Here is a 288,358-nt window from a genome sequence, read left to right as displayed (position 1 = left end):
CATGTACCCACGAAAAACTTGTACATGAATGTTTATAGCAACATTATTCATAATAGCCAAAAAATGGAAATAACCCAAATGTTTATTAACTGATGAATGGATAAACAAAAGCAGTGTATCTATACAGTGTAGTATTATCCTGCCACAAAAGGAATGAAGTACTGATACACGCTACAACATGCATGAACCTTGAAAACATTATGCTAAGTGAAAAAAGCCAGTCACAAAAGAACACATATTGCATGATTCCATTTACATGAAATGTCCAGAATAGGCAAATTCATACGGACAGAAAATATATTAGTGGTTGCCAAGGGCTGGGGACGAGAGTAGGGTGAGGGAGTAGAAAGTAAGTATTAACAGGTATAGGATTTCTTTTGGGGTTGATAATCTTCTAAAACTGATGGTGGTAATGGTTGCACCACTATGTGAATATACTGAAAACCATTGAATTGCACGTTTAAATGGGTGAATTGTATGGCATGTGAATTATGACTCAATAAAGCCATTAAAATAGAAAGAAACTTCCAAGGGTTTCCCAACCCACACGACCTTTCTTTCTCTCCTCATTCACTCACCTCTATCATGTTCTCTTCTTTCTACCACTTTCCTGGCCTTTGTTTGTGTGGTTCCTACTTAAAATGTTCCACCCTAAATTATCTGAAGGTGATCTCCTTCTCATTATTTAGTCTCAATTCAAACGAATCCTCCTCAGAGACATTTTTCTTGACCATCCCAACTAAAGCAGACTCCCCCTCTTCAAACGGTGTCTTTTAAATTCTGTCAAGGAACACAAAATTGTTTAAGTTATTCAGATAGAGGTTACAGTGCCTCAGATATTCAGCTGATGCGTGTCAGGCAGCCCCTCAAAATCAGGTAACTTTCTGAGCTGAAGCAGGATTGGAGTTTTTATAGGGCAAGGAGAAGAGAGGGGTCTACGGCTATGGTATTGTCCGAAGTTGCAATTTTCTTTATCTGTAACTGCTACGAAACTTTGCAGTTGAAAGGGGGTGGGATATGTTGGAGTTTTCATGCCTCTTTCTCATGATTGTTGGTGCCATCTTATTTCAGTAGCTGTTGAAACATTTCCTTTGAGAGCTATCTTCGTAAGCCCTGTGGGTCATCTAACGCTAGCTAAGGTTCAGGGGGAAGGCAGATAGAAAGGGGGGGGGGGGGGGCGGGGGGGAGGGGAAGGAAAGGACAGCAGAGAGAGAAAAAACGAAAGGAGGTAAAGATTGAAACAAGGAAAACCACAGTCCGTTTTAATTTTTACACCACTTCATAACACTTCTAAGTACCCAAAATTGTCTTAGTTGCTTGCATGTTTATTGCAAAAATTAATAAACAGAAACCTCATTTATAACGGAGTTGAGAGGCCAGAAGGGAGGGCTCTCGTGCCCCACGTGGGAGCAGAGACCAACAGGAACAGGAAAGACTTCCTCTTCTTAACCAGCAAGAAGCTCAGCCAATGAGAGACTGTCACAGCTCAGCCAATGAAAAGCCAGTACACCTCGGATTCTCAATTCCTCCAATGGACTCTTTGCTTACAATAGCCCTCCCAACTACCTCTTCTCCCCTATAAAAGAGTTTCTCCTCCCCTTGCTGCTTGGGACTTGCTGGGGGCTTGCCGTGGTTGCAGACCATGAGTTGGAATTCTTTGCTGATCCCAAATAAACCCATGTTTGCTGGAGAAATAACTGTCTATTTGTTTAAGGTCAACATTTTTTTCTGTCTCACCTACTGCTAGGATGTTTCTGTCTTATTTGTCCATAGTAGATGCTTAATAAATATTTGATGGCTGACTGACCAAATACCACATGGCCATGAAAAATCTAAGATGAAAGCATGAGCAAATTGATTGTAAGTTTAGAATTCTCCCATTTCTCATGACTACAACTAAGCTCTAAGGCAGCTATGTGCCTAGTCTCTATCACCAGGTTGTTTATTAAAATTATAAATTCTACTGGTTGGCTGATGGCACAGCAGTTAAGTTCGCATGCTCCGCTCGGCAGCCCAGGTTTGCCAGTTAGGATCCCAGGTGCAGACCTACCCACCACTTATCAAGCCATGCTGTGGCAGGCATCCCACTTATAAAGTAGAGGAAGATGGGCACAGATGTTAGCTCAGGGCCAATCTTCCTCAGCAAAATAAATAAAGAGAGAGGAGGAGTGGTGGCAGATGTTAGCTCAGGGCTAATCTTCCCCCAAAAATAAATAAAATAAAATAATAAATTCTTGGGCCACACCTCCATTGACTGATCTGTCTGTGCTTTTAACTACACATCTGTCTGCCTAGAGAAACAAATATAAAAAACAGATAAGAACAAAGTCTTCGTGACAGTCTGGGTAGTGCTTCCAGTGCATTGAATTAGACGCTAGGATCGTTGATTGTATAGGAGAAAACAGAACAAACCTACAGCAACTTTGTCAGGAGGTTTCAAGCTTTTTATTCAAGCTTGCTTTTCTTCTTCTCAGATGCTGCTGTGGAGTCATCGTGCTTAGTTACTTCCGCAACAGCTAGCGGTCAGAATTAGAGGCAAAGAATTTAAGTGCTGGAAGGGACTTCAGGCAATACTTAGCTTGTTTCCTTCTTATCAGATGTTTCCTTCTTATCATCTATATACAAAATATCGAGATTTCACCCTCCATGAACACTTTGCCACTCAAAGCATTTCCCATAGACCAGCATGGTCGGCGTTACCTAGAAGCTTGCTGACACAACTCCAGACCCCATTCCAGAGCTACAGAATTTGCAATTTCACAGGACCCTCAAGTGATCTGTGTGCAGTCTGAGAAGCCCTGCAGCAGTTTCTGGATATAAGGAACCAGGACCTACATTCTCCATTAGCACTTACCTGCCAGACTGGAGCAATGGAACAAGAATTCACAGGTGAAATGTTTCCCCAAGTGGCCCCTGTAGAATTCAGGGACCTGTGTGTTAGGAAAACGAAGAGAAGCCCAAAGGTTAAAACTCAAAAGTAATTCCAAAACTTTGAATATGATTTGGTTTCTAGATAACATTAAGACATTATTTTTAACCTTGTTAGGTATTCTAATGGTATTATGGTTGTGCTGTATACATAAATAAATAGTCCCTATCTGTTAATGATGTACCATAATAAGTACTTATGGATGAATTTATTTGATACCTTGGATTTGCTTTAAAAGGCGGCAGCAAAAAAAAAGACAAAGAAACAAATTGGGATAATGATGATAATTTTTGGAACTGGGTGATGAATACATAGAGATTCATTACACTACTCTCTCTACTTTTGTGTATGTTTAAAAGTTTCGTAATAAATTTTTTTTTTAAGTATTCTCAAGTTAGCGATAATTATCAGTTCCAAGAGGCATTTGTGGGAAAGTGTAGTCAGGAATGGTTTTTTTTTGTTTTGTTTTGTTTTGTTTTTTTTTGCTCCAAAGTGAAGGTTGAAGGGGACTGGGCAAGAAGTAAGGTATGGGCCAGATGCCTTGCGTACATTCCTTCATTTAATCTCCCCGTCACAACGCTGTGAGGTTAACCCACTTTAACCAAGTGATTGAGTTTAGCATCACCAACCATGGGACAAACTGGTATTGTATGCCCCCTGGTGGAATGTGTGCAGAAGTACACATCGTCATTGTGGTCCTCTTGCTGAAATGTTTAACCTGAATCTAAACAGGAGGCAGCAGTCAAATGCTGAACATGGACATTCTACCTGACAACCAGCCTGGAATCTTCAAAACGGTCAATATCATGAAAGACAAAAACTTTTTGGAGCCACGTGTATGGCTTTAAATTAAAGAAGACTAAAGAGATAAGACATCTAAATGCAATGGGTGAACTTTGCATCCTAGATTTAAAAAAAAAAGACTGGAGAAGCCTGTTTGTGGGAACAATTAGAAACTTTGAATATGGACAATGTATTAGACAATTTTTTTGAAAAAATAGTACACATATGGAGTGTGACTTAAAAAACCACCACCGCCACCTTATGAGAGAAGTGATAACCCTCTTCTAGAAACTGGGAAACTGAGGTTCAGAGAGGTAAAGGGATCTGACCAAGAATCCACAGCTGGCAAATGGCAGCACCAAAATGGTGAGCATCAACCTCCAGAGCATGAAGTCCTGCCTGGTGGGTGCTTCTTCCTCCGCAGCATCCCCAAGAGGTAAGAGATAGGACTGTGATCTACAGTGTCTCCAAAGGCATCACAGTGGCTAAGGGTGGTAAAGAGGCACCACTCATCGTTGTCATGGCACCAGCAGTAATTCATTCAATCAAAATTTCATTGCTATGTGACAATGATGAGCAAAAACAAGCAGTCCCTGGACTCAAGTTGCTTACAGCCTAGTGAAGAAGACAGACATTAATCAAATGTTGGAACCACTCAAAGTAGTATATAATAACAAAAGCAGATAAGAGCAGTGAAGAAAAGGAAGCTGGCTGAAGCAGAGGGTCAGCAGGAGACTTCTATGAGTTGTGCTTTGAGAAATGAGTAGAAGTTAATGATACAGACAGAGGGAAGAGTGTGAGAAAAAGGCCTTTGGCAAGAGGGAGCAGGACCTTGCAGTAAGAAAGCCCCGAGAGCTAGCAGGTGCACAGTACAAGATGAGACTGGAGGACAGCAGGCAGGCCCAGACTGTGTAGGACCTTGAAGACCTTGCTAGGGATTTTGCTCAATTTTAAAAACAATGGAAAGTTATTAAGGGTTTAAGCAGGTGAGAAAATCAGATTGCAAGTTCAAAAAAAAAAAAAAGAAAAGAAAAACACTTCAGCTGCGATGTTGAGAGGACGGCTGGGCAGAACAGATGTTGTTAGACCAGTTAGGAGACCTCCAAGTGAATGGGAGAAAGCAGTGGATGTGCACGTCTGACGTTCAGAAGTCTAGACTAGAGATGTACATTTTGGAGTCATCAATTTATGATTGCTGATATAGATAAGATGGCCTCATAAATGGAGGATTTAGCCAATGGAAACCTCTGGGATTCGATGGTTCTTAAAGAGAAGGCAGCAGTTGATGCAGAAACATTGGAAGGGAACAGTGGGGGGTGTTGAGTGAGGAACCTCAGGGAGAAGTGGGCTGAGGGAGAGCCTTAGTGTCATTCTCACTGCTTCTAGAAGCACTGCATTCCCACCAGCAGTAGTGTCACATTTACTCATGTTGGAGGATGGCTCACGCTCTTCTCCACCTGGTGGGCACTACCACTCCAGGCAGGCCTCTGCCGGCAGCCTCCGCATCTGCTGCCATTGCTTCATGGCAAAGCACTCTGCCCCTGGGCTTCTCTCCTGGTGTCCTACAAATTATGCCATAATTTATGTATTTATTAAGCAATTAACTTATTTATTAACCAATCTCTTAGTGATGGGCAAAATTTATGAGCAAAAAATATGGTATAAGCAGACTATGGAATGCTATATAGCAGGAGACAGAGAGAGAAATTTCTGTGTGCATATATGGAAAGCTCCCCACTTCCCGATACATAAATAATGTTAAAGAAAAAAGCCAAGTCCAAAGCTGTGATTTCATGCTGTCTTTTGTATTAAGGGGGAATATAAATCTGTATTCAAATTTGCGGTGTATATGCCTAGAGAAACGGTGGAAGCATACACGAGACACTAAAAACAGTGACCCCATAGGGCATAAGGCAGGTTGGATTGGAGATGAGGAATAAAGACAAAAGAAGGACTTTTACTATATGAGTCTTCGTTCATACTTAAAATTTTCTGAACCTTGTGATTATATTACTATTCAAAAAATTAAACTAACAAATCTGAAAAAATGTTGTTTTTCCATGTGTTTCATGAGTTGCATATTTCATATTTTTAATGAAACTGATTTTGCCTAGTGTAATATTTTTATAACTAATTTTTTAGATAATCGTAGATTCACAGGCAGTTGTAAGAAATAACACAGAGGGACAGTGTACGCTTCACCCAGTTCCCCCTCCCACAGTGAGAACATCTTGCAAAGTTACAGTACAACAGTACGACCAGGATATTAACATTGATACAGTCATGATACAAACAATTTCCATCACCACTGTGTGCTGCTTTTTAAATCTTGAAGATGCGTGATCTATTAAATAAAACAACATGTTTTACAACTCAGTTTGTCTAGTATAGTCTCACATTTAAAAAAAAAAAAAGCCTGGAAGGAAATCCTGCAAAATGGGAATAGTGGCCGTCTCTGGGCATGAGGGTTACAGGTGGTTTAACTTTTTCTCTTTTCCTTCTTAGTTTCATGGTTGTTTTTTTTTTTCTTTCTTTTGAGGTGAAATTCACATAACATACAATTAACCACTTAAAACTGTACGGTTCAGTGGCCTTTATGTATCCACAATGTTGTGCAACCACCTCTCTTTAGTTTCAAAGCTTTTTCATTGTCCCCTAAGAATACATCATAGGGGCTGCTCCTGTGGCCGAGTGGTTAAGTTCACGCACTTGGCTTCAACAGCCTGGGGTTCGCTGGATCAGATCCTGGGCGCTGACCTATGCACCGTTCATCAGGCCATGCTGTGGTGGCATCCCACATAGAAGAACTAGGATGACTTATAACTAGGATGTACAACTATGTACTGGGGTTTGGGGAGGAAAAAAAAGGGGGGAATATTGGCAACAGATGTTAGTCAGGGCCAATCTTCCTCACCAAAAAAAGCATTAAAAAAAGAAATGACAGAGTGCTGCTCGGAGCCCGCCAGCCACGGTCTCGGGCGCCAGCTACGCCGCTGCCGCTGTCACTATGGCCCATTACAAAGCCGCCGACTCGAAGCGCGAGCAGTTCCGGAGGTATTTGGAGAAGTCGGGGGTGCTGGACACGCTGACCAAGGTATTGGTAGCCTTATATGAAGAACCAGAGAAACCTAATAGTGCTTTGGATTTTTTAAAGCATCACTTAGGAGCTGCTACCCCAGAAAATCCAGAAATAGAGCTGCTTCTCCTAGAATTGGCAGAAATGAAAGAGAAATATGAAGCTATTGTAGAAGAAAATAAAAAACTGAAAACAAAGCTTGCTCAATATGAACCACCTCAGGAGGAGAAGCGTGCTGAATAGGATTCTTCTCAGTTGAAAAGACACTGAAAAATGGTTTTGTATGACTTGAATAGTTTGTATAGTATATAATCTTTTCTGAACAGATGCTATAGAACTCTTTTAATATGTTAAAATCACCTATCACACTTTAACTGTTATAAACACACAGACTTAGAATCACCAATAAAAACTCAAATAACTTTCTTTGGGTCTTAAAAGCAAGAGAATCCAAAGTGAATCCTGAAAAACTCGAAACACAGCCATCTAATTCATTACCTTCAAAGACATTCTGTTTATTCGTCTGACTAGGAATAATGGTACTGGTTGTATTTTAGCCAAGGAAGTTTAGCACGGAGCTATTCCTTGGTTTAGTTCAGGATATAAGCACAGATACAGTCATTCTTTAAAATGAAGATGACACTGTTGTTTATATTCTCTGTAGGCAGCTGGAGAGATCTGTGTGACATAAGATGCTTTTGCACGGGTTCCCAGGAATCTTCTGCTCTTGTTTATATAATGCGGAACAAATAACTCTTCTTTGCCACCACTTTGCCTTAGATAACCGTGTGGGTGCCAGTGTGAACTCTGACACCACGTTTCCTTCTATGCAATCATGCCCTGTCTGATAATGTTGCCTTGCTTTGCTCTGTGCTTCAGTGGGTCCTAGCTGCACATTGGCCTTTCTGTGTTTTCAATTTGCTATAATAGCAGTCACCCTGATTGTAACTTATGTAACTGTCCCCTTGCCGTAGTTGCTTAGTTGAGGACAGAACAGAGGCAATATAAAATTCTGGGTTCACGCACGAGCTGGGAGGAGGAGGGGGAATGAGCCATATATTGTGGAAAATTATAGTTTGCGGGTATAATTATATAGTGCTTTTTCCCCTCAAAGTATTTTTCTAACCTTGAATTCATTTTATCTTCATTATCCCTGTGAAGTAGGTAGGGCAAGTATGAGGGGAGGTTGGGTGCTGAATTTTTAGGCCAAAGACTGATATTAATACAAATTATTTACTACCTGTAGAACCTTGGGCACATCAGTTAACTGCTCTGAGATTCACTTTCCTCATCTGTTAAATGAGAAGAATAACATCTGTGCTGCCTACCTCACAGGGTTGTTGTGAGGGTCAAATGGAATGTATGTGAAAGATGTGTAAATGGTAAAGCACTATATTCTTGTTTGTTAGTCCTTTTTCCTTTCTTTTGGAAGACCTACAGAAAGATGTTTTATTGACCACTTATTTTCCTTATTGATTGACTCACATTATTAAGGAGTAGTCCTATTTCCTGTATTCTATTGCTACTGTTAGAGAACTTGTCTTTATTTTTTGGTCAAAACACACAGAGAAAACAAAACAATCCAGTGAAAGCTGCTTTAACTAGCAAAAGCCTCAGCACCTGCTGGAAACTGTGACCAAGCCAACTATACGGGCATTTTAATCAGTCATGCTGGCAGGAATGTGGCAGGGGTCTGTGCCTCTTCTGGTCCCAAGTTTGTTTGGGGGGGGAGGGGGCTGATACTGTTGAAAGAACATTCACTTGAATGGTTTATCATTTAGCAATTTGAGTGGCTCACACATGGACTGCAGTGGGCCGAGTGCTGGGTGTTAGAAAGATAATGAGCTGTAGTTCTAAGACATGTCTATAAGCAATTACAAGGTGGGATAAGATGTGCTAAGAACTATAAGAAGAATACAACGTGACCCCATGGGGGTGGAAGAAAAAAAAAAAAGAAATGACATTAAAATAATAATAATAATAATAATATTTTTTAAAAGGCCTAGTGATGGTCGTTTAATAAGAAAACAAGAATATGCCATATCCATTAAGTAATCATTCCCTAACCCTCCTCCCCCCATCCTCTGACAATCTCTAATCTGCTTTCTGTCTCTATAGATTTCCCTATTCTGGATATTCCATACGGAAGGAATCATACATTATGTGACCTTTTGCGTCTGGGTTCTTAGCATAATATTTCCAGGGTTCATTCAAGCTGTAGCATTTATCAATGTCTCATTCCTTTTTATGGCTAAATAATATTCCATTATATGTATATATCACAGTTTGTTTCTCTCTTCATCCATTGATGAACATTTGGGTTGTTTCCACCTTTTGGCTATTGTAAAAACTGCTGCCAAGCCTATCAATGAACAAGATTTTGTTTGGATTCCCGTTTTCAATCACTTTGGATATAAACCCAGAAGTAAAATTGCTAGTATTTCTATGTCTATCTTTTTGAGGAATCAACAAACTGTTTTCCACAGCTGCTAGACCATTTTATAGTCCCACCAGCAACGTACGAGGGTTCCTATTTCTCCACAGCCTTGCCAACATTTGTTACTTTAGCATTTGTTTGTTGTCTTATTACAGTCGTCTTAGTGTATGTGAAATGATGTCTTGCTGTGGTTTTGATTTGCATTTCCCCAATGACCAATGATGTCAAACATCTTTCCATGAGCTTGTTGGCCACTACATATCTTTTTTGGAGAAATGTCTAATCAAGTAAGTGCTGTTTTCAATTGTATCATTGATGATGTATTTTAAAACAAAGGGGTTAAATTTTATATTATTGTTTCTGAATAGAATTTTCTCTTATTACTTATGAAAATTAAAATTTCAAAATGGTATCTCATTGCATTAGTTAAGGTAATGGTAGCTGCTGTAATAAACAAATCTGCAGCTGTCTGATGGCTCCAACACAATTAAAGTTTCTTTCTTACTCAAAGCCCAACATGTTCAGTAACTGCCTCTTCTCCAGGTAGAAGCATATTCCTTCCATTATGTGGCTCTGCCATCGTTTGTTCGTTTTTTTAATTATTTTATTGAGGTCATAATGGTTTATAACATTGTGTAATTTCAGGTGTACATTATTACCAGTTTTTGTATAGACTGCATTGTCCTCACCACCTATAGTCTAATTTTGATCCATCACCATACATATGTGCCCCTTTACTGCTTTCACCAACTCTCTTTCAACCACCCCTCTCCCCTCTGGTAACCACTAATCTGTTCTCTTTATCCATGTGTTTGTTTATCTTCTACATATGAGTGAAATAATGTGGTGTTTGTCTTTCTCTGTCTGGCTTATTTTGTTTAACATCATACTCTCAAGGTCCATCCATGTTGTTGCAAATGGGACGATTTTGTCTTTTTTTATGCCTGAGTAGTATTCCATTTTATGTATATACCACAGAATCTTTATCCATTCATCAGTTGATGAGCACTTGGGTTGCTTCCGCATCTTGGCTATTGTGAATAATGCTGCAATGAACACAGGGGTGCATAAATTTCTTTGAATCATTGATTTCAAGTTCTTTGGATAAATACAAGAAATACCCAGTAGTAGGATAGCTGGATTGCATGGTATTTCTATTTTTAATTTTTTGAGAAATCTCCATACTGTTTTCCACAGTGGCCACACCAGTTTGCATTCCCACCAGCAGTGTATCAGGGTTCCCTTTTCTCCACATCCTCTCCAACATTTGCTATTTTTTGTCTTGGTAATTATAGCCATCCTTACTGGTGTAACGTGATATCTCATTGTAGTTTTGATTTGCATTTCCCTAATAATTAGTGATGTTGACCATCTTTTCATGTGCCTGTTTGCCATCTGTATATCTTCTTTGGAAAAATGTCTGTTCACATCTTCTGCCCATTTTTTGATTGGGTTGTTTTGTTGTTGTTGTTGTTGTTGAGTTGTATGAGTTCTTCATATATTTTGGAAATTAACTTTGTCAGATAAATGATTTGCAAATATTTTCTCCCAGCTGGTGGGTTGTATTTTTGTTTTGTTGATGGCTTCCTTTGTAGTGCAGAAAATTTTTAGTCTGATGTAGTCCCGTTTGTTTATTTTCTTCTTTTCTTTCCCTTACTTGAATAGACACGGTATACAAAAAGATGCTACTAAGACCAATGTTAAAGAGTGTATTGCCTATATTTTCTTCTAGAAGTTTTATGGTTTCAGCTCTTACCTTCAAGTCTTTAATCCATTTTGAGTTAATTTTTGTGTAAGGTGTAAGATAATGGTCTACTTTCATTCTTTTGCATGACTGTCCAGTTTTCCCAACACCATTTAGTGAAGAGAATTTCCTTTCTCTATTGTATATTCTTAGCTCCTTTGTCAAAGATTAGTTGTCCATAGACGTGTGGTTTTATTCCTGGGCTTTCAATTCTGTTCCTTTGATCTGTGTGTCTGTTGTTGTACCAGTACCATGCTATTTTGACTACTATAGCTTTGTAGTATATGTTGAAGTCAGGGATTGTGATGCCTCCAGCTTTGTTCTTTTTTCTCAGGATTGCTTTGACTATTTGGGGTCTCTTGTTGTTCCATATAAATTTTAGAATTCTTTGTTCTATTTCTGTGAAGAATGTCATTGGGACTCTGACTCAGATTGCATTGAATCTGTAGATTCACTAGGTAATATGGACATGTTAACTATGTTTATTCTTCCAATCCATGAGCATGAGTATCTTTCCATTTCTTTATGTCTCCTTCGATTTCTTTGAATAATGTCTTAAAGTTTTCAGTGTTTAGATCTTTCACCTCCTTGGTTAATTTTATTCCTAGATATTTTACCCTTTTTGTTGCAGTTGTAAATGGGATTTATTCTTGACTTCTCTTCTCTGGTGGTTCATTGTTAGTGTATAGAAATGCAACTGATTTTTGTAAGTTGATTTTGTACCCTGCAACTTTGCTGTAGTTGTAGATTATTTCTAATAGTTTTCTGGTAGATTCTTTAGGGTTTTCTATATATAGAATCATGTCACCCACAAACAGTGAGAGTTTCACTTCTTCCTTTCCAATTTGGATAACTTTTATTTCTTTTTCTTGCCTAATTGCTCTGGTGTGGTTCTGCCATCTTCAACTCAAGGCTTCTAAGGAGGGGTTGGGCTGGTGGCATACTGGTTAAGTTTGTGCACTCCACTTGGGCAGCCCCAAGTTTGCCAGTTCAGATCCCAGGTGCAGACCTATGCACTGTTCATCAAGCCATGCTATGGCAGGCATCCCACATACAAAATAGAGCAAGATTGGCACAGATGTCAGCTCAGTGCCAATCTTCCTGAGCAAAAAGAGGAGGATTGGCAGCGGATGTTGGCTCAGGGTTAATCTTCCTCAAAAAATAATAATAATAATTAAAAATAAGGAGGCACTGGTTCCATTTGCAAAAGGATTATCAAAGCAGTGCCGAGGGCCCAGTGAGGCTGGAGATCTTGCTACAATGGCACCAACTTACCTTACTTTTAAGTATAGAAATGGAAAAAGCTCAGTTCAGGATTAGATTAATCTCAGGTAGAGACTTTGCATGGTAGATGGTGTAGAAAGATAAGGAAGCTAGGAAGTTGAAGTGGCTGGCAAGAATCCTGGTGAGTATTGCACCACGGGGTATACATTGGAAATAAATGGAAGAGTAACAATGCAAGGGAGTTAATGAACTTAGGAAGAAGGTGTGGAGAGATTAGAGAGATGAATAATGTCAAGGAGGAAATTTGTCAGAGAGTTGGAGGGTGAGGAGGTTGTAGTGAGTAAATTATACATCAGGGCTTAAGATTCCTAAAATGTCTGGTTCAGAATGATGATAAAGAACAAAGGTGTGGCTGTGGGAGTGGGTGGCCATAATGGGCCCCAAGAAGGGCAAGAGACCTTGATGTTAGGGAGTGGGTTGGGTCATCCACAGAAATGTTGAACTTTCCCACATGTCAAGCCCCTAAGTAAACAAAGAAGACTGCATAGAAAGGGTATAAAGTAGTATAGCCTATGTTTTAAAAGAGGATAGTTATTGCATGACTCTGAGAGAGTAGAAATCCTGAAAGGCCAATAATTTAGAGTCTAGACTATGTAATAATAGTAAAAAAAGGCAATTTCAAACTGGCTGTAGGAGTGGCAGTGTGTCAGGGTGAACGACCAAATTATAGTTAAGGCAAAGAGGTGAAGGAACTATTCTGAAGAGTGGGAATGGCAGGGAATTTCATCTGCCATGGAACAAGGATTCCACGGGGAAAGAATGGAAGGAGGAAGCGTTAGGTTGGAGGGAGCTAAGAGAAGTGTGGAAATTTCTATAACAAGATCACAAATACATTACGTAAAAATGTTTGGGTTTCAAAACACCTAGTTATGCCAAATCAAATCTACCAAACGCATTTGCAGATTCAGAGGTAAACTTTCAAGAAACTAAGAGAATCTCCCAAGGAGCACAAATAAAGAGAGGACTGAAAATGAGAACTAGGACCATAAGAGTATGCTTATGTTAACACTGTCTCAGTGACCAAGGGGTTTGGATTTTAACACCAGGAGAGGAGGCCCCCGGCCCACAAAAGGCAGGAAATTGGAATGTAGACTCTGCCTGAAGTCAGGACCCTCAAAATGCTAAGCTTGAATGAAAGGGTGGATTAAAAAGAAGTCTTCCTTGGTCTGGGCTCTGGGAAGGAAAAACTCCCCCATGACAATTTGTAACCACAGGCACTCCTTCACGTGGGTTTGGTGTTCAAATGCATTCCAGTCGAATGGTCTGGGACCTCAAGTTGAAAAATTCATATGAAAAATGGTCCTAGTGCAGGAGTTTTAATATTGGACAAGGGGAGGATGGGTATTGAGGAATATCTCGCAGTCTGCTGTATCAGTCCCTAATTTTGTTTCAGAGAAATATGATTATGTTTTTTTCACTATAGCCAAGCGGGTGGGTGTGAAGTGATTTTGATTTGTATTTTCTTATTGGCTAATGGTGTTGAGCAACTTTTCAAGTCTTTATTGATCATTTCCTTGCATCTCTTTGAAAGTAAACTTTCTAAACGCCTTTGTCTCTGAGTCTTCCTTCTACACTAGTAATATCTTCAGTTAAACTTAGTGTCTCCTTGTTTTGGTTCACTTAACAAGAAGATAAAAAGTAATGGCAATACATTAGTCTTTATGTTTTCTCATTCATTTATTCACTCATCAAATACGGACTGAGCGCCTCTTATGTGCCACAGGCTGTTCTGGGACCTAAGTATATAGAAGGAAACAAAACAAACAATAAAACTTTGTCCTCGAAGAGCTCACATTTTCTTGGCTTTTTAAATTTTTTCCAGTTTTTTTTTTTGAGATATATAATTAACATCCAGCACTGTATATAAGTTTAAGGTGTACAGCATAATAAATTGACTTACATCTATTGTGAAATGATTACCATAATAAGTTTAGTTAACACCTATCATCTCACACAGACATCAAAAAAAAGTGGTTTTCTTCCTTGTGAGGAGAATTCTTCGGATCTATTCTTTTTTTTTATTGGATAAAAAGAAAATATAAAATAAAATTTATCTTAACCATTTTTAAGTGAACAGTTCAGTAGTGTTAAGTATATTCACATTGTTGTGAAATGAATCTTTAGAATTTTTTCATAAATATGAAACTCTATATCTGCTAAACAGTCCTTTTTTCCCCCTCTCCCCAGCCCCTGGTAACCACCATTCTCCTTTGTTTCTATGAATGTGACCACTTTATATACCTCAGATAAGTACATGCCTCAGATGGTATTTGTCATTTTGTGAGTGGCTTATTTCACTTAACATAATATCCTCAAGTTTCATCCATGTTACAGTATTTCCTTCCTTTTTAAAGTTGAATAGTATTCCATTATATGTATACACCACACTTTGTTTATCCATTCACCCATCTATGGACATTTGCATTGCTTCCATCTCTTGGCTTTTGTGAATAATGTTGCTATGAACATGAGTGTGCAAACACCTCTTTCAGATCCTGCTTTTAATTCTTTTGAATATATACCCAGTAGTATTGCTGGAACACGTGGCAGTTCAATTTTTAATTTTTTCAGGAACTGCTATGCTGCTTTCCATAGTGGCTGCACTGTTTTAACTCTCACCAACAGTGCACAAGGTCTCCAATTTCATCACATCCTCTCCAAAACTTATTTTTTGTTTTTTATAATAGCCATCCTAACAGGTATGAAGTGATACCTCTTTGTGGTTTTGATTTGCATTTCTCTGATGATTAGTGATACTGAGCATCTTTTCATATGCTTGTTGGCCATTTGTATATCTCCTTTGGAGAAATATTTATTCGAGTCCTTTTTTTTTTTTTCCTGAGGAAGATTCACCCTGAACTAACATTTGTGCCAATCTCCCTCTATTTTGTATGCGGGTTGCTGCCAAAGCATGGCCACCAATGAGTGGTGTAGGTCCATGCCCAGGAACCAAATCCAGGCCACCGAAGAGGAGGATGCTGAACTAAACCACTGGGCCATGGGGCTGGCCCCTCAAGTCCTTTTTAAAATAGAGTTGTTTGATTTTTTGTTGTTGTTGAGTTGTAGGAGTTTGTTATATATTCTGGATAGTAACCCTTTATCAGATATACAATTTGCAAATATTTTCTCCCATTCCATAGGTTTGTTGTTGCCTTTTTACCTTGCTGTGTTCTTTGATGCACAAAAGTTTTTAAGTTTGATGTAGTCCAATTAGTCTATTTTTTCTTTTGCTACCTGTGCTTTTGGCGTCATATCCAAGAAATCATTGCCAAAGCCAATGTCATGAAGCTTTTCTCTCATGTTTTCTTCTAGTTGTTTCATAGTTTTGGGTCTTATGTTTAGGTCTTTAATCCATTTTGAGTTAACTTTTGTACATGGCATAAGGTAAGGGTTCAATTTCATTCCTTTTACATGTGAGTATCAGTTTTCCCAACACCATCTGTTGAAGAGACTGTCCTTTCCCAGTTGAGTGGTCTTGGCACCCTTGTCAAAAATCACTTGACCATATATATGAGTGTTTACTTCTGGGCTCTCTATGATATTCCATTGGTCTACTTCTGCCTTTATGCCAGTACCATCCTATTATTACCATGGCTTTGTAAAATGTTTTGAAATTAGGAAGTGTAAGTCCTCCAACTTTGTTCTTTTTCAAAACTGGCTTGGCTATTTGGAGTTCCCTGAAATCCCATATATATTTTAGAACAATTTTTTTTTCTCTATTTCTCCAAAAAATGCCATTGAGATTTTGGTAGGGATTGTGTTGAATCTGTAGATACCCTTGGGTAGTATGAACATTTTAACAATATTGAGTCTTCCAACCCATGAGTGCCAGATGTCTTTCCATTTACTTGTGTTGTCTTTAACTTCTTTCAGAAATGTTTTGTAGTTTTCACTGCACAAGTCTTTTGCTTCCTTGGTTAGGTTTATTCCCAAGTATTTTATTCTTTTTGACGCTATTGTAAATAGAATTGTCTCCTTAATTTCCTTTTCATATTGCTCATTGTTACCGTATAGAAACATAACTGATTTTTGTGTGCTGTTTTGTATCCTGCAACTTTGCTGAATTACTAGTTCTATTAGTTTTTTGTGTGTGTGGAATCTTTAGAGCTTTCTACATATAAGACGTCATCTAACAACAGAGATAATTTCACTTCTTCCTTTCTAATCTGTATGCCTTTTATCTCTTTTTCTTGCCTATTTGCTCTGGCCAGGACTTCCAATACTATGTTGAATAGAATTGGTGAGAGTGGGCATCCTTGAAAAAGCTTTCAGTCTTTCACCACTGAGTATGATGTTAACTATGGGATTTTCATAGACAGCCTTTATTACATTGAGGTAAACTTCCTTCTATTCCTAGTTTGAGTGTTTTTATTGTGAAAAGACATTGAATATCATCATAAGCTTTGCCTGCATCAATTGAGATGATCATATTGTTTTTGTCCTTTATTCTGGTATTATGGTGTATTACATTGACAGATTTTTCATTTGTTGAACGATTCTTTCATTCCAGGAATAAATCCCATTTGGTCATAGTATATAATCCCTTTAACGTGCTGTTGAATTCAGATTGCTAATGTGCATCTTCTCTGTACTGCTGCAATTTTAGCATATGTGCTGCCAAAGCAAGAACTCCCTGTGGCTTTATCTTTTAAATGGGGCATAATGTACTTTGAATTCCATAATGTACTTTGCATGTCTTATCAAATGAGTAAATGTCTCAAGGAACAAGAATTCTTTTCTATGTTTGAAATATTGACAGAAATTGAGACACACCTGTCATTATTTTCTTCGTGGAACTGGCATCACCCTCTACCTAAAATACCTCAACTGGAACGTCAGAGCAACTGCTTCTTTGGAAGGTGCTGTGCAACTACTTGACCCATGAGGAGCACCCAAATTTGCCGGTTCTATGACACCATATGAAACTCGTTTGTAACTACACCCAAATTGTTTAACATATACGAGACTAAGAATAAGATGTACCTGGAATTCAATTCTTCTCCAACGGATTCAATAATTCAACCTTTAGGGTACTTAAAATATAGCCCCTCCTGCGCAGCGATGCGCAGAGTGTCCGGCCCGTAGCGGTGGATTCACTTTTCCGGCTGACTAGAGATCCGGACATAAATGCCAGGCACTGGGGACTGTGAAGAATACGACTTTTTGGGGAAAAGCAGCGGGGACCATACTTTTGGAAAAGTTTGGAGCACGCTTTTGGGAAGCTACAGGGAATTTCTGCTTCTGTTTTACAACTTATCTCGGACTTGCAGGCACTGGCCCAGAGCTGGGAAAAGGTTAACAAGCGTTTATAATACCCAGGGACGATTTGTCTCCTTCCTGGAAGGCTCCCGCCAGATGCAGCCCAATTAGGGAGCAAAGGAGAGGGAGACTCTCTCGATGAGGCCCCGGTCCGGGAAAGAGGCTGCAAGACCAAACAAAAAAAAAAAACCCCGAGAAAAACCAGGACCCTCTTAAAGGTCCAGACCCTCGCCACCAGCTCCGGTTTGCGCCTGCGCCCTGAGCGGCGCAGCCTTGCTTCTCAAAAGCGCATGCGTCTTGAACTGCGCGGCACCCGCACTCGCATTTGCGCCGGCGCAGCCGTGCGTCGCCCAGGCTGTTGGGAATTGATGGCTGTTAGGGAGTAGGTAGAGATGCTTGGCGGCGCCGTTTCTGTGGCAGTCGCCAGTTACCCGGTAGGCGGTGCTCAGGCCTAGGAAGAAAGGTGAATGCACAGCTGAGCGCCCGCCCTTGTCTCTGACCTTTGTACACATTTGTTTGTTTTATCCCCAGACGCTCAGACGCCACCATCTCCAGCCGCCGCCATCCGTGAAGCAGCTGAAAATTGTCTCTCGGGGAATTTTAGTCTTGTTTGGAAGCAGCCCCGGCCAGGCAGTCCTCTTTTATTTAGAAACACCCAGGACGTGATGGACACCTCAGAAATGTCATCCCTCCTTTGACTTCCATAGGAAGCTGAATTATAAAATTGAATAATAGTTACTTTGAAGAAAGGAAAGAAAAAAGGAAAAATTCACACACATGTGTACATGTACACAAAATAATCTCGAGGATGGAACCAGCAACTGCTGTGATGACCTCAGTGGGGGAGAGACTGGGTGGCTGAAGGATGGGCATGGGGAGTGTTCTTTTTTGGGGTTGTTTTTTTTTTTTTTGTGGAGGTTTTTTGCGTGGTTTGGAATTTGGTCAATGTGCGTGTATTATTTTTTAAATGTTCATTTGACTCCTTTATCAAGACGTAGATAGGAAGAAAATGTGGAAATTTAAAAAGTCTAAGTAGAATCCAGTAACACTGGGTAAAATTGGGTGTACGTGTGAAGATCAAACGTCTTGTGTAAACCACGAAGTCTTCCTGTTTATTTCTGGACGGAGATGTTTGGGGGTTGCGGCAGAAGGGTACAGGAAAAGAGGAGCTAGGCATTTTCGGAAAATTATGACAGTGGTGGCATACAGGAAGCAAGTCTTTATCATCTCAATCATTGTATATTCACTTTGGATTAGCTGAAGAAAACCGAACGGTAAATTTTAGTGTGAGCTCACTGAAGTCAAACGTGGATTGGAAGGGGACATTTGATGTTTATTTTTGTAAAGGAAATTAATTGGGTGTGACTGGCAGGGTTGAGACCTGAAGTTCCTCTTCTAGATAAGGAAAACTTCCCGTAGTGAGGAATCTCCAGACTGTTTATGGTAAATTCCTGTCTCCAGCCTTGCAAGATAATTTTAGACTCTCTCTAGAGGAAGTAGTGAGGAAAAAAGTAGGCAACTGTGCCCAAGAGGATTTGCAGACAAAAATCTCATACTGAAAGAAGATTCTGGACACTTCTCAGTCCCTAGGTCAACTGAATCAGTTCAACTTCATTCTCCAATCAGTGGTTAATGGATGTAGACAACTGTAGGAATTTGAGATGGGTTGGGAATCCAAAAAGTTGAAAGTGTGAAGTCAAAGGCCAGAAGTTTATAATGTTGCTTCTGAGTTTGCCTTGTTTGTAAATAGGAAGCCAGAAGTTGAGCTCCCAAATAAAATATTTCAGGAATAGTGTTTCTTAAATAACTCCGAAAGTCACTACATCAACAAAGGAATAAATGGAACCTAGTGGGTAATGCTTCAATCAGACAGAGTAATGAGCAGTTCTTGGAGATAGAAATTCCCCATAGAGGAGAAAAAACACATCAGAGAAGAACATACTTAATAAAATTTATTTAAGAAAACAATAATTTATGCCCTTGGCAAAATAAAGGATCTTGTTAATATAAATGTTTCTTAGAAAACATATGAAAAGATAATATAATATATATATCAATAAATCAATATCAACATTACAGCAAAAGTAATGATTCTATAACAATAAGTGAGGATATTTCTGGCCCTTAGTGGTATTTCTGGAGGGTCCTCTGATTTCTCCCTTTTTTAGTACAGATGTGCCCTCATTTTAAGAAAAGCTGATACATACATATCTAAATTTAAAAAATTGATCAATTAAAGGATATTTTCACGTCACGAAATAATTGTTTCCCCAAAAAATCAACAAAAAGGCTTCTGTAAGGGATCCTTAAAATTAGCAAATTTTCTTAACACATTTAGAATATAATTAACCAAATACATGTGTCTCCAACTTCTTTTGTTATAGCTCTATTGCGTAAAGTGAGGTATACCCGAAGTAAGGCAGTAACAGGGTTGGGCTTCAGATCTGGCTGGGGAGAATGTGTTCTTATAGTATGAGGAAGCGGTTGGGGCACAAGTTCTCTCAATCTTTTGTTTCTCTCACCCTGAGCTCTTAATTGTCTTATCTCTACTGCTTTCTGGTAAACTTTGTTCACCTGGTACTCTCAAGAGAAAAAGAAGAAGTCATGTGGGAGGGGAGCAAATTATGACTTAGTGGGTCACTCCAGCAGAGCAGAGCGAGGAGAGAATCTGGGATTCAGAGTGTGCATGTGTGTATAGTTGGGGGAAAGCAGGAGCAATCCTGAACCCTTGACGAAAAGTGTTTTTGAGCCGCCTCTCCCGGTAGGGGTGCCTGACTGCCTGAAGAGCAGCAGGGCCCGGTGCAGCCCTCCCCGGATGGGACATAGACTCAGGAGAATGGACTCGGGCCTATTTGTCACACTCCTCCTGGCTCCCTTCAGCACAGTGGTAGTGCTGCTCACAGAACTCCTGGATCCGGCTACAGGCCTCCAGCATCATCACTTTGGGGACTGTGATTACCACGCGGAAGAAATTCAAGTACTCGAAGCACTGCAAAAATAAGAGCCAGTTATTCTCAGAGCAATTGAATCTCATCCTGGACCACCCTAAAATGGCCTGGGCCCTAATCGACGAGAAGCAGAGAAGCCATGTACTCAGGGCTATCAATTTACTCAGTTCCCATCACTGGGGTGCTAAGCCGGTAACTGAGTCAATTCATCTTAAAAGGAACTTGTGGGACAAGCTTGATTTCCTCTCACCTAGAATGTCTGGCCACCACTTTTCTTCCTGGTATGGATAGGATAAGGATGGGGGAGAAGTAAATTTTAAGTAGAGGCCGTGAGACACATCTGTTTGAATCTTATCAAATGAGAATACACTTTGTTGGGGGAGAAAAAAATCAGGCTAAAGACTAGCTCAGGGAGAGCTCCTGAGGCTCTAGAAACTGTTGAGAATGTTGTGAGGGAGACACAAGCACTCACCGTGCCCGGGAGGCAGTGGACGGATTGCTCAGCAACTAAGCGTTCTGTGAACTCCACATCATTCTCAAATTCTGGGAAATGTTCCATCTCAATTCCAACCTATACCAGTAACAGGGAGAGGCGGACTTATCAGGAGGGAAAACAGGCCAACTCTGTATGCTAGAAATTAAGGTAGGGAATGCTCTAAATGATATCTTGGAACTCTACCACTGACAACTAAGAGGTCTAGCACTTAGGAACTCATGAAATTTTTCATAGGGAAGAGAGGACATATTTACATTAATATTGTAGTTTATTGAAGAGTTCCCTTCTGAATGCTGATAAATGAAAGCTGGAAATAGAATGCCAGTGTTTCTCCAAAAACAACTGTTAGCCTTATGGGCCAGGCAAGTCTTTATTGCATAGAACTATCCCACCTGTTGCAAGATACTTAGCATCTGTGGCCCACAAAATGCCAATAGCGCCCCCTAGTGATTCTGAAAACAAAATTCCCTTACGTTCCCGAACACTCCTAGGGAACCAGTATCACTCCCAGTTGAGAACTACAGTGGTATGGAAAGCCTCTATTTATGTCTTATATCTTCTCTGTATCTACTTATAAAATGATTCTCTGTATTGAGGAATTGTTATTTTAAGACTTTTTTTGTGAGGTTAAATCACATCAGTGGGACAATTCAGAAGAAGGCAATCCCTACACTGACTGGCTCAGAAGCCTACCTAGCTGTTTTTGGAAGCCCTGCAGACTGGTTTCCCTTTGCCCTAGAACAAGTGCCTGCCATCCACCATGTACTCACCATGAGGTACATGGCCCCAGAAGGGCGGACTGGCCGGAGTCCAGGGATGGCAGCCAGCGCACCATAGCAGAGATCCGCATTGGACTGCAAGAGAAGGCAGAGAGACGTCAAGGACCAAAATTTAAGTGAAAGAAAAACAAACTCCTAAAAGTAGAGCCCACATTTAAGGTGAAGAACCTAAGTTTGCTCTGCTGGCATAAGGAGTCAACAAGAAAAAGCCCTGTTACTTGAGGCTTTGCGCCAGGAGCAGAGTGAATTGCCAGAAATGACAGAAATGCATGGGTAGATACTCCTTCTGCTTGATTTGGAAGCCCCATAATGGAACATTGCTCTGGAAATGAGGACTCGTTATTCCTCACCCCGCTGGTAACATTCCTTGACTCCCAAAGTCCAAGTAGAAGGCCACAGGCTGCCCTTACCTTGAGTAAGCTTAGAGTGTTGTGGTAGAACTCTTGAGGGGTGCGACGCAGGATATTTTTCAGAGCTCCCTGGACAATGGTGCAGGGTCCCAGGATCCGCTGACTCAGCTTCACCAGCCCATCTCGGATCTAAAAGCCCCCCAGCAAACACATTATTTACCCTTTCTGAAGCATCTCAGTTTTGGGGATTCTTGTTCTGACCATTCTTTCTATCAAGTTTTTTTTTTTAAGATTTTTTTTTTAATTTTTCCTTTCTCTCCCCAAATCCCCCCAGTACATAGTTGTGTATTTTAGTTGTGGGTCCTTGTAGTTGTGGCATGTGGGATGCCACCTCAACATGGCCCGATGAGCAGTGCCATGTCCGCGCCCAGGATCCGAACTGGTGAAACCCTGGGCCGCCTAAGTGGAGTCCACAAACTTAACCATTCGACCATGGGGCCGGCCCTCAAGTTTTTAATCTTTGGGGAAATGATGGTGCCTAGTGGCATTCTTTGATCAGACCACCGGGGTTTGTAGCCCAACTCTGTCACATAGCTGCTGTGTGACTCTGGGAAAATTATGCAGCTTCTCTGTGCCTCATTTTTCTCAACTGTAAAATGGAGATAATATTAGTACTGGCCTTATTGGGTTGTTGAGAGGATTAAATTAAAATAAGTTATATAAAACACTGGGACATCGTAAACCTACAAACAATATCAGGTGTCATTACTGCTATTGTTTCCTTTTTTTGTGTTCCTAAAATTGGAGGCAGATGGAACTTGTTCACAGAGCCACGTACAGAAAAACTGAGCTTCGGAGAGCAATAACTAGTCCTGTCTTTAACCAGCATCTTTCCAGTTACCCAGAACTATAGGGCCAAGAATAAAGAGAGAAAAAAACTCACCTCCTCATTACTGTGCATGCGCAGTAAACACGTATAGCCCAAATTATGCATTCGATTTCACAACATTACTCTTACCTCGTTGCCAAAAATGTCTCTTCGGTCATGGATGAGGATCCAGCCCAACCTCCAGCCGGGAACCAGCCAGCGCTTGGCTAACCCTCCACAGGACAGGATGGGAACGTTGCTGCTGAGAGTGGCCAAAGGCTCAAATTTGGAATCTGAAAACACCTGAGGGGAAGAGGTGCTTGTCATAGTTGTCTTCTTGCTTCCCCTCCTCCAAATTCTATGCCTGCCACCCTCCTCCTTCTATCACTAGGGACAGGGCCTCGGATTTCCGGGTTCACGGCTACCTTGAAGCATGATTGGGATCCCAAGAGGCTCCAAAGGGGACTGTCTAAAGATATTGAGCCAGATGTCTGGTCTGGATTAAAGGAAGCCTAAAACGAGGAAACTGACTGGGAAATAGCCCCGTAATAGGTACAACCTCTAGGGAATGAGTGACTGTTGGAGTTATCGATTTAAAAAGAAAATATGGGTCCACAACCCCTTTTCTGAAATTCCTGGGCCCAGATATGTTGCAGAATGCAGAATCGTTTGGATTTTAGAAAAGTTATGTGGCACATATAACATATATTATGTAACACCCCCAGAGCAGTCTGGGACAGCACTCCTAATCAAACATATTAACATTTCTGCCCCTTTCCCTACACTTTTGACAAATACAGAGAGAGAGATCCATAAATGGGATCAATAAAAATCTACAAGTATCTTTATATCAGGTCAAGTCAGGTTTTTCCACCAAGCGAATTCCAAAAATCTTCAGATTTTCATAGCTTTTTGGATTCCAGGAAACTGGCTAAGGGGTGGTAGATCTAAGTATTTGTTAAGAGGGCTGGGGTGCTGATTTTCTATACTGAAATGATTAGGAGTATCTTCTGAGTATTCTAGATGCCCCTATTCCGAAGATCCCATGAAATAATTTGTAATTGAGATTATCATAGTGATATATCCTGCCCAAAACTCACCATGTCTCCATAGATCTCATCAGCTATGATGGGGACACACTGCCTTGCGGCCACTGAAAATAGGAGAAGCATGCTGAAATCATTTTGAATGTGAATTGCCTTAGCACTTAATATTCACCTGGACTTATTTTACTTTGCGTTTCATGTTTGTGTGTTTCATCTTCCTCTTTAAGAACTATAAATTCTTCTTATACTCTGCCAGGGTACAGAGCCTAAACTTGCCATTTAATTAACTAGGTATTTCTAACCATCTCTTCCACATAGGGGAGTGGTGAAGAGGCAAGTGTTGCCTTTTTCTCCTTCTTTTAGGCAAATCCTACAATTCCAGCGGTGCACTATTCATTAGAGACCCCAGTGGAGCTCCCACAACTCCATCCTAGGCTTGGAACTTAGTGAAGGACTCTTTCTCATTACAGGAAAGAGTTAAAGGGTTCCATCCCCAGCTCCTCCCTTGTCAAATGAAGTCTGCTGGACTCACCTGCCAGAATTTTCTGGAGATGACTTTTACTGAACACTGACCCACAGGGGTTTGATGGATTGTTGACAATGAGACAAGCTGTCTTTTCATCAACCAGAGATTCTACTTGTTTCAGGTCAATTTCCCAAGACTTCTCTGGCTGGGGAGGAAGAAAGGGTGAGACTAAGATGATTCTGGAAAATTTGGGGGGAATACTCACTCAAAGGTGTTACGTAAATAATAAAATGTGTCTGTGGCCTCAACCATGCACTTCGAGATCTTTCTCTGCTAAGGTAGTGGTCATATGTTTTCATGAAGTAATAACTGAGCACTTCAGTCTAAGATTAAAAAGTCATTTACCAATAAATTGTAGCATTTGACCTCAATTCCCATGGATTCAGCCAAAGTCCTGTAGAGAGCAAACCCGGGTCTCGGAACTAGGATGTTTTGCCCTGGGTTGGCCAACACAGCTAAACAAAGTTCAATAGCCTGACTGCAGCCACTTGTCAGAATGACATCCTGTGAAGAAAATGAAAATTTCATTTTGTTAGGGGTTCCCACAGCAATGGGAGAAAAGAGATTGTCAGAAGGGTGAGTGGCAGGGGGACGGCCTGGCTGCATAGTGATTAAGTTCGCGGGCTGCCCTTCTGAGGCCCAGGGCTCGCATGCCCAGACCCAGGCACGGACCCAGCACCCCTCATCAAGCCACGCTGTGGCGGCATCCCAGATAAAACAGAGGAAGACTGGCACAGCTGTGAGCTCAGGGCCAATCTTCCTCACAAAAAACAACAAAAAAAGAAGAGCGAGTGGGGAGCAATAATAAACTTACAAGTTCTAAGTAAATCAGTAGCGACTGTACTAAGCCAAAACTTAAAGAAATTCATATGTTTATGTGTGTCCTGTATCTAAATGTTGTTGAAAATGTTGACCACTTAAAAGAAATAAATCACTTATAAAAGGACAGTTTGGCTGTGACTGAGCAGACTTCCATGCGAGATCGTTATGACCTTGGACTTTTCCACCTGGTTATTTATTTACTTTTGACCTGAGATTTGAAGCCTGACTCTTCTGTAAAATACAAAGAGCACCTCTTACGTTAAGAAATGTTGACCCCACACAGTGGACAAAATAAGGAAGGGTTGCATTTCAACTTGGTACTGCCCGTGAATTCTATATGCCACAGTACCTCAATCCTCCCACCTGAGTGACCGCAAGGTGAATGGACGAGGCTACAAATTTTGAAAAGATCCTAGTGGTAAAATATAAAATGTTAATTATTTGGTGTTTGTGACATTGTTTTTCAATGATCTTTTGCAGAAAATCAACTATAGGGTGACCTCTGAGTCTTGAGCCTCCTTGAGATAAGACTGCATAAATTGTATGCAGTGGCGTTATTATACTGTAATAACATTAAATATAATCACTGATTAGTGGCCTCACTCTATAAGAAGGCCTCAAATTGCTAAAGGGAAGTTACCCACAGCTTTTGTTCCCCCTGAAACCCTTATTCCTTGTGGAACAGAAGCAAGGAAAAAGGTATAGTTTGCCCAATATTGCTTCAGAGCTGGTACCTTGCCTAAGGCTCACCTTAGCTTCCAGAGGTGCCTCGGGATGATGGTAATAAGAAGCGATCTCCTCCCGACTGGACAGGTAGCCTGAAAGAAAAGAGCAGAAGGAAGAAGGTGGAAATTTTCATCCCGCAACTGACAGCTGAGCTCTAGAGTCAACATGGCTTCACGCTACCTTCCCCGCCTGCTCAGATCCCCGCCACTGTAGATAAGGAGATTAACTTTATATTTATATTTCACAATTTTGTAATAAGCACAAATGTGTAAATAATAAGAAAAGCCCCCCCAAACTATAAAATGCTCTGCGCCATCTTGGTTACTATGATTATGTTTTATTTTCTGTAAAATACAGGATTTTGAATATTCCTAAATCCCTTCCAGGGACTATATTTTTTGGAAAGTTGTAATCAATGTATTCAACACATTGGGTCCATTTTAATATTTTTACGTTATATACCCATTAGTGTTTTGGTACAGTTTTTTTTCTTTCTAAGAAAGAAATTACATTCTTGTACAATATTTCCAAATGTTGGCTGACAAGCTTGAAGTATAGAGAGTATCATGCAAATTATCGTGTTTAGCAAGATTGCTTTCCAAAAAGATTGTCTTCAGTTAGAAAGGCCAGATGCAATATTTCATAATGTTTAACTTAATAGGTAGAGATGGGTCTCAAGGTTATATAAATCAGCACTTATTGAATTATTAATAAGAAAGAGCATTTTCGTAGATACATATTATTATTATCTGTATTTCCTTCGGCATGAAATGTTCATATCCTTTGGATATTTGTCAAATGGAGACTGGGTTTTGGTTTTTCAGGTTGAACCAGTTCCCTGATCCTTTGGATATAAAAGTCATTGTACAATTGTTTTATAATCTAATCTTTGGTCTTATTTTGTTTAATTGTTTTTTGTATGAAACTTTGTAAAATATAAACAATCTAAAAAAATCATGTCTCTGAGACCTCTTTGGAGTTTTTTTAAAATTCTATTTTGCATGAAACTGGATTTTTATTCTGCTTTAGGAATATGTTTCTATGTGCACATATACACAGGGGAAAAAATATGCAACACCAAAACAAGGTGAAAGATTCACTTATTTTACCAAAATGTTTAGGTTAGAAATATTTAATAGATGGAGAGTATTAAACCGAAATAAGAATAATTTCTTTCTGTCAGAAACAACCTTCTTTTCTATTCAATAGGACAGCCCATTCTTTGTTATTCTTGTTTTGTTTTGTTTACTTTTTAAATCTGAAACAATTATAACTACATTTGAATGTGACCTGGACCATAATTAAAATAAGCCTTGAACATGTAGAGACGGAGAAATAAAGCCAAGGACCTATTTATATAGCTCAATAAGTAAATTAATTTAGGATCTAGAGGGCTCAGTAAACAAGTAGCTGCAGCCAAACTCAAGGCCTTGGTATTAGAATTAGTGATAATAGGATAGAAGCATTATTTGAGAAAAAGTATATGATGGGAGCCTAGAAGGGAGGTGCCAGTAGGCCAAAGGAAGCCAGGAAAGAGGTTGGACCTTGATGGCTTATGTTTAAGTATCCTGAGACCCCTTGCCCCAAACCCAAATGGCCATTTGCCTTAGCCTCTCCTTAGGAACTAGGCATCAGGAAAGCAAGGAGAATTGCTAGCAATTCATTCCTACTGGAAGAGCACTAAAGATCTGGAAGCCACCAGATAGAGTCTCAGGAGGAGCTTACCAATGGTGGGGGCATAGCCATTATACTTCCCCGAGTCCACGGCATCTTTCAGTGCTTGGGTAACTTCAGGATCTGTAGACAGGTTTCCAAACACAGTAGGGTCCCCTTTTCATGGGAGGAAATAAAAGAGCCACCAAGAGGTTACTCTTCCATGCCCAGTGCTCAGACTCACCCTCCACTCCCATCTTCTCCAACCAGCCTGTGAGGATGGGGATGAGGGGAACAACGACTGCCCCTCGGTCCAGTGTCCCCAACTCACCAATTGACAGAGCAATCATGGTTTTGTTTGGGTTTGGTTTCACCTTCATGTTGTCCACGATGGCCCGGATGGGATTGAAAGTTTTGTTGGACATGTCTGAGGGCCTCACGGACCATCTGGCCTTCCTGCCTTTCATTTTTCCTGGTGCAGAGCTTCTCCCACTGATGTTGACATGCATGTCCAGAACTGAGGGCGAGTTACCGCTGCCTGTCATCTGAATCACGTATGGGTCCATCACAAGCGAAGCCTATGGGGAAAAGAAAGAAGTTTCTGTGACACTAAGAACAGACCACCATCCTGAGGGGCTATATTTGGACCTAAACATCAGGGTGATTTCACTGGATGTCTCTTTCCAAAATTCTTTCTTTGTTTTGCTGCTTTCTCATGCAAAGTAGCTTTGTTGTGAACAAGGGGAGTTTTAAGACTTTTCACTGAAATGGAAAATAAAGCAAGAATGCATTCTACAATGTTATCAGAGCATTCCATTGAATACTTATCTCCTGTGAGATTTGCTATATGCAACTGTAATCCCCGTAAAAGTTTAACTAAACGCTCAGTGAAACCAAGGGGAAAGGACATGAATATCCTTTAAAAGTCAGAACTTCTATGCTCCCTCCTTTCCTTGCAGAGCCTGTCCAAGAGAGTCCCCCTAACACTTCAACAGACTGTGTCTTGCATTCTGCAAAGAAGAACCAGGAAGAACCACTCCACGTTATTAGAAATTTAGTGTTAATATTATCATTAGTAAAAATAAAGCCCCATCCCATAAGCATCTTACTGCCCTGTGGAAAAAGAAGTCAGTACAACACAAAGAGAAAAGCATACACCCCAGCCACCACCATTAGCTGAGTCTTAAGTCTTTACCTTCCAAGTAAAGAAGAAGCAGTCTGCAGGTAGCTGAGCGGGAAGCTCTCTCAGTTCTTTGGCAAGTTACAGTGACAGTGGAATCAGATGCAATTCCTGGCTCCTGAAATACTTCCCATAAATGGGCGTTGGGCTTGAAACTTTTATGCTATTGGTTAGAGTGAGAAGTGGGCAGCAAGTCCTCCTTTTTCCTCCCCTCCCTATTTTTTTTGCTGCTTCTCACCTCTAACCCTACTCCCACCCCCACTGCCAAATCAGGAATTTGTCCTCACTTCAAACATCTGGAATTCTCTGTGTTAACTCTTTCTGGGAACTTCGTGAGATGTGTGAGAGGGCTTTCAGAGGGGTAGTTATGATTATAATTGGTAATTTTTATTAAATCTTTTTGTTACAAAATGAGCTTTTAAAATTTTAACAGTACAGAAATGTGTAAAGTAAAAAGTGAGAGTTCTCCCTTGTACCTTGCTGTCTGTACACTCCATTCTGACTCCCAGAAGCAGGCAGTGGTAGTGATTTGGCCATTTCTATCTATTCGTCAAGATAGGTGATAGATAGATAGATACATACATACATACATATATAACTTACTTCCTTCACCTTGGACTCCTTTCCTTGTCAGTCCACAAAGTTCTACTCCAGTCGGAGCAAACAGGGCAATTGAAGTAAGTTAAGGCTCACTCAACAAAAACCTTAAAAGTCCGGGATCTCTAAGGCAACCAAAACCTGTGCAATTTCATCCTTATACTATGAATTCTCCTTCATTTACCTGCTATGGAGCTATTGGAAGATTAAGAGGCCAGGTGAGAACTAAAAGAAACTTTGCTAAGCAAGCACAGCAGAGAGCTCAGCATCCCATGAGTCTATGAAAAATGCCACCCACTCAAGGGTTAAGAGAAGCCTCGGTGACCCCATGGCTCTGATCTTATCTGTTTATTTACTGAGAGACAAAGTTCTTTCTTCTCCATTTACTTTTAGGTAATTCGAGTCTCCAGTGGGATTGAATAACCTTTGATTTTTCTGGACCTTCTATCTCTCAGTGCTTTGAAGGATTTAGTTAATGCATTCTCTTCCCCACTCCAGTGAAGCAAACATTCACCACCTCATCTTGCAAGTGGAGAAGCAAAAGTGCCAGGCAAGAGCAGAAAGCCAGCGAGGTCTAAGAAAATGTAGGTTCTGAAGCTGGAAGCCCTGAACCCCCTAGATAGATAACCTGGGCTGCTGTGTTTCAAAAGGCAGAATACACAGCCGTGTCTGTCCAACATCCAAAACCACAGGAGAGGAAAGGCTTGAGTCAGCTCTGCTAGTGGGCACCCTATGGCAGAAGGCAAACTGCTTGTTTGCTAGACTAAATGCAGTTAAACATTATGTAGATAGGAATATCCTTCACAGGCTGGACAGGACTGCCCTTGTGTACTTGTCAACAGAGTGAGAACATGGAATTGTTTCCAAAACACATAGATCTTGTCAAGAGAGAAGACCACTTTTTTCGAAATACTTTTATTCCACCACCCCCCGTTTAAAATATAGTAATATGTGCTGGAGAAAATCAGGAAAAATGAAAAGCATTTATAATTCCATCACCACTCTTAGACATTAGTCTTATTTTTCTACTGCAAAGTTGGGATTTTGTTCTATATATATATATATATATATATATATATTGTTTTTTAATTTAGATAAAATTCACATAATGTAAAATTCACCGTTTTCACAATTTCAAAGTGTAAGATTCAGTGATTTTTAGTTCACTCACAATATTGTGCAACCATCAACACCATCTAATTTCAAAACATTTTCTTGGCTCCAGAGAGAAGCTCCATACACATTAGATAGCCACTCCCATCCTCCCAACCCCTGGCAACCACTAATCTAATTTCTGTCCCTATGGATTTGCCAATTCCTGACATTTCATATAAATGGAATCATTCAATATGTGGCCTTTGGGGTCTGACTTTTTTCACCTAGCAAATGTTTTCAAGGTTCCTTCATATTGTAGCCTTATCAGTATTTCATTCTTTTTTATGGCTGAATAATACTCCACTATATGGATATACCACATTTATTTATCTATTCACCAGCTGATGGACATTTGAGTTGTTTCCACTTTTTGACTATTATGAACAATGCTGCTATTAACATTTGTATACAAATTTTTGTATGAACATAGATTTTCAATTCTCTTGGGTATATACCTTGGAGGAGAGTCATTGGGCCATCATATAGATAGTTTCTGCATTGTGAATTTTAAAATTATTTCATGAATATTTTCCTGTGTTATGAAAAACATTCCATCATAGAGAAGTATCAGAATTTATTAAATAATTTTCCTCTTGTTGGACATGATATAGAATCTAGTTTTTATCACTGTAAGGACATCCTTTTACATAAATATTGGTTCCTATTTTTTGTCATTTCTTTAAGATAAGCTTTTCTATACATTGACTTATGGCATCGAAGAAAATAAACATTTTTCTTTTACTTTTTTAGTAATTAAAGTATAATATATCATCATATAGTAAATTCAAATTTAGATATTTATAAACTAAACCTTGAACATCTTCTTTCCCCATAATCCCACTCCATAGAGATAGCCACTTTAGCCATTTCTTGTTTATCTTTCCAAGTGTTTCCTATGTCTACACAATACTTACATAGCTGGTTTTGGAGTTGTTCAAAAATATATACTGTATGTTTCTTCTACAGCTGCACTCTCCCTTATTGTAGTCACTAGTCATAAGTGGCTATTGAGTACTTGAAATGTGGTTTGTCTGAATTGCGATGTGTTGTGGTGTAAAATACACATGAGGTCTTGAAGACATAGAAATAATGTAAAATATCTCAGCAGTAATTTCATATTGATTACGTGCTTAAATAATATTTTGGATAGATCGGGTGAAATAAAGTATAGTATTGAAATTAATTTCATCTATTTCTTTTTACACTTGAAAATATTTCTACTAGAAAATTTGAAATCAATACATGGTTTGCATTCTGCTTCTATTGGACAATGCTGTTCTATAGCTTGCTTTTAAAAAAATCTTAATTAAATGTGTTTTCCTACATAGAGATCGACAATCTGTTTTAATGGGTACATAATGTTAACCATTTCACTCTTATTGGACGTGGGGCAGCTTCCAATTTTTTTTTTTCTATTACAAATAAAGCATATTGAAAACGCCTGTTCTTTATGATTGGGAATTTTTATGAGTAGCGTGTAATTTGTCGGATAGTTTCCTGGAAGCAGAATCACATTTCAAATCCTGATAGACCTGCGAAATCAGTCAACTGATGGACTCTCGGAAGAAGAGACAACACAAATATGTCTTATTTTGACAACCTCTTGAGTTCAGACTACTTGCCAAGACAACATATTTTGCTTGACGGGTGACACAGGGAATCACCAAGTGTTACAGCAGGGGTTCTCCAGGTGGACGGAATCTCAGAGGTTAAGACCCTTCCTGTTGATCTTGGTCTTTGCAAGAGTTAAGTCAACCAAGGGTGGGATTTTCTTGATGTTAGAAGCTATTGCGACTGATTTCTACCACTCAAGGTTTAGGCATTCAAGGATCTCAACTCCATATGAGCCTCAGGTTCAAGCCCCCCTCCCACACACCCTTGATGTCCTGTCCCCACCTGAGCGTTAGAACAGGAGCCTTAGGTTGCTCAGATAATCCCCTCGAGGGTAGCAGCAGTGTCCGCCCACCTTTGTCTCGAGTTTTCAGTCCTTATTGTTTGGCCCCTGGAGAATTCTGTTTTTATCTTTGGAACTGTGAGGCATTTGGTTATATTTTATCCAACATTTCTAGATATTTTTGTAACTCGAAGTTTTCCAGGTCATCCTAACCTCAATATTGCCGGAAACGGAAGTCTCTCTCCTTATTAATTTGAAACGTCACCTTTACGTTGTACCAAATTCCTGTATCTTCCTGAACCTTTTATGGAATATTTTATTCTAGAAGGAACATTTTTACAGTTCCTGATACACATTGCCAGCTTGCTTTCAGAAAGACCAATTACCTTCCTGTCGGTAATTGTTTGCAAACCCTGACAATTATTTTCTAGAAAAATCTTTGCCAAATTGATAGGAAAAAAAATGGTATTAAAAAGTTGGTGTCATTTCCGTTCCTTTTTATTTTAGTGAGAGTGGTCATTTTTCATATATTTATTAGCTCTTCTCATTTTGTGAATTACCTGTTCACGTCCCTCACCTGTCTCGCGGTGGGGGGTGGGGGTGGGGGTGGGGAGGGGGTCTCGTCTTTTTCTTGGGTGAGACCTGGGCCTAGCATGTAACTGCAGGGCAGCAAAACAGCTGCTCTGAGATCACTGGCCCAGCCTCTTCTGTCTCAACTCAGCTGGCTCGCACTCAGGTTTACAGGTCAAAGAACAGCCAGCAGCACAGGATTTTGGAGGATGGTCCTGCAAATAGCGCAGCTGACGCAAAACCTTCAGGGCTGAGGGAGTGTGAAGGGGGCAGGAGCTGCCGTATCGCAAGGTCATCCCCATGGACACAGCTTCATTCGGTAGCTGACAGCTGAATCTAGATCAGAAGGAAAAACAGACAAAGCAAACAAGTTTCGTTAATTCCCCTCTTTTGTAGCTCATGTTTTCTCCCAGTGGAAAGCTGGTGGTTGGGGGGCGACAAATGAGAGGACCCAGCTCTGCCTAGGAAGCCTTCCTGTGCCACCAGGTAAACTTCACTGGGCAGCCAGGGCCCAATAAACTGTAGAAATACTCACAAAAACCTACGCCAACCAACCATAGGTAATACTTTCCTTTAAAAATCAAACAGCTTTCAATGACCTTTTTCTTCTTAAGTTTAAAACTATTGTGTTTGCCATAGAAAAGTTTTTTTTTTTTTTTTTTTTATCATGGTTAAAATAAACACGTAACGTGGGGCTGGCCCAGTGGCGTAGCGATTAAGTTCACATGCTCTGCTTCGGCGGCCTGGGGTTCACCAGTTCAGATCCCGGGCCTGGACCTGCCCACTATTTATCAAGCCATGCTGCGGCAGGCGTCCCACATATAAAATAGGGGAAGGTGGGCACAGATGTCAGCTTAGGGCCAGTCTTCCTCAAAAAAAAAAAATTTAAATAAAACTCTGTTAAAAAAAAATGTAGCATTAAATTTACCATCTTAATCCTTTTTAAGTGTTTAGTTCAGTCGTGTTAAGTATATTCACACTGTTGTGCAACACATCTCTAGGACTTTTTGATCTTGCAAAACCGAAACTCTATACCAGTTAAACACTAATGCCCGCCACACCCCCACGCCGCCTCCCCAGCCCTTGGCAACCACCTTTCTACTTTCAACCTTTCTACTTTGTGATGGAAAACCATATTTTAAATAGTTCCACCACCCAGAGATAAGCACTGTTAACCATATTACCCCCTATAAACATCTTGAAATACATGTTTTTTTAGGTGTACATTCATGGGTTTTATATATCAGAATTCTGTATGCTATGAGTCTCATTTTAAAGGATATTGAACGTTTTCCTAAGACTGTAAAAGTTTTTGTAAACTTGCTTTTTTACTTTTTTCTGGTGAGGAAGATTGGCCCTGAGCTAACATCTTTGCCAATCTTCCTCTATTTTGTATGTGGGACGCCTCCATAGCATGGCTTGATGAATGGTGTGTAGATGTGCACCAGGAATCCCAACCCACAAACCCCAGGCCACTGAAGTGACACACAAACTTAACCACTACACTGCCAAGCCAGCCCCTAGACTTGCTTTTTTCTTTTAATATCATATATTTTATTATATTACTTTCTGTCTATATTCCTGGCAGGCTATATTGGCTTTCTGGTTTGTTTTTGTTTTTTTTTTAAAGATTGGCCCCTGAGCTAACAACTGTTGCCAATCTTTTTTTTTTTTTTTTTCTGTTTTATCTCCCCAAAGCCCCCCGGTACATAACATAGTTGTATATTTTAGTTGTGGGTCCTTCTAGTTGTGGCATATGGGATGCCTCCTCAGCATGGCTTGATGAGTGGTACCATGTCCGCACCCAGGATCCAAACTGGCAAACCCTGGGCCACCAAAGTGGAGCGCGTGAACTTAACCACTCGGCCACGGGGCCGGCCCCTAAACTTACTTTTTAATGATCACCTAAAACCCTAGGCCCTTCATTTCTATACACCTGTTTCCCACACCCTCCTTTCTCTCCCCATGCAGAGTGGCATGACAGCTCACGCTCGCTGGGTGTCCACCACATACCCTTTGACACACTCTCCCTGAGTCAGCTCATAGACCTCACGTCAGTCCCAGGAGCAGGGCCTGTTTCATCCCTGCTTTACAGATGTAAGGTAGTGAGTGGTGAGTTGGAGTTCCTGTCTCTCCATCTGGCTCCAGATCCCACTACACAGGTCTGCCTCACTTTAGAGGATAAAGCAAGTTGGGAAGTATAGTCCTTTCTTCCCTAAATAGAAAAAAAATTAAAGTAGGAAAAAAAACCTTTTAGAGCCAGCTGGAGATAACTTTAAGAAAATAATGAATTAACTATGTGGATTAAGCATGGGCTATTCACCTGCCTTTTATTACTCGTGTCCTTGTTAGTTACTTTGTGTCTTTTCATCCTGAACCATTATCGATGATCGCTCATCTATCGGGTACAGAGGAATGCATGTTTTAATCCCCCTGGTGGACCGTAAGCTCCCTGAGGAAATGCAAGGTAGGGAGCCTTCCTTATACTTCTGCACGTCCTCCTTTAAGTCTGGCATGGTGCTTTATACAAACCGTCCTCAATACTTGTTCACCAGCTGGCAATGAATAGTCCATAAACCAGAGGGAGAGAAATGGTAGAAGGAGGGGCAGATGAGGGGAACCAAAGCATTTGCTTAGTTAGCGAAGATCGGGGGAGGACACTGCGAGTGATTAGAAGGCTGCACTGGACTTGGATGATTTGTAATGCCATCGTACATTTAGAGAGAGAGCTTTGTGCTTCATTCCCATGTAATTTCTACCAAAACAAAAACCCCACAAACCTGTGAGCTAGATAGAGACAAGGCTGTCAGAATAGAGAGGTGATCTTGATTGAGCTTTTTACATTTTAATTAAACTTCTTATTTTAGAATAGTTTTAGATTGACAGAAAAGTTGCAAAGATGACACAGAGAGTCCCCACATACCCTCACCCAGTTTTCCCCTAGTTTTGACATCTTATGATACCATGGAACATTCTTAGTCATGACTAAGAAATAAACATTGGCCCATTCACATTAACTCAACTCCATATTTTATTTGAATTTCACTAGCTTTTCCACTAACATACCTTTTCCTGTTCCAGGATCCCATCCAGGATATCACATTACATTTAGTGATGGTGTCTCCTGAATCTAATCTGATCTGTGACAGTTTCTCAGACTTGCCTTATTTTTCATAGCTTTGGCAGTTTTGATGAAGAATGTTCCTCAATTGGATTTGTCTGACATGTTTCTCCTGGTTAGAGGGGAAGACCCCTTGAACTTTTAATGTTATAGCCATCCACTTCATGTCAGGGCTCTAAAGGTAGACAAGGAAATAAAATTTTCATATGTTTGCTAACTGAAATGCCTGCTGGCCACTTTCATCTAGCAAATAACAGCATCCTATTTGTTTGTGCTTCGCGCAACCATATAGGCTACTAACTTGTTTATTTTTCTTTAGTCAGAACTTAGCGTTCCTTCATTTGTGCTTGGCTAGACCCTCAATTCCACTGCAATTCTTAGCATCCATCAAGAAAGAGTATCATTTGTACTTACAGAGGAACCACAAAGCAGATAAGCCTAGATTCTTGGAAATAATTCTCTGTTCTTGCCATTCTGATGTTCAGAATAATCTAAACCATGCTTCAATCTATCAGTCTATCTCTAGACCACAATTTCTCATTATTATTGTAATAATATATTATTGACTGTATTTTTTTAATTGAGATGCAATTCATACCATAAAATTCCTCCCTTCCAAATATACAATCATTGGTTTTTAGTATATTCACAAGGTTGTGTAATTATCACCACTAACTAATTCCACAACATTGTCCTCACTCCAAAAAGAAACCCTGTACTTACTGGCAGTCACTTCCCACTTCCTCCTCTCCCCATGCCCCAGCTTGCCCCTGGCAACCACTAATCTACTTTTTTTTTTTTTTTTTAAGATTTTATTTTTTCCTTTTTCTCCGCGAAGCCCCCCAGTACATAGTTGTATATTCTTCATTGTGGGTCCTTCTAGTTGTAGCATGTGGGACGCTGCCTCAGCGTGGTTTGATGAGCAGTGCCATGTCCGTGCCCAGGATTTGAACCAACGAAACACTGGGCCGCCTGCAGCGGAGCGCACAGACTTAACCACTCGGCCACGGGGCCAGCCCCACTAATCTACTTTTTATCTCTATGGATTTGCCTATTCTGGACATTTCCTATAAATGGAATCGTACACCAGGTGTTCTTTTGCATCTGACTTCTTTCACTTAGCATAACGTCCTAAAGTTTCCTCCATGTTGTAGCATGTATCAACACTTCATTCCTTGTGCAGCTGAGTAATATTTCATTGTATGGATACAACACATTTTATTTCCCCATTCATCAGCTGATGAACATTGAGGTTGTCCTTAGTTGATTGTGGTTTGTTGCATGTTTGGTTTTTTTTTTTTGACTGAGGAAGATTAACCTTGAGCTAACATCTGTTGCCAATCCTCCTCTATTTTATATGTGGGCCGCTGCCACAGCACAGCTGATGAGTGGTATTGGTCTGCACTCAGGATCTGAACCCATGAACCTGGGCCACCAAAGTGGAGGGTACCGAACTTAACCACTAGGCCACGGGGCTGGCCCCAGTGGATTGTGTTTTGATAGCTGCTCAATATTTACTAATTGAACCAGTTCATGGCATCATACCTTGTCTTCCTAATTCTTAATTCCCATCAGGGAACTAGAGTCTAGTGACAGAGATAGACATCAAGCAAATCTTTATACAAATAGATATTTAAAGTCCCATTAGGATAAGTGCCACAGAGAAGAAGTACAAGGAAATTAGCTTGAGTAAGGATAGAGGGTGAAGGAGCCTTCCCTGAGGAAGTTGCATTTAAGTTGAATTGGGAAGATAAGGATTTAGCCAGAAGGGAGGGAGAGAGATTACAAACTGTGAAAATAGCACGCTGAAAGCCTTGATGGGCTAGGGGCTTGCAAGAAAGTGGTGGGGCACTGTGAGTAAGAGGGGAGTAGTAGACAATGAGGCTGGAGTAAGGAAGAGAGGTCTGGCCAGATTATGCTATGGATAAGGTGATCAGGAGCTGTGGCAGCATCTTCTCACCAATGGACAAGTTTTAAACTGTCTTTCAACTCACCATGGCATTTAGAATCCTTCAAGCCGCCCAAAATTAGGCAATTTTTCTTCTAGTCATGTGAGGAGCAATTCTGGTCCTTAATCTTGTTCTTGCACAGGGGTAACATATTCTGGATATTTTGCTATCCACTGGTATGCTGGATATCTTCCCTTTACCTCTTCAGATTCACTCTTTGCCCTTCGCACCCTTCTCTGTGCCCCAGGAGGCTGACCTCAGTGGACCCCATCCATGGGCTCTTTTGGTCATTGTGGGTCACTGGCAGGAGATTTGAATGAGGTGCACAAGGTTGGGTATCCTCTGGCTTCCTTCTGGTTGGGTTGCATCTTCTGAAGACCATAGCTACTATCAGGAGGCCATCTCCACACAGCTGCCCTCTCTGGGTTCTCGCCATCACTTCTCCCCCTTGCCCCTTCAGGTCTGTAGTGGGGACAGCTTCCCTATTGGTTTCTCTAATCCATACTCACAGCTTTTGTGGCAGACTGCCATCCCAAAAAATGGCTGCAACAGTACTCCCATTCCACATGCTCTTCAGCAATGTGGCTTTGCTATTTCTCCATTGGCAGGTGGGGTCTATTTCTCCATCCTCCTGAATCTAGGCATACTCTTGACTGCTCTGATCAATGGAAGTTGGGGAAAATGTGCTGCACCAGTTCTGGAGATAGTCCTTAACTGGTCTAACAAGTTTCTACTTCCTGCTGTTGGGAACCTGAGCCTCCATGTAAGAAATTCAGCTTACTCTCTTGGAGAGAGAAATCACCCAGGGAAGTACTGAGGTGCCATGCAGGTAACCGAGGAAGCCATCTTGGATGTCTAGCCCATCTGAGCCTTCAGATGACACCACACCAAGATCACTATGGCTGCAGGATAAATCGCAAGTGAGATCCACCCAACTATTCCCAGTCAACCCTCAGAACCACAAAAGATCCAAAATAAATTATTTTATGCCAGAACACCTTTGCATGTGATTCCTTTATTAAACTCTCTGCAAACTGCCTAGTTTGTGTGCACCATCTCTTTCCTGCTGGGACCACATAGACCACAATCAAAAGTGTCTGGCAACAGAAATCCCACCTCTAACTTCTAACCTGGATCACAGAATCCTGTGGGTGATACAGATTGGATTAATCCTGGAAAGCCATCAGCTTGAAGTCACCCTGCATACATGTGGCTCTATCTATCTTGTTTTAAACACAGGACCTCAGCCACCCACTTCAGGACTTTTCACGAGCTGCTTTCAAGAGCAGATATTGCAGAACGGGGCATTCTGCTACACAATGAATTATTCATATTCTCAAGAAAGCATCAATGTTTCCTTTTCCAAGCAAAACAAAATGGGTTTTTGTAGCTTCCTCAAGGGTCTTATAATTCATTGGCCAACCCTTGCATTTTATTTCTTGTCCTTCCTGGAAAAATTTCACAGGTGGTGGTGCTCAAAGCAGAGCTCACCATCTCTTGTAAAGGTCTAACTAGTTCTGTAAATAAGAAGAGGAGATAGATATAGATATAGATATAGATATAGATATAGATATAATGTGTATATAAAGAGAAAGAGTGAGAAATGGAAAGAGAGAGATGCTCTTCACATCAAGTCTGAACTCTAAGAAGTCAACTAAAGGGATAAGTTTAAATAATGATGTGAATTACATAACCTTTCTCTCTCTTGCTGACCTTTAATGGGATCCCTGGGCCTAGGAGACCCCTCCTCTAGCTTTTCATTCAGGCCTACATTTCTCCCTGCAGTGAGAGCTCGGAGCCGCAAGACAGGACTTTGCATGAGGAAGAGCATGTCCTGGTAGCACAGCACAAATTTATGCATCCCTTGTCCTGTGCGTTAGTGGGTAATACAGCTTTCCAGGCAAGGTAGGTGCTGAGCTTGGCTTCTGTGCAGCAGAAAGTCCTGAGTAGATCTCCATGGGTCTGCTGTTATGAAGAATTCTATCCGCCAAGAAGAACAGAATTTTCCAAAGGTTAAAGGATTTGCTGCTCATTCCCCAGCGAGGCCTCAAGGCCACCCCTTCACTATTCTGCCTGGAAACAAGTGCCAGAGATGATGCAACTTAGCAAACTTTATCCGAATTTGCTGTTGGGCTCCACGGAAGGGAGAGCACCATCGATGGGGGCCAAACCAACAGTGAATTACCCAAGCCTGGGAACATCAAGTTCCCGCAAGACCATGGGCTAAACAAAGATGCGACGCAATGGAGTGTAGTGTTTGAGAAGAGCGCTATGGGGTTCATATCTCTCTCAGTGGAAGGACTGGGAGAGAGAATAAAAAAGAACAAGACAGGACAATAGGATTTGGATTTGAACCAAGTCAGGCCTGGAGAGGTGGGGCACTGTGCCTACTTGTCACTTAAAGCTCTTCCACAGCAAGAGTTCTGCAATCGAGTTTCATTCATAAACTCATTCATCAATGTTTATGAGCCTGGCTCTGTTCTAAGTGCTGGGGGTACAGCCATAAAAGAAACAAACCAAGTCCCTATTTTCATGGAACTCCTTTGGAGGAAAAGAAGCAACGAGCAAAGACACATATGTTAGGAGACATCAGTGTCATAAAGAAAAGTAAAGCTGGGGGGCTGGCCCCGTGGCCGAGTGGTTAAGTTCGCGCGCTCCGCTGCAGGCGGCCCAGTGTTTCGTTGGTTCGAATCCTGGGCGTGGACATGGCACTGCTCATTAAACCACGCTGAGGCAGCATCCCACATGCCACAACTAAAAGGACCCACAACAAAGAATATACAACTATGTACTGAGGGGCTTTGGGGAGAAAAAGGAAAAAAATAAAATCTTAGAAAAAAAGAAAAGAAAAGTAAAGCCGGGTATGAGATTGGAAGGGGTGGTATTTTGTGTGTGACCATTAGAACAGCCACCCCTGAGGTAGTGATGTTTGATGGGAGATGGGAATGAAGGGAGAGAATGAGTCCTGCAGATGATGGGGAGAACAAGTGTTCCAGGCAGAGAGAAGGGCAATGTCAAAGGCATTGAGGTGGAACTGCACTTGGCATGTTCAGGGCATAGCCAGGCGAATGGGCTGAAGTGAGCAAAGTGGAAGATGGCAAGAGATGGAGTAAGGTAATAGTACCAACTACATGGGGTTGCCGTGAGATTTGGTAAATTAACACACATAAGGCACTTAACACAACACGGGGCACTTTCTAAATGTTGGACAAATGTTAGCTGTTATTCTTGCTGGTTCAGGAAGCTCTTGTCTTTTGTACCCTTTGGTCTTGTGCTCCAGAACTGTGTGCACACGTGAGCGCACCTATTGGGTGAAATATCTCGCAAAGAAACTGTCCAAATGAGTCAGTGAGTGGCTTCAAGTACACTAATAACATTTTCTGTTCAACTTTGTATTTGGGGATAACATTAGATACAGAATATAGGAAAGTTGTAAAGACAGTACAGAGGTTTCTGTACACCCTTCACGCAGCTTCTGCTAATGTTAATATCTTACATAACCATATTACAACTATCAAAACTAAGAAATTAACATTTGTGCATCACTTAACAATACTATAGATTTCATTCAGATTTCGCCACTTTTTCCATTAACGTTGTATTTCTGTTCCAGGATCCCATCTAGGGTATCACCTTGCATTTAGCACTAACAATGTTTTTAAATTACGATTTTATGAAATAATTGTGGTCTTTGACTTCTAAAATATGTAAATGCAAAAAGAAACAGGGCTAGACCATGTTTAAGTTGCGAACCTCCCTATGTTCCCCACCTCCCTTCCTGCCTTATTTTCTCCATCTCACTGATTCTATCTGACATGCTCTCACATTACATCAAATCTGAGATGTCACTGATTGAAAGATGTATCATCATTTTATATACAAAAGAAAAAATGCCAGCAATTATAATCGCAAAATGCTATCAGTTGTAAGATGTATCCCAATTTCTGAGGTATTAACACAGAAAAAATGTCTTGAAATCTATAAAATATGGTATGCATTTTACATGCTCTACTTATTGTCTATTTGCCTCATTAGAATGTTGATTCCACAAAAGCAACATTTTTGTCTTTTTTCTTCCCTGACATATCCCTGGTGCCTAGCATATAGTAGGTCTCAAAAAATATTTGTTAAATGAACAAGTGAATAATAATATAATAACAGCTAATATTTATTGAGCATTTGTGTCAGGTGCCGTTCAAAACTCTTTACTCTTCTAATTGTGTTGAATATTTTATCAGAATGGGTATTTGTTATAAATGAGCAATAACCCAGAGAGTGATACTTTTCAATACTTAGCCTAACTAGAACATAGAATTAAGCAACTGAAAGAAGGAAAAAAAAGAGTATCTAAGTATTATCTTTAACAATGAACTGAGAATTAAATAATAATAATAACTTTATCCATTAACAAATATTGATCGAGCATCTCTATATTCTCAGTACTCTTGCAAGTTCGAAATACTTTATAAATGTTAATTCATTTAATCCTCACAGCAACAACATGAGGTAGGTACTATTATAAGCTTTAAAAATGAGGAAACCCGGGCACAGAAAGGTTAAGGAACTTGCCCAAGGTCACACAGCTATGAAATGTCAGAGCCAAAACTCAGGTCAAGGCAGCCTACTCTAGTGTCTGTATTCTTAGCCACCAGGCTACACAGCCTTACAGCCACTAAAACATCCTGTCCTGTGTCAATGGTACTTAAGTGGTAGTTAAGAAATTAATAAAACAATAAAAATCATTAACTTTTGTGACCAAAGTGACCCCCGTACCCCCTGGTTAATGAAGCCATCCCGTTTTCTGGCTGACCATTATCAGGCAGCAAAAGGAAAGCAGAGCCAACCTGCTCTGGTTGGGTTTTGTTCTACTGACGTTTGTTGAGTGTCCTTGATGTGACAGGCACTGTCCTAGGTGTTGGGGAATGACAGATAAGACACAGGCTGATAAACTGAGGTCTGTAGGAGGTTCAGAATGAGCCCAGAGGAAGAGAGGGGGCTCTGTCAACCCTTGAGCTGAAACCTGAAGGAGCAGGCAGTTTCTCAGGTGGCTGGGCAAAGGAAGGCTGGACCCACTGCCCCGTAAACCTCCTGCCCTCCAGAACCGAGGCTGGATGGGTGTGTTCCTGCTCTTGACAGAATGATTTTTGGTCGCCTGGAACAAGAGATCAGTCCTTGGTCCCTCTCTCCACCACAGCAAATATTGAGAAATGTCAGGCTTCATGACTTCAGTGTTGCATCTTATTGCGTGTGCCACGGTATGGACCTATTCTCCTGCCCCTGACACCCAAAATGAGAATCAGGTGGCCGAGGCAGGGCTAAATCCTAGTAAATGAGAGTGGGGATCAACTAGGGGCTGCCAGGGCACGCAGAAAGTGAGGAAAGAAGTGAGGAAGAATGACCGGAGACTGATCCTGCGAAGTTCCCTGCACACAAGGGCACAGGGCGTGTGGAGATGGTGACGGGAATATTGCCTGACGCCAGATCAATAATCCATAACTAAAGGCCTTGTAAATGCCAGCTGTGCTGGCGTCTCCCAGGAACCCCTGTCTCCTTTCTTTAAATTAATTCATTAATTAGTTAAAGTACACGCACATGTACGTATATCAGTGTTTTCTCAGATTTTCTATATGATCCATCTATCAAAATGACCAATAAATCTGCTCATGAAAGTTACTGATTTTTACTGCTCTATTGATTTTTTGACTACCACTAAGCTCCCACTTCGATGTCAATGAGCCCCAACATGAAAATTATTAACTGTAATGCTTATGTGTCTTGCAAATATTTGATCAACGTGTTCCAGGCTTGTGCTTTTGCCAAAGTGTGGACTCTGGGAAAGTGTATATATCTCTGCTTCATTTCTTGTTTGTGCATTTCTGAGGGCAGGGGCCATATTTGTTTTACTTGTTTTATAAAGTTTTAGGCAGTCCCACGCACAAGGGAGTACTTAATCTGATTTAATCAAGAGGTAGATGTCTATTTCCAAGAGGAGGTTAAAACATGAGCACATTTACACATCTCAATTTTTTTTAAACTCATAAGACAAACATGATTTACAAGTGCCCAAATAAATCAGACCAAAATATACATCCTAACTAATAGAAATGACAATTTGGGCAAGTTAATATATTTTGGCTTTTTGGCATTGAGTGACAGTTCTCAACTGGGACCCACAACTTGAGTCTGATGTAGGCAGAGTCAGAAGAAAATTCCGGCACAGCAGTAGAACTCCAATTTCCAAGTGCCCTTTATGCATCTTCAAGTCACGTCCCTCTCTTTAAAAACAAAAAATGTTTTTTGTCATGCTTGTGCTTTCCCTCCTGTGCAAAATATGGAAGGATTAAGGTGTAAAGTGACAAAACAGAAAATAAAAATGATAGCTAACACTTACCTAGAACTTACTATATGTCAGTTCCCATTGTAGATATTTTACACATATTAACTCATTTAATTCTTACAACTACCCTATGAAGTCAGTTCCATTATCACACACATTTTCAAGGGAGGAAAACTTTCCATTTTGCTGGAAGAAACTTAGGTCCAGAAAGATTACCTATCTTACTCAAATTCCAAATCTATCAGGTAGTGGATCGCGGATTCAAATCTAGGTAGCCTGGCTCCTGAATCTACCTTAACCACTAACATATACCAGAAAGTGCCCTTCAAGAATCTGCCAGTCACCTTTGTCTTTAACATGAGTAGTTTTGACCTAGGTGCCTAGTAAATGGTACGATAACTCTCAGACTTCTTAAAAGCCACAGCAAAACCACAGGCTGAAAAAGGAAACAGCAACCAAAATTCCAAAGTATTTCAAACTTCCTCTAAGTTATTGGATGTGTTGGTGTATAAGTCATGTGCACTTTGGTAACATGATAGCTAAGAATGGAAGCTCCCAAAAGCCTGGGAACCTCTGATGATACTCAAGCTATCTCTCCAGCTTTTTCCAAGCCTCTGGTTCTTACAGTTGCCTCCTCCATATTTGACATCTCGGGGGTAACAAACTCAACATGTGGCTATTATTCAGACCGGTTAGCACTAGCTGCCACAGCTATCTCTTGTCTCAGTGGCTTAATGCAATTAATGTTGATTTATCCATCACATAAAGTTTAAAGCACACGTTCATGATTCTCTTGGAAAGCTTTCTTCCAAGCAGTGATTCAGGGATCCAGCCTGTTTCCAGGCTGTGGTTCTGCCATTTTCAATGCATAGCCTCAATGATGCCCTGCTTTAGGGGGAGTGGAGGAAGAGAAGACAAAGCAAGTGAATGTAGAGAAGGCACAACCATTCTTAATGGTCTCAAACTGGAAGTGGCACATATCGTTTTCTCTTATATTCTATTGGCAAGAACTAGTTATATGGCCTTACCTAGGTACAAAGGGGCTGGGAAAAGTAGTTTGCAAAGGGCCCAAGAGGAGCATCCTACTAGTGTGTGCCACAGTGACCAAAACTATGTCCATTATGTTCTCCCCTGAAACTGGGTTTTCCCCGATGATTCACTTAGTCACTGAATAATATCCCCATTTGGGTCAGTTATCTATTAATGCAAAACAAATTACCTCAAAACTTAGAGGCTTAAAACAATGACAAACATTTCTTATCTCTCACTGAGATACTATTACTCAGACCAATTAGCACTAGCTGCTATAACAATCTGAGATTTATTATCTTAGTTTCTGTGGGTCAGGAATTCAGAAGCAGCTTAGCTGGGTGCATATGGCTTTTGGTCTCTCACAAAGTTGCACTCAAGGTGTCCTCTGGGACTTCAGTCATCTGAAGTTTGACTGAGGTGGGAAGATCCACTTCCAAGATGATTCACTCACATGGCTGTTGGCAGGAAGCTTCAATTCCTTGGCTGCTGGCAGAAGACCTAAATCCTTCTTCATGTAGACTTCTCCAGAGGGATGCTTGAGTGTCCTTACAATATGGCAGCTGGGTTCTCCAAGAGTGAGTGATCCAAGAGAAAGAGCAAGGCAGAACCCAGTGTCTTTTTTTTACCTAGCCTTATAAGCCACCCTGTCATTTTCACAGTACCCTTTTGGCTACATAGATCAGCTCTATTCAATAAGGGAAGGCATTAACACGAGGAGGCAAAAGTCATTGTGGGCAGTCGTGGATTATGGCTACCTCACCATTCATCAGGTTATATAAGCCAGATACCTAAGGTCATCCTTAACCCGTCTATCTCCCTCACCCTTGTATCTGTCATTGATATCTATTTCTTCTTTTCAATTCTATCAGTTTTGCTTCATATATTTTGAGGTTCTATTGTTAGCTGAGTATATACTTACAGTTTTTATATCTCCTTGACACTTTCATGATTATGAAATGTCCCTTTTTGTCTCTAGTAATATTTTTGTCTTAAAATCTGTTTTCTGACATTAGTTTAGCCACTTCAGCTCATGCAAACTTATTCCTTGCATATACATTTTTTTCACATTCTTTTACTTTCAACCCATTTGTGTCTTTGAATCTAAAATATCTCTCTAGTAGTTAGCATATAATTGGATCTTATTTTTTATTCAGTCTGACAGTCTCTGCCTTTTGATGGAAATGATTAATCCCATTACATTTAATATAATGATGGATGTGGTTGGATTTACTTTGCCATTTTACTGCTTGTTTTCTATGTCTCATGCCTTTTTCATTCCTCTGTTCTTCCTTTACTGCTCTCTTTTGGGTTAAATAGATATTTTCTAGTGTTCCATCTTAATTCCTTTTGGGATTTTTTTATATTGTATTTTTGGAGTTATTAGCAGTTTCTTTAGAGATTATAATATGTCTTAATTTATCACAATCTACCTCAGATTAATATTCACCTAATTCCAATGAAATGTAGAAACTTTGTTCAAACATAGCTCTATTTCTTTGTGCTGTTCTTGCATTAAATATGTTAAATTTTTATGAGTCCAGCAATACAGTTTGATAATTATTGTTTTATGCAGTTGTCCTTTAAATCACTTCAGAAAATGAAAGAAAAAATACGTTCTGTTGAGTCTTTTATGTTTACCTAGAGTTACCTTTTCCAATATTCTTTATTTCTTCCTGTGGATTCAAGTCACCATATGGGATAATTTCTTTCAGTGTGAAGAACTTTCTTTGGTATTTCTTGTAAGGAAGGATTGTTAGCAAAAAATTCTCTATCTTTGTTTATCTGTAAATATCTTTATTTCACTCTCATTTTTGAATATTTGTTTTGCTAGATATAGATTTCTTGATTGACCTTTATTTTTCATTTAGCATTTTGAATATGGCATCCCACTGCCTTATGGTCGTCATTGTTTCTAATAAGAAGTCCGCTGATTAATCTTATTGTTTTTCCAGTGTACTTGATAAGTCATTTTTCTCTAGCTGCTTTCAAGATTTTCTCGTTCTCTTTAACAGTTGACCATGATGTATCTGTTTACCTTACTTAAGCTTTGTTGAGATTCATGACTGTATAGATCACTTTTCATCAAATTTGAGATGTTTTTGTCCATTAATTCTTCAATTTTTTTCTACTTCTTTCTCTCTTTCCTCTCCTTCTAAGTCTCTCATTGAAGATACATTGATATGCTTGATGATGTCTCAAATGTCCCTGAGACTCTGTTCATTTTTCCCATTCACTTTTCTTTCTGTTCCTCAGATTGGATAATTTCTAGTAATCTATCTTCAAGTTGCTTATTCTCTTACCATCTCAAATCTGCTGTTGAGTCCCTCCAGTGAATTTCTTATTTCCTTTGTACTTTTCAACTGCAGAATTTGCCCTTTGGTTCTTTGTTATCATTTCTAAGTCTTTATTGATTTTCTCTATTTGATGAATCATTGTGTTAATCAGGGTTCTCCAAAGAAATGGAACCAATAGTATATCTATGACTATATCTATATCTATACCTATACCTATTTATCTACCTACATATATATGGGGGAGGGATCTATTTCTATACCTATAGAGAGAGAGAGAGGGAGGGAGAGATTAATTTATTATAAGGAATTGTATCACGTGATTGTGAAAATACCTCTGGACAACATTACTCTGGCTGTAATATGGAGAACAGATTAGAATGAGGGTAGATTTCTGAGAAGGTGAGTACAAATAGTTCTGTCAAGAGATGAGGGTAGCTAGGGCTGGGAGGAGGTGGTGGAGATAAAGAGAAGGGAATGGATTCCAGATATATTTAGCAAGTAAATTTGCTAGAATTGGGTGGTTGGTTAGATTTAATCATGAAGGGAATAAGACTTCTGGTATGGCAGAGTGAAGAGCTTGGCAAATTCTCTTCCCAAAAAGCAATGATAAAACCAAATAAAATTGTCAAAGACAATCATGTACGGATTCTGGAAATTGATCAAAGGCAGACAACACATTGAGAAGTGTTTATTTAGGAAAAACTACTCAATATCAGATATGAGCAGTGAGAATATGTGGCATTCTTGTCTGGGGACTACTCCCACCTCTGTACCCAGTTTTTTTGACTGGTAATTCTGCCAGAGCAGGCCAAGTTGTAAAAACAGCAGCTACCCTGACAGAGGAGACTGACATGATTTCAAGCAGAACATGGAGAAAACCCAATCCCCAGAGGTATGGTAAAAACGGCAGGGATCTTAGTGGCAAACAGATGAGGAAGGTAAGTGTCATAGCTATCTTGAGGTTTTGGGCAAGCAACAGATCAGCAGACTGGCCAGAAAGTTAGCAGGGAGATCAAGAAATGAGACAGTCATACTGGGTCTTGTGATATATATCTGCCATATATCGTCTAGCTAAATAACTCACTCTTATCCTTACGATCTCAGTGCAAACATCACTTCCTTGGTGCAACCTTCCCTGACAACACCTGACTATGTTGCATCCCACTATAGTTCACTTCTCGGCACTGAATGTAAGTGCAACTTCACATTTATGGTGTGATTATTTCTTTATTTTCCATTGTCTCCTCCACCAAATTGTAACCTCCATGAAGACAGAAACCATGTTTTCCCTCTGTACCTCCAGCACTTAACCCATAGTGTGTGCTCAAAATTGATGTGATGGGTGCCGACCCCGTGGCCAAGTGGTCAGGTTGATGTGCTCCACTTTGGTGGCCCAGGGTTTCGCCGGTTCGGATCCTGGGCACAGACATGGCACTGCTCATCAATCCATGCTGAGGAGGCATCCCACATGCCACAACTAGAAGGACCCACAACTAAAAAAAATACACAACTATGTACTGGGGGGCTTTGGGGAGAAAAAGGAAAAAATAAAATGTTTTTTAAAAAATTGATGCAATGAATAAATAAGGATGAATGCATGACCAAAATACACCACTTAATGACAATTAATTAATACTGATAATTAATTAATATTAATATCAAAGTAAGTATAAAAATAAAGTTCTAAATCTTACATTATTGAGAAAAAAAGATTAAAAATATATATTTTAAAGGAAACTTGTAGGGAAAAAAGGGCCTGGTGAACATGAAATTCAACTATTTTTATCACACAAAAGTCACTCCTGATATAGTAGACTATATTTTTTAGAGTTGTTCTGGGTTCACAGCAAAATTGAGCAGAAGGTACAGATATTTCCCAGATATCCTCTGCCCTTACACATGCATAGCTTCCTCCGTTATCAACATCACTCCCCAGAGTGGTACATTTTTTTTCCAAGGATAAATGTACATTGACACATCATAATCACCAGAATTTACATCATGGTTCATTCTTGGTGTTAAACATTCTATGAGCTTGGATAAAAGTGACATGTATGCACCATTATAATATCATACAAATTAGTTTCACTGCCCTAAAAATCCTCTGTGCTTCACCTATTTACCTATCTCCCTTCTAAACCCTGGCAACCACTGATCTATTTACTGTCTCCACAGTTTTGCCTTTTCTAGAATGGCATAGAGTTGGAATCACACAGTAAGCAGCCTTTTCAGGCTGGTTTCTTTCACTTAGTGATGTGCATTGAAGGTTCCTGCCTGTCTTTCCATAGTTTAAGAGCTCATTTCTTTTTTTTTTTTTAAGATTTTATTTTTTTCCTTTTTCTCCCCAAAGTCCCCAGTACATAGTTGTATATTCTTCATTGTGGGTCTTTCTAGTTGTGGCATGTGGGACGCTGCCTCAGCGTGGCTTGATGAGCAGTGCCATGTCCGCGCCCAGGATTCGAACGAACGAAACACTGGGCCACCTGCAGCAGAGCCTGCGAACCTAACCACTCGGCCATGGGGCCAGCCCCTGAGAGCTCATTTCTTTTTAGCACTTACTTAATATGCTATTGGCATATAGTGGGAAAGCATTGAGTTTCTCAGCATTTAAGTATAATATGAACTGTAGGGTTTTTTGTAGATCCTCTTTATCAAGTTGAGGAAGTTCCCTTCTAGTCCTAGTTTACTGAGAATTTTTGTCATGAATGGGTATTAGAGTATCTCAAATGCTTTTTCTGCATCTATTTTATGATCATGTGGGTTTTCTTCTTTGGCATGTCAATGTGATGGGTTTTATTAATTGATTTTTGAATGTTGAACCAGGCTTACATATCTGGGATAAATCCCACTTGGTCATGGTATATAATTCTTTTTGTACATTGTCGGATTCAATTTGCTACCATTTTGTTGTTGATGATTTTGCATCTATGTTGGGGAGAGATATCGGTCTTTAGTTTTCTTTCTTAGTAATATCTTTTTCAGGTTTTGGTCTTAGAGTAATGCTGGCCTCATAGAATGAGTTAAGAAGTATTCCCTCTGCTTCTATCTACTGAAAGAGATTGGAGAGAATTGGTATAATTTTCTTCCTTAAATGTTTGGTAGAATTCACCAGTGAACCCATCTGGGCCTGGTGCTTTCTGTTTTGGGAGGTTATAAACTGCTTGAGTTAATTTCTTTAGTAGATATAGGCCTCTTCAGATTGTCTATCTCTTCTTGTGTGAGTTTTGGTACATTATGTCTTTCAAAGAATTGGTCCATTTCACCTAGGTTATCAAATTTATGGGCATAAAGTTGTTCATAGTACTCCTTTATTATTCTTTTGATGTCCATGGAATCTGGTAGTGATATCCCCTCTTTTATTTCTGATTTAAGTAACTTGTGTCCTCTCTCTTTCTTCTTAGTTATCCTGACTAGAGTTAGATCAATTTGATTTGTATTTTCAAAGAACTAGCTTTTGGGTTTGTTAATTTTTCTCTATTAATTTCCTATCTTAAATTTCATTGATTTCTGCTCTAATTTTTATTATTTCTTTCCTTCTGTTTTCTTTAAATTTAATTTGCTCTTCCTAAGGTGGAAGCCTACACAATTGATTTTAGAGCTTTCTTTTTTCTAATATATGCATTCACTGCTATAAATTTCCCTCTAATCACTGCTTTCACTGCATCCACAAATTTTGATAAGTTGTGTTTTCACGTTAATTTAGTCTGAAATATTTTTTAAATCTCTTGAGATTTATCCTTTAATGTATGTGTTATTTAGAAATATTTTAATTTCCAAGTATTTTCAGATTTTCCAGCTATATTTCTGTTATTGATATTAAATTTAATTCCATTGTGGTCTGAGAGCAGATACTGTGTGATTTTTATTCTTTTAAATTTGTTAAGGTGTGTTTTATGGCCCAAAATGTGGTCTTTCTTGGTGAATGTTCCATGTGAGCTTTAGAGGAGCGTGTGCTCAAGGGGGAAGCTAGAATGACTAATGAGATTCCAAACTCTAGGGAGATCATTAATTTTCCAAGATTCTATGACTTCTCAAGGTGATACAAGCAGGAAGGTACTAGTTTCCTAGGGCTGTGGTACAAAGTACCAAAAACAGGACGGCTTAGACAACAGGAACTTATTGTTTCACAGTTCTGGAGGCCAGAAGTCCAAGATCAAGGTGTCCACAGGGTTGGTTCCTTCTGAGGGCCGTGAGGGAGAATCTGCTCCATGCCTCTCCCTAGCTTCTGGTGGTTTTCCGGCAATTTTTTGGCATCCTTTGGCTTATAGGTGCATCCTCTTGATCTCTGCCTTCTTCTTAACATGTCACTCTCCCTGCATGAATGTCTGTGTCCAATTTCCCTGTTTAATAAGGACACCAGTCATATCGGATTAGAGGCCCACTCTACTTCAGTAACTTAACTAATACAGCTGCAATGACCCTATTTCAAAATAAAGCCACATTCTGTGGTGCTGAGGGTTAGGACTTCAACATATGAACTTGGAGGGGGCATAATCCAACCTGTAACAGGGAGCAAACAGCAGTGTAGATGTGACAGAATGGAAAGATACAACAGCATTGGGCTCCAGTCTTAGTCTGTGGACGATGTGTTGTTGACCTTGGGCAAACTGGGCCTGTTTCTTCCCCTGCAAAATAAGAGAGTTCCTAGAGACATCACAGTTTCTCTCCTAGTCCTGTTGTTCTGAAAAGGCACTGCTGTGAGAAGGCTTAAAACATAACATTTTAAGTTAGGTTTTGGATTTTAAACAAACCATCAACTCAAAAGAGAGAGCTTTTGAAAGGATTGTAGTACGAAGAGGACCAGCACAGAAGGGGCAAGGTCTCTGGGGGTGGCTAGTGGGAAGGGTTGCCCCCACACGTACAGTATCACAGAACCATTGCCTTTGGGCTGTGATCACTCCCAGCCTCTTTGGAGTTGCAACACCCAACGTGTTATGGCTGTTTATTTGATTTTGTGACACAGCCTGTTACCCTCCACCTCCCCACAGCTTTCTTCTTCCCCAGCCCCAGCCCAGAGGAAATATCAAACGTGAACTTACTTTTAGAAATTAATTAGGTCTTGCAAATTTCATCACACCCTGAGAAAATCCTGTCCACTCTGTCAAGGATATAAACAAAAGCAGATGGCCACTGGGCACAGGAATGGCTGGAGGAGACAATACTCAGGACTACCCAAAGGACCATTTTCAGGAAATTACAAATTATTATTTTTTTAATGCCACTCTCACTGTTTTAAAGCACTTTCACAATAGCAAGTATATATGATTGGATGTCAAAGTTACTGGGAAAAAAATATAAAACAGCATTATTTGGAATAAGAGGTGGTAGATTTATGGGTGATTTTAATTTCTTTTCTACACTTTTATCTATTTTCAAATATTTCTACTATAAGTTAGTACTGCTAATAATCCAAAATAATAATAATGACTTTAAAAGATGAAGAAGTTTATTCTTCTGTTCAACAAATGTTTATCGAGTATTCACTACATGCCAGATACTGTCATAACAGTGAAAACGACAGCTCCTATGGAGCTTCCATTGGGGAAAGGGTGATGTTAGGAGGCACAGACCATTTGTCCCTCTGTGTTAAAGTTTGCTTCAAGCAGATTTTTTGGGTAAGTGATGTGGAGGGAGAGATTGCAGCCCGCTGAGGGTAACATGTGCTCCCAAAGAAGGAAGTGATGCTGAATGGAGAGGTTTGACGGTGGTGAGTATTATGCTTTATCTGTGTCTAGATTCTACTGGAAGCTGACTCTTAGTGGAGTCAGAGTTCCACCCTCCCTGGTCCAAGGCTGCCTCTTGCACTCAACTACCTTCCCTGGGACATCGTGAAACCCAAGTCGGGAATCACACACACCAGGATACTGCTGGTCCAGGTGGGGCTGAGAACAAGACAGGATATGCTGCTGCTGTCAGTGTGTGGAAAGCCACACTGGCCTCACTGATCAGGTGATGCAGGCACCATTCCTTGGCAGGACACTGAGTTCTCTCTGAGTCATCTTTTGAGGCAAGGTGCTGGACATTTACTGAGATGAAAAGGCTGGAGGAACCTGTTTTTGGTTATTGTACATGTTTCTTTACTGACGTCCTAAGGTTTAGAGAACTGCTAGTTTTTGCTGGCACCTCCTGGACATCTTCACTGGGGGCCACCATGGAAACTATAATGATGCTCAGAGGGCACAACGAAGTGCCTGAAGTCCTGGAGAGGCTGGAATAGAGACTTAATTACACAAGACTTTGATTTGCCAGGGCCATGTTTCAGACCTGGGCCACTAGACTGGTCCTTGGAGAAAACAAAGTGGCAAGACACATTAAAACACAAAAAGATCCATATTCTTGGACCTCAGGAATCTGACTCCTGAGAATTTATCCTAAAGAAATGATTTGTTTCTGCATTCACTCTAATATTGAGGCATTGAAAACATTCCAAATGCCCATGATTGGGGAACAGCTAAATAAATTGTGGTAACACCAATTCCTACAATAAGTACACATCTAATACTTACCATAATCACAACTGGAAAGGTATATATACCATCACAGGAGAGCGTGTGCTATAACAAAGCATTGCAGACTGAGTGGCGTCAACTACAGAAATTTATTGTCTCACACTTCTGAAGGCTAGAAGATAAGGTGTCAATCAGATTCGTTCCTTCCTGGGGCTGTGAGGGAAGGGTCTGTTGCAGGTCTCTCTCTTCGGTTTGTAGATCACTATCTTGTCCTTATGTCTCTTTACATTGTCTTCCCTCTATGCAAATCTGTCACTGTGTCCAAATTTCCCTGTTTTATAAGGACATAAGCCATATTGGATTAGGGCGCATCCTAATGACCTTATTTTCAATTGAACGCCTCCGTAAAGACCTCTCTCTAAATAAAGTCACATTCTGAGGTACCAGAGATTAGAACTTCTGTATCTTTTTTTTGAGGGGAGACACAATTAAACCCATAACAGTGTTTTATCACATACTGCTAAGAGAAATAATAATAACAGCAAACTCTCATTTGGCACTTTCTATGGATCAGGTGGTGTTACAAATACTTTAAATATGTTAACTCGTTCAACCTCCACAGCACCCCATGAGGTATTAGTATCCTCATTTTGCTGATAAGAAATTTAAAGCACAGCAAAGTTCTTTTCTCAAGATCACATAGCTAATGAGTGGCAGAATCAGGCTTTGAACCCAGGCAATACGGCTCCAGAGACCAAAAACTTAACCTCCTCATCATACTGCAAAATTTTATGTATGTTATGATTACAATATTAAAATATGTAAAAAATATTTTTGCAAACAAAGCCTTAATAGAATAGGCAAAAATGAAAGTAGTTTATAAATAGGAGAGTGTACATCTTATGATGTTACATTACTCTTACAGTTAATATATACACATGCTTTTACAGACTTTTTATGAAAACAAAGAATGCTTTGACCAAGTCTCCCCAATCTGGGAAAATTCTTAAGGATACCAGACATCAAAAGATGAATGATAATAACCATCTGGGATAGCCAGTTGCCGAGATGGCCCCAGTGATCCTTGCCTTCTGGTGTTCACCCCCTTGTGTGGTCTTTCCACGTTCAATAAGGGCTGACTTGCATGAAAAATAGGACAACAGAACAATAGAATACTGCAGAAGTGATAGCATGTGACTGTCAAGGCAAAGTTCAAAAAAGGCATTGCAGCCTCCACCTTGCTCTCTTGGATCTCTTGCTCTGGGAAGAACCAGCTGCGATGTCTTGATGACACTCAAGCAGCCCCGTGGAGAGCCCCAGATGAAGAGGAATTGAGGCCTCCTGACAGCAGCAGCATCAACTTGCCCACCATGTGAGTGAACAACCTTTGGAGCTGATCCTCTTGCCCCATTAAAACCTAGATGACTACAGCCTCAAAGTCTTGGCTGCAACCTGGTGGGAGACCCACTAACCACTCAGCCCAGGCCCTACTGAATTTCTGGCCCACACTGTTATAAATAGAATAATGCCTCCAAAAATGTCCACATCCTACTGCCTGAAACCTGTGAATGTGTCACCTTACACGGCAAAAGCAACTTTGCAGATATGATTAAGGATCTCCAGATCAGCAAATTATCCTGGATTATCTGGGTGAGCCAAGTCCCCTGGGCCTGAGCTCTAACCTGCCTGGGCTCTAAACCCTCTGCAACCTTTGGAAATGGTGGATAGTGTATGAGGGACAATTCTAATTATGCAAGTGGACAGCTTACACCAAAAGGAGTCCCCCAGGCTCTGAAGACTGGGCCTGCCCTTGACAACTTTTCCTTCCTTTAGAGAAATGGGTGCTTGCGAATGAGGTATAGAAACTGCTTTTTGTTTTGTTTTTGTAGAGTGCTAAGAAAAATTTATTTGACACTTGGAAATGAGGCAAAAGATAACTGCATGTCTTCGATGTCATATGGGGTGTTGTCTCCCAGGCCCACCCCAAATTATGGATTCTCTAGGGGTGGTATGCCCTTATTTGACTCACTGCGTGCTCTTGATTCGGGCTCAGGCTCAAGCTGGATTTTCTTTTGATCAATTGCAAATACTTTTTGTGAAGTAAAGAGGCAAATGATTTCCTGTCTAGTAGAAAGAATAACTTCAAAGTTTGTAGTTCATTGCTGTGTAGACCGGGTGATCAGCTCTTCCCATCTGCCCAGGGGCTAAGGGGTCTCCTAGGATGAAGAATTTTTAGCACTAAACCGTCACTGTCCCAGGCAAACTGGGGCGCTTGGTGACCGTACCTGCAAGCATTAACCAGCCTTGGAGCCGCCTCAGCCGTCTCCTTCCAGCATTCTGCCTTTCATGGGCCAGAAACGCTCTCCCGTCTGCCTCTGAACCAGTTTTCTCATATTGCTCTTATGTCATTAATGAGCTAAATAAATCTTTGACACATCCTCGCTTTACATTTGCATGAGTCATACTTTTCAAGAGTTTTAAATCAGTGCTTTGGCAAGAGAAGGGCTTTCTCTGATGAGGGGGGTAGGGGTGGTCTTGCCAGGAAAGCAGGCCTGAGGATCCATACCGGAGAGGCTGTTTCTATTTTTCTTCCCTTTATTGATCCCCTTTCCCTTGAGCCTATAGATACGCTTAAGTCTCTTTCTCCTAGAAAAACAGCCTCTCTTCCTCCTGGCAACGGCCCTGTCCCTGTACATTCTTCTCATCCAAGAGTATGATCTGGTTCCTTCCTAGTAACCCTCTCATGATCTTTAGCCAAAATCACTGACACATCCAAGTACAACTAAACACTTTCCAATCTTGAATTCACTTAGCTTCTCTGTAGTAAAAAATGTTTATAGCTCCCAATATCTGACACTCACTGAGTACTGACGTTCAACCGAGGACTCACCGAATTTGTCTTTCATTGAGCATTTGCCATTCAGCGACTCACTGTCCGGCCACTTGGCGTGATTTACTGATCACTTGCTCCTTCTTGTTTACGGAGCTACACTTCCTTAATGTCACTCAAACCTACTTCCTTTCCAACCGCAATATCAAGACCTCGGCTTGGACCAGCTCTCCCTCCAAAATTCCCAGGATGTTATTTCTTTTTTTTTTTTTTTTTTTTTTAAAGATTTTATTTTTCTCCTTTTTCTCCCCAAAGCTCCCCGGTACATAGTTGTATATTTCGTTGTGGGTCCTTCTAGTTGTGGCATGTGGGACGCTGCCTCAGCGTGGTCTGATGAGCAGTGCCATGTCCGCGCCCAGGATTCGAACCAACGAAACACTGGGCCGCCTGCAGCGGAGTGCGCGAACTTAACCACTCGGCCACGGGGCCAGCCCCCCCAGGATGTTATTTCTATACCAAATTTGACTAAGGTACTTCCCTGATGAAAAGCCATCTCTGGCGGTTCCCCACAGCCTACAGTCGCAAACCTAGCCATGCCATGCCAATACATGATTTATTTATAAATTATGTCCATATGCTACTGTACTAATCTATTTCTTACATTATAAATCAGATGTGGAAAACAGAAGTAACCAAAGGGATAGCATTTACAAATTAAATAGAAGTTCTAATTTTCTTCCTGACCCCGCAGTGGAGGTCGCCTGCCCTGGCTTGGAGTCCACAGGCCCACATTGGGAGGTCCAAAGACACATGGCTGACTTCCAAAGCTTCTATGATCTGGCCCTGCCTGTGTCTCCTGCCTCTTTTCCCTTTACTTTGGCCCTTCTCCTCATTCTCTGGTCCAAGTGGAAAGAATTTGAACTTGAAGCTCCCCAAACCCGCCTGCTTTCGACTTGCCGCCCTTTGTTTGGAACACTGTTCCCTGCCTTGGTTCCCTAAGCTGCAAGCCCCTTTGTCTTATTTGTTCCTAAAAGCCTTCCTTAAGTACTCATTCCCTGGGAAGCTGTTTTTGGGTTGCTTCGTCTTTCATACCCTATCCACACCCCACGCACACCTTTTTCTTTATGATATGACACCATGTTCACCTCTCTGCCTCTCTCATTGAGCTGTGAACTCTCTAAGCGGCTATCTTGTTCACTCAGGAGTCCCCAGTGCCTGATAAACAACAATGACAACAACCAATACTTCCATAGTGTTAATATATGCTGGTCACGGCTTCCAGGGTTTTATACATAGTTACTTTATTTAATCCCATGAGATGGGTACAATTATCCCTATTTTGCAAATGTGGACTCTTGGGCACAGAGAAGTTGAGTAACTTCCCCAGGTCACCCATGTAGTGTTCGAAGTTCAGGAAATACTGAACTAAACCGAGCTGTGTGCTTTCTGTCAGCCCTGTGATGAGGGAAGTACAGTCACCCATGCCCAGATGGGGAGGAAATGCTCAGGCTGAGGGAGCCAGGTGCGTGATGTGGGCTGCCCCAGCCAGAGCCTGCGCTGCCCCCTGCTGGCCAGCTCTGCCCTCGCTGCAGGCTTAGCCAGCCAGAAGTCCCCTCTGCCACCTGAGCTTGACTCTGGGGTCTGACATGCACAGGATATTCTGAGGGGGAAAGGGCCAGAAGACCATGGGAAGAACATGTAGGGATTTCCCCTTGATCTGCACACCCAAAGGACCATCTCCCTGACAGGGATGGCCAAATGAAACCCTCAGAGTTAGAACAGAATTGAGAAAGTAAACTCTTTGCCCCCAAATGCCATAGAATGTTCCCAAAACCATTAAAACCATTTGTTTTTTTTAAGAGAAAAATTTAGGAAAGTATTTGTATTATTCTTAGATTAGGCTCTCCTTTAGGATGGAAAATTAAGTGCTAACCTTTATTAACAGATTAGTTCTCAAATGGGGTGCCTCATGGAAGTATTCAAAAATACAGATGCTCAGCTGCATTCCAAGCCTGCTGAGTCAGAACCCCCACCACTGCATATTATTTCCCCTCAGGGCTGGCTCCAGGCCACATTTTCCCAAACCCCCAAAGCTCTGAGACCCTATAGCACACCACTTTTCCAGTTTAAGCCAAGGCAATGCCTTTACATCTGGTCTTCAGTAGAAAACTGTGCTATTTTATACTCTGTGAATTGTAGGTAATTTATAACAACGCAAAAACAAAAAAAACAAAAAAAACAAAAACAAAGAAAACCGTTGTTTGTAGACATGTAAATTCTATCCTGTCTGGTCGTGGTTCCATTGATTTTCCTTTCCCTCTTTGGAAGAAATCACTTTTGCCTCCTTTGTACACTCATTTCATTATTCCTGATCTGTAAAGGGTCTGTTCTTCAGATTCTCTTTTGAACCAGTTGTAACATCTGCCTGATTCCCTCAGAGATTATTGAGTTAAATAAAGTCTTCAGCATGTGTTCATTTTATATCTGTGTGAGGAGTTGTGAGTCTATGTTTTTTGGAAAATTATCTCTAACATACCAATGCTAAGTCCTTTTCTTCTCTGCTCTTTAGCCATCCGCTCCTTGCGCTCGCTGCTTTACTGGAAAGTTTAGGGGGGTTTCTCAGAAAAGGGCTCTTTCCCTTGTAACCTTTCACCATATGCATAATGGCTGCCCAAGGGTTCCTGGAAGAAAAGTAGCAGAGTGACCAAAAGATGTTATATTTTTAACTTAGGCAAAACAGAGGTCAAGGCATTGGTTTCTAAATTTCCCTTCCACAAAAACTGAAATAAAAGAACATAAACTAAAATTAAAGTCAAATAAACCCATCAGATTTCTTTTGGGCTCTAATTCTCAAATACCTTATTTGAGAATACTTACTTACTCCTCCCTTGCTCGTATAGTTGATTGATTTATCAAAAATTACACATATTATTGTGTCGGGAGCAAAATGGCAGGATGAGCTGACCCGGGATTCTCTCCTCTCCAAAATACAACAAAAGATTAGAAGAACTGAATTTCAGAGAATAAACATAATGCCAGCTCGTTAGAGACCTACAATACCAAGAAGGTGGAGATCATAACCTTGCTTACACCTTTGGAGGCGCTGGAACGGTAGGAGAGAACATCGCTCCCTCCCCTAGAGTCTGCTATCGCTGCGGCGCGGGTCGGGAAGGAGCGGGGGAGGGGCCGTGCAACCGGGGGATCATCCAGGACTCCTGCCTCTGATTCAGTGGAAACCCGCTGACGGGTGGGGGGGGGGGACGGGGCGGGGGGGAAGCTTCCGTCCACGGGGACCCTATAAATCAAGGGCCTTGGGAGACCAGAGAACAGAACTGATCTGAACCCAGACCGGCGCGTGTGAGTAACAGCCCCTCCCCCGCAAGCAAAGCCAGTGGGCGCAGCCATCTTGCCCCAAGGCGGAGAGCTAACACGCCGCTCTCGACCCCCATCTAGTGGCGACAGGCTGTAACTGCAACTGAATTCTACCACCATGAGAAAAAACCGCTCCTCTACCATCCAGCAATTTATAAAAGCCCCAGACCAGAAGGAAAACAATAAAAACACAGAATTAAGTCCTGAGGACTTGGAATTAGGTAAACTAAGTGATAATGAATTCAGAGCAGCTATAATCAAAAAACTCAATGAGGTAGAGAGAAAGATAGAGAAACAAGCCGAGTTCTGGAGTTACTTTACAAAAGAGATTGAAATCATAAAGAAGAATCAAACAGAATTACTTGAGATGAAAAACACAATGGACCAGATAAAACAGAATACGGATTCCCTGAATGCCCGTGTAGACAACATAGAGGAGCAAATCAGCATAATCGAGGACAGACAGGCTGAATGGCGCCAGACAGAGGAAGAAAGAGAACTAAGAATTTAAAAAAATGAGGAAAATCTCCGAGAGATAATGGATTCAATGAGGAGTAAGAACATAAGGATCATAGGAATTCCCGAGAATATGGAAAAGGAAAATGGAGCAGAAAGTGTGCTTAACGAAATTATTGAAGAGAACTTCCCAAATCTAGGGATCAACAGAGAAATGTGTCTAGAGGAGGGTTTTAGATCTCCTAGATTTGTCAATGTAAAAAGACCCACCGCAAGGCACATAATAGTAAAGTTGGCAAATAGGAATGATAAGGAAAGAATACTCAGGGAAGTAAGAAAAAAAAAGAGAATAACCTATAAAGGAGCCCCTATCAGACTGTCAGCGGATTTCTCTACAGAAACCCTACAAGCTAGGAGAGAATGGAGTGGTATATTCAAAGCTTTAAAGGATAAAAACCTTCAGCCAAGAATACTCTATCCAGCAAGAATTTCCTTCAGATATGAGGGAGAAATTAAATCTTTTCCAGACAAACAAAAGTTAAGGGAATTTGTAACTAAAAGCCCTCCATTACAAGAAATCCTCAAGAAGACTCTCATACTTGAAAAAAGAAAAAAGGGAGAAAGGCAACACAATCCACAGACTAGGGAGACTGATGGATAGAACCAGAACAGGATAGCAAATATTCAACTATAGCATTAGGATAAAAATAAGGAAACTACCAAAACAAGAACGATCTTAGCACTCTAACTACAAATTAATAAGACGAGTTGGAATAAAAAATGAAAATAATTATTTAGGAGGGGAAGCGCAAAGGGTCTAAATCAGTATTGATCGAGTAAGTAAGAGACCACCAGAGAATAGACTATATTATACACGAGATTCTAAATACAAACTTCAAGGTAGACACTAAAATAAAGTACAGAACAGAGTCACAAACCATAGATAAGGAAAAATCTAAGAAACCCAGCATAAGAAATTGCAGTATTAAATGGGTAGTCTAAAGCACACAGGAAAAGAAACACAGGAAAACAAGATAATGAGCGACAGATTAACAGCATTAAGTCCACATGCATCAATAATCACTCTCAATGTGAACGGATTGAACTCTCCAATAAAAAGACACAGAGTGGCAAAATGGATTAAAGAACAAGATCCAACAATTTGTTGCCTCCAGGAAACACACCTCAGCCCCAAGAACAAACACAGACTCAGGGTGAAGGGGTGGAGGACAATACTCCAAGCAAATAGCAAGGAAAAAAAGGCAGGTGTTGCAATTCTCATATCAGACCAAGTGGATTTCAAAATAAGACGAGTAAAGAGAGACACAGAGAGGGACAATATATAATGATCAAAGGGACACTTCATCAAGAAGAAATAACGCTTATAAATATCTATGCACCCAACACAGGAGCACCAAGATTCATAAAGCAACTATTAACAGACCTAAAGGAAGATGTTAAAAACAACACGATAATAGTAGGGGACCTCAACACCCCACTCACATCAATGGACAGATCATCCAGACAGAAAATCAACAAGGAAATAGTGGAGCTGAATGAAAAACTAAAACAATTGGACTTAATAGACATATATAGATCACTCCACCCTGAAGGAGCTGAATACACATTCTTCTCAAGTGCACATGGAACATTCTCTAGGATAGACCATATGTTGGGAAACAAGGCAAGCCTCTACAAATTTAAAAAAATTGAAATAATAACAAGCATCTTCTCAGATCATAGTGCTATAAGGCTAGAAATTAATTACAAGAAAAAAGCTGAGAAAGGCACAAAGATGTGGAGACTAAACAACACACTACTGAACAAGCAATGGATCATTGAAGAAATTAAAGAAGAAATAAAAAAATACGTGGAAACAAATGAAAATGATAGCATGCCATACCAACTCATATGGGATACAGCAAAAGCTGTATTAAGAGGAAAATTCATTGCAATACAGGCACATCTTAACAAACAAGAAAAATCCCAAATAAGCAACCTTAAAGCACACCTAACTGAACTAGAGAAAAAAGAACAAATGAAGCCCAAAGTCAGCAGAAGGAGAGAAATAATAAAAATCAGAGCAGAAATAAATACTATTGAAACGAAAAAGGCAGTAGAAAGGATCAATGAGACAAAGAGCTTGTTTTTTGAGAAGATAAATAAAATTGACAAACCACTAGCCAGACTTACAAAGAAAAAAAGGGAGAAAGCTCAAATAAACAAAATCAGAAATGAGCGAGGAGAAATAACAACAGACTCTGCAGAAATACAACAGATTATAAGAGACTACTACAAAAAACTATATGACAACAGAATGGATAACCTAGAGGAAATGGATAAATTCTTGGACTCCTACAATCTCCCAAAGCTCACTCAAGAAGAGGCAGACAATTTGAACAGACCAATCACAAGGAAAGAGATTGAAACAGCAATCAAAAACATCCCAAAGAATAAAACCCCAGGACCAGATGGCTTTCCTGGGGAATTCCACCAAACTTTCAGAGAGGATTTAATACCTATCCTTTTCAAGCTATTCCAAAAAATTAGGGACGATGGAACACTTCCTAACACATTCTATGAGGCCAACATCACGCTGATACCAAAACCTGACAAGAACACCACGAAAAAAGAGAACTACAGGCCAATATCACTGATGAACATAGATGCAAAAATTCTAAACAAAATTTTGGCAACCAGAATTCAGCAATTCATCAAAAGAATCATACATCAGGATCAGGTGGGATTCATACCAGGGACACAGGGATGGTTCAACATCCGCAAATCAATCAACGTGATACACCACATCAACAAACTGAGGAATAAAAGCCACATGATCATCTCAATAGATGCAGAGAAGGCATTTGACAAGATCCAACAGCCATTTATGATAAAAACTCTGAACAAAATGGGCATAGAAGGAAACTACCTCAACATAATAAAGGCCATATACAACAAACCCATAGCCAACATCATACTCAATGTGCAAAAACTGAAGCCCATCCCCCTGAAAACAGGAACGAGACAAGGATGCCCCCTGTCACCACTCTTATTTAACATAGTACTGGAGGTCCTGGCCAGAGCAATCAGGCAAGAAAAAGGAATAAAAGGAATCCAAATAGGGAGGGAAGAAGTGAAACTCTCGCTGTTTGCAGACGACATGATCTTATATATAGAAAACCCCAAAGAATCCATTGGAAAACTGTTAGAAGTAATCAACAACTACAGCAAAGTTGCAGGGTATAAAATCAATTTGCATAAATCAGTAGCATTTCTATACTCCAGTAATGAACCAACAGAAAAAGAACTCAAGAATACAATACCATTCACAATCGCAACAAAAAGAATAAAATACCTTGGGGTAAATTTAACTAAGGAAGTGAAGGACCTATATAATGAAAATTACAGGCCTTTCTGAGAGAATTGGATGACAACATAAGGAGATGGAAAGACATTCCATGTACATGGATTGGAAGAATAAACATAGACAAAATGTCCATTCTACCTAAAGCAATCTACAGATTCAACGCCATCCCAATCAGAATCCCAATGACATTCTTTACAGAATTAGAACAAAGAATCCTAAAATTCATGTGGGGCAACAAAAGACCCCGAATTTCTAAAGCAATCCTGAGAAAAAAGAACAAAACGGGAGGCATCACAATCCCTGACTTCAAAACATACTACAAAGCTACAGTAATCAAAACAGCATGGTACTGGTACAAAAACAGGTGCACAGATCAATGGAACAGAATTGAAAGCCCAGAAATAAAACCACACATCTATGGACAGCTTATCTTTGACAAAGGAGCTGAGGGCATACAATGGAGAAAAGAAAGTCTTTTCAACAAATGGTGCTGGGAAAACTGGAAAGCCACATGTAAAAGAATGAAAATTGACCATTCTTTTTCACCATTCACCAAAATAAACTCAAAATGGATTAAAGACCTAAAGGTGAGACCTGAAACCATAAGGCTTCTGGAAGAAAACGTAGGCAGTACACTCTTGGACATCAGTATTAAAAGTATCTTTTCGGACACCATGCCTTCTCAGAGAAGGGAAACAATAGAAAGAATAAACAAATGGGACTTCATCAGATTAAAGAGCTTCTTCAAGGCAAATGAAAACAGGATTGAAACAAAAAAATAATCCACTAACTGGGAAAAAATATTTGCAAGTCATATATCTGACAAAGGCTTAATATCCTTAATATATAAAGAACTCTCGCAACTCAACCACAAAACATCAAACAACCCAATCAAAAAATGGGCTGGAGACATGAACAGACATTTCTCCAAAGAAGATATACTGATGGCCAATAGGCACATGAAAAGATGCTCATCATCGCTGATCATCAGGGAAATGCAAATCAAAACTACACTAAGATATCACCTTATACCCGTTAGAATGACAAAAATGTCTAAAACTAATAGCAACAAATGTTGGACAGGTTGCGGAGAAAAAGGAACCCTCATACACTGCTGGTGGGAATGCAAACTGGTGCAGCCGCTATGGAAAACAGTATGGAGATTCCTCAAAAAACTAAAAATAGAACTACCATACGATCCAGCCATCCCACTACTGGGTATTTATCCAAAGAGCCTGAAGTCAGCAATCCCAAAAGTCCTGTGCACCCCAATGTTTATTGCAGCATTATTTACAATAGCCAAGACGTGGAAGCAACCTAAGTGCCCATCAACAGACGAATGGATAAAGAAGATGTGGTACATATATACAATGGAATACTACTCAGCTGCAAAACAGAACAAAATCATTCCATTTGCAATAACATGGATGGACCTTGAGAGAATTATGTTAAGTGAAATAAGCCAGCGAGAGAAAGATAATCTGTGTATGACTCCACTCATATGAGGAATTTAAAACTATGGACCAAGAACAGTTTAGGGGATACCAGGGGAAAGGTGGGGTGGAGGGTGGGCACAAAGGGTGAAGTGGTGCACCTACAACACGACTGACAAACATTAATGTACAATTGAAATTTCACAAGATTGTAACCTATCAATAACTCAATAAAAAAAAATTACACATATTAGAATTGTTTTACTTTTAATGCACCTTATGCAAGATGCCATGGAAAATATAAGGTCCCTATCATCTCCCTGAGCACACAGATTCATCTCTAAGAACTAATGTCATTTATCCAACAGTAACTTATTGATCACCCTCTGTGTGCCATGCCATAATGGCAAAGATATCGTCCCAGGGAGCTGACAGTCTAGAGAGAGGGACAGACTACACAAATAAATGCATAATTTCAAATTTTTGAGACAAACAGATGAAAGGCATGTTTTGAACCAAAACTGCAATCATTCAAAAAAGGAGAGGCCAATGTGGGCTACAGTCGTGGAAGGTATTTTGGTTAGCTTTGTTGAGTAACGAATCACCCCAAAACTTAGAGACATAAGACAAACTTATTATGCTCACGGATTCTGTGGCCAGGACTTTGGGAAGGGTGCAGCGGGGACAGCCTGTCTCTGCTCCACAATGGTAGGAACTGAACAGAAAGACTCAGAGGCTGGAGGTAATTCAATGGCTGGAGCTGGACTCATTGAGAGCTCATTCACTGATATCTGGCAGGTGATGCTGGCTTTCGACTGGGACCTTAGCTGGGGCTAACCACCAGAACACCTACACGTGGCTTTTACCTGTAGCTGGGGATTCCTCACATTATTGTGGTTGGGGTCCAAGGTGGTGCATCCTCAGAGACAGTCAGGTGGAAGCTGCATCGCCTTTTACGACAAGCCTCAGAAGATGTTCAGCGTCAGTTCTGCCACATTCTATTCAGGGCCAGCTTCATGGGCATGCAACCTGTGCAGTCACACAAGGCCCCATACTTAGAATAGCCTCATGCTTGGTTTAATGCTCTACTGTCACCATCTTGAAATTCTTAAAAATATTTGAACAAGGGGCCGCACATTTTCAGATTGCACTGGACTCCACAAATTTTGTAGCCAGTCCTGATTCTCTTTATCCAGGCAGTCACAAAGGCCTGTGCAGGCTCCCAGGGTGGGGATATAGACTCCCACTCTTGATGGGGCAGTAGCAAGAATCTGGAAGAGCATGTGGGACTGGAAAGATTATTGTGGCCTTTTTTAGAAAGTGCAAACTGCCACAGAAGATTTGTGGAAAAGACACAACGTGGACCTTGAAAAGACTTTCTTCCAATTTTGTAAACTTCCCAGCCTCCCACAAGGATATCTTCCAGTCCTTCTAGTTCCACAAAGCCATCCTAGGGAGATTAAAAAGGTGATATTTATCTACCCATCCGTCCATTCAACAAATCCCGATTGAGCATATATTAGAGGAGCGTTGACAGGTGACCTCTGGCCTCACTGGACTTGGTGTTCATAACGATGGGGTGAGTGACAGGAGAAGAGACAGCAAAGGATAAAGCACCAAGGAGCCTGCAGACAAAGTACAAGGATGTTCAAGAGAGCAAGAGACCACTTTCCACTGGGAGGCGTCACAGCTGGCTTCCTGGAGGCCTGCGTCCGGGTGACTCCCTCCACTCGTTCAACAGACTCATTCACTCACTGAACAGGTACCATTTGTCCCATTTGTGTTCCAGGCACTGGGGAGAACAGGGAGAACAAAGTCCCTGCTCTCTTGGAGCTTACCCAAGAGGAGGGCAGCCGAATAACAAATTAAGAAATAAATATGTAATGTTTATTGACTGCAAGAAGTCCTAAAGAGGAAGAAAACAAAAATAGACGAGAGGAGAGGGACATAGTCAGAAAGTCCTCTGTGACGTGGGAACATTTGGGCAAAGCTCTCTGAATGAAGGGAGAAAAAGAGCTGTGTTCCAGGTAATAATAGCAACGACAAAGGCCCTGAGACGGGCCCGGCGGCCCCGATCTCCTCAGCAGAAAGACGGCAGGAAAAAAAGTCTGGAGTCTGCTGCCCAATGCTGTTTCCATCTGCCCTGGCTGCTTGTCCCTCACGCACTTGGAGACAGGAGGCACTGACTGAGCACCATGGAGAGCTTTCCTGCCCACCACGCACGAACCCATCAGTTTCCTTTAAATGTGTAAATGTTTCACATTCCTTTAAATTTGACTCCTTAAGCATTTTGACTACTTGTTATCAAATTTTTAGACAATTACGGGGAAATATCCTTAAGTGGACAAAATAATTTTCTCAAGTGTTTAAACACAAGCAAAACATAACAACCTCGAAAGCTGTACTTTCCAAAGGTTCTCCGATGGGCATGTATTATTTTTATAATCAGAAAAAAAGTTCTTAAAACATTTTAAAGCGAAAACTCAAACATTTGCTAACACACACTGTTGGTGAAGTTACGGGGAAATAGGCACTCAAATATACCGATGGGAGCGTCAAGTCACACAGTCCCTATGGAGGACAATTCAGCAATCTGTATCAAAATTGTAAATGTATATACTTTTGACCTAGATATTCAATTTTTGTGAATTTATCCCATAGGTGTAAGTGCGAGCAGCCAAAATGATGGGCGCACAAGTTTGCTCATCCAGCTTGTTTGTAGTAGCAAAAGATTAGAATTAACCCAAACGTCCATCAAGAGAGGGCTAATTAAATGATACATCCACTCAATGGAGCACTATGCAGCTTGAAACAAGAAATGAAGATGCTCTTTGTTTACCAATATGAAACAATCTCCAAGATAAGTTAAGTGAAAAAAGCAAGATCAGAACACGGTGCACTGTGTTATCTTTTGTGTGAATCGGAGAGAGGGTTATACATTTGTTCCACTTGCATTTACCAGAATGACTCACAAGACTATCATTACAACGATAATTTGTCGAGTGGGATCTGGATCCCCTTTACCTGCTGGTGCACCCCCCACCCCCAAGCTGCAATGATGCTGATTGACGGCAATCCACAGCTATCCCTTCTCTGGAGAATTGCCTTCTACCCAGTGGAGAGTCACCTTGCCTGGAAAGGCAACACCCTCAAACCCCACACTCAGGGCAGACCTCAGCCAATGACTGACTGACACAGTGTGCAAAAGACCAATTCTCTTGCCTCAATTGTGGACTAATTCAATGGTGCAATCTGTGTGCCAGGGCTTCCCCACGAGATCAGGCTTCCATAACTGGAAAGTCCAGAGGTTGGCTGACTTCAGTCACACTTTGATCCAGAGGTTCACGGTGTCATTAAGCCTCCAGCTCCATTCTCTCTGGTTCTCCCAGTCCTCATCCCTTCTGTATGCCACCGTTTATCTCAGATCAGGTCCCTCAGGGCACTCACAACGACTACTCGGCTACAGCAGTCTCATCTTGCACAGAGAAAGAGAGGGCTTCTCCTCTGGTAGCTCCCAAAGAGAGAGGACTCTTTATTCTAAAAAACCTCCAGCAAGGTCCATGTCCTCAAGTCGCCCCAGTCTGAATTTGGTCACATGCTCATCCCGGGAGGAGTATCCATGGTCAGAGACCAGGACACATGAGCAGCATTAGCTAAGAGCAGAGGGTGAGATTGGTCTCTCCAAACCACTTGACTGAGAATGGAGGAAGAAAAATCTGTGCACTGTGTTAGGGAGACAAGGGGAGATGGATACCGGAGAGGGAGCGAATAAATGACCACCATGGAGACTGAGGCTTTGGTTTTCAAAGCAAGAGGCAAAACTGTTTGCTGGGGGAGTGAAAAGAGAATTCTGTGGGAGGCTTGAGAGAGGGGGGCAGAAGTTTAGGAAGTTTGTTGAGGGAAATGGGAAAGGAAGAGGACCAAGAATAAGCAAAGAGTTTTGTGGGTGGCACTGGGGGCTCGATAGTGGTTGGGGTCAATGGTAGCCTCCCCTCTCTGCTTGGCTGTGCTTCCCCAGTGGTCCGCTGGCTGGATGTAAAGGTTAGAAAGGTGCATTGACGCACTGATCCAGGGGTGGGTATTCTGCTGAGCAGCTGGGCTGGAAGGACAGGGCGAGGAGGGAAACAAAGGTGTTGATGAGAAGGCAGCTCAGATGATCCATCAGGGGTTCAGACTCAGGAGGAAGAGAAGAAAGAATAGGAAGTTCTGTTAGATGGGGAATAAATGGAACCTCTAGGCTCACAGAGCCCTAGTGATGTCAAAGAACAGGTGTGAGTGGATCGAAGGCAGATGTGAGCAGGAGCCAGCTCGCACCAGCTAATGAGAGCCTACTGTTAAATGTTCCGTAATTTGTGAAGCGGTTGTTAAACCATTGGTCCCTTGAACTTGGACACAGAGAGAGTACTTACATTGTGGAAACAAGGGATGTTGAGCTTAAGATTTCAGAGACGGGAAGTTCTCTGTGGTGATAATGTTCTACATTGGGATGGAGTAAGGCAGGGAAGTCTTCTGTGAAATGACGAAGAGTCCAGGAGGCCAGTTCATGATATCATCAAAGCAGAGCAGACACTGAATGAATAAACCCTGTGACAAAGACTTCTGACTCTCCCCCATCGTCCATTCTCTCCCTCACTCTCATGGCATAAAACCCCAAATTTTTAGCCGGTTACATGGCTATACTCGCCAGCTTCCTTTGCAGTTATATATGGTCATGTGACTATCTCCTGGTCAAAAGGATGCGAGCAGAAGTGATGCCTGCAACTTGTGGGTTCCACTCTTAAAGGAATGAGGAGAGCCCTTCTTGGTCCTCAATTTTCCTTCCTTCCTGTGGGCTGGAATGTAGACACGGTGGTGAGCTATCTTAGACCATGCAGATGAGGGCAATATCTGAGAGTGTCAGAACAACAAGCTGGAAGGAGCCTGGACCTCTGAAAACTTCACAGAGCAGAGCCACCAGATCAGCCTGGACTTTTCCAAGACAGTAATACTTTCTACGGTGTTTAAGGTACTGTTATGTTGGGTCTCTGGCCCACCTAGCCAATCTTTAACCTAACCATGGCAAGACTCAAAGGAACAGAGAATCACTCTCAATATGGGAGTTAACAGAATGTTCCCGTGTGGGGCTTAGGAGTGAGCATTCTCCACCTGAGGGAGCATCAAGGGAAGAAGAATCTTCAGGGAAGAGGCAGGTTAGGCCAGGAGGCAAAGCATTTCAGGCAAGAAAGGTTGTGGGGGAACATATAGTCTCAAAGTTATTAAGTACAAGGAGGGGAAGGTGCCTTTAAAAAGGAGAATCTGAAGGACTCCACCTTATATACGTGATCGAATTTAATGTCATCAATAATAGGACAGACTGACATCTTGTGCCTCCTGATATGGTGTACTAAGAAGGATCCAATGTCTCCTATTTTATTATTCCTGCCAAAAATGTCGAACCTGAATTTAAGCATAAGGAAACAATCAGACAAACTCAAGTTGAGGGTAAGTTTGAAAAAACATTGGAGGCCAGCCTGGTGGCATAGTGATTAAGTTTGCATGCTCTGCTTGGGCGGCCAGGGGTTTGCCAGTTCAGATCCCGGGCGTGGACCTATGCACCACTTCTCAAGCCATGCTGTGGCAGGCATCCCACGTATAAAATAGAGGAGGATAGGTATGGATGTTAGCTCAGGGCCAGTCTGCCTCAGCAAAAAGAGGAGGATTAGTGGTGGATGTTAGCTCAGGGCTAATCTTCCTCAAAAAAAAAAAAAAAATTGGACTGGACTCTCCTAAAGTGTCAGTGCTCTGAAAGAAGAAAAAGGAACGTTGAGAAACTGTTGTAGATTGAAGGAGACTAAACGGAGACTACAGAGACATGACAATGACATTATTCATATGCCAGGAATAATCCTTGATTGGATCCAGGATCTAAATGGGGGAGAAAAGTAGAGATAAAGCACATTATTGAGATAGTAGAAGAAATTTGGATATGGAGCATATATTTGATAATAATATTATATCGATGCCAGGAATAATCCTTGATTGGATCCAGGATCTAAATGGGGGAGAAAAGTAGAGATAAAGCACATTATTGAGATAGTAGAAGAAATTTGGATATGGAGCATATATTTGATAATAATATTATATTGATGCTAAATTTCTGGATTGTGATCATTGTAATGTGGTTACAAGAAGAACGTTGTTCTTTGGAGATACATGTTGAAGTGTTTAGGGGGGAGAGTCGCAAGTCTGGAACTTATACACAAATGTTTCATCAAGAATAGTTTAGGGCTGGCCCGGTGGCTGAGTGGTTAATTTCATGCGCTCCACTTCAGTGGCCCAGGGTTTCACTGGTTCAGATCCTGGGTGCAGACCCAGCATCACTCATCAAGCCATGCTGAGGCGGCGTCCCACATAGCACAACCAGAGGCACTCACAACTAGAATATACAACTGTGTACTGGGGGGCTTTGGGGAGAAGAAGAAACAAACAACAAAGAAAGGAGATTGGCAATAGATGTTAGCTCAGGCGCCAATCTTTAAAAAAAAAAAAAAGAACAGTTTATAACTATATGGAGAGATAGAACAAATGTGGCAAAACGATAATAATTAGTGTATCAAGGTAAAGACACAGCACAAAAACTAATGAAACAAAAAGGTGACCTGGTATGGGGGGTCTGTTTATTCAAAAAGAGGGTTCCAGAGGCCAGGATGGAAGGTCTGAGGCAGCAAGGATTTGGCCGCTTCACAAACTGTCCTGTGTCTGATTGTTCTCCAGTCTTCCTTGATAGCCATGGTTGTCCAGGCTCAGAACTGGGCTTTGCTTAAATGAAAACCGGTAAGAGGTCCAGGGATTTGGCCCCATCCTCTCTGCTCTGGGAAGAAAGGCTGGTGGAGCCCACAGCAGCACTTCTGTGGGACAGGCGTTGATGTCTGGGCAGATAGACCAACTGACTCCATCCTCCTGGGCTTCCTGCTACCTCACTCCACACTTTTTTTTTTTTTTTTGAGGAAGATTAGCCCTGAGCTAACTACTGCCAATCCTCCTCTTTTTTTTGCTGAGGAAGACTGGCCCTGAGCCAACATCCATGCTCATCTTCCTCTACTTTAGATGTGGGACGCCTACCACAGCATGGCCTGCCAAGCAGTGCCATGTCTGCACCCGGCATCTGAACCGGCGAATCCCAGGCCACCGAGAAGTGGAATGTGCGAACTCAACTGCTGTGCCACCAGGCTGGCCCCCTCACTCCACACTTCTTAATCCTCTTGCATTTTAGCTCTAAATGTTAGATTTCCCTGGGGCTCTGCCCAAGGCCTTCTCCATTCCAACTCCTTCCCTCCTTAGGTGAGCCCCTTTACTCCCTCGGAGTGTCTCCAGCACCACCCTCCAGACTCATTCATACATCCAGTTGCAGCTGGACATCTACAGTTGGATGAAGCATAGCCATCTCAAATTTAACATGTCCAAATTCGAACTCTCCAATTTTCCCCAAGCCTGGTTCTCTCCAGTCTTCCCATCTCAGTAACAAGTACTACTATGCACTCAGTCACTTCTGGCTTCTCCTCACTCCCCCACATCCAATCCATCCGGTAAATTCTTCCTCCAAACTACAACCTGGGTCTGCTCACTACTCACCCCCTCCACGGGCCCCCTCACCTAGATGCTTCAGTTGCTCCCTAACTTATCTCTTGCCTCTCCTTTGGCTCCCTGGACTCCAGCCTCCTCGCAGAAGCCTGAGTAATCTTTAAAAAATGTAAATCAGAGCAAGTCACTCTCCTGCTCAAAACCCTTCAATGTTTTTCCATTGCTCTTAGAATGAAAATGCAGACTTGTCACCATGGAGACCATCTGCCTGCTCCACCTCTCAGCCTCATCTCATCCCCACTCCCTCCGCTCGCACTGCTGTTCTTGTCCAGCTCTCTGCATTACTCGAGCTTCTCTCTTTCTGGAACATTGTCTCAGCTGTCTCCAAGGCTGCCTCCTTCTTATCCAGGACTCAACTCAAATGTCCTCTTCCCAGATCTCTATGAAGAAAACTGCCCTCCCAGTTAAATTTTAGACATTGTCTTCTGTCCTTGTTTATCGCCTCTTCTCCCTTTTCCCACACAGGCTAGAACAGAGGCGTAAGTAGAGTTCACCACTGTATCTCCAGCGCCCGCTAGGCTGGGTGCTCACACATATTTCTTGAAAGAATTAATTTACAGGTAACAATTTTATATGTTTTTAAACATCCTTAGTTGGCAAAAGAAAAAGCTGTCAATTCTGTGTGGTTCGTCATTTTTAAAAACGGTTGTCCAGGACTATTGCAATAGATGAACTGGCCTCAAGCTTCCTACGACACAGTTGTTCTAAGGATAGAGGAGAGGATGGGAGAGAGGGACAGTGGACGGGTGGATGGTTGGGTACATGGATGGATGGGTGGATAGCTGAGTGAGCGAGTGCATGGTAAACTGGGAAAGCAAACCAAAGGGCTAAGTCGAGCGCTCGCTTCCCTAGGCCGCCCGCCTTGCGGGGTCAGCGAGGGGATACTTCAGGGCAGACGGAGCACGGCGAGCGGATGGTCGTCCACTCTCCTGGGTGCAGAGCAGCAGGACCCCTTGGCCCCCTACCCAATACACGCACCCGTGCCGGGACCGGGGCCGCGCACAGCAGCGCCCCCTGCGCTCTCCGGGCCTCAGAGGAGCTAGTGCGCGTGCGCGCAGGTGAGCGTCCCGCCCCGCCCCGCCCCGCCCCCGGGCTTGGCCACCTGCCCAGGAAAGTTGTGGATTGTTGCCCTCGGGTCGCTCCAGGGCGGGGAAACGGAACTGGGCCATGGAAGACACTTCGGGGACTCGCGAGCCCCGGGCCCGGCCAAGAGAGCGGGACCCAGACCGGCGCCCCCGGCCGGACCGAGACCGCCACCCCGAGCGACCCCGGGACAGAGCTGGGGACCCCCGCAGGGAGAGAAACGGGGGCGGACGGAGGGATGGCGACCGGGACAGGGGCAGGGACCGACATCCCCGCCAGGACAGACCCCGGCTCGGGGACCAGCGCGCTGGGGAACAAAGAGTTAGAGAAAAGTCCCGCCAAGGCCGGACGCCGGACGGTCCCCGGCGGACCACCTGGGAGGCAGCCCCGCCCCCCTGGCCCGCGCCCTGGGAAACCCCGCAGCCGCCGCCCCAGAGGAAGGAGGGCTTCGGGCGCCGCGGCCCGGAAAGGTGAGGTGGGCTGGGTGGACCCTGCGATCGCAGCACCGAGGACGCGTGGGTCTGAGGCCCCCCTGCGTGTTCTGGGGGCCCTCGGCTGCTTGTCCTAGGAAGCCGGTTTAAAGGAAGACAGTGCCATTCCTCCCTCGGGTGCTCTTAGAGGTGACCAGGGAGGGAAGGAAAACCTTACGGTGCCCCCACTGCTTGACCCGACCCCGAGTAGCAAAGCCGAAAATCCCCCTTGTTAGCAGTGGCGGGCCCGGGGGACCAGGTCAGGAGGAAGAGATCACTTCAGGCAGGAAAGGGAAGGGCTGGAAGGAGATTAGGTAGGTGGGGTTCACCTGAGGCTCCTCCCTGACCTCCCGCCCTCACGTGGTCACAGGACTGCCCGTTGCAGTTTCAGATCCTTGTCCTGTGTCCCAAAACCAGCCCTCCCCAAAGTCCCGTTCCCTGGAAGCCGGGGCCTAATCAAGTCAGCCCGATGACGTTAATAGTTGAATGTGTTGCCCCTTCCAGAGGTGTATGCTTCCCCAAAACAGCTGGGAGAAGCTATGCTTTTAAGCAAAGAACTAAATCTACCTAAAACTCCCCACTGAAGGTCGCAGGGACTGTCTGTCAGGGAGGGCAGCCTGCTCAGAGCCCATGCCTGTTTCAGACCCCACCCTCCTGAATGAACAGCTTTGCCATCCCTGCCTCGTAGAACACAGAGTTCCCAGGAGGCCTTGTGAGGTGACAGCATGGCGATGTCCTGGGAGACTTCGTGAGCTGGGAGAGGGTGAGGATGGAGGGAGGAGAGGAGGTGGTCCTAGGCCCCACACCCTAGGGAGTTGGTCTCTTTTGTCCATCCAACATTTCCATCCAACTCCACAAATATTACTGAATGCTCAGATTATGTGCCTGTCCAATAAGGAGACAGACAGGCCCTTGAGTGATGACTGCCTTCTGGGTTTTGACACCTGCCCTCTTCTCTGAGGAGGAGTCAGGTTTCTCTCTGCTGTGGGATCTGTGGGGCTACGCCCAGTGTCTCTCCCTGTTGTGTCCACACAGCGGGAAAGCCACTATCCCGAGTTTCTATTACATTATCTAAAACCAACTATCCAGACATGACAGAGGGTGTGCCCAGGTACAGTCACAGGCACTAGCTATTGTTTCCCCGACTAAAGTCACATTGCATTGCAACCGCATGACTGGCTTCCTTATAAACCAGTGTCCCGGTCCCTCCACCCCCAATTCCAGCCCCGACGTGAGCGAAGGGAATACTTTGCTTCTTTTGCTAACAGCCACTTGGTGGTTTGAAACCAAAGGGCTATTTATTTCTGTCTCTGCTCCACGTAAGGAGCGTTTATTTAAGGGATGGATGTAGTGGTGGGGTCTACAGAGATCTCCTCCGAGTGTCTGCAGTCTGCTAGGAGACTGACAGGTAAATCGGCCAATTGCGGCGCAGTGTGAAACTCGCCCCTGCAGAGGAAGCAGAATCGGGAGAACCGAGCTCGGCCTCTGACTGGGCTCTGGAAAGTTTCTGGGAGGAGATAACCTCAAAGCTGAGTTCTGGAGAAGGAGCAAGAAGGGGAGACTGGGAGAGGAAGGTGAAAGGTGTTCCAAGCAGAGAAATAGCTCCCACAATGACGCAGAGGCCCGGGAGTGCAGGTTATCTTCTTTGGGAGCAGGGACAGTTCACGATGGCTGGGTCTGTGAAGGGGAAACTGGAGTGGAGACAGATGAGCAAGGGCCTCCTGTGCTGGGCTAGTCGTTTGGACTTTTTATCCAAAGCTACAAGAGTTTAAGGATTTCACACGCAAGAGATACATGATGAGATCTATGTTCTAGAAGGATCCCTGGAGCCTAGCGAGTAGAATGCAGCCCCCAGCATTGAATCTTGGACAAAGCCCAGGCTATGCTAGATAAGGGGGTGGAGAGGTGGAGGATAAGGAACAGAATGTGCGGAGGCTGCCAGAGGAAGAGGGAGAGATCCGAAGATGTCCAAAGTTGTCTGTATCTCCCAAAGCCTAGAGAATGATGGCCGATTCAGCTCTTTCCGAAGTCTCAAGGGAAGGAAGGGAATGCCAGCCTGGGCATCGGAGTGTTGTGAACACAAACTGGTTTTGAAGAGGGCCTGGTCCATGCTGAACTGAGAAGCTCACGAAGGTCGCTCCCCACCACCTGGTTAGACAGCTCCTGCAGGCTGACCGAGGGGGCCAAAGGCGGTGCTCAGAGCTGCGGGGGAAAGTGACGTGGTTAGTTAGCGGAGCTGGCCAAGCGTCTGGATGCCCTGTGGGGCCACTAAACCAGAGAAGTCTCGGGAGTATGAACAACTACGGCAAATTTTGTTTCTCTTCTGCAGATTCTTTCATGTCTGGGCCCAGCATGAGGGGTCCCGAGTTCTAATACTGAACAAGCTATGGAATTTGAGGCCGCCTAACGGCCATGTCTGTTTTTGGTTCTAGTGAATCCACCTCAGGGAGATACCTGCCCCCCAGCCCCAGGCCTGGACCAGAGGAAGTGGAATATTCCCAGTCAGAGGCTGCGGGACTCCTGGAATGCCACAAATGCAGATACTTGTGCACGGGGAGAGGTGAGCCATTTGGAAGGCAGTGTGGCCATTTGCTGTCGCTGGCGGTTCTGGAAGGAGTCTGAGCTGGTGAAACAAAAATTCAAGCAGACTTCCCTTTTGGGTTCCTGGCATTTTTGTCACCACACCTGTATGAGGTTCTCATTTTCTAAAAAAAAGGGCAGGAACAGCTGAAAGGTGCGGCTAGATTTCCCATGCTTCTCAAACATGCCCCAGGGTCTGCGGAGGCCTGCAGCCATGCCTGCGGTTTTCAGGCTCCAGGTGGAAGTGCAGCGGTCTGCAGGTAGAGCCAGCTGTGAGCTCCCAGCTGTTGGAGGGGGGCTCCTCTGGCAAGGCGGGGTGGGTTAGTGAGGGACAGACACCCAGAGGGGCAGCCGGGCTGCAGCTCATGTCACAGGACAGTGGATCTGATGCCCAAACACTGCATCATGGCTTTTAAACTTTGCGGACTGAGACCCACAGTGAGAAATATCTTTTACATCAAGACCAAGTTCACACACGCAAAAATTAACATCTTAATACTTGTCCTATTATGTACCAATATTTGTCCTATTATATGCCAAATGCGCTGATAAGTTCTATTCTACTGTTTCATTGAAAACAAAAAAGATGACACTTACTGGAACCCACACTTAAGTAATATGAAAAATCACTTAAATAATACCTAAATAACTTAACACATAAATCACTTAAAAACACTTAAATAATATTACGTGTCAGCTCCAAGCGTGGTTTCCATTCCCATCCTAGCACCAGCCCTGCCCTGCCAACAATGGAGAAAATCTGGTTTGTCAGGGTGAGCTTTTCTGGCTCACACAATGTGGTGAGAAATTTCCCCGGGCGATTTTGACTAAGGGGGAAAAGTTCTCAGTCCAAGGGAAAGCAATCATGGAACTTATACCTGAAAATGTATCTTGGGATTATTACGATAATATATAGGATTATACAGAACTTTCATTAAAGAGCTTTAGGCAATTCAGCTACAACAGTCCTCACTCTAGTTTACGTATGTTGGTACAACCTTATTACTTTTAATTCTCTCAGCAACTCCTGTGGCTCAGAGAGGTAGAGTAAGTTACCCAAAGTCACATAGCTGTTAAGTGGAAGAGCTGGAATTGAAACTTGGAGCCTGCCTCTAAGACCTGAAGGGGTTTACTTGCTTGACCTTTCTTCTTTTCTTGATGATAAAAATAATAGGAATAGGCCAGAAGCTGGTTAACAGGTTTCTCTGTTGAGGGATGTTTTCCTCTGTAATTGATTTACCAAGAGGAGGGGGCAGAGCGGGAGGCCCCTGACTAGAACACACCTTGGTTTAGGCTTGATTGCTTCTGGCGGTTTGGCTTTGGGCCTAGAGCTTGTCTTTCTGAGTCAAGATCGTGAAACGATGGTTCATCGGTCAGAAGCTAACAAACGAGGGCTTATAAAGACCTCTGGGCGTGCAGAGACCCACATAAATACACAATACGATGCTGTGCAGAGACCCACATAAATACACAATACGATGCTGTGCAGAGACCCACATAAGTACACAATACGATGCTGTGCAGAGACCCACATAAATACACAATACGATGCTGTGCAGAGACCCACATAAATACACAATACGATACTGTGCAGAGACCCACATAAATACACGATACGATGCCGTGCTGGGAGCAACAGCCGTTAAACACCATGAACTTGTCTCCAGCAGGAAATGCCCGCCGGCATAAAGGTCACCCAAGGATTTTCAGCCTCGTCTTAGAGTAGGTCTTTTGTGACTTCCTTATCGGTGAAATCACGTCCTCCTCCAGCAAACTGGCGAAAAGTGGGACAACTGTGGCCCTCTCTGACTTCCTAGGGAGACCCTGGAATTTGGGCTGTGAGACACCTTAGGAAGTTCAGTGTAACACTGAGGACAGTGACAGCAAGAGATAGGGGCCAGGACTCCTCAGATAGCGAAATCTTTCAGGGCTGAGAGGATAAAGATCAGATAAAAAGCAAGTGCAGATGTCACGTGTGTGTATCAGAGCACCAGGAGTCCTGTGCGGGTGTAGGTTGTGCTCGTTTATTATTTGGGGGGACCCGTGAGGAGTTACACGGTCCCTGGGAAGAAGAGGGGCTTTTCCTGCTCCCCCCATTTGCGTTTGGAGCAGTTCCACTTTCCTCTCTTGTTCTTTCCCTCTCCCCTGACCCTTAGTGCTCAAATCATGACGGAGAAGATCATTGAAGGAAAGCTAGGTCAGGATCACAAGGAAGTTGTAACAAAAAACAAAACAAAACAAAAACAAGGTTTATCTCAATATATTTTTTTGAAAAAAATCATGATGTTGTTTGTAACCTTACCTGCAAAGCATCTTTAAAAGTTTAATTTCATTTTCTCCCAAGAAAGTGGTCGTCTCTGTAGTCAGTGGTGCCCGTCTGTCGCTCAGCCTGCAGGTTTAGTCTTGAGATGGCTTCCCACTGCCCATGGGACTTGTGATCATGCTGAAAAAGTTCAGGGGGGACAGTTTTGGGGTTTTTTCCCCTCCAGCTTACATTCTCAATCCGCCCTTTTGTGTACTTATTTAGTACCCTAACCCAGTACTTGTCTGGACTGAGCTTATGTCAAGATTTCAAACCATGGTTGACTTTAAGAGTGTTAACTCATCAACAGATCGGAAGAATGAGCGGGAGTGGGAGGCAGGGGTGACCTGACATGAACCCCTGCTATTAGGAGAGAGAGAGGGGGAGAGGTCTGACTCAGAGAGCGAGGAAGGCCTGCAGAGCCTCTGAGCCTTCATTTTTAAAAACAGATACCACTGGACATCCCCCCGCCCCCGCCCCGCAGCCCTGGTGATTCTTTTCTGGTTCTGCTAAAGCTCAAACAGGAATAAGGGGCTTGTGGGGCTCTGGTCCTCCCCACGCTCTATTAGGAAATACGTAGCAGATATTTGCTCCCATATAGCACATACATTGGGAAAGCCCAAATGTCCTTTACATTGGAATTATTTAAACTTATTATGGTATTCTATATATCTTTTAAAAATATGAAGTAGATTTATATTTGCTGAGATAGAAAAAATGTGCACACTATATTCTTAAGTGAAAAAAATAGTAGATAGAGTAAGAGCCTGTTCTTACCTAGAACCAAATAAACTAGAGTAAAAATTAGGCATATAGGGCAGAAAAGTCTAGAAGAGAAAATAATGGTGACAGTGGTTATTTTTGTTTTTTTGGATTTTAGATAATTTTTGCATGGTATGTTTCTGTTTTATCCATGTTTCCTTTTTTGTAAATAGGTATGTGTCACCTTTATAAGTGAAGGAGACAATAGTGCTGTTTGCATTTTGGGGGGGCTGTTGGGAGGGGGGAACTGCGGAGTGTAGAGATAATCCTTGAGAGGCCATCATTTCCATGAGAGACTGTGTTAATGTGACACAGCTTCACACATAGGCCAGCTGGACCCAGGCACAGTATCTGATTCTCTAAATGGCCAGGAGAGGCTGTCAGCCTTATCCCAGAGTCAGCCGACCCCCTAGAACCCTTCCTGCCTGTACAATTCCCAGAATTCTCAGAAACACCCAGCTTTCTAGTCTGCTGAGAAAAATCAGCCACAAACAAAAGGGTCCATAACTGTATGATTCCATTTGCGCGAAATTCTAGAAAAGGCAAACCTAATTCCTAATGGCAGAAGGCAGATCAGTGGTGGCCTGAGGAGGAAGCTGAGGGATTGACCACAAAGGGTTACGAGGGGACTTTCTGGGCAGATGAAAATGGTCTACATCTTGCTTATGATTGCATGGTAATACATTTGCCAAAATTCATCAAGCTGTGCGCTTAATATGCGTCACTCTGTTGCGTGTAAGTTATAGCTCAATAAAGTTGATTTTAAGGAAGCAGCCAGCTTGGTGGAGGAGCTGGAGCGCTTTCCTTGTGCAAGATAAAGAAGCCAAGGGCCCTGAAAGAATCCAGCTCTGAGAAAACATCCCAGCCCAGAGCTGCTCTTTAGGGAAACTAAAGAAAACAGAGTTACACTATAAAACATATTTATTGAGTTAAAGTCTAACAACAATAAAACCAGTTATGTTTCTGCAATTCAGTAAACCTCATGAGTTAAATTAACTTAAACATTCCTACTTCTAATACATGAGAACCACGGTTAACATTTTGATGCATAACTTCCATGCTTTTTTCTAACTTCCTTATATGTTTTAAGTTCTATATTAAAATTTCCTTCAAACTTGGAGAAGTCTCCTCTCTCGGACTGAAGATAACCACAACACATCTAAAGAGGAGATAACCACTTTTAGTCTTTCTGGCAGGGAAGGGCTGGGGCGGAGAATGTTCCTGACTTTCACGGGGGCTGCTTTTCTTTGTGCTGACTGATTTCTCCCACCGTCATCCTGCACCCGACCCCGGGCAGCTGCTTTGCTCTTTTGAGAATTACTCTTTCCGACCTAAGTACCTCTGACGTCATTTCTGGAGACCACTGTTCCTTGCCGCCCTCTAATGCTAAACACGCAGCTTTGCCTGCTCCGGCCTCCAGGGGGCAGAATCAAGAGGCGGCTGCGTGGGAGCTGCCACGGGAAGGATAACGCTCAGGGTGCGAAGCCGCCTCTCTCAATATGGTAACCCGCCCTTCTTTTGCAGCCTGCTGCCAAATGCTGGAGGTTCTCCTGAACTTGCTGATCCTGGCCTGCAGCTCTGTGTCTTACAATTCCACGGGGGGCTACACGGGCATCACCAGCCTGGGGGGTATCTACTACTACCAGTTTGGAGGGGCTTACAGTGGTTTCGATGGTGCTGACGGGGAGAAAGCGCAGCAGCTGGACGTCCAGTTCTACCAGCTAAAGCTGCCCACGGTCACTGTGGCAATGGCCTACAGTGGAGCCCTCATGGCCTTCTGCTGCCTCCTCGTCGCCATGGGCGTCCTGCGGGTCCCCTGGCATTGCCCCCTGTTGCTGGTGATTGAAGGCTTGTTGGATGTGGTCATCACCGGGGCGTACATCCCAGCTTTGTACTTCTACTTCCACTACCTCTCCGCCGCCTATGCCTCCCCGGTGTGCAAGGAGAGGGAGGCGCTGTACCACAGCAAAGGGTACAGCGGCTTCGGCTGCAGTTTCCATGGGGCAGATATAGGAGCTGGAATCTTCGCTGCCCTGGGCATTGGGGTCTTTGCCCTGGGGGCCGTGCTGGCCTTCAGGGGTTACCGAAAGGTCAGGAAGCTAAAAGAGAAGCCTGCAGAAATGTTAGAGTTTTAGGCTTTTTAAAACATTCTGTCAAATGTAAATGATGGCAGTTACTCTGGACCACTGTCTTTCTCAGAATACTTTACTGTGGAACTTGCCAAGGCTTGAAGAGTAACCGGCCAACTTTGGTATGCTGGGTGTAGCCCCAGGTTACGTGGAGCGGCATTCTCTGATGAAATAAGCCCTGGTTCTGGACTCTTCTGTTGGGGAGGGACTAACCAGAATTATTAAAACAAAGCAAAAAACCCAAAACTGAATCCCATGACCCACAAGGTAAAGGCATGTGCCGCAGCAAAGTGCACTTCTTGATTAAAAGGAGATAACCAAGTGAATTTGAAGAAACTTATCTTCAAAGTTCTTGAAAAGCCACATAGACACGAGGTAGCATTTCAGCCTCAACTATTCGAAACACAGCTGTTGTAAGCAGGTTAGCCCCCGATTTTTTCCTCTGAACTCTGTGGTCCTTCATTTCCTTAATACTCTAGATGGAGGGGGTGGGTCGCAGGGGAGGCTGCTCCTGTAAGATTTAAGTGGGAGTTCAGCGTGGGCTGAGGAAAGAGGAATAAGATTAATTCACTGAGTTGCACAGAAGCTATTCTCATAAGCACCTTACAATGGCCTGGAAAGCTCAATAAGTGTTTTGTACCTCTTGTAAATGTACCATTGTATGAAGAATTAAACCCGACATCTGGAATTCAGGATCCATCCAGAATAAAAGAAAGAATGCTGCTTTTGGCCAGACAACTTCATGGGTTCTTATTGCCTGGTAAATGGTGGCTTATGGCACAATGCAATATATTCTTGGTACAAGTGAATATGTTTTTTGCTTTATGTGAATCCAATAAAAATCCAAAGAAAAATTTTAATTTGGAGGTGATGGTTCTCTTCACAATACTTTTATAATATTATTTCCTTACTTTACTTAATTGCATTTAAAAGGCGAGTTCCATTTAGGTTTAGAAAAGGGGAAATACATCTATTTGCTTGTATATGATTTTTTTTTTTTTTGAGGAAGATTAGCCCTGAGCTAACATCTGCTGCCAATCTTCCTCTTTTTGCTGAGGAAGACTGGCCCTGAGCTAACATCCGTGCCCATCTTCCTCTACTTTATATGTGGGACACCTGCCACAACATGGCTTGCAATGGGCCATGGAAGCGGAATGGGCGAATTTAACTGCTGTGCCACTGGGCGGCCCCATAGAAAAGTTTTTTAAAAATTTGGTTTGTTCTCCTCAGTTTCTTCACATTTGCAGTGCAGAGGCAGAAGTAGGTGTATAATTAAGCAGAGTATTAAATGGTCAGCCACAAAAGCTGCCTCACCCAATAAGATTCACAACAAAAATTTGTAACAAAAATCTCACGCCTGTTTCAGAATCTCCACTTCCCTCTAGAGAGCCTTTTGCTGTCTCTCCAGAGACTTGTTCCACCCCACCAGAGAGAGAAACTGCCAGCTCTGGGCATCGCCGTTTTTCTTTTCTCCTGATGTCCGGGAATCTTTCTGCAGTAACAGCATGCTTGGAAACGCTCGAGCTTGTTTGATGTTGATAGCTAAGCTGGCCCAGGCCGGGATGGTACTGTGATAGTGTTCAGTGGCCGTATTCCTTCAACAGACCCAGTATCATTGGACCTGGCAAAAGATCATTATTCCTCTCAATTGTTGCTGTCAGTGAGGTGGTTGACAAGACCTAGGCTTATTCCACTTCAGCCTAACAGATATGTGCTGCATGGATTATGACTCCACTGTTTTGGCAGACTCTGTCCCAGAAGGAAATGTTCAGTTGTCCACATCTTGTGGGACAGTATTCCTGTTTCCCCTCAGGGGGTGACATATTAACATGCATGCAGAAGGTAAAACCAGGGCAGAGAAAGGTGTTAGGTAGGGTGATGGATGCTTCCCCTGAGTTAGAATGATGTCTGGGTCAGTTCCCTCGCTCTGCTGGAGGGAGAGAGTGGCCAGCAGCTTACGGTGCCTAGGTGGAGAGTGGGCTGTTCTTGTCTGATGTTATTTTCCGATTTAACTTAGAGGAATGTAGCGTCTCAACTGTTGGAGCCCTTGACATCTGTGTCCCCCAGACTTCCTAGGAATTCGTGTGGGCCCAGCAGGAGATAGGATCAGCAAGCCCTGTAGCTGTTGCCTAAGTCCATTAGAGATGCTGCTCTTTAGCTACTCAGTTGATAAACATCATGGTACTCACTAGTGTATTAGAGGGTTTTCCTGGTTTCTGGGAAACATGCTTTCTGTAAATTCTTCCCATTTCTTCTTAAATCTCTCACTAATCCCCTTCCATTTTACAAACCTTACCAAGTAGCATTACCGTCCACTCGTATAACATTTTGTGATTTTCTGAGGATTTTCATACTTGCTTTCATCTGGGCCTCCCCACGGCCCTGTGAGAGAAGACAGGCAGGCATGATCTTCATTTGTCAGAGAGAGTGTCTGAGGCTTAGAGTCAAGGACTTGGGCAAGGTCACGAGGCGGTAAAGAGCGGGGATGTGAACCCGGTGTTTCCACTCTAGATTCATATGCTTTTCTCTTAGTTCTCATCCCAACCCTGAGAGAACGACAGGAGGCCTTCCCCTAGAAGTACACCTAGAAGAGGCTGGGGCCCCTGTGAGTGACAAATGAAAGTTGACCTTGGACAAGAAGACATTCACCTCCATTCACCTGTTGACTGTTGTTGCCTCATGGCATTCGTGGGTTCCTTAAACTTGCAAGAAACCCCTAAGTGAACATCCCAAGTAGCCATCAGTAGGATCCTGGTTGAATAGACTGGTCCATCCATGCAATGGAGTTGGGAGCCACACCACAAAGAATATGGTCGCTCTATTGGAGCTGATCTGAAAACGTCTTGAGGAATAATAAATGGAAAATACAAGATGCAGAACACTGTGTGTGGTATGTGAAAAAAGGCAGGGGAAGGCGGGAGGAAGTGCAGATTTGAGCACTTTTATTTGCATAAGGGAACACTGGAAAGTTATATTAGAAAATAATGAAAGTGGTTGGGGTAGAGGACAGAGTGGACAGGGACATGAGTGAAATTTCTCAGTTTATACCTTTTTAAGTTATTTTGAATTTTAAAAAATGTTAAATTTTTAAATAATTACAGATTCACAGGACATTGCAAAAAGAGTACAAAGGGATCCGGCTTAACCCGGTTTCCCCCAATGGTGACATCTTGCTTAACTATAGTACAATATCACAACCAGGAAACGGACGATCTACAGTTTTACACGCACTCATGTCTGTGCGTGTGTGTGGTTCTATGCCATTTTGTCACGTGTGTAAATTCGAGTGACCACCACCACCATCACCTACAGAACGGTTCCATCATCAGCCGTCCCTAGTGCTCCCCCTTTCCAGTCACACCCATTCCCCTCCCCCCATCCCCCGACAGCCACAGATCTGTTCCCCATCTCTATAATTCTGTCATTTTGAGACTGTTATGTAAACGGAATCATACAGTATGTAACCTTTTGAAATTGCCTTTTTTTGCCACTCATCATAATTCCCTTGAGATCCATCCAAGTTGTTGCATGTATCAACAGGTCATTCCTTTCTGCTGCTGAGTAGAGGGTTCCCCGGTATGGATATACCTGACTCGTTCACCATTCACCCATTGAAGGACATCTGGGTTGTTTCCAATACTTGGCTCTTACAAATAAAGCTGCTGTGAACGTTCCTGTACACGTTTTTGTGTAGATCCAAGTTTTCATTTTTTTTAGGATAAATGCTCAGGAGTACAGTTGCAGGGTCACATCGTTAAGTGTTTATGTTTAGTTTTTTAAGAAACTTCCGGAATGGCACTTTAATTTTTCAAACATATGACTATTAAAAAACAAAACACTGAGGAGTTAATGTTGAATCTGACCAGGTCCTTAAAATCAGGTCAGCATGGGGGCCGGCCTGTGGCCGAGTGGTCAAGTTCGTGTGCTCTGCTTCCGTGGTCTAGGGTTTCGCTGGTTCGAATCCTGGGTGCGGACATGGCACCGCTCATTTGGCCATGCTGAGGCGGTGTCCCACATGCCACAACTAGAAGGACCCACAACTAAAAAATATACAACTATGTGCTGGGGGGATTTGGGGAGAAAGGAAAAAAAATCAGGTCAGCATGGTACTTCTCTAGTCTGACCTACAGTTTTCCTGGATGAGTGATGTCAGTGTTAAATCGCAAATCTCTCTCCTCCTAGGTGTGGTACAGATAGTGGAGGTGATGTTGAATGGGATGGTTCTCATGTGTATCGTGGCCTCCTACTTTGTCCTTGCTGGATTCAGTGCCAGCTTTACCACCGCCGGCGGCTTTGGGAACAACTATTACTCACCATTTGAGGGCACCGAGCTGGAGCAGGTTCGACAGCTGGACCAGCAGTACACGGTCCTCCGGGCACCTCTGATATATGGCGGTGTGGCTGTTTCTCTGGGGCTGGGTGTCCTCACCATGGGTGTTCTACTCCGAGGAGCCAAGAATCTAACCAAACTGCCAGGGAAGTGGCTCCTTCTGGAGGCTGCCTTCAGTCTCCTAGCAGCAGTGGGCTACTGCATAGGCATTGGCATTTACCTCCACGTTGCCTTGCGGATCAATTCCACAGACACTTGCAAAACAAGAGAGAGGCTCTATGCCCGCAAGGGTCTCACCTGGATGAACTGCCAGCTGGCAGGCACTGATGGAGCAGCAGCCACCTTTGCTTGTCTTCTGGTGATTATGTATGGTGTTAGCGTGGTGCTGGCCCTACGGAGCTACCGAGAACAGAAGCGCTACAAAGATAACCGAGAACAGCACAGAAATTATAGTGATGCACCAGAATATCTGTGGTCTGGAACGCTCTGAGATCATCTCGGAACCTAAATGTCAACCCACCTCCCTTGTTTCTCTCAAAAAGATGGGTCCTTTAAAATCACACACGAGCCAACTGTGGTTTTCACCTGCTTGACCTTATAAATGCTCCCTTTGGTACAAATGCAAAGCTAGATGATCGTTTCATTTGTCTGTGAATAAGTCTTTATTGGCTGTGAGCTTGAAAAAATATCTCCAACTTTGCTACAAAGAGCAACATCAGAAGTTTGGGTACACCCTTATGATGGCTCTCCTACCAAATGGCAAGGTAATAATGTTAATAAACAAGTAGCCAGAGAAATTCTGAGAGATGAGAACTACACATCAGGGGTAGCAGGCCCAGTATGATAGTAGAAATATCTTACCTGTCTTAACTAGTTAAAGTCACCAAAAGAAACTTGCCATTTCCCCTCATATTTGGTCCCAGGGGAATGATTTTAAAGCAGTTGTGTGGCTGAATTCTAAATGAGTAATTACATCTGACCGTCTCCTAGAGGGAAGCTGTTCTGCCCATGCGGCAGTGTACTGTGACCACCTGGGTCCACAGGAGCCTTCTCCCATTAGAGATGGGAGGCTGGATGTCTGAGAGGGGAAGAGAGATGCTTTTAGCATGCACATCCATTCTCAGGATTCCTGCATTAGGGCTGAGAGAAAATGGTTTTTGCCAGCATTCCAAGTTAGTTTCTTTCTTGTTGCGAGTCATTCAATTGGAATTCACTTAATTTTCTTAAATATGAGGCTTCCAAATAGTGAGAAATAAAATTCATAAACTTCTTAAACATGCTCTTCAACTGATTTCAAAGACAAAGCAGTTCATTTTACTAGACTCTAAAGGCTTACAGAGGCGTCTTCCTCTCTGCATTCCCTGACAGCGCCCAGTGAGGAGGCTTCCAAAGGAAGACTGTCATCTCTCAGGACCCTGAATTGTCTTCATAACATAACAGCTCATTAACACGGAGTCTTAAAAACAAAATTCTTTCAATAATTTTAACCTAAAGTTTTACAGCTATTCCTATACTTTACAACTAGTCACAGATTTTCAGTTCGTGTCAAATGAAACTAGAAATATACACGTTCTTATTATATAGGTTTTTTTCTAATTGTCCTCTTGCTTTTCAATAGCTTTTTTTCATAATATCATTGTTTTATCTTCATATTATAAATGAGATTAAACTAATAAATTCAAACCAAATTTTTAGTACATTTCTAAAAAGAATCTGATTTCCACAATGCAATTTTGACGTAAATCTGATTCTCTATACAGTTAGTAAGAAATCAGCAAACAAAAGCCCGTTTCAACACATACCAAAATGACTGTTAAAAAAATTTCACTTGTCATTTTCCTCTAACGTGTTGGTCATTTTCGCTGACTCTTCTCTCCCCCAGCCCACCTCCAAATCCCCTCCTCCCTGCAATATATTACCTTTCCTCTCTCCTCTCAAATCCTTCCGATAGCTAATTCTTATTGAACCTATCCAAAGGATCAAAACAAAACCTCATACAGAAATAGGAAACTAATTACACTTTTACAAAAAGTAAAGCTTGGAGGAAAATAATCAACTGCAAATATATATTGCTAGGTTAAAACACAAACACTTGTGACACAGGTGCGTGCACTCTATCACTCTTAGCCTTGAGGCAGTGGCTAGGTCCTACAGAGTTTTCACCGAGGGTAGAGACAAAGTTTAACAGCAGCAAAAATCAACCTATTCCCCACCTTCCCCCTCAAAAGAATACCCACACACACTATTCTCATCTAGCATTTATTCCCTGAAACATGCCCCTATTAGATCTTTGCCCATGTCTGGGTCTTGTGCTTGATAAAATGGGGACTTTGGCCTATCTGACCCCGATAATGTGCCCAGGCCCAGTGCAATACTGCTCCCGAGATCCAGCTCCACACTAGTGATTGGAGCCCAGCCATCAGGGTAATCATAACACTCCATGTTTGTAGTTTCATAACATTCAAGATGCTTTAGCAAACCTTGTCTGATTTACTACCACTTGTCCAGTAGGCAGGTCAAGATGTATTATTTGCATCTTACAGTTGAGGAGACAAAGGTTCAAGAGGGTCAAGTGGCTCACTCAACAGTTGACATTTCATTGACTGCTCACTATGTGCCAAGTCCAGTACTAAGGAAGCATTGTTTGCATCATCTCATTTAAGCTCACAAGTAACTGATGAGAGAGAGAACTATTATTTCTGAGCCAAAAACTGAGCCTTGGAGGGGTTAAGTAACTTGCCTACAATCAAATCTTTTAAGTAGCAGAGGCAAAACTCAGACCCAATGAATTACACACTGGAACGTTCTGAGTGACTAATGTACTCTTGTGGCCATTGGCGTACCAGGGAATTAATATTACACAAAGAAGAGACACACTCAGAGAATTGCACTTCTGCCACCCTGGAATAGGGAGCTGTGTGTCTCATGGAACTGAGGTGTTAATGTGGATGGTGTCATTGAGCTCAGCACATGGAAGGTGCTCAATGAAGAGTTGGTGAACCAAGTGTTAAAATGTTCATTCCGCTAGATGAGGAGGAAACCTGCAAAATGATTTCAACTTGACCTTTATTTGGAGAGGTAAAATAAGCTTGCTTGGAAGTCCAGAGACTATGGGAGGCAACCAATGGGTGGAAGAGGGAGGAACCACCAGAGACTTAACTGGATTATAAACATTTTGTGAGCCAAAACTCACCACTATGTTTGAAGTTCTGACTCCAAAGCCGTTATGACAAACCTGATGGCCGGATGATCCACTTAGCTCCTTCCTCTGTGTCATCATCAGCTCTCCAACTTATTTGAGGAGCTGTAGGTTGTTTACAATTGAGTTTCCTCTAGTCAGTTAATAACCTGCATGCAAATAAGGACCGTTTCTTGTCGTTGGGATTTCTTTAAACATAAACCAAGTCAGAATATAATGTTTCTCAATGTAAAAAATCTTTATTGCTATTTTGATTTAAAAGGTGATCAAAAATATTTATTCTTGCCTTAACTCATAGCTTCATAGTGTTATGAAATGTGGTTTCATTTTTTATCTTCCTCTAAAGAAAAAGCAGAAAATTCCTAAAGGTGCTTTTGGATAAGAAACTAATTCTACATACAAGTTAGAGAAAATTACAGTTTCATGCTAAAATAAAGTACTTATAAAATAAGAGGTGTTCCATTCTAAAACAAAGCCATGAAAGAGATTTCATTTCATTTTATTTATTATTATTGTTATTATTTTTTACAAACAATAGATTTGCTGCAACATGCTCTGGCTCATATTATTGAATTAAAAAATTTAACACATTTCAAAAATATCAAAAATACACTATAATGAGTCTTAGGACTACAATACGACAATGATTGCACAAAACCATAGATATGAACTCACTGTTTGGATGACATCCATTGGCAACAGTGAGAGAAAACCCTATAGCATCTGGGAGAAGTGCATGGAATTTAGAATACAAGGAGCTTATGTGTGATTGAAGGATCACCAAATGAGGGAAACAGCAGGATTTACTGTAGCTGCTTTTCTCAATCTAGCAAGTGCTTACCCAATTATGGGGCAAAAGTCACTAACTGGAGAGAAAGATTAACTTGCCTCCATGATCGGGGGAGTCTGAAAGGCTCTACCCAGAGGGAAGTAAAAAGTGACACAAGACAGTTCTATAGTGATGCTGCAGACATCACTGAATGGCTTGGAGACTATTTAATAATTGGTACATTTATCAATAACAGCCAAGTGCTCCCTTATGGAGGTCTCTTCATTAATTATTGAGTAGATAGAGAAGGTGAGCCTGTGGCTTCCAAGTACCTGCTTTTGCTGAAGGTCTACATGGAAAGAAGAGCATCATTTGATATTCAGTAGATCAGCCAAACCTAACTGGCTCCATCTCCTGGAAAATAGCACTCGCTACAAACAATTATAATAGCACCCAATGATTACCAAGCTGCTCTTGTTGGCTCTTCTATACACCAGGAAAATGAACTCATCAACTTATTGCACACATAGACTCTACAGTAGTATAATAAAGCCCTCACTTGTATTAGGAGTGGTAATTCAATGACTCTATGGTAGCACTGTAGCTTTATGACATTCCTGCATTCAAATTTTCAAATACATTTCTAATCCATTAGGATACAAATAAGACTCATGTATTTTTCTTTCTTCCCTGGGATTCCCAAACTGCTCCCATAAGCAGGAATGATGTTCTTTCAGAAATTCTCTTCACTTCTCTATTAAATGGGAGGTACACACAGAGACCTGAGAATCCTGCAGAGGCCAGAATCTCTGGGCTAGAGATCATCGGTGCTGTCCTGGGATATCACCTTCACCTGGAGACAGATTACTGGATTTCACCACCTGACAACCTAATCAGATCACACAATGACTGTAAATGACCTCATAGGCCAAAAGAGTTCTCTATGTTATTTTTGGTAATGTGCTATGGCCTTGTTACCTTCTATTTGAACACAGAGCAATTACAGAGGGAAATGAATGAAAGGAAGTTACAAAAAAGAATAACCAGTTTTGGTATAGCCTATATTAAAGGTTTTCAATACAACCTAATGTTTCCTGAAAATAAATCTACCACAAGAACACTTGGAATTTTTAGAGTTCTTCTGACTAAAAAGTAAATACATTTACTTCTGGTAAAGTCATTTCACAACTGGGTTTTGTGATGGTTCTAATAAGTAGGGTAGGAAACAATGAGAAAACAAGAAAAGGGTTCACAGATAAAGGACAATTTTTAAGAGATTATACTATTAAAGTGGTATATTCTCAAAATAACTTTCTTTTTTAGACAACATCACTATTTTGTAAACTCAAAGGTACTGTGGTCTGGGTAGGAAGATGTTTTACATCACCCATCACAATTATCTTGGGTTCTTCCTTCATTTCCATTTTTTCTATTTTCCCATATAAAAAAATAAGGCAGCAACACACTATTGTGCCCATCTTTCTAACAGCACTGAAACTTTGTATGAGCCACTATGTTCTCCACTTTGACTCAAGACCTGAGTTCTACAATTTTTTAGTAGCTGACACAGGGAAGTCAAGTGTTCCTGACAATCTGGGGACTCAAATTCAGATTCTTGAGGGGTTGAACATTAGACAGCCATTGGAATGGTATGGAATCCCCTTAGAGTGTACCTCACCGACACACGCACATGGGTAGGGGGCCTCTGAGAAGATGAAGATATGTAACCATTTGTGGACAGGTTCTCTGGTTTTCTACTATGGCTTCAACAAAAACTTCAATAAAACCCCCTATATTTATGTATATACCAACCCTATCTTTAACATTTTGTTTCTCATGAAACAAATTAAAAATGGTTCTACCCTATTTTCTTTTGATGAAAGTATTCTAAAAATTCAAAGCATATTCCCCATTGGGTAGAATCAAGCAATGTCAAAATTTTGTAGGAATAAATAGGAATTAATTTTCCTAAGTAAATCTTCTAAAGGAAAAGGCAATAGAAATATGGAAGGACTTGCATTTTGCTAGGGTTATGTGGAATGTGCAAAAAATATGGTAAACCAGGTTTTCTGTAAGTGTAGGACTTTCTCAATTAAGTCTTTCTTGTATTAGTAATTGAGGCCAGTACTCTGAAACCGTGTGAGATGGATAAGCAGTTTTCAGAGGAGTACTCTGTTAAACATTAAAAAGATGAACTCTCACCTCACTTCCAACATTTCAGAAAACTATCCCTCTGCTCTAGAATAAGAGAAGGAACTTGTCTGACTCTGAGCTCCATCCATCTGTTCTCATTCAGCCTCAGTCTGTTCAGTCATCTGCTATAACTCAAGGTTACTTGGATGCAGGCAGCATCAGCCTCGGCCCCACATCCTAGGAGGCTGACTGCCAACTCCATCACATGTTAGGGAAAGAGGCCAATCCCCAAATGCCTCCCTTGTGATCTGCTGGGAAAGTCCTAGCAGGTGTCACATTTATCAAGGAGTTATTCTGTTCGTGATGTCGGGGGACGTAGTCTCAGTCCTCACTCCTTGCCCATCTTCATCCCCAAAAGAAGATCCTACTCCAAGTTTCTCAGGAGCATTCAGAGTCTGATTATCTAATAGTAAAATCAATTCCCCAGGGTCCTTCCTAGTACCCACAAAGAAGGCTCCAAAACCCGATGATCATTCTGCCTATGGACAAAGGTGCTGGGCTGCCTCTAAGAAGATTGGCTCGAGTGCAGATTTGAAAATTAAAAGTTCACAGTCAACAAAAAGTGCTCTCATTACATTACATACATAAATTATCTGATTGGTTCTACATTTCCAATAAACGTCATTTCAATAGGCTGTATTCTCGTAGAGAAGAATGAAAAGCCATGTGACTAGTCACATCACATCCCATCAGTTAGGTTGAGATATAAGTGATTTCTCTGTCACAGAGATCCATCAGCAGCAATCAGTAAAGAGAATCAATCTTCAGTTATTTCCTCCACAGAAATAGTCCCTTTCCTGCCCAGGGAGGCAAATTCTCAAAATTATCCTAGGAGAGAAAGGGTTAATGGCAGGTGGTAGGACTGATACAGGGCAACATCTGCTTTCTCCCCAGTAACTCTGGGAATTCCAATGCAGGTTAAATGTGAAACTTAACACTGATGGTGTTTACTAGCTTATCCAGAGCAAGACCCTGATAGCTCTCACCACTTTTGGCTCCAAGTTCTACGCCCCTTATCTATGGTTTAGAAATGAAGAGGCAAAATGCTCTGGAAGGGTCCCCACCCCAACACTACACAGTCTTCCCTAGTGCTGTGGCTCCTGGGGGAGGATCACAGTGCTGTGTCAAACTCCTCCGGGAGCTCGGTCCGATCCTCTTCACTGGGCTCAGGCTCGGGCCTGCTTTCTTGGTGGTGTTTCATTTGCTCCTTCACTTCTTCTTCTAGGTCACGAGGGACAACAAACTGATCCTCTGGCTCCAGCTGAGTGGGGGCAGCAAAATAGCCAGTTTTCTTCTTGGGTGCTTCTGTGGCCACTTCAATGAGGTTCAGGCTATCTTCTAGGGGCACAATAGAGCCATTGGAGAGTTTCTTTCCATAGAGACAGGAAGTGGAGGGAGACTTCTGTAATTCCATCTTGTCCTTGCTCACTGGCAAAAGTATGCCACTATTCACACTATTCTGTCTTCGGATCCCCAAAAATACTCCTCTAGCATGTTCCTCAGGACATGGGGTAGGAGAATTCTCTCTAAGAGTGGGAGAGTTCTCAAGATCCCTTCCCCTACAGCAGTGGATATCTACTTCTACTTCTACCTTGCTGCCATTTGTTATGACCCCTTCGACGGGCTGGTCATCATCACTATCTAGGCCATTGTCAGACTGGTTACTTGAGAAAGTTGCACAAGAAGGCTGGCGCTGAAAAACCCCAGAGGTGGGTGTTGGATGAAGGCTGCAGCGCCTCTCTGGTCTTGGAAGCAAGCCAGCATCCAGGCCAACAGTGTTATGTTCGTCAGAAGCAGTGGATCCCACCTCACTGCTCACCTCTGAAGTTGACATCTCACTGCTGAACTCAGAGGCAATACCACTACTGGAGGAAGGAGTGGTTGGCTTGGGAGGGTCCTTGATGACGGTGGTTGAAGCAAATCCCCCAGGACCTGGGAGGGTGAGCCCATTCATTTCACAAGTGCAGCCTTCCTCACCAATGTTCAAATAAACCACCATCGCCCCCACATTGTCCTGACAACCATAGCTCTGGGCTAATGTGCACAGTTTTTTGGCAGCTGCTAATGGGTCTTGTACATGGCGTACTGCGTTGACAGCTTCTGTATATGACAAATGTTCCCACAATGCTTTGTTTCCCAGAATCAGCAATTCATCTTGAATGGTAAGTGGCGTGGAAGATATGTGGGGCTTGGGGAGGATCCAAGGGTAGAGGTATGTGCAGCCCAGCATCCGGGTGCAGCAGGTTACCCCATTCACTTTGTTGTCCTAGAGACACGCAGAATGCAAATTTTGAGAAACAAGCAACAATGACATACAATTTTATATCTTTCTAGATCAAAATGCTTAGGGCTCTACAATAAAACAATTGACATGTTATATATTTTTTCCTAGGATATGTATAATTTTAAGTGGACTTACAAAAATAAATGTATAGAATTCTAAAAGGACAAAATATCATATGGTTACTACACCAAACAGTTCAGAAGACTGAAGCTAAAACTGATTAAGTAGCTAAAAGCCACCTCCATCTCAAAAGATATTTGCTCTAACATGCAGTACAGGCCTCAGCATGTCTTTAAATAGAGAAACATCCGTTAGAAAAATAATAAGCAGAACTGTTATTAATTCTCCATTACTACTATTCTCAGAAAGGCCAAAACTCAGATGGGTCACTAAAAATGATTTCTCATTTAAAGGCACAGTTGGGACTGAAAAGATTCAGGAAGATATTAAATGGCTAGGAGAATCTTGGTAGCTAAAGCATTAAATAATCTAAAAAGTCATTTAGCCTAGAAAAGGAAAGTCTGAAATCTGTAGCATCATTTACCTACTCTATAAGGACTGTACCAATAATGAACAGCAGATCAAGTCACAAGTGACAGAATTCTAAACTTAGAGAAAAAGGAATAACCCTGGTTGCAAGTTGGGAATGTTCATCTGCCAGATACTTTGTACTGATTTCTTTTCAAGATAAAACCAAATAAAACCTCTAAAGCTGTCAATATATTTATTTCATAGTTGCAGTCATTCTCTGGGTGAAAATACTAACTCTCTCATTTACCAGAATTTGTCACAAACTCTACATTTTATTTTTCTCATCTGTAAAATGGAAGTAAAACAACTTCTTTCATGGGGGTTATGGTAAAGATTAAATAAAATAATGAAAGTACAGTGCTTAGCAAATAATAAGCAAACAATAAATAAATGTCTGTGGTTAAAATAACATTTGTAAAAATATTTCTTATTTGTCCAGGACCCCATAAGAAAAATCTAAACAACATTATCTAAATACTGTAAAAGTAGACTAATCAAACAAAAAGTTATCTTTATCTTTCATTTGTTTTGACTGAAAGACCTTCCTAAGACTAATGCCTCGTAGTTCCAGAATCTTCTAGTATCAACCACACTATAATGATACTCTTTTTGTTTTGTGCTGCTTTGGATGGAATCTAATATGGATAGTCTTTTTACAGAATTCTGACACAACAGACAGCCCAGAAATGGACCCACGCAAACACAATGCACTGATCTTTGACAAAGGAGTGAAGGCAATTCGATGGAGAAAGAACAGTCTTTTCAACAAACACTGCTGGGACAACTGAACATTCACATGCAAAAAAAGAAAAAGAATTCAGACACAGAGCTTACACCTTTCACAAACATGAATTCAAAAGAGATCATAGACCTAAATGTAAAACACGAAACTTCTGGAAGATAATAGAAGAAACTGTAAGTGACTTTGGTTTGGCAACAAGTTTTTAGATACAACATCAAAAGCATGACCCATGAAAGAAAAAAAATGGTAAGCAGGACTTCATTAAAACTAGTAACTTCTGCTCCTCAAAAGACACTATTAAAAGAATGAAAAAATAAAAGCCACAGACTGGGAGACAATACTTGCAAAACTTCTATCTGATGAGGACTTGTATCCAAGATAGACAAGAACTGTTAAAACTCAACAATAAACAAACAATTCAATGAAAAATGAGCAAAAGATATGAACAGAATTCTGCTTTGCAGTAAACAATGTTCACATGTAAATCCTAGTCTCTTTGAAAGCAAAAATGTTATGCTAATTTCTAAAAAGAGAAAAGCTATAAAATAGTAGAGATACTGATGCTTTACTATTAAAAAAAAAAACCCAGGGGGCCCACAGTGGTTAAGTTCGCATGTTCTGCTTCTCAGTGGCCTGGGGTTCGCAAGTTCGGATCCCAGGTGTGGACATGGCACCGCTTGGCAGAAGCCATGCTGTGGTAGGTATCCCACGTCTAAAGTAGAGGAAGATGGGCATGGATGTTAGCTCAGGGCCAGTCTTCCTCAGCAAAAAGAGGAGGATTGGCAGCAGATGTTAGCTCAGGGCTAATCTTCCTCAACAACAACAACAACAAAAAATTAAAAAGCCCAGAGCATACTAAGCCATATAATATTTTGAAACATTACATTTCAGAATGGAGACATCAAACTATAGAACTTTTTCTTCTTCTGTTTGGAATAACAAACCATATGAGGTAGAAATCAACCAAGGGGGACATTTACATTCATTTTACATGTAAGCTCTACATCTAAAGGATCACAAATGAAGATTTTTCATTTCTAATTAATTTGATTTTTCTTTTTGCGAGTTATTAACTGCTCATTAGATTTTCTCCTAGTACTATTATCTGGTTTGGATACAATTTACAAGGCTTGATGGGAAGAAAATGGACCTTCACTGCCTCTATGCAGAACAGCATTCTCTAGATTTGAGGAGTACAAGTGACTGGTGGAGAGTGAGACTCACCTCTGTTATGATGGCTTTTTGGTCCTTCACCCTCTGAGCCTCTTCTGAGTCCTGTTCCAGGCTGAAGACTTTAGAGAGGGGCACTGGTTTCCCACTTCGGCACAGGACTGCTTGGCATGTGCCAACGTTGGCCACTGTCAAGCTAAAACTACTTGTTGGGTCGGCAGTGTCAGGGCGGATGTAACAAAGGAGAGCAGAGGAGCCCAGCTTCTGGCCAGCCATTCCTAATTTCCTATTTAGAAAGAAAGGAAAATGAAGACATGGTAGCTAATTTTAGAACAAAGTGGCAGTCCTTCATGTCCGTGATTTCCTTGTTTTTCTGCCATGTGACTGTGAACCAGAATTATCCACCTGAAGGCAGTCTCTTGCTATAGGTGATGATGGTGAAGAGAATCACGTCTTCCATGCTTAGCTGACAAGGAAATTTTACAAAAAGGGTTGGGGAAAAGGAGACAATAAGGGTACATCTTTCTCTACTGCCTCTGCTTATGTCGGCTCATAGACTACAACGACCTAATTCAGTGGCTTCCAACTTTAGAACATCAGAATCACCCAGAAGGCTTGTTAAAACACACATTGCTGGGCCCACCCACAGAGTTTCTGACTCAGTGGGTAAGGGGCTGGCCCAATAATCTGCATTTCCAACAAGTTTCTGGTGATGCTGAGACTGCTGGTCCTAGAACAACACTCTGAGAACCACTCACTTAGGTTGCAAGTTCCTTGAAGGAAGGACCATAATTCTCCTTGTATTTCTCCCATGCACAAGGCATCTATCCCCTAGATGGCTACTATCAGAAAGATCTGGTTTCAAATTCCAGCTCTGCGATTTAGAGGCTATAGATCCTCAGCAAGTTAATTCTTCCAGAAATTTTTATGATAAAATATCTACCTCTTTGGCTTGTTTTGAAAATAAAAGATATAATAAGAAAAATGCTTGGTATAGTGCCCAGCTCTTGGAAGATGCTTCATAAATTGAGTTCCCTTTCCAAAACCCTTTATTTTGCCAAGTTCCTAGGCTCAATTCTATTACTGAAAAATAGTCTCCTTTCCCAATATCTTTGCTTTGTGTTATAATGACAGATAAAATCAGGTTGGGCTCCAGGCTGCTCCATTTCAACTTTGATTACACAAGTTTACAACCTCTCAGTGGTACATATCCTCTATGCAGCCCACTTGGCGTGCAAGATGCTCCATTAGCTGCTAAGAGATTTTCAACAGTTTGGTTATATAGGGTTTTTGTCCTTAAGTGGCTTAGACTTGAATGAGAAGATTAGTTGGTAAATCCCCACTAATAAGTATTCTAAACACATGAATCTGATCAATGCTTAACCTTTTATAGGTCACTGACTCTTTGGCGAATCTTATAAAAGCTTACCATTTCCTTTCCCCAAATGTACAAATGCATATACACACACAATTTTTTGTGCATGATTTCTGGGCTTTCCAGATCCTCACCAGTCTTTGGGTCAACAGAGAAAACAGATGGCTCCAGAGACTCTTTAAAGAGCCCAAACTCCACATGCCATGCTGATAGAACGGTCACGAAAGGAGCAAGGTCTCACCTTGCTCTTGTACCTGTAATTTAGACCCTGACTTTCTGGCTTACTGAGACATATTTTCCAAAAGCGGGACTGAGTTAGGGATTATTCAACCCACCTGCTTACCTGTGAGATACCAAGAAGGTGTTAGCCATGAAGACTGTGTCATTTGTTGACTGCTGAACCTCTTCCAAAAGCACGTCTGCCATGGTACACTGGAGCAGGCGAGGGAGCTCCTCATTTCGGTCCCCATCGAACATGCCATACACAGCTCCCACCCCCTCTGCAAAGTTATCCACAGCTAGGGCAGATACACACAGCCTATCACAGAAATACAGAAGGACAAACATCAAAGAATTATTCTTGGTAATAGGTAAAGGATTGGTAAAGGATTATTCTCCAGTGTGCCTTCTTTAAAAAAGTATTAATTGAGGATTGAGAAGAATAGTAGTAAATCCTAATCTACACATGAAAAAAATGTTAGATAAGATAAGTATCATCTGAAAGAGTGATGTCATAAGAAAAGGGGGAATTCAGCCACATCCATGAGCAGTACATATTAGTTTTGCAATGCTGCCAAAGGCTGGACAGATTAAATGTTTTCTCTTAGTAGTGATTAAGGACTAGTATTGTCAATGTCCTTCAGCCGAAGACCCCCAGGAGCACACCTGTGGTTGAATAAGTTGGGTTTATTATGCTGTGCAGCAAGGGAAAATGCACACCGTGGAACTCTAGGGTATATAGGTAAGACAGTATTGGAAAAACCTAGTAGAGAATTTCGGCTTTGGTTGGGTCATTTCGGGGAAGTCTAACAAAGTGGGGAACCATACTAGATTGGGTGCTGTCAGAAAGCAAGGCCATTCTATGGTTGGGTATCTCAATAAATCTTATCTATAGGGAAAGAGGATAAAGCTGTAATTGGTAAAGAAAGTAGCAGTCACCCATTTTAGCCAGGAGAGGGGATGTTTGGTATTTTATGGACTGTGCATTCATCTTGTTTTTGTCTCAGGGGATCATGTTCTCAGGATCTTATCTGATGCTGGCATTCTGTGATTTGTCTATGTCCAAAAGAAGAACGACACAGCCCAACTTTCAGCATCAGATCAGTTCCTAGATCTCAGGGGCTGCCTTTTTTCCCCTCAGTCTCCAGGGCCAAGATACTCACTTATTTCTCTGCCCTGCCATCTCAGCCAGTCCATGGCTCCAGAAGGTAGACGTAATTGTAGAATCAGTGGTTGGCAAAGGTTTCTGATCAATTTTTAGGGTTGTGATATGGCTGTGGGAAGTGGAGGAAGGGAAGATTAAACCATATGCATTTCTGTATTTTACAAAAACAACCCAACAACAATATATGTTTTTATAAAATAATCTGTTTACAGACCAAGATTCATTTCCAGAGAGAATTAATGACACTAAAGAGAGACTGAAATGACAGTAGTGTGCTGATCCACTGGCCAAGGAGGAGGAGGGAAAGGAAGGAAAGGGGTAGGAGGAAGAAATAGGGGTCAAATATTGTTACAATTGATGCCGTTCATTTCAGTGAAAAACTAAGCACAACAAGGATTTCTACGTTTCAGCCAACTGTCCACTTAATATTTTGATACAATGAAGTCTTGGTACAATGAATGAGCTTGCATTGTCTCTTAGATGTTGTAATGTAATGTGATCTGTGCCACCTAAAATATCTATGCCTGGCATGTAAAAATATTCAGTGTATGGCTAAGCAGTAGTCATCATGCTGAGTTCTAATATAAATAGGCTGACTACTGGATAGAACATCCATCAAAAATTGCATCAGGGGCTGGCCTCATGGCCGAGTGGTTAAGTTTGTGCTCCGCTTCAGCAGCTCAGGGTTTCGCTGGTTCAGATCCTGGCCACAGACCTAGCACCGCTCATGAAGCCATGCTGAGGCAGCGTCCCATATAGCAGAGCCAGAAGGACGTACAACTAGAATATACAACTATGTACTGGGGGCTTTGGGGAGAAGAAGAAAAAAAGACTGGCAAGAGATGTTAGCGCAGGTGCCAATCTTTAAAAAGAAAAGAAATTGAATCAAAGAAGAGAACCAAGTGCTTTATGACCGAATTCATTCTATTCCTTTAGTTAATCAAGATTTCCACAGTCCTTAAGAAGACATACACACAGCTGGTAGCACTAAAAGCACATGCAGATTCAACTTCAAATTTTCTTCCTACCTAAATGTGTCCAACGTCTTGTGTTCCAGAACCAGATTTGTATTTCCCGTCAGGTCAAGGTCTTGTAAAGTAGCAGGCAAAGCCTCAGGAATCAGGATTTCTGTCAAGTCATTGCAGCTTAGGTCTACAAACTGAGAGGAAAATGGAGAAATTAAGTTAATTCTTAATTCCCTAATGCTCACTCTCCTACTGTATCCTCAAAGGGAACTTAATTTCTTCCCAGGAATCAATTAAATATACTGTGATCCCAAATTGCCACTTCCTTTTTCCTCATTCACACTCTTGCCATTTCTCCCAAAAGCACATCATTCCAGCACATAAAAGTACCTGGATCTGAGGCAACTGCAGTATTTCTGGGAAAATGCTGATGTTGTTGGAGTGTGCGACAAGGGTGTGCAGCCTTTTACAGTTTGCTATGGTTGTGGGAATGGTTTTAAGCTTGTTGCCACTTAGGTTGAGTTCCTCCAACTCCTCCAATTTATTTAGTTTGCTGAAAAAGAAACACCAAAAATAACATACTGCACCTGAAATAAGTAGCTGCCAAACAAGTACAGTAGCCACAGAGTACAGAGGTGACCTGGTCCACTGCCAGGTGACTAGTCAGAATGAAACAATCAGATACCAGCAAAGGGAACAAACAGCTCACCATGGTGACTGCTCTTGCTGAATCTCAGCCTAATCTGCCTCCCAGTGTGTTTCAAGGGCTGAAGCTTCCCTTGCTTCTCTTACAGCTGTTGGATCTTGTGGGCATGAACATCTTCCTATTATCTGACTTACAGGAAGTGGCTGAACCAGCATGGACCTAGGTTTGGTAGATTAGTTATAGTACTTGATTTGCCACTAACTAGTTACAAAATCCTGGGTAAGTTAATGTCAGTGGACATCAATATCCTCAGCTGTAAAATAAAGAAGTTGTACGAAATCATCACTAAGGTTCATTTCAGTTTTAAATTTCTACAGTGACTTATTCGTAGCACAATCCATCTTCTTAAACATTAACTGAGTGCTTATTATACAGACAGCACTGTGCTTGGCACTGTGATGTGATTCACACTCTTCCACAGGATTGAGCAAAAGTTTCTACACAGCAAGTGAAGTATCTTAAGATGGCCTAACACCTTTATCTAGATTATTACAAATCGCTCTGATTTCTTTTTATCTATTTATTTAAAAAATTATAAAAATAATAAACTGAGCCCAGCCCTGTGGCTGAGTGGTTAAAGTTCTGCACGCTCTGCTTCTGCAGCCTGAGTTCGCAGGTTCAGATCCTGGGCGTGGCCTTACTCCACTTGCCAGCCATGCTGTGGTGGTGTCTCATATATAACAAAACAGAGGAAGATTAGCACAGATGTTAGCTGAGTGCTAATCTTCCTCAAGCAAAAAAGAGGAAGATTGGCAATGGATGTTAGCTCAGAGTGAATCTTCCTCAGCAAAAATAATAATAATAAACTGCTGTAACATGGAGAGAAAGTTTGGAAAATGAAGAAAATAATCAACAATAATACCACCAATCTGAAAAAATTACTATTCTCACTTTACTGAATTTCCCACCAAATTTTCATATGCAGATTTGTTTTATATAAATTCACATCCTGCCCTTTTCATTAATATATAATAATTTCTGTTGCTAGAAAATAAATTCACAAATGCTTTTACTAACTAAGATCAGTAAATTAAAATTTTCTTTCTTATTACAATAGTAATACTCAGTGAAAAAAATTTAAAAATAGAGACAGAAACAGAAAAAGCAGAAAATCAGACAGAAACAGAAAAAAAATCTTTTAATCTCACTACCAGAGATAATCTCTGATGACAATTTGGTGGACAGTATTCTTGTCCTTTTAAATGCAGGAAACTATATTTTTCAAATTAAAAAAGATGCCATATTATACATATTGTTTTATAACTTGCTTTTTTTGTTTTTACTTAATAATATATTCAGAAATTTCTTCCATTTCCATACCTCACACTTTTCTCTCATACTCCTCCCTCCCTGGATCTTTCTGACTTATGAACAGAAATGCAGTACCCCAATTTCAATCAGTCTCTTGCTGAGCACCCAGAAGTGTGCTAGATTCTGAAAATAGTCCAAAAAACACAGAAGATCTGGACTGTGCCTGTGCAATTACAACACTGTTCAGGAGATGACTTGCCAGTGGATTTATTATTCAGTATAGAACATATGTTTCCTTTAATATACTCCTCTTAACTTCCATTTGTTTTATTATCTGTATTCAGATTACTCTAATTTTATGTGATCTCCTGTTAATTCTTATGTTTACTTCTAACTGCATGTTTTCATATTCTTTGATGTGTTTTAAGTTTTATATCAGCCTGCTTTTGACCCCTCCAACAATAAGAGTGTCATCAAATTAGGCGGAATTCATTAGTTTCAGAGTATTGCATCTGATATCTCACAACAGCTTCATATACTAATAGAACTTGTCAGTGGTCTGTCATTTTCACTTTATATGAACACATTTGAGTCCAACTGAATTAACCTGATAGGATTTCAAGAAATCTGTCACATTCTGAAATTAAGATTCTGTATACATGTTAAAAGCCATGGTTCAAATTCTTTCAAGGAAGCTATCAAGTTTATCCCACTTGTCTCCTCTAAGCTCTAAATATCTCACTTCATAAATTTTCACAAAAATTACAGGATAAGTTTTCTGAAGTTAATCATATTTCTAAGAAAATTTGTAAAATAAAATCAGAATCAAAATATACAGTTTTGTTTTATTTAAAAGTCCAGGACCAGGCGGCTTCCCTGGGGAATTCTATCAAATTTTCAGAGAGGATTTAATACATATCCTTCTCAAGCTATTCCAAAAAATCAGGGAAGATGGAACACTTCTTAACACATTCTACAAAGCCAACATCAGTCCAATACCAAAGCCTGACAAGGACAGGACAAAAAGGAGAGCTACAGGCCAATATTGCCGATGAACATTGATGCAAAAATCCTCAGCAAAATATTGGCAACCCAAATACAGCAATACATCAAAAAGACCATACAACATGATCAAGTGGGATTTATTCCAGGGACACAGGGATGCTTCAACATCCGCAAATCAATCTTAACAAAATGAGGAATAAAAACTACTTGATCATCTCAACAGACACAGAGAAAGCATTTGACAAGATCCAACAGCCATTTAGGATAAAAACACTTAATAAAATGGGGATAGAAGGAAATTACCTCAACATACTAAAGGCCATATATGACAAACCCACAGCCAACATCATACTCAATGAGGAAAAACTGAATGCCATCCCTCTGAGAACAGGAACAAAACAAGGATGCCCACTATCACCACTCTTATTCAACACAGTACTAGAGGTTTTGGCCAGAGCAATTAGGCAAGAGAAAGGAATAAAAGGAATCCAAATAGGCAGTGAAGAAGTGAAACTCTGTTTCCAGACGACATGATCTTATGTATAGAAAACCCCAAAGAATCCATCAGAAAACTATTAGAAATAACTAACCACTACAGTAAAATTGCGGAGTACAAAATCAACTTACAAAAATCAGTTACATCTCTGTACTCTAATAATGAACTTACAGAAAGAGAACTCAAGAATACAATTCCATTTATAATTGCAAAAAAAAGAATAAAGTATCTAGGAATAAACTTAACTAAGGATGCAAAGGACTTATACAATGAAAACTATAAGATATTATTGAAAGAAATAGATAATGATGGAAAGAGATGGAAAGAGATTTCATGCACATGGATTGGAAAAATAAACATAGCTAAAATGTCCATACTACCCAAAGCAATCTATGGATTCAGTGCAATCAGAATCCCAATAACATTCTTCATGGAAATAGAGCAAAGAATCCTAAAATTCATATGGGGCAATCAAAGACCCTGAATTGCTAAAGCAATCCTGAGAAAAAAGAACAAAGCTGGAGGCATCACAATCCCTGACTTCAAAATGTACTACAAAGCCATAGTGATCACAACAGCGTGGTACTATTACAAAAACAGGTGCACAAATCAATGGAACAGAACTGAAAGCCCAGAAATAAAACCGCACTTATACAGACAGCTAAGCTTCGACAAAGGTGCCAAGAACATATAATGGAGAAAAGAGAGCCTCTTCAATAAATGGTGTCAGGAAAACTGGACAGCCACATTCATGCAAAAGAAGGAAAGTAGACCATTATCTCATGCCATACACAAAAATAAACTCAAAATGGATCAAAGACTTGAAGATAAATCCTGAAACCATAAAACTCCTGGAAGATAATCTAGGTAGTACACTCTTTGACATCGAACTTAAAAGGATCTTTTCGAATACCATGTCTTCTCAAAGGAAACAAAAGAAAAAATAAACAAGTGGGAATTCATCAGACTAAAGGGTTTCTGCAAGGCAAAAGAAACTAGGATTAAAACCAAAAGACAACCCACCAATTGGGAGAAAATTTTTGCAAATCATATATCCAATAAGGGGTTAATCTCCATAATATATCAGGAACTCACGCAACTGAAGAATAACAAAATAGCCCGATCAAAAAATGGGCAGAGGATATGAACATTTTTCCAAAGAAGATATACAGAAGGCCAATAAACACATGAAAATATGTTCAACATCACTAAGCATCAAGGAAATGCAAATCAAAACTACACTAAGAGATCACCTTATGCCTGTTAAAATGGCTATATTCACTAAGACTAAAAATAACAAATGTTGGAGAGGGTGTGGATAGAAGGGAACCCTCATACACTGCTCGTGGGAATGCAAACTAGTACAGCTACTACGGAGATTCCCCAAAAAAACTAAAAATACAACTACCATATGACCCAGCTACTGGGTGTCTACCCAAACAACTTGAAATCAACAATCCAAGGTAACATATGTACCCCTATGTTCACTGCAGCACTATTCACAATTGCCAAGACATGGAAACAATCCAAGTGCCCATCGACTGATGATTGGATAAAGAAGATGTGGTATATATGTACAATGGAATACTACTCAGCTAGAAAAAAAGACAAATTCATCCCATTTGCAACAACATGGATGGACCTGGAGGGAATTACGCCTAGTGAAATAAGCCAGACTGAGAAAGACAAACATCAGATGATTTCACTCTTGTGGAATATATACAAGCACATGGACAAAGAAAACAGTTCAGTGGTTACCAGGGGAAGGGGGGTGGGGGTGGGCACAGGGGGTGAAGGGGAGCACGTATGTGGTGACAGACAGGAAATAATGTATAACTGAAATTTCACAATGATGTAAACTATTAGGAACCCAAATTAAAGATAAAAAGGGCAAGGGATGTGAATAGACGTTTCTCTAAAGGAGGTACACAAATGGTACAAATGGCCAATAAGCACATGAAAAGATGCTTATTAGCTACTAGAGGAATGCAAATAAAAACCACAATGAAATACCACTTCACACTTACTAGGATAGTCATAGTCAGAAAGATGGACAAGAGAAAGTGTTGATGAAGATGTGGAGAAACTGGAACCTTCATACATTGCTGGTGGGAACATAAAATGATGTTGCCGCCTTGGAATAGTCTGAACAGTCAAAATGTGAAACATCGAATTGCCATATGACCTAGCAATTCCACACCTAGTATATACCCAATAGACGTGAAAACATATGTCCATACAACAACTTGTGCACAAATGTTCATAGCAACATTATTCATAATAGTCAAAAAGTGTAAACAACCCAAAGGACATCAACTAACGAACAGATAAACAAAATGTGGTATACCCATGCCATGGACTATTATTCAGTCATAAAAAGAAATGAACTTCTGATACGTGATATACCGTGGATGAAATTTGAAAACATTATGATACATGAAAGAAGCCAGATACAAATGGCCAAATATTGTATTACTGCATTTACATGAAATGTCCAAAATAGGCAAATCAATAGACACAAAAAGTAGATTACTGGTTTCCAGGAGTTGGCGGAAGGGGCAATGGGGAGTAACTATTCATGTATATAGGTTTCTCTTGGGGGTGATAAGAATGTTCTGAAATTGAAAAAAAAATATATATATATATAGTTTTATTTTTATTCAAATTATATCAAATGTCATTTCCCTATGTTCTTAGTTCTTGAAAACACAATTTTTAATGACTACTTTCCTGGTATAGATGGACTTTTCTGGTGTCAAATTTTCTAAGTATTTTTTTTTATCAAATGTATTTTGAAAGATAGTTATTTCTCCACTGACCCTGTTTAAAACTTTGACAGAATTAAACTTCTCTTATATGTCTTCTTATAGTTGTATCCTGCTAACTACTATTCATCTCTTCCTCCAGGAAGGCCAACCCCACTCCCGGGCCCTGTGCAGTGGCAGCTAGCTACTTGTGCCTATCTTTAACATCCTGCATTAATTACACTGCATTGCAATAGCCTATATATTTGCCTATTTCCTCAATTTGATTGTAAATTCCTTGAGGACAGAGATTGTAACTCAATCACCATTGTTTCCCCAGCACTTACACAACACAGTATTTGACATACAGTAGGTATTTTATATATATATATATAAAATGAATAAATTAATGGACTCAACAGTATTTTATAAAACAGTGCTGACAAGAGAAAAGAAAAAATTGTCTTCACAATTTCTTTTATTTCATAAGCCTGTACTTTCCTAGGTTGAAAATTTCCAGACCATTATTAAGTAATTAGGACTAAGAATTAAACACATTTAACCACTGGTTACTGATACTTAAAAACTAGGTACAGATTTTCCCGTTTGACTAGTGGAGTCACAGCATCAGTAAGTCACTCAATATAAAGCAAGAGTACACAGTATGATAGCTACAATGTAGTCTGACAAATGCAAAATTCAGGTCATGTGTCTGAAATGACCAAAGGCTGCACTCATTTACCTTGCAGGAAAAGTCTGTAGCTGGTTGTTTGCAAGATGCAAGATTCGCAGGTGTGGGTGCCCGACCAGGATGGGCACACACTGATCTGTCAGGAGGTTGTTGGTCAGATAGAGCAGCTGCAGTGCACTCAGACTCTCCTCTCCAGCACAGGCAGATGGCAAAGACTCCAGACTGTTTGCAGATGCATTCAGGTATCTGAGACTGATAGAACACACACAAATCATTTGTTGCCTTCTTATGTAAAACCATCATGCCATCTCAGTATGGAACACTGCCATCCTATGCTCCCAAACTAGTGACAGAAGTAATTTCCTCCACGTAGTTCTCCCCAATTGATTCTACCCAGCGAAAGTTCCTTCTACTCAACTCATGCAAGCCAAGTAGAGAGGAAAGAGTACAGGCATGGTTGTGTTCCCAGGCTTCTGTAGTGGCCTGATGCTAACCTAGCTTCATCTTTTTTAAGATTTTTACATATATATCGCCAAACTGAGTTCCAGAAAGGATACACCAAATTATACTTCCACAAGGATAAAAGAATATCAATTTGCTCACACCACTGTCAACACTGAGTATAATAATTCATTTTAATGTTTACCAATCTAATAGGTAAAACACGTTATGATTTAAAATTTGCCTAGCATGGCAAATTTTTATTGGTATACCTATTTTTTTATATACCTATTTGGTATATACCAAATAGGTATATAAAGAATATGCTCACAAAGGGGCAGCTAATATTACTAAATTTGTTGTATGTTCTTAAGTCTTCTTCATGTTATGTGATCCACATCCCTAATTATCTGGTAAGCTGTCGAGCGTACTGAGGCTTGTGTCTTTGTATGTGCCAAAAGTGCTCTGTGCAGAGTTAGTGTTAAAGAAGTATCACTGACAGCTGGCTACAGCTGCTGTGCAGAGTTAGTGTTAAAGAAGTATCACTGACAGCTGGCTACAGCTGCTGAGTAACTTCCTTACTACAGATTCTAAGGTTGTCAACTAATTTTATTCAAGCTGTCATTAGAATCAAATGCAGTTTTATGCATTACTAACAAATACTTGTTAATTAACAAATGTTACTGCATTAAGACCCCGTATAAACTTTCCAAAAAGAAAATTTCCTTCAAACATTTTTTAGAATTTCCAAAGATTTTACTTTTAGAAAAGTCCAACCAAGTGTATTATACATTAAAAGATGTATAAGCTACCAAACAAAGAACAAGCCAAATGCTAAATGCTCTTTGTATGTCTCCTGTAGCCTTATCTTAAATTACTGCTTATCACTGTTTTCTCCATTTCTAAACTGAAGACAATATTGCCCTCTTCATACTGCAGAAGACTATAATTAAAAACCAGCTTTCATTTAATAGTGGTATACACATTAGATAAACCTGATTACAGGTATTAAAATAGGAAGGCAGACTATTTGTTAATTTACAGTAAGAAAGCAAATAACACCTTTTGGAGTAATGTTACCTTTAAATACACAGTTTTCAAAGTAGGTAGTAAAAAGTGTTGCAAATAGAGAATGTAAGTAAATGATAGCTTGGTAAAGCTAGAAATAAAAACAATTAACTTTAGTGGCATGTCCTTTTCGATCTAACGCAAAAGCTGAAACTTGCCCGAGGAAACTGTAACTTCTCTTTAAAGGTCATAGCTGTATTCATTTTCTGAGATGAAAATCTGAACTTTTCCAACCTGTTTAAGTTGTTTACAACACTAAAACTTCTTAAGTATTTGATGGGTATTTCAACTTTTGAGTTAAAGATTACTGCCTCATAAAACAGTGTCATATTTTATTTCACACAAATTGCAAATAAGCCTCCACCCATAGCTGGACTATGAGGTAAACACTCTGTAAACATAGTTCCAAAGGTCACTCCAATGACAAGCCAGTGCAGTTTGTTTAGCCAATGATTCTGCTCTTCTAAATAAAATCCAGAGTACTTACTTTAAGGCCTTGGAGAAGAGGGTATCTGGCAGCCTGGTGAGTGAGTTATGCTGAACATCCAGCACCTCAAGGGGGATGTGCTCCACCAGTACCGGAAGGTTTTGCACACGATTGTGTCCCACCATCAGTTTTCTAAGACTCAAGCTACTAAGAATTCTAAGAGGGAACAGTACAAAGAAACAAATAAAGAAGCTACTTAAATCTTTCTTTCTGAGTCAGCCCTTCGCTATTTAACTGAAATCAGTAAACTAATAGGAACATATTCTTCTAGACAATATAATTACCAACAAGTGCCTGAGCCAAGAAAGAAGCCACGACCATATGTTTACCCACCACCCACCAGGAAGTCATTAAGGTTATTCTGGGAAAAGGTGAATTAATGAAAGCAAACAGCACAGAAAAGATCTAAACAAATAAAGAATTTCTAGAATAAATCCATTTAGATTTTAAGTCTAGACAGCACCAAAAATTCAGTGAATTTATCAGTATTAATATAACTGATTATAGTAAGTTAATAATAACAAAATTTACTATAACAAACACTGCTATTTATTGAGTGCTTAAAATGTGCTAGGCCATTTAACTATGAAGTTCAGAAGGGTTAAGTGACTTTGATTTGCCAAAGATCTCACAAAGAATGCAGTAAATGGTACAGTCAGGATTTGCACTAAGAGCAGACTCCAAAGGCTGTGTTCCTACCTACGATGCTACAAAGCCTCTAGTTTAATTTTAAAGATTCCATTAGGTGATAACCACACATTTTACACCTCAGAACCTTTGAATATACCATTTCCCCCCAAATACCTCTCTCTTTCTCCCTCCACATAGAGAAATCCCATCATCTTGTAAAGGTCAATTCAAATAAATATTCTCCATGAAGCATTCTCTAATTATTCAAAGTTCTGAATTTCTAAAATATTTTATTTATACAGTGTAGTGAAGAAGAGTGAAGGCCTTGAAGAATGACTACATTCAAATGCCAGTTGCCATCACCTCCTAGTTAAGTGCAACCTTGGGAAAGGTACCCAGCCTCTCTAAGTCTTATTTCCTTATTTGTAAGATGAAGATAACAGCACCTATATAATACACTTGTGAAAGGATTAAATAAGATGATAAAAGTGAAGTTCTTAGAACATTTCCCAGCTCATAATAACTCATCCAATATCTTATCACCGACCTATGCCAGTAACTCTTGTTACATTTTGTCACAGTTATCTGTGCACACGTTACCTCAAAAATCTGCTTACTAAATTCCTTGCAGGCCAAGACTATGCATTAGCTGTTACCCTATTCCTTACAGCACTTCACACTGCCCTGTGCTCAGCAGGTACTCACTATTTACTGAACAAATAAATGAAAGTACCTTAGCAAGGCAACCCAAATCTAGGAAAACAATTAAATACATGCATATAAACACATATTGTAATACGTACATATATAATATATACATTAACACACACATACCTCATAGGAACCTCTGTCAGAAGATTATAGCTCATATCTAATATTTCTATCTTTTTTGCTTCACAGGCCCAGTCAGGGACACACTCTAGCAGGTTTCTGCAGAAAATAAATAAGGAAAAGGTATCATTAAAGATGATGAATGGAACTCATTTCTTGTCTGTAATATGTCTGTTAACCAGCCCCTGAGCCTCTTGAGGGCAGGAGCACCATCCCCAAGGCATCCCTGGTAGCCTACCTGTAATACAGTAGGTGCTTAATGAAAGTTGCTAATAGAAGGGTGAAGAGAGAATATGTATATTGGATCAATTATGCCACATGCACAAAGAATTTCAGCAGTAGGAAAAGATACATGTCGTGGGATGGGATGAGGAAGAGATGAGGAAAGACTTAACAGAAGAAGCAGCATTTTAAACAAACCATCAAAGATGAGTAGGATTTCTACAGGTAATGATTGGGGGGAAAGAGAAGCAAATTCTGGGGAAATGAACAGAATGAATAAAAGTGAGGAAAGAGGGACAAAAGATAACTAAGGGAGGAAAAAGTTTCCAGATCATTTAGAATGTGAACTCAAATATTTAGTAGAGCACTGGACAGATACTTAGTAAAAGGAATTTTATTATCAGATGTTACTTAGCTTCTCTAGACTTCAAAGTATCTACTGACCAATTGATCAATACAATGAGGCAGAAGAAACAAGTGCTGTAAGAGAAATGCAGATGCTGTCATGACGGCTTAGTGAAGGATGCACTTTGCCTGAAGTGGATCAAGGCAAGCCCATAAGAAATAAGACATCTGAGTTAGAATTTGAAGGATGAATGACCTAAGGTGAGGAGAACATTCCAAGCAAGAGATGACAACCTGAGCTAGAGTAGAAACAAGAAAAGAAATGGCATGATATATGTGGGGATTAATAAGCAGTTTGGTGATGCTGGAGAAGCAAATATGGAACAGAGAATGGGAAGAAACAAGGTTGGAAAGACCTAAAATCATGTCTAGAAGGTTGTGACTTTATGCTGCAAGTATAGTGGGATCACTGGAAGGTGTGTAAGCAGTGGGGAGACAATGTCAGTTCTCTACCCTAAATAGCTCTCTCTGTGGATACATGGAGGTCTGATTGAGGAGGTTATATTAGTAAAAGGAAAAATAATCAGAAAGCTGATTAGAATCAGAACTCCAGACAAGAAATGATATGGACCTAAATGAGTGGTAATATACATGGAAGGGAGGGGAGAGAATCCAGAAATATTTAGGAGGCAAAAATCTACACGACTTGGATGTGGATTAGACATGGGAGTGGAGCAGAGGGAAGAATCAAAAATGACTTTCAGGGGACCGGCCCAGTGGCGTAGTGGTTAAGTCCACACACTCTGCTTTAGTGGCCCTGAGTTTGCCAGTTTGGATCCTGGGCGCAGACCTACGCACTGCTCATCAAGCCATGCTGTGGCAGCATCCCACACAGAAGAACTAGAAGGACTTACAACTGTGATATACAACTATGTACTGGGGCTTTGTGGTGAAGAAAATAAAAGAGGAAGACTGGCCACACATTAGCTCAGGGCCAATCTTCCTCACCAAAAAGAATCATCAGATCTAGGTGTAATGAAATTTAAAAAAAAAAAAAGAGAGACTTTCAGGCTTCTAGCCTAGATGATCAGGGAGAAAATCATATCAATAAAAAGGACAATAAGCTCCAAATGAATTGTGAATTTATAGTGCTGTACATCTGGATATGATTTTCTTCAGCAACGATCAAGCCCAGTGGAGAAGATAAATCTTAGTACTGATTCATGTTGGAGTTTTGCTGGAAAGATATGACAGAAAGAAATGGATGGAAGGGAATCTACAATGATAGCTTAATAATAATAATGATAATAAAATAACAGTAAAAAGAAACCTGGATATAATAGCCAGTATTTCTTGAGAGACAACTATATGCCAGGCACTATGCTATATATTTTGGTTTTATTATCTCATTTAATCTTTTCAACAATCCTGACCATACAGGACCCTGTCCACTGCCCTGTCCACCTGCTTCTAACACTCTATATGCACAGCACTTATGGTGCTGCTCTGCAATTGCTTGTTTGATTGCCAAAGTCTCCACCAGACTGTAAAAATCAACCACTGAATCCTGAATGCATAACACAGTATTAAAAAATGAATGAAGGAAAGAAAGCAAACCTCATTTATATTTATTCTTGACCACCAACAAAAGTAATAAAATCCTGAATATGATATCTCTCCGAAAATCAGACCAGCATGGGTCACAAGAGTATCAAAAAACGAAGAGAATAAAAATTTAAAAATAAGCCACTATCTAAAAACCAAAAATTATCTGATTCCAACTGGCAAAAAGGAAATCACTGCCATGAAGGGGTAAAAGGTCTTCTTTGTTTGCATCTTGTCTTAAATCAATGGACTTTAAGAATGAGCAATTCATAGGTGCCTTTCTATTTCAAGACAACCTTTCCTTTAACTACAGAGTCTTGCCATTAAACTTATTTCTCCACCCATCCTTTGACCCTTCTCCAGGTTATCCAAATACTTCATATTTAGATTTTTTGTACCTCAAAACTACCAAAGTATCCACGTATCTCTCTTAAATAAAGAACCAAACAAGCACCACCCTCATGAGACACACTCACCGGGAGAGTTCTAGAGAACTCAGCAGACTGGGTACTGGATAGACATTCACTGCTGTCAGCTCTAATCAAAACACAAATAGGTTGTTAGTGACATTCTCCAAAGAAGAAAGTAACTGAGAGTAAACAAGGGAAAAGTGGCTTAGCAAAATCACCAGAGAGAAAACTGAGATGAACTAAAGATTAAAATCACTGGGTAACTCACACTGACTAACTTTTAACTGCTTACTCCCAATCTGAAAACCAATCAAACAACTAACTGAAGGATCTTGTGTATCGCACTGGATTCAGACTAGATCAGGCCATTGTTAAATGTTAACAGTAACTACTTCATTTTTTAATGTGAAAAATTAATAACTGGATTTTCATTGGCAATATTTTAACTTTTAAAGTAAAACAAATAGAGAAAAGCACAACAATCAAGTGTATAGATCGATGAATTTTTACAAACAGAACATACTGGGGTAACCAGTGCCCAGATCAAGAAACAGAACATTACCAGCTCTCCAGAAGCTTCCCCTTGTCTCCCCTTCCAGTCACTGCCCCACAAGGGCAACACCATCCTGACTCACAATACCATAGAATGCTTTTGCCTATTCATATAAATATACACATATAGCATGTATAATTTTTTTTGTCTGTCTTCATCCACACTCCACATTGTGCTTGTGAGATCTGTTTATATTACTGCATATGGTTGTAGCTCATTCATTCTCATGGCTGCATAAAACTTAAGTGAATATACCACAATTTATTTTTCCATTTCAGAGTTGATGGCATTTAAGTCTTTTCCAATTTGAGTTTACTATGAATAGCACTTCTACGTACATTTTTGTTCATGTCTTTTGTGGACTAATATAAGCATTCACAATGAGTATAAGCTCGGGAGAGAAACTGCTAAGTACACAGGGGCTGCTTATGTTCAGTTTAACAGAAACTATCAAAGCTTCCCAAAGTGGTTGTACCAATTTATACTCCCAAGAGGTGATAGTGGTATTTTCAGTCCTCTTCATTCTAGTAATTCTGGTAGGTGTGCAGTGATTCGCACTAGGGTTTCAATTTGCATATCCCTGATGACCAGTGAGTGCCTTTCCCTATAGTTCAAACAAGCCCTGTTTAGTACAGTACTGTGATAGAATCTCAGTTACTAAGAAGGACTGCATGTATGTCAGTGAGATCTTTTCCAACAGGGCCAGTAATTCAGATTCTCTAGAGACATTAAGAATAAAGAATAGGCCTGATAAAAATACTTCCATGGCAAAGGACTTACTACCACCTCACAATATCTATAAACAGCACAAGTCAACACTCATTAGCTTTGACACTATTCTGACCTAAGCTACAATCTGAAGCTAATATAACAAAAGGCAATGAAAAGAGAAGTCCTTAACTGTCTTTTATCCTAATAATATATTTTAGAGATAAAGAAAACTAAAGAGAATAAAACAATGAACACTCTTTCACCCATCATCTAGCTTTTAACAAATCTTCACATTATGCTTTATATGCTTCAGACTTTTTTTTTAGGAATTAAAACACTGCACATACTGAGAAGTAAACATCATCCTGAATATAATTTTTTTCATTCCCATGCATTCTTTCATACTGTTATGCCATACTCACAGTTAAGAAAACAACTTTTTTGTGTGTTTTAAAATGTGATGTAACTATCATAGTGTACATATAAATACGCACCTTTTTTGCTCAAAAAATGTATTTGAGATTTATCCATATTAATACACAGAGCTTTAGTCATTTCCACTGTTGTGCAATGTTCTATTGTATAAATATATCACTGTTTAGTTTACCCATTTTCCTATTAACAGTCATATTTTCTCTTATTTTTTTCACTATAACAAACAATGCTGTGGTAAACATTCTTGTACCATATCCTTGTGCACATGTGAGTGTCTTCAGGAAATAGTCCAGGCAGGGAACTGCTAGAATACCGGCTATGTGCACCTTCGACTTCTCTAACACCATCATACTGCTCTCCAAGGTGGTTTTTCTGACTGACCCTCTCACTGGCAGTGTATGAGAGCTGCTGCCTCTCCACATCTTCAGTAGCACTTAGCGTTATTTTTTCATTTGATGAGTATTAAATGGTATTATCTATATTTGCATTTCTCTGACACTTAGTGAAACTGAACATCTTTTCCTTTCCTTCTTTAAACACAAAAAGTAATTGTAACTTCTTTGGTAAAGAAGAACTCTCCATAAAAAGAATGGCTTCAACAAATATGAGGCCTTCTACATTGAAAAATATTCCTGGAGCAAATCACCATCTAAATGAAGGGCTTCTCATTCTAGAACTGAGGCAGCACAAGATTGTAGACTACAGATTGGCAAACTTTTTCTGTAAAAGATTAAATATCTAGTAAATATTTTAGGCTTTGCAAGCCACATGGTCTCTCTTACAACCACTCAATCCTGCCACTATAGCATGAGAGCAGTAACCTGTAAACAAATGAATGTGGGTGTGTTCTAATCATACTTTATTCACTGTAATTTGAATTTCATATAAATTTCCAATGTCAAAATTATTCTTCTTTTGATTTTAACCCAACCACTAAAAAATGTAAAAACCCATTCCTTGTGGGCCATACAAAAACAGGTGGCAGGCCAAATTTAGCCCCTGCGCTGTCGTTTGCCAATCCTTGTTTTAGACTATTACTGATACTCTATTTTGAACATGCTTGTCCACCCTCCTAATCCTCTATTATTTGCAAAATGCCTCTTATTATTCTCACTTAGTGAATATCAAAATATCCTGCAATATCTTTATATGCATATCTCAACCACGTAAGTGTTGACAGCAAACTTAAAAGATAAAGTTAGATCTCAATGAACCTCAAACTCCACTTTGCAGAGTGGCTGAGGAACACCACAGATGCCATTGTTCTTTCAAAGCTCTGACGAGAGGTACAAGAGAAAAAAACAGGAGGCTGGATAGAGAACTCACTGTTAGAATTGGCGTATAGAGTTCGAAGGGAGAAGCCACTGAGTGTCAGCTCCCTCAGCTGGTTCCGCTCACAATGCAGCTGCTCCAAGCTACACAAGGAGCTAAGATCTAAGTCAGTCAGTTGATTGTCCCGCAAATCCATGTGGGTGATGTATTTATTTCCCTCCAGATTTTCAATAACCATGGTTTTCAAATGGTTCATCCTTAATATTCAGAAATAAAGGAATCATTAGAAATAAATTCTACTAAATGTGCTTAGTAAAAGAAAAACAGGAGAGGTATAATCCCTTTCTCTTTCCTAAACAACTTAAGAATTTCACTATTTGTAGTAAATACATATATAAATTAAATAAAGAGAAAGAAAAAAGGGACCATATCCACAAACAGTTAAAAACTTACATTCAAATACCTAATAAAGTTATGTAGGGACAAAGGAGGAGGACAAAGTTACAAGAAGATGAACATAACGTTTTGGGTTACTGAGTAGCAAAGCAGTCATGGACCACCATGTCAAGAGCAAGAGGAAGCAGCCATACTTTCTCCCATTGCTCTGCCTACTCTCTCTAGTAGATTCACATTACATCAATGGAGAGGAAAAGAATCTGTATCTATATAAAATAGTTCAAGGGCAAATTATAAAAAATGACTTCTTGGTTCTCTTCTATACAAGTATAGAAGGCACACTGGCCTGTTCTCATTTTCCTGTATTTCAGTAAATTTTTCTGTTACTATGTCTTTACGAAGGATATCAATGGCTTTGTGTAACTGATAGAACATCCAGTATGTGTCTTTTACCAGCTTCCTTTAGGAAAAGATTAAAACTAGAAAATAAAACTCTTATAGAAAATTATTAGTAGCAAATCTTCAATATTTTAATTATAATACAATGGATGTCAAGAAGAAACCCAATGATTCAACAGAAAAATGATTGCGTTTGTAGAAAACTACCAATAAGTACATAAAAAAATGTTCAACCTCACTCATAAGTAAATAAATGCTGATTAAAACAATAAAATACTATTTTTTACTTACTACACTGCCAATAAGGGAAAAGATGCTAAAGTCCAACACTGATAAGGATATGAGGAAATGGGAATTCTCATAAAATGCTGCTCAGAGGGTAAGTCAGAACAACCTTTGTCAAAGGCAATTTCAAAGTCTCTATCATGTGGTACACCTACCTCATTCATAATCTGCCTGCTACTGAGTAAAAAATGAAGCTTTACTAAAGCTTTGAAAATATACACTGTTCTAAAATCTTAACGTTTTAAAAAAGTCTCTATAAAGAGAAAACACTTAAAGGTCCTTCAGAGGTCAATCCAAAGGAAGATATGGTAAAGAATGACCTTACCTTAAATCAACATGTTTGATATGGCTCATTCTGTTCAGCACCCCTAAGTTTAGGACTTCCAGTTGATTTCCTGCCATAACCACTTTATCCAACATAGTGAGTTTCTCATAAATCTCAGGAACTTGACTAAAGTTGTTGAAGGAAATTCCCAGAGAGGAAAGCTGTTGCAGATTTCCCAATTCTTCAGGTAAAGTAGTCAGAAAGTTGCCATCAAGACAGAGGGTTTGAAGACTGTAGGAAGAAAAAAAAACAAGACTACATTATGAAGGGTTTTAACTGGAATAGATAAAACAAGAATTAAGAATTCTGACTTATGTCACTAATTTATTATGAATCTGATAATGATAAAATGTCCGAAGTCTATCTAGGGTGACTTAATAAAATGACTTACACATAACTGACATGGGTGGTCTCTCCAACATCAAAAATAGTCAAAGCCTCTGCCGTTGAAACAGAGGGACTAGTCCCCGCTGTAGGTAAGTAACTGCTGCTGACTAGAATCCTCAGAATTACATGATTTATTTCACTACAAGAGCTCAGGGTACTACCTTCACTCCAAATGCCAGACAACTTCCTGATTCTGCAAGGGAAAAGACGAACCTAGTAAAAGTCAGATACTTACTTTAGTAGATTGCCAATCTGACTCGGCAGGTCATGAAATCCATTACAGGAAAGGTTGAGCTCAGTCAGGGTAGAAATCTCACATAACAATACAGGAAAAAATCCAAGTTTATTGTGGGACAAGTTCAGGCCCTTCAGCTGAGAGAATCTAAAAAGCAAAGGTATAGATTATACTATTGAATTAAAAAACATCTGTTTTAAGTGTCTATCACAGAACTGTTTTGCAAATATTTATTATTGAGCGCTCACTACGTGTCAAACATTGTGCACGGCACAGATGCTAAGATGACTAACACCCACCCAGTGCTATCAAGGAAACTAGGTCTAATATGATGGGAATTCTTCTTTCTTCCCCCTAAAAAGGCAGATAATCTTGAAGAAAAGTTCACATTGGTACAATTATTTTATATCAAGTCATACTTGATATGCTTGAAATCTCTTTCTTTATTAACTTTCTACATGCAATATACAAAAGCCTTACAAAAATTAATCAACTCATGGACACAGGAAAAGCTAACAAACCCCCTTATAGGCAACTTCTTTTTTCATATTGAAATCATGTCGGCTCAAATGTTACTTGAAATGAATGGGCCAGTTAGATCTTAAAAATATGTATGTGATATGGAGTTTTACTGTAATGTGGTCTGATACACAATATGAAATAGTAATTTTTAGTGCTAGTGTTTTGTTTGTAGAAGTAAAAGTATCTATATTGTCTTATCCAGAGAAAACAGCATCATAGATTGGATCCACAGGAGTTCTCTGGTAATTCTACTTAGAAGTAGTATACTTCATTATTATACTAGCGCCAGAGGGTAAGGCTGAGGTGGAGTTCTCCATGTTGATGACCTGTATCACCTGCTTCTAGATTTGAATCCTTGGTACCTCACTCTAATGTTCCTCTTTCAAATCTTCAACTTTTGATTTCCAGTTGTCCTGACCTTGAGTACTGATTGTTCCTTTGGTTTGGTGCCTTGACTTCAGAATTCCTAATCCAGCCCTCAAACTAGATTAACCTTATTTTCATAGTGACTCAGAAGGAAACACTAGAAATCCACTTCCTTAAAATTATAGATTGTTTTTATTTTTACATAGCAATATTATTAAAATAATTATCTCATTACTAAATACAGGCTTTTACTTGAAAAACTTTGTAAAACATATCAGATGAGATAAAAATCATAGTGCTTTCTGAAAATCCTTCTAGAAAATTCACTTACTAAGGAAGTATATAAAATGTCATTTCAACGTGTATTATCTTTTTAATTACCATGTAATTTGAATGCTTTACTTTCCAATTTCTCCCTTCCCCACAAGAAGCCCAGATAATTATTTACACCATATATTTATTCACTTCCATCCATTTTTAAAGAGGGAGATGAGATGGGTGGAGGGTGGATGTGGGGAATACATTCTAACAAAGAAGATGGAAAAATATATGGGTCACAGTCCCTTACGAGTGAAATGGTTCCTTTATTAGAAGAGAGAGGTTTCACAGCTGACAAAAAGCTCAAGAGCTGGCAGAGATAAAAGCCCTAACTTGGGAATAGAATTCTTGAAATTAAGCCTATTTCCTTTAAGTCATTTAAGCTTGATACTTTTGATTCAAAAACTTCCCATAAACTGAATCTTTCAATTTACCCTGGTTGCAGATCACGCATCACTGTCAATGACTTACATAAAAAGATTATCCAGATGTATAGCAGTTCAGTGTTGCCTCTATATCAGAATATTTGCACCTATCTTCCATTTTATGGAGGGGGGAAGGGGAGTCAGAAAATTAAGTGAATAAAAAATTTTACTTCATCTTCAAAATGGAGGGGAAATTTTTGAATATATATATAATGGTAAGCATGTTTACTTACAGATACAAAGCACTAAGATATTGATTACGATTCAGTTTTAATAAGTGAATCTAGAATCCTATTTTCCACATACTTGTAGAGAGTGTCAAGGCCCCCTGGTCTTTCTAACTGCATGAAGTTGTGTCGCAAGTTGAGGTAGGTGATATCTTGACTGTAGAAGAGATGCTCAGGAACCTCCTCAAGGCTGTAACATGAGAGATCAACAGTACTGATTCGCTGGGACACCACCTGAATAAGGCCAAAGAGAAGAGCCATCTGAGCCAGCACTGAACGTCTCCCACCTAGCATAGGATGGAATGGCATTTACACAAAAAGGCACTGATTAAAAGGATGGGAAAGAAAAAAAGGTAATGAGATCCAATTATTAATTTATAAAAACCAGCTTTTACTTTTTCCTAAAACCAGAGCTGCTTAAAAAACACCAAGTATAAGCTGTAAAGTGCCTACAAGTAAAAAGTAAAAAAATACAAATATAAGGATAGAAAGTTAACATTTCATGCAACAAGTGAAGTTAAGATGATTCAAAATGATTGCATAAAACTTTGGGAGGCAGTGTGATATTGAAGGACATAGCCTTTTGTAGACACATGGGCTCTGTTACTTACTAGTGCAGTTTCTTCATCAGTCGTGTGAATAAAATTAAGTAACCAAGAACACAGCACACTGCTTAGCATGCAAAAGGTGCTCAAAAAATATTAACTTCTCTTTATAAGGGCAGAAGAATGGAATAGCTACTTAAAATAGAAACTAGTTTTACTCAGAGCAGATTTTATTACCACCACAATGTAAATACAGAAAATTCAATATAACCAAAACAAGGTTTATATTTCTATAATATGCTAATAAAACATGTGTTGTGAAAATGGGTCTAAAAAACCAAACAAAATATCACTGGAAAAGTCATTCATGTTCTGATGGCATGTCATTATACTGGAACAATCTTTTATGCAACTGTTTAGCTCCAAAAAAAAGTGTTAAAGTTCTGTAAAAATAGCTAGGAGAATAAGAGAATTTGGAAATTGCAATGCAATTTTAGAGCATTTCATCCTTAAAGATTAAAAAAGCAGAATGATGCTGAAAAGCTAATCATCCTCAGCATACAGGAATAAGCGTTTGTGACAGGATCACCGGTCATGTCCCATCAAGAAGTTGAAACTTGAAGTGGTTCATCAAAGCTGTGCAAAACGTACACAGATCAAGAAGCACTAGGCTCCAAGTCAGGGAATGGCTCTATCACTGACTACCAGGATGGAGGGAAAGTCATTTGAATCTCACTGTGTCTCAATTCCTTCAAGGCCCTAGCATCCTCACAGAGATGGTATAAAGGTAAATGTACCTGGAAAGACTTTTGAAAGCATTTTGTACTATGCAAATATAAATAATAAGTTAAGGATCTGGTGGAATTCCACGATTTCACTCATTATATACTCAGAAAGGCCTAGAGTAATATGCATAAAGATTATAGTTTGCTCGCTTGGGAGTAAGGTGTTTCAAAATACACTTCTATTGGGCTTCTACATTCTTATCTCCACATCAGGACGTCTGACAGCTCATCACCTTGGACGCTTGCCGCTGCCACCTCTGGTACTCAGCTAAGGTCTCAAAGCTGACATGATAGGTCTGAGCTTGGGCTCCAGCTGAACTGAACGCAAGTGAGTACTGCCGTCGCTTCACTTCTTCTACCTGAAGAAGAGCGGGGGAGAAAATCAGAACCAATAAAAAAAATGCTAGTCAAAAAGCAAAGGACAATAACAAGACAAATAACTCAATTTTTAAAAATAGGCAAAGGATCTGAATAGATATTTCTCCAAAGAAAATAGAGAAATAGCCAATAAGCACATGAAATGATGTTCAATATCATCAGTTATTAGATAAATCCAAATCAAAGCCACAAGATATCACATCACATCCACCAAGATGGCTAAAATAGAAAACACAGATAATAATGAGTGTTGGATATCAAGTATCAGCAAGGATGTGGAGAAACTGGAACTCTCATACACTGCTGGTATGAATGTAAAATGGTGCAGCCACTTTGGAAAACAGTCTGGTAGTTCCTCAAAAGGTTAAACATAGAGGAAACATGTGACCCAGCTATTCCATTCCTAGGCATATACTCAAGAGAACTGAAAACACATATCCACACAAAAACTTATACATGAATTATAGCAGCACTATCCATAATAGCTGAAAAGTGGAAACAATCTAAACGTCCACCAAGAGGTAATCATATAAACAAAATGTGGCATATCCATACATAGAATATCATTCAATTGTAAACAGGAATAAAATATTGATACACACTACAACATGTATGAATCTTGAAAACATTATGCTAAGTGAAAGAAGCCAGTCACAAAGAACCATAAATTGTATGACTCCATTAATATGAAATGTCCAGAATAGGCAAATATAAAGTAGATTAGTAGGTGCCTAGAGGTGGGGAAGGAATGGGGAGATGATGGCTAAGGAATGCAGGGTTTCTTTTCACAGTCATGAAAATATTCTAAAATTGATTGTGGTGCTGGTTGCACAATTCTGTGAACATACTAAAAGCCATTGACTTACACATTTTAAATGGGTGAATTGTATGGTATATGAATTATATCTGAATAAAGCTGTTTAGAAAAAGCAAAGGAATATTTATTTAACAAGTATGTTGAAGGAGTAGGACTCAGAGGGCGTAATCATAAGTAAATTTGTTTATTACTCTTTAAGTCACAAAATAGTCTCAATTTGATAATTAAATATTTGTTGAATGAATACATTCTACTGTTTGGGATGCTAGAGACAGGAGGGTAAAAACCAACAAAGTCCCTGCCCTCAATGGAGTTTATATTAGAGAGGCGACAAACACTCTAACACCAAAACTGTGACACGATGTAATATATAATGAGTAATACATGAAGAAAAACAGGGTAAGGGCTTGGAGGAGGACAGGGTGGGTAGTCTGAATTATGAATAGGGCAGTCGAGGAAAGACTCACTGAGGAGGTAACAAGGGAGCAAAGACCCTAAGGGGGTCAAGAAGCAAGCCATGGAAATCTCCTGCAGGAGGAGCATTCCTGGCACAGCAACAGCAAGTTCAAGTCCCTGCAATGCAAGAATGCATGGCATGGTTCACAACAGGAGTCTTCAGGCTGATGTGATAAGAGCCAAAGTTTCCACTTCAAAGGTAAGACTGTTCCAACTCTTTCCCCTCAAAACTGGAGCACACTGGGGGCAGCTTCCTGCTTGCAAGGGGTGCCCTGGCCTGGTTTTTGGATTCACCTCCTCCCTTACTTCCTAGGTGCTGGGCTAGATGCCATCTCTGATCCCCTCCAGGGTTGAAGTGGAAAAAGAGGAAGGACAGGGAAGATAGAAGCCCAAAAGTTCCTTCTAGTCTAGCAGAGTCATAACCTGACTTCGCGCTCTCTGGGCCTAGCAGATTTTAAAGGGGATGCTGTCCCTCAATGTGTCCTTTTGAGGGTTCTTTGGGTACTCCCCACCCCAAACCAAGCAATGATGGCTTCCCACTGACAGATCCCTTGACCTGGCTAATGCATGCTTTTCCAGCAGTTGACCACTCCCTCCTTAGATCCAAAGGAATCTGGTGGTCCACTTACAGCCTGTCCTCTGGTGGAGCCTGTTTGCTCCTCCAGGTGGCCCTACTGGACATGTTCTAAGAGAATCCACCCATCCATCCAATGGCTCTCACTCTCTCTTCAACCCATCTGGGTCACATATTAAAAAATCCAAGTAATACACAATGATCCCAACATATGAGCTAGGCTTTGCTCTTTCACCAAAGCAGCCAGGTAGCCTATTTCTTATCCTCGAGACTTCCCAGTCAGAAGGCAGGACACCAGTCCACTATGTCCCCTTACTGCAGGGAACCCATATCAAGCTTTCTTGAGTCCTGTTGAAACCTCTTTCACTGAGGAAAGAGGCAGAAACCTCTTCCCTTCCTATTTGGGGGGCGATAGGGATTCACAGTACAACTCTCTTCAAAGAAATTCTCCCCCAAACTCCAACTCAACCTATATAGCTTTGATTAGGGTGAAGTCTTTTTATAGTTATAGAACCACTTACATCTTTGTCTGACACCTCACTTTGGTATGTCATAGCTACTGAATCTTGGTGAGTCAGCTGGAAACTTTCAAGTTATACTCATAAATCATTAGGTTTCTGGTGCCAAGTAAAAGTTGAGTCAAATGGCAGAAATACAAAATACTTTAAGCAAAAAAAGAATAATAAAAAAGATCCAATAAAATTAAATAACAACATTCAATTGTGATGCTCACAACATGACCATTTTATATAATAAATCACTGCAATTGAATGAATCTGTGTTAAAATAAAGGATTGTATTGAAATGAAGAATAGATGTTGTTTTAGAATAATCGTTTAAATATTATGTGATGTTTGACACAGAAATACACAGTCATATATCAAATAGTGAGACAGGTTTGTAAATCCCCCACAACTTCAGAATTATTAAATATTCATGGTGAAATGTTCCTTTCCTCACTTTGTAGTGAGCCTCTTTATCCCTACTAATGCTTCTGCATTAAAGTCTTTTTTGGGAGATAAGTTTTACTGAGGTATAATTTACATAAAATAAATTTGTGATTTTTTTTTTTAATTCACTAAGTGAACATTTTGATGAGTTTTTATAAATAACACAGTTGTGTAACCCTATTACCCGCAAAATTTCCCTTGTGCCCTTTTGCAGTCAATTCCCTCCCTCCACACCCTGGCAACCACGCATCTGTTTTTCTATCATTAGAGTTTTTTGCCTTTTTTAGAATTTCACATAAATGAAATCATACAATAAATAGACTTTTGTACCTGGCTTCTTTCACTTAGAATAATGCTTTTGAGGTTCCTCTTTGTTCTTGTGTGCATCAGCAGTTCATTCCTTTGTATTGCTCAGTAGTATTCCAATATAAGCATATACCACCTCCGTTTATCAATTCACCAGTCAATGAACATTTGGGTTGTTTCTAGTTTTTGGCAATTTGAATAAAGCTGCTATGAATTTCCAGTCAAAGTCTTTGTAAAGATATATGTTCATTTCTCAATACCTAGGAGAATTTCTGGGTCATCTGATAAGCATGTTTAACTTCATAAGAAATGAAAAAACTGTTTTCCAAAATGACTGCAATCCCACCAATGACGTATGAGTGTTTCAGTTGCTCCCCACCTTTGCTAAACTTGGTATTCATCAGTCTTTAAATTTTAGTCATTCGAGTGGTGTGTAGTATCTCACTGTGATTTTAATTTGCATTTCCCTAATAACTAATGATGTCAAGAATGTTTTCATGTGTTTATTTGCCATCTCTGTATCTTCTCTGGTAAAGGGTCTGTTCAAATCTTTTGCCCAGTTTTTTGTTAGGGTATTTTTCTATCACTGAGTTGTAAAAGTTCTTTATATATTCTAGATACAGATCTTTGTTGCATATGTTTTATATGATGTTAATATAACCACACCAATTTTCTTTTGGTTGCTATTTGACCAGTATAATTTTTCCATCATTTCACATCCAACCTTCTAAGTTTTAGGTATGTCTCATAAACAGAAAGTAGTAGGATTTTAAATAACAATCTGACAATCATGATTATGGTGATTACTAATATATTTGGATTTATTTCTACCACTATAATTTGTGATAATTTATCATGCTAATTATTTTGCTCCTTTTTTCTCAACTCTTTTCCTGCCTTTTAGCATTACAGAATTTTTTATATTTTTTCCCCTTCTACTTTTAGTGATTATTCTTAAAATTTTTTAATTCATGCTTGACAATTTTTCTAATAAAGTTTAAAGTTACTTTGTGTTTCTATCCTTTTATTCCAAGACTGCATCACACTTTACTTATCAAACACACCACTGCATCTTGAATACTGTTCAGGGTAGTTTGAGCTTTATTAGTTCATATTTATATTTAAAATATATCGGCCGGCCCCATGGCTGAGTAGTTAGGTTCACGCGCTCCGTTTCAGTGGCCCAGGGTTTCGCTGGTTCAGATCCTGGGCACGGACATGGCACTGCTCATTAGGCCACACTGAGGTGGTGTCCCACATGCCACAACTAGAAGGACCCACAACTAAAATATACAACTATGTACTGGGGGAATTTGGGGAGAAAAAGCAGGAAAAAAAATCTTTATATTTAAAATATAAAAATCTTTAAAACCTTTTATAATCAATACTAAATTTATTACCATATATTAGCAATGTCTGCACTCATCATTGTTTCTTATATTCATTGTTCACACCTCCCCTTTGTTGTTTTCTTGTTTCTTTTCCTTCCTTCCTTTTTTGGTGGGAGGTTTGTTTTTTACATCCTTTAGTAGCTCTTTCAGTGAGGATGTGTCAGCTCATTAGTCTTTGCATGTCTGAAAATGTCCTATTTTGCCTTAACTTCTGTAAGATAATTCAGCTGGATATAAAATATAGGTTGACATTTATTTCCTTTGAGCAATTGTGCAAATAGTCCTCTGGCACATATTGTTGATGAAAAGAAGACTTGTCAGACTGTCAATTCTTTTTAGGTAATCTTTTTCTCTCTGGAAGCTTTTATGATTTTCTCTTTGTCTTTCATGTTCTGCAATGGGTCTAAGTGTAGATTTATTTTTATCTATCCTACTTGGTATCCAGCATACTTTCAATCTGAACACTCATGTTTGTCTTTACGTCTAGAAAAATTTCAACCATTATTTCTTCAGATATTGCTTCTCTGTTCTGCTCTACTCTCTTCTCTGGAACTTCCATTAGATACATACCAGCACGTTCCTCGAGGGCTCTTTTGTATTTTTTATCTGTGAAATTCTTCAATACATCAGTTTATTACATTCAGCTATAAAACAGTGGCTGAAAAAAACAGAGTCAGTCCAGGACTGCAACAGCAGCTCCATAATGCCATCAGGGATGCAGGTGCCTTCTACTTTCCAGATGGCCACACTCAGCATATGCTTGCAGTTCCCAGTCACCATATGACCATTCCACCTCCAACACTAAGGGACTGTGTTCCATAAAGGAAGGAGATGGGGCAAAGGTTCAAGCCATCCATTTCTGTCCCATTTTAAAGGGCTTTCTCAAAAGTTCCACCTGGAAATTTTTGTTTTTATCTACTAGCCACCACTAATTACAAGGGAGGTTGGGGAGATACAGTTTTTGATCTTGGTCATACTGCTACTCTGAGCAAAATCCTCTTCTATTAGTGAGAAAAGAGAAAAATGGACAAGAATTACTTGAATGGAAGGTTTGTTTTTTCCTTCTCCTTCTTGTGCTGTTTCCTGCTTCCTCTCCACCAATCTCCCAACCTTGTCCTCATTCACGTTCTCCCTTTGGAGAAATTTTACTTACTTTTTCACTCTGTTCTTCAGCCCCCAAGATCAGAACCAGGTCTCATTTTGGTAGTGGTGGGTTCCTGCCCCATGGTTGATACTGGAGTTACACACATGAATTCATTAAGCCAGTTGGGGCTTGTTCATTTCCTAGTTGCAGGCCACATAACTGAGTCCTTCCACCTCTTTAGGACCACAGCTAGCAACAAGCCTTGTTTCCAGGCAGTGGTTAACAACAGTTTCGGGTTTGGGGTTTTGGATTGGTTGGGTTTTTTTTTTTTTGCTCTTTTTCCAGAAGCAAAGAGTACCACTGATCTCCTGGTTCTAGACAATCAGCCTGGACCAGGTTCCCTCTGGTGAGCAGAGCACTTTTACACCCAAATGCTTATAGGAGCTGAACTCCTGGGCTGCTACAACCTTTCAGACCCAGAGCCTTCAGACCTACTCACCACTTACATTTCTATTCTACATTTCTAAGCCCAGCTATGTCTTTTTATATATATTTCTTTTTAATATATGTATTTTATCTATATTGCTGTATATCTGGATCAGATTGGATATCTCACAGCACGAATTCACAAAGTCATTTTGTCTGGACGGTCTCTTAAATTCAGAGAAATTGTTGTATATTTGAGATTCAAAATAAAAGAAATAAAATTATGTATAGCTTCATATAAATATTAACATATCTGTTTTCAGTCATATGTCATTCTGTTTGGCTAACTTGCAACTGAACTCCTTTCCTGTGATGGGGAATTCTCTAGTACAGTTGTAAGAAATGGCATGCCTCCCTGGCTGCTGGATAGGGGCTTATAACCACTCCAGACTCTGAAGTTTAGTTTAACGGGCAAAAAAGAGAAACTAGAAAGAATCTATTTCGGTGATGGCTGCTGGCAGCTACATCTAGTTTCCAAAGGCAGCTTCTAGTGGTAGCATCCTGTCTACTCTTGGTGTTACCAGTGACAGCATCTAGTGCCTAGCAGTGGAGGCACAGTGCCTTCAACAGACAGGTTCTGTAGCAGAATTTGGGGCATGGATAGCCTTTGGACCTCCTAGACAGCCTGTGATATAAATAGATCTGTTTTATGCTTAAATTAGCCTGAGTTGGTTTCTTTTGTTTAAACCTAAGAACTCTACAGAACAAACTTTGTGCTATAATCCTTCATAATGCTCATATCGGCTTCTTTGAAAAGATGTGGAAAAAGCTTTGAAAAGCATCTGTGATATCTTTTAAATTAAGATGATCAAAGGAAGAATAGTTCATCTTTGGGAGTCTTACCTTTCCCCCAACCAGAGGCAGAATGTGCATCTTTCCAGTTTGACAATCCTTCACTGAGGAAACGATGAGGCAGGTGCCACAGAGCACAACGAGACGTTCAGCCCACTTATGCAGCTGGGTCTTTCCCTTGCGTACATTATAGATGCCAGACAGAAGGATTCGATCCAGATGATCCATCTGGCATGGTTTTTCTGAAAAGAAAAGAGTACTTCAGAAACCACCATTAAAGTAGCATAAGAATACTGAAAGGCAAAAATAAAGTATTATGTGTCAACATTCAGCATACTTGTTTATAGATTTAGGTAACCAAACAATGTAAGTGTTACACCACAAGATCTCAGTCCTAAAATGTTATCCATCACTAAAGTTATATAACAGGAGTGCCATGAATTTTGGTCTAGAGAGCAAGATTTTATTTTGGATGCCACTGTTAATCCTTCCAACAACCATATCTCTCCTGTACACAGAGAAAGGCAGTATGGCAGAGTGGTTAAGATCGTGGACTCGGGATTCAGACATTCAAACCTGAGTGTGAATCCTGGTTCTGCCATATACTTTGTTTCCTTGAACTACTTAATCTTGCTGAGGTTGACTTTCCTCATTTACACAGTTTAGATCTTAATACTACCCATCTCTGGGGAGTTCTCATAAAAAATTAAGATAATGAATGTAAAGTAAAAGCATAGTTTTAGGTACAAAAGTATGGAATAAATGACAGCCACTATTCTTGTGATTAGTCTATTCTAGAAGGAAGAAATTCATAACTATGGGAATACTCTATTCTGTATACAATCCTCCATCTTTCTGCTCTTCGTGAGGAAAAGCTTATGGCTGAAACTTCAATCAACTATCCCAATCAAGGTGGCAGAAGCTGATATGTGCATGCAAGAACTTCTCTTTCTTTTTTTTTTTTCTGCTTTATCTCCCCAAACCCCCCTGTACACAGTTGTATATCCTAGTTGCAGGTCCTTCTAGTTGTGGGATGTGGGACACCGCCTCAACGTGGCCTGACGATCGGTGCCATGTCTGCGCCCAGGATGCAAACCCTGGGCCACTGCAGTGGAGCATGCGAACTTAACCACTCGGCCACGGAGCCGGCCCCAAGAACTTCTCTTTCTTTTAGCACCCTCCTCCCTATTAGAAATCTTTATAAGACTGAGATACAGTGAACAAAACAGCACATTATGACAGCAGAGATGTTCTCAGCTAAAGCACTACTAAAAACAGACAAGTAACTCTACACAGAGATGAACAGAAGCAGAAATAGTATGACGTGGTGCAAATAGCAATAACCTGAGAGTTGAGAAAACTAGGTTGTACTCAGTATTATTACATAATTGATTATGGAAACTTGGGCATCACTTTGCCCTTTTAACTATGTGTCCTATAGATAACATCAGAGGAAATGGACTAGATTACTTCAAAGCTTTAAAACTTTGTATGTTAACACTAGATATATGGGAGAATCATTTCTCCTTCTATTCTAGGCCAGTACTTTCATCTATATTCTAAATTCCACCTTCGTTGGGAGTTTGGTTCCTCTCTCTTCTCACTCTTCAACTTCACCTTCCTTATTGTTTCTATCAAAGCTACAAAAGCACTGAAGTTTTCTCCCATTCCCTCCAAGTCTCAACTGTAGAATTCCTTTAGTTCAGTGGTTCTCCAATTTCCTTATCTGAGAATTAGTTTAAACTGCAGAACACCAAGACTCATCCACAAAGAGTCTAATTCAGAGGGCCTGGGATGAAACATGAAAATGTATTTTTAACAAGTATCCCAGGTAATGTAAATGCAGATGGCCCACAAACCATATTTTGAGAAGCTCTGTAAGTTTATTCTTTGAGGCTCTTTTCTTCTCATCTGTGCTTCTATATTAGCAATCTCTGTTACCTCACCTCCTATTTACTCAATTTACTTCAATCTGGCGTCCACCTCTCAAACTGCACTATTCACATGTTGATAATGGCCCTCAAATTTCTATCTCCTGCCCTAGTATTCTCTTAGTTCTGATCTCATATATCCAATTGCCTGCAAGACATGTCCAACAGATGTCTCTACTCACCTCACATTTACAGATTCAAAACCAGTATCAGACTGGAAAGAAAGAAGTAAAACAATCTCTATTTGCAAAAGATAGGATCTTGCATATTGAAAATCCTAAGTGAGGCAGAAAAAAAGACTTTTATAACTAATAAATGAGCTCAGCAAAGTTGCAGGATACAAGATTTTTAAAAAATCAATTGTATTTCTATGCATTAGGAATAAACAATTCAGAAGTGAAATTAAGGAAGTAATTGCATTTACAATAGCAAAAAAAGAATAAAATGAAAAGAGGAATAAAACTTACATACTGAAAACTACAAAACATAGTTGAAAGAAATTAAAGAAGACCTAAATAAATGGAGACATCCAGTCTTCATGGGTTGGAAGACTTAATATTGTTAAGATGGCAAAACTCCCCAAACTGATTTACAGATTCAATGTGATCCCTATTGAAATTCCAGCTACCTTCATGGTAGAAATTGACAAAATGATCCTAAAATTCACATAAAAATGCAATGGACTCAGAAAAGCCAAAAAAAACCCTTGAAAAAGAGCAAAGCTGGAGGACTCACATTTCCCATGTCAAAACTTGCTAAACAGTAAGGACTTGGCATATAAAGTACAGTACTGATATAAGGATGGACAGAGAGCAATGGAATAGAATTGAGAGTTCACAAATAAAGCCCCATATTTATGGACAACTGATTTTTGACAAGGGTACCAAGATAACTCAATGGAGAAAGAATAGTCTTGTCAACAAACGGTGCTGGGACAACCCAATATCCGCATGCAAAAGAATGAAGCTGGATCCCTAACCTCACACCATATACAAAAATTAATTCAAAATGGATCATAGACCTAAATGTAAGAAATAAAACTCTTAGAAGAAAACATAGCAATAAATCTTGTGACCTTAGATGAGGCAATGGTTTCTTAGATATTGACAGAAAAAGCACAAGTGACAAAAAAGAAAATACATATAAATTGGATTTCATCAAAAATAAAAAACTGTTGTCCTTCAACAGATACCATCATGTAAGTGAAAAGATGACTCATGAAATAGGAGAGAATATTTTCAAATCATATATCTAACAAAAGTCTTGTATCTAGAATAAATAAAGAACTGTTACAATTCAGCAAGTAAACGCAAATAACCCAATTAAAACACAGGCAAAGGATTTAAATAGATATTTCTCCAAAGAAGATAAACAAAAGGCCAACAAGCACATGAAAAGATGCTCAACTTCATTAGTTACTACATAAATGCAAATCAAAACCACAACGAGAAACCAGTTCGCACCCACTAGGATGAATACAATAAAAAAAGACAAACAATAACAAATGTTGGCAAGGATGTACAGAAACTGGAACCCTCTTACATTCCTGGTGGCATTATTAAATGGTGCAGCCATTTTAGAAAACAGTCTGGCAGTTCCTCAAAAGGTTAAACACAGAGTCACCATATGATGCAGCAACTCCACTCCTTCATCTATATGCAAGAGAACTGAAAACATACGTCCACACAAAAACTTGTACATGACTACTCATAGTAGCATTATTCATAACAGCCAAAAAAGTAGAAACAACCTAAATGTCCATCAACTGATCGATGCAAAACAAAATGTATATCCACACAATGGAATATTATTCAGCCATAAAAAGTAGTACTGATACATGCTACAACATGGATGAACCTTGAAAACATTATGCTAAGTCAAAAGTCCAGCCACAAAAAACAAGTATGTATGATCCATTTAGACGGATTGTCAGAACAGGTAAATCTATAAAAAGAGAAAGTATGGGGCCAGCCCCGGGGCCAAGTGGTTAAGTTCGCACGCTCTGCTTTGGTGGCCCAGGGTTTCACCAGTTCAAATCCTGGGTGCGGACATGGCACTGCTCATCAAGCCACGCTGAGACGGCATCCCACATGCCACAACTAGAAGGACCCACAACTAAAAATACACAACTATGTACCAGGGGGCTTTGGGGAGAAGAAGGAAAAATAAAAAATGACAGGGGCCAGCCTGGTAGCGCAGTGGTTAAGTTTGCATGTTCTGCTTCAGCGGCCCAGGGTTCGCTGGTTCAGATCCCAGGTGCCGACATGGCACTGCTTGGCAAGCCATGCTGTGGCAGGCGTCCCACATATAAAGTAGAGGAAGATGGGCATGGATGTTAGCTCAGGGCCAGTCTTCCTCAGCAAAAAGAGGATGATTGGCAGCAGATGTTAGCTCAGGGCTAATTGTCCTCCAAAAAAAAAAAAAAGACAGAAAAAACAGAAAGTAGATTCAAGGTTGCCAGGTGTTGTGGGAGTGGGGAATGGGGAATGACTGCTAACAGATATAGGATCTCATTTTATGGTGATGAAAACCTTCTAAAACTAGATAGTGATGATGCTTGCACAACTCTCTGAATATACTAAAAAGCACTGAATTGGATACTTCTAGAGGGTGAATTTTATGGTATGTGAGTTGTATCTCAATAAAGTTATTTTTTTGTTTTAATCTCACTATTCTCTCCAAACCTGCCATTGCATTTATATTCCCCATCCTGGTTAACCTCATTACCTATTACAAAGTTGGTTAAATTATGTAAAAATGGGACTTCATTAAAGTTTATCATACTTAATTGTCTAACAGTCTCTTTGAAAGTTTACACGAAACAGATATTAAATCAATTGATGTATAATTTTTTTAGTCTCTTTTTGCTTGGCCAAATTTCTTTATAGTTTATTACACAGAAAACTCCTAAATCTATCTACTACCACTCTCAAAAGGGAATATTCAATTTTGTTTGGGGTAAGTTATGTGTATATGAAATAACATGCTGTTTTATCATTAATTTTAGAGGGTTTGCTAGACACAGAGCGCCTCAAGTCTCTGATATTCTGAAAGTGATAAAAAACAGAATTGGGACGTTCTAATAAGTATTTGGAATGTCTAATAGTTCTAATTAAAAAGTAGTTTTACAGGGGCTGGCCCCGTGGCCGAGTGATTAAGTTCGCGCGCTCTGCTGCAGGCGGCTCAGTGTTTCGTTAGTTCGAATCCTGGGCGCGGACATGGCACTGCTCATCAGACCACGCTGAGGCAGCGTCCCACATGCCACAACTAGAAGAACCCACAACGAAGAATACACAACTATGTACCGGGGGGCTTTGGGGAGAAAAAGGAAAAAATAAAATCTTAAAAAAAAAAAAAAAAAAAAAGTAGTTTTACAATCTCAAAATCCAAGATTCTAAGTGGAAAATTAGGGATAATTTTAATTTCCTTAAATGTTTATACTTTCAAATGTTCTATAAAGAAAATGGATTGCTTTTATAATTAAAAAAAAAAGTTTCTAGAGCCAGCCCTAATGGTCTAGTGGTTAAAGTTCAGCACTCTCACCACTTCAGCAGCCTGGGTTCATTTCCCAGTCTCGGAACCACACCGCCCATCTGTCGGTTGCCATGATGTGGTGGTGGCTCACATAGAAGAACTAGGACTTACAATTAAGATATACAACCATGCATGGTGGGGTTGGGGAGGGGAAAAAAAGAGGAAGATTGGCAACAGATGTCAGCTCAGGGTGAATCTTTCCCTACAAAAGAAAAAAAAAGTTTCTAAAAAAAAGAACCAAGGGTAACCCTGTAGCAATGAGTATCTCTATTGCCCAAAGTATAATCTCTAAATATAATTTTTCATTAAAATGAACCAGGAGTCCTTAGAAAAGTGGTTTATTCCTAGTCTGAGTCAGATAATGAAAAGATGATCTTAGGACATCTTGTTGTCCAAGAACTTAATGGAAAATCCAGAATGCTATTGAAGACTACTGGGGTCATGTTGGAAGGACGCAGAGCCAACTTGAAAGAGCTCACAGTAGTTGAGAAGGGACAAATTGAGCATCAAAAAGAATAATGGCTATAATGAGTTGAAACAAGTATATTCAAGCCCATGAGATCATGATGATACTCAAAACAAACAAAGAATAAAAAATGAAGTCAGACAGACTGTGAATATAAATTGAAAGTCAAAATAATAAAGCTTCTAGAAAATAATAAAGGAAAAGACTGTTAAATTGGACTATATTAAAATGAGGTACTGGGGGCTGGCCCGGTGGCACAGCAGTTAAGTTCGCATGTTTTGCTTCGGCGGCCCGGGGTTCACCGGTTCGGATCCCGGGTGCGGACATAGCACCGCTTGGCAAGCCATGCTGTGGTAGGCGTCCCACATATAAACTAGAGGAAGATGGGCATGGATGTTAGCTCAGGGCCAGTCTTCCTCAGCAAAAAGAGGAGGATTGGCAGCAAATGTTAGCTCAGGGCTAATCTTCCTCAAAAAATAAAAAATAAAAAATAAATACTTCTTTTAAACAAAAGACACCATTAAGGTTCTAGTTCTGAGTAAGATGGAGAAAGCACACTCTATCTTGTCTCTCCCACTGAATGTACCTATAAAACCTGGACAGAATACATGGAGCAGCTAAATGAGGCCCCTGAAAAGTAAACAGTAGCAGGCAGATTAGGGAAGAAAAACAGAATTAAAAATACCACCTAACAGTAGTGAGTTCACCATTTTTTCCTCCTCTGACATCCCCCAGCCAGGACTCGAAAAAGCTCCAGACCTAGAAGTGGGCACTGGTGTGGACTTGTAGGAGAAGCCCTCAAGTTCGGTCGTGAAGAGTGGGAAAGGGGTCCCCTCATGCCCAGAGAGCAGGAGAAATTCCTCACTTTTCCTTTTTTTTCCATTTTCTTTATTTTCTCCAGCACCAGGCCCCAGGAGTAGCTGCAAGGGTGAGGGACACAGGCACCTAAAACTCTGAGGGGGATGAACTTCCCTCTCTGACTGGAAGATATGCAGTCCCAAGAGACAGGGGGTGAAAACCTGTTGTATTTTCCGTCTCCTCCTGTGCTGGGCCCTGGAGTTGGGTGCAGTTGTGGGAAGTGCCCAACAGGATGGGTTAAATAAAGGCCCAAGACTTATTGAAGAGGAAGGAGTGCTGGAAAACAATCCCATAAAGTTGTCTCTGAACTCCTGGGCTCACCCTTGAGTCATACAATGATCTTAAACAGCATGCCAAAAGCTCCGAAGATGGAAAGGGGGTAGAACCAGAGAGAGAGAAGAAAAAGTGCTATGCTGAGAAGTTATTTGAAGAAATAATAGGCAAAAACTTCCCAAATGAAAGACATAAACTTAGAGATTCAAGAAGTTCAGTGAACCTCAAACAGGATAAATCAAAGAAAATTAAGCCCAGACAATTCATAATCAAACTGCTGAAAACTAAAGACAAAGAAAAAATCTTGAAAGAAGTCAGAGAAAATTGAAGCACCATTTATACCAGATACACTGAGGGGTAAAAATGAAATATTTACTTACATTAAAACAATAAAAAAGGATACCTCAAAACAAATTTCAAACTTGCAATAGTCCCCCCCACACCACACAAAAAACTTCTGCTATTTGAAGTACTTTAGTAGAAAAATTTCAGAAGCAGTTGTGGCTAAGCAATTCCACCATCTGGTTTCATGGTCCCAAATAAGTCTTCTTATATCTTTAGGCCTTAGTTTCCCAAGTTTAAGACCAAGAAGTGGGACTAGATGATCCCTAGTCCTTCCCAGTGCTTACATTTTACGGATTCCTCATATTCCTCTATTTCTCCAACAACCAAATGGTGGAGTATCCTAGACGTTAAAAGGATGAGATTTAGAAGTAGACAGATTTATCTGTTTCTTAGCTCTCTATTTGACTTCGGCAACTTACAACCTCTCTGAAATAATAACACCTACCTTTAGCGTTATAAAGATCACATGAGAAATCTATGTAGAGTGCTCAGCGCTTTCGTAAGTACTCAACATACAGTAAGGGTGTAAAATAAATACTAGTTATTATAGTGAAAGTTCAAGTTCTGCCCTAAGCCTCCTTCTTTTCCTATATTTAAGTATTCTCTTTCAAGATATCTTAACAACTTCCATGGCTTTAACATTCTCATGTGTCTGACTCCCAGATCTGTACTTCCTAAACTCTAGTTCCACATTTCCAACTATCTGCCAGACATCTCCACTGGATACTTACCACCTCTTAAAATTAAACATGCCTGCAACCACGTCATCACCATTCCTACAAACTGCCTCCTTCTTACAACTCAAATCCTGTCATTCTCCCAAAGTCACTGAGGCTCAAAATCTCAGAGTCGGCTCCAACTCTTAGGTTTTCTTCTTCACGTTCCTTTTTCAATCAACCATTAATTCTTACTGATTATTCCTTCAAAAGTCTCTCCTATGGGGACCAGCCCAGTGGTGTAGTGGTTAAGTTCAGCAGGCTCTGCTTTGGCAGCCCAGGTTCATGGGTTCAGACCCCAGGTCCTATACCACTCGTATAGCCATGCTGTGGCAGTGTTCCACATACAAAATACAGGAAGATGGGCACAGATGTTAGCTCAGGGCCAATCTTCTTCACAAAAAAAAAAGTCTTGCATATGAATGATTGCTTCCCATTCCCTAGTTTAGACTCCTTTTAACTCACACCTGAATTATTATCCACACTGGTGCCAGATTCATCTTTCTCTGGCTCACTTGGATCCCATCACTTCCTGCTGCCATCTGGCAAATGAAGGCTAAACTCTTCATATTGCACTCAAGGCCCAGAACAATCTGAACTCTATATGTGATTCACAGAACATGCATTGAAATTTCTAATATCCCACTTCTGTCCTCCTTTTCCTTTCTGCTTATTGGAATTCTGTCAATTTTTAAAGAACCAAGTCAAATACTACTTCTTCAGAGAGACTTCCCTGATTCTAGAGATCTCCCTGATTTTCCAGAGAAGAACAGCGACAGGGAACTTCCCTATCAGCTATCAAAATATATCATATAGATATATTAATTAAAATAGTCCTACATTAGCACAAGACAAATAGATCCATGTAACAGGATAGGGTCCAAAAATAGACCCCTGCCTGTATAGGAACTTAATAATAATCAAGGTGATGCTTCAAATCAGTAGCGAAAGGATGAGCTATTCCATAAATGTTGCTGGGACAACTGGCTATCCAGCCATGGAGAAAAAAGTAAAGTTAGATTCCTACTTCATATTTTAAAAATATAAAAGCACTAGAAGAAAACACAGGATCTGTTTATGACCTAGGATAGGGAAGGAATGTAAATGCATCAAAGGAAAAGACTGACTAAATCTAATTAAATAAAACTTCTGCACAACAAACGAAATTAGAAGACAAGTTACAGGCTGGAAAAAAATTTTGTCATAAATATAGTATCCAAAGGATGTATATATTCAGAATATATTCAGAAGCCCTTTAGATCAATACAAAAAAATATAAACAAAAATTTGCATAGAAATATCAATGGGTAATTCAAAGGAGAAGAAATCTAAAGAGCCAATGAAAATATGAAACAATATTCAACCACACTAGTAATCAGGGAAACAAAAATTAAAACACTGTGGCCATCATTTTATCCATCAGATTAGGAAAAATTTTAAATGCCAGTACTATTAAAAGATGATACTGTGGGCAAGAGGGTACTCTGATATACTGATGGGATATACATTTGTTCTGCAGTAGTAATATTTTAAATGCAAATACTTTAAATGTGAATATCCGATGACCCAATAATTTCATAATTTCATATTTAGAGATCTACTCTGAAGAAACACAGGTGCATAAAGATGCAATTTTACTACAATGTTGTTTGTAATAATCAAAAACTGGAAATAATGTAAATTTCCATCACTAGGAAATAGTTTCATAAATTACAATATATACATGATATTCACTACTATGCAACTTAAAGAAATACATATAGAAGACAGTTGAGGAAACAACTCCAAAATATACTGTTAGGTGAAAAAAGCATGAAGACCAATACCAAATAACATCATTTATGTAAACAAAATGTATTTCTACAAATACACATTACATAGAAATAAGAGCTTGAAAATTCTGAACAGGTATATAGCAAATTGATAATACAGTCATGCATCACTTAAGGACAGGGATATGTTCTGAGAAGTATGCCCTTAGGTGATTTTGTCATTGTACGAATGTCAGTGTACCGAAGGAGAACAAAATTTGCCACCTCAAAATGTCTCTTTAACATCAGGATTATTTTAGGCTGATTACTTTTAAGAAACAAAAGACCCAAAGGTTTTCTTATTATGTCCCCCTTAACTGCCTAAAAGAATTCAGATTAAAAAAAACCTGTTTGTTGGGCTCCTTTCTGTGTTTTTCTATTCTGTGTGGCCAAAAACAAACACTGGTTTGCTCCTTTTCACCTCTCTGTGAGTTGCCTTCCCTCCCTTTGAAGTCCCTGACTCTCCCCAGCCCCAACATCATCTTTTGTCTTTAGCTGAAGATAGTATTTAAGGTGAGTGCTTTGGCCATTTTGGTGAGTTATTCTTTTTTCCTGGGTTTCTCTCATGTATGCTCATTAAACTTTTGTTTGTTTTTCTCCTCATCTGTCTCATGTCAATTCAATTCTTAGACCAGCCAGCAGAGCCTAGAAGGGGAGAGGAAAATTTCTTCCTCCCCTACAGTACTTACACAAACCTAGATGGTATAGCCTGCTACACACCTAGACTATACGGTATTAATCTTACGGGACCACCACCATATATACAGTTTGTTGTTGAGTGAAACGTCGTTATGCAGCACATGACTGTAGTGGTTATCTATTAAGCAGTGAATGGGCTCAGGAACTGACTATAAGAAATTAAAACACTACAGATAATGAGACTATATTCACAGTTTACTTGTGTAATTAAAAATAAAATTTTTAAAAAGAAAAAAATGTATGGATGCAATAATTACAAATGTGCAACATGCATATAAAATAAGACTAAGAAAATGCCCAATCATAAAAGCAATTGTATGAGGGTGGTGGAATGTTTTTTAATATATTACTCCTATAGTTTAACAATGAAGCTTAAAATATGCAAATTAACATGAGATAGTATTTTTTGCAATTTGGGGCAAAGATTAATTGTAACAATAATACCTAATGTTGGCAAAGGTGTAAGGAAATGAGTACTCCCAAATTCTACTGATTAAAATGTACATTGGTATCACCCACCTGTGCAATTTAGGAATATTTAGTCAAAATTTTTAAAGTATATAGTAGTCCCCCATCCACAGTTGCACTTTCTGTACTTTCAGTTACCCAAAGTCAATCGTAGTCCAAAAATATTAAATAGAAAACTCCAGAAATAAACAATTCATAAGTTTTAAATTGTGCATGTACTGAGTAGCGTGATGAAATCTTGCACCATCCCACCTCATCCCACTGGGACGTGAATCATCCCTTTGTCCAGTGTATCCACGCTGTACATGCTACCGGCCTGTTAGTGACTTAGTAGCCATTTCAGTTATCAGAGTAACTGTCATGGTATGGCAGGGCTTTTGTTTAAGGTATCCTTATTTTACTTAATGACCCCAAAAGGCAAGAGTAGTGATGCTGGCAATTGGAATATGCCCAAGAGAATGCTCCCTTTAAGCGAAAAGGTGAAAGTTCTCGACTTAATAAGGAAAGAAAAACATCGTGTGCTGAGTGTGCTAAGGTCTACGGTAAGAATGAATTTTTTATCCATGAAACTGTGAAGAAGGAAAAAGAAATTCATGCTAGTTTTGCTGTCACACCTCAAATAAGTATGTACATATAAGAAAAAACATAGTATATATACGGTTTGGTACTACCTGTGGTTTCAGGTATCGACTGGGGATCTTGGAAGGTGTCACCCACGGATAAGGACAGACTACTGTATGTAGTGACTCAAAAATTCTACTTGTAGGAATCACGTCCTCCTTCTTCCATCCTAGGGGTCAGCCACTCTCCTGACTTTTATAATGATCATTTCCTCGCTTTCTCTCTATTTTTGCCACTTACATATGCATCCTGTATTAGTTATAGCAGGTTAAACTACTATAACAAAAAGAATATAATGGCTCAAACACAATAGAAATTTAACTCTGTTAGGGTGGTGATTGTGAGTTGCCAGGGGGCCACTCTATCAAGAAACTCAGGCTGATGGCGGCTCTGCCATTTTCAACGTGACTTCAAATATTGCTCTGATGATTGCCATTCTAGCCCATGGAAGAGGAAAAGAGCACTAAGAAGCATGTGTGGGAGGTTTTAGGAACCAGGTGTGGAAGTGGCCCACAACAATTCCACTCCACACCACTGAAGAAAACTCTGTCACACATGCACACCAACTGTGAGAAAGGCTGGGAAATGAGGTGCAGCTGAGCTGTCTGTGCCCAACTACCATTCTATCATTATGGAAGAAGGAAAGAACAGATTTTGGTGGGCAGAGAGTAATATTGCCACATATCTCTAAACAATATGGCTGAGTTTTGCCCACTTTTCAACTTTAAATGAATGGAAACATACCATGTGATTCTTTTGTATCTGGCTTTTTTTGGTGGTGTTTATGCTCTTTGGGCAAAACTGTCCTGAACAGTGTGTTCAGAGAATATCACAGAAAGAAATGCTCAGGCTGGGAGTTGTGCTACCTGAGCTATACAGCCCCAGAACTACAACTTCACCAGCAAATCACACCTTCTAGACTTTGCTTCCTCATACACAAATAAGGAGTTGATTAATGTGTTCTCTTAATCTCCACAATGGATCACGCTACCCATTCATCTTTAGTTGAACATATTCTCTCCACAGCTTTTATATCATGAATTTGCACTCAGCCAGGCATCTCACTCACTCTTCCCCCAGCACCTCCTCTCCAGAGAGTGATAACTAGTATTTGCATAATGGCTGCTTGGAGTACCAGCTATCTTTTATATCCTGCAAACACAGCAACATTAACTGGTTTGAACTTATGCCCTTATGACCCTGGCCTCATTAACACTATATTCCAACTAAGTTAACTCACCAAAAACTCTACACATGAAACATTTAAAGCTGATTACTAAGCTATTTGCTTCAAAGAGAATACCTCAAAAATATCTTTTCTTCTGTTAACAGTGGTTGTCTCTGGATTTAGGAACGGGGTGGTTGGAGGAGCAAGGTGAGAGGGAAGCAGACTTTTTGTGATGGCTATCAGACACGTCCACAAATTCTTTGATACACCTCTCTTCAAAAAGTGGGGCTTAATTCCCCTCTCTGTAATGTGGACTGTATTTAGTAGCCTACTTCTAATAAACAGAAAGGGGTGAAAATGATGGTAACTTATGAGGCTAGGTCATAAAAAACACTGAGGCCTCAAGTGTGTGTGTTTCATCACTGGGAGAAGCTAAGCTGCCATGTCGTGAAGACACTTAGCCCTGTAGAGAGGTCTACATAGCAAGTAACTGAAAGCTCCTGCCAAAGCTGGTGAGGAACTGAGACCTGCTACCAAAAGCTAGATGTGTGAGCCATGTTAGAAGTGAATCTTCCAGCCCCACTCAAGCCTTGGGATGACTACAGCTTCAAGTAACAGAGTGACTACAATCTCATGAGACCCAAGCCAGAACCATCCAGCTAAAGTATTCCTGGATTTCTGACCCACAGAAACTGTATGAGATAATATTTACTATCTTTTTTTTTTTTTTTTTTAAAGGTTGGCACCTGAGCTAACAACTGTTGCCAATTTTCTTTTTTCTGCTTTTTTTCCCCAAATCCCCCAAGTACATAGTTGTATATTTTGGCTGTGGGTCCTTCTAGTTGTGGCATGTGGGACACCACCCCAACGTGGCCTAATGAGCAGTGCCATGTCTGTGCCCAGGATCCGAACCGGCGAAACCCTGGGCCACTGAAGCAGAGTGCGAGAACTTAACCACTCGACCACGGGGCCAACAGTAAATATAAAGATATTTACTATCTTGTTAAGTCACCAAGTTTTGAGGCAATTTGTTACATAGCCAAGAGATAACTAATAGACTTATCAATATATATTTTTTTTATCTTTTGTTTTTGGTGCCATATATATTTTTTTTCCGAAAATAATTATTTTCAAAAATAATTAGCTGTAAAAACTTCTTTCCCAAACATAATTTTCTCACTCAAATTAAACCAGCTTCTCTAAATTAATAGAGCTTACTTTTGGAAATGTTCTCTGGAAAGATTCCCCCCAAAATACAATAAGTACTACAAATCGGTACTCTTTAGACTCTACTGGAAACATCCTCTTACAGGTATATTAAGATCCTGGGCATGCTACAATTTATCAGGTGGTGGTAGAAAATTAATGTAATCAGTGCCAAAAATTGCAATATAACTGAATGCAAACGCAATCTCAATGGTTAAAAATGAGGTCACTAGCACTTTAATGCTCAACTTTCATCCCAGAATGAAAATATATAATGAAGAACTCATGTTCAACCACAATCAGATAAGGAGCATGTTACTGTTCCAAGTTGCTGAATTTTTTTTTTTTTACACCAAGTTTTATAGTAATAGAAGGGTGTGTTCTTTAAATTAATCTTAAAAGACTTTCCTCAGTTTTAATCAAGCAATTATTCTCCCTCCATAAACCAGCAAAGGAGAGAAATTAATGGAAATAAAATGAAATTAAACTTTTAAGGAACAACATGTCATAAAATATTGTTATGACGAAAAATTATAAATAAAATCTCTTGTGAAGTACAATTAATAAAACTGGCTTGTGATATTATGTCACAAGAATTCTATCAAGAAGTATACAGAAATTAAATCAACAATTTGAGAAATGAGAGCAGGGAATCTTAGTAAATGGTTATGCCTACATACACTAATAATTTAGTTATTAGTTCAATTGTTTGAGAAGTGGGTCATATTAATTCAAAACTGTTAGTTGTTAAATGGCACTTACTAGTTGTATGACCTTGGACAAGTTACTTAACTTCTCTGTCTCAGTTTTCTCATCTGTAAAACGAGATAATAGTTCCTATAGCATAAGGTGGTTGTAATGAGTAAATTGGGTAATTCATAAGCATAAAAGCACATGGTAAGCATTCAATAAATGGTACTCAGTAGTAGTGTTAGTAGACTATGTATATTTAGAAAATAATATTCAGAAAATATGATTTTAATAAATCTAAGTTTATTATTATAAAATCAATCCTTATTACTGAAGTGATCACATAAAAACTAGTTGATAGGGGAAAAATGCATCAAAAGAGAACAGAAAGTAAAAAATACTAGATTTCAAGCCCACTAAATTCAACAATATATACATTTGACACATGTATTCATCAAATGTTAAGTCGTATATGATAATGACCATCTACTTCTCAATATTCTTGAACTATCCAAAAGTTCATGGGCTTCACAAGGAACTTGAAAATATAACTGACACTAAAGCACTGATCTGATCAAGATTCTGGCAAAGGCATAAAACAATTCTAGTAAATTAGCAAAATACCAGAAAACAAAGAGCAAAAAATAAAAAGGGAAGATATATTTGGCTAATAATTCTAAGTCTTCCCTTAACCACGCCCCTCTCTCGTTTTTCAACTACACTAGTTAACTGGCTTAAAAACAGCTTTTGATAAAATACTTCTTAAAGTTGAAGAGAGAATGAGGCACGAATGACCAATTTAAAAGTAGGCAGCATATCTACAAAGCCACTGACAAACTCTTACCACCATAGAAGCGCAGCATACAGCCGAGGTCAGGATTCGTCGCCTCCTCCTGTATGCGCGCAGGATCGTCAAATCCCAGCCTGGACAAGTAATCATAAACCATCTGAAGAGGTCGTTCAGTGGGCTCCAGTCTCCTGCTTACACAATTCAAAAGAAAAATATTAGTAAGTAATAAAAATGACATTTCATTTTTTTAATCTTTTAACATCCTCTAGATTTTTACTTCTATGTCAAGATTTTCTTTAATATCATATAATACAACTAATCTAAACAAGTGGTGCTCAAAGATTTTGGTCTTAGGATCCCTCCAGAGTCTTTGAGAAACTCAAAGAGCTGTTGCTTACTATTGCTGTCTAGTGAATCAGAAATGAAAATTAAGAACTTCCAAATATTTTATTCATTTTTAAATAACAATAATAAACCCATTATATGTTAACATAAATAATATTTTTGAAAAATATATTTCCCAAAATAAAACAAATTTAGTGAAAAAGGCACTGTTTTACATTTTTGTAAATCTTTTTAATAGCAGGTTTAATGGAAGACAGCTAGATTCTCAGATCTGCTTCTACATTCAATCTGTTGTGATAACACACTATGTAGCCTCTAGAAAACCCCACTGTATACTCATGAGAGACTGAGAGTGAAAAGGAAAATTAATGTCTTATTTTAATTATGAAATAGTTTTGACCTCAGGTACCTCTTCAAAGAGTCTCAGGGACCCCACAGGGTCCTTTGAGAATCTCAGTTCAAATTTAAAGGCAGTGATGTTATGAGATACAAAAGATTATACTTGGCCACAACTGATTTCATATAAGCTGCACACACAATTAGAGATGTCGACTTTGGTTGCCTACTATGTCCCAGGTACTATATATTTCCACTGGCTTCATAGATGATTCTTCCATAAAAATTAGGAATGAATGGGCCAATAATTCCCCAGAAATCATTCTACTACATGGTTCTGACTGAAAGCTAGAGTAAACTCAGAATGTCTAGTAATCATTTGTGGCCTCTGGTGATACTGCATTTTTAAAATCATACAGTCCTAAAATACTTAAAAATATTTAAAAAACAAAATGATTGATGTGTATTTTGATAGGGGCTACATCAATAGTAACAGCAAGACAGCCCTTTGATAATTATTTTATTAGAAAGCAAATAGTTGTAACTACAGTGGCTAAGAGTACAGGCTTCAAAAGTCAGACTGCTTGGACTTGAGTCTCAGTTCTGCCACTTATCAACTGCATGGCCTTGGGTAAGTTATTTAACCGTTGTCTTAAATTCCTTATCCATACAATGGCAATAACAATAGCACCTAACTCATAGAGCTGTTATTAAATTTATTTACCTATTTATAACAAGATACTATATAGTTTGTAAAGTGCTTAGCAAAATATCTCGTGTTTAGTAGTGTTCAATAACATACTGACAATTATTTAAAAAACTCTTAGGACCAGAGTCAAATTTTAATTAGAATAAAAATATCTTCCCCATCTGAAACAACCACCAAAAAACAAGTAAAGGAAAACCTACGTGTGTTCAAAAGGTCTTGAAGAACATTAGTCTTTAAGTCATAAAAGGGTTCTGTTTAGAAAACTTAAAAATTGTATTAATTAGAAGAAACCTGATACACCCTGCACCGTGGCAAAAAGACATGAGGAATATCTGTGTTTTGTGGTTAAAGGACTAGAAAATACTGTTGGGAATAAGATTTAAGTAAAAAATATCATGAAATGGGACTCCTACACAAAGTTGAATATAAACAACTGTAATTTAGGAATGGAAATCATACTGATGAGTGAAAAAAAACAAAAATAAAACAACCACCTGGCCCCTCGTGACTGCTCAGTTCTGACTTTTAGCTTCCATAAACTCAGAACTACTACATGGAGAAGGACCAAAGAACTAAAAGCCTACAAAGACCAATAAATATTGAATTTAATAGAAACGGAAAATAAACTTTTCAGAATAAAAACATCAGTCACAATTAATGTCTAGTCAAATAAAATAAAAATTCACAAAGGGCTATGACAACATTAGGTATTTTCCCAGTACAACAGTAGAAGTCTTCTAAGAAGGATGCATTTTAAGAGGGACTTCTAATAAACTGCATCCTGGAGGGTCAATCAGCCATGTAACATGAAGACTGACTGAAGGATTAACTTGAAGACAAGGAGACCAAGGGCATAAAGAGCTATCTATATCTTCCAGCGTTAAGAAGGATTAGATTTACTCTGGATTGCTCCAAAGAATGGGACCAGGAACAATGAGAAAAAATTGCTCAGGTAAATTTGTATTAAAAATAAGGAAGAACCTTAATAATTAGAAATGTCCAGTAATGAAACAGACTGCCTCTCAAAATAGCTCACAAAGCCCTAGAGAGCCATCTGTCACAGATACTTTAGAATAGATTCCTCTAAGAATCCAGTTGGGCCTGATGATCTTTGGGGTCTTTGAGAACTCAAGAGTCCATGAGGTATCCAAGACACCTGCCTAATATAATGCAGATTCTACCTGAACTTTGCTATTATTTTTAGATACAGAGTTCAATGTATTTAAATATCATAATTCCATATAATGACCACAGATTCAGGTCTAAGAAATAATAATTTCAGGCCAAACCTCACTAGCTGGATTTTTCAATTTCTCTCTAGAAAACCAAGGGAAATGGAACAATCCTAATTATGACATGTTTTACATGATCAAATTTCCTTTCCTAAAAAGGCTCTGCAGATTTTGAAACTCTCTAAAAATTTCTGCCTAAAGAAAGTAGTTTCCCTGGTGGAAGAAAAAAAAATCAAGAGAATCTCAACATCTGCTCTTATTAATTTAGAATAAATGAGTAAACAAGAAATATTTCAAGAACTGCAAAAACAAGTAAAATGAAGGATTAATTCCATTTACTCATTAAACTCATCTGCTTAAGAGAATAGAGAGTATGGGGGAGGGAAATGCTGCAACATGCTTACAGATCAATTTTGTGTTTCAAAGTTCCAAAAGTTTAACAGGCTGGTGATTAGCTATTTGTTAAATCTCTCACAAATCAAAGGGAAATTATATACTGCAAACCAGGTATAGGAGAGAGTAATGTTGGCAATGAAACGTTCCGTTCAGCGTTTGAAATATCTCTACTACTGCTTTAAGGAGAGACAATAAGACTACTCATAATAGTTTTAGTTTGCTTCTAAGGCTTCTAGGTGCTACTATAGTCCTTGTAAGTCTGAACGTACACGCACGCATATAGCTATTTCTCTCCAAACCAGTCATCCAGTATAGTAATGCTATCAACAGCAGTTTAAAAAGCTTTTAGCCAAGAGTAGCTAAAGTTATTCTAAACAGTGCCCATAGTTAAGATATATGTAAGAGAAGAGTAAATTTCATCCCAAGTATCATTTGACAAAAATTCTAGTTGATAAGAGGAGGCAAAAGTACACCTTATGAAAACCCAACACAGGGAATAATACATTGCATCAAAGACCCTAACAAAGCACAGCAGCATTCTCTGTATCAAATTCAAAATTAAAACTCAATCCCTGGCACCTATAAAGGTAAAATCTGAAAATGTTAAGACCAGTAATATAAACAGTAACAAAAAGGATACTTCAATGAATGTCTACTTGACGCCTCACACTATGCTGGAAGTGTTTTACATTTTACAAAGCTACGCCTGTTTTGTAAATAAGAAAAATGAGATTCAGAAAGTCATACATTAGCACATAATGGCATCAAGGTTTGAACTTGTGTTAGTTTCATTACAAAGCCTAGCTTCTTTTAGGCAAGCTACATTAAAAATAAAATAATTTATGCAGAAGACAGCTCAAAGCACTTTAAGTATACTCATACCAAAAAAAGTTATGTTTTAAAATTACTGTATTTCATTGGTCTAATACACTATCATTTTAAAAATATACTAGTTTTTAATGCATCACTGTTGGATAATAAAGAATCTTAGTAGTCCTTTCCCTGGTTCCTGGGAGAGAGATTCTAAATCCTTGGAACCTCCTGAGTAACGGGAGTATCTTAGTTATTCATGAGCTCCCTGGACCAACCCTGAGTCTATGCTAAGGGTTCAGATGACTCAGGATGGGGGCTGGTTACCAGAAAGACCAATCATGTGAAGAGAGGGTTGGGGCTTGGAGCCAGCCCAACCTTCGGGGAGGAGAGGCTGGGCCTCCTCCAGCCTCTTTCCACCTTGGAGTTGGAGATTGAGTTCAAGCATGTGGTCACTGATTCAATCAATCATGCCTACTCAATAAAACCCCAATAAAAACTCTGTACTGAAGCTCCGTGGAGCTTCCTGGTGGGTGAACACATTTTATGTGATGGGAAGGTGACACAGGGAGAGAGCATGGAAGTTCTAAGTTCAGGACCCTCCAGACCTCGCCTTATGTGTCTCTTGATTTGGTTGGTCCTGATTTGCACTCTTTCTACTAAAACTGTAATTTTAAGTATAGCGCTTTCTCGAGTTCTGCCTCCTTTTAGTGAATTATTGAACCCAAGGGGGTCACAAGAACCCCCAAATATGTATCCAGTTGGTCAGAGGTGCGGCCAGAGTCTGAAGTAAGGGCAGTCTTGTTAGGGACCATGCTTTTTAACTTATGAGTCTGTGCAAGCTCTGGGTGGTTAGTGTCAGGACTGTATTGCAGTTAACCAGATGGTACTGTAATAACCAACAGGAAAGAACACTGCCAATTAAACTATGATCCACAAACAACTGTAAGATACAAGCTGATTTCAGAAGTACTAAAATATAAAAACTAAACAACATTTTAATAAAAACAAATTAAATATTATTTAATGTATAACTCATTCTTTTAAAGTTTTAAAATAGTATGGAAATATGAAGCACAAAACAAAAATAACCTCTTTTTTCCTTTCTCAGAAGTAATCAGTTCAGTATGTATCCTGAAACAGGATTTTTCATTCCACTTTTATAACATCAAAATATGGTAAACAAAATTTCAGTAACTTGCAAGAGGCCACCCAGCAAGTCAGTGACAGAAAAGGATGTAGAACTCAGGATCCCAAATCCCAAGGGTATTATTTTCCCTTATACATATCTTATTGCGTCTTAGTTTATCTGAAAAGATTGTCTATCAAACACAAAAATCTTAAGCCATTATGATGACTAAGAATAAAAGTAAATATATGACCATGAGCCAAAGGGCACTCCATTTTGTCACATAAGGTCTCGTTACGACTTTTCAGACAGACGGCAATGATTACACCAAGCTTCACTAGTGAGCCATTTATCACTTAAACAGTTCAACTAAAAAGACAGACGAAACATTATCATGCAAAGAGCAGTGACATGGGAGACAATACACTTGTGCTCCAATGACACCTCTAGAATCAGGGAACTAGCTGCAGGAATGTGCTTTCAATCTACTCTCCCTGGGCCTGTTTCACGTCTATAAAACGAAGCGAAATGGTTTCAGTGATTCCCATGGGGGAAGTTATTCACCTTTTGGGGAAGACAATTCTTTGTTGTACAAGACTGTCCCATACATTGAGGACATTAAGCCTCGCTATCCCTTGCCCCCTAAATGCTGGTAATTCTCCCCAGTAGTTGTGACAGCCAAAAACCCCTGCCCCCATACATACTTACAAATGGAAAGGGCAGGGGGTAGAGGGGTTGCTAGGTTGGGTAGACTTCATTTCCCTAGTAGATGATCTTTCTCAAGTTCCTTCAAGTGCTAAAATTCTATAACTAGTAATCCTTCACTTTTACTTAAATGACAAGTCCATGACTGAAAAAAAGTATGGAAAGAAGGAAGTCATGGGTGATTTAAAAAAAACATAGGGTGATTTTTGTCCCAGTAATCCAATTTCTGGGACATAGCCCAGGGAAATTAACAGTGTAAAGATTTAGGAGCAAAGGTTTAGTCATCACAACATTACTTCTAAGAGCTGAATGATGTGAAACAACCCAAATACATAACATTTATTGAGCACTTGTTAGGTGCCAGACATCATTCTAAGTACTTTACTTCCTTGTTACTCAAAGTGTTAGCACATCACATAAGAGCTTAATACAGATTCTCAGACGCCACTCCAGACCTACCGAATCAGAATCTGTATTTTAACAAGCTCCTCAGGTGGACATTAGAGTTTAAGAGGCACTACTTTACAAGTATTAATTCATTTAATCTTCATAGCGTGTATAATTAATTTAATCCTCATGGCAACTCTATAATGTAAATATTATTATCCTCCATTTTACAGCTTAGTAAACTAAGGCAAAGAGTGTTATATAACTTGCATAGTAACTGTCAGAGCCAGGATTTGAACCCACACACTCTCATTCCAGAATCCAACCTCTAAACCATTATTGCATATTATTTCTCAATTTTTAAACAAGTTATAGTATCTCCATAAAATGGAGTATTCTGTAGCAATTAAAACTAGTGTCTAAGGAATTTTTAATGACACAAGGAAATTAACTGAAGCATGCAGTAATAAAATTGAATATATAGTATGGACCCAATATGTAATTTTTTTAAGTTACATACACACTCACTTTGAAAAAGATCTGGAAAAAAATTGTTGCTATGAAGAGGCAATATGTGAGATCTGCTGTCAGAATGCCAGAGTTCAAATTCCAGCTCTACCACTTACTAGCTCAGTGATCTTAGGTGAGACACTTAACCTTTTTAAGCCTCATTTTCCTCATCTATAACATGGGAATAATATTTCCCTCCAAGATCCTTGTGAAGATTAAATGAGGCAATCTACAAAAAGCATTAGCATTGAAAATTATTATTTTTCTTTATACGTCTTCATTTTTCCAAAATTTCTACAATGAATACATATTATACTTCAGTAAGCAGCAAAAAAAGTTATTAAAAAAGATAATGCCGGGGCCAGCCCAGTGGTGCGGCAGTTAAGTTCACACGTTCCGCTTCAGTGGCCCGGGGTTCGCTGGTTCGGATCCCGGGTGTGACATGGCACTGCTGGGCAAGCGATGGTGTGGTAGGCATCCCACATATAAAGTGGAGGAAGATGGGCACAGATCTTAGCTCAGGGCCAGTCTTCCTCAGCAAAAAGAGGAGGACTGGCAGCAGATACTAGCTCAGGGCTAATCTTCCTCAAAAAAAAAAAAAAAGATAATGCCTTAGATCATCAACTATTTTATAAAGGGCTATTCAAAGAATGTACCAATTCCCCTAACTAGATAACACAGGACTGAACTCAAGCAGTTAACAGTTGAGTAAGAGATCTAAAAAGAGATCTTTTAAATAAGTATGATTAAATAGTGAAACTGAGTAAGGGACCTGTGCCAGTTCCTCTGCCGGAGTGCCTTTACTTGGAACAAAGTCCACCATCTATCTTGAATGATTTATGCATTCTAACTGCCTGGCAGTACCTGCCTGACCTTGAACAGGTTACCGGGATCTCTTGAAAGCCTCAATTTTCCTCATCTGAAAGGAATGAGACTACCTCCCTTGGAGTTATTATGAGGATTTAATGAGAAAATGTGTGTAAAGGACTAGACATGCTGACCAGTAAAAGAAAGCACTTAATGTTAGCTAAAATCTATCATCATCATCATTCTTTGGCTCGATAAGACTTCTTGAGTTTCTACTCCAGCAATGAAAATATATTCATTTCTTCAAATCACAGTTCAATAGTGTTTTCATTATTTTCTAATCAATTACACCTTCAGAGAGCTATTTCATTACAAAATCAAGGCCAGAGCTAAAACTCTCCATTTTAAGTAGTTTAGATTCACAAAAGCAAATTATATCACATCTGGATTAACTACACAAGCAGTAGGAGCAAGACAATTCAGGTAGGGTTTTCTCCACATTTCTAGTATCTTTGTACACATATGCATTAGTATACATATGAGTCTTATATTTAAATACAGGAACTCCATCAATCACTACCAGCTATAATGTAGGTCAAGGCTTCCACCTGATAAAATTAGATCGGAATCAGCGTTAAGATTTAGAAAAGCCTAAGGATCACTCAGTCTGATCCTCTCGTTTTACAAATGGATTTAGGAAATGTAGTTAACTGGTGAACAAGGGAAACATTCAAATGCTAATCTACTTTTTCAAGAATTAGTCCAAATCCTAAAAGGAACACATAATAAACCTCAGTTTAGACTTTTAAAATGACATCAATTTTTAGCTTAGCTAAGGTGTTACTATTATTACCACATTTTTAGGTGTAAGTGGGAGCTTGCTTTCTCACTTTCAACAGTACCGAATCCACAGCTTTGAATTTGGTTTCAAAACATTTACTTATTACAGGGAAGGAGGAGGAGAGAAAGTCAATGGTCAGGCACTTAAGGAGCTCTTATTTGCCATCTAACTCAAAGAACTAATAGTAATATTTTTAAAAAGCTGAATCAAAGAGTTCATATGCATAATATAAGACTACTATGAGAATACTTTTTGTCTTCAAGTTTATATAAAAAATTTTAAAGAGAACACAAATGGCTTTTAAACCTATGAAAATATGCTCAACTTCACTCATTAAGATAAATGAAAATTAAAACAAAATTCCTACCAGATTTATAAAAATCTAAGTCATTAGGCTTGAAAAAAGATTTGTCCTTGGAATGTTGACTTTGATTCTCTTATTCAAAAACCGTTGACAATCATTTCTATTCACAAGCAAGTATGCGCTCATGCATGAGTATGTGTCTATATTTATATATAAAATTTAACACTAACATGTTCTGGAGAAAGTAAGGGGGAAATAGGTATATTTTTATATTATTCACCAAACTTCTGTGAAGAGGAATTTGACAACATCTATCAAAATTATAAATGCACATATCCTTTGCCCCAGCAATTCCACTTCTAGGACTTTATCCTACAGATGACTTCCACAAATGAGAAATATCACAGGTACAAGGATATTCACTGCAGCGCTGTTTGTACAAGCAAAACATCGTAACAATCTGAATCTCCATTAATAGGAGATTGGCTAAAATTATGATAGACTCATAAAATAAAATACTATGCAGCCATTAAATAAATGAAACCATATAAATATTAGTATGAAAAGATCTCTAAGAGAGATTAAGTCAACAATGTGTTGCATATAGCCCCATTAGTTTTAAAATTTATATACAAATACTCATGCATGAGCACGTTTACTTCTCACTCTATTTCCCTTTATACATTTCAATTTCATTCTACCTCTATGTATTATTTTTTCAAAAAATAACTTTTAAAATATTTATTTTAAATTTATATATCCGACCTATGGTGTAATCCCAATGAAGTAACTATCAAATTGTCCTTCACTGACAGTTTTTAAATTCAAGAATCATAAAGTCAGCATTCCAAGGACAAATCTTTTTTCAAGCCTAGTAACTCCATAATCAACATCAGTTCTAGCATGATTAAAATCCTAAAGCCCACTTCCAAGCAGAAACACATATTACTTACCTTGCAGCAGAAATAGAATGGTAAAACTCAGACCTTACCTGACCAGGTCTCCATGAAGCTGTAGATAAAGACTTTCTCTTCCCTCTCCAGCACATATTTCTGATGCTGGGGTCTCTACTGTGCAAAGGACAAGATGTAAGTCAGAGGAGGACGAGGCAGAGGAGGTGGTGGTTGCAGTGGCAGTGGTCGTGTCGGCTCCATAAAGGTAAACACAGCCTCTCTTCACATCTTCTCTCAGCCAGTCTCTTTCTCGGGAACCAAATCTGCTTCTCCTATTCAAACAATTTCTGCTCCCATTGCGTTTCATATTTCTCTAAAAAACATCAAGAGAAAGAAATCATTAGCTAGAACGTCTGACTGAGGTAGACGTGTCCAGTCCTCACCCCACCTTTCCACTCTACATTCACCAACACTGTGCGCGAGTATCACTTCCTCTCGTGGAGGCTTCCCCATCTGCCATGCCCATTCTTAACCTGGAAACTTAGTTTTCTGTACTGCCAACTGTTCATGACTTTGTCCATCATCTTCTCCGACCCTTTCTTTTTTCTTTATGTTTTCAGAAAAATGTCAACAATAATAAAATAACTGTGTACCTACTACTACCCAACTTTCACAAATTTTAATCTTTTCATATTTAGTTCAGATTATTCTTAAAAAAATATATGGGGGCTGGCCCCGTGGCCGAGTGGTTAAGTTCGCGCGCTCCGCTGCAGGCGGCCCAGTGTTTTGTTGGTTCGAATCCTGAGCGCGGACATGGCACTGCTCATCAGACCACGCTGAGGCGGCGTCCCACATGCCACAACTAGAAGAACCCACAACGAAGAATACACAACTATGTACCAGGGGGCTTTGGGGAGAAAAAGGAAAAAAATAAAATCTTTAAAAAAAAAAAAAATATGATATATCCTTACAAACATAGCTGAAACCACCTGGTACCCCACCACACTCCCACTTTCCTCTCTCTCCCCAGAAACAAACACTCTACTGTATTTGGTATTTATCATTCCATGCATTTTTATATGTTGCCATATATGTACATAACTATAAAACATATACAGTTTTGTTCTATGTGATTTAAAACTTTAAATCCTAACATGTTTCACCCTGCAATTTTTTTATTTGGTTCAACACTGGTTTAAAGATATATCCATGTTAATACACCCAGCTCATTTATTTGAATAACATTCCGTTATACGAATACATTGCAATTTATCCATTCTCCTGCCAATGGCATTTAGTTTGTGTCTAATTTTTCACTGTTGGAAACAATGCTGCAATAAACATTTTTGTACTTGTCTCTATACCCAAATTTCTTTAGCTTCCTGACCGTCTGCCTAATATCCCAAATAAGCAAGTACAGAATCAAGACAATGTTACACAAATATTCTTTCTATTCTTGTCATGTTTCAAAAAAATTACTGTTGTGGGGCCGGCCCAGTGGTGTAGTGGTTAAGTTTGCACACTCTGCTTCGGGGGCCCAGGGTTCAGATTCAGATCCCAGGCAGAGACCTACAGGCCATGCTGTGGTGGCATCCCACATACAAAGTGGAGGAAGACTGGCACAGATATTAGGTCAGAGACACTCTTCCTCAAGCAAAAAGAGGAAGATTGGCAACGGATGTTAGCTCAGGGCCAATCTTCCTCACCAAAAAAAAATTACTGTTGCATTTGATAATTTAGGCATGTGAAATTTATATACATTGTGAAGTCAACATCATCTCAAAGCAAAAACAATTGCTACAGCAATATAACAAGTTTTTAAGGATCAACATTTACCTGCTCTATTTTTATGATGGGCCATTTCTGTTCCCTTTAATAAAACAGAAATGTTCACTAACAATTACACTGACATACCTTTCCGGCATCATTCCCCATTGCCTTTCTCTCTGTTTCAGTCATATCTAACTACTTATAACTCCCCAAACAAGCCAACTATTTCACAATTCTGTGACTTGTCTGAAATATTCTCTTGTCCACCTGACTAGATATTCTTCAAAACTCTACTCAGATGTCACCTTCTCTACGCAACCTCCTTCCTCCCCATTCTACCCCCTACCTAGAAGAATTAATAATTCTATTCTCTCCTCAGCAGAACTTCTTCACCTTGAACATACTTTTATTTCTATGTGGATCACAATGGGTTTAATTATTTATTTGATATTTCTTCCTATCTTCTACACTGAGAATCTATGATAGTGCTTTAACACCTGTAGCACAGAGATGAAGGCAGAATTCAGCTGACATCACAGAAATTTATTCCCAGTCTGTACTTCAGCCCAATGAGCTCTGGCAAGAAGCTGAACAAACCTAGGGGAAAATAATCTCCATTTTTACTGAGAACACTAAAATCTTTTCTTTTTATCAGGCACAAAGTAAATAAAATACTTTCGCTACAATTCCTCATTGGAAAACAGAAATATCTATAAATAAAGCAAATTTGTCTATATGTGTGTGAGGAAGACTGGCCCTGAGCTAACATCCATTGCCAATCTTCCTCTTTTTACTTGAGGAAGACTGTTGCTGAGCTAACATCTGTGCCAATCTTCCTCTATTTTACGTAGCATGGCTCGATGAGCAGTGCTAGGTCCGTACCCAGGATTTGAATCTGTGAACCCCTGACAGCCACAGTGGAGCATGCAAACTTAACCACTATGCCGCCAGGCTGGCCCCACAAATATTATTTTTGTAATTACTGAGTTTAATATTTGAGGATAATTGTAGCACCTAAAATCAATTTCTAAAGGTGGTAAAGAAAGAGGAAGGAAAAATTAGAAGGTATTCTCATGTGGGAAGAAAGAAAAACAAGCGTTGTTTAAATTTAGCATAACAAGTAAATTGATCATTTTACAGATCTTAGGGATTTGAATACAGCTATTCAAACCCATGAGGATTATTACTGATTCTAACTTTAGATAAGCAGGATAAACCCTCGCTACAAGTAGGATCTAGGTCTCTCACTTCTCATCAAGAGTATTTTCTCAAGGCAGAACATCTCAGAATTAACAAAGGGCTTTCAAGTACTTATTTTATAAACACAGGGGCCATCACATTTGTACCACTGAATAATCAACCACCGGTTAATTTTAAATATTCCTTATTTTTTAATCTTTGAGAAAGATCAACTGGTCCACAGGAAAACAGGATTCTATATGGTACAGTAGCATTTAAACAAAGAAGCTCTGCATTCCGTACTCAGTGGAGAGAAATTTAGCTCACTGCTATTTAGAGAGACAGCAAGTAGACACTATTCCACAAAACCACCAAAAAGTTTCTTTGAAAAAATTTCCTAAGGTCACATAATGGCCCACTGACTTTTTCAATCTTAGAAAAGTCAAGAAAGACCCAGGAAGTATTACACTAGCTCATCCATTTTTCTTCTTTAAGGATTTTTAAGTCATTTTTAAATGTGTATATATATTTCCCTTAAGGCTATAAACTCCTTAAGAACTTTACATTTTTGAAACATACGTGTTGTTGGTCAAAGAATGTATCTCCTATTTATACGATATATTGCACCCACAGATACACTACTGAACTAAAACTTCAGTAGATACTCTCTTAAACCTGTTCAGTGCACACTGAAAAGGCCTAGATACCAAGCAAGCATGGCCTTCTAGCAACAATCTAGATGGACTGCTTAGCTATTATTAGCCACTGAATTACCTAGTGCTTCCTTCTCCACTGCCTAAAGCCATCAGGTAACTGCTGGAAAGGCCAGGACTGTCCTCTGAGATGCTTTCAGCATCACTACTCCACTGGAATTACTACACTGAGAACATTTTATTTCCTCCATTATTCTTATATAAGAACTGTTGACAAACTTATTCAAAAGGGAACACAACTATAACCACCTCTCACAACAAACAAGTCTATAAAGAGCACATTTAAGACTTAAAAATATTTCTAGAAAGCAAAATGCTTCAGAGTAAGCCACGAATTAAGTATCCACTTCAGCTTTATGCTTTTAACTCTCTAAAAATGAAGATAATGAGGGCTGTGATGGGTTCAAAGGGGATATTAAATGCCCATATACAATGAACTCTGAGACATGCATGGTAACACGGTCTGGTAAAGTAACTCTCCATACTCAGTGAGTTCTAGTAGAATGTGAAATAACCTGAAGTAGGAGATATGTTCCTGCATTCGAAATTTTAAAACATTACAGGCTCATCTCCAGGAATATACATGTTAAGGAATACTTTGGAAGGGGTGAGATAAGGACAGGAAGAATATTTCGGTTCATTAAAACTTTCTGGGTATTAATTGATTTTTAAAAACCATATACACACATTATTTTGATAAAAACTTCAAACTATTATTGTAAAAACAGATCTCATAACATTCAATGACTATATTAGTTGTAACTTCATTTCTTCCACAAACTGAGTAAAAAAATAATAATCCCAAAATTGGAGAAAACATCTGAAAAATTTATGCTTCAAAGATACTCCCAATATCCTTAAGAGTATGAAAAATATTAGACTTATAGTCCAACTACAACTATAAAGGGATACATTCTAAAAAATAACTTGCTAAATAAATCTGGGGGCAGATTTTGAACCAAATTTTCCAATACCCCATACAGATGCACCAAAAGTACACTGGCTTAGTCATATTACCTTTTTATGAAGACGCATGTTATTTGATAATAATGATGTTCATGATTTGATATTAAGTAAAAAATAGTTACAAAAAAGAACAATAAGCCTTTCAAAGGGTCTTCAGAGAAGAACAAGTAGGAGATTATAATTCAAAAAGTCTTCTACTCATTCTTTTCCAGTTTCGCTTGGCACAAAATTCAACCACTCAGCTATAAGGGAACTTCTGTATGTAGAACACACAGCACCTATTCTCCATAGCTGATCCCATTTATTTGCAAGGATTACTTAAAGTGTTGACCATATGCAATAAAGCAAGGGATGCAAGGGCCTTAGACACTGTCAGCCTCCCACACCACCAGCTCAGTACTATAATAAAGATCAATTTCTGGAACCTTTCTAACGGTCCCAGATGGGAACCCCAGGAAACCAGTGATAGGCTGGACCACTTCCTGGAAGTATAGAAAGGTAGCTAGGACCATCAATAAAGATCCTCATTTCTCAATTCCTTCCTTCTCACAACTCACTCCCTCCTCGCCAAAAAAAAGTTATTAAAAAAGCCAAGGTTGTTTACCTTCTAGACCAGAGGGCATTACCTATCTCCCAGACCTGCTATTTTCTGATAAACCAGGCCAGTAGAACTTTTTTTTTTTAGTTTATTCACGATTTACATTTTTTGTGACCTTAGAGTTTTAAATAAATATCCAAAAGCCTTTGAGTAATTATATTTGCAACTTACGGTTAAAGTTACAACAGGTATGTACAAGGTGTATTCAGAAGTGGAGGTAAACTATGAAAAGTTATTTCTCTAAATCACTGCATTAAGATTGGGAGGCAGCAGCATAAAAATGTTTTATATTTTACAGAGTTCTATTTTATGTTGTTTCATGGATTCACCAGATGCTTCAAATCTATTATTTTTTTCAGTGTTCTCATCTTCGTGATGTCCTACAAATAATCTTAAGAACGTAATGCTCACTCTCAATCACAAGTGACAACTATTACTTAATGTATTTTTAATATCCTGTATTTCTATTGTTTGGCAAAGTATTTTTAAAACATACAAAATCTTCTAAATTTTCTTTTCTCTCTTCCTTCTCCTTGGCAAGTTTAAATCCTGCAGATTCCTCTTCTAGAACTCTAAAAGAAATTCCATTCTTTCTCCAGGGTACCTAGTTACATATTTGACCTACAGAAAAAATTTCTCTCCAACTATGGATTTCAAGGCTAGTAGAAAACTCCATCCAGTTAGTCTCCCACAACTCCTCCTTTTAACCATCTTCACTGTCCCCTCCCCACCCTGCATTTCTTGTGTTTTTAAACTTCATGTCATCACCTTCAAGGCTCCACTCTCCCCCTTGCCTGCATCTGCTTTCATTTCCTCCCACTCCCCCCAATTCCTGCCAAAAAGCCCCGCTAGCTGCCTGTTGCATAACTGCTCCCCCATTACCGTCTCCCTGGATTGTTAGCCCCGCTCCCGCAAGCAGGAATGCCCCTTTTTGTCCAACCCCTGCTCCATTCTGCGAGACGCCCAGCGATTCCCCGGGACTAAGCTCCTCCGGGGACTCTCTCCAAGCTGCCGCCTCGAGGCGGGCAGCCGGGTCTTAACTTGGGTGGGAAGCCGGCGGGCAGAGTCGGCCCGCCCCGCCGGCGCGGCCCCCAGCACCCCGCGGCGCCCGGCCAATCACCGCCGCCATCCTCCCGCTGGGGTGATGTCTTCAGGTGTCCGGGGAGAAAGCCCTGCGTACTTCCAGCCCCGCTCTCGGGCCAGCAGCGACCGGCCCAGAGCGCGGACGAGGGCGGCAGAGGCGGGCCCCCGGGTCCCGAAGGAGCCGAGTGGGCGGCGGCGGCCGGGTGGACGCCGGACCCAAGGCGTGGGCCTGAGAGGCGGGTGGCGCGCGGCCAGGGATGGGCAGCGGTAGGGACAGAGGCGGCCGAGGCCTCAGCAGCGGCCTGGCGCGGAGGCCTGGGCGGGGGACGCGGCGCGCCAGGGGACTGCGGGAGGGCCGAGCCGCGAAGCGGACTGACTGACGCGGGGCGGGGGGTCGCCGGCTGCCTCGGCCACTGCGCGGGGCAGGGATGGCCGCTCCCGCCCTCGCTCCCTCCCCAGCCCGCCCGCCCGTTCGCCTGCTCGCCTCACCTTCAGGACCCGGATTCCGCCCGGCCGGCGGCTCGCGAGCGCTTCGGGCGGCTCCGGGGGCTCGAGCGGGCCCGCGGGCGCCGGCTCCACCTCCCCCATCGGCGGCGGCTGCACAGGGACGCCCGGCCGGCGCGACGGCGCGCGGAGCCTCGGCGGCGCGCGCGAACAGCCCTGGGCCCCGCCCCCCGCGGCCCACCGCCCCGCCCCCGGCCCCGCCCCTCCCGTAACCCCGCTGGACCTGCGTAGCTGCGGGCTCGGCGTGGGCTCGGCGTGGCCCCGGCGCCCGCCGGGGAGCCGCATCGTGGCGGGCTGGCTGCCGCGGGCCCCACGGGCGGAGCCGGCGCTACCACAGGGCTGGGCCTCCGCTGCCGGCCGCCCTCGGTTTGGGGGACTGAGGCGCAGGGAGGCTTATTTACTGCTATCCTCGCCTCCTAAGTACGGGCTGGACAAGGGGCAGGGTGGGTCTGCACCTGTCGATAGCGATAGGACGCTGCCCTCCGCAGAGGGTAACTCTTGTAACTTACCTCTCCATTTCCTCTCTTTCTGCTTCAAAACTGGCTTGTCACTCTCACTGGCAAAGCCATTGAACGAATTGTTGAGAATATTCACCTTAGCCAGGCCCCTTCTCTTCCTTATTAGAGATGCTCAGACCTTCTTCAGCAAATTCGACCCAACCGCATGTGCAAAATGTCAACTCACCTCCCAGTCACATTTTAATTCCCTTTTCTCATGTAGTAAAATTATCAGAATTCAGTTCTCTGTCTCAAGCAGTAATATGGTCTGTGAGCCGTTTTATTATTGCAAGACTAATTCAGAAAAATCTTTAAAAGTTAATTTAGGGGCTGGCCCGGTGGCACAGTGGTTAAGTTCGCAAGTTTCGCTTCTCAGCGGCCAGGGTTTGGTTGGGATCCCGAGTGCGGACATAGCACCGCTTGGCAAGGCATGCTGTAGCAGGCATCCCACATGTTAAGTAGAGGAAGATGGGCATGGATGTTAGCTCAGGGCCAGTCTTCCTCAGCAAAGAGAGGAGGATTGGCAGTAGTTAGCTCAGGGCTAATCTTCCTCAAAAAAAATATAAATAAATAAATAAAGTTAGTTTATTTTCTTTTAGTTCCTGCATTGATGATAGTTTTGTGGCCTGCCAGTGGGCCAAATTTGGAGTCAGAAAGCTTGATTCCAAATCCCAGCTCTACCTCTTATTAGGTCTACACCCTTGTGCAAGTCACTTGATCTAAGCCTTTGGTTCTTAAGCTGTGAAATAGAAATTAATATCTGCCTAATAATTAGGAAGATTTTGTGAATGCATACAAAATACTTAACACACAGGGATTCATAGCAGCCATCATAATCTGAGTTTCCAAATTTAAGATTCACTCAATTCCTCAGAAAGTACTCTCCTTGTTAATTCTGCTCTGAAGTTTCCCAGGAAACTTTCTAAACTTCCAGATTTTTAGGTCTTCCACCATTACACAGATGTTGATGAACCTTCAAGCAACTTTTAAGGTATTAAGCAGCAAAAACCCCATAATTTCTTGAGCTTTGAATAATTGGTAAAGATGGTATCACCTATTATGCATTGCTTCAGCTTGCCTAGTCCAAGTAAACTATGTTTAGAATATTTTAGTTGTATGCTTAGTACAAGAGTGTTTGAGATCTAACAGTGCAGTCTGTGCCCCTCTCTCTTCTAAGATATGTATGCATTCGGAGATATTTTGAATTCCAAGACAAAATTTGACTCTTGCAAAGATTCTAACTCTGTACAAATTATTTCTTCTGTAAAAGTTTGGTCACTATTTTCTCCCTTTATATGAGTTACTTTGTATATACCAAAATTCCAATCTCCAGTAATCTTTCTTTGTTCTCATTTTAATGAATTAAAAATGGTTTGTGAGCCTGGTGTAAGGTGAAAAAAGCTCTTAGGTTGTCTAGCTCCTGGGTTTTCCTTCTACCTTGAAATTACTTTCAAGAAAGCTACTCAAAGTAGTTGGATTCCCATTTCATTGCTTACTGGGTAACTTCTACCAGCAAGAACACTTGGTGTGGAAGGGATAGGCACCAATATGGACACAGAAGTGGACTTGACCAAGGGCAGACAGGCAGTGGAAAGAATAAAAATGTGGTTCAGAATTAGTGTTCCTAAAAGCCTGTTTCTTGAGGTGTCACACATTATCTTTTCCAGATCTCATGAGCAGAAGCTCTTTATTGATTAAAAGGGAAAGACTTTGGCCCAGGACTAGCATTTGAGTTCATGCTAGGGAAGAGCAGTAGTAGATAACTGGTTTGTTTTTTAACTAATGGGATAGTGGGTTAAAGCATCAATTCTGAATACAAGCATATGCTAAAAGTTATGTATTTACTACTTCAACAACAGTAGTACCTCTTTCAAAAAGAAAAAAAAAAGCTACCAACCCAGATGTTGCAGGAGATAATTTACGATGCAGTTCTCTTTAAAGGTCTCCATGGTTTAAGATCCAATTCAGTAAGTAGTGACAACCAGTTGATTCTCAGTTCTCCTTTCAAATCATGTACTGTCGTTAACATTTTATACTGTTTCAAAGGTCACACATTCATGTTCTCCCCCAGTTCAAGGCAGTGTGCATTATGTATGCCAAGGGTTATGTAACTACAATTTCTGGAAATGATAAACAGCTGAGACTAACCCTAAAAATAAATTCCTCTGGGATTTTTGTGCAAAAATCCATCTGCCCTCACTGCAGGTTCATCATTACAAAAATCACTGTTTGAATCAAGCCAAGAAACAGAGAAGTCATTAGACTCCCCTCCTCTCTGTATCCATCCTATAAGCAGCTGTGCATACCTCTCTCTCCACCTGGCAGGGAGAATGACACACATACACACACTTTATCCCAGGAGCTTTTCCTAATCCTCACTACAAAATGGAAAGAAGGGCTGGAGAAGAAAAGTTCACATCTATCAGATTTGGTAAAGGAGCCGTAAGAGCTTACTATATTCACTTATTTATATCTACTTCCCACTGCTTCGATGATCACAATGTCATCATTAGGCCTAAATTCCTTGTTATTCTACCACAGGTTGAGCAGAGTTAGATATTCCTTATCTTAGTTCCAAATAAACAGGCAGAATTTACCTGGCTTCAAGATTTGAAGGAATTTTTTCCTTGGACATTTTGAAAATGGAGACAACTGAACTAGGGGAGGAAACGGCCTGGAAAAGACTTAAAATGATAAAAATTAATTTGGTCCTGGACTGAAGTTCAAATCTGAACACTACTTATTGTACTGTTATGTAAATGTCTGGAGTCTATTACTTGCTAAACTTTTCTATTGTAGCTTTTGTATTTTCATCTAATTACATGTAGATGAAGCTGTCAACTAAATTTAATATTAGACACAAAGATGAATTTTACCTAAGCCACATATAAGGAAAGATTATAGAAGTGTCACTTATCAAACAGTGCCAAAGGGCACTTCTGTATAAACTTGATAATAGCCAAGGCCTGCATCCTTCTCCTTCTCAATTAGGGAACTGGCACAGTCTCCCCTTTCTCAATCCAGGGATTGTCAGGAATCATCTGAGTAATAGAAAACCTACAGCTTCCAACTTCCAACTACTCTCACTTCTATGGAAGAATTCACATAGAATTGATCATGAAATATAATTCATTTTGACTGGTCAAGCCTTCCTCTTCTCAGTCACAGATATACTGTAACAATCCACAAAAAGAAGCTTATAACCAAACCCATGACCACCCCTAATACACATTTCACCTTGCTATTTCTTTGCCTTGTGTGAAAATTCACCTAAGTGGAGAAGATAAGCACAGAAATAATCATATAGTTAAAATTTCCAATTGTACTTTTCACTGTAACTACAAGTTTTTTTAAGTTGTTCAAATTCCTTTCTTGGTGAGATTTCTGTGTAAAAATACCATTAACAGGTCAGTGAGTTTAGTTCAAAGCTCTGGAATAAGAATTCATCCAAGGCTTCTCTAATCCACTTGTAAGAAGCGAGGAAGCAAAATTTAAATCATTGAGTATTGACTTTTTATTATTAGTCACTGTTCATAATTTGTTTCAACCAAAAGACAATACACACAGCAGAATTCTAATGCATCCCATGTAAATGTTTACATCCATTTTATTCCTCACTCGCCTCTAAGACTTATCATTTAATTTTAAATTTTTTTACATCTCAAAAATATGTCTGCAATAATTAGAACTTCATCAGCCGTCCCACTTGGAAACAGCCTTTTAATATTTTTACAGTAAAGAAGATGTGATGGGGCTTAATGAAAAGGCAACTTACAACATTATGAAAGAAAAGGGACTTTACAGGGACACAGTGGGAGTTCACAGAGGAAAGAGTTCAGCTCTTTCCCATGGGGCCCCCAAATAGAAAACAAAAACAAAACACACAAAGCGCAACAGCAGGTTCCAAAAACAAAAACAAAAACAACTCCAATGCTCCATCTTGAAGCCAGAATCAGCCTCGTGGAAGTCTGTGAAGCAACCATGCAAGCTGCCTCAGCATTTTCTTTAACTGTTTAACTGTTCCAGGTCCTGGAACCTGGAGATGGGACTCATTCACTGCTATTGCTTGAAAAAGATTATTCACTTCCAGTTCTACAGGCAGCCCCACCCTCCTGAGCCAAAGCTAAACAAAATGTTTTTAACTTCAGGACTTTCTGAGCAATTTTCCCTTCAGTGATCCTCCCCACTCCCAACTCATGAGTACACAGCCATGTACTACCTCTCCCCCAACCACAAAGTTCACGAATATCCACTTTTTGCTCTCTAGCTCTCTCTCAGTTTAGAACAATATGGATAAAATACATTCAGTAGAAAAAACTATACACATTCAAGCTCCTTCTTTCTCCTAGTTCTCATGACCCAAATATTTTCCAATGCAGAAGATTATGAAGTTGAACCTCAAAAACATTATCCTCTAACTTCCAACTTCTTCTAGAAAAACATAAAAATGGAAAGCATGTTATATAGCAGATGTAAATATTCAAATTGTTAGTGCTGGACAGTTTTAAAAGTCTATTTTCTTATATAAATGGGACAAACAAGAGGTACGAAGCACATCTTTAACCTGGCAAGAGGAAAGAATCTCCTCACAAATGTTACATTGAGGAATGTTTCTTTAAATGAGAAAGACCTGAAAATGAACAGATGATCACTATACACAGCATAAAACATTCCATGACTGTCCAAATCACCTCAAGGTTAACAGCACCGGAGCATTGTGGGAGAAGCTTCTCGGGTAGAGCACCCTTCCTACAGTTTTTTGAGATTACTAAGATGAATTCTCCCTTAGGATTCCTGGGAGGAGGGGAGGGTAGAGGATAAACGACTCTGCAAGAGGGAAAAAATGAGGTAAAAGTGCATGTGAAATTGTCCAAGTAAGTGTGTGTAGGCTCACTGCTTATCACCCTGGAGTTATTAAAACAGCCATGGAAATCACTCTTTCCTCACAATGGCTCTGAAGTTTGTAAATCTATCCAAACCTGCTTCCCCTTGAATGGTTATACTAGGGAAAGAAATCACTGAAATGTGCAAGCATTCATAGAAATTAAAGAGATTTCTCCTTTAGCAGCAAGGCCAAGTGAGAGGAGAACTAATTCTGATCCTAGAAACTAAGGCACGCTGAAGCTTTCAAAGATCCAATCATTTGAAACAGTCTTCACAACCATCAGTATCCTAGGCAGTTATGTGGCCGCTAGTCCTTCAGTATGGTGCTCAGGTTCACTGTTAGAAATCACTTCATCTTCTACACAGCACCCTTTGTGTTAAGGCCATGATTTTTATCCCTTCTAGACAAAGCTATAGATGATCCTATAACTGTACCTCAAAACTATGATCACCCAAGGAGATGCTTTGTGACTAGAGTAGATCCTTTCCAGCTCCATTAGCTAGCACTGTCTTACAGCATGATCTTCAGCAGATTTCTGAGATTCAACTCAGTTCAACTAAAGAAACTTGAGCTGGTTAACTATAAACGTGAGAGAGAAAATAAAGCCTCTACCACAAAGAGGAATGTTAGACAAATTCTATTCAAGAAATCCACCGATATTATGTTAATCCTATCACATTTCACAGCATTAAGTATCCATCCAATGAAATCAGTCTGTAAAGAAACCTTTAAAGGCTATTTTTCATTGCACAGGCAGAGCAGTTGTCCGAAATATACACTAGTCCACATTTACTTTACCAAAAACCACGCACAAGATAATATCCTGTTCTTGACTCAGTTAACCATTTACCCAGTGGAGTGCGTTTTAGCAAATCTTGCTCCTGTATATTATTAAGACCAGCAGGTTTTCCCTTTGGAGCCTTTAGTTCAACTCCAGTCTGTCAAATGTTAGGAATAGTCTAGCATCTGATACAGAGCTAGATTTGACAAGACACTGAAGATTTTAAGTAAAGGCTTGGTGAAATGGAAGAAAAAAATGGATATTTGTACCCAGGTTTAAGACCGAAGCCAAAGTATTCATTATACTGTACTCAATACAGTAATGACTACAAACATTTTAAGAGCAAAGTGGGCCTGACTTTTCCTTTCTTCCTTAGTATATCCGACATGGCACCTGTGCACCTGAACGTACACAGTACATTCAACATGTGCCACAGGAGATTCACCTTACCTCATTCCAGCAACTCAGTGTTAAGGTTTGATAACACAAGGGTCCTTCCTAACAAGCACTCGGCACTCTCACTAGTTTAAAAGAAGCTCCAGACCTCAAGTCTTTGATGCAGATACTCATGAGATTGGCCTCTCTCAAGAGACTAATCTCCCAGACTCAGGTAAGGATATTCCTACCCTATGGTGTCCATAGGACTTCCTCTGACATAGGGGGCAAGGAAGCTACAAGGCTTCAATCCAACAGCATAAAGTACAATATAGGAAAGATTTCTTTAACCGTGTGGTCTTTATTTCAGTGCCAGTGTTACAGATACAACACAAATGTTCCAGTTAGAAGAAGGAATTCAAACGGAATGCCAAGGTCCAAGCCAGGCTCAGGAAATAAAAAGGGAGGTTTGGAGTAAGGAAGAAGATGACTCCAATATGCTCTAGGATGAGTCTGATACTCACTCTTCCTATGGGCAAAGGTGCTTTTGTTAAGGAGTCTGATCTTTAAAAGTAGTGAACTCCTCTTTCCACCCATTTACCATAGTTCAACAGGCAAGTTATGGGCTTAGAAGAAACTTTAAAATTTATGGTGAGAATAAGGGCATTAATAACTATTATTATATATATATCTTTTAGAAGTTGTCCACTTTGCACTTTAGGGGGAATCAATTTTGAAAATCATGGAGAGTGTTCATGACTTCAGCTATAGAATGGAGAGAAAGGGGAGCTGGAAGAGCCTTGGAAGTTTCTATTACAAATAGAGCACCATATCCTTCATGCCACATCTCAACAAAAGCTCTTTTTAACTGCATCTGTCCAGTGTTTACAAATAACCTCTCAAGGTCTGACCAGTTCTTGGTATCAAACATACATACATATGTGTGTCTGTGTGTATACAGCAATGCTCAGAAAAGGCTACCAGGAGCCTAATGCCTCTTTCAAACATTGGGGGAACCAGTAGAAAAAGGCAGGGCTCCCTAATGTTCATTGTTACATTTCCATTCTGAATGCCAGATGTAAAAAGCGCCTGAAGATGGTAACCCAGCTAGTGAGGAATAAATACCCCACCTTGCCCAGTCCACAGAGAAACACAGTAGAAAGAAGGGGCAACTCTTTGCTGCAGAGACAGAGTGAGTGTTTTCTTGTCATGGATTCCAGTCCTCTCCTCCAGACCAGCTGCTTATTTCCTCAGGGGCCCAGGGAATGTTGATTCTGGCTGTAAATGTGGGAGGGGTGGAGAAGTGCGGAAAAAGGAGAAGAGGAGGAAGAGTGCAAAGTAGCCTCCAGAAGCAGCCGGCCTCAACAGTGGAGGAGAGGAGATTAGTCTTTAACAATGCTTCAAGGTCAGCAATAACTTCAGGAAAATCCTCCTCAACAGTTTTCTTCAGCTCCTTATGCCCATGGTACAGTTGGGGGGGACTTGCCAGCAATCACAACCTCCTTCCCAGAGTTCCTTTGATTGAGTGGGATAAGAATGAGAATGGTGCCAGACCCTCATTGCCAGGACTGAGGGGGAAAGTTGTTCACCTCTGCTAGATCTTGCATTGCTGAGCCCTTGTGATTATATGTGAGCTTGATCCGCATTCGCAGCTGTTGCTGTGAGAAGAAAAGAGAATCACAAATTATACATTGAAATAAAATCTCTAGAATCTCTCCAGTCCACAAATAAACTTTTAATCTTAGAAAAAACAATCATTTTAAAATAAAGCTGTCTCTTAAAAATAACACACAGGCAAACAACAAAAACCACCTAGTACTCTAGCTATTAGCCAAGGAGCCAACATCATGCAGTCAAGCAGAGGAAATCCATCTCCAGAACCCATCGCTGGCTTCAATCCTAGAACTGCATTAATAAGACAGAACCACGTGGGAGCATTTTCATAGGAATATTAACTGAGTGCTTTTCAAAAAGATTCAACTCGTGTATCCAAGTTTCTAGAAAAACGAGGTAAATACTCATCTTATGTTCTATATTCAAATATACTGTTACTTTGTCTGTAAAATCTACAGTACAGTCAAGCACTGCATAACAACACTTCAGTCAACGACAGACTGCACATACAACAGTGGTCCCCTAAGATTGGTACCATACAGCCTAAGTGTGTGGTAGACTATACCATCTATGCTTGTGTATGACGTTCACACAACAATGAAACTGCCTAAAAACACATTTCTTGGAATGTATCCCCGTCGCTAAGTGACGCATGACTGTAAATGTAAACATAAACTCATTTCATTCCCAAGGCATAAAAGAAAAAAATGAGTTAATTTACAAGTAATAGCAGTAGTTTTAAGAAAAGTCAATTATAAGTACTTTTTACTTTATATGGCAGATTTCAAATATTAATGCACTAAGAAAATTTTTACTCTCTCTAGGTATCAGATCGTCAAAGGAATTTGTGCTTGTGCTACAGGCAAATACTTAAAATACGCTGGATAGCAGAGTGTTACAAGAGGAGAAAATCATACTGGTATTTATGAGACACTACTAGAGATCTTTCAAGGTGAAGCAATTCTCTGAACCATTTTCAAAAACTGAAAACTAGTCAACTGATTACTATTAAGTGAAGTCAATTTACTTCTTTGAGAACATGTAATAAAAAAATATGGCTTAATTACAGTTTCTAAAGCTATTTTTCATTTGGTTACTTCGTGAAAAATTCTCCACTTTTGCTATGCATACTTAATAATTACAGTAGTAAAGGTAGACATTTAGTTCAACAAACGTGCTTATCTCAGACTGCAACTTGTGTAAAGATTAAAATATCTAAGCTTTTTCTGTCCTCTTGCAAAAAACAAGATCTTTAAACCTCTAAATAGAGAATTTTTTTAAAGCTGCATTTTAATAAGATGTCACAAAACTATTTAATGTGTCTGGGCTCCATTTATTATCTACAAAAGAATAAGCAGGTTAGACCAGACGTTTTCATAGATTTCTTCTAGGACTTATAAGTCAAAAAATTCAGAGAAACAAAGCACAATTTTATTTCAGGAAATTTGCTTACACCTTGTTCAGATACTATCTTCAAATGTGCTACTCACCTTCTGTGGGTTCAGAACTTTAATGACTTGTGTGATGGTCCCCGTATTAAATGCTGGGACAATGCTGCTGCTAGGAGACAGAAGCTGCAGCTGGAATGTCTACGGGAAACAAAGGGCACTCTTCAGAAAAAGTAATACACATAATACTATGTCAGAGATGTCGACAAAAAAAAAGTCAGATACACAGATGATGGTTCAGGTAACAGATTTACTTACTACTATTACTATTACCTACTACCACTATGTACTATTTATGTTCTATTTGTTTTCCAGATATCAGCAATTCATAGTATGTGGGCTGACTATCACTTCACGGTGTTTAGAAAAACCCACTGGTAGGCGTTGATCATGAAAACTACCAATGAGCCATTCTTTCCTTTCTGGCTGAAGGATCTTCAGCCTACTACTTTTCAAAAGGTGACCAATTTTTGTTCTGGCAACCTCACTTAATAGTAACTGATCAACTATGCAGGTAAAAGAAGGGATGCCCGGGCCAGCCCCATGGCCAAGTGTTTAAGTTTGCATGCTCTGCTTCCGCGGCTCAGGGTTTCACCAGCTTGGATCCTAGCTGCAGACATGGTACCACTCATCAAGCCACACTGAGGCGGCATCCCACATAGCACAACTAGAATATACAGACACATATTGGGGGGCTTTGGGGAGAAGAAGAAGAAAAAAAGTTTCACCAAGGGGATAATCCCTGAGTTCGATTAAGAAAAAAAAAAAAAAAAAAAAAGGATGCCTGTGGCTAAAAAAAGCTAAAAAGAAATAAAAAATTAAAAACCAGCATACCAGTCACTAACTACAGGCTTTCATGCTTTCATCTATTTCGGTGGTTGAGATCTGGAGACTTGAACTTTTGTTTTCTAAAGGCTGCATAATCTGGAATGTGTCAAGGTCTACTCCTACATGACAGAGGTGAAGGAAAGGCTGGAAAGAGCCAACCTGTTAATGTGTATGTGGAACACATCAGGGTCTATTCAGTAGGGACACAAGACCCCAACGGAAAAACTACATGCAGAACTAGCCTGTAGCAAAAGATGTGGAAAAGCCAAATGCCATAATTTGTTGAGTGTTGGTGGGTTTTGTTTGTTTGTTTACAGGGAAGAGAGATAAAAGTGCTATGAGCAAGACAGGTAAACCACATTGTCAGCACAATATGGTATGTATGTAGCAATTCTACATACTACAATTTAAAAATCTTTCCTGAGGGGCCGGCCCCATGGCTGACTGGTTAAGTTTGCGTGCTCCACTTCGGCAGCCCAGGGTTTCACCGGTTCTGATCCTGGGCACGGACATGGCACCGCTCATCAAGCCAGGCAGAGGCGGCATCCCACATGCCACAAGTGGAAGGACCCAAACTAAAAATATACAACTATGTACCAGGGGGTTTTGGGGAGAAAAAGGAAAAATAAAATCCTTAAAAAAAAAATCTTTCCTGAAAGTTTATTCTTCTAAAATATTAAAGAGAAGGAGGGAGAGATAAGGAAAGATGAGGGGGAGAGAGGAGGGGAGGGAAGGAGGAAAAGGTGAGAAGAGAAGAGAGGAGGGCAGGGAGGAGAGAGAAAGAAAGGGAGTGGAGGTGGCAGGAAGAGGGAAGTCTATCTAGTCTTCTCTAGAGCTAAAAATTACAAGAGTAGAGATTTAATCTCAACACACAGACTTACTATTTTGGGTCTTAGTCATAATTCTATTGTCAAGATAAATTATGTAAGCTAAAATATTATTCATTTATTTACATTTACTTCATTAAATGTAAGATGCCATTAATTGTAATTCACATCATTATTTTATGTGCCACTGAGAAAGAAAAAGAGACTGCCAATTAAACTACGACAAGGTATCAATTTTAAAATGCACCTCAATTTCAGAGATAATAAAAAGTAAAAATAGTAATAGTAGAATCTATGAAATATGACACTTTGAAGTTCGAGCTACATCATAATAAGCAAATAGGCATTGTACAGCACCAAGAATAAGGCCAGACTTTAAGAAGCAGAGATGATATGTCGCAAAAACAGCAGCCTAAAGTAACAAGTATAAAACCATAAGTTGCAGTAGTTAATATTTACTGAGCACCGAACACAGGAAAAGTGCTTGAAACAGTACCTGCACATAAAACTGTTTATTCCTTAAAGGAACCCTATGAAGTAGATATCATCACCACCCCGCTTTGCAAATAAAGAAACTGGGACACAGAAGTAACTTGTTTAATGTTGTACAACTAATATTGAAACCACTTCATTCTACTGCTTCTAAAACGCCTGTATTATTCTGGCTCCTAAAAGATGCAAGTAAAGAAGGTTGGAAAAGTCAGCAGTAACCACAAATAAAAGGTTTTCAATTTCTAAAAATGTGTCGTCTCAATGTCATACTTCACATGTCACTGCAAAGATTAGATTAGCTTAGTCTACATTAGGGGTTGGCAAACTATGGCCCACAGGCGAAGACTGACCTGACATCTGTTTTTATAAATAACGTTTTCTTGAAACAGAGCCATAATCCTTCATTTACATACTGTCTATGGCTGTTTTTGCACTCTAACAGCAGAAATGAGTAGATGCAACAGAGACCATGGAGCCTGAAATACTTACTATCTTGTCTTTCACAGAAAAATTTTGCCCACTCTTCATTCTAAATTTTTCTTTATTCAAAACTTTTCATTATTTAAAGATGGACATAAACACTCCCTAAACTAAGATTTGGTATTAACAAAACTTCAATTTATGAAAACAAGTAGTCACTGTATCAATAGTAAACTAGATGTTAATGAAGGAATGTTTCTCTCATTTATATATCAAGAGATAAAAACTTTTTATTCTGATCCAGTGACTAGACCAGAATACCAAATTGATAAAGTCCTTCATCTTAATTAACTTTAATTCCATGTTAGAATTTGATTTTTTGTCTTTACCACTGTATTACTGAACCCCAACCTATCCTCAATGTCCTTAGCATTAACAAACCATCTTGTAGAATTCTGCTCTCTCACTACTATTAGAATGTCCTTTCTTTATCCTATAATACTAACTGTAAGAATATTTATGATCAAGTAAAAAGTATTCACTAAAAATGACATGCTTCAATGAACCATAATAGCTACACTGTTGTTAGTTTGGGTTAAATCTATAAATTTAATTTTATATATATCCCTTACTGAATGCATGAAAACAAATCAGCCAATTTTTAATCAAGGGAAAAAGGCAAAGAAGATATTATAGTACCTTTGGTACTGCAGCCTGGAAAACAAAGTCCGTCATGTCAAGCTCTGTGCTGTTGGAGGCCTGTATCGTTATCACTGTGACACTAGGGTTGGTATTTGACCGTTCAAAGGTGAACTCTATCTTCAAGCCATTCTTACTGTATGCTGTGATGGAGGGGATGCCTGGGAAAGCACAGGAAAATCAGTCTAATTGTAGACAGTCTAATGCTTGCAGAATTATTATTTGCTTTTTTCAATAACTACCTTGTTGCTCTAATGATGACAACACTAGTAATCATACCTGTAGCAATGTCATTGAAGAGCGGCTGTGATGAAAGCCCATCCAACAAGAAAGGGGGCTGTGATATCTGTGGGACTGAGGCAGGGGCAGGAGCAGCAGCTGGAGCACCTAAACGAAACATTCCAACATTAAGTCAGTCTTAGCCAGCATGACAAAGCTCACCGAGAAAAAACAGGAGAAAATTATTATGATCTCAGCTTAAGGGAAGGATTCCAAAAATAGGACGCATAAAGCATAAACCATAAAGAGAAAGAAAGAAAAATTCACACACTTTAAAATGAATAACTTCTGTTCCGTAAAAAATACTATAAAAAAAATAGACCACAGGCAGGAGAAAATGTTTGCTACAAAATAACAAATGGATGGGTATCTAGAACTATAAATATCTTCTAGAAATCAATAAGGAAAAAACCCAATTTAAAAGCGGTAAGAGATATAAACAAGAAGTTCACAGAAGAGGGAACATGAATGAAAAGGGCATCTTATGAAAAGAGATACTCAATCTTACCAGCAATGAGGAAAACAGCACTTAAAACCACAATGAGATACTACTTCACATCCATCAGAATGGTGAAAATTTCAATGTCTGATAATACCAGATACCAGTAAGAATATGGAGCAATGGAGACTCCCAAACCTCTGTCACAGGACCATAAACTGGTACCACACCAAACTGGAGAACAAGGTGGCAATAGTAGAGCCGAACACGAATATACCCCTAAACTAAAGTTCCTCAACTTCAAAACTAATAAAATTTTAGGCTAGATGATTCTCTGTTGTGGGGGGCTGTCTTGTGCACTGTAGGATGTTTAGCAGCACCCCTGGCTTCCAGCCATTAAATAATAATAGCATCCTCCCAGTTGCGACAACCGAAAATATCTCCAGATACTGCCAGCACCTGGTGGGCAAAATCTCCCCCAGCTGAGAACCAATGCCTTTCTTAAGAATGCTTTTAATTCTTGCATATATGTACACAGGGAGACACGAACAAAAAGTGTGCATTGCAAGGTAGTTTCTAACAGTGAACTACTAGAAACAATCAAAATGTCTATCATCAAAATAATGGATAAGTAAACTATGGTACACTGACAAAATAAAATACTATACATATACAACAGAAACACACTTAACATAGATTATTCTCACAAATACAATGTTTAGCAAAAAAGCAAGGTACAAAAGGACACGCAGTTGGATATCATTTCTAAAAAGGTAAAAATTGGCAAAACAATACTATACACTATATCAAGAAATGCACAGGAATGCAAACAAACCAAAGCTAAATACTGCTCTGGGATAGACAGTAGTTACCTCTGGGATCAAGAGGGAAGGAGACGAGGGAAAAGTACACATGGGATGTCAACTCTTAGAATAATATTTTATTTTACAAGCTAAGTAGATCAAGCCATTTATTGAATTTTATAGATGTTAAATATTGCATAACAAAATTTTAACACACACACTCTAGAGAGGGATGGTATGGAGTGGAGGGAAGAAATCACCAGATTACCATTTTTATTTTATCCTTCCAAATAAGAACAAGTTGAGGATCATACAATAGAGGGCAAGTGATAGAACATGACCAGGAACTGAGAGAAATCAGGATTCTAAGAAGAGGCATAAGAAAATTCAGCAAAATAAAGAGAATGCATTTTATACTTAAACAGATTTCAAACTACCTATGGAAATTAACTGAAAGTACATCATTTTAAAAAACAATAACAAAATAAAGGTTGAAATATCTTTTAAAAGAAAATATACAAACTAGAAAAAAACATACTAAAAATTAGCAAGGAAGGTAGAAATACAGATGGCTAAGCAAAACACAAGAAGCTAAAACAAATGTGAACACCACAGAATGTGCACACAGATTACCAATGAAGTACACAAAGAAATATTCATATAGGTCTCCTAGTTTTTATAAACCTAATCTAGTAATTTTCTCATAATTCTTATTTACAAAACAATTTTAGAAATGTGTTCCTACGGAAAATCAGAGACTATCCAAGATATATAGGTAAGATATGGGTCCCTAACTCCCTCAAATTTTAGCTTTTTTCTCCTGTAAAGGTACAATAGGTGGTTTTGGGAAACAACAGAAACTCACTGCTCCAATTCCTCTAAAAGCACATGCTAATTTCCTAATTCCCACTGATTTAAATTACTAAGCATTAGGATATAACTGTAATACTGGCTTAAAGAATCTAGAACTCAAAAATTTTTAACTTAAAAATGTAACAAAAATGGAAAAATGCATTTAAAACACATTATGAATAAGGAAAAGAAAATTTTTAACATTTTATCATTTTGCTTTTTGATATAACACTGGGAAAACAAGAAAGTAAGAACAAAAAACATTAAGACCTCATGATAAATGAGTTAGGGATACAAAAGGAATGTGCAAAAAGGAAATTCAAGTATAATGCAAATAGGTGGATAAATATGAAACATTTCCTGTGATTGAAAAAATAAAAATTAACAAAATAACAAGGACAATCTTTCATCTGTTAGCGCTTTTTTAAAATGATAATACAAAATACTCATGACCATATAGTGAAACTGGTGGCCATATACATTGAGGATAAGGTAAATAACATTTACCAAGTGTCTACTATGTGCCATGCATGCACTGAATAAGCCCCTTTCCTCACAAATATCCTCTGAGGTAAGTATTTATCATCCTTATCGTAAACAGATTCAGAAAGACTAAGTAACTTAGCCTAAGAAAGTAAACCAAAATAAGGACAAATTGATATAACGATATTTGTTGAAGCATTAGTTATTATAAGAAAAATCTGGACGCAAACAAAAGTGCTCAATAGTAAGGAATTGAGTAAATAATGGTGTAAACTTGTTGATGAAATGTTAGACAACCATTTAAAGTATAATTGTGAAGACTATGTACTAACATGGAAATGTGAGTATGTTAAGTAAAGCATATCATCTATACACTAAGTTTTAACTATGGGGTTTGTATTGTTTCCGCTTTTCCGTATATCCAGTATAGCTTTTGGCATCTGAAGATTTGAATAGACTATCTGTGAATGACTCAAAAGTACATAGGAAGTAACATTTTGAAATTTTGTTAAGACACAGATATAAACCATAAGCTCTGGAAGGCTGCTGTGTAAGGAAAAAATCATTTAGCCTGTGATAGCCAGTTTATATGACCACCCAAAATCCTCATCCTACGGCTGTTTTCTACTTGAGGTCATGTATGCTGTGACACTCCATTATACTTTCAAAGAAATCACTTAAGATAGAAATAATATCCTACAGCGATACTCTTGGACTCAGGGGTTTATAATGCTGAACATATCAATTACAAATGTCTACTCCATAAACAAAGATAAGAAAAAATATTCCCAAATGAAAAGTTATGTTTGAATATTATAATTATGGATGATTTTCTCTTTCCATTGCTTTAATAATAGGGAGGGAGGAAAGGAGGAGAAGAGAAGGGAGGGAGGGAGGGAAATAGTAGGTTAATATCTCTCCATTCTCCACAAATGGTCATAGCTCTTGAAAACCAACCATGAGTAGAAAGAAACCTAGAAAAAGTAGTATCTTGGGACACTACTAAAAGCAGAGGTGACTTGGGATATACTTCTTTTCTAGCCTGAAAGAGAAAGTCCTTTCTATTTTAAAATACTATGAGTAATTTATTCTCCCAAAATTAAAAATTGGACTTTAAGGAACCCCTAGGAATTATCTCAAGAGCACTGTTACTATAGCAGCTTATATCCCAGATGTTGTGAAGATTCTAGTCTTGCTTCTCACTTAGTGTCTCCCATCTTCAATTGAATCATGTGTCTATGTTCAGTGTAGTTTTTCCCCAAGGCCTTTATCCCTATCCAAGCATTAAATAACTCCAGTCTGGCCTCACCTGTAAGGTTGATGTCCCCCAGCAAATCAAGAAGTTCTCCACCAGCAGAAGCTGGTTTGCTTGTAGGTGCAGTTGGAATAACAGGTGTTATATCATTTCCTCCCAACAAATCCAATAAATCATTGGCCTAAACAAAAAAATTAATATTTCAGTTGATTAGTCATTGGTCTAATCTACATCTAATGGAATGTTCTTTCAACACTTATAAATAAGGAAGAGAACCATCAATCAATCCAGGAACACTGAAGGGAATCAGCTAAGAGATAGGTTATAAGGAACTGTAGGATCATCAGGACCCCAGATAAGGAAGTGAAAAGCTACCTGGCTTGTGGGCTGTGGCCCAGAGGGTGGTGGTTTGGTCTCTAGTGGAGCTGGTTCTGTCTCCCCATTTGTCTGCACAATCTCAGTAGGGCCATTCGTGGTCACTTTTTCCATGACAGGCATTCTCTCAAGCAGGGCAGACCTAAAAGAATCTGAAGTGGTTAAATTCTAGGCAGTTAACCTAGATTCCCTACCCAAAATAATCACTGCAACTATATTGGAGCCAAACATGGAGAGCTATCTCCCCTCCCCATCCCCCAACACACACACTAAAATAGAAGGTGGATTACAAGAATACATGACCTAAATTCTTGGCTGGATTAAGGGCGGGCAAGAAACTCTGAATGGACAAACTGTCCATCTAAACCCTAAGAGATTGGGATTTCTCAGTGGTAGAGAAATTGGAATGAAAGAAAGGTAAATCAGCACATATTAACGGTCTCCAATCAAGAGGCTACTGCATAACAGAAGAAGGGGGAAAAAAGGATGACATGCAACAAAATGTTAATAGTAATGATACTTGAATGAGATTCCCTTGAAAAAATTCAACTCCCACTTTTTAACCAAATAAAATGGAAAATGAAGCAAACTTTCCTTACCAAAAGAAAAGGGAGAAGGGGAATGAAAGAACACAGTTAACTTATTTCTTTAGAGGCTAGGCAGAATAAAAGATGGACAAAACAGAAGCAGCCAAGCAGTTAGAACTAAATAGGGTTGTGAAGTCCAGTTGATAAAGCATGAAGAATGAATCTCCTTTATGGATCATCATGACAATTTGCTCAGGACGCTAAGAGGCACATGCATTGCTTCATTTCTTTTGCTTACCTCATATGGTCATATTTCTTAAAAAGTGCGTTATATTCTACTGCCCTCTGCTGGAGTTCCACATCAATGCTGCTTCCATAGATGGAAACCACTTTCTTAATTCGGCTTTGGGATAAAATGACAAACAAATTCAAGTACCCAAAAGAAAGTTCATAAAAAAGCAGAAAGAATAATGTATAAACCAGAGTTTCCTGGTTAAAACTTTGAAGTAATTATCTTTTCTTAATTTACATAATTTTTCAAACACCTTCCTTTATCTTCATTCATCCAATTTACACCTCAACACATTCATATACCATTATATTCTAATTGGAATGCTAGATTTTTGTCTGTCAAACATCCCATACTCTAAAATTTGCTAGACAAAGGTACCAATTATTAATTTGCTATAAAAGAAATTGATACTGTTCATTCTCTTTAATAACTTTAAAATAAGCTTTTATCAACAAAATGGTCACAGCATCAGGGTTCTATCAACAAAGGGTCATAATCTGACACCAAATTCTTCTAGTTCGCAATCTGAAGAGTGAGTCAAAAATACCATTTTTCACAAGGCCTTACATTAAAAAGCAGAGCAGAAAGTCTGGGAAAACTAAGTTCGTCTTAAATATAGTTGACTGGGAAATTGATTTAAGAACTGACTTTTATTCGAAATAGTAAAGAGCAGAATTTATAGATTTAAACACCAAAACTCTCAGGATTTTCTTTCTATTTAGACATTTCAAAATATTATAATAAACCAGAACCCTTAATTGGGGAAATAACCTCTCAACTTTAAAAAGAATAAGGAGAAGTAGAAGATAAAAACAACAACAAACACACACATAGCAACAGAGATTGGATTAGTGGTTACCAGAGGCAGGGGGGGCGGGAGGAGGACGAAAGGGGTGATTACGTACACATGTGTGATGATGGACTATAATTAGTGTGGGTGGTGAACATGATGTAATCTAAACAGAACTCAAAATACATTACAATGTACACCTGAATTTTATATAATGTTATGAACAATGTTACTACATTAAAAAAATAAATTTAATTAAAAAATAATCATAAGTAAATAAAATTTAACTGTTTATTAGTGATATTAAAAAAAGAACAAAAAAGGCATTAGAAATCTGATTTTCAAAACATATTTTTTCAAAATAATCAATGGTGGGCTGGGAGATGAAAGGGAGCAAAGTATAGATGAAATAAGAATTAACCATGAATTAATAATTGCCATTGTGGAATAAGAGGTATACACAATTCATTTTACTGTTCTCTCTACTTTCGTCTTTGAAATTTTCCATAATAAAAAGTTTTTTAAAATTACAAAATAACCTGTTCACCCTACTTCTTCTCCATACTCACTTTACAGTACAGGTGAATCGAGTAGAAAGCTTCATAATGGCAGTGAGGGCATAACCTCGTGTCACAGAGGTGGACATATTAGAGATTAGGACACTTTCTAAAATATCCAACACTTCATCTTCTGTTACCTGGGGAGGAAAACAAAGACAATATGGAATGTATTGTAACAATAAATATATAAATCTGATATCAAGTCACAGGATGCCACCAGAAAGAAAATCTACCAACTCTATTAAAGCTTTTAACACAATCTGTGTTTTGCCAGGGTAACTGTCCAAGCTGCTCCACCAACCAGAAGCAGGTAAGAGGGTAGGTAAAAAAGAGTAAAAAACACCCCTTGGGGGCTGACAGGCATATTATCGCTTCAAGAGGCAGAAGTAAGGAAGAAAGAAAAAGACACATAGAGTTCAAACACTGTTGCCACAATTTCTCCTAAAGCCAGTCCTTTAATGAGCAAATGGAATCAGGGATACATGTCTCCATTCTTCCTGTTTAAATCAGCCAGTGATAAGAGAAACAATATAATTCAGTCTGATGGGGTGGGGAGTGGATCCTAAGCTTCTACCTCAAAAACTGGCAGATTTCTCAATACTTCTTTAAAAGGTTTTGAAGGAATCAACCTTAACTTTTCATTAAACACTACCCTCTTATAACCAAAAACATGATATTTTCCTGTCCTTAGCCAAGAGTGACAAGGGGTACCTGAATAGGCTCTTCCTCTTCACATTGGCCAGATACTAGAAGATCTCCATATTCACCTATACACCATGCAGCTACTTGTACCAAAGGTTGCTGTCAAAAGAAAGTCACCGTTTGTCAAGGACTTCAATCTTTGCAAGGATTAATGCAAATCATAGGTCATCTAATCATAAACGTCAAAACTGAGGCACATCTACAGTGTTAGTAATAAGGACATACCAGGATAATAAAGTATAATTTCCCCTCTAAAGTAGAAAAAAAGACAAATGAAATACTTACTTGAGAATAATCACCAAGAATTGCTTTGTACAAGCGCTGGACAGTATAGGCATGCATCTCCACACTATTGGTTATTAACTGGATCAAGTTGGGGACTGCATCATCACGAACATAGCTTCCTGCCTAAAAGGAAATGCAGACAGTTACCCCCAGAAACACAGAGTAATGATAACAAATGTTAACTACTATTGTTGTTGTTAAAAGGGGACTACAGTCACACATCCCATAACGACATTTCAGTCAATGACAGACTGCATTTACAATAATGGTCCCACGGGATTGGTCAGATAGCCTAGGTATGGCTACACCATCTAGGTTTGTGTAAGTACACTCTATGATGTTCACATAACAACAAAATAGCCTAACGACACTGTTCTCAGAACATATCCCCATTGTTAAGTGATGCATCACTATACTACAAAACACCCCCAAAGATAAAGTTGATTCCAATTCTCAGGTTCATAAGCAGCTCAACTTCAAAGTCTTACTTATTTAAAGGAAAATTCTAAGTTTTTTAATTTTATAAAAAAAATAAAATATTCTCTTTATCCAAAAATAAAAGTAAAATATAAAGGTTTAAAATTTCAAGAAAGACTTTTTCTACTCAAAACAGATAAGGCCTAAGATTTCAAAAATTTAAGACGTACATTCACTGGAAATTTAATTACAACAAACTCTCCCTTCCCACAACTCTCCAACAGCAATGTCAAATTCATATGGGCTAGCAATAGTAATCATGTTACTTTGGGGGATGGTGATGGGAGTGTACACAAGCAGTTCAAAAGGACATCTTAAAAAAGGTAAGAATTAAATAGCAGCTTTTTGAAAACTTGAGTTTATTTAAAACATCACACTGCCCTTTAAAGACTAGAGTTTACAAATATTACAGGACCAACCATTAGTCCTGGGAATGGGAAATATTTTGTTATTTAATTATCCACACTTTCTTTTTAACCTGGTCTCTTCAATGTCTTCTTGACTAGTGAAATCTGAGATACCATTTGCAACCATGGAACAAAGTAAAGCTATTTAACCTACGAGGAAACTAGATGTGGCCTTGTCAGAGCATTATGACAACCAGGCTGCACAGGATATACAAACAGTGGAACCTATGCCTAATATCAACCCACCCTGGTAAATATCCCATTACTGGACAGAAGAACAGATCTGATTTACAAGACTGAAAGCAGGCCTAACCATGTGCACTTTGGAAAGGAAAAAGAAAAAAAGAAAAAGAAAAATTCCCAGGTGATTGGGATACCTACTTCTGTTAAAAAACATAAAGACAGAGGGAGAAGTTTGGGAAAATGGTGGAAAAGGAAAGGAGAGAAGCTAAAAAGCAGGTAATTTGTGATGTGACATAGATATTTACATTTCTTCAATAATGGGAGAAAGCAGAGTGTTTTCACTAAGAGAAAGCAACAACACAATCTAATTGATATTTACAGACTACTTCATCCAACAACAGCAAAATGCACATTCCTCTCAAGCTCACATGGAACATTCACCAAGACAGACCACATTCTGGGCCATAAATACCTTAAATTTTAGAATAGAAATCATATGGAATTAAACCAGAAATCAGTAACACAAACATAGCCGACAAATCTCAAAATAATTAGAGATTAAAGAACACAATACTAAATAACACACGGATCAAAACATCAGGAAGAGAAAACTATAGACCAATATCTCTCATGAATATAGACACAAAAATCCTTTAAAAATACTAGCAAATCAAATACAACAATGTATAAAAAGAACTCTATACCACAACCATGTGGGATTTATTCCAGGTATGGAAGGCTGGTTCAACAATCAAAAATCAATTAATGTAATCCAGCATATCAACAGGCTAAAGAAGAAAAATCATATGTGCATAAGAGAATATAAGTCAACTGGAAGGATGAAAAGCAGGAGCATTAAAAAAATGGTTTTGAATTTTGATAAACATTTTTCTTGAGGAGTGCTAATTTTTCTCTTTTGAGATTAACAAAAACTTAAGAAGTGTGTCTTGATTCACATCTTTTGTTAGAATATAATTTCTCCATTGTTAAGAACATTTAACTTTTAACTTTCACAAAATTAATTCATTGTAGGTAAACTACAAAACTAATACATCACAGAAAGAATTCTACAGCCACATATATATCACAATTTTAATGGTATCATTCCTTCCTACAGATGCTTCATATTTACTTAACCAATGCCCATTTGGAGACTTCTAGTTGTTTCCAGTTTTCCTCTATTATAAACGAGACTGGGATGAACATTTTTGTATACACATTTTGTACATTTGTCCTTTTATTCTTCCAAGATAAAGTCCCAAACTTGAATTAATGAATTAAAAAACATAAATTAAGATATTTGCTACATGCTACTAAACTGTGCTCTGGAAAGATGGCACTATTTATACCCACATAAAGTGAAGAGGACTACCTATCTATTTTCTAACTAATACTAGGAATTAGACTAGAAAGTAATGTGAAAAATTATACCCCTTTTATTTTATTTAATATTTCTTTATTAGTGAGGGTATTTTATCAATGTTAACCAGTCATTTCTTTCTTCTTTTGTGAACTGACTGCTCGAATGCTAATTTTTCCATTAGAGTGCTTGATTTTTCCTATTAACTGTAAATTATTTATAGATTAAAAATATTAAAATGCTGTCATATGTTACAATGTTTTTCCCCTACTTGTCATTTGCCTTTTAACTTTGTAGATTTTTTTCCTTTTGCTACGTAAGTTTTAAATTTTATTGTGGTCAAATTTCTGAATGTTTTTCTTTATGGTATGTACTTCTGGTAACATAATTAGACATATATAGTTACATTTTCTTTATATGCCACTATACCTTCATTTTTACTCTTAAATCTCTAGTCCCTATTAATTGAATGATAAACAGACAAGCTCCAAAATTCTGGAAGACTACCAAAGAAAGAACATCTTATAAAACTGTAATTTTAAATCCAGTCATTCAAAATCTTCCAATGGCTTCCTATCATATTCAAAATAAAATCCAAACTCCTGTGAGGCCCTATATAATCTAGCCCCTGCATCAATCCTACTGTTCTCTGTCTCTCACTCTACTGGCTTTGCTTGCCTTCCTGTTGCTCTCCAAGCAGACCAAGCTTGTTGCTACCTAAGGTCTTTGCAACACCTGCTGATCCCTCAGATTAGTATACCCTTCCCCCAAATCTTTGCATGGCTCCTCATTTCACTAAGTTCTCTACTCAGATTTTACCTCCTGAGTGACCTGCTCCAACTACTCTACCTAAAATACTTGGCCCATTGCCCCATATCCCATCCTCTTCTGGCATCATTATAGTCCCTCATGCCGCTTTAGAGTTTCTCATAGCATTTTGCCTTGCCTGACAGTACAGTACATATTTCCCCATGAATTTCCTTTCTTCCCCTCTACAACATAAGCTTCATGAGAACAAGGGCTCTGTCTGCCTTAATCAGCACATCCAGCCTTAGTGTATATTGACTAAAAAGAGCTACTTACCGTAGTCAGAACACGCATAATTGTGTCTATATGCCACCGTTTGGAAGGTGCATACCTGAGAAAATAATGGCACCAGGTGAAAAAACTGGAATCTGTAAACTATACTGTGCTCAGTGACTTTCAAAAATCCTGCCTACAGTCTTTTTTAGGTTCATTGGTTAAATGATTATATTTGGAGACATTTCACCTTCAAATCTAGCAGCAATCCCCATTTAAAAGGGTGATGAAATGGCATATTGTCAAACTCAGATGTTTCACAGAATAATGCAATAGGAGCTGCCAAACTGAGAAATGGTACTCTGTCTCCAGTTTCTCAGAAAATAAATCATAAAGTCAGGGCCAGAGAGGATAAAGAAGAAACTTCGAAGAAAAGGACTCTTCCTGGACACAGGCAACACCAGGACAAGGAACTCATTCCCTTAAATTCACAGTGGAAAGTGGAGACATAACCATACCACCAAAATCTTGAGGTACTTCTTCCTAAAGTTTTACACAGAACCACAACTCAGATGCTGTAAATTTTCGATTCTCTTCATAAAAAAAGGCATCATAGATAAGAGGTTAAAGAACAGACATAGGAGGAGACTTTATAAAAGTAGGATTTTTTTTTTTGGTCTTAGCATATTTAAAAGTTAGCTATAGTAGCCTTCTCAAAGCTAATTTCTAATTGGGAGTATGAAATAAATGTTACATGTTTTAAACATGTTTATAACATTTTCCCCATATTTTAAAGATGTTTTTAAAAATTTCAAGAATCTTTTACCAGTAAAGGTAAATATTAAATCTTACTTTTCTGCAGCAAGAAAGATTCCAGATGCACAGTCTGCTTTAAATTCTGGTTCACATGAATCCAGAAAATAAAGTAATTCCTTCATCATGCCTCGGATATTATTCCCATTTACCAGGGCAAAACTCAATTCCATTGCACGCCTTGCAGGGGGAAAACAAAACAAAACAAAAAACAGTTATGACATTTACAGTAGGAATGAAACAAGGACCTAGGTGTGTTCTCTCTGAACACCAAGCACTGGCAGATGTGTTAATGTCTTCACACAATCTTATGATCCCAATCTTCACAGGTGACACAACCAAAGTTATCAAAGTTAGGTTTAATATTTTGAATCTTCATTCAACATTTTTCTTCAAATATTCCTAAGAGATACACTACTAATGACCAAAAAGGTAGTTAGGGTTCAATAGTCTATTCTACAAAACTGAAATTTAGAACACCTAAAAAGGGTCACAAAGAGAGGAAACAAAATTATTACTCAATGATCTCTCTCTCCATTATTCCTTAAAAATGTGATAAAGTCACTTTTATTACAGCCACTTTCATCCAAAGATGATGTATCATAGTTTACATCAAAAGCTATTTGGAAAATTAGAATAAAAACAAACTGTGAGGGCACTATGCTAAGTGAAATAAGTCAAACAGAGAAAGACAAATACTGTATCATATCACTCATATATGGAAGTTAAAAAAGCTAACACATAGAAACAGAAACTGGAATGGTGGTTACAGGGTCTGGGGGCCGGGGAGAAGGGGAGATGTGGGTCAGAGTGTACAAACTTCCAGCTAGAAGATGAATAATTTCTGGGGATCTAATGTATAGAACAGTGATTAAAGTTAATAATACTATATTATAAATTTGAAAGTTGCTAAGAGAGTACATCTTAAATGCTCTCACTACAAAAAAGAAATGGTAATTATGTGATCAATGCAGGTGTTAACTAATGGATGATGATAATCATTTTGCAATATACAACTGTATTAAAGCAACACACTGTACACCTTAAACATACACAATGTTATATGTCAATTATATCTCAATAAAGCTGGGGGGAAAAACTGAAAGAGAGAATGAGGGCTATGAAAAGGAAAAAGGACATATGCTATGAGAGCAAATAAAAGTTTCTCTAACTGCCAATCAAATTTGGCAACCAACGCAAAAATGGCAATGTTTAACACACAAAAGTTATAAGGTTGCTATATGCATCTTTTTATATTTGGTCCATAATTTCAAACATGGCATATAAACTGACTTTCACAAATACCAATTTAATAAGTAGAAAATACTTTCATCTTAGCTAATTTACAAGCAACAAAAATTCAATCCTTATGGAAACACAACAGGAGCTAATTCTTACGCACTACTTAAGTACTTTACTTAATTATTACTTAATATGCAGTTAATCCTGCATAGCCCTATGAAATGGGTGCTCTCGTATCTGCATTTTACATATGGGACAACTGAGGAACTAAAAGGTTAAATAACCAGACCAAGTCTATTAAGGGCAGAGCCAGGATGTGAAATGAGTCAGTCTGGCTCCAGAGTCTGAGCTATTACTGCTATACAGCCTGTCAAAGAGACACAGGTTCTATTTTGAAATGCAAAATCGAGCAACAAGCTACAGAGAAACAACACAATAGGAGCCATAACGCCTGATTTCCATTTCCAGGTCTGCCCCTGTACAAGGGGTAAGGTTTAGAGTAAGTCATTTGATTCCTTTGGGACTCCATTTTAAGTAATCTGTTAGCTGACGATAGAAGTGATTGCCTAGTCTCTCTAACTGGCTTGTTCTGAGAACCAACCAAAAGGGTGCTCATAAACCTTTTGCAAAGCACTATGTAGAAGTTATTGTTACTAAGTCTAGGTCTTATCTTTAGATTGTCCAAGTACTTAGCACCTGTTCTCTACAAATAAAAGGAACTCAATATCAACAAATGTTTATTAAATGAATGGTTTCAGAGATCACTTCAAATCTAATTTGTGCTGGATTTGAACATACAGCCAAAAGTTCATTAAGGCCGGCTATAGCTAGGTTTCACAAACACCTACAGTTCTTTTCAGAGGAGAACCAGAAGAGTTACTTCATCAAGGAAAAAAACTTATGCCTTTTGCAAGTGCTATCTGCTGCCTAAAAGTCATTCCTAGATGCACTGTTCTAAGAAACATGGTTGCCTCTAGTAGCTTGGGGCATAAGTACTGTGAGAAAACGTGTGCTGTCAGCAGTTTGAGTTTCAGCATCGTGATAAAACACTTAGCCGATGGATCACTCCATATTTTCATCCTCCAACACACAAAGCACAGTACTTTTGTTAAATAAACTTTTGCCCAGCTTATCTACATCTGTTTTATTTGTCAAAGAACCAAGGATAACTTCAGTGTGCGCTAAAGTATTCTTTATTGGCCTCCTTAGTTGACCAAAACTTCTCTCTGCCAATCCTTTCTAAAAAAGAATTTACTCAGCAGAGAGTTCACCCATGAAAATGATGTTTAAAAACATAAATGTCAACATCCTCACTTTCAAAACTATTACGAAGTTATCAGATGGCAGGGGCAGAGAACTATCAACAATCTGTTACCGTTTTATTGAGACATCCAAATCTTTTAGACAGTCCACAATAGTGCTTCTGTGCCTCTGCACGGCATTATGATCTGTCTGCACAGTCTTCAACAAAGATGTCAGAGCTACGTATCTGGATGAAACAAAGTTGCAGAAGAACAGAATTAAAATGTAAAATTCAGGATAGCTCTTTGCCTAAACAATGACCAAAAAAAGTCTAATGACTAAGGGAAAGCATACGTTTTTAAACATTTAAAAGAAAAGACTAAGTATAATGGCAACATTTTAAAGGAATAAAAGACACTATAATCTATAGTGGCAACCAGGAGAAGCCCTGTATTTAGATTTGCGTTCATGGTTAAAGTCCATTTAAATTTCTAAAGTCGATTGACTCAATTCTTTCAAACTCTTCCAAATAGTACAACAAAATAAGGATATAGTGTGCCTTTTCAGGCCTTAGCTTCAAATGCAAGAGGGAATAATTTCAATTTTATTATTTATATTTTCTCTTTTATTTGATACTGGTACCAAAACTGCCCCTACAAAAATTTGAGTTTAAGATCCAATTATTTAAAAATTCTTTTGGAAGGAGAAGACAATTCAGGGTACCACAATGATTATTTCCACATTTTTTTCGTGCTTGACATGATAAGAAAGAAAATTTTCTCCTGATTGAAAGAGAAAAAAAGGGAAGCAGGATATACTACATAAGAGAAAGTAACAAAATAAAAGATAATAGTGATAAATTCATCTACTTTAAAAAACTAACTGGAATTCACAAACACATTCCAAGATTTGCAACCTGACGCTGTATTTTTCTTCTTAATTTAGAGCAGGGGGCAGTAAACTATACCCTACCTGCAAAAGTCCAGCTCTCTGCTATCTAGTTTTATAAATCAATTTTTATAAGAACACAGCCACATTCCTTACATAGATAGTCTATGGCTTCCTTCATGCCAAGAGGCAAAGTTGAGTAGTTGCCACAGGGACCTTAAGACCAACAGAGCCTAAAATACTGACCATCTAGTCCTTTACAGAAAAAGTTTGCTGACTCCTGATTTATAGTAATAAATAGGAGTAAAAATTAAGCCATGAAGTAAATCCTCAAATTCTTAACAAACAGTAGTTTTAAGACCAGACTAAAAACAGAAATCCTGAGTTGAACTTCTAGATACGTCACTTAATACACATGTGATCTTGAGCAAAGCCACTCTTGAAAACACTGAATTTGTAATACCAAAATGCAAGACATTTTTCAGTTGACTTACCTAATATTCTTGTCATTGTTCAATAAGAAACGACCCAGGATATTTATGGCTAGGACCTAAAGAAAAACAGCATAGGTTAAAAATCTAGGAAAATTAAATATTTATATTGTTTAAAGATCACTTCCTGGCCTCTGATGGGTACAAACAATTTAAAGGAGTAAAAAATCATATCCTATTTCAAAAGTAATTACTGGAAGATTATATTTTAAAGTTTTTATATTGTTAGTGAAAGAATAATATTGGTACAGCCTCTTTGGAGGGAAATCTGACAATAACTATAAATATTCAAAATGAAAATATATCTTCTCCTTCAACGATGCCACTTCAAGGAATTTATCTGACAAACATACTTGTACATATACACAAAAATCTACTGCAGCACTATCTGTAATCACAAATGATAGGAGACATCCTAAGTCTCTATTAATGGCAAATTTGCTAAATATACTATGGCACACCCATACAACGGAATATTATACAGCCATTAAAAAGAGTGAATTCTGACTTATGTTACAACATGGATGAATAGAAGACATTATGCTAAATCAAATAAGCTGGACACAAAAGGAGAAATATCATACGAATACCATATGCTTCCACTTATATGAGGTACCTAGTGTAGTCAAATGCATAGAGACAGAAAGTAGAAGGGTGGTTGCCAGGGGTTGGGGGTAGGGGATAACGGGGAATTACTGTTTAATGGGCAGAGTTTCAGTTTGGAAAGACAAAAAAGTTCTGAAGATAAATGATGGTGTTGGTAGCACAACAACATGAATGTACTTAATGCCAGTGAGCCACTACAGACTTAAAAATGTTTAAAATGGTAAATTTTATGTTACGTATGTTCTATGAGAATTTTTTTTAAAAAAATGAGAATGGTCAGGGCCAGCCTGGTGGCGCAGTAGTCAAATTCGGTGCACTCTGTTTCAGCAGCCTAGGTTCTCAGGTTCAGATGCTGCGCATGGACCTACACCACTCATCAAGCCATGCCGTGGTAGAAACCCACATACAAAAAATAGAGGAAGATGGGCACAGATGTTAACTCAGGGCCACACTTCCTTAAGCAACAAAAGAGGAAGACTGGTAACAGGTGTTAGCTCAGGGCCAACAACCCTCACCAAAAATAAATAAAAATAAAATGACAATGGTCTCTACATGTGAATATGGCCTAGCTCCAAGATAATGTTAGGCGAAAAAAGTAAAGTGCAGGACAATATATATGCTATGTTACCATTTTGTTTGAAAGATGAGGAGAGGAAAAGAACTAACCTAAGTTACTTTGGTTGTTATTTGGATATTGTAGTGTTAAAGACAAAAAGAACTATACACAAATACTGTACTGTAGTTAGTAAATTTGTTTCTTACAAGACTATGGGCTGGCAATTCTTATGTTAATAAATGATTAAAAGAATAAATAAATTCATGAAGGAAAAGTCTTCCCTATGGAAGAATTCCAATTATTTAATAAGAAAAAAATGAAGAAAATAGCAAAGTATCATTAGAACACCACCCTAGTAACTGTTGTAGACAAGATCCTTTGATACATACTAAAATCAGTGAGCAAAAAGTCTGAGGAAAACAGGATATTTGCATCATCTCAAAGCGTCTCCCCCAAAATATTTTTAATTACATAGGGAAAAATAACAACTTTAGAGTAGAAAGACACAGCAGACACCACCTTAATCAAATGACCAAGGTTAATCTCACCAGCAGTGAGACAGACAGTATGTACCTCCTGATATGATACTGAGAAGGGTACATCACTTCTGTGGTAGTCTCACCAAAAAAAACATAACTTCAATCTAATCAGAAGAAAATACCAGACAGAGCCAAATTGAGGAACATTCTATAAAGTAACTGATCAGTACTCTTCAAAAGTGTCAAAGTCATGAAAGGCAAGGAAAGGTGGATAAAGTGTCACAGACTGGAGGAGACTAAGGAGACATGACAATTAAATGCAATGTGAGATCAAGGATTGGCTCCTGAAACAGAAAAAGGAGACTAATAGAAAAATGGATGAAATCTGAATAAAGTCTATAATTTAGTTAATGGTATGGTACCAATATTAATTTCTTAGTTTTGATAATTACACTATACTTATATAAGATGTTTACATTAGGGGAATCTGAGTGAAGAGTATATGGCAACTCAACTATTTTTACAACTTCTCTACACATCTAAAACTATTTCAAATAAAAAGCTTTTAAAATTGGACAAGAAATAGACATGTACAGACATTTAAATATAGATAAAACATCTCTGAAAAAATACATTAGAAAATGATAACAGTATTTCCCACTAAGGAAGAATTGACAGTCTACACATGAAAGCTACAGGCAGACATTTTCTTCCCTATGTACCTTTTGTATTGTCGGAGTTTTTTATTTTATATGTTTATTTATTAAATAAAAACAAATATTTAAGAAGAATAAATGAAGTCAAACATGATGTCTTGTTTGAAGCAATGAGTACAACTCAAATTGTGGCTCTAGTGAAAGCTTATTCTGAAATGATTCCTTCACTCAACAATGTCTATATATCCAACTATACCTAAGATCTTCCAAATTTTATTATAATCAATAGTAAGCCTTGTATGGGAGGGAGTGATACTTCAGATACCAAAAATACAGCATTATACATTCTGCATCATTCTTTCTGAAAGTTAATCTCCAAATGGAATTCACTTCCAAAGTACTAAAGTCCAAGCCAATTATTCTAAATGAAAAGTTTAGGGAGAAAATTTAAAAAGACTTACTCGCAGTCCACTCTCTGACTTAATATCCATGATAGTCAAAACCGTTTCATAAAGAATAGCATTTCCTACATTTTTACTAGTCTCTGTATTAGTGGCAACCTGAAAAGACACAGAGGGCAGTACATAAGTGATAAAATAATGCTTCCAAACAGTATCCAGAGGTAACAAGAGATATTTTGTGACTGATTATAGCCACCAATGAGGAAATACAAATAAAAATTGCTCCATATAATCACAGTCATTCTACTGCCTGCTAAACCACAATGAATATTCAAAATAATACAAGTCTGGTCTACTCACCTGTGCTAATATATCATTCATAGCTTCACTTGAGTCATCATCATTTCGTCCTAAAATTCTTAATAACCGCAAAATTCGTACCTAATGTGCAAAATATGAGAAATGACAACAGATTAAATCTGGCACAAAGGAACTTTGCTTGGTATGAAATTCAAATAACTTAAACGAAGTCTTAGATGCCACTAGAAATGGTCAAAATTCAAACAGAAGAATTTTAAACATTATCTTTAGAGAAGTTATATATGTTTCTACATCTTAATGAAGTTATTAGACAACCCATACTTTGCCACTCCATAGCTAAAGGATACTGCCAGCTGTGGAGATATATTATATTGATAAGTCTCTATGTAGTACATAATTTTGACTATTACGACTAATTTTACTCTATTAATCTAATAAAATACAGAATTGTATTACTATTCATTCATGTAATTAGTTTAATCAATTAACTACCAAATTTCTATCAGACACCAACTTAACAAGAAAGAAATGATCTATTTCAAAGGTATTAAATTCATATATCATTTATTTGAAACTTTCTTTCAACCTCACCTGCAAAAAGGGGTCACTGATACCAGAAACATCATGTTCTGGTGAATATCCGGACATGATGAGGTTCTTTAGAATACGAACTAATTGGGGCACAAGCTGCAGGGAAGACAGATGCGTCAAAAAAACAGTGAACATCAAAGAATTTCTCATAAATAGGCAGGTAATTGGCTCAGAAAAAGAGTGCAAGGGTCTGAGTCCAAGTAAATTCTATTGATACAACATACTGTTGATGTTAGATAAATATAACTTAGAAGTGTTTAGGCCAAAAACTCAAGAAGGAATACGTATTATATCTGAATTAAAAACAAATTATACTTTTTTACTCCAGAGTTATATATGCAAAGATATAACAAATAACAGTAGATCAGAAAGCCTATGGGAACCAAATAAAACAGATTCTGCCTATGGGACATACTGCATATGTACTTTTACACAACTTGACAGGCCTAGGTGGCACAAACATGTTCAGTTTTTATCCATTCAAACATTTGGATGTAAAACATTATCATACCAAAAATACTGGTGGATCTTATTAAAATTTTGGTTTTAAAACATACTATCTCAGAGAAAAAAATTCTCTTAAGATAGGGCTAGTTATGTCCTTTTCCAACAAAGAACAGGGAATGCAAAAGCCTCTAACATTGACCAAGTGGAAAAGACAAGAAAAATTATTATCTTTCACCTTAAGAAGATACCAAGGCCATGAATAATTTCCTTTCCTTTTTCTTAACTCATGACACAATTTTCGGTAAAATTTAATTTTGGCACTACATTATACAAACTGATTTGTTGCATGTTTTCTTGTCTTATCTTACTTATGAAACTGTATATTCCTTATGGTCAGAATTCCCTTCTTGTCTTTCCCCTACTTTGTCCATTAGTGTCACAACACATAGTAGAGGCAATTTTACTGCCAAGCTGAACTTAAAGATGCTTTAAATATTATCATTCATTTCATTTCGTTGATCAGTCACTTAATATTAAAACCCTACTCCAAAATGTTTACCATAATAGGAAATTTTCCAGTCTCCAACTAAAAACTCAACGTAGTTATATAAACAACTCTAAACACATAAAATTAAGAAGTGTCCAAAGTGAACTGAATCACACCTCTTTTGGAAGTAATCAGAACGGCCCCAATTTTGCTACAACTCAATCACTTTTTTCTCATTGTATTCAGACACTGTCATCTCCCTATTCCCCAACTCTAAAAGGAGGTTGAGATTGAAATAAAAGCCAAGCTATGCCCAAGGTATGTACTCAAGACATTCACAACGCTAAGGGCACCTCTAAATACACGAGAACATAGTCTTTGTGAATTTAAATAAGTTTGGCCATAACACTTCAGAATTAAGTGATTCATAAGTTACATAAACAAAAATCTAATCTGAACAATTCCAAGATTAAAACAAATCTAAGCCGTAGAGACATGTAAATTCTAAACAGAATCCTCATTAAACCTGTCAGCTGTGGGTCGATTTATATTAGAGGTATGAATAATATAATTTTACAAAGTTCTTTAAAATATAATCAAACCAGGATCATCTAGTTACCAAGCTCTGCACAAAAAGCGGCTCACCTTGCAAACCTCCCAATGGCCTACTTTTTTGTACTATATATATGCCTAATGATTTTTTTAATCTAGTTTATTTCTTGGAGAAGTCCTTTTTCCTTGGGCTACTAAATTTAGAAACTGTTTTATTCACTGCCAAAAGACCAGCACATCACATAAGATCACCCTGGGACGAAAAGCACAAACGTCTAAGTGTTCAGCATACAAATTCTTGGAACCCAGTTTTATTTTTCAGACAAAAATGCAAATTACTAAAACTGATGACAAGACAAACAAAATAAGATGACAAACGGAAAGGGTGCAGCCATGAAAATCAGTTGATGCCCACCCACTCTACCTCAAAATCCTTTTAATATTCTAAAACTTCTGGTAAGATTAAGTGCAGATAAGAGGGAAATAAAAGCTCTAGTCTGAACTGAAAGCTCAGAAGAACACATGGAGCTTTTTAAAGTATGAGGTTACTCACATATGACTCTAAAACATCTACTTCAAAAAGAAGCAGTGTTTTGTGTCAAGGCTCCAAAGTGACCTGGAATTGCTATCACCAAAGCCACTGGGAAACTGCTCAAAGTTTCTCAAGTGAAGGAAGACAAAGGAAAGGCAGAGAAGGAGGCTTACAATTCAGGAAAGGCTGCAACTGAAATCCAAGGCTGACTCTGGAGTAAGGAGTTTAAGAGACAAGACAAAAACTGGACTAGGGAGTTAGCCAAAAGTGCTAGAACAAATAACAGTATTAAGCACAGCTTCAGCATTAGTATATTTTTAAAAGCCACATTTGTGGATGGATACACAAAAGCTACTAAGGACCTAACATCAGCATGCACCATCTAAAAGAGGGTTAATTCTTACCTTTTCATTCTAACATACAGCAGGATTCCAAACAGACAACAGGAACAAAACATATAAAGCAAGCATTAGGGACAGATACGGGTCTCATACTATTTTACAATAATTTAATCAAGACATGAACATCTAAGGGGGGAAAAAAAACCCAAAAAGAACTGCTATTAGAACCTCATTAGATCTAAAGTACAAAGTAAGCCCCGTTTTTGGAGTGAACTGCCCTCTATAAAAGGAATTAAATGTACATAACTACCCAAAGAACAGTCTTTCTCTGAGTTCTCCTTACTATTTCCTTCTAAAAGTAAGTGGAAAAAACAAAAATTTCCACTTTAGAATGCTATAAGAAAGAGAGGGAGGGAGGGACTTAAGAAAGCTAGGGACTTCCTTCACAGGAGTCAACAGCCTAAAACGAACAGTGGGGGACCCTGTGTTACATAAAAGTAATGGCAAACTTCAGTTTGGAGTTCTCACCTTAAAAAAAATGGAAATTAAAAGAAATTACCTGCCTTAAAAAAAAAAAACATATACACAAACACAATTCCTGTTTGTAATTTGACCTCAGGTTACATTTCCTGACTTCAATGTGAAAACAGTAGATAAATCACATGAGAGATTACTGTCTGCCAACAATGAGAGAAGACTTCTATTATGAAAGGGAAAACACTGTACTATTGCCAGCTCTTATAAGCCTGAATCTGGCTTCCAGCCCTACTACACAGCAGGGCTGGTTAAGTCCTTTATTCAGCTCCATAGCTTCCTTTCAAAAGAAAATTCATAAGTGAGAAAAACATGTACTTTTCAGGAAAATTATTTTTCAATCAAGAAAGGCTTAGGCATACAGAATGGCACTTACCTTTCTGAAATGTGCAAGCATGTCTGGGCTTCGCTCACACATTTCTGTGAGGAGGACTACAGACGTGTGAAGGACACCTGAAAGAAAAGAGCAAATGAAAACTAAAATTGAGGCTATATTATTCAACCTCATAGAACAGGGCTTTGAGTTCTGAAGGTCAATTCCAAAAGGATAGTTGCCACTTTTGCTTTTTAATCTCCCAAAGAATCTAAGCATTGAGGTGAATACAAAGAAGGTATTTAACAGATGCTTGCTGATTTAATAACTGGTCAAGTCAGTCAAATCAGAAGATTTTAAATTATGTGACCAAAATAATTGCTAAAAAATTACAACCAATACATATGTCTCTCCATCTGAGAAGATCCATTAAAACATGCTCACAGTCAGTATAAGCTAGGTATCATCTGCTCCACACTATCAATAAGCTCTTAGCTGCGTTCTGATAGATAATTTGAGAAGCAAAAATCTTAACGGGATTTTAAATTTCCAGATAAAATGTATGAAAACTCCAAGGTAACTGTGGATGACAAAGTGAATTTGCTTGTTCCAGAGTAAAAAGAATCTCACAATAGTTTTCACTAAATAATAAATAAGTGCCCTAACATTCATTTGTTCAACAAGTATATTTTGAGCCTTCTAGACACAGGACTGAATTAATCAAATTAAATATATCTTACCATTTTTTTTCTCTTAGCATTTAGGACACATGAATTTTCTTTACTCAAAACTTGTTTCACTGACTTCAAAATAAGAATAAAATGTTTGGGAAAGAATAGCCACATTCCATTGAATTTCTCTCCAAGTGTTATATAAATATATCTGAGTTCCCAGTACAAATTCCTGTTACAAGTAACCTAAAAAAATGTTCATAAATCTTACACTCTTACCAGAAGGCAATAAAGAAATAATTTTTCTTCTATTATAAAATAGTCAAGAAATCAAAAGGTTTTATACATGAAAATCAAGGCTAGGATCATTTGTACATTGCACTGAATTTCTGTAACTTAATAGAGTACTTTTAATACAGTAAAAGAGGACTAGAGATGAAAAACAAGTTCATTATTAAGGAATCAATCTCTAATCAGAAAACTAGGATATGAGAGTAGAAGACAGATCAGCCCTTTTCTGGAAAAGTATCTAAGTACCACAGAAAGCCAAGTCCACTGCGCTGAGACAGAGGCCAACACTGCCTAAGCCTGTCTCCTTCCCTTGCTCCCTCAGTACTTCATCAGTGCATCCAAATCACATTACCATGGTTCTTTTCATTCAATAAATTTTTTGTTGCTGGTAAAAACATCTCCATAAGTTCAGGAACCTTCCTGATGACATGAACAGCACATAGTGCTGCCTATAAAAAAAATAAAAAGGACAAAAGATTTATTTCAATTAAGTCAAGGCTTATAAAACAGTCTTATAAAAACAACAAAAAACATTATCAACCAGTTGATCTACTAGAAAAATAAGGAAGAATGAAGTTAGATATCAGATTTATTATTTATTAACTGGTTAGGGCTTTCCAATTTATACTATTAATCGCATTAATGAGAACCTCTAGCTCACCTGTCCCTTTGTTCACATATTGCTAAATATGTGGACAAAAACTTTTTAGACTAGACCATGGTTAACATGACTTTATCAAACAAGTTAAATATAACTCATGTGGAGTTTTGGCAAAGTAAAAAATAAAGACTTCCATCTGTGATAATCATTCTTCTAAGATGATCAAAAAGTTTTATAAAAACATCATGCAATTCAAAGATGTATACTGCAGATGCTTAAACCTGCTGTTACTTTTAATAATACCTATACCTTCCTCAATGCACTCTCTGAGGACATCAAGAGAATCATTTGTAAGCTACGTAGCTAGTCTCTACTAAAGAAAAGATGGTCTTAGCTTGTTCACTGGAAAGAAAGGTACATTCAAAGATTAATTTTTGTTACTCCCCTGCAAAGTAAGCATAACTACTATTTGTTGGAGTTGAATACCATGCAAGTTTAGATACATTAATAAGAAAAGATTTCAGCTAATTCTTCCCATGTTCTATTTGGAGAAAAAATGACTTTTCTCTTAATCTGCACGAATGTTTTATTTAATTAAATAATACACCTTCTGAACAAGAGCAGCTTTCATATCCTTTAAGAGAAAGGACTGGCTTTGGGCTGCAGCTATCCTTAAAGTATATGATCCTGGAAAAGAGCTTGGCCCTTTCAATGTCTCTGTCTCACACTGTTAACATAGAGGGACAGAGACCATTAATATAGAGGTACCATAAATGCTAACCAGAGGATAGCATGTGCTCACTTCTTGGAATTCTAAATTTTATACCTTTTGTTTAAGAAGGCTTTAGGGTTCAAGGACATAAAATAAAATGTTTATAGCAATAAATAAAAGCAGATAGAGAATAAGATCATTGTCTTCCATTACTATTCCATTTAGACACACCAATTCTTCCATTACTATTCCATTTAGACACACCAATTTTAGAAAGTGTGTTCTAGATCATTCTCTAATAATTATCTAGGTCCCAATGGAACTGCACTTCCAGAGATTCAAAGGCCCTAATACAAAGGCATGGGCACTAATAATTAGGATAAAAGTAAAATTTGTAAAGATCTGTTAATTATTACTTTGTCTTAATACTGTCTAGAATCAGGTAATTTAGGAAGTAATTAGGTATGCCATCTAGGATATCGAGTAACATGTGTTTATAAATCATTGCCTTGCAAAAAGATGAATAAAGAGAAGAATTAAAGAGTTCACAATGACTTATCAATTGGAGAGTTAATTCAAAAAAAGCTCTCTAAAATTAGTACAAAAAATAGATTTTGATTTATAAACACTTCACTCATATACAATCATTTAAAATACATTTACCGCACAAAGAAAGATATGTTATATTATCATCAAAGCTTTCAACAATGAATAATTTGCCTTCTCATCTCCATAATACTCCCTAATCCAAAGACAGACATTTGGTTTCATTAAAAGTTACCTTTTTTCTTAAGTAAGAGTTGGAGGTTTTCAGGAGTTTCTCTACCTCTCCTGCAAGATCTCTGCACATCTCTGAGGAGCCCATGCAGCCAAGGGTACAAAGTGCTAGACCCTGCACATACTGCGTGCTGTGGTTAAGATCACTGCAAAAGAAAAGAAGGTGAAAATGAACACGCTCTGCCTGGTGCTCCCCATGAAGAAGCTTCACAATCTAATGAGGTGCTCAGAATGATTCACGATTTCTCCAATAAGAAAAATAATAGGATTATTTGTTGCAAAAAAAGTTTATTCTAACTTTATTACATATTATCAATACAGTAAACTGACAGTCCCTCCTAATAGGCTTACAACCCAATGTTTCCAGATACCAAAGCAACAGAAATTGGACAACACGTTATCTGTTGGACAATAAAGACAACACACTTTAGAAAACTCAACAAACCATTGAAACTAAAAACTAGTAATGATAGCAATATGAAGCATAATTGTATCTTTAAAAGATTTTTATTTTCTAAGATTGGCACCTGAGCTAACAACTGTTGCCAATCTTTTTTTTCCCCTGCTTTTTCTCCCCAAATCCCCCCAGTACATAGCTGCATATTTTAGTTGTGGGTTCTTCTAGTTGTGGCATGTAGGAGGCCGCCTCAGCGTGGCCTGATGAGTGGTGCCACGTCCATGCCCAGGATCCAAACCAGCAAAACCCTGGGCCGCCAAAGCAGAGCACGCGAACTTAACCACTTGGCCACGGGGCCAGCCCCCTAAAAGATTTGTAATATGTTCTACTAACTACAAAAAAAGAGGAAGACATACATTAACCAAAATCTTTTTTTAAAAACATCAGAAAACACAATCTCTACTGCTAGAGCACTTAAGACAAATTAAACATCACAACAGAAACACTCTGAAACCTTTGATCTTATGGCACAGTATTAACCTTCATGTTATGTTAATTCTTACACTTTTATTTATTCAAAAGAAGGGAAAAAATACTAACTAAAAAAATTAGCTATTTAAAATACCTTCAACTAAGTTAGATATTTATAGAGAGGCTCACTATCTGGTGATCCAGATACACAAAATCCTATTTCTAACAGGCATTGATTATTGTACAAAATTATTTCCAAACCAGTCAGGAAGTACACCTTCAGCAAAAGGTGAAACGTTAAAAGCTTGAACCAGTAAACTCATCCATATATTATAGTCAACTTTTACACTCAGAAGCTGAAGTATTATAAGTTACGCTACTTCTACCAGCTTTAAAAGCATTTTAGTATCCTTTAGTGCAGCGGTTCTCAAAGTGTGGTTAACAGATCTCTAGAAGTCCCCAAGACTGTTTCAGAGAGTCCATGAGATCCAAACTATTTTCACAATACTAATTCGTTATTTGTCAACCATACTAATATTTGCATTGATGGTGCAAAAGCAATGGTGGGAAAAAACTACTGGTACATTAGCAAAAATTAGGGCAGTGGCACCAAAGCGTACTAGTAGTCATTGTATTCACTATCACACACTCACAGAGGAAGAAAGTTAGTATCATTTAAGACTGCCCATGAAAAAGCAGTAAAAATGATTAGTTTTATTAAATATTGATTCTTGAGAGCACATTTTTAAATATTCTGTATGATGAAATGATGAAACAGGAAGTATGCATAAAGTACTTCGCTGCATACTGAAGTGGCAATCTCAAAGAAAAGCACTTGTTCATTTGTTTCAATTGTAAGCTAAACTATGAACTAGCTGCTTTTAAAATGGACATCGTTTTTATTCAAAAAATAACTGATGGACAACTATAGTTCATAAGATTTGGGTATCTGAAAGACATTTTCTGGGAAAGGTCCCCAGTAAACCTATCACTTTCAAGAGCAACAACTGATGATATTTGCTGCCAATGATAAAACTCAAGCTTTGAAGTGAAAATTAGAATTTTGGAAACTTGTATTGCTACCATGAATTTAACAGTCTACCAATAATTTAACTCAGTGAACCATTTCTTTCCAAATGCCTTAGGCATGGTGTTACAAAATCATGCAAGAATAAAAGATTCATTTAAAGTGCCAAGACAGACCAATGGGTTTTAATTTAACAAAGTACCCAACTTCACTGATAGAGTTGCAGGTTCCACATCATAACTAATCCTTAAGAAACTACCACTTGTGGAGTTTTGATATAGTATCAAAGAAGAATTTCTATAGCTATTTGAAAGGCTACTAAAGTCCTCTTCCTTTTTCTAACTTCATTATCTGTGAAAGGCTGGATCTTCTTCATGAACTTCAATCAAAATATAATACAAGAAATTGAATGCAAAAGCAAATATGAGCATCTAGCTGTCTTTCATTAAGCCAAATATTAAAGAGATTTACAAAAATGTAAAATAAGACCATTCTCCTCACTAAATTGTTTTTGTTTTAGAAAATAGTTTATTTTTTACAAAAAATGTTATTCATGTTAACAAGTAAAGGTCATTATTGGTAATTTTAATAAACTAACAAGTGGTTTTAGTCGTCCCTGAAGAATAAAGACAGGAAAAGAAGGTAAATTGTAAATTAACCAAGTTTGCTACTTTTCACCAATTTGAATATTTAAGATAAAAATTACTGGTAAAATGAAGCTTGAGTATCAACTATGGCTTTACCATTTAGTCTCTCAGTTCCCAAGAATATTTAGTTGTTTTTCATTCATTTTTCAATGATTAAGAATATCTGCATGTTAATTAAAATTATACTATCACCTTATGCCCTTCAGAATGGCTAAAATAACCAAGTCAAAAAATAACAAATGTTGGAGAGGTTATGGAGAAAAAGGAACCCCCATACACTGCTGGTGGGAATGCAAACTGGTGCAGCCACTATGGAAAACAGTACGGAGATTTCTCAAAAAATTAAAAATAGAAATGTCATATGACTCAACCATCTACTACTGGGTATCTATCCAAAGAACTTGAAAGCAGCAATTCAAAGAAACTCATGCATCCCTATGTTCACTGCAGCATTATTCACAATAGCCAAGACATGGAAGCAACGTAAGTGCCCATTGACTGATAACTGGATAAAGAAGATACGGTGTGTGTATATATATATACAATGGAATACTACTCAGCCATAAAAAAGGATAAAATTGCCCCATTCACAACAACATGGATGGACCTTGAGGGTATTATGTTAAGCGAAATACGCCAGATAGAGAAAGACAAACTCTGTATGATTCTACTCATATGTGGAAGATAAACATATGGACAAAGAGAACAGATTAGTGGTTACCAGGGGAAACGGGGGGTGGGGGTGGGCACAAAGGGTAAAGTGGTGCACCTACAACATGAGTGACAAATAATAATGTACAACTGAAATTTCACAAGGTTGTAAACTATCATAACCTCAATTTAAAAAAACATAATTTGCATGTTGCTAGCTCTTAAAAATATCATATCCAATTTTTAAAGATTTAATCCCAAAATTTTTAATATCTTAAGAGTTTTTCTAGGCCAGTGAAGGAGGCAAACATTCATTATGCTGGTACACTATGACCAATAATAGAAAAAAAAGCAAAAAGTTCATGCAAAAAAACTCCCCATTTATTAACATATTTAAAAATAAAACAAAACTGAATGATCCAAAGTCTTTTAACCAAGCTTAAACTGAAGATCAATTTCCAATTAGCAAAAAAGTAGCTCTCTCTCAAATACACTTGGGGCTTGACTCATTAAAATTAAACACAAAGAGTACTACTTTGCCTATGTGCCTCATTCTTCCATTTTTATCAACCTACAAACCTATACTTGAGTTTGATATTAACTCTCTAATATGAACTTGCTGCTAGGCAGAACTGCCAAATTATCAGCACGTGATCAAGGGCTTGAGTAAAAAGGGCAACAGAGCATGCAAGAACAGAAATTAAAGAAACTCTCAGAGGCCTGTCCAGAGGAAATGTATAAGAGTCATGCTGAACATCAACAATGTAACTTCCGTGATACCAAGGATTTCTGCCCATTTTTTTCATTCTCCATCACCAGAGCTACAACAGCTCCTGGCATGCAACAAGTTCACAATAAATATTTATTGAATAAATGAATCAACTAGATTTTCATTATTATATTTATTTCAAGGCCAAAAAAACAAGATTCACTCAAAATTAAATTCACAGACTCAATGTATTTACACGTTACATGCTATATTTACAACCAAACCATAACTTTCTTTTGAAATTTTCCATTATCCATTGAGAAATTTTAAAATAGAGAACTATTTACCACAGGTAAGTATAAGAGTTCAATGTCTACAAATTTATTACCTATATCTTCCTGCTTCTACTTTCTGTCAAACATACAAATACTGAAAATGAAGAGCAATCTAAAAAAGGATATTAAACTGACAGACAAACCAAAATCAAACTGAAACAAATCAAAACGTACCTTTAACCAACAAGGCCATGAAAACTTCCATAACTTTCTACCAGAAATTTATTATAAGAGAGATACTGGGAAGACCTGCTGAGTCCCTGCTCAAGCCTTCTAATTTCTCCATACAGCAAGCATGCCTTGGTTTGTAAGTTAATCAAAAATGACTGGACTAGTAAATCAGTTAAGCAGCCATCAAAGATAAAAAAGACTTACACACAAAAATTCACAGGGCTAAATTTAATTCCATGCAACTGAAATCTTGGATTAGCTCGCTGGCAAGCAGGATCTCTCTTATTACCCTTGAGTGATACTTACTCAGAATATACCCTGGCAATTCTTTAATAAATGTAAAGTTTCGTTACTCGTGGTATTCAAAGTCCCAGAAATATAAGATAAGAAAGCTCAGATTTACCAATGCTTTTTCTATTCTCTAAGGCCCAAATGCTTATTTCATTGCTAAATTGTGTCCCTATGCCTGAAGATGTACAGCAGTACCTTCATTAAATTATCTCCTACAAAAGTTTTAATCCTCTGCTTAGCCTCTTTACATATAAGCTACAGAACCAAAAGCAATTCACATGTATTCTAGACAGTAAATATAAAATCAGGGAACATAAGTTCTTGATATCACAAAAAATACCTAATAGAGCAAAGTAGTTATTAGAAGGAAGGTAAGACTTACTTCTTGATACAGTTGGTCATGAGAAGATGGACATCTTGTCTTTCGTCTAACAGCAGCATTGCCCCTAAATAGCCAATGCGTTTGTCTGTGAATTTCTGAGAGGCGATAAGCTTGAGGCACTCCAACTGAAAATAAAAAAAAGGAAAAAGGGGAGAAAAAAGAAATTAAGAAATTGCTACCAAAATCTAGAAAAGCAATGTCTTTAACTCAAGAGTCAATGGGTGACTAAAGTAAACAGATCTAACCGTATCATCAAACTACCTAGCTAAAAGGCAAAGATTTAAGATCTTTGGATATCATGATAATAATAGTCAAGTTCTGGAATAGATCATCTTGTCAAGGTCCTATGAAATCTGTCATCCAAGTCTGTGAAGTTTAACTTAGTTCTACAGATCCACACAAACTAGTAAAGTACTATAATAAGATATTAATAACCCTAACTCCTAACTTAATCCCTAGGTTATACTAAATATTAAATAACAAATATATTAAGTGAGCACCTAACTCATGTATGTATTTAAGGTCTGGTTCCTATTTTGAATATCAAAAAATTCAATACCTAGAAATACACCCAAGTGCCAAACACTATGCTAAACATCAGGAACGCACAATTGTAGAAGAGAGACTGACTAACTTTAGTATAATGTGGAAAGTGCTATATTTCGGGCTTGAACCAAGTAGTATGGAAGAGGTGAGGGTTTAAGAACCAAACATAGAAGGAAAAAAAAAAGCCAGAGGAAAACTCAGTAGTGGAATTAACCTAAAATGTTTTATGTGATTTTTCTTTACATAATTGTTAAGAAACCTAAGACCTTAAGAATCACTGCAGTTAAATAATTTGTCTCTCTACTTAGCCTTTTTTTGAACATCACAATCACTTTGATATACTTTATCATTCCATCTCAACAAACATGGAAAAGGCCAAACATGTCCTCCAGAGCAGTGGTTTTCAAAAGGTGTACACAAGTTAGACTCTCTAGAAGGGTTTTTCAAACCATACTCCCATTTAGAATCACTGCATCCCAAGGAAAGGGGCTCAAATGCAGACCTGTGGACACAGGAATCTAAGATCATGTCAGATTACTTTCCATAAAAATTTGTTTAGTAAGTTCAAAAGTGAAATTGAGGAAAGTAAAAGAATTTACAAATAAAATTGTTTCAAGCTATTTAAAAACTGCTCTCTTAGGACAGCTTGGTGGCATAGTGGTTAAGTTCCCGTGCTATGCTTCAGTGGCCAGGGGGTCACTGGTTCAGATCCCGGGCACAGACCTACGCACCGCTTATCAAACCACGCTGTGGCAGGCATCCCACATATAAAGTAGATGGGCATGGATGTTAGCTCAGCACCAATCTTCCTCAGCAAAATGAGGAGGATTGGCGGCAGATGTTAACTCAGGGCTAATCTTCCTCAAAAAGAAAAAAATTGCTTTCTCAATGTACCTGCATTAAAAACACCCAAAGGTAGTGAAATAACTATATTATCATGAGCAAGTCAAAGATGCCTCCAAGGGAGAGTAATCAGGATCCTAAAGGAAAACTGAAATGCCTTCGGAGATTGACAAAGATTATGTAACATCTCTCCCCTTCCCACTATACAATCAATTTAAATCTAAAAAAGTTCTGAAATACAAGATGATGCAAGTCATTTTTCCAAGGTCAGCAGAAAAATTACTGCTAAGGTGAATGAGAAAACCAAGAGCCAAAATGTTATTTTAAAAATCTTACTGTTTTAAACGGAAGGTTTTTAAATCTTCCCATTTAATAATTCTACAAATATCTTAGCAGTGAAAGAAAACGTTCCAGGAACCAAGAATCACTGAATTTTCATCATCCTTATTGAATCACGCCTCTGGCAAACACCAGGCATTATACAAATAAATTACCCAAAAACGTTTTATTAAGATGAACTAATGAGAAGGACATATTCTTAGGCATTAATATTACTTGTTATTTTTTAGGACCAAGTTTTATGATAGTCACACTACAAGTCATCAGTGACCAGTGAGTACAATTTATTGCTTTTTAAAACTCACCTAAAAACTAAGCAGCAAAAAGAAAAACTAAACTTTAAAGGGTCAAACACTAAACTAATTCTTTTTAATATTCCTCATTTGTACAGTGACTCTGCTTCAAAAATAAGCATTTTATTTTTGAAGGTGACAAATTTGAGGGGTAAATATAAGATTATATGACTGGAAAGGGCATCTGAAATACATCCTTCAACGAAGGATTAACTCTCATCACATTTCACGCTTAGGTGTGGTGGCCAGCAATAGTGCTGAGAAGGTACCATGTTTCACCTTTCAGAATGTTATCAAAGTTTTCAAATATTAAAAAAGAAAAAGGATGGAGGGGAGTACAATAGGGTGTGGGTAAATGTGAAGGGAGGGCATCCATTTTTGAGCAGCAATAGCTAAAACACAACTCAACACTTGGATGAATTACAGAACAAAAGAAAAATAGTAATCAATTAAATGCATCCACCCCTTAGGTAACAACCTCAAATCCATCCTGTACTACTCCTCCTCACTTAAAGCTACCTGAACATGCTATCTGAAACATTCATAATCCACAAATCTAGCATATGCTTTACGACCATGGTAAACAGTCCAGCTTTTAGATTTACACTACTACAGAGAACAAAAAACTTTTGCTTTTACTCCAAACTCTGTGAGCAAAGGCAAAAGACAAATGACAAACTTGGAAAAAAATATTTGCAATTCATTTCAGATATGAAATCCTATATAACAGGATCCTACAAATTGATTTCTGAAAAGACCAACAAGCCAATATAAAAATGGACAAAGAAAACGGACAGTTCAAAGAAAACAAAAGTAATTCAGACATACGGAGTTCAATCTCCTCATAAAACAAATGCAAATCCAACTAGCTAAATTTACTAAAAAAATCATTGAACTGTACACTTGAAAAGATGAATTATATGATATACAAAATATGCCTCAATGAAGTTATTAGAAAAGAAAAAGAAATGCAACTCAAAACTATACTGAGATACTACTTTTTAATCCAATAGCAAAGATAAAAAAATAGTTTAACAGTGTGAGGACATCAGTGATGGAAGTATAAACAAGCTGTAGCAAGAAAGATCTTGCCTTGCTAAATTACAAATACACATACCTCTTGACTCAACAATCTATTTGTAGGAACTTATACCACATTTATATTCACACATGCAAAATAATGGATATTATTCAACTATAGTATTATTTTAAACAGTAAGACTGGAAATAATGTCCATTAATAAGGCATTAGTTTAATAAATTATGATTCACACATATAACGAAATACTGTGCTGGACAGACTACTATGAGCATGTCAAAAAAGCTAAAAAAAAAAGGAAGCTCTTTATATATTGATATGGTCTAATCTTCAAGATAGATTAATAAATGGACAGTACAAACAGCATGTTATATATTTTAAAGGGGAGGGAGTGAGAATATATATTTCCATTGCCTAGTGATGTATAAAATACCTCTAGAAAGATAGCCAAGAAACTGATACCCCTAGCTGCCTACAAGCAGAGAAGCTAAGTGACTAGAAGAGAACAGAGAACAGTTTTTTCATCATATATCCTTTTGTATCTTTTAGATTTTGCATCAATGAATTGTCATTATCTATTCCAAAGATAAATAATATTGGACTAGGAGAAAAAATAAAAAATTGTAGGATAATGGGAACTTATACCTTAATTTGCTGTTAGACAACTTATTGAAAAGGAAAAAATAATTTAGGAAAACCATTTGTTCCCCCTCCAAAGTTGAACAACATGTATTCCAAAAAATAAAAAAAATTAAGTCTTCGAATTTTATGAAAAAGACTTTGAAAATTTAAGGCAGGGATCTTACGAAAATCTAACTCAGTAGATGGAAACAATCAGCCTTTTTTTAGATAACTTCATAATGAACAATTACTGTGCTATTCTATTATACCTGTGATGCTGTAGGAACTTAAGAAATATGTTCATTCCTTATCTCTAATCCCCACAATGGTTGTGCTTTTTTCCGCTGATAAAGTTATTTCATATTCTTCACCTACTATAAATTTCTCGCTTGTCAACAACACTCTTAACATACTTGCTTTTCCATAGCAACCTTCTCTGTCTCCCCCAATCTTCCATCTGAAAGGGCTGATTGTGGTAAATCTTTGCCACTCACTGATTTTTTATATTTACTTTCCAACTGTTTTGAGACACGTGGTTTTGATTTATTTTATTTTTTTTTAAGGATTGGCACCTGGGCTAACAACTGTTGCCAATCTTTTTTTCTTTTTTCTGCTTTATTTCCCAAACCCCCCTGGTACATAGTTGTATATCTTAGTTGCAGTTGTGTGATGTGGGATGCCACCTCAACATGGCCTGATGAGCGGTGCCATGTCCGTGCCCAGGATCCGAACCCTGGGCCGCCGCAGCAGAGCGCATGAACTTAACCACTCAGCCACGGAGCCGGCCCCACGTGGTTTTGCTTTAATTTAGTAAACTCCTGCTGGGTACAAACCAGTGTGCTAGACATTCTCACTGATATAATTAGAAGGGCACATAAAACAAAACCAACATTTGGACATATATCACAAAGTATGTTATATATACTCTGACAGTTATGCACAAGCTACTGTGAAAACAAGTTAGGAAGGGCACCCAATTCAGATCAGAAACACTAAGAAAACATCAGAGCAAGGTTCCTATCTCTTCACATAATACATAGTGGAATAGAAAGAAACCATGCCTCTCCAACCCTACTTCTAGCTAAGAGACCTAAGCAAGTTATTTCAACATCCTGGGCCTCAGTTTCCTCATGGCTAAAGTAACTGAGCCACATCATGGAAGACCATTAACAGTTGTCCTCTACTCTCTGCTTTCAAGGCAAACAGTAATTCTCTCCAGCTGATCCTTCAAGTGGCCTAAAGAATTCTCAGCAGCAGCATTCCAAGAAGCCACAAGTAACAAGCCTAAGAGACTGAAGTTATCAGCCCCCTTTGGAAAAAACACAGTCAGTGGCTTAAGAAGTGGTTCCCAAATCTGACTGCTCAAAATCATCTGGGAGATTTTTGAAAAATATAGGTCATCCCCAGGATATTCTGATGGAGTATATTTTAGGTAGAGCTTGACAATTAAATTTTATAAACTTTTTCTAGATGACAATTGTTCCAATTTTCTTTGAATTTCAAAGTAATTTTAAAAAGACAACTTTATTAGGTTTCTGGCTCGTTACATTATTCTGAAGCAAGTACAACTAGTCTTTTATCAACATTTAATCTGGTTGCCCTTCAGAAAAAAGCTGCACCCATTTTGTTAGCTTGTAGAACAATTTCCCACAAGGTCAAATGCACACATACATTTACTTTTAAATTTAACATTTGAGCTTTATGATGTGAACAATCACCTTGATGAAAAGATGCAATAAAAATTTTGTAAACATGAATGGATCTGCAACTGATTGGTTAGGTCTTTTTAAAAGTTACCTTTATTTCATTTTAATATTCCGAAATAACTTTCTAATTTATACACACACAGTCACACATTTTTGAACAACAAGCTTGTAACTGCTTTATCAGTACGTAGCCTAGCAACATAAAATCTATACAGACCAGAGCCTGTTTTTTCATTCTTCTGGCATAAGGAAAAAAACAACCCACAAAACACTAACATTCCTACTGCATCCCATTTTTTTGTCTTGAGAAAATTTATTATGAAATATTTCATTCAAAAACACACAAAAGGTCACATAACACTTATTGACCCACCAACCAGCTTTATCAAATCTTAACATTTTACCCCATTTATTTTATTTAAAATTTTTTAATATTACAAACTCAACTGAAGCCTTCTCCATACTCTGCCTCAATACCAGGAGTAACCAAAACTTAAAACCACTGTTCATCACTGCCACGCCCTATGTCCTTACTACACACGTAGAAACCATTGCTTTTGAATGTTTTAAACTTTATATATGTATCATACCATATTCCTACTCTTTCACTCAACATCTTTTGAGTATTACTCATTTCCAGACAAGAAGCCTCTAAATCAGTCACATTCATTGCTCTATAGTACCCCACTTGTGAATATATCACAACTTACCTACTCTTTTTGTGAGCACAATTGTTTCCAACGTTTTCCTCTTAGAAACAATGCTGCATTGAACACTCTTATAAATGTCTCTTTTTGAACAAACAGGGAGCCTTGATCAGATTCAGGTTTTTCAGTTTTTGTTTTCATTTAGCAAATATACTTCAAAGGTGGTGATATGAACTTTCATCAAGAGGCTTATAATTATTTCTGGTGATTGTCTCTCTTTTGTGACATTAGCAGCACTGATGATCATCAGGGGCTGCAAAATGGTAATACTGTAATTTTTTCATTCCTTCTTAATTTCTTAGCTAGGCTATCCCCCTAAGGAGTAACTTCTGTATGTACACCATTGGGTTATGAATAGTTCCTTCAGAAAGAACTTACCAACAATTCCTTCAGAAGGAACTGCTGGTAAGGAAATGCAGAATAATTGTTTATTTCTTTCCTTTTATTTACTAGTTCTCAAAATAATGAGTCTGTTTCCTGGTATCCTTCAAAGATAACCAATGGAGTTTTTAAAATTTCTAAAAATTATTATGAACTCACCAATAGAAACTCAGTATGTTTCAATTACAATTATTATTCTTATTAATGATCATATTTTCTCATTTTGGGGCATGACAGCCTCTTTGGTGGCTACTAAATCCTTTTAACATTACCTCTGTAGTCTTTCTTGCTTTCTGGCACAGAAAGACAGTACAAGCTTATTTTGTACATTTCCCGCCCCAGATTTGGGACGAGCCATTTTTCCAATGGTCCCTGGCCCTATCAGAGTAAACTGGTATTTGAAGACCACAATCTGGGCTGAAGGGTGCTCAAGATAAGGATGCCTACTATCGCTGCTTCTTTTCAATATTGTACCACACATACAGTGTAGTAAGGAAATAAGAAAAAAGAAAATATTTAAGAATGGAAAAGGGAGGAAACTGCCGTTATCTGCAGACAATAGTATTGACAACACAGAAACAACGAAGTCTACAGGGACTTTTAGAACCAAGTTCAATAATGTTGCTAGGGAGACAAATATATAAAAATCAATTATATTTCTATAACGCTACAAAATAATTATTAAAAATTTTTAAGAATGCTATTTGCAATAGGAACAAGAGCTCCAAGGAGCCCTATGAATAAATTTCACCAAAGATGTGTAAGACCTTATGGACAACATTGTAAAACTAGAGAACCTAAGGAAGGGGGGTGCTATACTATACTGAGGGAAGGGAAGACTATTGGAGCCAGGTAATTGGGTACAGCAGGCCAGGTTGGAACTGGGAAAAAAACAAGAGAATGCATGCCCAGCCTGGAGGCGGTCACTAGCCTATTACTGTCATGTGAAAATGTGAATCCAGTGTTGTCAAATTCTTTGATTTTCTAAGAGAAATTAGAAATGCAGATTTCTACGAGATGTTCCTTGGTTTTTATATGTTAGCAGCAAATTAAAAACAATTTTAAGGGGCTGGCCCCGTGGCCGAGTGGTTAAGTTCGCACGCTCCGCTGCAGGCGGCCCAGTGTTTCGTTGGTTCGAATCCTGGGCGCAGACATGGCACTGCTCATCAAACCACGCTAAGGCAGCGTCCCACAGGCCACAACTAGAAGGACCCACAACAAAGAATATACAACTATGTACTGGGGGGCTTTGGGGAGAAAAAGGAAAAAAATAAAATCTTTATAAAAAGAAAAAACTATTTTAAATATTTGCAAGAAAAAAACACATCTGTGAAAGAAGGTGGCCCCCAAGCCACCATTTTCTACTCCTGCAATCTACCCACTTCTTTAGATACTCCACTTTATTTCTGGGCTGTGTTTAAGCCAGACATGTGAAAGGTTACAACCCTATAGGAAATCTATCACTGCTTTTGTTTTAACAACATTGAGGATACTTGTCTCTTACATTACTAACAGACTCCTGGACAAAAGACCCACATAAAAACATCTCTTTCAAAATTCTGTGCTTTTTCAAAAATTTTTGTTTGCTGTCCTTGAGGAAATGGTATAGTCGGTAATATTTGAGGGTTTGTTATGCACCAAACATGAACGTTTAACATTTATTAATTTACTTAATCTTCATAATAACCCTACAAAGTAGCATTAGGATTGTCCTCATTTTACAGACAAGAAAGGTTAAGGATCTTGCTCAAAACCACACAGACAGTAAAGTAACAAAGCCAGAATTCACATGCAGGCAGTCTGGTTCCTGCAGTTGTGCTCTTAAATTCTGGTAATTACACCCACATAACTGAATGTTTTTTTTCTTGTCTTAGCTGTCTCACTAACCACAACAACACTGGCCTTGTGTTCTGAATTCTTCCTTCTCCCAGCTCTTACTTTCTACTATTCTTTTTCTCTTTTAAATAGATGCTGGTAACATAAGCCATTTCAAATCCTTTGTGCAAGGCAAGGTTAAAGTAATTAAATAAAATAGTTAATAAATTTAATGCAAATAGCTATTTATAGATTTAAACTAAACCCAAAGAATGAATAGGTTTTGAAGTGATACAAGGTTGAGTTCTAATCCTCTCCCTAATATTTACTAGCTGTGTGAATTTAAACAAGTCACTTAGACTCTGAAGTTCAGTTTCTTCATCTGTAACTTGAGGATATTACCACCTCATGGGTTTTACTGTAAAATTTACATAAGACTTTTTCAATGTGGCTACTAGAAATTTTTAAATTACACATCTGGCTCATATTTTATTTCTATTGGACAGCATCATGCTAGATACTGCAATAAAAAGTAAAAAGAAACAGGTGAAATTAGTTTTAATAATATATTTTATTTAACCCAATATATCTAAAATATAATCATTTCAACATATAATCAACATAAGAATTATTAGCTATTTTACATCTTTCTTTTGCACTAAGGCTTCTAAACACAGTATGTATTTTACACTTACAGCACATAATTTGTACACTACATATCCATCAGAAATATTTGAACTGTATTTAGATTTCATAGAATTTACAATTGATAGATTCACATACCCAAGTTGTCTAAAACATACTCAAGAGTTTTCCAATAACTGCATCAAGTACTCCCCAAAACTTTATTTTCCTTTAATATTCCCCTCAGTTGAACTAGCCACATTTCAAGAGACCAATGGCTACACAGCTAAGGCTATCATAATGAACAGCACAGGTCTAACAAATAAAATGCAATTAAAGAGTGGCCAGTTTTTACACATAATTAAATGAAAAAGGCACTGTGATTCATACAGGCAGATGAGAGAATTAGATATTAACTTTTTTACGGGTACATTACAAAGGGAACTCCAATGCGCAGGGTACCAAATTACTGATATGGACAGGGCCATGACTGATTGAAATAGAGGAAACAGAAAAAGGGACTTAGAATTATGATTTCCTATTCCCACTCATAAAAATATTTTTATACCAATATTTTAGTACAATTTCCTTGAGTATTAACACTTCCACCTAAGAATTAAATATTTTATCAAATAGTTGCCAAACACCCAAAAAAATGCCACCTAGACAGACCTGGAAAGTATATTTTATTTAAAAATGTTATAGAAATGAAATCTTAGAAATATATAGAGAGCTCTTTTACAAAATTAAAAATCACCAAAGTCTTAAATCTATCCTATGATTTTAAATTCAAGAGTTTGTCCTTAAAGAACCTCCTTGGGAGTATGTCAAACTACTGTTTCCATGATGTTAACAGTTACCTCTGAGTGGAGAGTTTAAGAGTCTTCTCCCCACCTGACTACCCCTTATAGCCCAACACATCAGATTTCTGTAAATCTAACCTACTGTGTCTACCTAAAATCAACCAATGAGAATATAAGAACACCTATTTGGTTTTTACTAAGTATGTTATGCACTGCATCAGTAACCACCTGGATCAATTTTGATGTGGTAAAAGCATATAACACGTGTATACATAGGAGACAGCTGTTGTTTTTGCCTACCTAGTATCTGATCCTCTTTTCCTCTGATATTATTAACACTTCAATTTTCCTTTGGGGAATTAACGCTCTCCCACTCTCAGTCATGTATTTTAGAGAGGCTGATCTCATTCCCAATCCCAAGATGACCATAAAACTAATAACCCAAGTTAGTCTGGTAAGATTCAATTTCATTAATTTTTTGTTTTAACTCAGGGGTGGGGGAATCTCCTTCCACTGAAGTTAGTGAGCTGAACAGAAGACATACTGGTGGCCACCTTTCCTGATAAATTAAATATATCCAACATTAACAATAGTTATCTTTGAATAAAGGAAATATGAGTGGGTATTTTCCTCCTACTACCTAGTGTTGTACATTCCTTCTTTTAATTTTGCAGTCTTTTCCATAGACTATTCAGCATATAATACAATTCTTAAATTAAATGAAATAAAATTAACAGCATTAATAAGAATTTAAAAACAACCCATCCAATCAATCTGCAACTCAATCCCCCTCATCATGTATAAATGTGGAAAGAAGAAAGTACTTAACACCAAGCATATCATGCTCAAAGCCCAAAGTGGCTATATCAAATAATACACATTTGTGTGTGGGAGAGAATCAGGAGGCAGCGGCACAGTGGTTGTAGCAATCAAGGAATGAGGTAATTAGGACAAAATCCTTAAATGCCATCACTTGGCAACCACCTAACTGCTTTTACTTAAAAATATCTGTTCTGAATGTTCATCCTTATAATATCGTGCACAGAGAAAATAATTAAGGAAACATTTAGCAAACGTTTTCTTACTTATAATCCACGCCCTGTGACAGAAGAACCACAATCTACTGTCTAATCTTTAAGTTAGGTAGCTGCCACCATCAAAACATACTCTAATCCACATAAAGAGAGATTCCCAATAGAAAGGACAATTGATGGCAATAGCATGCTTTTCCAGGTCTGCAGCCTTCTCTCTCAATTCTACCCTCAGTTCCACAATGATCAGACTACAAGGCTATCAAAAGTATCCTGTTCTCCCTGACAGTCTTTGAGCTACTGTTATTCAAATAAGAGTACCCTTGCTAGATGTGGTCTCAGCCCAGCCTACCTGTCCAAAGTGAGCAGGGTAGCCCAGCATGTGCATATATAGTAATTTTGCCACATTCCGACACCGGTATGTATTGTCTTCTTCTCTAAAAGATGATCGGATTGCAGCACATTCTTTCTGGATCATTTCTCGTTCTTCGGCTTGGGTTCGGGCTGTCCGGATGGTCCGGATCAGCTCCCGCAATCTGATAGGGGCTGGCATCCTCTGGATATGGAAAGACATTAAATAAAGATGTTCACATTTTTTACTACCAAAATCATTTACACAACTTCCCACATAAATTTCCAATTTTTAAGAATTCAAAACTTGCTAAATAAAAGCCCAATGATACAAAGCTTCAGCAAAGCTATTACGTACAAACTCCTCAAAACTCAGTAAATTTCTGGAAAGAATATAAACAAAAATGTTAAACATCAAATTAAGCAAAATAAGACATAGAATACACCAATATGTAAAGTCCATCACTAACATCAAAATACGTTAGGAACTAACTCAACCTCAATCTTTACTCACTCCTTAAAGTAATAAAGGCCTATGCCTAACCTTCTCTAGAGAAGATAAATATTTTCTTTTCAGTTGTTGTTAAACTCAACATAACTCAACAAAGTATCAAACGAATATTGAATATGATCACAATCAAAGCTCAATTCAACAAAATGAGAGACTAGGAGAGAAGCCCAATCGTCAGATTTAAACACTTTTCCAAGAAACAGTAATCATCTCAGTACACCGGGTACTCTTTGAAAAAGGGATGAGGGAAAAAATAAATCAATCTTAGAGGATAAGACTGTTAGTGTCATAGTCTCATGAATATTTTTTAAAAGTGAAAAAAAATAATGGACCTATAACAGCCAAAACGATTATGAAAAAAAAGAACAAAGTTGGAGAATTTGCACTACCTAATTTCAGGAAATACTACAAAGCTACAGTAATCAGAACAGTGTGAAACAGAATTTAAGGATAAACTTAGAGAGTAATACAGCAAAATAGAAAAGTTTAGGACTAGATCCACACAAATACACTCAACTGATTGTCAACAAGGGGCCAAGGTTATTCAATAGGAGAAAGGGTCGTTTTTTGACAAATGGTGCTGGCACAACTGGATATTTATATGGGGGGAAAAATATAACCTAGAACCCTAACCTCAAACAATATACCAAAAAAAAAAAATTAACTCAAAATGGGTCATAGACCTAAATATATAAGCTAAAACTAAAAATCATCCATGAGAAAACACAGGAAGAAATCTTTGGGAACTTAAGCAGAGATTTCATACAAAACAAGCACAAAACATGTAAGAAAAAATTAATAAATTGGACTTTTAAAAATGTTAAACTTTTGCTCTCCAAAAGATGCCATTATGAAAATAAAGCAAGCCATAGAAAGAGAAAAAAGACAATTCCTATCTTGCAATGGAATTGTATTGGGAATATATAAATAACTTTATAACTCAATAATAAGACAATCATTTAAAAATGGGTAAAAGATCTGAATAGACATTACTCAAAAGAAGATATATGAATGGCCACAAGCACATGAAGAGATGCTTAAACTCACTAGTCAGGAGGGAAACGCAAATTAAAACTATAATGAGATACCACTCCACATCATTAGAATGCCTAAAATTAAAAAGACTGGCATACCAAGTGCTGACAATGATATAGAACAAATGAACTTTCATAGACTGCTCGTGGGAATGCAAAATGGTTCAACTACCTTGGAAAATAGTTAAATATACACTTAGCATATGATTCAACAAATCCACTCAGTCTTTAGCCAAGTATTTACCCAAGAAAAATGAAAATATACGTTCTCACCAAGACTCATATACAAATATTCACAGAAGCTTCATTTATAATTGCCCAAAACTGGAAACAACCCAAATGTTCATAAACAATGAATGATAATGGTATACCCATACAAAGGAACACTTCTCAGAATAAAACAGAAGCAATACACAACATAGAAGAGTCTAAAAAAATATTCTGCTGAGCAAAAGAAGCAGGCATAGGAGAGTACATATTGTATGATTTCACTTATATGCAACTCTAGGGAAGACAAGTCTAATCCATAGTGATGGCAAAGAGATCAACAACTGCCTGAGGTTGAGGGTAGGGATTGGGGACTGACTGAGATGCAAAGAAACCTTCTGGGGTGACAGAAATGTTTGTGATGAGTATATACACTTCTCAAAATTCATTGAGCTGTACATTTAAAACAGGTGCATTTTATTGTATGTATATTATACCTCAATAATGTTAAGAAAAATGACGATAAAATTAGATAAAGATATCACTACAATCATCTTCAATAACATATTGGCTGCAGAATCCTTAAAACAATGATTCTCAATGATGATCTAATCCAGCATACCAGGAGGATATCCCATTCCCCTCAGTTCACTTTGCCATCAACCCTCAAGGTAGGGATAGTGCATTAGGAATTTAGAAAAGTTCCCTAGGTATTAATATCCTCCTTCATATTGGCCCTCCTAGGAAGACTGTGTCCTCTACACTATATAAAGCTACCTGCATAACGTTGTTTTATTACTTTTTAATAGAAATACTTGAGGGTCTAGTGTTTGAAGTTTACAAAGCACTTTTACATTCATTATCTTCATTATCTCATTTGTTCCTTAGAGGATTCTGAATTAAGGGCAGAGATCATTATCCCCACTTTGCCTATGAAGAAACTTGGTCTCAGAGTAACTATACAACTTGCTTAAGATCACAAAAGTAAAGGTGACAGGTGGCACCTGAACCAGGTCTTAGAACTCCAAGGCTAGAGTTCTTCCCAATACTTAAAAAATGAATATATTTTACAAATGAAATTTTATTATTGCTAGAATTTGTTTTAAAATACTCCAGGGGAAAAAATGTACTGAGAAAGAAGAGAGGAAGGGGAAAAAACATGAAACAAAGTGGGCAAAATGTTGATCACTGCTGACAGTATATGATGAGTACATGAAGGTACATTATATTATTCTCCATTTTCACGTATATCAGAAATTTTTCATAATCAAAAGCTTTTTAAAAGTCAAAAAGCATCAATAAACAAGGTATTTAAATCATTAAACATTTTCATAATAAAAAAACAAATACTTAAATTAGAGATCTATCTAAGGAACTATTTCTTTCACAATAACCATAAGTACCACACACTTTAGGGTAAAATAACATTAGGAGTACGCAAAACCAATATACTATATAAAATATCAACATAGTGGAATATAACTAAGAAAAGCATAAAGATATTACAGCTCTCAGAGGTTAAGAACTAAACATAAAATCAGTTTTTGACTGTCCAAAGCCCAGCAATTGTACTTTCAAAAAGAATCCTCATCACCATTAACTCTAACTTGGTGTGCGGGGAACAAGAGAAGTCTATGGCAACTAAAATCACTCAAGATCAATTGGTAATACTCTACTAGAAAATAACTTTTCTCTATGAAGACTTCAATGATTCTACAAAGTAAACAAAGACTATTAGAAAAAGCCTAAATCTCATCCCAAAATTTCTAGTTCAACAGGGAAAATCACAAAAGTTTACGCCAGTTGAGAGAAAAACAAGTTACCTGGAGCAATTTCTCAGCTATCAGCCACAAAATCACAGAAATATATGTCACTAGGTTTTATGCAGGAAATTGAGGATCCAGAGTGTTAACTACCCTGTACAAGGTTACAGAATTAGTTACTAGCCTGACTCATGTCTCATGATTCCCCCATTCAGCACTCTTCCTCCTATACTAGGCTGCCTCTAGCTTAGAGAAAAGCAGCAAGTTTTTTCTTTAAGCTGTGAGAACTTAATTTCTTTATATATCAGAAAAAAAAATCTTAATAGGCATGGATGAACAATAAAAGTTAATTCACACAGTAAAGAATTCAGCATATTTCAGAATACATTCTAAGATCAAAATTAAACAAAAAGTTCTGGTTCCAGGGAAGCTGGAGTAAACAAACTCCAGGAAGACTCCTGTCTCTCCCTCTGGATGCAATTATAGATCCTGGACAAAAATGTGTGTCACAGCTACCTGAGGACTCTGAAAAGTAAATGACAGTGAGCAGACTGGAGAAAGACAGCAAAAGAATTTGAAGTTCCATCAAATAGGCAAGAGGTTGTCATTTTTCCTCCAGTAGTGCCCAGCCTGGACCCAAGGGCAGCCCAAAGCCCAGAAGTGTTCACTGGGAATAGATAAGGAGCCCTAAAGAAAAACCCTCCTGGGGGCTGACCCTGTGGCCGAGTGGTTAAATTCGTGTGCTCCACTGCGGTGGCCCAGGGTTTCGCCGGTTTGGATCCCGGGCACGGACATGGCACCACTCCTTAGGCCATTCAGAGGCGGCGTCCCTCATAGCACAACCAGAGGCACTCACGATGAGAATATACAACTATGTACTGGGGGGCTTTGGGGAGAAGAAGAAGAAGAAAAAAAAAAGAACATTGGCAACAGTTGTTAGCTCAGCTGCCAATCTTTAAAAAAAAAAAAAAACCCTCCCAGGTCCAAGGAGGAGGAACAGGACAACGGAGGAAATTCTCTCTTTTGGCTTTCCGTTTTTTTCCTTCCTCCACCCCTGCCTGTAGGCAATACTGCAATGGTGGTGGCTGTAACAGAAAAGCAATGGCAGTAACAGCCAGGCAGGCACCTACCTAAAAACTGGGGAAGAGGAAATCTTCTCTCTGACCAGAGGAGCTGCGATCCTAAGAGCATGGAGTAAATCACTCTCTATCCTCCCACTGCTTGACACGAGAGTGAATTCACAAAGAAAATACAACAATCCTAATGGCAAATATACCTAACAAAAGAGCTAAAAAATACACGAAGCAAAAACCGAGAGATATGAAAGAAAAAAAATAAACCACCAAATATAAAGACTTCAAAATGCCCCCTACGTAAATGATAGAACTATGGATAGAGTATTAGCAAGGATATAAAAGACCTGAATGCCATCAATTAACCGGATCTAATCAACATTTATCAGTTCATTTTCTTTTTTAAGTTTGGCAACCTGTGCTAACATCTTCACCATTTATAGAACAATGGAACCAACGACAGGAGAATACACATTCTTCTCAATTGCATATAGAATATTCACCAGGATAGACCATGTCCTGGGTCAGTAAAAAAAGTTAATAATTTAAATGAATGGAAATCATATAAAGCATGGTCTCTGACCATAATGGAATTTTAAACCAGAAATCAGTAACAGAAAGCTAAGTAGAAAACTCTCCACGTACTTGCAAATTAAACAATACATTACCAAATAATCCATGGGTAAAAGACGAAATATCAAGGGAAATTAGTAAATGTACTGAACTAAGCAAAAACATAAACACACTTAGCAAAATTTGTGGTAGACACTAAAGCAGTGCTTACTGAGAAATGGATAACATTAAATGCCTGTATCGAAGAAATATCTCAAACTAACAATCTAAGCTTCTACTTTAAGAAGCTAGAAAAAGAGCAAAATAAGTATACAAGTAGAAAAAAGTAAATTAAAAATTAGAAATCAATGAAATTAAAAACAGAAAAACAATAGATCAAGTCAATGAAAGCAAAAGCTGGTTCTCTGAAAAGACCAATAAAATTGATAGATCTTTGGCTAGAAGATAAAAGAGAAACCATACAAATTACCAGTATCAGGAATGAAAGAGGGGATATCGCCACAAACATTAAAGGATAATTAGGAAATACTGTGAACAACTCAATACACATCACAACTGGACATTCATACGCAAAAAAATTGAACCCTGACCTAAATCTCACACCTTAAACATTAACTCAAAATGGGTCATAGATCCAAATGTAAAACATACAATTATAAAACTTTTAGAAGATATAGGAGAAAACCTTCATGACCTGAGGTTAAGCAGAATTCTTGGACATTAGACAACCCATAAAAGAAAAAAATGATAAAGCTGGACTTCATAAAAATTACAAACTTTTATGCTATGAAGAACACTGTTAAGAAAATGAAAAGACAAGCTACAGACTGGGACATTTGTAAATCACATACCCAACAAAGAACTTGTATCCAGAATATAAAAGGAACTCTCAAAATGCAACAGTTAAAACCAACCAACCAAATTTTTTAAAATGAGTAAAAGACTAAAACACTTCACCAAAGAGGTATAAAGGTTATAAACAAGCATATTTGAAAAGATGCTCAACTACATTAGGCATCAGGGAAATGCAAATTAAAACCGGAAAAAGATACCTCTATATACCTACAAGAATGGCTAAAATATCAAGTGCTGGTGAGGATGCAGAGCAAATGGAACTCGCATACACTGCTGGTGGGGATGCAAAATGGTATTGCCACTCTGGAAAACAGTTTGGCCGTTTCTTATGAACTTAAAACATATGCTTTCCATATGAATCAGCAATCCCACATCTAGGAATTTATCCTAGAGAAATAAAACTCTTGTTCACACAAAAACCAATACATGAACATTTAGAGCAGCTCTGCTCATAATTGCCAGAAACTGGAAACAAGATGTGGAAAAATCCATAAAATAGAAGACTACGTAGCAGTAAAAAAGGAACAAAGCCTATTGCTACACAGCCATAACACAAGCTCTAAGGCATTATGCTAGTGAAAGAAAACTCTCTCAAAAGATTACATATTGAATGATTCCATGCATAGGATATTCTCAAAAAGACAAAACTATAGTGATGGAGAATAGATCAGTAGCTGTCAGTGGTTAAGGCTGGTACAAAAAAGGGACAGTATGAAGTTGTTTTTCTGAGACAATAGAACTGTATCCTAATTGTAGTGATGATTACAGAAATCTATATACATAAGTTAAAATTCACAGAACTATACAACCCCAAAAAAGTCAATTTTACTGTATGTTAACTTAAAAGTTAAAGTTTTTTAAAAGTAAACAAAAAAGCCCTTCAATTAAACAATTAAGATCTATTTGATCAGTCACAGTAATATATACCCGGGATATAAAGTAGACTAGAAAGTTACTAATTGTTCCAAACTACTTAAAGGCATATTTAACCATTAGTGAAACAAAACATCTTGTAAAATCTTGAAAAATACGTTGTGTGTGATGAGTGTATTGAGATATGGTCATACTGTTCAGCCTATAAAAGATAACACCAGGGGCCGACCCCCTGGCCGAGTGGTTAAGTTTGCACGCTCAGCTTTGGAGGCCCAGGGTTTTGCCGGTTGGAATCCTGGGCACAGACATGGCAGCACTCATCAAGCCATGCTGAGGCGGCACCCCACACAGCACAACCAGAAAGACCTACAATTATGTATTGGGGGTCTCTGGAGAGAAGAGGAAGAAAGAAAAAAAAAAAGAAGATTGGTAACAGATGTTAGCTTAGGTGCCAATGTTTAAATAAATAAACAAATAGGGGGCCGGCCCAGTGGGCAGGTGTTAAGTTTGCACGTTCTGCTTCTTGGCGGCCCAGGGTTCACCAGTTCAGATCCCAGGTGCAGACATGGCACCACTTGGCAAAAGCCATGCTGTGGTAGGTGTCCCATGTATGAAGTAGAGGAAGATGGGCATGGATGTTAGCTCAGGGCCAGTCTTCCTCAGCAAAAAGAGGAGGATTGGCAGTAGTTAGCTCAAGGCTAAATCAATCAATCAATCAATCAATCAATCAATAAAACACCAAACCCTTATTTAAGGGATGGATGAAGGCAGTTCTCACCTGCAAAATGAAGTCATTTTTGGTGCCAATAAACTAGGGATGGGACCTATGTGGGACAGGGAACTAAAAATGGCCCTACTAATCTGAACCATAAAGGTGTCGAGTTATCTAGAAAGGAGTTCCTGAGTGGCAGGTTGAAAGATGGTGCCTTCCAAACATGGGCAGGTCAGAAAAGGCGCCTGTAAAACTACATCCGTTTTAGACTTCTACACAGGTGAAACGAGACTGAAGGAGAAGATAAGACTTTAAAGAGGTGAAGAGGGGCAATGACAAATCTTCGGGAATTTGTATTTCTCTTTATTTCTCCCAGAGATACGTAAGAGAGTCTACTCTAAAAATTCCAGCCATTTCCAATCCTGCAAAAGAAAACAACAAGAAATTTGTGTCTATATTTTGGACAAAGCACTGAAAGGAGGGAGGCACACCACAGCAACTATGCACCGGAAGCAGCAGCAATTAAAGTAAAAGAATTACAAGCAGAAGGAAAAACCACCGGGGTATGGAACTGAGCCTAGTAAGCTAGCCTCTCCCTCCGCCTCCTCCTCAAGTTTTCTTACATTAATAAACCTTGGAGATTATGATTTTATATTTTGAAGAAAGATTTTGAATGGCAAGTCAAAGTTCTTAAATCAAGTAACTACTCTTAAAAACATATTAAATATTCCTCAAAGTTCCTGTAAATCATAGAAATACAGAATTCCACTAAAGAACATACTTAAAAGAAATATTAGAGCCAAAACAATAAAAGAAAGATCCTAATAATCATCTACCACTGTCAGCCAAGCAACCTAAGGCAAGTCATCTGACCTCTCTAAGCCTTTGTTCCAGCAACTGAAAAATAAGGGCACAGAAATTAACTCTAAAAATCTATGAAAACAAGTATTTAAAGATCACATTACATATCATTGTATTTTCAGTTTGTTAATTTTAAAAGTACGATTCTTTATAAATCAAACGTAGTCCTTTCATAGATCAATGCTGTCAAGCAGACCTGTACAAGGGAAAAATAAACCAAACTTCAATAAGGAGCAAACATATCATACACTATACTTAACTGAAATACAGCCATTAAGTTTCAGAATCTTGAATTCAGAAAGCAGCAGGATCAAGGTCTTTACTCAAGAAAATGAAAAAAAAAGTTTAAACAATTCAGGTCCCATCAGACTACAGTTATAAAACAGAAAATATCCTACATGACATCAACATAAGCATCATTTAAATTCATTTCAAAGTGGGAAGAGAGAATGTAAAAAATACAGAATCAGAAGTTAGTTTCATGCACCTCTTCCTTCTCCTCCTTGTTCAATTCAGTAAGTCACACTAACCCATAGATGACCTAAGTAATAGGGAAACATATTATACCAAAAAGTGCCAATCGCTAATCCAACAAATATTTGCTGAGCCTTCTCTATGCCAGGCATTGTAATAGGTGCTGGGCACTGGCAAGGACATAGCCTCTATCCTTAAGAACTCAAAAGCCTAGTGAGGTTATAAACAATTATGAACCTCAATTAAAAAAAAAAACAAGCGAGGAAAATAGATTTTTACAACTCCAGCCATACAATAAGAAGAAGAAACTGCTGATCAATGACAGATCAGAAAATTATATTTATGGTAAGACAAATTTTGCCGTGGCCAAACACATTCAATGTATTTAGAAATTTGTTCTTTTATGAAATTACGTGATTTCTGGATCAGCCCAACAATTCCAAAATCTCATGTAGAAAGAGATCTGTAGCATAGTACCAGTCCACAATTTCTCATCCAAAACCTTTAGGGCAGAACTCAGAATTTTCTGAATTTTAGAAAGGTAATACTGTGTAGATACTATATGTCATAATTCGCCCACCATGTCTGGGATGGCAGTTCCATTATCAAACAATACTTCTGCAGCAACACATATGAATATGCACACCAAACGAGAGAAATAAATACCTCAAACAGCCTCATGTCTGGTCGGGTCAGATTTTAACACCAAAAGAATCATGAAGAACTCCTGGTTTTCAGTGTTTTGGAGATTTCAGAACTGAGATAAGGGACTGGGGACCCTTATCCTTATCCAATGACCCTTATCATTGTGTAAAATGATGACCCTGAAGTAAAATTACCTTGGTTGAATTCCAATTCCACTACTTATTATTAGCTGTGTGTCCTTGAGTAATGGCTTAACCTCTCACAGCTTCAGTTTCCTCATCTGTAAAATGGGGAGAGTACCTACCTTAAAAGACTGTTCCAAGAATTAAATGAGAACACATGTTAAATACTTAGCACAGTGCCAGGCACATAGTAAGCACTAAACAAATGTTGGCCATAATGTTGGCTATACAAACTAGCCTTGAATAAATTAATTTTGAGCAAAAACAAGTCGCAGATATGCAGTATTAATATTTATAAAAGCTTAAAACACGTAAAAGAACCTACTCTTTAGAGATACAAAAATGCAGTAAGAGAATAGGCACATGCATATTAAGGATAAAGATCAAAGCCAACAGTGGCAGACCTGGAAGGGAGGAGAATATGCTCAGGGACAGGGTGATACCCAGGAGGCTCCGGCTCTATTGGTGACGCTTTATTTCTTAGATAAGGGAGTGGGTAAGTGAATGTTTATTATTATTCTCCATAGGTTTCATGTCTTAAATATTTCATATTACAAATTAAATTCAAATACATCTAATAGCTATGGAGTGAATGTTGCAGACCACATAATCTGGAAAACATAACCTACTTGGCTTCTATTACAATGTTGATAGATTTCCTTGTTTTTTGAAAGTTTATACTTGCTTTCCAAAATACTCAAAACCACAAGATTCCTTAAAACGCAACAGGTTAAATACCTATCATAAATAACAACAAATTCTATCTTTTTTAAAAAATAAGATATGAATATAATATATAGTAATGACTCAGCTATACAGAACATAGCTGAGAATCCAAAATACATTTTTATAATCTCACGCAGCCAATATAGAGAATATCAAATCAACACACTAAAACATCTACTCTACTTGCATGTTCTCATTCAGCCTGTTCCAGAATAGAACAAATTAGAAAACTAGAAGGGAAACAGAAGAGGGTAGGAGCAAGGAAATAGAAGTTGTTTTTAGGAAAGGACACTGATGGTAGTTAAAATGTCACCTAAGAGCAAGGGAAGAAATGAAAGCAACAGCAACACAAACAAAACCTACATATTGCAGAAACAAGCATTCAAAAACCTAGTAGCAAGATTAATAAATTCCAGAGATCTGTTATACAACATTGTGCGAATAGTTAACACTATTGTATTACGCAATTGAAAATTTGTCAAAAGGATAGATCTCATGTTGTATTCTTACCATAACTCAGAAAATACAATTTGTGCCCTTACATTATACATTTCTATCCTATAAAATTTTTTAAATGATTAATCAAAAAGGAAAAGATCAAATCACAGGTAAATCTTTGCCTTTGATTTCCACAGTAATTGCCTTAATTTATATATTTTTTTTAAAAATCCAAAATTAAAGCATTTATCGTAAAGACACACACAGCACAGTAGTCCGAGGCCACTTAGTGTGCTAGCAAAAAGCATTCAACTGCCCCTAAAGTCCTAAGAGTATTCAACGGTTTTATTCAATGCCGAAGTGTCCTTATGTTTTACATTCACATGGCTTATACACTATTCAAAATAAAATGTCCCTCTTTTTCTTTTTAAAAATGAATAATAAAAAGTAAAAATACTTATTAGGACAATAACAGAAAGGGAACACAGAAAAATTAAAAGTCTGACATTTTAAGGTTCAGAGATTGTAGATAAATGTATTTCTATTTCATTAATGGTTATTTGATAAATAATGATGAAAAATCTAGAGAAAAAAAGGAAATGTGAAATTCATTTTTGAAAACTTTCTATCCAAAGTGGTTAAACAAAATTAGGTTTGGGAGCTTAAACTAAATTAGGAGACTTTATATGCCCAAAGAGAGATCAAAATTATAAATGTTTATTATAGGAAACAAATTTTTAAACTACAGAACAAAAACCAATAACTGCATATGTTCCAACTCTCCTAAAATTTATCCCCAAAATGCAGAAAATGGTTATTTTCCAAAATCTCCACAAATTCCTTTGAGGGATAAACGTTTTCCTCATACAGCAATACCATCCCCAGACCATGATTACCATTTTTTCTTTGAGATGCCTCTTTTTCCCACTCAAGTATAAGCTCCCTAAATGCCAGATCCTTGTTTGTCTTATTCAACCTTGTATTCCCCTTGCCTAAAAGAGCAGGAACTCAATAAATACTGTATTTACTGAATTCTAGATGCTAGAAGTGTCTTATCTAAAGAAAATGTACTTGTTCTTTCCAAAGCACACAAAATAAAGGTGCAATGGCTGCTCACCAACAGCTACAGGAAAGGCATCAGGACTCAACTCAGCCCTCTATTCTAGCCTGTTTGGTTAACTTTCTTCCTACTTCTGAGCTTACACTACCTGGCTGTAAGCTCTGAGCTACTGACAGCCAACAGTTAACAACATATGACGAAAAAGCTGGGGCTCCTGCTGCTATGTGGTCCTTCTTCCCTTAAACCTAAAGGTATCTGAGCTCTAAATTTAAAAAGAAATTCTAAATTAAAAGCAATTTTTCAATATTAAAATTACCTCATCTATCCAACAAAAAACTGTACTTAAAGTCTTTCTTGCTAAACAATGAGAAAATACTCAAGAAATTAGATTTCAATTAACTTTGCCACTGATTACTGAGTAAAATCTAGTCACAGATTTCTAAGTATGGCTGAGAATGCTCAAGGGACCTAAGTTAACATTAGGCAAAACTCTCCAAAAGAAGCTACCATGCTTTCTCTCTCACATTCTCCATATGGTCTCTATTTTTATATTATGCTCCACAGAGAACCCCTACTTCAAATTTTTATGTCATATGTATATCTGAATTGCTTTAATGCATTTACAACTTGCAAAATACAATAACCAAAATAGTAAGAAAGCTTAAACCAGACTGGTCAACAGTATTATACTTCAATCAGACTTTTACTTTCTAATATACCTTACAGATACCGCTGTTATTAATCCGACTTAGCTGGGTTTTTTCACTGTCCTTGTGTTTTTTGTGGTTTTCTTTCTTTTGGGAGAAGCAGGGTAGGGAGAGGGAGGCAGTGCCTATCTTTTTCCCCTGTATGAAGAAATGTCTTCATAGAAGGGAAATGTTCTACAGCGTGAAGAAAAGGAGAGACCAGTGTTAGCAGTCACTGTTTGAATAAGAAAGATTAAATCTGAGGATAAGCATTTTGGTCACTGGAGAGGCAAACACCATTGTGGGACAGGGATAGCGCTCTCATCAGGTTTCACCATGGCCTAGAATGACAAAACACTCAAGACCATCCAACTTTTTATGCTCTGGTTTCAGGTTCACAATGCAACTTTCTGCTTATTAATCGCCTTCTCAAGTACCTTGCTTCCCAAGTACTTCCATACAAGGAACAGGGTGCCCTGGAAAGTAGATATAGGTAATTTAGTAGGAAAGCATGGCCCCTTGTCAATTAGAATATTGTTACTCTAACTTACACATCACTGAGTTTGATTAGGCTGAATCACCCCTAGGTGATATACTAAAATGTAATTTCTGGATCTTCAAAGCTAAGGAATAAGCTGTGAAATGTGTGACCACAGGGAGATACCACCACACCAGGTCTAGGAAGCCAGCTGGCATCCCTCTAAGAGGTCTTAAGCTCACTTCTCCCTAATAAGCCAAAGTAATTACAGGAATCTTCTCTTATGCTTAATTGTCCATAACCAAAATTCACCAAAACTGAGATTTTAAAAATAAATGTATGTAAATGCAAATATGCCTACAGAACAATTCAATCGCATTAAGATACATGAAAAGCAATAAAGGCCAAATAAATAATGATAGATAAACATGGTCAACATCTAATTTGACAATAATAAAACAAAAAGCAATTTTTCACTCTCCTAATCCTAATATTACTAGCAAAAACATCCTGAGGAGTCCTCACGTATCAAGAATTGTCATGAAATTCTCAAAACAAAATCTTATTTTTTCAAAACTATGTCCCAAAAGGTATAATAAATGTTAAGAGAGATTATCTGTGATACCCTTTTAACTTCTGTATATTTTCTGATATCCTTCAAATAATCAATATGTGTAACTTCAGCAATAAATATTGCTTTTAAAATTCAAATTAACAAAAACCATAAAAGATAAATAAAGCAAAACTGCAAACTTTCAAAATAATAACATGGTATTCATCCTAAAAGGACAGAGTCACATTTATCTAAGGGCATTTTTCTACAGCATGACATGAGAAAGTTTATTAGAAAGTGATTTAATACTAAGATAACAAATTTTCCCTAGCATAGTCTTCATGAATTCAAGTTGTTAATTCTGGATACCAAGAAATGTGGGGTATGGAGGAGGTGCAAGTCCAGAGGAAATTAAAGATTCATTTTTAACCCATGTTTCTGACAATAGCTGGAAATGGAGGGGGAAAAGTCCAACTGTCTGACAAAAGCATCAAAAACTATAAAATATTGGGGCTGGCCCCGTGGCCAAGTGGTTAAGTTCGCGCGCTCCGCTGCAGGCGGCCCAGTGTTTCGTTAGTTCGAATCCTGGGCGCGGACATGGCACTGCTCATCAGACCACGCTGAGGCAGCGTCCCACATGCCACAACTAGAAGAACCCACAATGAAGAATACACAACTATGTACCGGGGGTCTTTGGGGAGAAAAAGGAAAAAATAAAATCTTTAAAAAAAAAAAACAACTATAAAATATCTGAGAATAAATTTAGCAAGAAAGGTATAGGAACTAGATGAAGAAAACTATTAAATCTATGAAATCTTTATTAAAGAACCTAAAACAGGACTGAACAAATGGAAACTCATCATAACAAGGAAAAATTATCATCATTAAAAAATATCAGGCCTCTCAAAATTAATATATGAATATAGCGCAATTCTAAACAGTGGGCTTTTTTGAGGTTTTCTGAACTCAACAGAATTATTTTCAGTCAATATAGATCTAAGAATAAATGTATAAGAATAGTCAAGAAAATGAAAAAGTACAGTGTCAGGAGCTTTTCTTAATAGCGTAACTTTCTATAAAGTTATTATACTCAAAACAGTTAAAATAATGGTGCAGGAAAAGAAAAACAGAATGTCTAGAAACAGAGCAAACACATACAGGAACTTAACATCCCATTTAAGACCTCCTACTTTACACCATATAAAAGTTAATTCTAGATGAATAAATACATGTGTCATACGACAAAGAATTAACATATGATAAGGTGTTCCTACAGATAAGAAAAGAACAAAAACAACCTAAAGGAAAAATGAACCAAGGACATGAACAGACAATTCTCAATAAAGGAAATTCAAATGGCCAAAAAACCTATCAAAAGAGGCTAGCTCCAGTAACAGGAAAACTAAAATTAAGACAAAACTGAGAGACCATTTATCACCTAGCAGATCAGTAAAAATTAGACTAAGTAATTACAGTTAATGATGTGATGTTACGGAAAACCCACTGCTAGCGGAGGTGGAAATTATGACATCTATTTGGAGAGTAAACTAGCAATAATAACATTTAATATATACTTCCTTTAACCCATAAATCCCACCTTGGAGACTCTAGCTTGTAGAAATAAAAGCATCAGCAAATAAGGTGACATGTACAACGATGTTTACTGTAGCACTGTTTGCAGCGGCAAAATCTAGAAACAATCTCAATTTCCAAAGGAAAAGAACTGAATAAACTGTGTATGATACATCCATACTATGAGACGTAATAGAGATGTTTAAAAGAACAGTTTAGAATTATATTTACTGACCATGAGGTGCTAAGAAAAGCTTGTTATAGAGTAATATAGAAAGTATGATCTCCCTTTTGTAAAAACAAAGAATCCCTATATATGCACATTTATTTTAGTAAATACAGTACTTGACCAAGCATGGAGAGAAATATTGATGTATACCCATAAGCTGGTAAAATGGTTGGGGAGTAACAATGAAGGGGCGAGGGGAAGGAGCTTTCTTTAAAGTATGTCTTTAGATTTTTTCACTTATTACAATGGACACCTATTATTTTGCAAATTAACTAAAAAAAACCCTCAGCACTATGAAAGTAGATTATTCAACTACAAGAGGAGAGTCAGTAACAAATCACTGAACTGTCAACATATTTCCATTTTGGGGGAAAAGATTGAAGTTCTCAACTTACTATTAGTTTCCTCAGCATAATGAATTACATAATAGGTATTGAACAGAAAGAAAGATCACGGTAGGAAGAGTAGATTTTTTTGCTGCCACTTGAAGCTTTTGCATAAATGTTTGAGGAAATCACAGAGAGAAAGGGATAATGTCATTTTGGGAATTAAACATCTAAATAACATCTTCAAAGACTTGGAGACAAGGTTTTGTATGTTTTGTAAACCTGAAAATAAACTTCACTGACATCAACTCTACCAGTCACAAGGAAATCATCTGCAGTAGATTCCCATAACTCAGTCAGAACCCTGACTGCTTTTGGTTCTAGCGTCAACCAATTATCATGTATCTGAGCACCCGAACAATTTTTCCATATTATTTTCATTCATTATCATCTATTCTGCGGAGTAACTACTAAGTGCCAGGCACTGAGCAATGTACTAGGGATACCATAAATTACATAGTTCTTGTCCTTTGGAAGCTCAAGGAAAAGTAAGACAATTCAACAAGTAATGAAAAAAGTGCTACAGCCTTTCCCAAGGGGAAAAAAGAACTACACCTCTTTGCCTGGGGGGTAGAGAGGAAGGAAGAACAGGCTCACAAGGTGGAAGGAAGAAAAGCATTTTGGGTATAAGCAGAACAGGTACAATGAGAATGAAAGAACACGGAGCATTCAAGGAACAGCAAAAAGTTCAGTGTGTAAATAAAAATACAAACAAATGCTAGTAAACATCAAATCGTAAGCTACTTCCTCATTCTACTTTTTTAAATAATCAACACCATTTATTAAACTTTCATCATAGAGAGTTTCTAAAGAAAATACAGAGCCCATGCCTTCACCGGAAGAGAGAAATACACAATTTTAAAACATCACATATATTGGGTACTATCAGAAAAAGAGGTTCTTTCTTCTTACAACAGTTTTCCTTCAATAATCATACCAAAAGCCTACTATTTACAAAGATTCAATTAACTATGTACAGGGTGCCTAACGATTTCAGGTAGCTTCCCCATTCACCTCAAATCAATATTTTCACCATATTTTAAAACTATTATGTTTTCAAAAATTTGAAAAAGTGGCAAGGGAACTAAATCTTATGTGCAGACCTCAAAAGGCTTTAAAAAAATTAACTTCCCTTCCTTTTCTTCAGCTTGAAACTGAACAATTTCCCAACAGTGAGGGTTAGTAAATAGCTTCACTAAATTGTACTGTAAAAACACTAATGGAACTCCATTTACTTTGAGCTGTATAATTGTGTGATCATTTACAAAAGTTAGATCTTATAACTAAACAGTGTCCATTATCTACTGTGACAATCTTAATTTTAATCCAAAGCCTTGAAAGGAGAGTGCAAATATTTTACAATTCTATAGATCTAAGTTCATGTCTTTCTCATATTTGCTCTTCCCAAGAATCATAACATTAACCTCAAAGCCAGACAAGCTGAAAACCTAAGATGCTCAATACAACACAAATATAATCAGCTACAACAAGCAAGCTGGAGTGAGCAAAGCAACTGCGTATCGGGTTACACTGTGACTGTTGTACTCTAACAACAGAGAAAGGGGGCTAAAAACTACTTGCCTTTAAGATGTCTTTTATTATTCATAAAGTACAAAGGTCACATAAGTTTTCTCCACCTTTTGAAAAACTATGATGATTTTTTTCCTTCTAAGCCTATACTTCACTGACAACATTTATAACTTATTTTCTCTCTCCAATGGTCTAAGTAGGCCAAAACAAAAGGCAAAACTTCCAAGTACCTAGTGAAAAAAGCATTTCTCATTTCAATCATATTATCCTAAACCTTGTTGTTTTATACAAAAGTGTTAGTTAATGCTGACTCAAGAAGTTTGGCAAGTGTGTGGTTTTTTTCACTTCTGGACCCTTCAGACTTTGACAAGAGATTATTCTCCTGGTAACTAGAACTCATGCCATATTAAGTATTTTGTGTTACTCCTTCAGAGAGGAAAAACTTTACACATATTTTCAAGGTAGAAAAGACTGCCTTTACTGAAATTAAATTTTCCACAGAAAAAGGCAAATGGACAACTCCTGACACTTTTGACAAAGATATGATTTTCAAAACCTCTAAGCCAAGAAACATAAACGCTTGGATAAATCTATGTTCTCTTAATTTTTAAATTGCTTCCTACTTTAAATAGTATCCTGCATGAAAGAAACTGAATAAAAGTAACAAAGGAATGAAAGAAAGCCAAATCAAAAACTGAAAACAATTCATAAAGCAAAGACTGAATTACAAGCACCAAAAACAACTAAGTTGCTGAAGTTTAAAGAAAGGTAATAGTTTTAGATTTTCTGAAGCTAAATCTAAAGAAGGGTTTTAAAGTTTTGATATCAATTAAGTCCTGCTGTATACACAAAATGTGAAAATCCTCATCTAATGCAAATAAAGAGATTAAGTATTTCGAAAATCTGTTTTGGTATGTAGTTTCCCAATTTAATTTTTTTAATTAAAAATAATCTTTTGGAAAATACTTGTTCAACTTTTTCAATGAGTATAAAGAGTTTCTGTAAGTCACAAAAAACGTGGGTTTTTTTTTTTTGTACACCACTGATTTCAAGACTACTTTTTAAAAATAAATAGTAGGATGAAATATCACCAAGGCATTGCTGATAACTTTTGTACTTTATAGTTTCATCCTAAAATTCACCCTCGATCTAGACCTGCTGTCAGTGAAACAGATGAGATAAAAGAACAAGCAACTCCTCCCAAAAGAAACTGAACTGAGGTTTCCTAAACAATAATGTTAATTTCAAGTATAATCCCAACGATTTTAGACAAAGCAGACATTCAAGTATGTGCTGATCACTCAAGGTGCACTAAACAGCACTTTGCTCATAATTTGTAAGGCAAAAGGACATTTTCTCCAACTGAATGCAAAATACCTAAGAATGAATGACATTTAAAAACCTGTACATTATACCATGAAATGAACTGAGTTAAATAACATCTATCTGATAGCTCTTCCAATACCTTGTTTGAAAAGTGTAACTCAGAAATGAAACATTTCAGTAGCAACTACAAGGGGCTACTTAGTAAATTAATGAACATTCCATAGATGTTGAGTGTTTGACAGTTCCTTTAAAGCAAAAGAGAAACTCCATAGTTTCAGAGTAAATACACAAATAGTAACCAACATATTTTTCAAAAGTCTCCTTAAAACAAATAACAAGAACACCGACTATCAATGAAAACATTCAGTCTTCTACTGGGACATCATACGACCAGTACAGGAATTATCCACCTGATAACCTGATGATAATAATGCATTTACACATGCATTAGAAGTATTAAAAGATTTGATCCAGTGCAAGTTACAAATTTAAATTTCAGCATTCACTAGGCTGTAATCTCAAATAAATTCTCTTTTGCAGATGTAAAAACCCAAGATGAGACGAAATAGAGGTGATTCAATCACACTCATCTAACTTGAAATGCTGGAAATAATTGGTGAATTACCGTGAAATGCCTTTTATTCAAGCATGCTATACTGCAAACATACTTTAAGAGCAGAATAAAAGTGATGAAGATATGGGTACCTGGAGAGTCTGTATTTTTAAAACAAAAGTTAAGTTGTATACGGTCTAGTAAGTATTATGGGGAACCGTAGAAGTGAATATTTAAAATCCAACTATTCCCAGAAAAATCCAATACACTAAGTCCAAGTATTTTTTAGAATCAGTCAGCAAAAAATCATTACTGTACACAAGACCTGAAAGTTAAGATCACTAAGAAATCTTCATTCACTCCTCTCTTCTGTTAAGTAATCCCTACAGCAGCCAAAAAAGTTACTTTCCTTTCTACTTACGTCAGAATAAGATTCTTCTACACAGGCAGATTTCCATGCCCATGGATAAATAACATCAAGAAAAATTTGTGTCCATAAGTACCAAAAAAGCTAAGTGTTCAGAACATAAAGGGAACCCATAAATGCGAAAATATTTGACAGTCTACTGCCCAGGCGCGCCCCCCCCCACCAAAAGCCATTTAATCAGCTTTATAAACATTTACTGGTGAAGTACACTCTGAGCGAGTGGTTCGACGGATTTCCTAACAGGCAAACATACAACCGTCCCGACTCTTTCAGGTAGTCGAGAAGATCGGGAGAATTATTGGAAACGGACGTCCGCAGGATCTGGAGTTGGAGAGAAAGGTAAGCACTGTACTCGCAGGTGAGTTGCAAAAAAAAAACCCCGGAAAATTGGGAAAGTTGGTTGGAAGGTTAGAGGAAGGCGAGGCCGATGCCCGGTTTTGAGAGAACGGCATTGCAGGTGTAGACAGCAATTAACTGAGCATTTGGAAATACTAAAGAGAGTTCTACGAAAGACCTGACCAGGGTACAAGATACGAGAACGCTGATACGTGGCTCAGAGAAGACACGCGGGGGTGGGACCCGCCCCGCTAACCCCAGTCTCCCTGAATGAGCCCTCAAAGGAGGATCGCAGCCTGAGAAAGTCAATGGGTCCAAGGAGGCCCGCACCAGCCGGGCAACGCCACAGCACGGAACGCGGCTGCGAGCGAAGCCTCCCGGTCAGAGGCCTCGGGGTCGGCCCTCAGTAAGTCAGGGCAGCCCCCGGGGCTCCGGGGCCCTCTTGGCCCAGCCTCTGTCCTCTCTTCTCACCCCCCATAGCCTGGGACGGGACCCCTGGGACTGACAGGAAGCTTCCGGCCGAGCGCTCCCCGCAGGCGCGGGGCAAAAGAAGCAATATGCTCCTAGCGCCGCGAGTGACACTCACCGGCCCGAAACCTCGAATGAAACCAGCAGCTCCGGGGGCGGCGGCAGCAGTGGCAGCAGGAACCGAACATCCAAAATGGCGGCTCCCTCGGCCTCACCACCGCTACTGCAGGCGGAGGGATCCTTAGGAGGAAGGGAGTTTTTAACTAACTTCACACACTATGACAGAAACTTCGGACCTTATCTTCCCCCCTTGTCGATTCCGCGTCCCCTAACTGTAACTTCCCGTGCCTCCCCACTCCTATTATCCAAGAACTCGGACCCCGCCGAGGACTATTTGCCAAGGAGGAGGTGACTGCTCCTGGCAGAGCGACGCAAAGCGTAGCAAGGGTCGGGGCTGTCATTGATGACGCGAGACGCTGCTGCCGAGTCACCGCTGCGAAGAGTCTGTGCGAGAAAGATCCGGCCGACGCCGGAGCCGACAGACATTGGTTCCGCTTGGGGGGGGCGGGGGCCGCTGGACTACCAGGAAGCGGCGGGGCCACCTGAAGCGGGCGGGCCTAACAAGGTGGTGAAGGAAGCGGGAGAGGCGAAGTAGGCGGACGCGGAGAACACAGCCAGGTTGAGCCAGTCGTCATCCACGAGAATCCCAAACTCTTTCCTGTCACCTTTGAGATCTTAGTTTTCTCTTTAGGTAACGTCAGGAACATGCTCTATATGATCTTGGATTCTGTGGTTTCATGGTATCTTTGCGACGTATTTATAAAAAGGATGACACAGAAGAACAGATTCCAAGCCCAGTATCACTGCTCAACCTCATATATTGGACAAGTCATTTAAACCCTAAGGGCCTCAGCTTCCTTATATGTAAAAAGAAAAGATTTGGTCTAGTGATAGCTGAAACCCTTCCGGAGTGAGCTTTCTGACTGTGACTCCATCAACTAATGACCTGAGCCAAAGACAGTCCAACCAGACCGTTCCTAGCTTGATAAATAATTACTAACATCTGACACGAATATTTTCCACGTGAATGTAAAGAGAGCCAGGCTATCTTGGCCCAATTAAAGGAAAAGTGACCTACCTAAAATAAAATCTTTCGGATAGATTGGTAGTAAAGCACCCCCGAAAGTGAATAGAGCACAGCACGTGGCTGGATGCCAAGGAGATCCGAACTAACCACAAATCTTGAGTTTAGGACCTGCCATAAACAGGAGGTTGTCTTTTTTTCCTTAGACAGCCACTTTCATGCAGGGTTTAAAAATATTTTACAAAAATTGAACTGAGTAGGCCCGCCTGTACAATTTTGTTCTTCAACTACTGGGGCATGTTAAGTGGCTGGAAAGAAAGGCGGCCAAGGGCGTAATAATAGTAATCATTTTTTATTAAATAGTGATATCACATTGTTCATAAAAACATCTTCATGTATATAATCATTGTTAGCCCTCCTCCGACAACCTCCTGAGTCAGACCGTTCAAGCAATTTAGTTTTACAAATAAGGAGACTGAAGCTCAGAAAAACTGACTTGCTGAAAGACCGTCTCTCTCTCCTCCTCCACTGGGGTTCTGCTGTGCGTGAAACCTTTCGAACTAGGAAACGGTACACGCCCACTCGCCCCCACCCCCACAGTCAGGGTGGAATCAACTGAGAGCAAATGGTTTGGGGAGCAGAATGCTTGTAGAATTCAATCGCCTCATACCCGCTCCAAGCACTACTGTGCGGTGCAGCCCTGGATCACATGGCTGGTAAACAGCAGTATAAAACGAGAACACTATAATGATGCCATAACGCAGGTTCCTCCGAGGTATAGCTATGCGTGAACACATGCTAAAGGACAGTTTGGGGCTCTCATAAAAGTAAGAAGTTTGCAGGTTGCAAAGCGGTTAGCTAAAATATTCCGTTTGCAAGTCGAAAAAATTTGCTTAAAGGTCAAATTTAAATGTTTACCATTGTGAACCACAAAAGTTAAACCATCTTCTTAAGAAAGAGGAAGGAGCTTTTTTCCTACCATGCCAAATGGCAGAGCATTAAAGAGAAATGACAGACATTATAAAATGTATACCCCTCCATGTATTTTTTTTACTTCTATTTATCTTTATAATCACCAACCCCCTCCTCTAATGAAGCTGAAAATTAAAAGCAATTGACCCCATATATAGTATGGTCATCGTTATCCTGGGATCTTTGGCTTCGGTGGCTAGAGATTAAAGTTTGGGAAGACTTACTCCTCATCTACTCAAATGTAATCCCTAATTTCAGATAAATTAAAACATATCAATAAAATGGCATACTATGCTGCCAATAAAAATGAAACTATCACTCTATCTTTATTATGGTATAGCAGATTTTGAAAAACATTACAAAACGGTATTATAAAATAAGCTTATAAAAATGTATGTATATATATATATATATATATACACACATAGAAAAAAGTTGAAGAGCCTAAAACTAAAATGTAAAAATGGTTATCTTTGGGTGGTGAGATTATAGAGGATTTTTACTTTCTTTACTATGTTTTGTTTTTGCAATGGACATGCCATACTTTTATTTGGAAAAAAAAAAAGACTTACATTTTGGAAACAAAAAAGTCCTTATCAGATAATGCAGTTTTATGTGTCCAAATGCTGAAGGAGATTTTTCTTTTTAAAACAGCAACAGCCGCAAAGGATTAAACGTCTAGGAAGAGATAATGGCTAGCAGAAAAGATCATTATTTCTATGGTTTTGTTTATTATGGATAACTTGTATGCTTCAATTTAACAAATAATAACAACAACAAAGAACAAAACGGAAGAGGTATCAGCTAGGAATTAGATCACTCAGATGCCAGTCCTGGCTGTGTTTAACTAATTTTGTGCCCTGAGCACTATGTTTTAACATCTCTGGGCCTGTTTCCTCATCTGTTCAATATTTATTTATGACTAGTCTTGTTCCAAAATGGATTCAAAGTGGCTTGTTACCAAGAGGGATGAAATGGGTGAAAGCACTTGGAAAAGTATCAAGCATCATGAAAATATAAGTATAAAAACATTTTATGCCACCTCACAATTCAACTAAAGCATTTATTGATTGCCCACTACAAGTAACAGTAGTGCATTGTGTCTTACAATCTACAAAAGTGTTTTCATATACATTGGTTCATTTGCTCCTCACCCACCCTGAGCTTACAAACCATGTAGGCATTATAGCATAGTAGCTAGAAGTGTTGGTTTCTGGTCCTAGGCTGCCTGGCTTTAAAACTCTGCTCTTCCTTTCTTTATTTGTGACCTGCAACAAGTTACTTAACATCCCTGAGCATTTCTGAGTTTCAGTGTACCTGTCTGTAAAATGGAGGTAATAGTAGCATTGGCATCTTAAAGCTGGTGTGATAAACAAATGAGCTGATAGACTTAAAGTACTTAGAATAGCGTCTGGCACACGGTAAGGGCTCAATAAATATTAGCTCTCTTCAGGGAAAATATTGTCATCTCCACTTTAGAGATGAGGAAACAGAAGATCAGAGATAATATAGGATTTGTCACACCTTCATACAGCAGAGACCAGACTCAAATCTAGACCTTCCATGTTTGGATATATCTTTTAGCCCATATAGTAATCATTCAATGAATGAGCTGCCTGAGTCCTTCCACTACACCACACTGCCCTGGTTGCACAGAATCTATAATAGACATTTCAAAAGTGACTGTTCCTACCCTCCAGGTTATTATAATCTCATTGAGGAAAAATAGGTTTTTTAAAAACTCCTCAAACACATAAAAATATCACTGATATTATTACTCAGCAGGTATGTCCCAGTTCCAAAAAAAAAAAAAAAAGAAAAATGAGAGGTTTCCAGAGCAGTGAAAGGGCTTTTGGAAGACATGCCATATCAGTTGGAATCTGTGGGACTAGAAGGGGACCCTCTCTCTTGGTCTTAGCTGCAGTGGTGTTCTAAATGACTCAGTGTCAACAGCTGAAGCCATATAACCTTACAGCTGATGGGGAAAGCTCTCTCTGCAGAAACGCAGTCATCGTCCTTCACAAGGAACTCTTCCTGCATCTCCACGTGCCAGAGACCTCAGCCGAGAAAGGAGAGTGAAGAAGGGATGTAACCCTGTAGGAAATACAGTGACGTGAGCCAAAGAGGCAGCTCCACTGGCCTGTTTTGTTATCATTTGAGTCACCAGAATCTATAAATAAGCCTGAAAGTCAGAGAGAAATTAGTCCTTCCGTTGTTTATGTAATGTTTTCAAAAAAAGTTATTTTTACAATTCTTTTAAGCATAGTCCCTAATCACAATTTATCCTGGCCTAAGAAAAGGGTTTAGGAATTAATCCTTCAATTATGACAAAAGTCAGAAATGATGTAAAAACTAAAATTCCAACAGTTAATTCCATACACTTTGACCTCCTACCAAGAGCATTAGAAAATCTACTATGTTCCTTCAAAGTGAAGCCAAAGCCCAAAGGATATGAGGCTCAGCTAAGCTTCCTCTTTACTTTAGTGATTTTTTTAAAAGAGGCAGCCCAAAGGGCCACCTGAGATGTTTTATGTCGCATATTTTATTTTTTGTAGAGTAGTTGTACTGGCTTGTAAATGATTCTGTATTATGTTGGCACTTTTGGAGTTAAACATCTCATCAGATATGAGACTGCAGCCAACTGAAACCCCATCTTGAGGAAATGGTGCCATTCTCCCACTTAAGGAAGACAAAACTGAGGCCACTGGAGAAGGAGGTACCATCCAGAAACATAGCAGGGCTTCTGACTCATTATTCCTACTCAAGTAATTTATTTCCTTAATATGGCACCATCATTTGCCTAGACGGATCCATGGTAAATTGGTTTTGTTTTCCTTTGGGTGCGTAGCCCTATCCTTGTTCCTCTAAAATCAGTCAGTCTTATAAGTTGCTTTAAAATTAGCCTGGAAAGTCCATGGCATGTTGGGACATCCACAGTAACTGGGGCAGCCAGTTCTGGTACCCAGTTCAGGAAACACCAAACTCCTTCTGCATCAAGCCACTCACACATGCCAGAGGATGATCTAGGACTGGAACAAGTGCCAGGCTGAGGCGCCTTACTCCCCAGGAGAGGCAGCCAGCTTGCTGTGCAAGTGGGCCCCTAGCCTTGGATTTGGAAAATCCTCCCTCTAACGTTATATTCTTGGAAAAAACTTGTTTTTTTATGAGGAGGGGAACATCCTAGAATGAAACATTTCAAACTGTTTTTTTTAAAGAAAGAAATTGGTTTATAGGCATCACTCTCTTACCTGAAAAAGGGGCAATGTAAACTTTCCTGGACACATGAAATAGGATTCTGAAATAAAGATTTTTTTTTTTTTTTTTGAGGAAGATTAGCCCTGAGCTAACTACTGCCAGTCCCCCTCTTTTTGCTGAGGAAGCCTGGCCCTGAGCTAACATCCGTGCCCATCTTCCTCTACTTTATATGTGGGATGCCTGCCACAGCACGGCGTGCCAAGCAGTGCCATGTCTGCACCCGGGATCTGAACCGGGGAACCTCAGGCCGCAGAGACGCGGAACGTGTGCACTTAACCGCTGTGCCACCAGGCTGGCCCCTGAAATAAAGATTTTGCATAACCAATCATTTCATTCAAAAATTAATTTGGCATTTTACTACGAATCTAAAACTGCTCTAAAAAATAAAATCTATTACAAAGAAAAACAAACAAAAAATACCAGTTACACAAGAAACAAACAAACAAAATAATTAATTTGGCCATCTTGTTTTCTCACCCTCTCTTTCATTGAGTCTCATAGAATCACTAATATTTAGTCCACTAGAACTTAGCAAATAATAGAAACTGAAAAGGAAATGTTATTTATTGAGCACCTACTAAGTGATAAAGAGCTTTACATACATTATTTCTTTTAATCTTCATGATTGTGCCCATTTTATGGGTGAGCAAAAGGAGGTCCACAGCTAATAAATTGCAGAGTCTAAATTTGAACCCTGCTATACAGGATTCCACTGATTTCCTGAAAACACTTCTCTCATTCACTCTCAGTGTTTGCACATTCTTTCAAATATTTATTTTTAAAAAAGACACTTAGGGGCTGGCCCTGTGGCCAAGTGGTTAAGTTCGCGCACTCCACTGCAGACGGCCCAGTGTTTCATTGGTTCAAATCCTGGGCACGGACATGGCACTGCTCATCAAACCACGCTGAGGCAGCGTCCCACATGCCACAACTAGAAGGACCCACAACTGTCGGTGTCGCAATCCAACGTACACATCAGGATAGATGCGGAGAGGGCTGATGGCCACTCTGAGTTTATTATAACCAGCATTTCAATATATACATAGCTTACATCTGTTAAACATACACAAGTGTTCCGGATGAAGTAATTAGCAAATGCCAAGAATTCTTAGCGATTTCTCAAGGAGCCCTCCCTTGGCCTCTGTTTTGATATTATCATGTTATTGCTGTGCTCGTATACTTTCTCTCGGAGCATGCAAGGCCTCCTAGGCAATGGCCCCTCCTGCTCCCGATATCGTGTCTCCGTCTGTGCCCCCGGGCGGCCGATGCCTGTCTTAGGTTGCCTCCCCCTGGAGGTCTTACCCGTCATTGGCTAACCGGCCTTCTCACCTCCGGGTCACAGTTTGTTGGCAAGATTTTTCCAGTGATTATTAACCCTTCCTGTGTCAGGGGTGGCTACAACAACAAAGAATATACAACTATGTACTGGGAGGCTTTGGGGAGAAAAATAAAATAAAATAAAATAAAATCTTTAAAAAAAAAAAGACACTTAGGCCTCTAGTTTCTAGGCTCTTTCACGCATGTCTGACAAGAGATACCATTTACCAAAAATCTTATAGCTAGTAAGCATAAGAGGCAGATTTAAATACACTCCATTCTGTCTCCCTAGAAAAAGAGATAATTATGAGAGAAATAAGGATCCAGGAGAAAACAAAAGTTTTTTGACTACAATTAATAAAAGTCTATAGATCAGGACTCTTCATCTAAGAATTATACAATTTTAAGGGACAGGAATAGTTATATGTGTATGCACAGACATACACACACATTTATTACAGAAAGTGAACCATAGAATTTAAGAAATGGAAGGAACTGTAAATGAGAAAACTTCAGACCCACACATGGGTGGCCATGTTAAAATTTGTGCCCAGGAGCTCTGATTCCCAGGCAAATACTCAATCCAGGACTAAGAATTACGTGGTTTTCTTCAGTATTTCAAGTCTCCGGTCAAGATCTTCAAAGTCAACTTCTTCAGAATCATAAGGGTCAATGGATAGGCTTGCTTGAGGTTTTACATCAGGCACTTCAGGCAGTATAAAGTTATCAAAACCGATCTTGGCTCTTGATTCTGGCTTTAGAGAAGTTTGGGGGTTGAGTCCTGGACCTGTTCATTTCAATAATGTAATTACAAGTCACAACAATAAAGTCCTCCAGAAAGAATTCCCAGCCTCAAAGACAGTAGCTATTATTGATTTTGAGAGTACAGCACATAATATGGCTGGAAAACTGGACAATTCCTCCATCATGCAAATGGTGGTAGTGGTTACATTTTGTTCACAGTCTTATTCAAGGGCAATTTGGACTTTTTAAAAAGGCACAATTTTTCATAACATGTGCCAGGATGATCTAGAGTGGTAGTGGTTTAAAAACATTTTTTTGTGTTAAACATCTCTGAGATCCACATCCACCTTGAAAACTGTTAGCTACTACAAAGGAACACACTGTACCCCTGGTAAATCACTAATAAACTTCTCTCACCAATGGGGGAATAGTCTTATAACTGAAATATCTTCAATAAATTTCAAGCAATTCTAACTTCTACCAGCATTCCCTATACTTACTAGGAACCAGGGAAGAAAGCAAATCATTCTTCTCATAGGAGGCATTCTGAAAGAAAAAAGACCACTGGGAAGTAATGGGTTTGAATTCTAAACACACATTTTGTTCACAGTAAACTTTCCATAAATATTTCTTAAAATTAATTTTATCACAGTCAAGCTTCCTTCGTGTTTAAGGTTAAAGTTTTTTTATGCCTTCTAGAAATGAGCCTTAGAGTGACTACGGGTTTTGCTTCCTCTGTCACCTATAGCCTCATACAAGAATCAGGAAATCTTTTATCTTTGAGTCTGGAGATGCTAGTTGTGGAAGATGATTCAGTTTAATAAAATCAGAGGACCCTTTCTCCAACAAATAAATGGCAAGAAAAGAAGGAGAGGCAGGAATAAGGAAGTGCTAGAGATTAAAAGATTTGAGACATAACAAGCGAACAAAATATGTGAATTTTTTTGGATCTTGATTTCAACAAAATAACTATAAAACTCATTTTTGAGACAGGGAAATTTAATATGGATTGAGTATTATATGATATTAAGGAATTATTTTTCATTGTTTTGGGCATCATAATGACTGTTTTATATTACAAAAACAAAGAGTATGTGTTAGAGTTATACACTGAAGTATTTACAGGAGAAATTATATATATAATGTTTGAGATTTGCTGTAAATTCTTTCTCTCCCTCCCCAAAAAAAAGTGTTAGGAAGAGAGAGATAGATGAAATAAGAGCAGCAGTATGTTGATAACTGTTGAAAATGAGTGATGGAAATTCATTATATTATTCTCTCTAATTTGGTATATGTTTAAATTTTCCATAAAAAAGTTTGCTTTGCTTTATTTTTAAATCAGAGGACTTGCATTCCAAGAGTAGAAGCTGAGCAATACACAAGGTGTGGTTCAGACAGATAATTTCAACCAGGAAAATCAGAGTTAAACTATGTCTGAAATATAAAATCTTAAAAAAGAGCTTCATGGCGTCAGAAATACCTAGCAAAGAGAGAAGAAAAGAACAATTTCTCCTTACCTCATACTGAAGGAACAAGGAGTAAAGAAAATTAATGCCTATGGCTCTCTAGTTTTCACTTATTTGACTTCTCCAAATTTGTGTGTACAAAGTTATGAGATTTTTATACTGTTTTCAAAAATAAATTGTTTTTGCTACAAATAAATTGAATATATCTAATCTGAAACATGAGTCTAAGCCACTGTACATTAAAGACTTTAAAATTTGTCCAGCTCATAAACACGTTCTTTGCAATCTATATTATGGTACTGTCAAGAGGTTGATGAAAGACTGTAGCCCTATTTTCTCATGAGTTCAGCATAAAAACACATCAAATATCAGCTAAATGATTACAAATATGCCCCTCAACCTTAAAAAACTTCACAAAGATCATTTTACCATTCAAAAGGCCCATTTAGAAATACATTCTAGCACTATTTGTAGTCCCATCCCAGATTCAGTTTCCCTATCCGTACTGACCTGTCTTTCGGGAGGAAGGGAAGAAAAACTAGGGGCTGGGGATGGCACAGGTAAGGGCCCTGGTACAGATATTGGTGATGCCCCAAGTGTAGGACCAGTTCCTGCTACAGTCCCACCTCCTCTGTCAAGGGCACCTTTCTTGACATCCTTGGTAAATCCAATACTGATCAGGTCTGCTGGGCTTTCAACCTGAAGTAAGAGGGAAAGAATCACATTGGGTTCTCAATTTATTACACATTTGTTTATTACATACCTACTACATGCCACGCACTCTTGGAAGCACAGGGGAAGAAACGGTGAGCAAAGAGACATGGTTCCTGCTCTCGTGAAGCTTAGAGTCTAGCCTAAGTCAATGACAGGTACGGCCACCTTCAGGTTTTCTGGCCCATGTGCTTCATCTTTTTCCCTCTTTCAATGACTATGTTGTAAGAACCTAGGAGGTCAGACACTGGTACACCAATAAATAAGAGCTAGATGTAAATATGCATAGATATGTCTACAGGAAAGTTCATCAAACTTCAGCAGTGGTAAACTCTGGATTTATTCATTCACTTGACAAAATCTATTGACCACTTAATGTAAACCAGGCACAGTACTAGGGATGCTACAGTGAACAAAATAGACAAAAGTCCCTGTCCTCATGGAACTAATATTCCAGTGGGAGAGACAGATAATAAACAAGATCACTAAGTGAACTGTACAGTGTGTTAGATAGAGATAGGAGAGAGAAAGAAAAAATATAAAGCAGAGAAGAGGGAAGAGGTTGACATTTTAGAGAAGGTAGCCAGAAGGGCCGCACAGAGAAGGGAACAAACATTTTGAGTACAGACCTGAAGGAAGTGGGGGAGGGACCAGGCAGATAGCTAGAGAACAAAGTGTCCGGAAGTACAAAGGTCCTGAGGTGAGAACCAGCATATGTGTTTGAAGAAGCACGAGGAGGCCAGTGTGGCTGCAACAAAGTAAACAAGGGGGAGAGTGGAGGGAATGAGGCCAGAGAGAAGAGGGGAGAGTGTGTGTAGGCAGCCTCGTTGGTTATAGGAAAGACTTTGCCTATTATTCCAAGTGAAATAAAAAGCCATTGGAGGGCTTTAAAAGAAAAAGAGTGATGTGATCTGACTTAGGTCCTAACAGGATCTCTGACTGCTATATTGAACTTCAGCTAACGGAGATGAGGAGTAGAAGCAGGAAAAACAGTAAAAGGATCATCCAGGCAAAAGATTATTGAGGTTATATCAGGGTAGTAAATGCGTCAAGAAGGTGAGTGGATCTGTCAGCCTGGAGCTCATATCAGCCGAGAGGCCTTAGCAAGTGAGATACATGTGGAAGTCCTCACCATAAACATGGAATTGAAAACCATGATATTGGATGAAATCACCTAGAGAGTAGGGAAGAAAGAAAAGAGGTCCAGAGCCTGAGCCCTTGGCACATCACTGGTGGCATTTCCTGTGGCTTTTGCTTCTTCACAGTGCCTTTCTATATTGTCTAAATTTTTCCAATGTGGCATTTTTTAACAAACCATGTAACTCTTTGGAAGAGAAAAAAAGAGTGAAAGAGTCCCTATCAGGAAACCCTCAGGAGCAAAGCATCAGAAAAGACAAGTGTGCCCCTTAACCACAATCCAACATGGCACATGCTGCCCCAGCAACTGGAAGGCATTAGGGAGAAATCTGTCATCCTAAAATAGTCCATGACCACCTTTTGGAAGATTAATCCACTCTCCGTGACAATGATGATGATGATAAAAAGCCAAATTTGATTATATTTGCTTCATGCCAAGCATTGCATTTAATTTCCTTGTATGTATTAGCTCATTTAATCATCTTAAACACTTGTGCTATTTGTTAATAACTATTGTTATCCCCTTCTTAAAGTTCAGAGAACTGAGTCTTTGAGAGGGTAAGTCACTTGCCTGAGGTCTCATGGTTAATAAATGGTGGAGCGAGGTTCTGAATATGGGTTATTTCACTACTGAACGCATACTCTTAACCAAGATTAAATGATAGTGCCTTGTGCCTTCGGATTTTGTAGCCTTTATTCCAGAGCTCTTTATTAAAATGCAAAATATCCCTGTGACAAAGCTGAGATCTTAAGAACTAAAAATGTTTTATACACTTCTGAGTATAACACTTTAGGTGCCTTTATCTTTGTTTTCTACTCTGTTGTTAACAACTTAGAAGGGTCATCTGATAGTTAGCAGAAGTCAAGTTCTGTTAGGAAAAGTATGTGGGCAGAGAAAAGGTGCAAATGTCACCTGCTTTACAATCCTGCCACATTCCTAAGTAGAAAAGCTACTCTGGAAGCCACATTCCTAAGTAGAAAAAATCTTCTGGTACACAATAAGAATCTCAGCTTTAAGTCAATCCTCCCTTCTTGAAAGTACTCACCATATTGGTTGCCTTGGATTTATATGGCACATTATAGTTCTTAGCAATTTCTATCAGGTACTGTTCCACTAGAACCTGGGGTAGAGTGTTCACACTTAATTTACACATTAGCTGCAAAATAAAGAACATAATGAATTTGGTCACACACATACCTACAAGATAAGAAACAAAAAAGGGTTTAGGTAGTCTTTCACCTTTGAATCATTGTTATTCATCTTTCTAGTCTCTGTAATGTCAGATGTATGATTTTAAAAAGATGTATAATGGGCCTGGACCCATGGCTGATTGGTTAAAGTTCTGCACACTCTGTTTGGGCAGCCCGGGTCTGTGGGTTTGGATCCCAGATGTGGACCTACTCCACTCATTAGCCACACTGTGGCATTGTCCCATGTACAAAAAAATAGAGGAAGATTGGCACAGGGCTAGTCTTCCTCAAGCAAAAAAAGAGGAAGATTGGCAATGGGTGTTAGCTTTGGGCGAATCTTGCTCAGCAAAGAGAAAAAAAAAAAGATGTATAATTTAGCAACAACAAGGTAGGGCCCTGATTGTATCATAAGACAGTCTTGTCCTGGGGTGAAGGGATCTCAAACCAAGTAGAATAAGAGGAACAAAATAAACATAAGAAAAAACATTTTGAATCAAGAATTCTGATTTTATGACAAGTACTTGAATTATGTCAGAGGTGATATTCAACATATTCAAAAACCAGTACAGCAAGGCACTAACCAGTCTGAATGTACACCCTGAATGATGAGAATGTCCACCAGCCTGAAACAAACACTTCAGCCAGATCTCTGTGTCCCAGCTGAATGTCTGTCCTGAATTATGTATGCGTGGTCATGCTGTGAAATATTCAAAAGTTGAAACTTCAAAGTTGCATTAACTTCTTTCATATTACTAGGCCAGTTAAATTTAGGAAAAATGTATACTTCCTTAATAAAGAAATCAGCTCAGAGTCAGCCCTGATGGCCTAGCAGATAAAGTTCAGCTTGCTCCACTTCCACAGCCCAGGTTCAGATCCTGGGCATGGAACCACACCACTCATCTGTCAGTAGCCACGCTGTGGTGGCAGCCCACATTGAAGAACCAGAAGAACTTACAACTATACACAACTATGTATCACGGCTTTGGAGGGACAAAGAAGAAAAAAGGAGGGAGATTGGCAACAGATGTTAGCTTAGGGTGATTCTTCCTTTGCAAAAAAAAAAAAAAATTTTTTTAAAGAAATAAGCTCAGTTTTCTTGATCTAGCTTTTTGATAAAGATTTGAGTTCTCTAGTCCAAGATCTTCATCCAAGTTGCTCTGATTCCAATGCAAAACATTTCTAAACATCTTTCAGTCTGCACAAAATTACATGTTCTGAGCTTGTTCAGCTTTTCCCAGACTTGAGGTTTAGAAAAATGTGTGTCTCTGGAAATGGTACTACCCGAGAGCTGACAGTTCCAATCTCATTGGTTCGACACAGTTGACCATATTCTTGGCTGTACTTTGCACACAGCTGGTTAGATACCTGCAGCAAACCATCACCAAGAAAGAAATAAAGGCAAAATTCATGAAGTTATGGTAAATTTACTTTAGATAAAGAAACACCAAAAGAGCAAAAATCACTTTCATCTTACCTCATTGGAATCGTGTTCTTTTAGCATCAAAACAACAAGAATAACAAGTGCTTTGCCCTGTTTTTAAATATCTGATAAATGTGAAACTGAAAACTTTTAATTCTAAGCACTATAAATTATGGCACCCCTCTCCCTCGCAAAACAAACCCAGTTTCAAGTTTTATTTTTTTAGGTAAATTTTGTTTTCCCACCATTGCCATGAAAAAAGTATTCATTTTTCACTTAAAGACTAACAGAACAAAATACTTTTTGGTTAACCTTTAAGAGAAGAAAGGATTCCCCAAATAATCCTACAATTCTGAATGAGTAACACTAGTGATATCCTCATCTACATTCATTGTACAGGCAGTTAAAATTCTTCAAACTTACTATTTTCAACTCAGGCACCTCTGACTGGAGGCGAGGAGCTGCCCAGATTAGTGTAGATATGGCTTCAGCCAGACCAGAATCCAGTTCCCTAAGGAAAGCATGAAATTATGAAATTCAGGGCTTACGTCTCCCTGTTTTCCCTACTTCAAAGGTAGCCCATGGACATGTTCAAAATATAATCTTAAATGATTTTTTAAAAATGAAATTAGAATATAGACCTATATGTACATATATGTAAATATGAACATAGATATACACGCATACATGTGTGTGTTTATACACATACAGATATACGTATATAGACTGAAAGGAATATACCAAAATTCTTATTTCCAGATTTGGTGATTATGGATTCTTTTGCATCTGTACTTCCCAACTTTTCTACTACAAGTTTATACTGTATCTTTACAGCTCAAGGGGGGAAAGACAACTATTCAGCTCTAAAAATGGCTCTCTGGAGTGACATATTCTCTTCAAGCAGGGCTAGTTCTCCCTAGAAAAATTAGACACAAACTTCTTTGATACAGTCTCAACAAGTTAGAGCCCACCCTCTTCCTCACTAGGTGACAGGGATGCCCTGACACTCCTTTGAGCCTGAGAAATGACGCAAGTTCAACAGATCTCACTTTGTGGCCTGGATCAAGCCAAACCGAGCCAGCAGCAGGTCACAGTACAGCTCCAGGATCTCCATGGCCTCCACAAGGTAGTCTTCTCGGATAATGTGCTCCACTCGGATCCCAGCTCGTTCATCCTTGCCGGCAGCCAGATGGTCAGCAACCTCCTTCCTTGCTTTCTGGGCCTGCTCGGCTGCAGCACGAAGCACACATACAGAAAAATGAATGTGCAAAGAGGAGTTTGTTGAATAAAAAGGTGGGTTACATGATAGTGTGAAACAAGGTTTTTATTTTTAAAAACCCAAAAATATCCACAAGATATACCATATATGCATAGACAAAGTTACCAGTGAACGAGGTCAGTGGTTCTTCAAGTGCCATCCCTAGATCAGCAACATCAGCATCATGTGGGAACTGGACAGAAATGCAGATTCTTGGGGCTCACCCCAGAAATACTGAACCAGCAGCTCTGGAAGTGGAGCCCAGCAATCTATGTTTCAACAAGCCCTCTGGATTCTCACAGCTGTTACAGGTTGAGAACCACTGCTCTAGGTGGTGCTTCGACAGGTGATCTTTATTTTATCCTGTCAGCTAAACTTTATGTTCTAAAATATTCCACATGGGGCTGGCCTGGTGGTGCAGCAGTTGGTTAAGTGCGCAAGTTCTGCTTCTCAGTGGCCTGGGGTTCGCCAGTTCGGATCCTGGGTGCGGATCTGGCGAGGCTTGGCAAAAGCCATGCTGTGGTAGGCGTCCCACATATAAAGTAGAGGAAGATGGGCACGGATGTTAGCTCAGGGCCAGTCTTCCTCAGCAAAAAGAGGAGGACTGGTAGTGGTTAGCTCAGGGCTAATCTCCCTCAAAAAAATAAATAAAATAAATAAATAAAATGTTCCATAGTGAATTGTAATAAAAATATTAGTTATTTGAAAAAGGAGAATGCACGAAGTGTTCTGCATTAAAAAATGTTTTCATATATAAAGTTCCATTTGATCCCTGAACACCTGCGTGAAGTTTGTACGTTATTTGCATTTTACAGCTGAGGAAATTGAGATTCTGAGAGGTTAAATGGCTTGTCTGTGGTCACATGACTAGGAGTGACAGGTTGAATTGGAACTCAAGCCCAAATCTTCAGCCTGCAAACTCCTATGCTTTTTCACCACAGTGTGTCATAAAATAAACAAGTAGAGTCATGTTGAAGTAACAAACGTAACCTGTCCCAGGCCAAACCACCATGATACGTAAAGTCTTACCATCTTGTGTTACCAATTCATGACCGACCCTGGGGAATTAGGCTCTTCAAAAGTCAGGAAAACCTGAGCCTCCAAATTATATACCCTGTCTATCCACTATACCCTAAAAATGATGCCCACCATCTAATGGTGAATAGACAGAGCTACTCTGTCATTGTAAACAAATCTTGACATGAGACTGCATTTGAATCTGAAATAAACGCAAAACTCAGTTCTTGGAAGGGTGCTCAGTTAAGCCCAAAGTAGGAAAATGTTCTTTGCCCTGGACATCACAGGGAAAAGAAATCACAGTAGAACTAGACTTGTTTCTGATAAACGCTAAACTGCTATTCCACCAATATTAATCTAGGCACATATTTACTGTGTGCTCAGGTTAGAATTTGTGTTACAAATAGAACCCTGAAGTGACAGAAGGTCAGGATTATTACGTCTTTTTAAAAAGAAATAAATTTAGGTAAGACAGGGCTAATTCACCTCATTTATCTCAAATCATTCAGGCATTCCACATTTAAATGTCTTCCTTTGTAAGAAGAGGATAAAATTTATCTGGATAATAATATGTATCACTGGATTGTCAGGATCAAATCGCACATGAGCATGCAGTTTAAAATTCACAAGTTCTGTGTGCACCATCATTGTCATCCTCATTGTTCATGGTAAAACAATGGGTAACACTAGGTTCGCCTACGTTCCATTTGTTTTGGCTACTTTCCTTAGGCCTCTGTTATCTGAGTAATATCCAAACTCCCTCTGCAAGATTTGGCTAAAGAATGCCCAAAAGTCATTTTGGAAGTTTGAGTAACAGCTGCTTCTCTACCAATAGATTATGGCAATTCAACAGTAAATAGTGCTGTTTACAGAGCACTCAGAAAACTATATTTACATGCAATACTTGTTTCACCTGAACCTTCCTCATAATCAGAGATCATCAGTTTTGCAGTTTATTGAGGGGTTAATGGCTCATGTGACCCACTGGAATGAGGAAAGAGCAAAAGGCAACAGAAAATAAGTTGAACTTAAAGAAAGAAGACAACATGTGTCAGTCACTACCCCTACTCATGGGTGTAATACTGCTTGAGCTGTCACCTGATAGAAGAAATAGCATTTTGTGTGTGTGTGTGTGTTGGAAGAAAGGTGAGGAAGCCTTTTCTGGAAGGGCTCTTCCAGAAAAATTTGCCTGAGAGCTTAAACTTAATAGCTATAGCACATTTGAAAAGGCTTGACTAGATAAAATCCTCTGCCTTGGTGGAGAGAAGTCCAGTAATATGGACTTTTAAGCCTTTGGAAACTTTTAAATGATTTGATCACTATACTAATCATTCCCACATTCCTACAACTCAGAAACATCCCTTTAAATTCCAAAGTTAGTAAGTAAAGTCTTAGGAGATATATCACCCAGGGTGGTGGGCGAATTGCACAGTGATCTAAGAGGCAGCCTGCTATGTTGCCTGGAGTATTTACTCACTTTTCTTTTTTTCCAGGAGTTTTAGGCGATTGACAACCAGTTGCAAGTTGACCCGAAGGCGATCAGCTTTGAAAGGAGAGCTGAACATGATTTCACCACAAGGCACGGCAGCTTGCAAATCACCTTGCTGAGTAAGTTTCCCAGAGAAAGAGTTATCAGTGTCACAGGAGCCCTCATTTTTCCACATCTACTTTATTCATTCAAGAAGCCCCATGTAAGGAATTCCTGGCTGCTCAGTAACGTCCTGAATGCACTTGCTTCTCTGTGGACCAATTTCCCAGATATGACTCTTGCAATTAAAATAAGGGTTAGGTTTCCTTCAGTTTATTCCAATTGTTAGTGTTTTTTACTGAAACTTTTGAGAGTTCTGCAGGAAGTTTCTGACAAAAATGAAAGTCTTTGGCAAGTGTCTGAGGAAGTATACAACAGAGGGAGAGTTCCCTCCTCAAAGGACATATCAGTCACTTATGGGAAATTGTAAGACCTTCTTCTAGATAAAATATTAGTGAATTTGAAGGGGAAATCCCCATCGAAATCTAGAGAGGTCAAATAACATTAAAAGCATATGGAAATGAGGACACAGAATTGTTCAAAGAAGTAGATAAAACAGAAGCTTGAAAATTTCACATTTCTACATTTGGACATCTAGAAAAGGTCTTGAAAAATAATCTAATACCAGGCACCAACAGGTTTCTAGGGAAAGTTAAATCTGCTATGTATTTCTATAATTTCAGTGTATGCTGGAATTAGTCATTTCTGCCACTGGCATCAAAAGATAAAGTTCCGTTCCTAAAATGACACCTTCACATGCAGAAGCATACAAGCAGGAACATGTGACATTATAAAAAAAGCCATCTACTCCTGTTGTTATGACACATATGGTTTCCCAAGTTACCAGCACTTCTCTCTGGTTTGATCCCTTAACGTCAAAAAGAGTTGGAATAGTTGTCTGAGCTTCCCCTGCCCGTACTACAGGTCTCAAAAAATTACTGACAAGAATCTAGACAACACGGAGAGCTGGTTTGAAACTCATGCCTCCTGAGGGTGAACAATAACCAGCACGGCAGGGTTTTGTCGTTGTCGTTGTTGTTGTTGTCTTCCTTCCAGCACAGGAGCTCAAGCTCTCCCATCACACACATTCAATCTACACACATCAGAGGAATTCAATAGGAATCCAGGGAAAGGGAACAGGTGGAGAAAACAGATTGAAGTTTAACTTTTCAGTCCCCAAATGTCCCAAATACCTTTCAAAATCTCCTTTCACTTCATCAGTTCTTAAAACTCTGTGGAAATAAAAGAAACAAAACAAAACTTGGTCAGGGCCAATCTTCCTCAGCAAAAAAGAGGAGGATTGGTGGTGGGTGTTAGCTCAGGGCTAATCTTCCTCAAAAAAAAATTTTTTTTTCAATAAATGAAAACTACATTAGTTTACTTATCACTAATATTCCTGTCAAACTGTCACTATGGAGCTTCCTACCGTCAATACGTACCACCAAAGAAATGAAGACTTCTTGGAGTAAAGAGCTCTACAAGATGATTCAGCAGGGATATGACCCACCCTTTTGAGACTACAGCACCAAACCAGGAAATCACCTGTGTTTCACCAATCAGAACATCCTGTTTTTTTAATCAGACATGCTTTTGCATCACATAATTATGTTAATGGCTGTTAGCCAAAAAAACTTTTTTGCTTGCATCTACCTGTGTCTGCCCTTTCCACTTTGTCTGAAAAACCAGCTCTCTGAGAGTGTATCTTGATCTGGGAGAAATTGACTATCCTTAACTACACCTGGATGGTCCAAGGGTCTCTATCTTGACAGTTTTAATGCCAGTTTAGTAAGCTAAGGAATGAACTAGAAACCAGAATGCCAGTTAGTGCTAAAACGGAATCACTGAGCAACCACGGGACTTCCTTCTTGGCCAAACTGAGAGACAAAATGACTGTTATGAATAATATTAACATTCACGAAGCAAAGCCCTCTGCTGATTTAGATGGCAACAGATCAGTAGCTTCACTATGTTTTACCCACTGGTGCAAGGTGTGTGTGTGTGGTGTTCAATAATTTTGATGATCCTTTGTGCCCACCCAGGTGAGAAAAAAAAATGGTCTTCCCTAGGAAGAATCTTAAAGACCATATACTTTATTAGTATTTTAACTTACTCATTTTAATATTCTAAGAAAATATTCTCATAAAAAATTCAAACAATAAGTCCCTTTTCTTTCTTTTGGCCACGACCAAATTCCATTTTCTTCTCCGGAGATAGCCAAAGTTAACCCGTTGTTGCATATCCTCTACTCCTTTTCTGTACAGACACAGAAATACATGCAACTGTAATTTATGTCTTTTAACTTTAAATACATGATATCACACTGTGCACGTTCGCTTATTTTTTCACTTAAAATCTTTAAAGAGCTCTCTTATCTACATTTGCTCCCACTCCATCTAGTTCAAGCTCCTCATTTTGCAGAAGTGGGAACCCAAGTCTAAAGTAGTAAAATGACTTTCCTAAGGTCAGATAGCCACAGAGTAGGGATCATAGCCCAGCCAATACTTTCTAACTCAAATGAAAATCAATTGTTGTTGGCGCTGCCCCAGGGCCAGTGGGTAAGTTCGTGCATCCCGCTTCAGTGGACCAGGGTTTCTCTGGTTCCCATCCTGGGCCCTGACACGGCACCACTCATGGGCCGTGCTTGGGCAGCGTCCCACATAGCACAGCCAGAGGCACTCACAGCTAGAATGTACAGCTGTGTACTGGGGGGCTTTGGGGAGAAGAGGAAAAAAAATAAAAAAAAGAAAATGAATTGTTATTGGACATAGTTTGCAGAAATGGAAAGGAGAAAAATCCACTCCGAATCCAGTCTCTCCAATAGTTAAACCTATTTTTCTCGGTTTAGTTTGTATTTGTATGCAAAACTACTTTTTTACATAGATGTAATCAAAGCACAGATTCATCTGGTGTTAATTTTTTCTCCACTTACGTTAATCAGATGTTAATATTACTATGAAGTCGACTAGTTAGTTGGCAATGAATGGTGACCTAATATTTCATTGAGTAGTCAAGCTCTCTTCCCACTAAACCAAGCTGCTTCCCACTTTACCAAGCCCCTTCCTCTCATTCCTCACAGACTTTCAAGGCTCCTACTATTTGCTTCACCTTCCCCTAGATCCTGGCTCTGGTCCATTATCACACCCCTCAGAGGCCCCTCAACCCTTAAAGAGCTCCCATCTCCACTCTGGATGTCCAGGCATGTCCTTAATCTCTTGGGCCCGGGTTGCCTCCGGGTTCCCGAGGTTCCCAAGGGGAGGCTTCACAAGTCAGGCCCGGGAAGACCAGGAAATGAGGGTCTCTGATGGCCACGCCCCAAGGATCTGTCTGGGAACCCCCAGAATTTACTAGAGAGATTGCGGAGTCATTGTGGGTTCAGGGTGAGGGGGCCGGGCCCAACCCTCTTCCCGTGACCCGGCCTCGAAGGAGGAGTTAGTTTTGCCACTGGAGACAGCGCTGGGCGAGAGGGGCGGTTGGCTAGCGCCCTCCCCTCCGGGGTACTGTTGGGCGTCGCTCTCTGGCCCAGGCTGTGACGCAATTTTCCCGCGCCGGGGGCGGGACGTGCTTGACGCCATCTCTGGGCGCCCGGTTGGGGGCGCTGGGTGTGGGGCGGCTCCGGGGCCGGGGATGGCGGCGGCCGTGGTTGCAGCGGCTCCGGGACGAGCGAGAGGAGCCCGAGGAGCGCCGTGAGATGGGCCGGTGAGTGTCGCCGGGAGTGGGGGCCGCTGACCGACCTCACGGAGGCCAAGCAGGCCTGGGCTCGGAGCTCCAGAGGAAGTGGCCCCCCTGAGCCCGTTGCTCCGCCGGACCGGGGCCCGAGAACCGCGGACCGAGGGAGCGAAAGTGGCCGCGCCTAGACCCCCGCGCGCTTCTCTCTGGCCAGGCCCAGAAGGCGGCCTCAGGCCCCGGCGTCCCCGCGACTGTGTCTCCGCGGGCCGGAGTGTCCGAGTCCTCGGGGCGGGAAGAGGCCCCCAAACAAGGAAGCATCGCCTGCGGGGCCTCGCCCCTGCCCCTCTGCTTGAAGGGTCAACTCCCACCCTTTCAACGCAGAATTCCCAATTTCCAGCCCTACCCTTGTTGGAGCAAGGATTTCGGATCATGGGAAGCCATAAGCTCTAGTCTCTTCCAAGCTCCTGTCTTTCTGGCAGGTGCACGTCTCGCCCTCAGCGAATTCAGGTCTCGGGCTGTGTTTAGCTTCTTGATTCCGGGCTCTGCTGACAGCGTTGGCAGCTCTGCGAATGGTCCCCCTTCCTCCTTAGTTCGGTTGGGGTCACAATGCGTCTTCCCCTTGAGAAATCCTCATCCTTCAGAGGCCGAGGTTTCAGATTTCCAAATGTGTTTTGTGTTGTGGGAACCTAGTGCACAAGCTTGGCTCTTTGTTGTCATTCCCTCAGACCTCTTGCCTCTGTCAGTCCTTTTATTAGCCTCTGTTTGGCTAACCCCTCAGTGACCTAGAAGCAGGTTTTCTTTAATGTTTTAGGTGCAGGGAGCAAGGATCATTCTGGGATTGAAAGTGTGACCCCAATTTCTATTGGGAATGAAGGAGAAAGATAACTGCTTTTCAGGTACTGGAATTCAGGCAGAGAAGGCATGCAATACTTCTACCCGCTGTGTAATTTGTTTATGTAACTAAGAATTTGTCTTCCGCCTTATTTTCCCATCTCATCACCTTTTTTTGTACATCCACACTTTGCCAGTCTTTTTTCCCCCTCCTCAAAGCCCCAGTACGTAGTTGTATATTCTAGTTGTAAGTCCTTTTAGTTCTTCTATGTGAGCTGCTGCCACAGCATGGCTCCTGGAGCCGAGCCCAGCTACCGAATTGGCGTGTGCTGAACTTTAGGCCATCAGGGCTTGTTCCACACCTTGCCAATCTTAAGAGAGAAATATTGCTTTCAGTTTGGTTTGAGGCTTGCAGTGGTTTTTTAGGACCTGATCAGGATAGTGGGTAGTTTCTCAGAGTATTAATCAGTACTACTTTCTGTTTTCAGAAATTAAGGCTCCATTCTTCAGTGCTTGATGTTTCTGGCATGCGTATGTTCGCATATTGATAGTTTACTGTGAATTTTGTTCCATTGTTAACTACATGAGGACCAAAGCAATGTTTTCACTTTCTGTCACACCTGATTCAGTACTTGGTACCAAATTGTCACTCAGAAAAGTTGACATACACATGAGCCCAATTTTTTACCCTGAAAATCTGTTAATAAGGTTTCCCCCTGAGTGACTCCCCCTTGACCTCTTTTTCTGCCCTAGAAACATAAATAATTGTTCTTTTCCCTCTAGTGCTGCTTTTCTCATTTAAATAACCTCCACATGTGTTTTCATCGGCCCTGAATAAAAGTGAAATCTGTGAAGTTGATTTTTCTAGCTTCTCCTTGTTCGGATGGGAACAATGTTGAGTCTTCCACTTTTATTTGTACATTTACCTGAAATTGAGATCTGAAGTAAATTTAACCTTTGTGGGATGGGTACAGGTAGAAAATGAAGAATATGATATTAAGGAAAACAATGAAGTTCGACACATGGAAAATTTTTTCCAGGGATGTCTTCCTACAAATTAGAGCTTAAGAGATGACTTTTTCTCTATTCAGTTGCCTGGGCACTCTGGACATATGTGCTGTCACCTCTGGGGAAGAAGACAAGGCAGGGACTCCTGGGCTTTAATGTCTTTCCGGCTTTGAAATTACCTTTCTTCACGACCCTGGAGAGGCTCAGGGGCTAGGCTGCTGCTTACTTTATTCCTATTTCTGTCTTCTAGGCTTTCAAGCCAGGGGGGAGGACACTGCTTCTTATTACAGCTGCTCAGAAGCACCACTGGAAGCTCAGGTAATACAGGCGCTTTGGATACATTGTTGCAGAAAAACATCCAGGATTCAACAGTGGAAAAATAGAATGGAGTATAGAAGTCTCTTTTCTGATTCAAAGAACTGGAGCTTGATTGGAAGAAATAGGTGACAAAGTTTATATGCATTGACATGTTCAGACCAAAAAGATACTTTATGACAGTGGGCAAAACAAGTATGAAAGGTGACAGTAAGAGAAAGGGGAGAGAAAACTATCTTATGAATCATATAGACCCTAAGATAGTAATAAACAGGTATGTTTGGAGGAATGGAACCAGAATTTTAGGAAGTGGTTTCCTAGAGGAGACCTACAATGGAAAAGGAGCCATTGGCAAAAGAAAACACAAAGGAAAAAAGAAAGAGAATGAATGAAGAAGGCAAATTGAAGGTGGTTAGTGAGAAGAAAAGAAGTCTTGCCAGACTAGGGAACAAGAAGTATACATGAGGTGAGAAGTGTTTTGTTGTTCTTTGGGGAGGAAGAGAAACAAATAAATTGTAGAACACACCAGTACAATCACTGTCTCCATAGGGCCCAAGTTGAATGTAGTATATTATGGGGCAAAGAAGATACTAATTTCCATAACATGTTTGGGAAACAAGGTTGAAAAAAAAAAGACACAAGCACCCTCAGGACTTATTGACACCTGGGTCCTTGAGGTAGCGGTGATATAAGGCAAAGGTGAGTTTAGCTAGGCCTGGGGCCGGGGGAGTGGGGATAGATGAGATCATAACTCAAATTAGGCTGGGGACAGGAAGCGAGGATGAGGTCATACTTTAGGAAAGAAGATAGCACAGTAGTCTTTGGTGGTGAAAGGAGAAACTTAGGAAAAAGAGCCAGCAGCAAAGACCATGTGTTCAAATCCCCCTTGGGGGAGAAGGCTGAGAAAAGTCAAGATCCCCATCAGAGGCATGACTAATCATGAAGCTGTTGGTTTCTCTGGGGTTGTAGAGCCCACAGGTTATTTATGCATCGTTGAATGCTTGTTTTTGTAGCTCTTTGTGGTTTCCCTGACTGTTTCTTTCATGTCCTAGGCTGGATGAATGAGGGGGTAACATCCTTGCGTGCCCCTTTCTCATACCTCTTTTTTTCCAGTGGTCTCCTTTGTTACGTCTTCCTCCATGCGCACAGTTGCTGCTATTTCGTTTGACTTGGTTCACCCCTAGGTTACTTTTCTTTGCCTCTGATTTGTTCCCTAGCAGATGTGGGCACCCCAGCCAGCAGCAGAGAGGGGTGCAGGGGAGCCACAGAGAAGCCCCTTCTGATGCCCCAAGGAGCAGGCCGACCCCTTCCAGGCTCCAGGAACACCACAAAGCAATATGAAACCTGTTCATGAGAGGAGTCAGGAATGCCTTCCACCAAAGAAACGAGACCTCCCTGTGACCAGCGAGGATATGGGGAGAACTACCAGCTGCTCAACTAACCACACACCCTCCAGTGATGCTTCTGAATGGTCCCGAGGGGTTGTAGTGGCCGGGCAGAGCCAGGCAGGAGCCAGAGTCAGCCTGGGGGGTGATGGAGCTGAGGCCATCACTGGTCTGACAGTGGACCAGTATGGCATGCTGTATAAGGTGGCTGTGCCACCTGCCACCTTCTCCCCAACTGGCCTCCCATCCGTGGTAAACATGAGCCCCTTGCCCCCCACATTTAATGTAGCGTCTTCTCTGATTCAACATCCAGGAATCCACTATCCCCCAATCCACTATGCTCAGCTCCCATCCACCTCTCTACAGTTTATCGGGTCTCCTTATAGCCTTCCCTATGCTGTGCCACCTAATTTCCTACCAAGTCCCCTCCTTTCTCCTTCTGCCAACCTCGCCACCTCTCACCTTCCACACTTTGTGCCATATGCCTCACTCCTGGCAGAAGGAGCCACTCCTCCCCCACAGGCTTCATCCCCGGCCCACTCATTCAACAAAGTCCCCTCTGCCACCTCCCCACCTGGACAGTTGCCACATCACTCAAGTACTCAGCCACTGGACCTCGCTCCAGGCCGGATGCCCATTTATTATCAGATGTCCAGGCTACCTGCTGGGTACACCTTGCATGAAACCGCTCCAGCAGGTGCCAGCACAGTTCTTACCCCTCAAGAGGGCCAGTCTACTCTGGAAGCAGCCCCTGCCAACGGACAGAGACAGCGAGAGCGAAATTTAATAAGACGGGAAAGTGAAGCCCTGGACTCCCCCAACAGCAAGGGCGAAGGCCAGGGATTGATGCCAGTGGTAGATTGTGTGGTGGATGGACAGTTGTTTTCAGGTTCTCAGACTGCGCGGGTGGAGGTGGCAGTGCCGGCACACCGAGGGACCCCAGACACCGACCTTGAGGTTCAGCGGGTGGTTGGCACTTTAGCTTCTCAGGACTATCGTGTGGTGGCAGCTCAGAGGAAGGATGAGCCCAGCCCCCTCAACCTGTCCCATCATACCCCTGACCATCAGAGTGAGGGGCGAGGGTCAGCCAGGAACCCAGCAGAGATGGCCGAGAAAAATCAGGCCCGAGGGTTCTACCCTCAATCCCATCAGGAACCAGTGAAACATAGACCTTTACCCAAAGCAATGGTTGTAGCCAATGGCAACTTGGTGCCCGCTGGAACTGACCCAGGCCTGCTGCCCATGGGCTCGGAGATCCTGGTGGCATCAAGTTTGGACATGCAGGCCAGAGCCACCTTCGCAGACAAGGAGCCAACACCACCCCCCATTACCTCCTCCCACTTGCCCTCCCATTTCATGAAAGGCGCCATCATCCAGCTGGCTACCGGGGAGCTGAAGCGGGTGGAGGACCTCCAGACCCAGGATTTTGTGCGCAGTGCCGAAGTGAGCGGGGGGCTGAAGATTGACTCTAGCACAGTTGTGGACATTCAAGAAAGCCAGTGGCCTGGATTTGTCATGCTGCATTTCGTGGTTGGTGAGCAGCAGAGCAAAGTGAGCATCGAGGTGCCCCCCGAGCACCCCTTTTTTGTATATGGCCAGGGTTGGTCCTCCTGCAGCCCTGGACGGACTGCACAGCTCTTTTCTCTACCCTGCCATCGGCTACAGGTGGGAGATGTCTGCATCTCTATCAGTTTACAGAGCTTGAACAGTAACTCAGTTTCTCAGGCCAGCTGTGCTCCCCCAGGCCAGCTGGGTCCCCCCCGAGAAAGACCTGAGAGGACAGTCTTGGGACCCAGAGAGCAATGTGACAGTGAGGGGAAGAGCCAGCCATCAGGTGAGGGCTCCCGAATGGTAGAGCCCTCACAGCCGGAGCCTGGTTCTCAGGCCTGCTGGCCAGCCCCAAGCTTCCAAAGATACAGCATGCAAGGGGAGGAGGCACGGGCTGCACTGCTCCGTCCCTCTTTCATTCCACAGGAGGTAAAGCTTTCCATCGAAGGGCGTTCCAATGCAGGAAAATGAACCTCTCTCCCAGACCAGGACTGGGGCTTTACCCCAAAGCTGGGCCTCACCGTGAACAGGCAGAGGATTTGCACATGCCGAGCAGGGAATGGCTCTCTTGGCAGTGAGACTGGGGGGAAAGAGGAGGCATGAAGGCAGCCTCCCAAGACAGGGTCTGTTGCTCATTACCCCATGGCATCCTTTCAGGACAGCGCTAGAGGGTGCTGTGATGGGGAGCAGCAGCCTGGGCCAAGGAGGGAAGGGGGTGCATGCAGGATAAGAAACATTCCAAATATCAGGGCCTCCCTGTTCTTTCCTCCTCATCCCTAGCTCCTGCAAGGGGAAAGTCAGGCTTTGGGAGCAGGTGGCAGAGGGAGGGAGCAAAGAAAGAGCCAAAAACGATGATCCACAGCTTATAGTAGCAGTTCAGCTGTCTGAAGTTTCTTTTCCTTTCTTTTTTGTGGTGAGAGGGCAGGAGGCCCCATGGTTGGAAATAAGAGGGTTCCCACCCAGAACTCTTTTTGAGAGCTGTGCACTTTAAAGGGTAATTTTGTTCCAGATGTCTCTGGCTGAGTTTGTGGGGGAGGAGCACTCATCTACAGGACTCTGCTTGATCCTCTGCTTCAGCTGTTTCCTATCTCTCCCCACCATTCCTGCCACAAGGCTTCTAGCACCAGGAGAGAGAGAAGCCCCTCCAGGCTTCAGAGTGAAGTACTGCCTTGCTGAGCACCCAGTTGGAGGACTTTGGGAGAAAGACCTGATGGCCAGGCTGACCGGGCTCTAGGCAGGGCTTCTGGAAAGGTAGCTGACCCGACACAGCTCCTACTCAGCATGCCAGACCCGCTTTGAAATTGTACTGAGTCTCTAGTTGGTGATGGTGACTTTTCAAAGAACCAGTGGATCCTTTTCCCCAGGCCCCTCCACCCCTCCTCTGTCTGTCTATGTTGTGCCTAAGTGCCTGCACTGCTCCCTTCCTTCTGCTGCCCTCACTGCTCTGCATGGTGTCTTGACCTGGACCTAATTTGTAGCTGCACTGCCTTTCCCCTTGTGCAAAATTGGTTTTGTCCACTCTGACCAAGACCTCTAGTTTTTGCTGTGTAGGGGTCTCTCTGGTTTCCCCTTCAGTTATATTCTCTATTTTTAAAAACTCAGAATCATGTCGTCTCCTCTTCTGTAGCTGAACAGCTTGGTGGAGAAACAAGAAGGGAACTATGCCCTGAGTCAGGGCAAATACAACTGGCTGGGCAATACCCATCCTGGTGTTTTTACACAGCCCTTTCCATCTTATTCCACTTCCTCTCCCAGCATTCAGGCTTCTCCAAGCCATCTCCTCCCACAGCCAGCTCTAAGGTTCTGGGATAGTCTTGATAAAATTTTAACACCTGAAGTTTCCTAGATTTTACTTTGTAGTGGAATATTCCTCTGCAAAGAGTATTTTCAATCTTAGTTGCATTTGCCCCTCTGTGTGTCTTAAACCCACTTTCTCTTCACAACTTTTAGCATCAGCTTGAACTGTGGGATTCCACTGGGTATTGAGAATTAGGCTCCCCTACTAGCTTCCAGGTGGGTGGGTGGGTTTTTTGTTTGTTTTTTGGGGTCTTTAGACTCTTGAAGCAACTCAGGGTATTGTCCACTCAGTTCTGTGGTGAGGCTTCTCCCAGGGTATGATCCTGGCATTTCCTTTAGAGGTGGACTGGCCGAGGCCTGTCCTGTCCTCAGGAGTTCCAAACCTCTGAGGTCTGATCTCTGCTCTGTCAAAGACTTCAGGCAGGTCTTGTGACCTCTTGCTCTTTCACTTCCTCCCCAGCTGCCAAATGGGGATAAATAATCTTACCTACCTCCTGAGGGGAGGGGGAGTTCTGAGAATGGAGTCATTCTTAGTGTTCAGGTGCTAAAGGTTGTTCTCCTGGGGGAACAAAGTGACTGAGACTGGCTTGTTTGCTACAAGCCCTACACCCCACTGTTTCATTCCTTGAGAGCAGTTACCTGGCCAGTCAGCTTTTGGAGGCCCATCCCAAGGAAGCTGCTGACCTGACCACAAGTACTTAAGTCTCTGGTTCACCTCAGAACCAAACACCAACCCTGTCTGGTGAACACTCAACCTTGTACACAGTTGGGATCATGTCCTTTCCTTTCTCTGTCCCCCATTCTCTCTAATGCTGCTTTATCTGGCCTGTTTCCTACAGTGGGGGCCTGTGGGGCTGAGTCTTGAGGAAACCTCTCAGATGACAGCCCCAGGAGAAGGCCTCATCTCTTGCTGTTCATAGCAACTCATACCTAGGGATTATTGTTTGCACGGGTTTCTCAGAAACATCCTTCCTCATAGGAAGGCTTATCAACTGAATATAGTGACATGCACACAGTAGACACTCAAGAAATGTCCAGGGACACCAACTGAGCTTCTTCCTTATGGGAGCAAACATATATCTAACCAGATACAGGCCAAGTAGTTTAAATCAAATAACCCTCCACTTCCCAGCCTGGTAACTTCCACTTAATCCTGGAAAGAGAAAATCTTGTGAACCTTGGCAAGTTGGGCCCTGACTTTTCTGCTGCTGTTCCTTCCTCTTCTGTCTCTTGCTGGTGAAGCAATACCAGTAGCTCCCCTAATACCGTGCCATGCATACATAATATAGTAATACTTGATTTTGCTGAACTGCAGAGGTGTCTTGTAAAGTATGGTCTCCCAGGAAAAGAAGCTCTGTGCTCTAAATCTTAGTTAGAGCTTGTGGCATTCCCCTTACCTTTCCCCTCTGGTTCAGTCTTTTCTTTCAGCCATGAGAAATGAGTAACTTAACGGTGTGTCCATTCTTCCTTAGGAATTTCATAAGTTCACAAGAGACCTAAGAGTGGATTTGAGAAAGTGAGCATTTTTGTGGGAACCTGTCAGCTTTTGGGGAATGGGCAATTGAGGAAGGCCAGAGCCAGTTCCTTGTCATTGGTAGGACATTTCCAGAGTTTGGGGATAGAAAGGAGAAATGCTGACTCTGGCACTAAACGGAAATGCCTATACCAATTTGGGAGTAGGGGAACCAGGTAAAGGACAGGTAATACAACCAAGTCTTAGATCATCCCCATCAAGATTAGTGTACACGAGGGAGGGGGAGAACAGGGGAAGGGGACCTGGGAGTTCAGAGCTGAGCACTTGTACCCAATGGGAAGGGGCCCCAGCAGATCTGGACTGACCCTTCCACACTCTTGGTCCCAGTTGGTCTTAACACCAAGGGCTTTGGTCTGTGCTGCTTTGCCACTGCTGCTGTCTGCTCACTGTCCTGCCTGCTGCCCTTTATAGCTCCCTGTCCTTCCATGTCTTTGGCTATGTAGATGAAATCCAGGCATCCTGTCCCTTCTTACATGTGCAAGTGTTACTTTATAGCAAAGTCATGTTGAATAGGGATAGTATGAAATGCTGCTGGTGGGCTGGTGAATCCAAAGGGAACTGGCTTCAGTGCTTGTTGGGAGCCCTTTGGCTCCAAATATCTGACTGTCTTGAGGGAGAAACAAGCAGGTCCTATTAGTGGGGTTTTCTGTGTATTAATTTCTTTCCTTTGTGATATCTTGTATCCTGTTTTAAAAAATAAATGATGGGGAACCAGATTAGGGCCTGTGTCAGCATCCCAGGGAGATTCATCTGGCTCCAGTTATGTGGATTCTGGGGTTGGAAGAGGGCTTGGAGTTTGACTAAATAATAGCCCCATAAGTGGGGCAGTTTTATTTTTACCAGTGGACATCATAGGAGATGCACAGGGTGGTGGTATGGTTTAAACCTGCAACAAGCAGGCATGTTGAAGAGTTGAGTGATCACACTGGAGATGAAGGGTGGACATGGGTTGACTGGGAAAGAGCCTGGGTCCACTGGAGTAAAGATAACCCAATTAATTGGCCATGGGAGATTAGGTCACATTCTTAAAAGCAAAGTAAAGTTTTAGGGAGACTTCTTGGTCTCCTAGGGCTAAGTTTACTCAACCACATTGAAGCTACAGTACTTTCCAGATGGGAAAAAAGTGTACACTACAGTTGAAGAGCTGAACCATGCTAGGTTGGATGTTGACCAGGAATCTATTAGCCCTTTGCTAGGAAGCCTTCACCCTCCAGCTTCCCTGGGGTAGGGAAGGCCTCCCACATTATGCAATAATAAAATAAGCATCTGGGTCTTTGTAGCTGTCAGTTACTCTTTCAACTCTAGGACCCATCTTTGGGCCATAAGCCTGGTCTGGGCCTAGGATGACACTGGCCCTCAAGATGCTAGAGTTGACTGCATTCTCTCCTTACCTGCAGACTATGCATAGTGCCTGGGGCGGAAGGAGGAGAGGTGGTGCGGTTTGTCCTGCTGAGCCTCCCCAGCAGGAACGGTAGTAATAAATGCACTTTTCACACTAAGGTTTCTTTATTAGTTTTCCTGTTAAGCCTAGATCCTCCCCCGGTAGATTGCAAACTCAAAGTCTGTGTGATCCCAAAGCCATTCTACTGCAAATGCTCAGCAGTGAAGATGGCCTCAAATTGGGTTCCTGTCTGCAGTGTGTGTGGCAGCAGCCCATGTGCCTTTACCTATTGTCAAACTGGCAAGCATTTATTTCTGTCTTTGACTGTCATGGGGACTGAGGTTCTTCAGAGAGAGACAGCTGATGACACAGTGGTTTTACACCCACTCCCTGGACAGGGAGTTTGCACGTAGTTCTGAGCTGTGAGTGGTTAGTGCATTGCTGGTGTTGCTAAAGACAGGGTTCATCCCTCATTTGCTTGATACATTCAAGAGAATCTTGTGTTGGGGAAGAAACTGACTGTACTCGTGGCAAACTTGAAGTATTAAAAAGAGGGCTGTCCCCCACAACCTTCCTAGTCACACAGGATCCCTGTAGCCAAAACAGTATATGTTCCAGCTGCAGAGAGCAGACTGCTCTCAGCTTGCACAGCACCTTAGGGGAGGGAAGAATATATTGATAGGGAATGGGGTGGAGAAAGGAGGATGGGAACGTTGTCATCCAGGTGGCTTTAGGGTCCTGAGGAGTAAAGAAGGACTGCACTGGGGAGGGCTGGATGGATCTGATTTGCGTAGGAGTTCCCTGTAGATAAATAACTGATCCCCCAACTACTATCCCCAGTATGTAATGGCTGAATTAATATGTAATCAACTGCATTGTATCTAAAGCCTTAGAACTAGTCAGGTGCTCCCCCCACCCAATACCATTTCTTACCCTCTAATCCTACCTGATCTTTAACAAAGCATTAATAATTCTAAGGATAATCTCTATTTTGTTGTGCTTTTTTGTAACTGTTTTAAATAAATCAATTTGTACTGTATATTTGTACTTTTGTGAGATCCTTTTTGCTGTTTTACCATTTTAAGTCTCTGTACTTGGCTACACACAGATTGTATTTTTATTGTTAATGCTCTTATGGATACCTGCATTTAACTTGTGGATTATGTAAACACAATATATATCAATATCTATATATCTATATATCTATCTATATAAACTACTAGCTTTTCCTTTTGGTGTTTGCGCCTTCTTCCTATCCCAGCCTTAGATGGTGGCTGTTGGGTGGGGGATAAAACCCTTCCTGGGAGAGCTTGTAATAGAGAGCAAATGGTGCCCATCTACATGTGGTGGAGTCGGGGCAGATTGTGAAGCTAGTCCTGTAGCAGGTCTGCATATTCTGTTGGTATGTATTTCAGAGACCCAGAAGTCTACCTGTAGATTTGGATACTAGCACAATCAACCACCACAAGGACCTGTAGATGTTCTCACTGTTGGCCTTTTCTCCAGTTCTTTACTTTCCTCAGGAATACTGTCAGAAATTGCTGGAATAAGTCAGCTCCAATCATTGTTACTGCTTCTAACTTAGGAAACTTGCCACTAGTAAGAGGTGAAACACTCAGATACATGATAGTGACTCAGATACATTTATTGAGCACTTAGTATGTGCCACAAACTATCCCAACTGCATTATATATTAACAATCATTTGTTGCTAGTACTACTATTTCTATTTTGTGGGTAGACAGAGGTTAGTAACTTGCCCAAAGTTAGACAGCTATTAAATGGCAGTGCACAATTTTAAATCCAGGTGTCTTAACTTCTGAGTTTGTATTAACTCATAGTTTGTTGTAAAAATTAAATGAGATAATCCATGTAAAGTGCTCAGCATAATCTTTGACACACATTGAGTGTGCAACCATTTTGAAGCATCCCAAGTAAGACTTCAATATGGAGCTCTGTGAGAGAAAGGCATTTGGCTCAATTAAATACTTTCTTTTAAATGTCCAGTCCTTTGTGACAAGCTTATTAAATTTGTTTTATTTTTCAGAACAGAACTATTTTAGCCCGCCTTGTAGGAATTAACCCTAGTTTGGTCGGGGGTCAGTTAACACTATTAAATAGCCTTGAACCTATGGAGGTCAGAGAGGAGTCCACGCTTCCTTTTTATGATATTGGAAGAAGTCCACATTCCTGGCACAGTTATTTTTCTGACTACTGCTTAACTAGGGCACTTCCTTCTGGACCACACGATCTATAATTATCTAAACTGTACACAACCTCTGGTGCAGGCTAAGGAAAGTTCTGTGCTTGTTCTGTACCATCACAGAAGGTTTTTAGAAATGACCTCAGCTCTTGTCTCCCTCCATGGTTTGGCAGCCACACAAACTGCCAGAGAGTAGTCATTTTGCTCTAGTCTTGACCACTATTGACTTGTGGTCTCATATCACCTTAATTCTGGATTTCCATCAATGGGTTTTATTATCCCATCTTGGCTCTGGGGAATAAATAAAAAGATGGATTATCTCTTCTCTCAAACGTGAGTTTTTTGGTGCTATGGACCTTAAGGCAGCTATTTCTATGCACATATTCCTAAGTGCAGCTGACTGCTGTCTGGGATAGAATTTTAAGTTTGACAAACTGGATTCTGCTGGCAAAAGTACCCAGCACCTAGTCTAAATACTGTATCTTCTTTAGAAAATGCCATATATGAGGAAAGGTGTCTACTTGAGTTTAGAAAAGGTAAGCTCAGTTTCAATAGCCCTTGGGACTGGATTATCTTTGTTACGGTGGTGGGGATGGACCCTCACAAAGTCAGCATCGGTTCCTTCTTTAGTGTCCTAGTTGTACCTCATCAACTTGTAAAGGCCCAAATAAGGGATCTTTGCTTGGAGAGGAGCACCCTCCCTCAGAAAACGACAATCTGCCAGAAGTCACTGCTTGAAAACTTCTACCCAGGTCTCTCCTAGATCAATTCATTTGCTAGAATGAAACAGAGAAAAACAGGAAAGGACCAGTAAAGATAAAATTAATTTATTTGCTCTGACAACTCCATGGGCCACACTGGGGCCCCACAGTCCTAAAGCATACCCTACAGCAGTGGGCTGGGGAGTCCAGTTCTCTGTGGGCTGGGGAGTCCAGTGCCTGCTCCCTTGTCCAGAGCTGCCTTGAGCTGGGTCCTTCCTGACTCCATCATCCTGCTCCCACATGCAAGGGGTACACAGGTCCACCTGCAAAAACCCTGGGCCTGCCTCTGGCAGCAAGGACAGGGCCCTGATCCCTGTGGGCCTGGGTGGGCGGGTGAGCAGGCAGGAGGGTGTGGTTCAGTGTAGAGAGCTGCTATTCTGCTCTTCAAAGGCCATCTTGCCCAGGAGCTGGCTGTCCAATTCTACCCCACTCACCGGTAGCTGGAAGAAGTTCATTTCGGCTGCTAAGGCTGCCATGGCAGAAGGGTCCTGGCCAAACTGAGCTCGCAACATCATGTCCATTTTCTCCAGCCTCCTCTTGAGCCGCTTGGCCTCCCGCTCCCGGATGAGCCGGGCCTGCCGCTTCTCTGGGGTTTCATTGGCCCGCTTCAGCCTCATGGCCTCCCGATCCCGCTGCAGCCTGCGTGCCCGCTGCTCATCTGTCTCCTGCATGCGCTGCAGGCGCTTGGCCTCGCGGTCCCTCATGCGTCTTACCTCCCGTTCCTCGGGGGTCTCATTGTCCCGCCGGCTCTTCTTGGCCGTGCGCTCTCGTTCCAGCCGCTGCAGCCTTACTTCCAAAGGCTCATTCTGTCGACGAAGAGCCCACTTGCGTACACTGGGGGTCTGGGATTCCAGTAGCTTCCGGTAGGCAGCACAGTTGTTGCACACAAGCAGAATTCCAGCAGGGTACACTGGAGGACTAAAAGCAATGTCCTTCCCCTCAGCACTGGAGGGGCCCTCACTGTGAGCTGGGGGTAGGGATTCCATATTAAGTACTTCAGGAAGTTTCTCACTGGAAAGCAAAAATATTGGATGGTTAGTGTCACCTTCTAGCAAGGCTTAGGTATCCAGCCCTGATACTCTTGTCCTACCAGGCCAGTTGCTCCAAGTTCACCACTAGGGGTCAGTTTGAGTGCTCAGGAGACCTCTTCTACCTCTCCACCCCTGCTCTGTGGCCTAGGGTGTCTATCAAGTCTTAAAGCCCACCTGGAGTTAAAGACAGAGCCAACTGCCACAGCAAGTCACCAGATCAGAGTCATCCTTACAATGTGCAGTTTTCATTCAAGCTAGAACGATGGTGTGTGGTAGGAGCTGTGCAGAGCAGTCCTCCCTCAGGTGGAAGCTGCCTTCAGGGAAGGTACAGTCCACTGGCTCAGCGGCCTCCTCCCCTGGCCAACTCTATTATACACTAGCAAATGGGACTAGGGCACAATTCACACAGTTCTAGTCTTCCTGAGACACAATAGAGACTATGTCCTCGGAGCAGGTCCTCTCAGCACCCTGTAAGTTCTTTCTCCATGCTTTATCATGCATATTCCTAGACTTCCCCACATCTCTTTCTAGATGAAAATATCATTGCGATAGAGGAAAGAAATGGGAATTCATTTTCCTTTGGGGATATCCAATGAAACAGGCATATTTACTAGGCTCATTACTTGTCTTTCCAAAGAGTCAAGAGTCAGTTGCCGTTGTATTACCTTTCTCTAGCACTCACTTTGACTTGGGAGAGCAGAACCCACCCCCAGTAATTTGTTCCCAGCACAAGAAGGTTAGATGCTCGGCTAACCTGTTAAATGTGGCATGGCTGGTGAAACGGGTTCCACATACAGCACAGTTAGACCGCTGGTCCTCAGAGTGGATTAGGAGGTGGCGACCCAATGACCCCGGAGAGCTAAGGGCCCGGCCACAGACAGGACACATGTAGCTCTTGGCGCTCACCACTGCTGCAGTGTGCTGTAAAACAGAGCCTTCAGCTGTCAACTCATGCAACCTCCAGGACAATCTACACCCACTCAGGACCTACTTTCTGGAAACGTCCCCTTTCCTTAGTCTCAGAACAAAGGACTTGCAACTATTCTCCCTGTTTAATACCTGGGAAAGTAAGTATTAATGGACCTTCAGAAGGGCAAGGCCATTCAATTCATTGCTAAGATTTTATTAGTTTGAGTTCTGACTGCATTGTGGGACACATGACTGGCTTGAGGAACAATGGGACTCCAGACTCAGAGCCCTCTTCAGAGCCTGAGAAGAATTCATGCTTGGGATAATTTCTCTCTGTCTGCTTGCCTCACATTGTGCAGGTACAAGTGCATGTTAAGGGAGCGGTGAAGGCCAAGTCTAGAAGCTGGCTGGGAAGACTGGCAGCCAAAGGTATTTAAGTGTCCTGCTTTTCCTTCAAGCTTTTAAAAAACAGTCTTCTAAAGAAATGCTTCTCCTCAGGAACCAACTATCTTTATGTTAAAACCCAGGCTGCCATGTGTGCTGATGCCCTTTCAATAGCTCACAAGGCATGTGTGCTTTGCGATTGGATCGGGGAAAAACGCAAAAATTTGTCATATTCTGAGCCCCTCATTTATATTAACTTTCTGCAATATTTCAGAAACATTTATGTTAACTCATTTTTTTCTTTTTTAAAACAAAGCCCTCGTTATTAACAAATGTTAGTTTCTATTTCACTATTTAAAATATGCATTAAATAATTTAGAAAAAAATGATAATTTTCATAATGTGTCTGCCTGGGAATCCAGAAGTATTTACCCAACGTATCCCAATTATTCTCTAAAATGTTCTGGATTTGAGTGAGGATTGGAGTGGAGTCTTAACGGAGGCAACAACCCAAGGTTCCTTCAGGAGCTGGAGGCAAAGGATAAACAGGCTGCTGGCCCTCGTGTTCCAGAGCACACAGCTCCCCAAGCCATACCTGGTACACGTGAGCAATCAGCTGCTCCCGACTCCCACAGTCTAGCTGGCACAGGGGACACTGGCAGAGTCCAAGTAAGGGGTCAGAATTCAAATTCTCCGTGACCTGCAATTCAACAAGGAGGCAATTCATTAAGACTATTGACCAGTCTCTTCCCTGCCCCTACTTCTTTTAACAGGGTATCCTGTTAAAAGGATCACAACTTGGTATCACATATTATTCTTAGGTTCCTATATGAACCAAAAGAAAATGCAATAGGAAAAAAAAGGAATGAAATTTGCACCCATCTCCATTTTCTCCAAGGCTTCCTGCATAAGGACAAATGATTGCCTCAGAGAGAGCTTATCTACTGTTTTCCCTAAAGTAAACTCTTTAAAGAGAGGATTAGCTTCCCTCTTGCCATGCTTCCTGCAGGAATCCTCAGGAAACAATTTAGTAAGAAGATGGCACTTCAGGTAACACTCTGACTTAAATGTGCAAGCATATTCAAGACTACACCTCAGGAAGTCAGCTGATAGTTTTGCAAAGGTGGACAGTCTGTCTGGAAACAAGTGGGAGCTTAGGACGGACAGCTGTACGTGGGTGTAGTGACACGTAGGTGGAAAAGGAAAGCTCAGTGTGATGAGACCTGTGTGTCTGAGGTTTGGTAACTGGCACTGTGAAGGAAGAGAGGCTTCATATGAAGGCCCAGGAAACTGTCAGAGGCAAGACTTATAAGCGGATGACAGGCCTCAGGGCCCAGTAGAAGGGTGAATGGAGTTCCCAGACTCAGGGGCCATTTGTCACTTGCCTCATGCTCTACCACTTTGTTCCCACCAACAGGCTGTTCTGCATTTTCTAACTCTTTTTCCACTTTGACCACCCCTCCATCTTCCTCTGATGTGTGGGAAGAGACTTCATCTTGCGTGGTCTCCTCTTCATCACCCTCACTGTCACCTGGAACACACAAACTGGTTACTTGTTCTGCTTTTTGCATGAATACATCTTCAGTTGCTTTCCACCCTAGAGTTTGCAGCTATAGTAGAAAACATTTTCAGATCTTCCATAATATAGTTTGTGTCAGTGCTTAGTAGGATAAAAGTCATGTTAAGTGGAAGCCAATTATAGCTCTTGTTTATAATGCCAAATACACACTAAAGAGAAAATCTGAGGCAAAACTGCATTGGAAAATGGTTATTGGGTCCTGTACATTATCACAAAATAATAACTTCTTACACATGGTTCCCAAATATCTCACACTTCAAATCACACCTCCCATGCACCTCACACCATGCTCATTCCCACAACACACCACCTCTGACTTACCAACACTTCTCACTGATTTTATTACTTACTTTTCTCCATAACCCCCTGCACAATTTCTCTGTGGTGTCAAGTATACTATTCTATTCTGAGTCCCACTAATCTGTTCTTTCCCAAGAAACCCCAAGACACACTTACAGAAATACCAACAAGATTTTCTTTCCTCTTGTCAATAAAGGAGGCAGTAGTAAATTAGGTAAAAAAGATGTCACTTTACAGAGAAAGGGCTGTTCAGTACAGTGGAAAAATTAGCACAGCAACCAACCTCAGGCAGTCTGTAGTTGTATTTGACTCACTGTGTTCTTACTCTGCTAGAAACTCAGCATTCTAGACTAAATAAATCTATTGTTTCCTTTGGTTCTTTGAATTATCTGATGGATGACTGAATGCATTAAGTGGCGGCAACAGGCCATTCGTTTCTTTAGGATAAAATATAATTTCTTGTGACTAAAATAAGAATTGAGTTTGTTTTCATTTAGGGGGCAGGATATGGCTGTGAGAAGGTCTGCTTGTTGCTGGGGGATCTGCAAGGTTTGTGTGATGTTTTACTGTATTATTTATAAAATAGGGGAAAAAATGATTAAAAACAAAACCCATGATAACAAAGGGAGTTCTTTCAGAAAGGAAAAAAAACAGTACTAGTACCTTGAAGATCACAAGAGGAAGCCAAGCCTAAGAAAGCTGTCAGACTCCAGCCCCAACCCAACCCACCTAGATCCTGGACTTCTGGGCCTGACTGTAAGCAAGAAAGAAATACAGGGTAGAGTTTCACCAGTCTCTCTGCATCAGCTTACAGTTCCTAGCTAACAGTGCTTCTTGTTTTCTCTCTACTGTCCCTTGCATAATTTCTAAATCACCAATGTGTGGGCAAAACTGGTTACATTCCCTGTCTTCATAAGAAAATCTAACTAAATCATCTGCTAGTAGATACCTGTGTCTGTTAGATACTCTGCTTGATTGGTGTACTGAATTTGGGCCCTGGAAAGATCTATGGTACATATGCCTTATTCCCCAGCCCAAAGTTTTAGTTTGAATCCATCTCAGTAATAAAGGATTGGCACAGATTAAATCATACCATATTTTCTTACCAGCTTATTTGGAATACTTGTAAATTTAGTCTAAGACAACATTGTATCAAACATATTTTTGTAAATTTATCAAAAATCCAAATATATCTCTCTACTAAAAAGAGTTTTAAAAAATAAGTATGCTGTCTAGAGGGATGATGCATCTTTTCCAGAATGGAAACCTATTAGACTTTTATAGATGTTGCCATTCCTACCTGTCACTCAAACTGGTGGCTCCCTCAGGTTTTCTAGAAATATTTGGGTTCATTTTTATGTACCTGAGCAATTAACTGCTAAATTATTATTATTATTTTGTTGCTAAATTATTAGTTTGAGTGGAAACTGTAGTTCCTAGAAGGGTGCAGAACTCTCTCCCTCTTCATTCTTCCTCAAGCCCAAATGTGGAGAAAAATCAGAAATGTCACTCTGAATTGACACTAATAATAACCAATATCAGATGGATAAGATTAGTCAAGTGTAGAAATCATCCTAGGAAATACATCTCAAAGTGTATTTGTTCAGTCAGGTCATGGAACAGACAATCCATGAGGCTCAACTGGTTACCAGCCACTGTCTTTGCCATCTCTTAACCACAGGGATCTACTTAGGACTTGGTGTGGGAAGATCTCCACATCAGCATTTTATATGATGCATAATCTCATTAGTAAGCAAATATTCTTGTATAACATTAAAATGGGGCCCTCAAGCAAAAGTTTCACTAATGCCACTTACATTTTATTAATTAAGAATAAAAGGATCCTAGGAGGCAAGGATTGTTTTCTTTTCATCTGACCTAACCCAGAGGCTGCTTGAGCACTAATTATTCCTTTGTCCCTCTCTACCACTATCGTCACAAACCTATCTGTGCATGGCACTGTGCTAAGTACTGCAGTCCATGAGTTAAAAAAAAAACATAATGCCAAACCTATTCTCTGGATAAGCATATGCCTATACACCTTAGAACACATTTGGGAACACTGAGGATCCACAAATCTCCTTCTTCATGTCTTCCTCCCAACCCCCATGCACAATCCCCAGAGCACACACACTCTGATAATTCTTCTCCCATTGCCCTGAGTCATTACCAGAAGGTGCAGAACTCACTGCTACTGGAGTCCTGATCTCTTAGTTGTTGGATAGCTTGTCGCTGACTGCCAAGGTCTCCAGGAAAATCAGTTTTCATCATCGCCTGGCGGGCTTGCTCTTCTAGCCCAGCAAATACTTGATCCCCTGGTGGTCACAAGGAAAAATAGTCAGGCCACCAGCTGGGCAGCACATCCCCAGGCAAGCTGGTTGGAAAGTCAGACCATTCAAAGGTAGGAGACAGGCAAGAACCCTGTGGTGAGGTCGTTCATCTCCAAGTCAGCTTGTTGCTTCCAACAGTTTCTGCGTGCAGCTACTCTTCCTGGGCAGTAAGCCAGATGCTCTAAAAAGCATCACATGCTTCCCTTAAATCCTCCTAATTTTGACTCCTTTCAAAAGGTGATCCATTGCTGCTTTACAAATTTAACTTCAGAATCTCAACTCCAATTACAACCTTCCATCAGGACTGGGGAGACAGAGGCAAGAAGAGGCAAAGTGATGGGATGAAGATGGGGCAACAAATTTGGGTACAATCTCTGCATCTTAATGTACTAGCACAATGGCCCAGACTCAGTGTCTATCTGACTATAAACAAGTGCCTCAAATAAACTGTCTAAAGAAAAATGTCTCTAATCCCATCTTTCATCCACTCTCCTTCCAAGACATGCTCTGGAAGTTCTTCCTTGACTCTCTTTCTAATGTCTATCAGAACTAGCCATGAGCAAATCAGCAACTGGTTGAATAATGGATTAAAAAGAGAACAGATAATATATGAACTCATTTCTGCTGAAGAACAAACTTCCTAAAACATGCCAACTAATTTGCAACAAATAGTATTTCATCTAGTCTCCTTGGTCCAAGGTAAGTTGTTTTGTTTTTTTGCTAAGGGGTATCCAAGAGCCCTGGACCCAAACTTGATTATGCATTTACTTCTGAGGAACTCTGCAGAGTGGTTATTGAAGAGTTAACATTTAAGTGCTCTTTTATTTCCAAGAGGCAAACTAAGGAGAAAAGAGAATTGGGTTTCTTGAGGTTTCCATTATCTCAGTCAAAGTGGAAACTACAGTCAGCCACCAAGAGAGAAAAAAAAAAGCCCTACTGAAATGTTTGACAACAGAACAGTCACTTTCTTACTGAAGAGAGAAAGGAAAGTAAACAGGCTCAGGTTTCGATAGAGGATACAATGATGTAGGAGGAATGAACTGGTCAGTTGACCTGCACTACGAGTCTGTGGGCAGTGAAAGAGTTGATGTGAAGTAGGCTTCATGTGATTCACTTAGGCATTTGTTCAGCAAATATTCATTAAGCATCTACTCTATGCTAAGTGCTAAACACCAATAATAGCTATGATTTGCACTTTCTAGTTCCAGGCTCCATGTTAAGTGCTTTATAGTTGTTATCTCACCTTAATTCTCTGCAAAACTCTATGTGGTAGGTATTATTCCCCCATACATTACTTAGGAGAAAACTAAGGTCTATGGTGGAACTAAGTATTCAAACCCAGATCTGTCCAACTCTAATATCCATATTTTTAAGCTGCTTTCTGGTAGAGATGTAAGCAGAAGGTTAGGCAGTTCATCAGAATGGGTTTGCTGAAAACAAACAGTTGTCTCTATGTGAGAATGGCTCTGATCCTAGTATTAGTGTTACCTTCAGACCATGTAAAACTGATACATACAACTCAAATATCAAAATAATCTTCTCAGGGCCAGTATATGACAAAAGGAACCATCATTTTGATGGTTCTGATACCATGTGTTGAGTTATCATGCCTAGTTTAGAGTAACTAACTAATATAATGGCTACTCTGACTGATACTGTGAGTGGGAATAGAGGTGGTTAGAGTTCAAGTGTACATCTAGCCACACAGCCCTCAAGCACAGGAAAGATAAGCTGCTTTAAGTCAACTTTCATAATATCCAAGATGACACTGGATATAAATTATTGTTAGGGAAAGCAAAAAATGAATTGCGTTATAGCACCTCCTCTTCCTTCTTTGCAGAAGTGAAATATTTACTTTCTCCATGTTGGTTCCATTGCAACCACAAGACCATGGCCAACTGGAACAGTTACTGAATTCTTCCGGGTAGATGCATGTTTTCAGACTTGGTGACCACAGGCAGATACGGCACTAAGGAACAAGTTATGTATCAGCATATGATTACCAAGGGGCAGACCATTCTCATCAGTGACACTTTTCATCTCTAAAGAAGTATAGCCAGAACCAGCTAGGTTTATAAAAAGAATATACACTTCTTAATTTTTCCTTTCTTAATAGGGCCTCACCATTGGATCAGTAGAAGGGCACCTAAAAAAATATGTACTTTGCAAGATCAGCTAGTAATTCAGTTTAGTCTCTATAAACTTGCGCTCAAAGTGTATTTTTGTCTATTGATGTAGTTCTTATATTTTATTCTATTCCTGACTTAGGAAAAAGGCTAAGGCAAACTTTATTCCTCAGGGCTGTTCCTATTTTAAACATCAACATAAAGCAAAATATATAAAAACCATAATGAAGTAATTTTGGCAGACCTCATAGGAAAAGATATGTGAATAATCTTTCAGTAGTCACTATTTACCTCATTCCCTAAATCTGACTGTCCAAAATTATCCTTTCATAAGAAGGTAGTGAGACCTGCTAAAAGTATGTCTCATTAACTCAAGTATAATGTGATCCATAGAGATACTAGTGATTAAGAAGTGTTATACAAATGCCTGATTTTATAATGTAGAATTATTATTTCCTTCTATCTTGAGACTGTTGGAGTAGGTTAAAAAAAATCCTCTGGTCTCTAGATATTAATGTAGGGCAACCATCTTATTTAACATGGGTATTTATTTGTCTATTAATAGTTAGGAACAAGTTGTCTAAGCGTCACAGTAAAGAGCAAGGTGCTACCTCTCCTTTTTTTGGTATGAAATCAAGATACCGTTTGTCTGATTTGGCTAAGGTTTTTCAGACCAGATAAGAACAATACCATGCAAGCAAGTTTATAGAACAGATGAGAAGACTGAGATGAAAGTTATTGAAAGGCAAAGATTTTACAATTCTCTTTCTTGAATCCTTGGTGCAGTTAAATAAATGCAATTTCTGGCTGGTTGAAATTACGTAAAGCAGCTGAAACATATTCTAAGAGAGCAGATGTCAAATTCAGAAAAAATGAGCTAGTATTGGGAATGAGGAGCTTAGGATTCCATTTGTACCTGACAGTCTCTGTAACCCAAGGTGCTATCACCTGTTGGGAATATAGCCATTTACCTCACAAAGATGTTGAGAGAATGAACGAAGACAAAACAAGTTGTACTTTATAGAAGAGAAGGGACTTGAACAGCTTTTTTTCCTACTTCTCTGTAAAAGCTGAAAAGTGTTTAATTGAAGTTGAAAGTTTTTAGTCTCGTATGTACTTTGCAATCTGAAAACAAGTCTCTTAAGAAAAAGCAGTTTTCCTTTTCTTAGTGGTTTGCTTAGTATAAACATACCGAATGAGAGAGTGCAAGGGACTCCATTTTCAACCTCTTTAGAAAGAGCTGACAGAACTCGGAACAGCGTGAGATGAGGAAGGAAGGAGGCAAGAAGGTCTAACAGAGACTTCAGCCCATCAGCAGTTTCTCTGTGACTAACAATTCTGCGCTTTTATTCCAAAAGCTCTGCATCAAGTCTATTAATGTACTGGGCAAAACACAAAAGTCTGCCTTGATGTTTCTGAGGAAGAGATCATGACAGTAATTTAGATACAGAGACTGTTCTGAGGAAAGCCAAGTAAATGCCAGAGCAGCCTGCCCATTGACTTTTAAAGCGGATCTGACAAATGCTGCCAGGCTACAGCAGGGGGATTCTTAATATATTCTTTTAGGCGGGCTTTGAGCTTCATGCCACACAATCTTCTTCTCAGAAGGCAGATCTAATGGAGCTCAGCCATTACTCTGCTCAAGTGCCGACTGGCTTTGAAATTTACGCAAAGCTTCTGTAGACTTTCCTGCCTCCCAGACCTCGAGTCCATTCCATTTACTTTAAATAGATGCGCAGCATTAAATTCCATACATTTGATTGGTTCCATTTCACTGCAAGGGGATAGGAGACTCAAGTGGTCAGAAGACTGAAATTACCTCTTTCTACTTGCCATTACTATCACGGGCAATGAGAAGATGACCTTTCAAAAAAGGTAGAATCCGCTTTAGTCCCCAAATAGTAAATAAATAGAAGGTTCTGAGAGACCAGCAAATTTCAGTCTCTTTTCTTCTTCGGGCAAGCTTAGTCCATCACTTGGGAAGCCCTCACAGTTCCATGTCCAAATGGATCACTGAAAACAGCCCCTCGCTGGGTGTCTGCCCTTTAGTTTCAGCTGAACATTTCTGTTCACAGCCTCTTAATGGTCACTACCACAGAGCCTGCAAAGTCCCTCCCACTCCACCACAATACAGCGTTCACTCGCCCTGGAAACTGCATTTCTGTAGCTGTGGATGTATGACATTGTCTCCTCCATGGCTTGTTTGTCCATCTGTTTTCCCACTCCAATACCAGCTCATCCTGGGTTTGACTGAATATGGTGGGAGGAGATGCAGCTAATGGATATATGTTATGTGGATGCAGGCATAGGCCACATAAGCCTTTACCGGTACCCCTGGCCTTACCACAATCATGCCATCATCCCTGCCAGCTACTTTCCTCAAATCTAACCAGTCTCTGTGGACAGGTGGCTTTTATAGGTAAACACCAACTCCTATGATTGCCTTATTTGTGAATACATCATCTCTACTAGGAGTATCTTTCCTGCCCTACCTTCTTGGGGTCACATCTGTGTCTTTTATCAATACTCACCTTCAAGCAATCCTCTTAAACTCTGTGGTGGATTACTTATTCTAGAGATACTTCATTTTATCTCTTTCAACAATCCTCACATTCAAGTCCATTAAGTTTTACTGTTTTAGCAGCAGTTTCTAAATCCTTTCTAAACCACTCACTTTTATATTAAGCAGGCTTCCACATCCACCTACTCCAGAATACAGTCCTAGAAGCATCCAACTTGTTCGGTCTTATAAAACTTTTCCAGGACTTAAATTGAAGAATTAATTGTCTATGGAGCTGTGCTACCCTAATCTCATTAATCTATAAGATGCTGAAGTCCTCTTAATTCCTCTGTTCCTACTGTTTTCTCTCCTACTCTTGAAATTACCCAATAAGATAAAATAAGACATAGTGCCTGGCATAAATAAATTTTAGTCCTCTTAACTCCTTGAATAATCTATCCTCTCAAATGTAGATTTTTTTCCTTTTAAAAAAAATTCATATGTTATACCACTGAATTCTCTTCAAATGTTGCTGTATTTTATTTGGTCAGTCCTCCATAATAATAGGGAGCTATGTGTCTCTTTTATAAACATTTGGGTGAGGATGCTTATCTCTTCAGGTCATAGGAAATTATCTGGTTAATTATCTCAAATCTGCATAGACATATTAATGTTAATTTAATAAGGCACTTTTGAATACCCTCTGAGCAGTGCTAGAAGTAGAGAGGGATAGTAGGAAATATACATGGGATATAGTCTCTGCCCTTTGGAAATTTACAATCTAATTGCTGAACTAAAACTTACATATGAAACTGTTGAGAAACAATGCAAGACGACAGTGCATACCTGGTCTTCCTGTTACCAGTCTCTCCTTCATGTGACCCATCCCACACTGCTTCATAGGTCTAAAACACTGCATTATAAACGTCACTCCACTCCCCCTGCTTAAAAGCCTTCAGTAGCTCTGTACAGTCTTCAGAATGAGATTTGAACTTTGCCTGGCCTCCAGGCCTCTACAATGTAGAGTTAAACATCTCCAACCTTGTGTCCTGTGACTTCTCCTTCATATAAAGTCTCCTTGACCCCTGAACACGTGTGCATTCCCCCTTGTATCTTTGCCCACATCATTTTCCCTACCTGATTTCACCTCTCCCTTCCTCTTATTTTAAAATCCACTTTCTACCTTCTAAGGCCTAGTTCAAGTTCATGGTCTAGGGCCTCTTCCATCAAGCACTCCCTTGCTACCTCAGTCCAGGGAGCTCTTTCCTTCCTCTTAACTTCTGTAGTACACTCTGTCTGCAGCAACCCTGTTTGGCACTTAGCGTATACTATCTTGTTTTTTTGTGTTTTTTTGAGGAAGATCAGCCCTGAGCTAACATCTGCTGCCAATCCTCCTCTTTTTGCTGAGGAAGACGGGCCCTGGGCTAACATCCATGCCCATCTTCCTCTATTTTATATGAGACACCTGCCACAGCATGGCCCGACAAGCAGTGTGTGGGTCTGCACCCAGGATCCGAACCAGCAAACCCCAGGCCACTGAAGCGGAGCATGGGAACTTAACTGCTGCGCCACCAGCCCGGCCCCTATCTTGTATTTTTATATTATTTAAATATATATATCTGTGGCTACATTATAGTCTTACGTATCCTTCTACTGTTTCACAGCCCTGGGATCCAGCACAAGGCTTTGCACAAAGTAGATATCCTTTCAATGTTTGTTAACGTGAATACTAAGGATGAATCAAGTGTACCTACTCCTGAGACAAGCTTCTAACACCTCCTCTAGCAACCAAACACACTTTACATCCATCGTGTTCAACACCTTTAACCCTTTTTTCCTTCACAAATTAGGGTGAGCCTCTCACCTAAATTCAGATTACTCTTCCATTCCAACCCTCAACGTTCCCACGTTCCAGAAGACAGAGCCCAATACTCACAGTGAACTTTATTTGGATTTGTCTGTTTCCGACGGGACATGTTTCCCCGGTCCAAGAGCTCTGGCCTTTCCCAGTTTCACAACTGGATATATTACTACCTCCTTGCAGGGCGCTGACCTACAATAAAAAGGATATTGTTAGCACATGTCATTTTGCCCAGAAATTAATACTGAATTAAAAAATAAAAAGACTTTCAAAAATAGTTCTTGAGCATATAAAACTCAACAGCTATAAATAATTAAACTAATTAAAGACAGAAAGAAATGAATAAATCTCTAGCACAACATCAAGGTCCCAAGAAGTTTAAGAGGGGACCCCTTCAGAGGATTTATAGAATTCCACTCTAAATCTATCTGTGGAATCCAGAATACTGTTAAATGATCATGACCAAGGTGACTGGATAGAAAAGGAAGCAAAAAATTCAGGCAGCCAACGTTAGAAGCACTGCAGGGTCAAAGGGATAACCCTGGTGAATTATAAAAGGAAGCAAAAGGAAGCTAAAGAGGGTGGCAGCTCACATGTCACATGCCCACTGGAAGTCAAGCCCTGCAATCTGCACCAATGGGAGCCTCCAGATGTTTTTCTCAAGAAGTTATCTCGCCTGGGGGTGACAAAGGCATCACATCCCTGTGAGATAGGAAATGTCTCAAAACTCTTAGGCATCTATAAATGAAAACAACTTGGGAAATAGAGTCTCTATCTAGTGATGCAGACACAGTGCTGGGCACTGTGGATGACAAGGCACTAAAGCCAATCAGACTTCCAGGGTTGAAGATGGGCTTTCACCAGAAAAGCCAGATGCCATCCACATTGTTGAGTACTAATTCAGTATCCGACTGTGAAATATCAACCTGGCTTTGCTCACATGCTCTGGAGCAGTGGTCAAATAACTTTAGGGCCTCTTGTCAATCCAGCCTCTATGTAGCAAAGAGATCAGTGGGAGGAACAAAGAGAAAAACTCCCCAAACAAGAAGTTTCCAGAGACATGCACCTGCTTCCCTGAAACAGGAGGGAACAGATACTTAAGCCTGGAGGTTCCTGGTTAGTTATAAGAAAGATTTTCCCAGCAGTAAGTATCGTTAGAGAGTCTGAAATGGATTAGTAGCGGAAGCTGTGAAATTTTCTTTGAAAGACAGAGTGAATAAACAGACATAAATTAAAAAGAGACATTATCTTTCCTACCAAAGACAAGAATATGGCTCTGGTCACCCTCTAAGTTTTCTTTCAGTTCCTGCCTTCTCAAATTGTACCCACACTGAATAAGAAAACATAAAATTGTAGTTTATTGCCTTAAGAAGCACTGTGAGAGGCTACTACTAGCTATACTTTGCACTCATTAGTGAAGACTCACCTCCTGTTATGCCAACTACCTCCTCTACGTAGCAAGAAAGGACCTCAGCCCTGTAATCAGATCCTGCCTCCCCTTACCAAGAGAAGAAAGAAACCGCAAATGGCAAAGACAGGCCTCCACAGGAAGTGGCAAAGGAAGCAGCTTTCAGGCAGTCTTCTATCATATCTGCATATCAAACACAGTTCTTTTTCAGACCTTCAATTAAAACAAAAACAAAAACAACAAAACTCCAAATGGATACAGTAAAAATCAACTTTAACTATTTAGAGAGCAGTATGCTGAGTGCTAATGCTAATGGTATGTGTTCTCTGTTCTAAGCTTTGTTTGTGTAGATCATTTCTTTCTAATCAAGTAGTTATTTTATTAATGGAAGCAGTGAATGAATATTGCACTTTAGGTCTTTTCCTGTAAGTCTGTGGAATCACAAAGTGGAAAGCTGAATGAAATACAGGTTGTCTATCATTTTTTCTAAAATTTGCAGAGCTACAACCTCTCTATTATATAAGGAAAAAATGGAATCTTAACTAAACTTTAAATTTTCTCCTCAAGATCAGAAATTGAAACTGTGAGATAAAGGTAATAAAGATCCTTCTGAAGGAAGGCCAAATAATTTGAGACAGGCTCTGTTCAAATCAACCTGGTGAGGCAACAGTTCAACACTAAAGCTCTAAGTCAGAAACAGATGAGCATCTGCATATTTAAATCGGCAGTATCCACAGCATCTCACAGTCCTCCTAGTGGCCAAACGGGGAATAAACCAGATGGTACCCAATCGGACTTCACACCTGAAGGATTAAGGGGAAAATAAGCAAATACTCTCTCCTCTTTCAAAAAAAGAAAGCCTGTGGAGTCATAGACTCTTGAAAATAAGTAAGAAAATGAATGAATGAATAAACGAATAAACAGCTAGCACTGGAAGTACACTCTTGACCACACAGCAAGATCTCAGAGGTTAGACAACTGTTTTATAGGCACTAAAAGCTAATAAAATCCACAGACACATTGTCCCAAAGGTCACTCATTCATTTCAACACTGCCTCGGTTCCCAAGCCTGAATCTAAAACCAACACAAAAATGTAAATGAATAGCTGTCTGAACATCACCATCTGGAAGAAAAATGGGATGGGAAGAAAGGTAAACGGTGAGATTCAGGTCTACAAGGGATTCTAGTTTATAGGAAGGCAGCTTTGTCTTTAGACCAAGGTTAAGAGTCCTCAGGAGAGGGAGGGCAAAGGTCTCCCCTTAACACTGTCCCTCCTCTCCCACAGGTGTTAGGTTGCAGCTGCCAGGACACACCACAGACTTTAGCAAGAATAAAAAGGGGGAAATCCAAGCTTTCATAAAAGAGGGTGCACTCCCACCTCCAGCTCTGGTGCAGTTCCCACGGAGCAAAGTAAACTCGTCTGAATCCTAGTGATTTGTATCTGCCAAAAAGGAGAGGACAAGAAAGCTGGTCACGTAGCCACCTTACTCTTCACCCTGTTCCCACTTTGGTCTGGAGCATGTGTATAATCAGCCGAGATGGTCCCTGTGACTTCTTCAAGCACGAGCACAGGTAGATTCCCAGGAATTATCTGACAAGAGCCAGAGGTCTTCCGAAGCGGCTCGGACAAGCCCTCAGACAAAACAGTCCTCTCAGAATCTAAATTTAGAAGCCTCTCTGCAAGACCACGCCGCTGGACTGACACCCGGGTCGGCTCTCCCACGCCCACCCGCCCCCTCCCCAGCTCCACCCCAGCCTGTCAGCCGCCGGGCCGTCCTGGCCGTGCCCGGCCGAGCCCGACCTGGGCCAGGCGGGGAGGGCGGCGGCGAGGACGCCCCTCCCGCGCCCGAGACCGCCAGAGGGACGGAAAGAGCAACGGCTGGGTGGGGAGCCAGCCGGGTCCGGCCTGGTCTCGGGAAGCCGGGGCAGGGGAGGGTCGGAGCCCGGGCTGCCCCCGCCTCCCAGGCCCGAGCGAGCCCCTAGCCCCTCCGCAGACACAGACAGACAAAAGGACCGACAGCCGGCGACCAAGACCGGGACGAGGAGCCCCTGCATCCTCAGCCGCGCCCCGGGGGGAAGCAGTCGGGGGTCTTTTTACCCGGCGCCTCGGCGCTCCGCGGCGCTCTGGGTGCCTGGGCCCCGCCTCCGGACAGACGGACCGCTGGACAATGGGCCCCGGGCCGCAGCTCGGGCCAGCCGGGCCGGGGCTCTCTGGGACTGAGCCCTAGCAGGCGGAGGGCGGCTCCGGGTCGAGCCGGTGGCTGGGAGCCGAGGGGCGGCGCTGCAGACGGACAAAGCCAACGGCAGACAGACAGACGGAGGGGAAAAGATGGCGACGCGGGCAGCGGGAGCGCGCTGCTCGCGCACAAGCGGCGAGTGGGGCGCGTGCACGAGCCTCTCCTCTCCCCCTCCCCCCTTCTTCAGCTTGGTCCCCCTCCCCGCTCCTCAGGCGCGCGCCCGGCGGCGTGGGCGGGGCTTGAGGGGAGAGGGTCCGGGTAGGCGGGACTTAAGGGAGCATCCAATCACAGACGTTTGAGAGGGGCCTTACCTTCATCCTCGGGCTGTGGAGACCACCCAAGCCTCGCATCCTCCTTGGTCTTTTTCTAGCCGTGTCAGCCCCTAACTCCTCCTGGACCTGTGAACTCCACCCTGACTGTCAGCTCTGATCCTAGTTTCCTACCGCACCTTCGAGTTCAGCCACAAAACCCACATCCCCGAACCACAACTCTGCCGCAGGCTCCCCCTCTCTTTAGCCCAATCGTAGTCTCCCATCTGCCCCAACCCGATCCTTCTCCCTTCATTCCCCCACACCTCAGGGTTTCTTCGGCCCCCAAGGCATTTAATGTGACCGAGACCTTGGGGCCATGAGCCTTTGTGGGAGGGGCTAAGTTCAGCTGTCAGACCCTTGGAGGAGAAAAATCTTTAGATTTCTTTTAGGCATTTAAGTCTCCTATGACTTAGGGGCATAGGATTAATTTAGAGCAGGGTAACTTGTGGCACTGTTGCCCTTTAAGGGGCATTCGGGGCAACTGAGAGTGGTTAGATCCACTTCCTAATAAAACACCTCCTTCCCCCGTCATCATCCTCTTCTATTTCCTCACTACTTTCCTTTCCTTCCTCTCATTCTGTCTTCTTGCAGAATTGCCTAAGCCTGCCTCTGACATAGCTTACCTGGAGAAGTAGGGAATGCAGTGGAAAGAAGATGGGATCTGGTGTTAGAAGTCCCAGCTCTGCCACTCACCAGTCGAGTGACTTTGGGCAAGTCACTTCCCTATTCTGAACCTCTGCTTCTCACTATGTAAAATGGGTAGTAATTCCTGGTCTGTACTTTCATAAGGTTATCGTGCTGATTAAGTGAAATGAAAATATGAAAGCATTATGCAAATATCCCTTATG

At 39.6% G+C, this 288,358-nt stretch overlaps 7 protein-coding genes, 1 non-coding gene and 1 pseudogene across 46 annotated transcripts; 3 read left to right on the top strand and 6 right to left on the bottom strand.

Annotated features, from left to right (window-relative positions):
- The first annotated feature begins 6,662 nt into the window (after window positions 1–6,662).
- Window positions 6,663–8,678, top strand: LOC106830906 (c-Myc-binding protein pseudogene; annotated as a pseudogene).
- Window positions 8,679–19,451: 10,773 nt separating this feature from the next.
- Window positions 19,452–29,059, bottom strand: TAT (tyrosine aminotransferase). The gene is made up of 12 exons (XM_070500611.1): window positions 28,922–29,059; window positions 28,058–28,304; window positions 27,799–27,903; window positions 26,098–26,165; window positions 24,871–25,029; window positions 24,532–24,670; window positions 24,054–24,106; window positions 23,104–23,256; window positions 22,146–22,274; window positions 21,727–21,810; window positions 20,933–21,031; window positions 19,452–20,501 (listed from the first exon to the last, which is right to left on the bottom strand). Exons 2-12 carry the CDS (start codon window positions 28,290–28,292, stop codon window positions 20,361–20,363), a joined length of 1,365 nt encoding a protein of 454 aa, XP_070356712.1. The 5' UTR covers window positions 28,293–28,304; window positions 28,922–29,059; the 3' UTR covers window positions 19,452–20,360.
- Window positions 29,060–74,478: 45,419 nt separating this feature from the next.
- Window positions 74,479–89,101, top strand: MARVELD3 (MARVEL domain containing 3). Of its 2 annotated transcripts, none has more exons than XM_014840808.3 (3): window positions 74,479–74,935; window positions 77,368–77,495; window positions 86,891–89,101. In XM_014840808.3, the coding sequence occupies exons 1-3, from the start codon at window positions 74,550–74,552 to the stop codon at window positions 87,526–87,528; spliced, it is 1,152 nt and encodes a 383-aa protein (XP_014696294.1). In that variant the 5' UTR covers window positions 74,479–74,549; the 3' UTR covers window positions 87,529–89,101. The 2 variants fall into 2 exon arrangements, with proteins under 2 accessions (XP_014696294.1, XP_014696295.2); XM_014840809.3 differs by lacking the exon at window positions 86,891–89,101 and adding an exon at window positions 82,104–83,568.
- Window positions 89,102–90,720: 1,619 nt separating this feature from the next.
- Window positions 90,721–161,947, bottom strand: PHLPP2 (PH domain and leucine rich repeat protein phosphatase 2). 2 transcript variants are annotated; one of them, XM_070500717.1, is made up of 20 exons: window positions 161,781–161,886; window positions 155,081–155,355; window positions 145,633–145,766; window positions 144,861–144,913; window positions 130,054–130,244; window positions 123,002–123,127; window positions 121,518–121,672; window positions 119,581–119,727; window positions 118,959–119,189; window positions 117,608–117,810; window positions 114,649–114,709; window positions 112,004–112,099; window positions 110,540–110,695; window positions 108,595–108,795; window positions 102,041–102,203; window positions 101,714–101,844; window positions 100,684–100,794; window positions 99,645–99,839; window positions 97,981–98,212; window positions 90,721–95,465 (listed from the first exon to the last, which is right to left on the bottom strand). In XM_070500717.1, exons 5-20 carry the CDS (start codon window positions 130,228–130,230, stop codon window positions 94,311–94,313), a joined length of 3,540 nt encoding a protein of 1,179 aa, XP_070356818.1. In that variant the 5' UTR covers window positions 130,231–130,244; window positions 144,861–144,913; window positions 145,633–145,766; window positions 155,081–155,355; window positions 161,781–161,886; the 3' UTR covers window positions 90,721–94,310. The 2 variants fall into 2 exon arrangements, with proteins under 2 accessions (XP_070356818.1, XP_044616787.1); XM_044760852.2 differs by lacking the exon at window positions 144,861–144,913 and having other exon boundaries at window positions 161,781–161,947.
- Window positions 161,948–165,782: 3,835 nt separating this feature from the next.
- AP1G1 (adaptor related protein complex 1 subunit gamma 1) lies at window positions 165,783–237,586 on the bottom strand. Its single transcript, XM_014840800.3, has 23 exons — window positions 237,124–237,586; window positions 216,476–216,679; window positions 205,376–205,500; window positions 200,299–200,440; window positions 198,557–198,653; window positions 197,306–197,382; window positions 194,037–194,132; window positions 193,485–193,565; window positions 193,185–193,283; window positions 190,430–190,485; window positions 189,181–189,294; window positions 186,603–186,743; window positions 185,814–185,868; window positions 182,304–182,426; window positions 182,028–182,117; window positions 181,326–181,453; window positions 179,973–180,077; window positions 179,148–179,289; window positions 178,827–178,953; window positions 174,941–175,048; window positions 174,662–174,822; window positions 171,438–171,536; window positions 165,783–169,991 (listed from the first exon to the last, which is right to left on the bottom strand). Exons 2-23 carry the CDS (start codon window positions 216,674–216,676, stop codon window positions 169,890–169,892), a joined length of 2,469 nt encoding a protein of 822 aa, XP_014696286.1. The 5' UTR covers window positions 216,677–216,679; window positions 237,124–237,586; the 3' UTR covers window positions 165,783–169,889.
- Window positions 188,812–188,897, bottom strand: LOC123281914 (small nucleolar RNA SNORD71). The gene has a single exon (XR_006521710.1). It is a non-coding gene; the product is annotated as a small nucleolar RNA SNORD71 (small nucleolar RNA).
- A 5,711-nt stretch (window positions 237,587–243,297) lies between the features above and the next one.
- On the bottom strand, window positions 243,298–258,311 carry LOC106830902 (IST1 homolog). 6 transcript variants are annotated; one of them, XM_070500521.1, is made up of 10 exons: window positions 258,175–258,311; window positions 255,299–255,337; window positions 254,055–254,181; window positions 251,352–251,532; window positions 250,726–250,813; window positions 250,164–250,247; window positions 248,738–248,848; window positions 246,354–246,542; window positions 244,878–244,923; window positions 243,298–244,420 (listed from the first exon to the last, which is right to left on the bottom strand). In XM_070500521.1, exons 3-10 carry the CDS (start codon window positions 254,140–254,142, stop codon window positions 244,230–244,232), a joined length of 978 nt encoding a protein of 325 aa, XP_070356622.1. In that variant the 5' UTR covers window positions 254,143–254,181; window positions 255,299–255,337; window positions 258,175–258,311; the 3' UTR covers window positions 243,298–244,229. The 6 variants fall into 6 exon arrangements, with proteins under 6 accessions (XP_070356622.1, XP_044617674.1, XP_070356623.1 ...); XM_044761739.2 differs by lacking the exon at window positions 258,175–258,311 and adding an exon at window positions 255,545–255,645; XM_070500522.1 differs by lacking the exons at window positions 255,299–255,337; window positions 258,175–258,311 and adding an exon at window positions 255,548–255,626.
- On the top strand, window positions 257,659–268,617 carry ATXN1L (ataxin 1 like). 2 transcript variants are annotated; one of them, XM_014840790.3, is made up of 3 exons: window positions 257,659–257,801; window positions 259,861–259,928; window positions 261,146–268,617. In XM_014840790.3, the coding sequence occupies exon 3, from the start codon at window positions 261,263–261,265 to the stop codon at window positions 263,327–263,329; it is 2,067 nt and encodes a 688-aa protein (XP_014696276.3). In that variant the 5' UTR covers window positions 257,659–257,801; window positions 259,861–259,928; window positions 261,146–261,262; the 3' UTR covers window positions 263,330–268,617. The 2 variants fall into 2 exon arrangements, with proteins under 2 accessions (XP_014696276.3, XP_014696277.3); XM_014840791.3 differs by having other exon boundaries at window positions 261,143–268,617.
- A 1,966-nt stretch (window positions 268,618–270,583) lies between these two features.
- On the bottom strand, window positions 270,584–288,024 carry ZNF821 (zinc finger protein 821). Of its 31 annotated transcripts, none has more exons than XM_070500499.1 (11): window positions 287,061–287,407; window positions 286,341–286,403; window positions 284,980–285,144; window positions 284,811–284,883; window positions 284,147–284,229; window positions 283,629–283,745; window positions 276,926–277,051; window positions 274,243–274,388; window positions 273,453–273,557; window positions 272,319–272,485; window positions 270,584–271,544 (listed from the first exon to the last, which is right to left on the bottom strand). In XM_070500499.1, exons 6-11 carry the CDS (start codon window positions 283,666–283,668, stop codon window positions 270,890–270,892), a joined length of 1,239 nt encoding a protein of 412 aa, XP_070356600.1. In that variant the 5' UTR covers window positions 283,669–283,745; window positions 284,147–284,229; window positions 284,811–284,883; window positions 284,980–285,144; window positions 286,341–286,403; window positions 287,061–287,407; the 3' UTR covers window positions 270,584–270,889. The 31 variants fall into 31 exon arrangements, with proteins under 31 accessions (XP_070356600.1, XP_070356596.1, XP_070356614.1 ...); XM_070500495.1 differs by having other exon boundaries at window positions 284,980–285,174; window positions 287,061–287,327; XM_070500513.1 differs by having other exon boundaries at window positions 276,907–277,051; window positions 285,057–285,174; window positions 287,061–287,323.
- Between the last annotated feature and the right edge of the window lie 334 nt (window positions 288,025–288,358).

The sequence above is a fragment of the Equus asinus genome, chromosome 28 (genome assembly GCF_041296235.1).
Source record: "Equus asinus isolate D_3611 breed Donkey chromosome 28, EquAss-T2T_v2, whole genome shotgun sequence".
NCBI lineage: Eukaryota > Metazoa > Chordata > Mammalia > Perissodactyla > Equidae > Equus > Equus asinus.
Note: the sequence above shows the minus strand (reverse complement) of the source record. Positions and strands in the feature narration are given on the sequence as shown.

What these genes read in the sequence shown, in the direction of transcription:
- ATXN1L (XM_014840790.3), top strand. Translation starts at nt 261,263, where the DNA reads ATGAAACCTGTTCATGAGAGGAGTCAGGAATGCCTTCCACCAAAGAAA.
- MARVELD3 (XM_014840808.3), top strand. Translation starts at nt 74,550, where the DNA reads ATGGAAGACACTTCGGGGACTCGCGAGCCCCGGGCCCGGCCAAGAGAG. An exon ending in GGGCGCCGCGGCCCGGAAAG is followed by an intron (nt 74,936 to 77,367) that starts GTGAGGTGGGCT and finishes TTTTGGTTCTAG; the next exon opens with TGAATCCACCTCAGGGAGAT. An exon ending in ATACTTGTGCACGGGGAGAG is followed by an intron (nt 77,496 to 86,890) that starts GTGAGCCATTTG and finishes CTCTCCTCCTAG; the next exon opens with GTGTGGTACAGATAGTGGAG.
- TAT (XM_070500611.1), bottom strand. Translation starts at nt 28,292, where the DNA reads ATGGACCCATACGTGATTCAGATGACAGGCAGCGGTAACTCGCCCTCA. An exon ending in AGGCACCTCTGGAAGCTAAG is followed by an intron (nt 25,030 to 26,097) that starts GTGAGCCTTAGG and finishes TTTTCTTCACAG; the next exon opens with GATGTCATTCTGACAAGTGG. An exon ending in GAGACATTTTTGGCAACGAG is followed by an intron (nt 22,275 to 23,103) that starts GTAAGAGTAATG and finishes GGGGGCTTTTAG; the next exon opens with ATCCGAGATGGGCTGGTGAA.
- ZNF821 (XM_044761732.2), bottom strand. Translation starts at nt 283,668, where the DNA reads ATGTCCCGTCGGAAACAGACAAATCCAAATAAAGTTCACT. An exon ending in AGATCAGGACTCCAGTAGCA is followed by an intron (nt 274,389 to 276,925) that starts GTGAGTTCTGCA and finishes TGTGTGTTCCAG; the next exon opens with GTGACAGTGAGGGTGATGAA. An exon ending in AGCCATGCCACATTTAACAG is followed by an intron (nt 271,545 to 272,318) that starts GTTAGCCGAGCA and finishes TTTGCTTTCCAG; the next exon opens with TGAGAAACTTCCTGAAGTAC.
- PHLPP2 (XM_044760852.2), bottom strand. Translation starts at nt 161,879, where the DNA reads ATGGGGGAGGTGGAGCCGGCGCCCGCGGGCCCGCTCGAGCCCCCGGAG. An exon ending in GGCCTTGACACTCTCTACAA is followed by an intron (nt 119,728 to 121,517) that starts GTATGTGGAAAA and finishes TTTGCTTTTTAG; the next exon opens with ATTCTCTCAGCTGAAGGGCC. An exon ending in ATGGCAGGGCAGAGAAATAA is followed by an intron (nt 99,840 to 100,683) that starts GTGAGTATCTTG and finishes TTTCTGTGATAG; the next exon opens with GCTGTGTGTATCTGCCCTAG.
- AP1G1 (XM_014840800.3), bottom strand. Translation starts at nt 216,676, where the DNA reads ATGCCAGCCCCTATCAGATTGCGGGAGCTGATCCGGACCATCCGGACA. An exon ending in ATTGAATGAAAAGAACCATG is followed by an intron (nt 197,383 to 198,556) that starts GTAATGTGATTT and finishes CTTTTCTTTCAG; the next exon opens with GTGTCCTTCACACGTCTGTA. An exon ending in GGGGGACATCAACCTTACAG is followed by an intron (nt 175,049 to 178,826) that starts GTGAGGCCAGAC and finishes TGTTTCGTTTAG; the next exon opens with GTGCTCCAGCTGCTGCTCCT.
- LOC106830902 (XM_044761741.2), bottom strand. Translation starts at nt 254,241, where the DNA reads ATGTGGAAAAATGAGGGCTCCTGTGACACTGATAACTCTTTCTCTGGG. An exon ending in GGCTTGATCCAGGCCACAAA is followed by an intron (nt 250,814 to 251,351) that starts GTGAGATCTGTT and finishes TGCTTTCCTTAG; the next exon opens with GGAACTGGATTCTGGTCTGG. An exon ending in CCCTTCCTCCCGAAAGACAG is followed by an intron (nt 244,924 to 246,353) that starts GTCAGTACGGAT and finishes TTTTTCTTTCAG; the next exon opens with AATGCCTCCTATGAGAAGAA.